Source organism: Salmo salar, chromosome 01, assembly GCF_965601325.2.
Source record: "Salmo salar chromosome 01, fSalSal1, whole genome shotgun sequence".
Lineage (NCBI taxonomy): Eukaryota > Metazoa > Chordata > Actinopteri > Salmoniformes > Salmonidae > Salmo > Salmo salar.
This window is the reverse complement of record NC_138291.1, coordinates 135683662-135937201: the sequence shown is the minus strand read 5'-3', so window position 1 is coordinate 135937201 and position 253540 is coordinate 135683662. Positions and strand designations below refer to the sequence as shown.

At 42.4% G+C, this 253540-nt stretch overlaps 5 protein-coding genes across 11 annotated transcripts; 3 read left to right on the top strand and 2 right to left on the bottom strand.

Moving 5' to 3' along the window:
• The first annotated feature begins 26659 nt into the window (after positions 1-26659).
• Positions 26660-104423, top strand: LOC106561486 (tyrosine-protein kinase JAK2). Of its 4 annotated transcripts, none has more exons than XM_014125501.3 (24): positions 26663-27059; positions 42080-42320; positions 62121-62244; positions 66657-66771; positions 76508-76653; positions 80003-80294; positions 80574-80693; positions 85745-85902; positions 85987-86098; positions 86330-86516; positions 87473-87594; positions 87812-87946; positions 90398-90485; positions 93431-93558; positions 94185-94323; positions 94871-95022; positions 95475-95625; positions 95893-96026; positions 99158-99347; positions 99586-99710; positions 100024-100196; positions 100515-100632; positions 100737-100850; positions 101661-104423. In XM_014125501.3, the coding sequence occupies exons 1-24, from the start codon at positions 26973-26975 to the stop codon at positions 101811-101813; spliced, it is 3504 nt and encodes a 1167-aa protein (XP_013980976.3). In that variant the 5' UTR covers positions 26663-26972; the 3' UTR covers positions 101814-104423. The 4 variants fall into 4 exon arrangements, with proteins under 4 accessions (XP_045544213.2, XP_013980976.3, XP_013980966.3 ...); XM_014125491.3 differs by having other exon boundaries at positions 86327-86516; XM_014125511.3 differs by lacking the exons at positions 26663-27059; positions 62121-62244 and having other exon boundaries at positions 42164-42320; positions 86327-86516.
• Positions 104424-105878: 1455 nt separating this feature from the next.
• On the bottom strand, positions 105879-111486 carry LOC106561479 (relaxin-3). The gene is made up of 2 exons (XM_014125479.3): positions 111252-111486; positions 105879-106820 (listed from the first exon to the last, which is right to left on the bottom strand). The coding sequence occupies exons 1-2, from the start codon at positions 111427-111429 to the stop codon at positions 106438-106440; spliced, it is 561 nt and encodes a 186-aa protein (XP_013980954.1). The 5' UTR covers positions 111430-111486; the 3' UTR covers positions 105879-106437.
• Positions 111487-111991: 505 nt separating this feature from the next.
• plgrkt (plasminogen receptor, C-terminal lysine transmembrane protein) lies at positions 111992-144348 on the bottom strand. 2 transcript variants are annotated; one of them, NM_001146440.1, is given in 5 exon segments: positions 111992-112946; positions 113716-113825; positions 127015-127145; positions 143706-143790; positions 144206-144293. In NM_001146440.1, coding segments are annotated over 4 exon segments (501 nt in total). In that variant the 5' UTR covers positions 143787-143790; positions 144206-144293; the 3' UTR covers positions 111992-112767.
• Positions 144349-149258: 4910 nt separating this feature from the next.
• On the top strand, positions 149259-156724 carry LOC106561458 (programmed cell death 1 ligand 1). Of its 3 annotated transcripts, none has more exons than XM_082978820.1 (7): positions 149259-149403; positions 151635-151694; positions 151816-152166; positions 152371-152649; positions 153423-153542; positions 154128-154228; positions 156267-156724. In XM_082978820.1, exons 2-6 carry the CDS (start codon positions 151640-151642, stop codon positions 154175-154177), a joined length of 855 nt encoding a protein of 284 aa, XP_082834946.1. In that variant the 5' UTR covers positions 149259-149403; positions 151635-151639; the 3' UTR covers positions 154178-154228; positions 156267-156724. The 3 variants fall into 3 exon arrangements, with proteins under 3 accessions (XP_082834946.1, XP_082834947.1, XP_082834945.1); XM_082978821.1 differs by having other exon boundaries at positions 149308-149429; XM_082978819.1 differs by having other exon boundaries at positions 149336-149403; positions 151639-151694.
• A 10464-nt stretch (positions 156725-167188) lies between these two features.
• LOC106561454 (guanine nucleotide exchange factor subunit RIC1) lies at positions 167189-243675 on the top strand. The gene is made up of 27 exons (XM_014125432.3): positions 167189-167803; positions 194513-194620; positions 215739-215818; positions 224092-224199; positions 226236-226378; positions 226832-226968; positions 227279-227370; positions 228045-228133; positions 228630-228774; positions 229050-229260; positions 229391-229621; positions 229794-229832; positions 230038-230238; positions 230478-230638; positions 230936-231074; positions 231548-231655; positions 233261-233389; positions 233600-233764; positions 234006-234296; positions 234469-234612; positions 234822-234980; positions 235654-235790; positions 236499-236794; positions 236960-237175; positions 237379-237556; positions 237886-238074; positions 238344-243675. Exons 1-27 carry the CDS (start codon positions 167663-167665, stop codon positions 238639-238641), a joined length of 4335 nt encoding a protein of 1444 aa, XP_013980907.3. The 5' UTR covers positions 167189-167662; the 3' UTR covers positions 238642-243675.
• The last annotated feature ends 9865 nt before the right edge of the window (positions 243676-253540 follow it).

Genomic DNA, 253540 nt, shown 5'->3' with positions numbered 1-253540 from the left:
GGCCAAAAACCTAGGAAGAAACCTAGAGAGGAACCAGGCTATGAGGGGTGGCCAGTCCTCTTCTGGCTGTGCAGGGTGGATATTATAACAGAACATGGTCAAGATGTTAAAATGTTCATAAATGACCAGCATGGTCAAATAATAATAATCATAGTAGTTGTCGAGGGTGCAACAAGCACGTCCGGTGAACAGGTCAGGGTTCCATAGCCGCAGGCAGAACAGTTGAAACTGGAGCAGCAGCACGGCCAGGTGGACTGGGGACAGCAAGGAGTCATCATACCAGGTAGTCCTGAGGCATGGTCCTAGGGCTCAGGTCCTCCGAGAGAAAGACAGAAAGAGAGAAAGAGAGAATTAGAGAGAGCATATTTAAATTCACACAGGACACCGGATAAGACAAGAGAAATACTCCAGATGTAACAGACTGACCCTAGCCCCCCGACACATAAACTACTGCAGCATAAATACTGGAGGCTGAGACAGGAGGGATCAGAAGACACTGTGGCCCCATCCGATGGAACCCCCGGACAGGGCCAAACAGGCAGGATATAAGAGTGTTGGAAAAGCATTCCCCAAAAGCATTCCCCATGAAGCTGGTTGAGAGAATGCCAAGAGTGTGCAAAGCTGTCATCAAGGCAACGGGTGGCTACTTTGAATAATCTATAAAATATATTTTGATGTACCACTTTTTTAGTTACTACACAATTCCATATGTGCTAGTTCATAGTTTTGATGTCTTCACTATTATTCTACAATATAGAAAATGGTAAAAAATAAAGAAACTTTTGACTGGTACTGTACATAAAGGTGTTCCTTAAGGGTCGATACTAGGACCTGTTCTTTTTACTATTTATAAACTTAGCAAAAAAAGAAATCCTCCTCTTACTGTCAACTGCATTTATTTTCAGCAAACTTAATATGTGTAAATATTTGTATGAACAAAACAAGATTCAACAACTGAGACATGAACTGAATAAGTTCCACAAACATGTGATAAATAAAATTGAATAATGTGTCCCTGAACAAAAGGGGGGGGGTCAAAATCTAAAGTAACAGTCAGTATCTGGTGTGGCCACCAGCTGCATTAAGTACTGCAGTGCATCTCCTCCTCATGGACTGCATCAGATTTGCCAGTTCTTGCTGTGAGATATTACCCTACTCTTCCACCAAGGCACCTGCAAGTTCCCGGACATTTCTGGGGGGAATGGCCCTAGCCCTCACCCTCCGATCCAACAGGTCCCAGAGGCGCTCAATGGGATTGAGATCCGGGCTCTTTGCTGGCCATGGCAGAAGACTGCGATTCCTGTCTTGCAGGAAATCACGCACAGAATGAGCAGTATGGCTGATGACATTGTCATGCTGGAGGGTCATGTCAGGATGAGCCTGCAGGAAGGGTACCACGTGAGGGAGGAGGATGTCTTCCCTGTAATGCACAGCGTTGAGATTGCCTGCAATGACGACAAGCACAGTCCGATGTTGCTGTGACACACCACCCCAGACCAGCGGACGGACCCTCCACCTCCAAATCGATCCCGCTCAAGAGTACAGGCCTCGGTGTAATGCTCATTCCTTCGACGATAAACGCGAATCCGACCATCACCCCTGGTGAGAGCCCTTTTTGCCAGTCCTGTCTGTCCAGCGACGGTGGGTTTGTGCCTATAGGTGACGTTGATGCCGGTGATGTCTGGTTAGGACCTGCCTTACAACAGGCCTACAAGCCCTCAGTCCAGCCTCTCTCAGCCTATTGCGGACAGTCTGAGCACTGATGGAGGGATTGTGCGTTCCTGGTGTAACTCGGGCAGTTGTTGTTGCCATCCTGTACCGGTCCTGCAGGTGTGATGTTCGGATGTACTGATCCTGTGCAGGTGTTGTTACACGTGGTCTGCCACTGCGAGGACGATCAGCTGTCCGCCCTGTCTCCCTGTAGCGCTGTCTTAGGCGCCTCACAGTACAGACATTGCAATTTATTGCCCTGGCCACATCTGCAGTCCTCATGCCTCCTTGCAGCATGCCTAAGGCACGTTCACGCAGATGAGCATGGACCCTGGGCATCTTTCTTTTGGTGTTTTTCAGAGTCCGTAGAAAGGCCTCTTTTTAGTGTCCTAAGTTTTCATATCTGTGACCTTAATTGCCTACCGTCTGTAAGCTGTTAGTGTCTTAACGACCGTTCCACAGGTTCATTAATTATGGTTCATTGAACAAGCATGGGAGACAGTGTTTAAACCCTTTACAATGAAGATCTGTGAAGTTATTTGGATTTTTACGAATTGTCTTTGAAAGACAGGGTCCTGAAAAAGGGATGTTTCTTTTTTTGCTGAGTTTATAAATGCTATTGGTCAATCTTTAAAAAAAAAGTATATTTCGTGATACTACTGTGTTCGCAATTGCCCCGACTGTTGACCTTGTTCTGACAAGACTACAGTCCAATTTAGCAGTTTACTGATTTAAAACTTGTGCTTAATATGAGCAAAACTAAATGCATGTTGTTTTGAAGTTCTCATAAGATTGTCTCAGATGAATTTACATCACTCATCGGATTATAATCGAACAAGTCCCTGCATACAAGTACCTTGGTATTTGGATTGACAGTGATTGATTGTTTTTACAGAAACAGATCTGGTCTCTCTCTAGTCAGCAGGACGCAGATTGTGCAGTCATCATTTCTACCTGTTTTTGAATATGGTGATACTATTCATCAAAGTGCAGCTGCCTCTACTCTTAAACACCTGGATGCTGTTTTTCATAGCGCCCTTTGTTTTATTACTCATCACTGTATTCTTTACAAAAGGTTGGCTGGACCTCTTTGAAGTCACGTAGATCACATCATTATGCTATTTTTGTTTACAAAGCCTTGCTCCACAAGCTTCCAACTTACATAACTTCACTGTTAAGATTTAAAATGATAAAGTTATCGAACGCGTTCACAGGGTTGGTTAACTCTGGAGAATCCCTTGGTGTCTACAGAGTTAGGTAAGTCAGCCTTTAGTTTTCTTGCTTCACATTAGAGGTCGACCGATTATGATTTTTCAACGCCGATACCAATTTATTAGAGGAGCAAAAAAAGCTGATACCGATTAATCGGCCGATTTTTATATATATGTGTGTGTGTATGTGTATATATATATATATGTGTATATATGTGTATGTGTGTGTGTGTGTAATAATGACAATTACAACAATACTGAATGAACAATGAACACATATTTTAACTTAATATAATACATCAATAAATCTATTTAGTCTCAAATAAATAATGAAGTGTTCATTTTGGTTTAAATAATGCAAAAACAGTGTTGGAGAAGAAAGTAAAAGTGCAATATGTGCCATGTAAAAAAGCTAACGTTTAAGTTCCTTGCTCAGAACATGAGAACATATGAAAGCTGGTGGTTCAATATTCCCAGTTAAGAAGTTTTAGGTTGTAGTTATTATAGAAATTATGACGCGTCAACTATTTCGCTATACCATTTGTATTTCATATTCCTTTGACTATTGGATGTTCTTATAGGCACTTTAGTCTTGCCAGCCTAATCGCAGGAGTTGATAGGCTTGAAGTCATAAACAGCGCTGTGCATCCAAGCATTGCTAAGAGCTGCTCGCAGACGCAGTCAAGTGCTGTTTGAATGAATGCTTACGAGCCTGCTGCTGCCTACTACCGCTCAGTCAGACTGCTCTATCAAACATCAAATCATAGACTTAATTATAATAAACACGCAGAAATACGAGCCTTTGGTCATTAATATGGTCAAATCCGGAAACGATCATTTCGAAAACAAAACATTTATTCTTTCAGTGAAATACAGAACCATTCTGAATTTTGTCAAACAGGTGGCAACCTTAAGTCTAAATATTGCTATTACGCTGCACAACCTTCAATGTTATGTCATAATTATGTAAAATTCTGGCAAATTAATTTACTGTCTTTGTTAGGAAGAAACACAGTTCGCAACGAGCCATGCGGTCCAAACTGTTGCATATACCCTTACTCTGCTTGCACTGAACGCTTTAAAAGTGACACAATTTCCCTAGTTAATATTGCCTGCTAAGATGCATTTATTTTAACTAAATATGCAGGTTTAAAAAAATATACTTCTGTGTATTGATTTTAAGAAAGGCATTGATGTTTATGGTTAGTTACATTTTGTGCAACGAATGTGCTTTTTTTCTGCGAATGCCCTTTTGTTAAGTCATCACCCGTTTGGCGAAGTTGAATTAGGCTGTGATTCGATGATAAATTAACATGCACCGCATTGATTATATGCAACGCAGGACAAGATAGTTAACCTAGTAATATCATCAACCATGTGTAGTTAACTAGTGATTATGTGAAGATTGATTGTTTTTTATAAGATAAGTTTAATGCTAGCTAGCAACTTACCTTGGCTCATTGCAGCCACAAGGTCCTTTTGACACTGCACTCGCGTAACAGGTGGTCAGCCTGCCATGCAGTTTCCTCATGGATTGCAATGTAATTGGCCATAATCGGCGTCTAAAAAGGCAGATTACCGATTGTTATGAAAACTTGATATCGGCCCTAATTGATCGGCCATGCCGATTTAATCGGTCGACCTCTACTTCACATGTTTGGAATGATCTCCAAAATACATTTTGAATAGATGCGTTAGTGTCCCTTGGGCAGTTCAGGAAGTGGTTATAGGATTTTTATAATGAAGAATGTGTTTGTTTTATTTGAATGTGTGTTGTGGATATTTATGTGTCTGTGCAATATTTGTTGTGCTGTATTTGTTTGATATTTTATTTTTGATGAATTTTATGAAATTATATATGCAGCAGGGCTCCCTTGTAAAATGGCAGCTTCATTAAATAGTACCCGCAAAACACCAGTCTCAACGTCAACAGTGAAGAGGCGACTCTGGGGTGCTGGCCTCCTAGGCAGAGTTCCTCTGTCCAGTGTATGTGTTCTTTTGCCCATCTTAATCTTGTTTTTATTGGCCAGTTTGAGATATATCTTTTTCTTTGCAACTTTGCGTAGAAGGCCAGCATCCCATAGTCGCCTCTTCACTGTTGACGTTGAGACTGGTGTTTTGCGGGTACTATTTAATGAAGCTGCCAGTTGAGGACTTGTGAGGCGTCTCTTTCTCGAACTAGACACTAATGTACTTGTCCTCTTGCTCAGTTGTGCACCGGGGCCTCCCACTCCTCTTTCTATTCTGGTTTGAGCCAGCTTGCGCTGTTCTGTGAAGGGAGTAGTACACAGCGATGTACGACATCTTCAGTTTCTTGGCAATTTCTTGCATGGAATAGCCTTCATTTCTCAGAACAAGAATAGACTGACGAGTTTCAGAAGAAAGTCTTTGTTTCTGGCCGTTTTGAGCCTGTAATCGAACCCACAAATGCTGATGCTCCAGATTCTCAATGAGTCTAAAGAAGGCCAGTTTTATTGCTTCTATAATCAGAACAACAGTTTTCAGCTGTGCTAACATAATTGCAAAAGGGTTTTCTAATGATCAATTAGCCTTTTAAAATGATAAACTTGGATTAGCGAACACAACGTGCCAATGGAACACAGGAGTGATGGTTGCTGATAATGGGCCTCTGTACACCTATGTTGATATTCCATTAAAAATCTGTCGTTTCCAGCTAACAATAGTCATTTACAACATTAACAATGTCTATACTTTATTTCTAATCAATTTTATATTATTTTAATGGACAATTTTTTTGTGCATTTTTTTCAAAAACAAGGACATTTCGAAGTGATCCCAAACTTTTGAACAGTAACACTAACAATGCGATTCGTTGTCCACAGAGCAGAATGGCGTGCTGTCAAGCTCCCTTTGGATTGGTGGAAACGTCTAGTTATTTTAATACGTTTTTGAATACTCAATGAGGGAGAAAGATGTTATGTTACTAGCCTCATGTCATGAATATGCATCTCAAGACAACTCCGATATATAAAGCGTTTTTTTTCTCAAAGTTGCCGGGATGTCACATGTCCTACTTAAATTAGTACACTCGTAAAAACCTAAGCATTACAAAAATTCTATTCAATCAAATAAACCTCATGTAGCAAATAAGGCATAAAAAATGTTGTTGACCAAAATCGACTCTCTCAGTGACCTCTACAAAACCTCCTCGCTTGGTGAGCGAAAGAAACAAAACATCGCAAACTGCTGGAGAATACATTTTTTTGGCCTAGTCTCTGGTAGTACTATCCATGGTACTATCTCTGCTGATCACGTATGCCAATCACGTTATCCGTATCTAAGGTAGTAGACAGCTGGTGACATCTCGAGAGAGATCTCTGTCTGACAAACTGCTTTCAGGTAAAGTATTTTTTTATTCGTAACTATTTAGTTATAGAAACATGATACCATCAATGCAAGCTGTAAAATGACTCCCAACTTAGAACACAGCAACCTTAGTAATGTAGCTAGCTTGCTAGTTAGCTAGGTAGTTACAACTTTTAGATATGTTGTTAGCTAGCAGCAGCAGATGTCATTGTGGGAAAAAGAGCATTTTAGCTATCAGTTTATTCCAAGTAATAATTGAAGACTACAAAAATCAATTGGACAGTGTAAATCCAATAGTCATCAAGGCAGGATTCACTGATTTTATTCAAACACCCACCCGTAGCGTGCTCCAGCAGGTATATTTCACTGGTCATCCCCAAAGCCAACACCTCCTTTGGCCGCCTTTCCTTCCAGTTCTCTGCTGCCAATGACTGGAACGAATTGCAAAAATCACTGAAGCTGGAGACTCATATCTCCCTCACTAACTTTAAGCATCAGCTGTCAGAGCAGCTCACAGATCACTGCACCTGTACACAGCCAATCTGTAAATAGCCCTCCAACTACCTCATCCCCATACTGTTATTTATCTTTTTGCTCTTTTGCACCCCAGTATCTCTACTTGCACATCATCATCTGCACATCCATCACTCCAGTGTTAATGCTAAATTGTAATTATTTCGCCACTATGGCCTATTTATTGCTTTACCTCCCTAACCTTACTACATTTGCACACACTGTACATAGATTTTTCTATTGTGTTTTTGACTGTACGTTTGACTGTAACTGTTGTTTTTGTCGCACTGCTTTGCTTTATTACATTTACATTACATTTAAGTCAATTAGCAGACGCTCTTATCCAGAGCGACTTACAAATTGGTGCATTCACCTTATGATATCCAGTGGAACAACCACTTTACAATAGTGCATCTAAATCTTTTAAGGGGGGGGGGGGGGGTTAGAAGGATTACTTTATCCTTTCCTAGGTATTCCTTAAAGAGGTGGGGTTTCAGGTGTCTCCGGAAGGTGGTGATTGACTCCGCTGTCCTGGCGTCGTGAGGGAGCTTGTTCCACCATTGGGGTGTCAGAGCAGCGAACAGTTTTGACTGGGCTGAGCGGGAACTGTGCTTCCTCAGTGGTAGGGGGGCCAGCAGGCCAGAGGTGGATGAACGCAGTGCCCTTGTTTGGGTGTAGGGCCTGATCAGAGCCTGAAGGTATGGAGGTTCACAGCTCCGTAGGCAATCACCATGGTCTTGTAGCGGATGCGAGCTTCAACTGGAAGCCAGTGGAGAGAGCGAAGGAGCGGGGTGACGTGAGAGAACTTGGGAAGGTTGAACACCAGACGGGCTGCGGCGTTCTGGATGAGTTGTAGGGGTTTAATGGCACAGGCAGGGAGCCCAGCCAACAGCGAGTTGCAGTAATCCAGACGGGAGATGACAAGTGCCTGGATTAGGACCTGCGCCGCTTCCTGTGTGAGGCAGGGTCGTACTCTGCGAATGTTGTAGAGCATGAACCTACAGGATCGGGTCACCGCCTTGATGTTAGTGGAGAACGACAGGGTGTTGTCCAGGATCACGCCAAGGTTCTTAGCACTCTGGGAGGAGGACACAAGGGAGTTGTCAACCGTGATGGCGAGATCATGGAACGGGCAGTCCTTCCCCGGGAGGAAGAGCAGCTCCGTCTTGCCGAGGTTCAGCTTGAGGTGGTGATCCGTCATCCACACTGATATGTCTGACAGACATGCAGAGATGCGATTCGCCGCCTGGTTATCAGAAGGGGGAAAGGAGAAGATTAATTGTGTGTCGTCTGCATAGCAATGATAGGAGAGACCATGTGAGGATATGACAGAGCCAAGTGACTTGGTGTATAGCGAGAATAGGAGAGGGCCTAGAACAGAGCCCTGGGGGACACCAGTGGTGAGAGCGCATGGTGCGGAGACAGATTCTCGCCACGCCACCTGGTAGGAGCGACCTGTCAGGTAGGACGCAATCCAAGCGTGGGCCGCGCCGGAGATGCCCAACTCGGAGAGGGTGGAGAGGAGGATCTGATGGTTCACAGTATCAAAGGCAGCAGATGGGTCTAGAAGGATGAGAGCAGAGGAGAGAGAGTTAGCTTTAGCAGTGCGGAGAGCCTCCTTGACACAGAGAAGAGCAGTCTCAGTTGAATGCCCAGTCTTGGAACCTGACTGATTAGGATCAAGAAGGTCATTCTGAGAGAGATAGCAGGAGAGCTAGCTTTATCTTGGCCAGGTCGCGGTTGTAAATGAGAACTTGTTCTCAACTGGTCTACCTGGTTAAATAAAAGTGTAATAAAGAATAAATAAATAAAATAAAATGCTGACAAATAAGAAATGCCACATTATCCCGGTCAATAGTAGGATGATTGCAGAGTAGCCTGCCTCAGACCGTCAGAATGTTCATTTTCTAGCTCACAAACTACATTCCTTTTTTGTGACGATTTATTTTATTCATTCTTGTCACTCACTTTTGTCTCACAGCTCTCCTGTGTTCTGTATTCACCAAGCATGGGCTGATTCACTCATCTATGAGGAGAACCATCCTACTGCTCTTTCAACCTGCCCTGCCATTACTATTTAGACCACATATTCATTTGCCTGTTGTCTTTTCTTTGTGGGTTTTGCATTTCAGAGTCAAAGAACACCAACTACAGATACAAGTGCTTGTTTGAGCATCTCAAAGATGAAATTCAATGTAGAATTTGTTTAACAGGTGACAGATTATTTTGCTTTTCTAACATAGTGGAAAGAATTATATTATCCCCGTCAGGAGCCAAGGCTTTTGCCATAGATGGTAAAGTTCTCATCTCTGGACCACACAAGCTTTAGATTGCATTATGCTGAGGCCCTTGTCTCTCTCTACATCAGTCAGCTACATTGGTGACCAGGGTGGGATCCTTTCGATACGCCTATGGGGCCTGGGCACACAAATGCTCCTAGAGAGGAGGGGAAATTCTGAAGCATGTGTTGTTGTAACGGCTGTCTTCAGGAATGGACCAAAATGCAGCGGAGTTAGTATTCATCTTTCAATTTAATTAGAAAGAACACTATAACAAACAAAACAAGGAAACTGACAGCCAACAGTCCTATCAGGTGCAAACACACTAAACAAGAAACAATTACCCACAAACCCCAGTGACAAACAACTCCTACATATGTGATTCCCAATCAGGAACAACGATTCCCAGCTGTTCCTGATCAGGAGTCACAAGACACACACCAGACTGCCACGTCCTGACCCCCAAACTACTACACCAGCTCCATCTGCTGGTCAGGACGTGACAGTACCCCCCCCCCCCTCAAGGTGCAGACCCCGGAATGCACCTAACCACAACAAAAAACCACCGACAAACAAAATCCCCAACAAAACCCTAAAACAGTAACCCTATACAATAAGGGAAGGAAGGGAGGGTGGCTGCCGTCAACGACGGCACTGTGCTACACCCTCCCTCCCCAACCCACCTATCCTGGAGGCGGCTCAGGCTCTGGCCGTTCCGGGCAGTCTGGGCAGTCTGGCAGCTCGGGACGGTCTGGGCAGTCTGGCAGCTCGGGACGGTCTGGGCAGTCTGGCAGCTCGGGACGGTCTGGGCAGTCTGGCAGCTCGGGACGGTCTGGGCAGTCTGGCAGCTCGGGACGGTCTGGGCAGTCTGGCAGCTCGGGACGGTCTGGGCAGTCTGGCAGCTCGGGACGGTCTGGGCAGTCTGGCAGCTCGGGACGGTCTGGGCAGTCTGGCAGCTCGGGACGGTCTGGGCAGTCTGGCAGCTCGGGACGGTCTGGGCAGTCTGGCAGCTCGGGACGGTCTGGGCAGTCTGGCCGCTCGGGACGGTCTGGGCAGTCTGGCAGCTCGGGACGGTCTGGGCAGTCTGGCCGCTCGGGACGGTCTGGGCAGTCTGGCCGCTCGGGACGGTCTGGGCAGTCTGGCCGCTCGGGACGGTCTGGGCAGTCTGGCCGCTCCGGACGGTCTGGGCAGTCTGGCCGCTCCGGACGGTCTGGGCAGTCTGGCCGCTCCGGCAGTTCTGGGCAGTCTGGCCGCTCCGGCAGTTCTGGGCAGTCTGGCCGCTCCGGCAGTTCTGGGCAGTCTGGCCGCTCGGGACGGTCTGGGCAGTCTGGCCGCTCCGGCAGTTCTGGGCAGTCTGGCCGCTCCGGCAGTTCTGGGCAGTCTGGCCGCTCCGGCAGTTCAGGGCAGTCTGGCCGCTCCGGCAGTTCAGGGCAGTCTGGCCGCTCCGGCAGTTCAGGGCAGTCTGGCCGCTCCGGCAGTTCAGGGCAGTCTGGCCGCTCCGGCAGTTCAGGGCAGTCTGGCCGCTCCGGCAGTTCAGGGCAGTCTGGCCGCTCCGGCAGTTCAGCGCAGTCTGGCCGCTCCGGCAGTTCAGCGCAGTCTGACCTCTCTGGCGACTGTTGACCGGCAGGCAGCTCTGACGACTGTTGACCGGCGGGCAGCTCTGACGACTGTTGACCGGCGGGCAGCTCTGACGACGACTGTTGACCGGCGGGCAGCTCTGACGACGACTGTTGACCGGCGGGCAGCTCTGACGACGACTGTTGACCGGCGGGCAGCTCTGACGACGACTGTTGACCGGCGGGCAGCTCTGACGACGACTGTTGACCGGCGGGCAGCTCTGACGACGACTGTTGACCGGCGGGCAGCTCTGACGACGACTGTTGACCGGCGGGCAGCTCTGACGACGACTGTTGACCGGCGGGCAGCTCTGACGACGACTGTTGACCGGCGAGCAGCTCTGATGACGACTGTTGACTGGCGAGGCTGGGTTGACACACTAGACTCCTGGTGCGTGGTGCTGGTACTGGGCGTACCAGATTGCGAACACGCACCTCCATGCTAGTGCGGGGAGCTGGCCTGGGGCTCCATTCTTGCCCCGCAAAACTCCCCTTGTGCCCCCCCCTAAAAATTTCTTGGGGGTGCCTCCCGGTCTCCCTTACCTCGCCAGCCTTCTTCCGCTGCTTGGTCCTTTGTAGGTGGGTAATTCTGTAACGGCTGTCTTCAGGAATGGACCAAAATGCAGCGGAGTTAGTATTCATCTTTCAATTTAATTAGAAAGAACACTATAACAAACAAAACAAGGAAACTGACAGCCAACAGTCCTATCAGGTGCAAACACACTAAACAAGAAACAATTACCCACAAACCCCAGTGACAAACAACTCCTACATATGTGACTCCCAATCAGGAACAACGATTCCCAGCTGTTCCTGATCAGGAGTCACAAGACACACACCAGACTGCCACGTCCTGACCCCCAAACTACTACACCAGCTCCATCTGCTGGTCAGGACGTGACAGTTGTTGACAGTTCTACAGTCTCCATCAGAGGCCCAGACTTTTGGCATAGATGGTAAAGCTCTCATTTCTGTACTGTAAGATTGTGCCCTCCACAGCACAAGGTTTTTAGAAATTTTAGCAAATGTATCAAATATAAAAAATGGAAATATAACATTTACATATGTATATTATGTAAATTGTATATGTAAATTACAGCCTCGAGTCTTCTTGGGTATGACGCTACAATATTGGCACACCTGTATTTGGGGAGTTTCTCCCATTCTTCTCTGCAGATCCTCTCAAGCTCTGTCAGGTTGGATGGGTAGCGTCGCTGCACAGGTCTCTCCAAAGATGTTCGATCAGGTTGAAGTCCGGGCTCTGGCTGGGCCACTCATGTACATTCATAGACATGTCCCAAAGCCACTCCTGCGTTATCTTGGCTGTGTGCTTAGGGTCGTTGTCCTTTTGGAAGGTGAACCTTCGCCCCAGTCTGAGGTCCTGAGCACTCTGGAGCAGGTTTTCATCAAGGATCTCTCTGTATTTTGCTCCGGTCATCTTTCCCTCGATCCTGACTAGTCTCCCAGTTCCTGCCGCTGAAAAATATTCCCACAGCATGATGCTGCCACCACCTCGCTACACCGTAGAGATGGTGCCAGGTTTCCTCCAGACGTGACGCTTGGCATTCAAGCCAAAGAGTTCAAACTTGGTTTCATCAGACCAGAGAATCTTGTTTCTCATGATCTGAGAGTCCTTTAGGTGCCTTTTGGCAAACTCCAAGCAGGCTGTCATGTGCCTTTTACTGAGGAGTGGCTTCTGTCTGGCCACTCTACCATAAAGGCCCTATTGGTGGAGTGCGGCAGAGATGGTCCTTCTGGAAGGTTCTCCCATCTCCACAGAGGAACTCTGGAGCTCTGTCAGAGTGACCATTGGGTTCTTGGTCACCTCCCTGACCAAGGCCCTTCTCCCCCGATTGCTCAGTTTGTCCAGGCGGCCAGCTCTAGAAAGAGACTTGGTGGTTCCAAACTTCTTCCATTTAAGAATGATTGAGGTCACTGTGTTCTTTGGGACCTTCAATTATGCAGACAGTTTTTGATACCCTTCCCCCTGCCTCGACACAATCCTGTCTCGGAGCTCTACAGACAGTTCCTTTGACCTCATAGCTTGGTTTATGATATGACATGCACTGTCAACTGTGGGACGTTATATAGACAGGTGTGTGCCTTTCCAAATCATGTCCAACCAATTGAATTTACCACATGTGTACTCCAATCATGTTGTAGAAATGTCTCAAGGATGATCAATGGAAACAAGTTGCACATGAGCTCAATTTCGAGTCTGATAGCAAAGAGTCTAAAATGCTTATGTAGATAAAGTATCATTTTTTTTTATTTTTAATACATTTGCAAAAATGTCAAATGTTTTTCACTTTGTCATTGTGGAGTATTATGTGTAGATTGAGGGAACAATGTATTTAATCCATTTTAAAATAAGGCTGTAACATGAAAGTCAAGGGATCTGAATACTTTCCGAATGCACTGTATAGTCGCATATTAAAACACACTGTTTTGCAATAAAGTTCTACAGTAGCCTTTACAGCACTCTGTAGGGTAGCATCATGGTGTAGCTGGAGGACCGCTAGTTTCCGTCCTGCTCTGGGTATATAAGACTTCAATATAGAAAACCTGGTTCTGTTACGTTCCCCAGTATTAAAAATGTCGCTCAAACAGAAGGGGGAACTAACAAAGAGTCACTGACCAACAACTAAAACTAAACAGGTGGGGTTTTAGGAGGGGTTCTGAAAGACTCATGGGGGTGTCCACTGAAAGTTGACTAGCAACAACAACCTTAAGCTAAAAGACACCCACCCTGAGTGCCCACAAAATGTTCCCAAGCAGAGGCAAAATAAATATATAAAAAATAAGACAGGAAGCAAACCAGAAAGTGGATCAAAACGGACACAGATTTTAGGGGGTAGATCAGCTTTAATATTGCAGAAAGATTGATTCTTCCATTAATGTAATTGTCTGCATCATTTCCAATACCCCATATATATTTTTGGGTATATATAGCAGCAGTCAAAGTTTGGACACACCTGCTCATTCAAGGGTTTTTCTTTTGTTTTTACTATTTTCTACATTGTAGAGTAATAGCGAAGACATCAAAACCATGAAATAACACATAGCCACCCTTTGCCTTGACGACAGCTTTGCACACTCTTGGTATTCTCTCAACCAGCTTCATGAGGTATTCACCTGGAATGCATTTCAAATAACAGGTGTGTCTTGTTAAAAGTTAATTTGTGGAATTAAAAACGCATAGGCCTACTTTAGGACATAGACACATGGCCTTATTTATTGGCAATAACGATCTTCAAATTGGACAGAGAAAACAAATGGCCACTTCTATAAAGCAAATGAGACCGGAGCACAAGTCTCTAACCTCCCTCCATAAGATAAAGCCAAGAGATGTGTTTATGAGCAGTCTAAATAGCAACGTGGATATTTCAGTTGTTTAAGAGTGACAAGAAGCAATGGAACTTAACAAATAACAAAAGCCAGTGCGACTTCCTTTTGCTGCAGTTCCGCAGCAGCATAGGTACCGTGGGAACCGAACGGATGCAATTCTGTGTGGTGTTCTTGCTCTTCTCACACGACTCTGGCGTGGAAACCACACCAGTATTGCTTCACTAACCGATCTGTCAGTGATACTCGAACCACCCTGTCTTTTCAAAGTTAAGCAGTTTCAGTTTGTCCACAGGTTCCCACGAACTCAACTGTACATTTGGTGCACTTACCCACTGTGATGACTCATTAGGTTGTGTTGTGTAAAAGGGGCCAATATCTGATACACAGGCCTGGTTTCTCACTACCAGACTCACTCAATAAACATGCACATAGCTTACAAACAATAAACAACTCATAACTTTATTTGCTATGTTAGTAAATATATGATGTTCTCAGTGGCGACCCGTCATTCGGGGCAGGTGGGGCAGAGCGTTATAGCTTTGATTGGACCGTAGCTTTGATTGGACTGATCATGTCAACATCATACTTTCAAAATGTTTGCTAGCAAGCTAGACAAGCAGTCATCATTCTGAATCATGTCGACGATCTACTGGCAAATCCTTTTCAATCGTTGTCATATGAAGAGAAATTATAGATATAACGTATCGGTGCTAATCGGCCATTGGACATAAACATTACACAAAAAGTTGGAAATCGCAAATTCAACAATGAGTGGTTTGGAAGGAATTAGTGGCTAACTGCAAGTGCTGCAAAGCAATCACTATTTTGCTTCCCCTGCCTGTTATTCGGTGCAGAGGGTGTGTGGTCCAAGTCTGATTTTAAGGGTCTCTTCTTCAAGCTTAGAAGGATAAACATTCACATGCAAAACCATGTGCCAGAAAAGGTTGAATACATTGGCCATGCTGTCAATCCAGCATGACTTCTGCGGCATTCAAAACAACTGGAATCTCGGGAAGTGGGAAATCTCAGACTTCCAGTGAGTTCAAGACAACTGGCAACTCTGTAAAAAAAATTGCTCAGACTGGGAAAATACGTTTTTGAACGGTCATCCAACTCGGAATTCCAAGTCGGGGACTCAGGCTTCTTTCTAGAGCTCTGACCTGAAGATCACTGACGTCATGATTCGACCAGTTGTGCTGTGACAAGGTAGGGGTGGTATACAGAAGATTGCCCTATTTGGTATAAGACCAAGTCCATATTATGGCAAGAACAAGTCAAATAAGCAAAGCGAAACGACAGTCCATCATTGCTGTAAAACATGAAGGTCAGTCAATCCGGAAAGTTTCTTTGAAAGTTTCTTTAAGTGCAGTCGAAAAACCATCAAGCGCTATGATGAAACTGCCTCTCATGAAGACCGCCAAAGGAAAGGAAGACCCAAAGTTACCTCTGCTGCAGAGGATAAGTTCATTAGAGATACCAGCCGCAGATTGCAGCCCAAGTAACAGACACATCTCAATATCAACTGTTCAGAGGAGTCTGTGTGAATCAGGCCTTCGTGGTCAAATTGTTGCAAAGAAACCACTACTAAAGGACACTAATAATAAGAAGAGACTTGCTTGGGCCAAGAAACACAAGCAATGGACATTAGACCGGTGGAAATATGTCCTTTGGTCTTATGAGTCCAAATTTGAGATTTTTTGTTCCAACCGCTGTCTTTATGAGACGCAGAGTAGGTGAACGGATGATCTCTGCATGTGTGGTTCCCACCATGAAGCACGGAGGAGGAGGTGACACTGTCTGTGATTTATTTAGAAGGCACACTTAACCAGCATGGCTACCACAGCATTCTGTAGTGATACACCATTCCATCTGGTTTGCACTTAACTAAACGTTAAATAATAATACATTTTTTAAACTAGGCAAGTCAGTTAAGAACATTGTTATTTACAGTGACGGTTTGGGATGAGTTGGGCCACGGAATGAAGGAAAAGCAACCAACGAGTGCTCAGCAATCAGTGGGGGAAAAAAGTATTTGATCCCCTGCTGATTTTGTACGTTTGCCCACTAATAAAAAAAGGATCAGTCTATAATTTTAATGGTAGGTTTATTTGAACAGTGAGAGACAGAATAACAAAAATATCCAGAAAAACGCACGTCAAAAATTTTAGAAATTGATTTGCATTTTAATGAGGGAAATAAGTATTTGACCCCCTCTCAATCAGAAAGATTTCTGGCTCCCAGGTGTCTTTTATACAGGTAATGAGCTGAGATTAGGAGCACACTCTTAAAGGGAGTGCTCCTAACCGCAGCTTGTTACCTGTAAAAAAGACACCTGTCCACAGAAGCAATCAATCAATCAGATTCCAAACTCTCCACCAAGACCAAAGAGCTCTCCAAGGATGTCAGGGACAAGATTGTAAACGTACACAAGGCTGGAATGGGCTATAAGACCATCGCCAAGCAGCTTGGTGAGAAGGTGACAACATTTGGTGCGATTATTTGCAAATGGAAGAAACACAAAAGAACTGTCAATATCCCTCGGCCTGGGGCTCCATGCAAGATCTCACCTCGTGGCGTTGCAATGATCATGACACTACACGGAGGATCTTGTCAATGATCTCAAGGCAGCTGGGACCATAGTCGCCAAGAAAACAATTGGTAACACACTACGCCGTGAAGGACTGAAATCCTGCAGCGCCCACAAGGTCCCCCTGCTCAAGAATACATATACATGCCCGTCTGAAGTTTGCCAATGAACATCTGAATGATTCAGAGGACAACTGGGTGAAAGTGTGAAAATGTTGTGGTCAGATGAGACCAAAATGGAGCTCTTTGGCATCAACTCAACTCGCCGTGTTTGGAGGAGGAGGAATGCTGCCTATGACCCCAAGAACACCATCTCCACCGTCAAACATGGAGGTGTAAACATTATGCTTTGGGGGTGTTTTTCTGCTAAGGAGACAGGACGACTTCACCGCATCAAAGGGACAATGGACTGGGCCATGTACCGTCAAATCTTGGGTGAGAACATCCTTCCCTCAGCCAGGGCATTGAAAATGGGTCGTGGATGGGTATTCCAGCATGACAATGACCCAAAACACACAGCCAAGGCAACAAAGGAGTGGCTCAAGAAGAAGCACATTAAGGTCATGGAGTGGCCTAGCCAGTCTCCAGACCTTAATCCCATAGAAAATCTGTGGAGGGAGCTGAAGGTTCGAGTTGCCAAACGTCAGCCTCAAAACCGTAATGACTTGGAGAAGATCTGCAAAGAGGAGTGGGACAAAATCCCTCCTGAGATGTGTGCAAACCTGGTGGCCAACTACAAGAAACGTCTGACCTCTGTGATTGCCAACAAGGGTTTTGCCACCAAGTACTAAGCCATGTTTTGCAGAGGGGTCAAATACTTATTTCCCTCATTAAAATGCAAATCATTAACATGCGTTTTTCTGGATTATTTTGTTGTTATTCTGTTTGTCACTGTTCAAATAAACCTACCATTAAAATTATAGACTGATCATTTCTTTGTAAGTGGGCAAACGTACAAAATCAGCAGGGGATCAAATACTTTTTTCCCCCACTGTATGTGGGAACTCCTTCAAGACTGTTGGAAAAGCATTCCAGGTGAAGCTGGTTGAGAGAATTCCAAGAGTGTGCAAATATGTCATCAAGGCAAAGGGTGGCTACTTCGAAGAATGTAAAATATATTTAGATTTGTTTCACACTTTTTTGGTTATGACATGATTCCATATGTGTTATTTCATAGTTTTGATGTCTTCACTATTATTCTACAATGTAGAAAATAGTAAAAATAAAGAAAAACCATTGAATGAGTGTGTCCAAACTTTTGACCGTGTAGTTTTTTCTTCATTTTCTTCAGTTTAGTCATGTGATTTCTCAATTTGCCATACATTTGCCAATCAGTTGTGCAGCCAGACTTATTTGCCATTCCTTTTGCCTCATCCCCCTCAACCATACAATGTTTCAATCCCTCATCAATCCACGGGGATTTAAACGTTTTTACAGTCATGTTCTTAATAGCTGCAATTTCATAAATGTGTGCAACGTCTGTTTTTTCCTCATTACATACCACAGACCAACAAATTATTATTTATATCAACAACTTAGGAATCACTACAAAAAGTATTGTATGACACTATATTAGGCCCAGCTTTTGGAACTTTGGTTTTCCTAGATATGGCTACTATATTGTGATCACTACATCCAATGGATCTGGATACTGCTTTCAAGGTGTTTTCTACAGTATTAGTAAAGATGTGATCAGTACATGTTGATTTCACTCCTGTGCTGTCTGTGACTACACTGGTAGGTTGTCTGATAACCTGAACCAGGTTGCAGGCACTAGTTACAGTTTGAAGCTTTTTCTTGAGTGGGCAGCCTGATGAAAGCAAGTCAATATTTAAATTACCCAGAAAATATAACTCTGTTGACTGTAAGCATTTGGTGGTCTATAGCAGCTTCCCACAAGAATGGGCTTTAGGTGAGGCAGATGAACCTGTAGCCATGTTACTTCAACAGTATTTAACATGAGATGCTGTAATCTTTACAGGAATGTGGTTCTGAATATAAACAGCAACACATCCACCACTGGCATTTCTGTCTTTTTATCAAATCAAATTTTATTGGTCACATACACATGGTAAGCAGATTTTATTGCAAGTGTAGCGAAATGCTTGTGCTTCTAGTTCCGACAGTGCAGCAATATCTAACAAGTAATCTAACAATTTCAGAACTACCTAATACACATAAATCTAAGTAAAGGGATGGAATAATAATATATACATATAAATATATGGATGAGCAATAACCGTGCGGCATAGGCAAGATGCAATAGATGGAATAAAATACAGTATATACAGTTGAAGTCGGAAGTTTACATACAACTTAGCCAAATACATTTAAACTCAGTTTTTCACCATTTTTTACATTTAATCCTAGTAAAAAATCCCTGTTTTAGGTCAGTTAGGATCCCCATTTCATTTTAAGAATGTGAAATGTCAGAATAATAGTAGAGGGAATGATTTATTTCAGCTGTTATTTCTTTCATCACATTCCCAGTGGGTCAGAAGTTTACATACTCTCAATTAGTAATTGGTAGCATTGCCTTTAAATTGTTTAACTTGGGTCAAACATGATGCTGCCACCCCCCGTGCTTCACGGTTGGGATGGTGTTCTTCGGCTTGCAAGCATACCCCATTTTCCTCCAAACATAATGATGGTCATTATGGAAAACTTATTGGGGACATTGGTGACATTATTGGTGACATCTTCCTGTGACATCGGTTGCTGTAGATGTCCTGGAGGGCAGGTAGTTTCCCCCGGCTATTTTTGTTTCATCAGACCAGAGGACATTTCTCCAAAAAGTACGATCTTTGTCCCCATGTGCAGTTGCAAACCGTAGTCTGGCTTTTTTATGGCGGTTTTGGAGCAGTGGCTTCTTCCTTGACGAGCGGCCTTTCAGGTTATGTTGATATAGGACTCGTTTTATTGTCGATATAGATACTTTTGTACCCGTTTCCTCCAGCATCTTCACAAGGTCCTTTGCTGTTTTTCTGGGATTGATTTGCACTTTTCGCAAAAAAGTACGTTCATCTCTAGGAGACAGAACGCGTCTCCTTCCTGAGCGGTGTGACGGCTGCGTGGTCCCATGGTGTTTATACTTGCGTACAATTGTTTGTACAGATGAACGTGGAACCTTCAGGCGTTTGGAAATTGCTGCCAAGGATGAACCAGACTTGTGGAGGTCTACAATTTTTTTTCTGAGGTCTTGGCTGATTTCTTTTGATTTTCCCATGATGTCAAGCAAAGAGGCACTGAGTTTGAAGGTAGGCCTTGAAATACATCCACAGGCACACCTCCACAGGCACACTTGGCCACACTCAGAGAAGCACCCTGACTTCTGGTTGCTCCATTCTCCTTCTCTGCTCGTCAGGTCTCTGTCCATCCTCCACCAGTTGGATGACCCTTCTCAAGGTCATGCCCTCCTGCTGAAGACGGCTCCAATCTTCCAGCGTAAGTCCTGGTAAGGCTGGCTGCCCTGGCCAAGGCTCCGGCATCTCGAATCTATCTGGGATGGCACTTTCTCTGCAGAGTAATCTATAAATGGCACCACACGGCTCTTCATCTTCCACGCCGTCTTCCTCTATTCCCGAGACACGGAGTGTGTTGATCTTTACGTGATCCCTTCGATGGGCTGCTTCCCAAACTTCAGGTGTTACCGCATCCCAATCAGGAGCCTCCTTTGTCCTGGACATCAGTCTTGCCACTCTCTCGTCGGACATGGAAAGGCGACCAATGTTTGTTTTCCCTGACCTGTATGTTGATGTTGAAGTCATAGATGAAGAGTGCAGACAACCACCTATGCCCTGCAGCATCTAGCTTAGCGGACCTCTTCTACCCGATGCTGCCCCTCATCCCTGATTCTCTAATGGGCACGCAATATCAAGTGCGCCTAGTGTGATCTCAATCAAATGATCCATAGCCTGTACAATAGGCTATAGGCCAAGGCTATGCGAAGAGCACGTTCGGAGAAGCAGATGGCAAAGTTATATTTCTAAGATAATGTACTTCCTTCCCGAGTTTTTGCACTGCTGGGATGGTGTATATAAAACTAGGCTACACTGCATTACACACTGCAATGGACAGGCTATCCCAATCATAATCCCTGGCCTGCCCTGCTCATGTTGATGTAAATCCTTCTGTGCTGCCTAAGGAGGCGAGTCAAATGCTTCTTCCGAATGTATTTATTTTTTTGTTAAAAGAAAATGCTATATCTGTTCCCACAGGCTATGTCCTGTCCATTTTTAGAGGGAGAGTGTGAAGATGAGGAGGACCCGGAGGTAAGCTTGCTATTGCTACAATAAAAACAATATGTTTCGTTGCCCATAATTAAGCTATTTATCAGAGTTATTAACCTCACAATAAACCATATTCAAGTGATTGACATAACTTACATTACTAGCAAGTGGCAGCTGCAGAGATGGACAGTAAGCTAATTTTAAAAGGCCTAATTCATATACTACACTATACTTCGCCTGGCATAGAACATTTGCTTTCCCCCCAGTCCACTGTTCAGAAGAGATGGCTAACTACACAACTAACACATTCACTTAAAACTGAAGCTGGAATGACAGCAAACTAGCTGCATTTCCTGATTTTCTATTGACATTTCTTTGTATATACTGTATCCATAAAAATTATACTTTCATGATTTCGACTGGATGACAAAAGCTGCCAGCCTATCTGTCCCGGCCCGACTCTCGACATGTTCATTACCATAGGACACATGGAGATTGAAATTCAATATTGAAACAATGTTACAAATATCAGCGTTTTTTGAAAACCAAATGCCAAACCAAATCTAAAAGAAATGGGAGATAATGTCTAGATACTTTTTACAGTGTAGATCTAGTATATAAATTGCTTGACTGAGCTGACGAGATAGTGGATTGAGCAGTCAGATGGAACAGAGTAAATAGCAGTGGCGACAGCTGAGGGGAGGACGGCTCATAATAATGACTGTAACGGAGCAAAATGGGATGGCATCAAACCATGTGTTTGATGTATTTGATACCATTCCATTTATTCCCCTCTAGCCATTACCACGAGCCTGTCTTCCCCAATTAAGGTGCCACCAATCTCCTGTGGTAAATGGGCATCTCAGCGTCATAGATTTAGCCGGAGGTAACTTGTAGAATACACAGGCTGGAATGCGGTTTTAACCAATCGGCATCAAGGATTAGACCCACCCATTGTATAAAACCTTCCATAGTCTGCATTTTAATATTATATGCCCACGGGGAGCAATTATGGTGCCTGTAAGTGTATTTAGACATAGCCTATTAAAACAAGTTTTTGTTTTGTTTAGAATTTGATTAGAATAATTTACTCTCTTTTTAGGCCTTATCAATAATGCATTTAATATTGCTTATTGGCTATGTTTGGCATGTCCATGCTCAGCCATAATGCAATTTACAGTAGGCCTAGCCCCTATATCAGTGTGAATGCTATGTATATATTTCGACATTGAAGCCATGCAATTACTTACAGTACCAGTCAAAAGTTTGGACACACCTACTCATTCCAGGGGTTTTCTTTATTTTTTACTATTTTCTACATTGTAGAATAATAGTGAAGACATCAAAACTATGAAATAACACATATGGAATCATGTAGTAAGCAAACAAGTGTTAAACAAATCAAAATATATTTTATATTTGAGATTCTTCAAAGTAGCCACCCTTTGCCTTGATGACAGCTTTGCACACTCTTGGCATTATCTCAACCAGCTTCATGATGTAGTCACCTGGAATGCATTTCAATTAAAAGGTGGAATTTATTTTCTTCTTAATATGCGTTTCAGCCAATCAGTTGTGTTGTGGCAAGGTAGGGTTGGTATACAGAAGCCCTATTAAGTAAAAGATCAAGTCCATATTATGGCAAGAATGGCTGAAATAAGCAAAGAGAAACAACAGTCCATCATTACTTTAAGACATGAAGGTCAGTCAATTCTGAACATTTCTAGAGCTTTGAACGTTTTTTCAAGCGCAGTCACAAAAACCATCAAGTGCTATGATGAAACTGGCTCTCAGGACCGCCACAGGAAAGGAAGACCCAGAGGTACCTCTGCTGCAGAGGATTAGTTCATTAGAGTTACCAGCCTCGGATTGCAGCCCAAATAAATGCTTCACAGAGTTCAAGTAACAGACACATCTCAACAAATCAAATTAAATCACATCAAATTTTATTGGTCTCATACACATGGTTAGCAGATGTTAATGTGAGTGTAGCGAAATGCTTTTACTTCTAGTTCCGACCATGCAGTAATATCTAACAAGTGATCTAACAATTTCACAACAACTACTTTATACACACAAGTGTAAAGGAATGAATAAGAATATGTACATATAAATATATGGATGAGCGATGGCCGAACGGCATAGGCAAGATGCAATATATGGTATAGAGTACATTATATACATATGAGATGAGTAATGTAGGGTATGTAAACATTATATAAAGTGTCATTGTTTAAAGTGACTAGTGATACATTTATTACATCCAATTTTTAATTATGAATGTGGCTAGAGATTTGAGTCAGTATGTTGGCAGCAGCCACTCAATGTTAGTGATGGCTGATTAACAGTCTGATGGCCTTGAGATAGAAGCTGTTTTTCAGTCTCTCGGTCCCAGCTTTGATGCACCTGTACTGACCTCGCCTTCTGGATGATAGCGGGGTGAACAGGCAGTGGCTCGGGTGGTTGTTATCCTTGATGATCTTTTTGGCCTTCCTGTGACATCGGGTGGTGTAGGTGTCTTGGAGGGCAGGTAGTTTGCCCCCGGTGATGCGTTGTGCAAACCTCGCTACCCTCTGGAGAGCCTTGCGGTTGTGGGCGGAGCAGTTTCCGTACCAGGCGGTGATACAACCTGACAGGATGCTCTCGATTGTGCATCTGTAAAAGTTTGTGAGTGTTTTTGGTGACAAGCCAAATTTCTTCAGCCTCCTAAGGTTGAAGAGGCGCTGTTGCGCCTTCTTCACCATGCTGTCTGTGTGGGTGGACCATTTCAGTTTGTCCGTGATGTGTACGCTGAGGAACTTAAAACTTTCTACCTTCTCCACTACTGTCCCATCGATGTGGATAGGGGGCTGCTCCCTCTGCTGTTTCCTGAACACCACGATCATCTCCTTTGTTTTGTTGATGTTGAGTGTGAGGTTGTTTTCCTGACACCACACTCCGAGGGCCCTCACCTCCTCCCTGTAGGCCGTCTCGTCATTGTTGGTAATTAAGCCTACCACTGTAGTGTCGTCTGCAAACTTGATGATTGAGTTGGAGGCGTGCATGGCCACGCAGTCATGGGTAAACTGGGAGTACAGGAGAGGGCTGAGAACGCACCCTTGTGGGGCCCCAGTGTTGAGGATCAGCGGGGTGGAGATGTTGTTTCCTACCCTCACAACCTGGAGGCGGCCCGACAGAAAGTCCAGAACCCAGTTGCACAGGGCGGGGTCGAGACCCAGGGTCTCGAGCTTAATGATGAGTTTGGAGGGTACTATGGTGTTAAACGCTGAGCTGTAGTCAATGAACAGCATTCTTACATAGGTATTCCTCTTGTCCAGATGGGTTAGGGCAGTGTGATTGCGATTGCGTTGTCTGTGGACCTATTGGGGCGGTAAGCAATTTGGAGTGGGTCTAGGGTGTCAGATAGGGTGGAGGTGATATGATCCTTGACTAGTCTCTCAAAGCACTTCATGATGATGGAAGTGAGTGCTAGTCGTTTAGCTCAGTTACCTTAGCTTTCTTGGGAACTGGAACAATGGTGGCCCTCTTGAAGCATGTGGGAACAGCAGACTGGATAGGGATTGATTGAATATGTCCGTAAACACACCAGCCAGCTGGTCTGCGCATGCTCTGAGGACGCGGCTAGGGATGCCGTCTGGGCCGGCAGCCTTGCAAGGGTTAACACATTTAAATGTTTTACATTTAGGAGAGTCCGCAGGTTTTGGTAGCGGGCCGTGTTGGTGGCACTGTATTGTCCTCAAAGCGAGTGAAGAAGTTGTTTAGTTTGTCTGGGAGCAAGACATCGGGGTCCGCGACGGGGCTGGTTTTCTTTTTGTAGTCCGTGATTGACTGTAGACCCTGCCACATTCCTCTCGTGTCTGAGCCGTTGAATTGCGACTCTACTTTGTCTCTATACTGACGCTTAGCTTGTTTGATTGCCTTGCGGAGGGAATAGCTACACTGTTTGTATTCGGTCATGGTTCCAGTCGCCTTGCCCTGATTAAAAGCAGTTCAGTTTTGCGCGAATGCTGCCATCAATCCACGGTTTCTGGTTGGGGAAGGTTTTAATAGTCGCTGTTGGTACAACATCACCGATGCACTTGCTAATAAACTCCCTTACCGAATCAGCATATACATCAACATCAACAGTTCAGAGGAGACTGCATGAATCAGGCCTTCGTGGTTGAATTGCTGCAAAGAAACCACTACTAAAGGACACCAATAATAAGAAAACTTGCTTTGGCCAACAAACACGAGCAATGGACATTAGACCTGTTGTGAGATTAGTCCAAATGTGAGGTTTTTGGTTCCAACCGCCGTGTCTTTGTGAGACGCAGAGTAGGTGAATGGATGATCAGACAAGATTCTCTGGTCTGATGAAACCAAGATTGAACTCTGGCCTGAATGCCAAGCGTCATGTCTGGAAAAAACCTGGCACCATCCCTACGGTGAAGCATAGCATGGTGGTGGCAGCATCATGCTGTGGGGATGTTTTTCAGCGGTAGGGACTGGGAGACTAGTCAGGATCGAGGGAAAGATGAACGGCGCAAAGTACAGAAACATCCTTGATGAAAACCTGCTCCAGAGCGCTCAGGACCTCAGACTGGGGTCACTTTCACCCTCCAATAGTACAACAACCCTATGCACACAACCAAGACAACGCAGGAGTGGCTTCGGGACAAGTCTCTGAATGTCCTTGAGTGGCCCAGACAGAGCCCGGACTTCTCTTGAGAGACCTGAAAATAGCTGTGCAGCGATGCTCCCCATCCAATCTGAAAGAGCCTAGGAGTACTGTATCTGCAATGAAGAATGGGAGAAACTCCCCAAATATAGGGGTGCCAAGCTTGTAGCGTACCCAAAAAGACTTGAGGCTCTAATTTCTGCCTAAGGTGCCTCAACAATGTACTGAGTAAAGGGTCTGAATAATTATGTAAATGTGATTTCGTTTTTTAAAATGTTTATACATTTGGTAAAATGTCAAAAAAACTATTTTTGCTTTGTCATTATGGGGTATTGTGTGTAGATTGATGAGAAAGAAAAACGATTTAATACATTTTAGAATTAGGCTGTAATGTAACAAAATGTGGAAAAAGTCAAGGTGTCTGAATACTTTCTGAATTATTATTTATAAAGTTACATATAACTAACTTATAACTAACTTTAGGTTATAGTTTCACATACCAAACCAAACCAGTGGCGATTTTAGCATGTAAATCTTAGTGGGGCAAACTCAACAATTGCACAATAATGGTGCCAAACGGTGCCCACAAACTGTTATGGCCTACATAAAGTTGTTCCGACAGATGAGCTTTGCTTTCAGCACCATGGAGTGAATCCTTACCACTGCTACACCTGGCTATCAGCGGAGCCTCGTCTGGCAGCGAAACAGTTCATTCAGCCCCATTTACTGACTTTTTAAAACCTTAGCTGATACGGCTGACTTACTTAAACAAATGTGGTGTCTACTCACTCCTTGTGGATTTCTGTAAGTCGATAAGATCCTCAATGTCCTTCAATAATAAAGAACACCAACATGAGTTTTGACTTTTGAACCATACACAAACATTATTACATTTATGTTCAGTAAATTCATAATGTTTGTTCTCATATCATTATCTAAGTATAAGCAAGTGCAAGCAAACGAGCTGCAACGAGGTAGGCCTATTCGTTCAGCACTTTCAAAGTGGATACAGACAGAAATTCAGATCGACTCTTTTAAAAAATTTCTCTGAAGGGGCATTTAAAAATGTGGAGCTAATGTTGTAAACCGCGATTGACCACACACTCCAGTACAGTAGGTGGCGGCATGCACCTTTAACGTTTGTTTGAGGACTGCCATTGCATAATAATAGAAGAAGTCCCCCCAACGACACACACACTCCAGTGGCTTGTAAAGGAATGGAATCTTTGGAAATTACACTTTGCTTGGTTTTGTCACGGTCCAGCCATGAGTAATATACTAAAATATATATGTCAACGTTCGCGTACTAATTTATCAGCTATAGAGTAAAAACCTCGTGCAAGATAAAAAGTTTGTTAGAAATATATTTAGATTGCTGTCAAATGTCAAACTAGCGTTCTACAAGGAGTTACCTCGCACCCAGAATGAATCGGAACAAGAACCTTTCACGAAGGAGACGAAATTAATGGGGAAGCACGCGGACTGCAACGTTAATGGTTTTGACTTCTGCAACAGTCATAACTGTCATTCGGAAAAGTTACTTCCCGGTAGCTACAACATTCAGAACGGACAACGTCCAGGTAAGTTACTTTATGCTGTCAAAATAGCCATCTTGCTGTTTTCCGTTAGACTAAAACCAGAGACTAACTTCAAAATAGTTCAAATTCAAGATGCAGATAACCAAAATATATGTGCACGCCTCTCTCCCTCGCGCTCTGTCTCTGCCTGCAAGTCTTCTGGGTGTAGAATATGCTGGCACAGATGTTATTTGTATTTTTATTAGTCAGTTAAGAACAAATTCTTATCTACAATGACGGCCTAGTGGGTCCCAGTGGGTTACCTGGGCCTAGCAACAGTGGGTTACCTGCCTTGTTCAGGAGCAGAACGTCAGCTCGGGGATTCGATCCAGAAACCTTGCGGTTACTGGCCCAACGCTCCTGCCGCCCCGTTTTACTAAAGACGTTAGTCTTTTTTTGCCTCATGAAATTACTGTAGGCTACCGGTAGCCTGTATCGATTACGTTTTTCAGATGGAATGGAATGTTGTCCCGGCTACGGAATGTTTGTTTGCCTGTTAGGGTAGGCTACACTACGGTTTTTAAATTGCTGACTCGAAACCTCCGGTGATATGAACGGACATTTTACTTGTCTGGAAAGGATTGCCGTTTCTGAAACTGGACTAAAATCCATCGCAAGGCTATCAAATAATGTCGAGCTGCTGCGGGCAGCCTGCTTGACTGCTGCCTGCTCGCAGACCACTCTCTCCTAAAACGTTACTTTAACGTTTGTTAAATACCGTGATTTCCCAATACATTTAATAGAAATAAAACACATCTAGCTACCATATCATAAAAAACAACACAGCAGCACATCAATCAGCGACGTTTATTGTTGTTAGGGGAAAAATATACTTTTTTTTAAAAGGCTGAGCATAATATCCTATCCCATAACTTTTTAGAGAGCCGATAGGTACAACGGTAAAGTTAGTGTCATATTGGATGTGGATTTTTCTCCATCCTCATTTGATTCAGAATATAACATTTTCATTGTCATGGCATGCTTGGTTCAATAGATAATGACGAGAAAAAAATATCAAATATAAAACTAACATTACCTTGGTGCCTGAATGGAACCATATACCTACCGGCTCTCTTAAAAAGTTGGGTAAACAATATTTAGTACAAATGTGTACCGTTACATCCCTACTATTCAGTAGCCTATATCCCATGTATAGCCCCCGTCTCCCCTAATCTGCATAGCATGTGCTCCTAATCCCCTCTATACTCACAGAACGGTCAAACAATAATACTGCGCGAACCGCACCGCAGGACGAATTCAATCGGGCCGAGACCATCCTTGTTTGAACTAACCAAGGTGCGTTGTTCAGTGCCCTCCCGAGTGTGGATTGTGTTCACACCATTCCAAATGAACCAAACTAAGGGGGTAAACGCACCAGAGTTTGGAAAAAACGCTCCAAAAAATAATTTGGTGTGAAAGCCCCGAAGGGTGTTTTCACATAGTCTTATTTAAAATTAAGTATGTGGTAAAAATAAGCAGAATAACTATTCTCTTTGTATTCACAATGCCCTTGACTCAAATCTTTAAAACATGTTTTTTTTTTTTGACAGGACAAGGGAACCATAAGTACTGAGGAAAATATACGTAACAATACTCAGACAGACAGATGAACAACACATTTGGACAAGACAGTTGTCAGCAATGCCATAGCCTAATACAAAAATAAGGACAAAACATTGTTAGCTTACATTCCATGGCATTTGGAACATTTATCTGCTTTAATTGATATTGTTCAATAGAACTCTAGACGACTTAGTCAAAAAAATATGCCAAAGGAGTTTCCCAACACTCCCCCTTGCTTATATTCTCCCACTTTCTTTGATGCTGTTGAATTTGTATTGCCCTTAAAAAAGGGAACCGGACCTCAGACTTTAAGCGAATCGAACTCGGACCACCTCACGAGGGTCTCAGTTCAGATCGCTTTGGGGGGCTCTTTTGAGGGGTCTGAGTTCCTTTGGAATGTTCACACTGCACAAAAATGTAAGCGAACTGCACTGAGTTCACAAAAATTGAATGTTGGGTAAGCTGCATCCTCACAGTAGCTTTACGCAAGGTTTTGTGACTTAGACATCCTCCTCATGAATTCCACTGACCATTGGTAGAACTGTTGTAGAACTCTAGTGTGAATATGCCTCATGCTAGCTGCATGATGTCCCTTTTGACATTGTCAGTGAGAGGTCAGGAGTGTTTTTAGGAGTTGCAGACCCAGTAGAGTAGATGGAGCAAGCCTTGTGACATTAAGGCAGAGTGGACAGTACAGGCCAGCCTGCAGGATACAGTCTGGCTGCAGTGATAGTGGTTCGCCCCAGCTTCTCCCAAAGCCCTGATAAGCCGGTAACACCATGGACAAACCAGGGGTATGTATGTAGTTGTGTGTGGTTGCGCCAGCGAGGGTGTGTGTGTGTAATCTAGAGAGTTAGAGGGGTGGCTGAGCAGGGTTTAGGGGATTGTTAGGGAGTGCCCCAGCCCTGCGTGTTTTTAGTGTTTCACCAAAACAGAGAGCGCTGAAAGAATACTGAGCTCTGCTTATTGATATCAGCATGGAACGAGTCTGGCTGTGTCCCAAATGGCACCCTATCAACAAGCTCTGTCTCATTGCAGAACGAAATGATTATCCACTTTTCTACAAACCAGAGTATGTGATTGGATTTGAGCTGTCGGCAATCTTGCTCATGGAGCAGTGCTTATGCACCACTCCAGAGCTCCACTTCCTTTCCAACCACTTTGCGCTCACGGGGGGGACTTCAGCTACAAATTTGCTCCATTCATTAAACTCACAATTTAACCAACATCTATTTTTTTGGACAACCGGGACTTACCGTTTGGTTTTGAAGTAATGAAACCAAACCATATGATTTGAATGAAAAGTATTTTAATAAACATGAGGCTACATGTCATATTAAACAGCATATATGGTGCATTCAGAAAGTATTCAGACTCCTTGACATTTAACACATTTTGTTTCGTTACAGCCTTATTCTAAAATGTATTCAAATATTTTTACCCCTCAATCTACACACAATACCCCATAATGACAAAGCAAAATGTAGCTAATTTATTAGAAATAAAAAACAAAAATAGTATTCAGACCCTTTGCTATGGCACTTGAAATTGAGCTCAGGTGCATCCTGTTTCCATTTATCATCCTTGAAATGTTTCTACAACTTGATTGGAGTCCGCCTGAGGTAAATTCAATTGATTGGACATGATTTGGGAAGGTGCACACCTGTCTATATAAGGTCCCACAGTGCATGTCATAGAAAAAACCAAGCCATGTGGTCGAAGGAATTGTCCGTAGCGCTCCAAGACAGGATTGTTTTCGAGGCACAGATCTGGGGAAGGGTACCAAAAAAAATTCTGCAGGGTTGAAGGTCCCAAGAACCCGGTGTCCTCCATCATTCTTAAATGTAAGAAATTTGGAACCACCAAGACTCTAACTAGAGCTGGCCGCTCGGCCAAACTGAGCAATCGGGGGAGAAGGGCTTTGGTCAGGGAGTTGATAAAGAACCCTATGGTCACTCTGACAGAGCTCCAGAGTTCCTCTGTGGAGATGGGAGAACCTTCCAGAAGGACAACCATCTCTGCAGCACTCCACCAATAGGGCCTTTATGGTAGAGTGGCCAGACGGGAGCCACTCTTAAGTAAAAACAGCATGCTTGGAGTTTGCCAAAAGGCACCTAAAGGACTCTCAGACCATGAGAAACAAGATTCTCTGGTCTGATGAAACCAAGATTGAACTCTTTGGCCTGAATGCCAAGTGTCACATCTGGAGGAAACCTGGCACCATCCCTACGGTGAAGCATGGTGGTGGTAGCATCATGCTGTGGGGATATTTTTCAGTGGCAGGGATGGGAGACTAGTTAGGATTGAGGGAATGATGAACGGAGCAAAGTACAGAGATCCTTGATGAAAACCTGCTCAGGACCTCAAACTGGGGCCAAGGTTTACCTTCCAACAGGATAATGACCCTAAGCACACAACCAAGACAACGCAGGAGTGGCTTTGGGACAAGTCTCTGAATGTCCTTGAGTGGCCCAGCCAGAGCCAGAGCTCCCCATCCAACCTGAAAGAGCTTGGGAGAATCTGCAGAGAAGAATGCATTTTAGATTTCTTCAAAGTAGCCACCTGTTTCCTTGATGACAGCTTTGTAAACTCTTGGCATTCTCTCAACCAGCTTCGCTTGAAATGCTTTTCCAACAGTCTTGAAGGAGTTTCCACATGCTGAGCACTTGTTGGCTGCTTTTCCTTCATTCTGCGGTCCAACTCATCCCAAACCATCTCAATTGGGTTGAGGTCGGGTGATTGTGGAGGCCAGGTCATCTGATGCAGCACTCCATCACTTTCCTTCTTACACACCCTGGAGGTGCTTTGGGTCATTGTCCTGTTGAAAAACAATTGATAATCTGTCATGGAAATTCAGTACTGAGAGAGACTTGGTCAGTTCTTCAAACAATCATCTTTATTTAATATCGATGAATTATTGCAATAATGAGACCGTCAGCCCAACAGTCTTGTTCTGACTGTTAGGCTGAGAGCCTAGCCTTTACAGACAGTGCACAGTTTTTATATTGCTCATACCAAGATTGCTTAGTCGTTTCTAACCTTCCCATAAGCCACCTTGGTTATCTACGTAGGATGGTGTTTTACTTAGTTCCCCAGATGCCAGGAATATGAGACAATGAAGCATTGTTCTACTCCTCTGTATCCCAGTTACAATCACCCCACATTCTGTCACTGGAATGCCATCTGTAGGTTTTATCACCAGGTCAATCAATTGTCAGCTCCAGCTATCTCTAGTAAAACCTGTCCACGACACCCAGACTAGCTGCAGGAAGCTAGAGTGGACACCATAAAACTCAGCATTAGCAGGACCGAAATATCTTACTCGTTGTTAAGTAAATAATTGTTACATATCCAACAAATAAGGTGAATTCATCATTTTTCCCTCAAGTCCCACTAAGCGCAAACCAGATGGGAGGGTGTATCACTGCAAGATGCTGTGGTAGCCATGCTGGTTAAGTGTGCCTTTTAATTCTAAATAAATCAGTGTCACCAGCAAAACACTACCACCTCCATGCTTCACGGTGGGAACCACACATGCGGAGTAAATCTGTTCACTTAATCTGTGTCTCACAAAGACACGGCGGTTGGAACCAAAAATCTCAAATTTGGACTCATCAGACCAAAGGTCAGATTTCCACCGACCTAATGTCCATTGCTCGTGTTTCTTGGCCCAAGCAAGTCTGTAATTTATTATTGATGTCCTTTAATAGTGGTTTCTTTGCATCAATTCGGCCATGAATGCCTGATTCACACAGTCTCCTCCGAACAGTTGATTTTACGATGTCTGTTACTTGAACTCTGAAGAATTTATTTGGGCTGCAATTTCTAAGGCTGGTAATTCTAATGAACTTATCCTCAGCAGCAGAGGTAACTCTGGGCCTTCTTTTCCTGTGGTGCTCCTCATGAGAGCCAGTTTCATCATAGTGCTTGATGATTTTTGCAATTGCACTTGAAGAAACTTTCAAAGTTCTTGAAATGTTCCATATTGATTGACCTTCATGTCTTACAGCAATGATGGACTGTTTCTCTTTGTTTATTTGAGCTGTTCTTGCCATAATATGGACTTGTTCTTTTACCAAATAGAGCTATCTTCTGTATGCCATGCCTACCTTGTCACAACACAACTGATTGATGGGTTCAAATGCATTAAGGAAAGAAATTCCACAAAGTAACTTTTAACAAGGCACACCTGTTAATTGAAATGCATTCCAGATGACAAACTCATGAAGCTGGTTGAGAGAATGCCAAGAGGGTGCAAAGCTGTCAAGGCAAAGAGTGGCTACTTTGAAGAATCTAAAATGTATTTTTTTTTACTTTTTTTTGTTTACTACATGATTCCTTATGTGTTATTTCATAGTTTTGATGTCTTCACTATTATTCTACAATGTAGAAAATAGTAAAAATAAAGAAAAAACCTTAGGACACACCTACTCTTAACTTTTGACTGGTACTGTATGTAAATGTGATATATTTTTTAAAATGTTTAATGTTTTTGCTTCATCATTATGGGGTATTGTGTGTAGATTGAGGGGAAAATAAACATTTGAATACATTTTAGAGTAAGGCTATAATGTCACAATTTTGAAAAAGTCAAGGGGTCTGAATACTTTCCGAATGCACTGTAAACATTCTAAATATTTCTGTAGCTAGACAGGAAGCCTAAGAAGGAACCAAAATGAATTATTTAGGCAATATTATTTCAAGGCTATAGCCTACAAAGAAATACATTGTGAAGCATTTGCAGGTGTGACGGACTAGGCTGATAAGGAGTCAGGTACATTAGGCGCTCAGCATTTATTATACAACATTTTGTTGTATTGAATCATTATGGTCTATAAATTGCACATATAGGCTGTGGCTAACTTTAAAGAATTACTTTTTTTATTTGGGTCAGTCTACAGTGCCTTTCAATTAATTTTTAGAGACACAAGTTTGGCCAGAATCTGCTCATGCTATTGTCCCTGGAGAGCAGGCCAGCAGTGGAGAATATCCTCTCTCTGCTTATTGTTTTTGTATTTATTTAACTGACTTGCCTAGTTAAATTAAGAACAAATTCTTATTTACATTGACGGCCTACCAAAAGGCCTCCTGCGGGGACGGCTGGGATTAAAAATCTAATCAAAATATTGGACTAAACACACAACACGACAAGAGACAACACTACATAGAGACCTAAGACGACAACATAGCAAGTCAGCAACACAACACAGCATGGTAGCAACACAACATAACAACATGGCACCACAACATTGTAGCAGCACAAAACAGGTACAAACATTATTGGGCACATTATTGGGCACAGACAACAGCACAAAGGGCAAGAAGGTAGGAACAATACATCACGCAAAGCAGCCACAACTGTCAGTAAGAGTGTCCATGATTGAGTCTTTGAATGAAGAGATTGAGAACTGTCCAGTTTGAGTGTTTCTTGCAGCTCGTACCAGTCGCTAGCTGCAGCGAACTGAAAATATGAACGACCCAAAGATGTGTGTGCTTTGGGGACCTTTAACAGCATGTGACTGGCAGAACGGGTGTTGTATGTGGAGGATGAGGGCTGCAGTAGATATCTCAGATAGGGGGAAGTGAGTCCTTAAGAGGGTTCTTTTGGTAAGCTTAAAGGTTTTTAGGCAAAATAACCCAATTTTAAAACTGAAAGCTCCTTGAAAGTTGGAATATGCCAGGTCTATTTGTCCAAAATCAATTATGGCCTATTGTATAGATAATTTAACAAAAATGAAGGAAACTTCTGTAAGATCAGATTTTTTTGTTTATTAATACTTTGCTACAATGACACTTAATTAGCTACCCACCTGTTGCTTTCTTTTAGCTTGTAGTAAGTATCCTACACATCATGCTTTTGGGATATGTGTCTTTTCAGATTCCAAAATGATTCTTTAGTTTTGGACACTACATCCAGGCACTCCCTCTATTGCTCTTGGTCCTCATCTTTGTAAGTCACCTTGATTTTGCAACCGTGTTATCAGTTTCTTTATTAAAATATTTGGCGAACTCCATGGCAGTAGCTAAAGCAAGGGGCTAAAGCAGTACACAAGTCGACCACAAATTCATGCTGGGCCGAGCATGCCCTGAGCTCGTGAAGTGAGCACTACTGGAGCGTTATTGGAGTGGGCGAGAAGGCCAAAGATCAGCCTTTGGGAATCTCGCTCCCCACTCCAGTCAAATTGGGCACGCTCCGCTCACATACTCTGCTCCAAACGTCAAATTTCAAAGTGTTTTTGATACCCTGGGTTGCTCCTGCTTCTCTGTATCGTTCCATTTCTCAAAATTTCGAAGTTTAGTTCAAGCCCTCATTCCAAATTGTTAAAGGTGCTAGACATGGGATGCTTTTTTTCTTTTTGTAATTTCATAAAATGTCCATAATATATCTGCATTAATAGTGGAATGATAGTGTTTCACAGGGAGATATGTTTTGAGTTTAGCCTAATGCATTCAAAACAAATCTTCCCCTCATCCCATTTCCCCTTAACATGGCAGATTCGCGCTTGAGCCTTTCACTTCCAGGTTTGGTCCACCAGCTTCAAACGGCTGTAAATAACATTTATTTTATTTAAAATATTTTGCAGAGATTTAGATGGTATACACTATTCATTGCTTATTTTCTCAAACTTAAATTGAGAGAACAGTGTCGAATTTTAGCAACCAGGAAATAAGAGCAATTTCCACAAGATATCACAGCCACAAAGTCAGAACAGCTTTGACTACGGATGCCACTCCGGCGGGAGAAATCAATAGGCGAGTCACAGCCAGTCACAACACTGGTGGGCAAGTAATACTGTGAAACACTATCATTCCACTATTAATGCAGATATATTATGGACATCATCCCTGTCCACAACATCCTAGCAAACCCAATAGTACTTGATGGTAATAACGCTCACTTTTGCACCTAGTGGCCGGTTTTGAAGGCATTTCCCGAGGTCCTCAGGACATCCAATTTTGAAGTCAATCTCCCTGACCCTAGTCCCCTTAGTGCTCTGGTCAAAAAGTAGTGCACTATAAAGGGAATGGGGTGTCATTTGGGATGCAGCTGTGACTAACTTCTCCCACCTGTAGGAGTTCAAACAGCTGTAGAAATGAATTTAGCCCATGACAATTGTTAATGTGTGAGACCGAGCAAGTTGACCACAGCTACTTTTGCTTCACTTGTCATTTTCAGCTCCGCCTGGGCTCCTGTCTACGTGATGGGAGCTGTGCGTGCTGAAAATTCTAGAGAAACGCAAGAATTCTAATAGAGGAAGTGTTGCACATCTAGCAATCTATGTAAATAGTCACAGTTAGGCCGAAGCTATACGTTACGTGTCGACCTACTTTTATGTTCACTTCCTTTTTCCTGCTATCGGTCTGCAGGGACTCCCCAAATGACACAGTGAAGAACTGAAGCACAATAGTAATCCATTGTGTGACGCAATGATGGCTTGAAACATGTTTTGTTTTAACTGCTGGTTAATATGGACCTTGTTTAGCCTACGTTTTTGGTTTGCACTACGTTTCATCATTATTACTGATGAAACGTGATGTACTAGCATAATAGCAGTACCCTAGTGCTTTTCAGCAGTCCGCTACAGTGTAGACTATTCTCACGTCACTAATTCTAGTGCTTCCCATAGGATTTTTGTTCAACAGCGGTGGCAAAGTTAGCTTGGGGTAGTGCGCGTGGCTAATGGCCCCATATTTTCGGCCAACATTTTTAGAGGCTTTCCTTTTGGCCGCAGAGATAATGTTGCTGTATTCCCAGTCATGTGAAATCCATAGATTACGGCGTAAGACTTCCTCAGGCGGAGATGTCAATAAGGAAAACATTATGAGAGAGATCTGAATATCTGACCAAGGCCAGGGAATGTTTTAGCTACTAAAAATGTAGCCTAATTATGGTGTACTTGTTTTTTTAACCTCTTGTTTTATATTCTTTATTGATTTCATACATAATGGTATCTGATCAGATTTGCTCATTATCATCATCTTGATGCTATGTACTGTAGAATGCAAACAATTATCTGCAGGTAGGTAGGTAGTTACTGCTTAGCTTTGCAGTCAGTGACATCTACAGCCACCTACCTCAGGTTCAACCCTGATTCGTAGGGAAGCTGTAGGGCTGGCACAGTAATTGTATAATCGTGTAACCACCTATTACTTATGAAGACCGTCATGAAAATAAAATGACAGCTGATGGTCATTTGACTGACATAAGTCACCCAAAAATCCATTACAGTCACAGCCCCAGGAAGCAGTTGTCGGCCCAAAGCTGAGGGTTGGAAATTTACTATGGGATTTCCATCTAGGATGAGTAACAGAATCAGTGGGACAGTCTAATCATGTCAAACGGTAGGCTTGTATCTTTATTCTGATACAGTTGGTGGATCAATAACTCTCCGCCTCATCTCCACACTCACGTGGATCGCTATTTTATCATTGTTTGACAATACATTTTATCATAAACTGTTATTATGGTTATAGTAAATTATGGTTCTCATAATTGTTGAGGTGATCAGTGTCTGAAATTATGTTTTTGTAACATTGTTTCATCATGTGAAATATCTCAATGGTCACTGCAACCGTAAAAAGATTTGCAACTTTTTACTCACCTGTTACCTCCTTTTTCACAACTGATACTGTATTGTCACAGGTCTACTCGTTATGTCATGGGAATAGAGCTGAGTATACAGTAGGTAGTACATTGTACTTATATACCGTAATAACACATTACCCTTTTCATATGTAAAACACCATTATAGTAATGTTTTGCTACCGACAATTGATAACCATAAGCGATGATAAGTCATACAGTGCATTTGGAAAGTATTCAGACCCCTTGACTTTTTCCAAATGTTTTACTTTACAGCCTTATTCTAAAATTGATTAAATTGTTTTTTTCCCCTCATCAATCTACACACAATACCCCATAATGACAAAACAGAAACAGGTTTTTAGATATTTTAGTAAAGGTAGAAAAAAATGAAATCACATTTACATAAGTATTCAGATCCTTTACTCAGTACTTTGTTGAAGCACCTTTGGCAGCTATTACAGCCTCGAGTCTTCTTGGGTATGACGCTGCAAGCTTGGCACACTTGTATTTTGGGGAGTTTCTCCCATTCTTTTCTGCAGATCCTCTCAAGCTCTGTCAGGTTGGATGGGGAGCATTGCTGCACAACTATTTTCAGGTCTCTCCAGAGTTGTTCAATCGTGTTCAAGTCCAGGCTTTGGCTGGGACAAGTCTCTGAATGTCCTTGAGTGGCCCAGCCAAAGCCACTCCTGTGTTGTCTTAGCTGTGTGCTTAGGGTCGTTGTCCTGTTGGAAGGTGAACCTTCGCCCCAGTCAGGTCCTGTTTTCATCAAGGATTTCTCTGTACTTTGCTCCGTTCATCTTTCCCTCGATCGTAACTAGTCTCCCAGTCCCTGCCGCTGAAAAAATCCCCACAGGATGATGCTGCCACCACCATGCTTCACCGTAGAGATGGTGCCAGGTTTCGTCCAGACGTGTCGCTTGGCATTCAGGCCAAAGAGTTCAAACTTGGTTTCATCAGTCCAGAGAATCTTGTTTCTCATGGTCTGAGAGTCTTTAGGTAACTTTTGGCAAACACCAAGCGGGCTGTCATGTGCCTTTTACTGATTGGCTACCATCTGGCCCCTCTACCATAAAGGCCAGATGGGTGGAGTGCTGCAGAGATGGTTGTCCTTCTGGAAGGTTCTCCCATCTCCACAGAGGTACTCTGGAACTCTGTCAGAGTGACCATTGGGTTCTTGGTCACTCCCTGGCTAAGGCCCTTCTCCTGAGTACTCAGTTTGGCTGGGCGGCCAGCTCTAGAAAGGGTCTTGCTGGTTCTAAATTTCTTCCATTTAAGAATGATGGAGGCCACTGTGTTCTTGGGGACCTTCATTGCTGCAGAAATGTTTTGGTACCCTTCCCCAGATCTTTGCCTCGACAGAATCCTGTCTTGGAGCTCTACGGACAATTCCTTTGACCTCATGGCTTGGTTTTTACTCTGACATGCACTGTCAACTGTGGGACCTTATATAGACAGGTGTGAGTGTCTTTCCAAATCATATCCAATCAATTGAATTGACAACAGGTGGACTTCAATCAAGTTGTAGAAACATCTCAAGGATGATCAATGGAAACAGGATGCACCTGAGCTCAATTTTGAGTCTCATAGCAAAGGGTCTAGATACTTCTGTAGATAAGGTATTTCTTTTTTATTTATAATAAATTACTTAACCTGTTTTCGCTTTGTCGTTATAGGGTGTTGTGTGTAGATTGAGGCAATTTAAAAAAATCCATTTTAGAATAAGGCTGTAATGTAACAATGTGTAAAAAGGGAAGGGGTCTGAATACTTTCCAAATGCATTGTATTCTATAGAATTCTCAAAAGCTCCAGGAAACCGAAATAGGGTAATGAATTTCATATGTGAAAACGCCCTTAATTAAATATGGTACATAAACCCACTGTACGTGGTTAACCCGTTTCCTTTCCCCCAAGGGAATCCATCTGTCAGCGTCTAGTCTCTTGTGGATACAACGGGATGCGCGAGGTAACGAGCAGCATTAGTTCCGGAGCTTTGTACAAATCACGATTTCGCAGGTGTTCGCATCTCTCGAATTTCGTGAGGGGACATTTGGCACGTTGACTTGCCCGTAACTTGCGAAAAGAGTTCTGGGTTAACTGAGATTAGATTGCGTCTCCACACAGTATGCACATACCACGTTTATTACAAATTAATCCATATCACAGTAAATCAAATACAGGAAAAGTTACTCAAATGATTTCCCATTACACAGGTTAACAAAGCAAGTTTCAAATGGCCATCATTTGTACAAGTAAGGGTTTACTGTCACTTAAAATAAACCGACTTGATTGTGCAATTCAAAGCATCCATTCATTTTAGTTGGGGGATTTTGGTTATACAGCAACAGTATGGTATTCATCTACTGGCCTAGGATTTATATCTAGTGTGCATCCCCTGTTCCCTATATAATGCTCTACTTTTGACCAGAGCCCTATCCAGAACCCTATACAATGAAAAGGGTGCTTGATTAGGATATACAGTCAGTCAAAGGTCTATATAATAACACTGACATCAACATACCATGGCACATTTTTCCGGGAATGTTGGTGTGATGACTTGTTCCTCATACAGGCTAGTATTTCACTTTCCTGGTCAGTGTGCCTTGTGACATAGTAATCTGATGCTTGCAGACAGTTTCAGAAGTGATATAATAGTACAGCTGAAGTAAGTACAACTCTCACCCTGGACATGAGTCTCAACTTTGACCTTTTTGATCTCTAGCCTCTGACCATTATTGATTCACATGTCAAAAGTATGCAGGCCTAGCACTTGTTTAGACAGTGATTTGCAGCCCTGAGCGTTGGGCTGGGTGGTATACTGTACCATATACCGGTATTGATGCGTGGACTGGTGTGGGTTTTTACGTTACCTTTTTATAACGGTATTTTAATTATCTTTCTCTCCAACCCATGCCGCTTTCCACAAAGACCTATCCCCGCCCCCTGTCACCGAAGGAGTGCATTTGTTGTTCCTTGACCACAACACACTTTCGTTCAGTCTGCATGGTCAATGCAACGATGCTGTTTTCACTTTGCTTCTTAATATAAAGTACCAGTCAAAAGTGTGCAAAGCTGTCATCAAGTCAAGGGTGGCTACTTTGAAGAATCTCAAATATAAAATAGATTTTCATTTGTTTAACTTTTTTTTGGTTACTACATGATTCCATGTGTTATTTCATAGTTTTGATGTCTTCACTATTATTCTACAATGTAGAAAATAGTCCCAAAAAATAAACTCTGGAATGAGGTGTGTCAACTTTTGACTGATACTGTCAATCCAATTGCGTTCTATAATTACACTTAGTTTGTTTTTCTTTCATCTGCAATCGGCTTGTTTGTCTTTTCTTAGGGAGTTGGGCCTAAATCGTGTTAGCCGCTAATGCTATTGGCTAGCTAGCTAGCTAGCTAATAAATGTACTGAGTCAGAGCAAACGTAACTAGCAATACAGCCTGATAATACCATTGATAGTGTAGACCTAAATCAGTATGTTGTTTGTGCATCAGTATCTTCTAAATCACAGAGGAATATGCTCGCTACATGAAGTGGCTAAGAGAATATTCAATGTGGCCAAAGATAGCAGGGCCCCCTAGGAAACACTTATATACACTTTGGTCACAATAACTCCTGGAATGTTCAGTTGTTGTCATGTCAAACAACACTATATTTGAAGTGCACACTATGATATTTTAACTATAGAATTAGAATAATTATCAACTCGCAATTGCAATATTTGGTAAAAAATAAGGCCTTGATTGTTTGCCCTTATCGTGCAGCCCTACTTAGAAGTGTGGAAATGACCTCAAATTATTGCAGGAAATGCAGAATTTGATACATTTATTTTTGGTTGTAGTTTAATTGTTTTATACTGTTCAATCAGAATGGAGAAAAACTCATTGAAATCACTTGGCATGTATGTGTTGCCACCCTAGGGTCACGCCTACTCATAAATTACATTTAGAACTTTTATTATTCAAAAACATAAAGTAGTGTCTTACTGTAATTTTAGTTGTTTTTTAAATAATGTGATATATTTTGGACATATCGCCCAGCCCTACCTGACAGGCATTCACACTTGGAAGTGTATGGTTAGCTTGGTTAGTTATTCTAATCTCAGAAAAGGCTATTTATTTTAAATATTTTATTTTACATTTATTTAACTAGGCAAGTCAGTTGAGAACAAATTCTTATTTTCAATGACGGCCTAGGAACAGTGGGTTAACTGCCTTGTTCAGGGGCAGAACAACAGATTTTTACCTTGTCAGCTCAGGAATTCGATCTTGCAACCTTTCGGGTTATTAGAATCACTCCAGTGTTAATCTGCTAAATTGTAATTACTTTGCTACAATGGCCTATTTATTGCCTTACCACCTCATGCCATTTGCACACACTGTATATAGACTTTCTTTTTTTTCTATTGTGTTATTGACTGTACGCTTGTTTATTCCATGTGTAACTCTGTTTCTGTCGCACTGCTTTGCTTTATCTTGGCCAGATCGCAGTTGTAAATGAGAACTTGTTCTCAACTAACTTACCTGGTTAAATAAAGGTGAACTAAACATTTTTTTAAACTAGTCCAACGCTCTAACCACTAGGCTACCTGCCGCCCCCCTGCTATAGCATAACTGTAAACTAAGCAGAGCAGTTAAAGTTTTGTGTTTCTATCTCACGACATGAGTCAACTGTGCTAACTGACTCCCCTCTGCCCCCTTTCATCTTCCCCTTTCTTACTTTCTTTTGCTCTTCCCCCTATTTCTCTCTGCTCTTGCTGTCTCCTCCCCTCTCCCCTCTTCTCTAACTCTCCTCATGCTCTTCTTTCTATCTCCTACACTCTGTCTCCTCTCCCTCTCTTCTTTCTCCTCCAATCTCGCCCTTTAGGTGGATGTATCCGCTGAGCCACACATGGACATGGAGTGTCCAGTATGTCCCTCGTCCAATCAGAATGGCTGTGTCCTAGACCCACTTCATGTCTCCGAGCCCAAACAGGTTGTAGCCCCTCCCTGTCTGAGGGTGCACCTGTACCACCTGGGCAGGGGCAGGGCCAATAGCCCAGACCTCACCTATCCTTCAGGGAACTATGTGGCTGAGGAGCTGTGCATCGATGCGGCCATGGCATGCGGTGAGTGAGACAATGCATAGAAAAAAGGGAATGTCTGCTCAATGTTTTTCTGTTCCCAAAGATGATTATTTGATAAAGCTTAAAGGGATACTTTGGGATTTTCCCAATGCTTTCCTTTTATCTACTTCCCCAGAGTCTGATGAACTCGTGGATACCATTTTTATGTCTCTGTGTCCAGTATGAAGGAAGTTGGGAGTTAGTTTTGCGAGCCGATGCGAACTAGAGATACCGATATCACAGACTGCCCCCAGCCTCCATCAGAACCTACATGGGCTCCAAACACGGGTCTAGTGTCTGACCCACGGGCAGTCGCCTGACCTACAGGACCTACAGTACATGATGTTTGCTCTTATTGCCCCTAAAACAAGCATTAAAGAGATACTTTGGGATTTTTGACAATTATGCTCTTTATCTACTTCCCCAGAGGCAGATGTACTCATCTCTGTGTCCAGTATGAAGGAAGTTGGAGGTAGTTTTGTGAGCCAATGCTAACTAGCGTTAGCGCAATGACTGGCAAGGCCATTAAGATTAAGGGCATCATTACGTGTTCCACAAAAAATGTGATATACCTGATCAAGTGTATTTGTGGTTTATGCTATGTAGGTAACGAAACAAGGATAACAGAATACCGGAGTAATATAAGGATATTTGAGAGAAATCCTGTGGCTGCGCATTTCATGGCGGCTCGTCACAACATTAGCTCTCCTGGGATACATTGATATAGAACATGTTATGACTCCTAGGAGGGGGAGATCTATTATTGACAAGGGAATTGTATTGAATTCACCGTTTGTGTACCATGTCTCCTAAAGGTCTGAACCAAGAGTTTGATATCAGACCATTTCTTGCACGAATATGTCACGTTCATTTGTCCTCCCTTCCAGGTCTCCTACTTGGTCATTTTGTACATGTATTAGATTCTGTAACTGGAATTATATCTACAGCCACCGTGCCTAGTGCGCGTAATGGTCATGTAGGCAGGTATTCCAACAATCTTATTTTTTTATGGTTGCCTAGGTTTTAACTTGAACCCATTTGTATGTATATAATTCTTTCTGACCATATGTATTTCTGTGATTAATTATGATTTATGCACAAAAGGGAATTGAATTGTTTCCAACCCCGCCATGTGTCATGTGCGTAATGGTCATGCGAGGTGAAATGTGTATATTTTGGGAAGTGAGCATTCAGTTTATTTGACCTGACGAAGATCCGTTTCGGATTGAATCGTAGTCAATAAAGGGATGAATTGGGAGCTTGGAGTGTGCGGCCCTTCTTTTTTATTAGCCCAGCACCTATGTTTTTAAGGATGTACGTATGACCACAAACTTTTCTATGGAAGACTTACAGTCATTATGCAACCGCTAGTTAGCAATTGCTCTAGCGCCAGTTAGCAACTTCCTTCAAACTGCATAGAGAGACATACAAATGGTATCCACGAGTTCATCTGACTGGCGAAGTAGATAACGGGCCTCATTGGCAAAATCCCAAAGTTTCCCTTAATGCTTGTTTTAGGGGCAATAAGAGCAAACGAGATGTACTGTAGGCCCTGTAGGGAAAGCCCATACCCCTAACAGTTGATGATTAACCTTTGAGCACAGACAGCAGCACAGACAGAACCAGACATTCTCACTGTGAGGAGGGAGTGTAATAAAATTGATATCTATCCACACAAAGCTCTCCTCTGCCATATTTTTCACGAGCACCGAGTCTGACTCCGGTTTACTTTTTCTAAGGGCTTTGTCTAACTATAACTACAGTCATTAACTGCAGTTTACCGAGTTCTCATTTGATGATACAGAGCCATTTTACATATAGCGGGCGGAACATTTATTCAATGTAGGAAGTAATTTTTTTGTGTATTGGCTTTTATTTAAACGAACCCCCAGGGTGAACCCAATTCGGACACAAGAACAAAGCGTTGTCTGAAACGTCTGTGTGAAATTTCCCCTGCTGCTGCAAGACAAAAAGATTGAAACATCACTAAAGGAAGACCGTCTGTCTTAACTTCGTGTGGGAACCCACTTCATTAAACCATAAGGATGATGATAATGTATTCGTTATGGTGGTTAAGGTCAGTTAAAGTATAATGACACTAACAGCACTGAGGTTGTGTGTTTGATTCTGATATGGGACTATTCCACACCTCCATTTTAGTATAAGAATCTGTCAAATCCAGTAGTCGACACGTAGGATTCTGACAATGGGCAAGCTAAGGGTTGATTTGGGATGGGATTAAATCATTAAAACCTTAATCTCCTCCTTGGTATAGACCTGTATTGTGACAGAGGTCATATCTGTGCCTGAAGAGAGGCTATGTAAACACAGATGAATTAATTAAGGAATTATTCCATTAGGCAATTTGATTAGGCGAATGCTGACGCAGCAGTGTTGTGCTTCTTTCCAGTCGTGGTGTGCAATGTGCTTGACTGGCGGTGACAAGTTGTATACATGAGAGTTGGGAAGTGTGGTCTGTTCTTAAAATATAGAGCAGTGTACTTAGACCTAGTGTATCTCTCCTCCTATCGCACTTTATTCTTGGCAGTCTTACAATTACTGTTATTTTAAGCAGTTGTTGTTAAGTGCCGCAGTTAGTGTATTTTTAAAGGGGGGCTGGACTTCCTGATTTGGCCTCCTTTTGAACTTTGCTCATTAATCGTTTAGAACCCGAAGTGGCATCTCTTTAAATTACTATAGCGGCAACGAACGGCCTTGTTTTTCTAACAATATTATGTGTCAATTTCACAAAAGAAATTTGCTAACAACCTGTTGTTGTATTTGCGTGGCTGTTGTCATCAACCAGAAACCGGAAACGCGGTATGCTGTTATTTGACTTTTTAAAGTACAAAAATCACTAAATTACAGAAAATTATTCTTCTGCAGGAAATCCCACAGGATTTTTGTGAATATTTTCCTGTGGAACAACCATCAGGATTCCCGCAGGAATGGGTTTGCTGGACCAATCCTGCAGGATTTTTATAATTCCTGCAGGAAGTACCTCAGAATTTAATTTAGACATTTCCTGCAGGAACGGTCTTGCAGGATCAGTTCTGCAGGGATCTTACTGTTCCAAACAGAAATCCTACTCATACTACCTGCAGTATGATAATTTTTCTTGTAGGACTAACCTACAGGAGCAATACTGCACAATTTTATTTATGCAGGATTCAAACTCATATGTATCCTGCGTGACTCCTACTTGTAATTCCTGCAGTAGGCCTATATACTTTTATATAGATAGGGGAAAAGACAACACTGCATCAAGACTCAGATTGATGAGGTCAACTTTATTAATTCAGCTAATTCAACATGTGTGTATGAGTGCTTGTCCACCAACCATCCAGTCATGTAACGCAGGAATTCCTAGGAGACAAATTAACTGCATCAGGAAAATGGGATATTGGTTTTGGGTCTTGATCAAATTTAAGTTTTCAAAAAGCATCAATTCCTGATTAATCATCCCTTATCTATACTGAACGAAAATATAAATGCAACCTGCAACAATTTTCAAATATTTTACTGAGTTACAGTTCATATAAGGAAACAAGTCAATTGAGAGAAATTCCTTAGACCCTAATCTATGGATTTCACATGACTGGGCAGGGGCACAGTCATTGGTGGGCCTGGGAGAGCATAGGCACACCCACTGGGGAGCCAGGCACAGCCAATCAGAATGAGTTTTTCCTCAAGTCTTTATTACAGACAGAAACACTCCTCAGTTTCATCAACTGCCTGGGTGGCTGGTCTTCGATCCCGCAGGTGAAGAACCTGAATGTTGAGGTCCTGGTCTGGCATGGTTACACGTGGTCTGCGGTTGTGAGGCCGGTTGGACGTACTGCCAAATTCTCTAAAGTGGTGTTGGAGGCAGCTTAAGGTAGAGAAATTAACATAAAATTATCTGGCAACAGCTCGATTGGGCATTCCTGCAGTCAGCAAGCCAATTGCACGCTCCTTCAACTTGAGACGGCTGTGGCATTGTTGTGTGACACAACTGCACATTTTAGAGTGGCCTTTTATTGCTAAAGGTATAGCTGATGGTAGAGATGGTATATAAAGTATAGCTGGCGGTATAGATGGTAAAGCTGGCAGTATAGCTGATGGTATAGATGGTGGTATAGATGGTATAGCTGATGGTATAGATTGTGTAGATTGTGGTGGGTCAGAAGTTTACATACACTCAATTAGTATTTGGTAAAATTGCCTTTTAAATTGTTTAACTTGGGTCAAACGTTTAGGGTAGCCTTCCACAAGCTTCCCACAATAAGTTGGGTGAATTTTGGCCCATTCTTCCTGACAGAGCTGGTGTAACTGAGTCAGGTTTGTAGGCCTCCTTGCTCACACATGCTTTTTCAGTTCTGCCCACAAATTTTCTATAAGATTGAGGTCAGGGCTTTTTAAAAAACAATCAATCTAAACATAATCACTAGTTAACTACACATGGTTGATGATATTACTAGTTTATCTAGCTTGTCCTGCGTTGCATATAATCGATGTGGTGCCTGTTAATTTATCATTGAATCATAGCCTACTTCGCCAAAAGGGTGATATAACAAGCGCATTCGCGAAAAAAAACACTGTCGTTTTACCAATGTCTACCTAACCATAAACATCAACGCCTTTCTTAAAATCAATACACAAGTATATGGGGCGGCAGGTAGCCTAGTGGTTAGACCATTGGACTAGCAATCGAAAGGTTGCAAGATCGAGTCCCTGAGCTGACAAGGTAAAAATCTGTCGTCCTGCCCCTGAACAAGGCAGTTAACCCACTGTTCCTAGGCCGTCATTGAAAATAAGAATTTGTTCTTAACTGACTTGCCTAGTTAAGTAAAGGTGAAATAAAAAAATATATTTTTAAACCTGCATATTTAGTTAATATTGCCTGCTAACATGAATTTCTTTTAACTAGGGAAATTGTCACTTCTCTTGCGTTCTGTGCAACAGAGTCAGGGTAAATGCAGCAGTTTGGGCCGCCTGGCTCGTTGCGAACTGTGTGAAGACTATTTGTTCCTAACAAAGACAGCCAACTTCGCCAAACGGGGGATGATTTAACAAAATCGCATTTGGGAAAAAATCACAATCGTTGCACGAATGTACCTAACCATAAACATCAATGCCTTTCTTAAAATCAATACACAGAAGTATATTTTTTTAAACCTGCATATTTAGTTAAAAGAAATCCAGGTTAGCAGGCAATATTAAACTAGGGAAATTGTGTCACTTCTCTTGCGTTCATTGCGCGCAGAGTCAGGGTATATGCAACAGTTTGGGCCGCCTGGCTCGTTGCGAACTAATTTTCCAGAATTTTACGTAATTATGACATTGAAGGTTGTGCAATGTAACAGGAATATTTAGACTTATGGATGCCACCCATTAGATAAAATATGGAACGGTTCCGTATTTCACTGAAATAATAAACGTTTTGTTTTCGAAATTATAGTTTCCGGATTTGACCATATTAATGACCTAAGGCTCGTATTTCTGTTAGTTATTATGTTATAATTAGGTCTATGATTTGATATTTGATAGAGCAGTCTGACTGAGCGGTGGTAGGCAGCAGCAGGCTCGTAAGCATTCATTCAAACAGCACTTTCGTGCGTTTGCCAGCAGCTCTTCGCTGTGCTTCAAGCATTGAGCTGTTTATGACTTCAAGCCTATTAACTCCCGAGATTAGGCTGGTGTAACCGGTGTGAAATGGCTAGCTAGTTAGCGGGGTGCACGCTAATAGCGTTTCAATCGGTGACATAACTCGCTCTGAGACCTTGAAGTAGTTGTTTCCCTTGCTCTGCAAGGGCCGCGGTTTTTGTGGAGCGATGGGTAGCGATGCTTCGAGGATGGCTGTTGTCGATGTGTTCCTGGTTCGAGCCCAGGTAGGGGCGAGGAGAGGGACGGAAGCTATACTGTTACACTGGCAATACTAAAGTGCCTATAAGAACGTCAAATGTATATGAAATACAAATGGCGTAGAGAGAGAGAGAGTCCTATAAAAACTACAACCTAAAACTCCTTGCCTGGGAATATTGAAGACTCATGTTAAAAGGAACCATTAGCTTTCAAATGTTCTCATGTTCTGAGCAAGGCACTTAAACATTAGCTTTCTTACATGGCACATATTGCACTTTTACTTTCTTCTCCAACACTTTGTTTTTGCATTATTTAAACCAAATTGAACATGTTTTATTATTTATTTGAGGCATTATATTAAGTTAAAATAGGTGTTCATTCAGTATTGTTGTAATTGTCATTATTACAAATAAAGAAAAAAAAATCTTCATCGGCTTTTTTGGCCCTCCAATAATCGGTATCGGTATCGACGGTGAAAAATCATAATCGGCCAACCTCTAATAATAATAGGCCTTTTTTACATTCACTGCTAAAATGGACTATTTGTATGTAATTTTTTTATCTGCGACTCCACAAATGGTTGTCCTCGAGTTTTTGATGATAATTTTGGTGGTCCACAGAACGGACAAGGTTGGGAACCGCTCGTGTACAGTGCGTTCAGAAAGTATTCCTACCCTTGATTTATTCCACGTTTTGTTCTTACAGCCTGAATTCAAAATGGATTAACTAGATTTCCTCACTCATCTACACACAATACCCCACAAGGACATAGTGAAAACAAGTTTGTAGAAATTTTAGAAAAATTATTAAATGAAATACCGATATCTCATTTACTTTCAGAAAGTATTCAGACCCCTTGACATTTTCCACGTTTTGTTAAGTTACAGCCTCATTCTAAAATTGATGAACAATTTATTTTTTCTTAGCAATCTACACACATTACCCCTTAATGACAAATAAAAAATAAAAAAATGAAATTTTTGCAAATGTATGAAAAGAAAATTATACCTTATTTACATAAGTATTCAGACCCTTTGCTATGAGACTCAAAATTGGGCTCAAGTGTTTTCATTGATCATCTTTCAGATGTTTCTACAACTTGATTGGAGTCCACCTGTGGTAAATTCAATTGATTGGAAAGGCACACACCTGTCTATATGAGGTCCCACATTTGACAGTGCATCTCAGAGCAAAAACGAAGCCATGAGGTCGAAGGAATTGTCTGTAGGGCTCCAAGACAGGATTGTGTTGAGGCACAGAACTGGGGAAGGGTACCAAAACATTTCTGCAGCATTGAAGGTCCCCAAGAACACAGTGGTCTTCATCATTCTTAAATGGAAGAAGTTTGTAACCACCAAGACTCTTCCTTGCGCTGGCCGCCCGGCCAAACTGAGCAATTGGGGGAGAAAGGCCTTGGTCAGGGAGGTGACCAAGAACCTGATGGTCATTCTGACTAGAGCTCTAGAGTTTTTCTCTGTGGAGATGGGTGAACCTTACAGAAGGACACCCATGTCTGCAGCACTCCACCAATCAGGCCTTTATGTTAGAGGGGCCAGACGGAAGCCTGAATGCCAAGCGTCACGTCTGGAGGAAACCTGACACCATCCCTACGGTGAAGCATGGTGGTGGCAGCATCATGCTGTGGGGATGTTTTCAGCGGCAGAGACTGGGAGACTATTTAGGATCGAGGCAAAGATGAACGGAGCAAAGTACAGATATCCTTGATGAAAACCTGCTCCAGAGTGTCCAGGACCTCAGACTGGGCGACGGTTCACCTTTCAACAGGGCAATGACCCTAAACACACAGCCAAGACAACGCAGGAGTGACTTCGGGACAAGTCTCTGAATGTCTTTGAGTGGCCCAGCCAGAGCCCGGACTTGAGCCTGATAGAAACATCTCTGGAGAGACCTGAAAATAGCTGTGCAGCAACGCTCTCCATCCAACCTGACAGAGCTTGAGAGAATCTGCATAGAAGAATGGGAGAAACTCCGTAAATGTAGGTGTGCCAAGCTTGTAGTGTCATATTCAAGAAGACTCGATGCTGTAATCACTGCCAAAGGTACTTACAAAAGTACTGAGTAAAGGGTCTGAATACTTAGGTAAATGTGATATTTCTGTTTTTTTATTTTATAAATTAGCATTTCTAAAAACCTGTTTTTGCTCTGTCATTATGGGGTATTGTGTGTAGATTGAGGAGAAAAACGATTACAATTTTAGAATAAGGTTGTAACAGCAAAATGTGGAAAAAGTCAAGGGGTCTGAATACTTTCCGAAGGCACTGTAAATATTTACACCGCTGAGTGAATACTTTATAGAAGCACCTTTTGGCAGCGATTAGAGCTGTGAGTCTTTCTGGGTAAGTCTTTTTATTAAGAGCTGTCCACACCTGGATTGTGTAGCATTTGCCCATTTTATTATTTTCAAAATGATTCAGGCTCTTTCAAATTGGTTGTTGATTATTGCTAGACAAATATTTTGAGGTCCTGCCATAGATTTTCAAGTAGATTTAAGTCAAAACTGTAACTTCGTCACTGTCTTCTTGGTAAGGAACTCCAGTGTACATTTTGCCTTGTGTTTTGGGTTATTGTCCTGCTGAAAGGTGAATACCCAGTGTCTGGTGGAAAGCAGACTGAACCAGGTTTTCCTCTAGGATTTTCCCTGTGCTTAGCTCCGTTCCGTTTTATTTTTTTAATCCTGAAAAACTCCCCAGTTCTTAACGATTACAAGCATACCCATAACATGATGCGGCCACCACTATGCTTGAAAATAATACAACAATCTCACTAAAATGACAAAAAGAAGCAACCCATTTTCTACCATAATTCCGCTTGGATCACTAAATTTGGTTAGTATTGTGAAATAACTAGAACGTTGTTCATCCGTCTTAAGTCAAACTCTAACTGTATCAATTGGCCTCATTGTGAAATCCCAGAGTGGTCTCCTTCCACTCCGGCAACTGAGTTAGGAAGGACACCTGTATCCGTGTAGTATCTGGGTGTAACTTCACCGTGCTCAAAGGGTTATTTATTTATATATATATATATCTCAAAGTGCCGTGATAATATCGTATCATGAGGTCCCTTGCAATTCCCAGCCCTATGACACGCAGGAGACTACTCACTGCCCCATATCTGTCTACACTGCAGTATGGAGTAGTTAAACAGAAGGAAAAGGAGGAGTGTGCCTTATTTTATTTTTATTTTACCCATCTACCAATAGTTGCCCTTCTTTGCGAGGCATTGGAAAACCTCCCTGGTCTTTGTGGTTGAACCTGTGTTTGAAATTCACTGCTGAAGGACCTTACAGATTGTGTATGTGCGATACAGAGAAGGTAGTCATTAAACAATCGTTAAACTCTATTGCACACAGTCCATGCAGCTTATTATGTGACTTAAGCACATTTTACTCCTGAAATAAAGCTTGACATAACAAAGGGCTTGAGTACTTATTGACTCAATACATTTCAGCTTTTCATTTAATTATTTTGTAAAAATGTCTAAATACATAATTCCACTTTGACATGTGATATTGTGTGTAGGCCAGTGACCAAAAATCTCAATTTAATCAATTTAAAATGTACGCTGAAAAAGTCAATTGGTGTGAATTCTTTCTGAAGGCACTGTAGATTAAACCTCAGTCCCGGGTGTACATACACTTTACACCGACCTCGGCAGGCTGTCGACTTGTTGCTTTTGTGTTTTTTTGTGTTTTCTATTGCTCTATCTCTCTCAAACACACTCAGAAGGTCTCACACTGATAAGCACCATGCAGCTCTCTTTCTCACTCTCTCTATTGCTCTTGCTCTGACTCTCGCTCTCTATCTCTCACTCCCCCTTTTCCTTCTGACGTTTAACTACTCCATACTGCAGTGTAGACAGATATGGGGCAGTGAGTAGTCTCCTGTGTGTGCAAGGGACCTCATGATACGATATTATCATGGCACTTTGATGCCGACGTGATGTGTATTGCGATTCGACACTGAATTGCAATAAAATGTCAATGTTCCAAACATATTCTCTGCTGCAGAGGGACAAGGGAGACATAACTAATTTTGATCAGTCATGGAAATAAGTGCTGAGAGCAAATTGACACTCTATTTAGAAATATGGAGAACAAGCTATGAAGGATCATACTGGAATTTTGCTGCAGGTACATCCAACTAGCGCAAAAATAATAATGCGGTTTCGATGATAATCTACACTACCGTTCAAAAGTTTGGGGTCACTTAGAAATGTCCTTGTATTTGAAAGAAAAGCAAACATTTTTGTCAATTTTTAAAATAACATCAAATTGATCAGAAATACAGTGTGGACATTGTTAATGTTGTAAATGACTATTGTAGCTGGAAACGGCAGATTTAAAAAAATAAAAAAATAAAATAAATGGAATATCAACATAGGCGTACAGAGGCCCATTATCAGCAACCATCACTCCTGTGTTCCAATGGGACGTTGTGTTAGCTAATCCAAGTTTATCATTTTAAAATGCTAATTGATCATTAGAAAACCCTTTTGCAATTATGTTAGCACAGCTAAAAACTGTTCTGATTAAAGAAGCAATGAAACTGGCCTTCTTTAGTCTAGTTGAGGAACTGGAACATCAGCATTTGTGGGTTCGATTACAGGCTCAAAATGGCCAGAAAGAAAGAACTTTCTTCTGAAACTAGTCAGTCTATTCTTGTTCTGAGAAATGAAGGCTATTCATGTGAGAAATTGCCAAGAAACTGAAGATCTCGTACAACGCTGTGTACTACTCCCTTCGCAGAACAGAGCCAACTGGCTCTAACCAGAATAGAAAGAGTGGGAACCCCCGGTGCACAACTGAGCAAGAGGACAAGTACATTAGTGTCTAGTTTGAGAAACATGCCTCACAGGTCCTCAACTGGCAGCTTCATTAAATAGTACCCGCAAAACACCCAGTCTCAACATCAACAGTGAAGAGGCGAATCCGGGATGCTGGCCTTCTAGGCAGAGTTGCAAAGAAAAAGCCATATATCAGACTGGCCAATAAGAAGAAAAGATTAAGATGGGCAAAAGAACACCGACATTGGACAGAGGAACTCTGCCTAGAAGGCCAGCATCCCAGAAAGTACCAGCACAGCACACCCATTGACTATACATTAGAATTAGCTTATTACCATTACCGAAATTAAGGTTCTCATTAATAAAATAGGCAATAATTATAGCTCAATATGCATGTCATCTTAGACAGCCATTGTGAGTCAATAAACAATTGAACACATCACTAAAGCCCATTCATGCCTCCATGTTGGTAAGGTAATGGTTTTCTAAGTTTTTCCCAATTTTAAACTTTTTAGTCATTTCGGTAATAAGGTTGGTGTAAAGGGGTTGTTTGAGAATAAGATCCTCATTCTGAAGGAATTAAATGAATATGTTAAAGGACTACTACTCCTAGATGATGCATCATAGGTGAATAAAACCGTAATTGTGAACTTCAACTAGTATACAATTTTTATGATTTATGGACAAACTACAGCAACATATTTAGTTTTATTCAAAAAAGTTCGATTTTTCAAAAGTAATTTTTTAAAATAAAATGTACCCAATTTTATCCAGATGTATTTCAGTAATGAGAATTTGGTTGATAAGTTACATAATTCAAATCAGACACTGTACCTTTACACTAGGCATTTTAGTCTTCCGAATGATAGTTGAGTGTTGCCGATGCATCATGGCTTTCTAAATCAGTCTTACTACCTCAATTTGTTACTACCATGGTTAAAACTGTTTTCATGACGATCACCCAACTAACCTCCACCACACAATATGCTCTGCTAGGTTTCTCTTCCTGTTATCACATGGCACTGTACTCTCACTTCCTGTTTCTTTCATCTACTTTCTCTTCTTCCTTATGTGTGTCACACACTTGTCTTATAGAGTTTGTTGTTGTTGTTGTTGTGGGTTGAGCTGCAGAGAAATAGTGTTGCTGAGGCCTGGCCCAGGACATCTGAACTTCATCCATTCTCTGGCTTGTTGTATTCTGTCTTTACTCTGTGACTCAAGCCTCTTCTTGCATTTTCCACTGGCCCCTTGCCCTTAGCTTTGTCCCCTGCACAAGGATGTCATTCATAGACACATTGAAACCCAAATAAATATATATATATATATATCATTCATAGACACATTGAAACCCAAATATATATATATATATATATATATATATATATATATATATATATATATATATATATATATATATATATATATATATATATATATATATATATATATATATATATATATATATATATATATATATATATATATATATATATATATATATATATATATATACATATATATATATATATATATATATACATATATATATATATACATATACATGTGCAAAACCATACAGGACATCTATTTACAAGTACAAGTTTCAAGCTGTTGTAACGCCATTTCAGGAGCCTAAAACCCACAAGTCAACAGTTTTTCCGCTGTCCATTTTACAAGGCTATTTCCATTCTGAGAAGAGTGACATTTCATACAGCCAGTAATCAAATCTCACACTCTGACCACAGTAGAACTGACTGAGGCTAAGGCCCACTAATATCACATTTGATTCAGAATCGCATAGACTGTGAGTGTATTGGCAACTGATGAACACCGCCTTTTTATTGATCATTTCCCTCTGACCTGACAATGGTATTCAAAAACGAACAGCGTTAGGCAGACTACAGTGGGGTTTTTTTAGATAACGATGACATAACCAAGATGGACTTTACCTTCATGCAGGTTGATAGTCCCGTTACGCCTGTGATCTATTCTGTTAGGTTCTTATTTTTCAGAGTAAATAACTCACAGACACCAGAGAAGCTTTAACCAAGTTTAATTCTTCCCAAAGGTTCTGTACAGCTGTAATCAGACAGCCCAACATTTATCACATCCAGATATTTATATCCCACTTAAGACACTCCTCCTCTCCAATCCTTACATGTTATGGCTCTACAGGAAGCGAATAAAGAGGGTAACAGGATACCAAACGTATTACTCTCTTAAGAGAATCTGTCCTCCCCTCCTGACCCAAACCCCTCCTTCATCTAATCCACAGATATCCATCTGTCTTCCTTATATCAACACATCGCTTTCCTCTCCTCCATCAAACACATTCCAAAGCCTTCTGGCATTCTACAGAGAACCCTTAACTTTCTCCTTTGATTCTTCGCTTATTCTCTATCATTTATTGAATATCTCAATGTTCAAAATGTCGAACCCAACAGGACACTCCTTCTCTCTCCAATCCTTACATTTTATGGTTCAACAGAAAGAAGGTAACCAGATACTAAACCCTGATTACTCCCTTAATAAGGGGAACTGACCTCACCCCCTCCTTCCCCTAGTCCACAGATGTCCATCTGTCTCCCCTATCTCAACTGTTGCTCTACTCCCTTCCACCCAACACATTCCAAAGCTATCTGTCTTCCCACAGAGAACCATTAACTTCTGACCTAAACCCAGTCTCTTTCACTCTTCCTATTCAAGGCTTCTTCTCTATCATTTATTTAATATCTCAATGTTCAAATTTGAGCCGATTCCAACAATACCCTCAAGAGTCACAAGAAGCTTGACCATCCCCCAGGAAGGCTGTCGTTTTTCTCTATAGGCTTTGACCGAGGAGATGTCTTTTTTTTATTTTTTTTTATTTTTTAACCACGTGACTACCCTGCCAACCTATGTGAGAGATTCCGTGGACATGAGAAGCACATTGAAGTCTATAGGGTCTATTGAGGGAAATGTCATTATGGCTACATTTGATGTTGAGTGCATTCGGAAAGTATTCAGGCCCCTTGACTTTTTCCACATTTTGTTACTTTACAGCCTTATTCTTAAATGGATTAAAACATTTCCCCCCCCCTCATCAATGGGCACACAATACCCCATAATGACAAAGAAAAAATAGTTTTTTAGACATTTTTGCTAATTTATAAAAAATTAAATACTATCACGTTTACATAAGTATTCATACCCGTTACTCAGTACTTTATTGAAGCACCTTTGGCAGCGATTACAGCCTCGAGTCTTCTTGGGTATGACGCTACAAGCTTGGTACACCTGTATTTGGGGAGTTTCTACCATTCTTCTCTGCAGATTGGCTCCAGCTCTGTCAGGTTGGATGGGGAGCATTGCTGCACAGCTATTTTCAGGTCTCCAGAGATGTTCGTTTGGGTTCAAGTTCCGGCTCTGGCTGGGCCACTCAAGGACGTTCAGAGACTTGTCCCAAAGCTACTCCTGTGTTGTCTTGGCTGTGTGCTTAGGGTCGTTGTCCTGTTGGAAGGTGAACCTTCGCCCCAGTCTGAGAACCTGCTCCAGAGCGGTCAGGACTTCATCATGGATCTCTCTGTACTTTGCTCCCTGCCTCTGAATAACATCCCCACAGCATGATGCTGCCACCACCATGCTTCACCGTAGGGATGGTGCCAGGTTTTCTCCAGACATGACGCTTGGCATTCAGGCCAGAGAATCTTGTTTCTCATGGTCTGGGACTCTTTGTTGGTATGTGGTGGAAGGTGTTATTGGTATAATGTTTTTGAGTATTTTTGGGGGACTCGTTGTAGAAACATCTCAAGGATGATTCATGGAAACAGGATGCACCTGAGCTCAATGTCTATGCTCAAAGGGTTTGAATACTTATGTAAATATGGTATTTCTGTTTTTATTGATAATACAGTTGCAAAAATGTCAACTGTTTTCATTTTGTCATTATGGGGTATTGTGTGTAGATTGAGGGGGGGGGGAAATGTAATCCATTTTAGAATAAGGCTGTAACGTAACATAATGTGGAAAAAGTAAAGGGGCCTGAATACTTTCCCGAATGCACTGTACTTGTATTCCCCACCATAGAAGGCTAGAATCTCTCACCTTCATTCTGAATCAGTGCTTCCCTGAGGCACACCGATGGGGAGCACCATGGCTCCCAATTATGCCAACCCTTTCATGGGGCTCCTATAACCGGACATCATGTTTTGCCAAAATATAACCTTTTTAAGCCGGGTAAAGTTATGACTTCGCTATGTGGATGATGATGATATGGTTATTTGTCATGGGTCTTTTATGACTTTTTAAATCACTGCAACGAATACTATGCATGTACAATTAAAGTCGGAAGTTCACATACCCTTATGTTGGAGTCATTAAAACTCGTTTTTCAACCACTCCACAAATTTCTTGTTAACTTCTATGGGCTACGTGGGACACAGCCAGTGAAATATCAGGGCGGCAAATAAAAAAAATAAAAAAATGTCATAATTCAACTTTCTCAAACATACAACTATTTTATACCATTTTAAAGATGCACTTTTCCTTGATGTAACCACATTGTCCGATTTCAAAAAGGCTTTACAGCGAAAGCAAAACATTACATTATTTTTGTCTATGTACTCTCCTAACATAATCACACAGCCATTTTCCAAGCAAGGACATGTCAATAAAACCCAAAACACAGCTAAATGAAGCACTAACCTTTGACGATCTTCATCAGATGACACTCCTAGGACATTGTTACACAATACATGTATGTTTTGTTCGATAACGTTCATATTTATATCCAAAAACAGCATTTTACATTGGCACGTGATGTTCCCACCAAAACCTCCGGTGAATGTGCACATCAATTTACAAAAATACTCATCAACGTTGACAAAATATATATAACAATTATTTAAAGAATTATAGATGGACTACTCCCGGATGCAACCGCTGTGTCAGATTTTAAAATAGCTTTACGGAGAAAGCACATTTTTCAATATTATGAGTACATAGCTCACCATCACAGAAAGCGATACAGACACCCGCCAAGTTCGGGGCAACATAAATTCAGAATTAGTATTAGAAATATTCTCTTACCTTTGCTGATCTTCATCAGAATGCACTCCCAGGACTGCTACTTCCACAATAAATTTTGTTTTTGTTCGAAATACTCCATATTTATGTGACCAAATACCTCCGTTTTGTTCGTGCGTTCAGAGCACTATCTAAAGGCATAACGTGCGAGCGCGGTACCAGAGACCAAAAGTCAAAATGTTCCATTAACGTACTTAGAAGCATGTCAAACGCTGTTTAAAATCAATCTTTATGGTATTTAATGTAAAATTGCGATAATATTCCAACCGGACAATAGCGTATTCATTCAAGGAGAAAAAGGAGGAGGGGCGGGATCGAGCATATCCAATCCCTTTGTTGCCAGGCAGTCCACTCAGTGACTGAGCTCCTATTATCTGCCCAGTGACAGGAGAATGCTCAAACCACTTTCTGAAGGCTTTTGACAGCCAATGGAAGCCTTAGGAAGTGCAACGTAACCCCACAGATACTGTAGTTTCGAAAGGGACTAGAAAGAAGAGCTATAATTCTCAGATCCTCCACTTCCTGGTTGACTTTTTCTCGGGTTTTTGCCTGCCATATGAGTTCTGTTATACTCACAGACACCATTCAAACTGTTTTAGAAACTTCAGAGTGTTTTCTATCCAAATCTACTAATAATATGCATATTCTAGTTTATGGGCCAGAGTAGGAACCTGTTTAAATTGGGTACGTTTTTCATCCGGGCGTGAAAATACTGCCCCCTAGCCCAGACAGGTTAACAAACTATAGTTTTGGAAAGTCGGTTAGGACATCTACTTCGTGCATGACACAAGTAATTTCTCAAACAATTGTTTACAGACAGATTATTTCACTTATAATTCACTGTATAACAATACCAGTGGTTCAGAAGTTGACTGTGCCTTTAAACAGCTTGGAAAATTCCAGAAAATGATGTCATGGCTTTAGAAGCTTCTGATAGCTAATTGACATCATTTGAGTAAATTTGAGGTGTACCTGTGGATGTTTTTCAAGCCTACCTTCAAACTCAGTGCCTCTTTGCTTGGGGAAAATCAATAGAAAACAGGCAAGACCTCAGAAAACAAATTGTAGACCTCCACAAGTCTGGTTCATCCTTGGGAGCAATTTGCAAATGTCTCAAGGTACCACGTTCATCTGTACAAACAATGGTACGCAAGTATAAACACCATGGGACCACGCAGCTGTCATACCGCTCAGGAAGGAGACGCGTTCTGTCTCCTAGAGATGAATGTACTTTGGTGCGAAAAGTGCAAATCAATCCCAGAAAAATAGCAATGGACCTTGTGAAGATGCTGGAGGAAACGGGTACAAAAGTATCTATATCCACAGTTAAACGAGTCCTATATCGACATAACCTGAAAGGCCGCTCAGCAAGGAAGCAGCCACTGCTCCAAAACCGCCATAAAAAAGCCAGACTACGGTTTGCAACTGCACATGGGGACAAAGATTGTACTTTTTGGAGAAATGTCCTCTGGTCTGATGAAACAAAAATAGAACTGTTTGGCCATAATGATCATTGTTATGTTTGCAGGAGAAAGGGGGAGGCTTGCAAGGCGAAGAACACCATCCCAACCGTGAAGCACGGGGGTGTCAGCATCATGTTCTGGGGGTGCTTTGCTGCAGGAGGGACTGGTGCACTTCACAAAATAGATGGCAACATGAGGAAGAAAATGTATGTGGATATATTGAAGCAACATCTCAAGACATCAGTCAGGAATTTAAAGCTTGGTCGCAAATGGGTCTTCCAAATGGACAATGACCCCAAACATACTTCCAAAGTTGTGGCAAAAAGGCTTAAGGACAACAAAGTCAAGGTATTGGAGTGGCCATCAAAGCCCTGACCTCAATCCCATAGAAAATTTGTCGGCAGAACTGAACAAGCGTGTGCGAGCAATGAGGCCTACAGACCTGACTCAGTTACACCATCTTTCAGGAGGAATGGGCCAAAATTCACCCAATTTATTGTGGGAAGCTTGTGGAAGGCTACCTGAAACATTTGACCCAAGTTAAACAATTTAAAGGCAATGCTACCAAATACTAATTGAGTGTATGTAAATTTCTGACCCACTGGGAATGTGATGAAAGAAATAAAAGCTGAAATAAATCATTTTCTCTACTATTATTCTGACATTTCACATTCTTAAAATAAAGTGGTGATCCTAACTGACCTGAAACAGGGAATTTTTACTAGGATTAAATGTCAGGAATTGTGAAAACTGAGTTTAAATGTATTTGTTTAAGGTGTATGTAAACTTCTGACTTCAACTGTATGTATACACACTCTCTCTCTCTCTACTGGTCAAAATTTTAGAACACCTACTCATTCAAGTTTTTATTTGTATTTTTACTATTTTCTACATTGTAGAATAATAGTTAAGACATCAAAACTACCTGCCCCAATGCATAGTGGCAACTGTAAAGTTTGGTGGAGGAGGAATAATGTTCTGGGTCTGTTTTTCATGGTTCGGGCTAGGGCCCTTATTTCCAGTGAAGAGAAATCTTAACATTACAGCATACAATAACATTTTAGACGATTCTGTGCTTCCATTTTTGTGGCAACAGCTTGTGGAAGCCCGTTTCCTGTTTCAGCATGAAAATGTCCCTGTGCACAAAGGTCCATACAGAATTTTTTTACATTGGTGTGGAAGAACTTGACTGGCCTGCACAGAGCCCTGACCTCAACCCAATTGAGCACCTTTGGGATGAATTGGAATGCCGACTGCTAGCCAGCCCTAATTGCCCAACATCAGTGCTCGACCAACTAATTATTTTGTGGCTGAATGGAAGCAAGTCCCCGCAGCAATGTTCCAACATCTAGTGGAAAGCCTTCCCAGAAGAGTGGAGGCTGTTATAACAGCAAAGGGGGGACCAACTCCATACGATGATTTACGTGGTGATTTACGTGGTGGAGTTTGAAGGCTCTTTTATACCTACTTTTTTCGGCCTTTCACCCCACTGAAGGATGTGCGTTTGATCACACTTGACTACTACTGTCACTTTCCACTGGAATGTCTCGTCTCAAGCTTAAAATCCTAAACCCTCACAACCCCAATGCTCTTACAGTGACCATTAGGCCACCGCAACCCTGTTCGTGTAGGAGTGCTGATCTAGAATCAGCTTTGCCTTTAAAGACCCACTACACTTCTACTCGAGGCTGCGTTGTAAATGATTTAAATCATGCCTGTCAGGCTGCGCAGGCGCCGAAGTTGCACACATACTTTTTTTGCTGTAAAACTTGCCTGTGAGGCAGCGTGCGTGCCAAAAGGATGTTCAATCTGCACACTGCCCCTTGTGGTGAAATTAAGAACTGCCATGAGATACTTTGCACATTTTTTTTTTATTTTATTTATTTAATCTTTTATTTAATTAGGCAAGTCAGTTAAGAACACATTCTTATTTACAATGACTGCCAAACCCTAACCAGGACAATGCTGGGCCAATTGTGCGCCACGTTATGGAACTCCCAATCAAGGCCGGTTGTGATACAGCCTTGAATCGAACCAGGGTCTGTAGTGATGCCTCTAGCACTGAGATGCCGGGCCTTAGACCGCTGCGCCACTCGGGAGCCCCAAATACAGGGCAAATACATGGTCATAGAAGATATTAATTATTATAATAAAGGAAAAGTTACTGTTTGACAAAATAGGCATACAAAGACAAATGTAGCAAAGTGTGGAAATGATAGCAATTGAGTTAAGGAAAAGCGTAAATTGGTAAAAATGCTGACATTTTTGATTGATTGAAGTTTGATTTGTTTTATACGGTTCAATCAAAAGAAAGCCCGATTGAAACCACACTCTAGGGTCATACACTACTCAAAGCATATTTATAACTTATTATTAAAAAACATAACATACCGTCATACCATCAAAAATGAGACGTATATTGTGATATAATATTTTGGCCATATCGCCCAGCCCAACGCTAGTCTATCGCAGGGCCTTCGCCTCAATCCATCTCCTTAATGCTGTGTGTGCCAAGCAGAGAGGCATCAGGTCCCACTTTTTTAGTGTTTTCGTGTGACTCGACCAGGGATCGATTCCTATGGATATGTTTAGGGTCAATGTTTTTATTCTGTTCTCTCCTGTGTCCCAGGCCTGTCACCAATGTACTGCAGCCTATTTGGCCTGATGAGGGAGAGCGACCGCATGTGGTTCCCACCCAATCACATCCTCAAACTGGACGAATCAGCCAATGAAATGCTCCTCTTCAGAGTGAGGTAGGAACTAGGAAGTGGCATGGGTTCAGGGGTCTAGCACTATTTATTTCTCTGTTGTCAAGGAAATATTTAGTTGGACTAGATTTATAAAAATATATATAAAAAAATTGGTGACATACAGTGGTAATTAGGTTTAATCAAAGTATCATTGTATTGTGGTATTATACACAATGTTCATTTATCTTCTATGACATCTTACTCTTTGGCTCAATCCCAATAACCCATCCCCTTTAGCCCTCCCCCTCCGTTTTGCGCTATCCCGCAAGTGGTATGACGTGGGAGTGGTGTCCCAATTCAACTTTGAGCGAGGTGTAGTGCCTTTTCAGTCCTCTAGTTGACCCTCCAAACAATGTGAGTCGAGTTGCTGACTTCCTACCGCAATAATGTCCATCTGCAGACTGAGGTTACTACATGGCGCCTACTATGCCTCGCTAAATGCCCTCGGCCACTGCCATTGTGGCTGCTAGCGCGGTTTCTGGCCCAGACTGCAGCACAATAATAAGTGGCGGTAATGTACCAAAAACCCACCGAAGGAGGCTGCTAGCTAGCTAGGGGACACCGGTACACAGTGTCCTTCGCCCCCGCCTGCCGAGCACTGATTTCCCACTGTTATTTTAACGTTAAGCCGAGGGAGGTGGTTAGCTTGTGTAGCCAACCCAACTCTCGCGTGGCACTACCCTCGCCATAACATTAAAATAACTGCGGTAAAGCAGTGCTCGTCAGGTGGGGGCGAAGGACACTGTACTGGTGTCCTAGCTAGCAGCCTCAATGGCATTGGGCAAGGCATGTAGTGACGCATAGTGGGCGATTACATGTAGTAACCGCAGTATGCAGATAAACCCTACTCTCCTACGGAGTGGTTCTCAAAACTCCCAATGCTTGAATGTTGCTTCAGGAAAGATGGCTGATTTAAAAATACTAGGATGGAAGCAAATGTAAGTAATTTTTATGAATCATGCAAAACATCTACTGTTAACCTCTCTGGGCTAGGTGGCACCAAATCGTCCCACCTACGTAACAGCCAGTTGAATCCTGTGGCGCGATTTTCAAATACCTTAGAAATGCTATTACTTCAATTTCTCAAACATATGACTATTTGACAGCTATTTAAAGACAAGACTCTCGTTAATCTAACCACACTGTCCGATTTCAAAAAGGCTTTACAACGAAAGCAAAACATTAGATTATGTCAGCAGAGTACCCAGCTAGAAATAATCAGACACCCATTTTTCAAGCTAGCATATAATGTCACATAAACCCAAACCACAGCTAAATGCAGCACTAACCTTTGATGATCTTCATCAGATGACAACCCTAGGACATTATGTTATACAATACATGCATGTTTTGTTCAATCAAGTTCATATTTATATCAAAAAACAGCTTTTTACATTAGCATGTGACGTTCAGAACTAGCATACCCCCCGCAAACTTCCGGGGAATTTACTAACAATTTACTAAATTACTCACGATAAACGTTCACAAAAAGCATAACAATTATTTTACGAATTATAGATACAGAACTCCTCTATGCACTCGATATGTCCGATTTTAAAATAGCTTTTTGGTGAAAGCACATTTTGCAATATTCTAAGTACATAGCCCAGCCATCACGGGCTAGCTATTTAGACACCCAGCAAGTTTAGCCTTCACCAAAATCAGATTTACTATAACAAAAATGTTATTACCTTTGCTGTTCTTCGTCAGAATGCACTCCCAGGACTTCTACTTCAATAACAAATGTTGGTTTGGTCCCAAATAATCCATCGTTATATCCAAACAGCTGCGTTTTGTTCGTGCGTTCTAGACACTATCCGAAATGGTAAATCAGGGTTACGAGCATGGCGCATTTCGTGACAAATAATTTCTAAATATTCCATTACCGTACTTCGAAGCATGTCAACCGCTGTTTAAAATCAATTTTTATGCAATTTATCTCGTAAAAAAGCGATAATATTCCGACCGGGAATCTGCGTTTCGGTAAACAGAGGAAGAAAAAGAAAGACGGGGGCGACCAGTGCACGCGCCTAAGCCCACTGTCCCCTGATCGGCCACTTGACAAAGGCGATAATGTGTTTCAGCCTGGGGCTGGAATGACGACATTCAGCTTTTTCCCGGGCTCTGAGAGCCTGTGGGAGCCGTGGGAAGTGTCACGTTACCGCAGAGATCCTTTGTTTTGGAAAGAGATGTCAAAGAAAGCCAATAAATGGTCAGACAGGCCACTTCCTGTAAAGGAATCTCTCAGGTTTTTGCCTGCCATATGAGTTCTGTTATACTCAGACACCATTCAAACAGTTTTAGAAACTTTAGGGTGTTTTCTATCCATATCTAATAAGTGTATGCATATTCTAGTTACTGGGTAGGAGTAGTAACCAGATTAAATCGGGTACGTTTTTTTTATCCGGCGGTGTAAATACTGCCCCCTAGCCCTAAGAGGTTAAGAGGAATATGTTCGGTAGCCCGTTACACTCGTACCCCTGTGCGGGTTGAAAATGGCAGATTTGGGCACTGATAAGCGCCTAAATTGGAACGCAGTGGCTGTACAGTAACATGCTATAAATGATGTCAGAGCTCAGACTGCGTTTTCACAGTGCTGTATGGGTTTTGACTGACAGCCGTTCTGAACTTGAGCACCGCACACTTCAAGAAGCTTCTGCGAACCCTCCTGCTAATTGGGCATTTTTTGTTTTCTGAGTGAAGTAAAGGCTTTAAAATTAGGAAGAGACTGTATTTTAAAAGATGAGACGATGAGGATTATAATAAATACCACTTTCATGTCATACAAGCAAGCCAAACACTCGTGAGTCCAAATATGCACTTCACATTAAAACATGTCCTAAACAGTTAACGTTTATGATCACTATGTTTGATGTACAGTTACAAGATGACATGGCGTCATATCCTGGGTTGTTCTGAACAGAATGAGCCTATGTCTATTGTGAAGAAAATTTGCCACGGAACTCGTACCGGAATGCACGCATGACTCCTTTCTATGTGCACCAAAATTACAATCTGGTTCTCTGAATTGCCCTGTGAAAGCCTAGCACTGTAAGATCGTATTTTATAACTTACCTAGTCATGTTGGAAATAGAACAAGATTTCAAATAATGCCCACCTGACCCAGATAGCGATTTATAATGGGCCGTTTTTGGATTGCGTAAACATCAACTGTAATTGTTTGATGGCGGGGATGCAGGGCTGTGTTCCAAACAAAACAACTACAAGTGTGCTTGCTCTAGTTCCTCAACGGCACAGCTAGGAGAGTTTAAAAAAGCACCTTATAGTTGAAGACTCTTCTTTGAGCCATAAAAGTGCATTGCGGATAAAAAGACATGTAGGTCTATGGATGAATAGCCGATCTGTGTATGGACCCTAAAACATTTGGTATAAATATTAGTTCAGTAACAGTGGTTTTAATTGTTCTACAATGATTCTACTGGTTAATCGTTAATCCTTAAAAATTGCAGAAAATGCCTGTGTGAAGGAAATGTGACTGTTGTAGCGGTATTTATTAGAGAGGGGTAAAAATAAAGATTTTGTTGGGGCGCCAGGCAGGTATTAACCATGCCGAAAGGAAAAGAGTAGAATAGAGAGAGTACCACTACCAGACCCACACACATCAGCAGAAGAAACTGCCTAGAGTGTAGCCTGTTTACCAGATAGCCAGTGGAGAGAAAAGAGAAGACACACCATATAAAACCCACATCACAGCACAGGGGTAACCCCACCAATAATACCTCATATTATAATAATAATAATAATAATAATAATGATGGCAGAGCAATTGAACGGCAACTTCATAGAAACAATTTACAAGAAAGAACCCAGTCATCACTAGAGGATTTGCAATAATCTGTATTACCTTCCAGTGGAGGAGTGCAGAGGGTATGAATGTAGGGGGTGTTCATAGACAAAACAAAGGCCTTAAAAATGGCCACAATCTTCTCGGCCACATGTCAACATGTTACATGTCAAACTGCTATTATGGAATGAAAGTCCTACTCCACATTGAACCACAGCCAGAGGATGTTTCCGGGCACTTTGTTGTTTTGCTGTTCTCATTTGTTGCTGATACGGTAAGTACGTATTTGTTGCATAAGAAATATAAGGAAAGCTATTACTGCCGCCTGTACAGGCTAGTCGTCCTTTGCGTGGTAGGCTATCCATTGGCTGCTTTTAATTTTTAACCACTAGTTGCTCTGTTTTCATGTGCCACTCCCCCACCGAGTGACACATGAAAACAAGGGGAGGGAAACTAGTGGTAGAGTGATAAATAACCCTAGGGAATGGGACATCACTTCATCACTCGCGCACATCTGATCGTAGCTTGTTGGGATGGAGCCCTTATTGAGCTCGTATCTTTCCCTTTTCTCTTACTACCCTGTTTCTTCTCTCTCGCTCTCTCTCTCTAGGTACTACTTCCCTGGCTGGTATAACAGTGTCTCCTGTGCCCACCGCTATGGGGTCAACAAAGGACTGGAGAGCCCAGTCTTAGACGACACCGTCATGTCCTACCTCTTTGCTCAGGTTAGTCTTCACTTTGGCATTATTTTTGCCTGGTTTGTTTTCAATCTGGTAGAGTGAAATTCAAGTGAGCAGGGTGCAAATTCATAAAGAGTCTCAGGGTAGGAGTGCTAATCTAGGATCAGCTTTAAATGAATCGGCTCTTCTACTCAGAGTTGCTTTGTAAATATGGGCTCTGACCAGACCATATAGGCTACATTTGGGGGAATGGTTTCTATAAGCAAAGCACCTTTGAGCGAGGCTGTAGAGCTTGTGTTGTGTAAATCATTGCTTAATGGTGGGTGGGTGGGTGGTAGGGTACTGAAGAAAGGGGAAGTGATATTGGGAGGCAGGGTGAGGCGCACAGTGGTGGAACCTGTGTTTTTTTTATGTGTTTCTGTGAGAATGTGTGTGCGCTTCCTCACGTTTTTACAATGTCTATGTGAGGATATGTGAACCAGGGGGCCCTTTGACTTTATCTCCGCTTATCCTTTTGACTTTACTATGAGAGAATATGCTGTCATTTAAGGGGCAATACGCATATAAATAATATAATATAAATAAATGATATACACTCATTGATTCTTGAAGAATATAACTTAGAGATGACTCATGAGCTTAGTTAAACTTTCGTACATCAGAATCCAAAATATAAGCTGGTTTTACCCAATGTTTGTAAAAATTGTAAATATAAATAAACACTAGCTTCAAAATATGCTTAAAACTATAATTCTGATTACCTTGGATAGTCAGTGCTTGCATCAATTACACTGTCTATGAATTTAAGAGTGGTTACATTTCTCCTGGCCCTTTTACCAGAACAGAGGTGGGATGTGCTTTGTTATTGTTTCAACTGCGGATTGCCCCTTAAGTCTGTAGTGTTAGGTTCTACATTTCTGGTACGAATTCCAGTTTTAGTTGATATTATCCACAGAGAATATAGAAAGTGAAACTGAACTGGCCATAGTTCTAATCTGAGTATGTGAACGGAGCTGGAGCAGAGCGGGCCCAATTTGACTGGAGCGCAGAGCGAGATTCCCAAAGGCTGGAGCATTAGCCTTCTCGCCCTATCCAATTTTGCTCAAATAGCGCTCCAGTAGCCCTCACTTCACAAGCTCAGGGCATGCCCAGCATCCATTTGTAGTCTACTTGTGTGCTGCTATAGCCCCTTGCTTTAGCTACTGTCAAGGAGTTCGCTAACAAATGTCATAAAGAAACTAGTAAAACACAGTTGGAAAATCAAGGTGACTTATAAAGATGAGGACCAAGAGGCAGTGAAGTGATGTAATGTCCACAACTAAAGAGTCATTCTGGACTCTGAAAAGAGACATATCCCGAGAGCATGATGGTGTACTTACTACCAATGTTCCCTCTAAGCTGCGTGCGTGTGCTTCCGTGGGCCTCCAGGACTGCTGCGCAGAAGAAAAGCCATGCCTCACAGAGACGCAAGAGATTGACCATCACTGAGTTCGCCTCATTAGTTTGCACTATATAGATTAGGGCCGACCCCAATTAGTCGACTGGTTGATTGTTTAGTCATTAGACTGTTGGTCGACAGGTCTTCCCTGTGGCTTAGTTGGTAGAGCATGGTGTTTGCAACGCCAGCATGGTGTGTGCAATGCCAGGGTTGTGGGTTCGATTCCCTCGGGGGGCCAGTACAAAAAATATATATATATATTTTTTAAATGCATGAAATGAAATGTATGCATTCACTACTGTAAGTTGCTCTGGATAAGAGCGTCTGCTAAATGACTAAAATGTAAATGTAAAAATGTCGACCTAGATTGTTTTAGTCAAGCAGTTGTGTGTGTGTGTGTGTGTGTGTGTGTGTGTGTGTGTGTGTGTGTGTGTGTGTGTGTGTGTGTGTGTGTGATATATATATATATGTGTGTGTGTGTGTGTATGTATATATATTATGTGTATGTATATATATTATGTGTGTGTATATGTGTGTATGTATGTGTATATAATTATGTATGTGTGTATGTATGTATATATATGTGTGTGTGTGTATATATATGTGTATATATATATATATATATATAAAAGCTGAAATAAATCACAAATGAAGTGGTGATCCTAACTGACCTAAGACAGGGAATTTTTACTAGGATTAAATGTCGGGAATTGTGAAAAACTGAGTTTAAATGTATTTGGCTAAGGTGTATATATATATATGTGTATATGTGTATATATGTGTATATGTGTATATGTGTATATGTGTATATATATATGTATATATATATATATATATATATATATATATATATATATATATATATATATATATATATATATATATATATATATATATATATATATATATATATATATATATATATATATATATACCTTAGCCAAATACATTTAAACTCAGTTTTTCACAATTCCCGACATTTAATCCTAGTAAAAATTCCCTGTCTTAGGTCAGTTAGGATCACCACTTCATTTGTGATTTATTTCAGCTTTTATTTCTTTCATCACATTCCCAGTGGGTCAGAAATTTACATAAACTCAATTAGTATTTGGTAAAATTGCCTTTAAATTGTTTAACTTGGGTCAAATGTTTCGGAAAGCCTTCCACAAGCTTCCCACAGTAAGTTGGAGGAATTTTGGCCCATTCCTCCTGACAGCTGGTGTAACTGATTCAGGTTTGTAGGCCTCCTTGCTCGCACACGCTTTTTCAATTCTGCCCACAAATTTTCTATAGGATTGAGGTCAGGGCTTTGTGATGGCCACTCCAATACCTTGACTTTGTTGTCCTTAAGCCATTTTGCCACAACTTTGGATGTATGCTTGGGGTCATTGTCCATTTGGAAGACCCATTTGCGACCAAGCTTTAACTTCCTGACTGATGTCTTGAGATGTTGCTTCAATATATCCACATAATTCTCCTACCTCATGATGCCATCCATTTTGTGAAGCGCACAAGTCCCTTCTGCAGCGGTTGGGATAGTGTTCTTCAGCTTGCAAGCCTCCCCCTTTTTTCTCCAAACATAACAATGGTCATTATGGCCAAACAGTTCTATTTTTGTTTCATCAGACCAGAGGACATTTCTCCAAAAAGTACGGTCTTTGTCCCCATGTGCAGTTGCAAACCGTAGTCTGGCTTTTTTTATGGCGGTTTTGGAGCAGTGGCTTCTTCCTTGCTGAGCGGCCTTTCAGGTTATGTCGATACAGGGCTCGTTTTACTGTGGATATAGATACTTTGTACCTGTTTCCTCCAGCATCTTCACAAGGTCCTTTGCTGTTGTTCTGGGATTGATTTGCACTTTTTGCACCAAAGTACATTCATCTCTAGGAGACAGAACGCGCCTCCTTCCTGAGCCGTATGGCGGCTGCGTGGTCCCATGGTGTTTATAATTGAGTACTATTGTTTGTACAGATGAACGTGGTACATTCAGGCGTTTGGAAATTGCTCCCAAGGATGAACCAGACTTGTGGAGGGCTACAATTTTTTTTCTGAGGTCTTGGCTGATTTCTTTTGATTTTCCCATGATGTCAAGCAAAGAGGCACTGAGTTTGAAGGTAGGCCTTGAAATACATCCACAGGTACACCTCCAATTGACTCAAATGATGTCAATTAGCTATCAGAAGCTTCTAAAGCCATGACATCACTTTCTGGAATATTCCAAGCTGTTAAAGGCACAGTCAACTTAGTGTATGTAAACTTCTGACCCACTGGAATTGTGATACAGTGAGTTATAAGTGAAATAATCTGTCTATAAACAATTGTTGGAAAAATTACTTGTCATGCACAAAGTAGATGTCCTAACCGACTTGCCAAAACTAAGTTTTAGAACAGCTACCCGTTCAAGGGTTTTTCTTAGTTTTTACTATTTTCTACTTTGTAGACATCAAAACTATGGAATCATGTAGTAACCCAAAAAGTTTTAAGCAAATAAAAATATATTTTATATTTGAGATTCTTCAAAGTAGCCACCCTTTGCCTTCATTACAGCTTTGCACACTCTTGGCATTCTCTCAACCAGCTTCACGAGATAGTCACCTGGAAGCATGTCAATTAACAAGTGTGCCTTGTTAAGTTAATTTGTGGAATTTCTTTCCTTAATGCATTTGAGCCAATCAATTGTGTTGTGACAAGGTAGGGGTGGTATACAGAAGATAGCCCTATTTGGTAAAAGACCAAGTCCATATTTTGGCAAGAACTGCTCAAATTAGCAAAGAGAAACGACAGTCCGTCATTACTAAAAGACATGGTCAGTCAATACTGAACATTTCAAGAACTTTGAAAGTTTCTTCAAGTGCAGTCGCAAAAACCATCAAACGCTATGATGAAACTGGCTCTCATGAGGACCGCCACAGGAAAGGAAGACCCAGAGTTAAGTTCATTAGAGTTACCAGCCTCAAAAATTGCAGCCCAAATAAAGGCTTCACAGAGTTCTAGTAACAGACACATCTCAACATCAACTGTTCAGAGGATACTGCATGAATCAGGCCTTCATGGTCGAATTGCTGCAAAGAAACCACTACTAAAGGACACCAATAATAAGAAGAGCCTTGCTTGGGCCAAGAAACACGAGCAATGGACATTAGACCTGTGGAAATTTGTCCTTTGGTTTGGAGTCCAAATTTGAGATTTTTGGCTCCAACCGCCGTGTCTTTGAGTCTCGGTGTGGGTGAACGGATGATTTCCGCATGTGTATTTCCCACCGCAAAACATGGAGGAGGAGGTGTTATGGTGTGGGGGTGCTTTGCTGGTGACACAGTGATTTATTTCGAATTCAAGGCACACTTAACCAGCATGGATACCACAGCATTCTGCAGCGATAGTACAACCCATCTGGTTTGCGCTTAGTGGGACTATCATTTGTTTTTCAACAGGACAATGACCCAAAACACACATCAAGGCAGTGTAAGAGCTATTTGACCAAGAAGGAGAGTGATGGAGTGCTGCTTCAGATGACCTGGCCTCCACAACCCCCTGACATCAACCAAATTGAGATGGTTTGGGATGAGTTGGACTGCAGCGTGAAGGAAAAGCAGTCAACAAGTGCTCGGCATATGTGGGAACTCCTTCAAGACTGTTGGAAAATCATTCCAGGTGAAGCTGGTTGAGAGAATGCCAAGAGTGTGCAAAGCTGTCATCAAGGCAAAGGTTGGCTATTTGAAAATATATACCTTTTTTTGATTTGTTTAACACTTTTTTTTGATTACTACATGATTCCATATGTGTTATTTCATAGTTTTGATGTCTTTACTATTATTCTACAATGTAGAAAATAGTAAAAAATAAAGTACCAGTCAAAAGGCTGGACACACCTTCTCATTCAAGGGTTGTTCTTTATTTTTACTATTTTCTACATTGTGGAATAATAGTGAAGACATCCAAACAATGAATGGAGTTTTGAGATAAAGGAAAACCCTTGAATGAGTAAGTGTGTCCAAACTTTTGACTGGTACTGTATATATTTGTGCCCATCTCAGTGAGCTAATCCATTGCAGAGGAATAGACTAAAAGCCAATTTATGCTTGATTCGAAAATGTGGTCGGAGTCTCCATATGGAGGGTGCGATGCAATTGCGGAGCCTCCAGAGGCATGCAGAGGCCAAATCGAGCTCTACCGCGTCTTCATGCCCCTCCCAAATGTTGTAACAATGCGGAGAACTCTGTATAGCTCTGCATTGACATGAGTGGTTGATGGTAGGTGGAGGTGGTACATCCTGTATAAACTCAAACTCACTTCCTTGACAACCGCTTTGCACTGCTCCGCGAAGCGCAAGAAGTATGAATATCACCGCAAATGCTGCATGGCCTATGCAGAAGTCGGATTGACCATGCGCCCAGATGCACAATGCTTTTTCGTTCCATAATGTTCTCTCTCCAGCACATTCATAATTTCATAACTTCATTGTGTGAATTGTTTGCGTTTGATTGTTAGTGTATATCAATTGTCCATTACATATATCACCAGTAGTACATTTACCGTTCATTCCAATCATGTGTAGGTAATCCTTTCTAACGCAGCTTTTCTGAAAGATGACACGTAGTAGAACTGCATAAGTGCTGCTCTCCACTTTCTGGAGGACCGAGTTCTGAAATCTGTGGAATTAGAATATGATAGTTAAGGAGGTGGAGAAAATTCTGCCGTTTGATTACAAATATGCAGACGAGTCGAAAAGAGAACACACAGAAGGCTGTATAAAACACCTGGCTCCGTATTACATCTTCAAACTAAGGGCAAACATGGCATCTGTGACAGAGAGGGAGAAGCGTCCATCCATGTATAAGGGTAAGATAGTCTAGCTAGCTACATTTTCATATATTACATGTTTCTAATTTTGTCAGTCGTTTTCATTTCAAGTTAGTGTACTGTTAGCTAGCTAGCTAACATTAGCAGGCTGGCTCGCTAGCTAACGTTACGTGTATGATTTGTTTTTTTAGCCCATAGATCTTGTTGTAATTTATTCACATGAATACACATTAGACATGGCAAAATGTGTAGAATTGCAATAGAATTTGCTTTAAAACTGTAAAAATCTCTTTGCCCCCATGACAAAATGTGTAGAATTGCAGGAAATAAGCTTTAGACATGAAAAATTCTCTCCATCAACAAGAAGGGTATGAACAGTTGTGTCATGAACAGAGCTTGTCTCAATAGAAATAGATGTGGTGCGCGGGGGGGGGGGTTCCCCAATGCTGGAAGCGGGGCCCGGGATGTTCCCCAATACTGGAAGCGGGGCCCGGGATGTTCCCCAATACTGGAAGCGGGGCCCGGGATGTTCCCCAATGCTGGAAGCGGGGCCCCGAGTGGAAAAAGTTTGGGAACACCTGATCTAAGCCTCAGACTTCAAATTACATAGTCATCCAGTAGAGGACGCTCAAATGAAAATAGTCATCTAGGCCACAAACCTAAAAAATGACTATCATCCACTTTGTCAAAACAGTGGGACTGCTGAATAAATCCAGGCTTTCGAAGTCCATTTCCAAAAATTCATATTCTGCCTACGACCCCCCACAAGATGTCAGAATGAGTGGAACGGTTATAGGAACTTTGCCTATCTCGTTTTTGTGTGCCAGCTCCTCTTCCACTGATTCAGACTCTTTAGTTTAACTGTAAATCGTGGTGAATCCTACCGACAACGCCTATTGTTAGGTTCTAAGTTTCTGGTACAAATTCCAGTCGGACTCCAAAGAAAGCTAGATTTATTAAACCACACTGGGTCATAGAGCTGCAAAAGACAAGTTACAGAATCTCAGCACATATATTTATCACCTCTGTTTTCCCGGACAAGCCCTCCCCCTCCTGAGTCTAGGATGTACAATGAATCTCTGGTCGTCTTATCAGTAGGGAGTATACATTCTTGCACCTTGCCGCAGTCCATTGTTAATTATCCTCTCATACACAGAGGGCTATTTGAGAATAAGCAATATATTCATGGATACCATGATGCAAATCATTGAGAGAACATGATGATATAAAACAGTGAAGCTATAAGACAGTGTTACAGGGCAGTAGTTCGCAATCTATTATCTCTACCATATGACTCTTATCTCACCCTTTATGGAAACATTCTGTCTCAGGGCATCTATCAAACCCATAACATGTTATTCACTATTGCTAGGATACTTATGATTATAAACATACTAAAACATGCTCAAGTCAATTAGTCACTTTCCGACAGTAGTTTAGGACAAGTTAGGCCCTGTGTTGCTGTAAGGAAAGGGGTGTTGACTCTTTAGTTCACATTCTGAGAACTGAGGTACTTGGTTTCCACGTAGCTTTGAAAGTTGGATGATGTTCCTCAAGATGTTCCGTCTGGTTAATGCATTAGTTATCTAGTCGAGGCCGATGTCTGTTGTCGTTTTAGTTGATGTTATCCACAGAGAATTTACATTTACATTTAAGTCATTTAGCAGACGCTCTTATCCAGAGCGACTTACAAAATGGTGCATTCACCTTATGATATCCAGTGGAACAACCACTTTACAATAGTGCATCTAAATATTTTAAGGGGGGGGTTAGAAGGATTACTTTATCCTATCCTAGGTATTCCTTAAAGAGGTGGGGTTTCAGGTGTCTCCGGAAGGTGGTGATTGACTCCGCTGTCCTGGCGTCGTGAGGGAGCTTGTTCCACCATTGGGGTGCCAGAGCAGCGAACAGTTTAGACTGGGCTGAGCGGGAACTGTGCTTCCTCAGTGGTAGGGGGGCCAGCAGGCCAGTGGTGGATGAACGCAGTGCCCTTGTTTGGGTGTAGGGCCTGATCAGAGCCTGAAGGTATGGAGGTGCCGTTCCCTTCACAGCTCCGTAGGCAATCACCATGGTCTTGTAGCGGATGCGAGCTTCAACTGGAAGCCAGTGGAGAGAGCGGAGGAGCGGGGTGACGTGAGAGAACTTGGGAAGGTTGAACACCAGACGGGCTGCGGCGTTCTGGATGAGTTGTAGGGGTTTAATGGCACAGGCAGGGAGCCCAGCCAACAGCGAGTTGCAGTAATCCAGACGGGAGATGACAAGTGCCTGGATTAGGACCTGCGCCGCTTCCTGTGTGAGGCAGGGTCGTACTCTGCGAATGTTGTAGAGCATGAACCTACAGGATCGGGTCACCGCCTTGATGTTAGTGGAGAACGACAGGGTGTTGTCCAGGATCACGCCAAGGTTCTTAGCACTCTGGGAGGAGGACACAAGAGAGTTGTCAACCGTGATGGCGAGATCATGGAACGGGCAGTCCTTCCCCGGGAGGAAGAGCAGGTCCGTCTTGCCGAGGTTCAGCTTGAGCTGGTGATCCGTCATCCACACTGATATGTCTGACAGACATGCAGAGATGCGATTCGCCGCCTGGTTATCAGAAGGGGGAAAGGAGAAGATTAATTGTGTGTCGTCTGCATAGCAATGATAGGAGAGACCATGTGAGGATATGACAGAGCCAAGTGACTTGGTGTATAGCGAGAATAGGAGAGGGCCTAGAACAGAGCCCTGGGGGACACCAGTGGTGAGAGCGCATGGTGCGGAGACAGATTCTCGCCACGCCACCTGGTAGGAGCGACCTGTCAGGTAGGACGCAATCCAAGCGTGTGCCGCGCCGGAGATGCCCAACTCGGAGAGGGTGGAGAGGAGGATCTGATGGTTCACAGTATCAAAGGCAGCAGATAGGTCTAGAAGTATGAGAGCAGAGGAGAGAGAGTTAGCTTTAGCAGTGCGGAGAGCCTCCGTGACACAGAGAAGAGCAGTCTCAGTTGAATGCCCAGTCTTGAAACCTGACTGATTAGGATCAAGAAGGTCATTCTGAGAGAGATAGCAGGAGAGCTGGCCAAGGACGGCACGTTCAAGAGTTTTGGAGAGAAAAGAAAGAAGGGATACTGGTCTGTAGTTGTTGACATCGGAGGGATCGAGTGTAGGTTTTTTCAGAAGGGGTGCAACTCTCGCTCTCTTGAAGACGGAAGGGACGTAGCCAGCGGTCAAGGATGAGTTGAACATTTAGAAAGTGAAACTGTACTGGCTATGGTTTTAATAACCGTGAGGGCCCTTGGGGACAGAGAGAGACATGATACTGATAGGGCTGTATAACTACAGATTTGAGGCTTTAACAACTGCTTTGTGCCTAATCAGATGGTCTGTCTGCTGTTTCTTCTCTCTCATATCATGTTAACGTTCTCTCTCCCTTTTTTTCTTTCTCTTCTCTCTTTCCCTTATTTCCCTTTTCTGTTTTCACCTTATGCCACCTGTACCCTGTATCTCCCTGCCTATTTACTTCCTCTGCCACTTCTTCCTTTCTTGCTTGTACCTCCCTCCCTCCCTCAGTGGCGCAGTGACTTTGTGGATGGCTGGGTCAGTATCCCAGTAAACCATGAGGCCCAGGAGGAGTGTCTTGGCATGGCTGTGTTGGATATGATGAGGATGGCTAAGGAGAGCAGCCAGGCTCCTGTGGACATCTTCAACGACACCAGGCGAGTACACTGGAGGAAGACGGAGCATAATGAACCTCAAAGCAAAGAAAAATGTATAGGAAACTGAACTGAAAACGTTTGGTCACAGAGGCGTTCACAACGGTCAAACCAGGTGGAATGCGTAGCATCCCCTGTGGTCACTAAAGAAATATGGATGTTAACCCTGTGTCCTGGCTAAAATGCTAACCTGAAATGTGTATTTCCTTCCTGGCCACCTAATCATCCCTAAATCCCTAGCTTCCAATTGGCTTATTCAGTTGCACCCCTCTCCCCTGCAACCCTTCCCCTGAGGTGTTGCTGTAAGAGAGGAATGTACTGGGTGAACACTTCACAGTTAGGGTTAAATATAACTTGCATGTTTTGGCACATGACATATGGTATAATGACGGCGCTCCCTCTTTCTAGAGGTCTTCGGATCTACCCAATTACCCCGAGATCCGACCAACATTTTGTCGTTAACTCCTTGGATCCCAGGTTGGATCTCGCCCGGTGGCCACATACCTCAGATCTGTGTTAAAATAGGTGAAATACCAACCGGATCTGAAATTATATCTTTGAGTTTTGTTCCTAAACAATATAAATGCTAATTTCAAACATTAGCATTTTATTCTCTTAACACTCGAACCGCCATAGGCCAACGGCCACTGACGTTTGATTTTGTACTGTATATTAAAAGAAACCCCCCCAAAAAAACGCAATGTCCTGTTCCTTGCCTGACTTTTCCTAAATGTTTGTATTTTACACTGCACATTTGTCAGAATTTTGAAATCACAAACAGAAAAGTATTTAGAGCCTTTTTACCAGTTTTTTTTTTCTTTTTTTCTCACACTTATTCTCAATTCATTCCGCCAAGACAATGTGCTGTAGGGCGTTGGTACCTAGCCAGGCGCTAATGTGTCTCTCTCTCTCACTGAATGAATGACAAATTAATGAATGGGCAATAATTGTGCAAGTTACTTCACAATCAAATTTAAATTAGGCCTAACTGAATGATGAGGATGAAGAGGTTGATTTAATTTAGAACAGTAATAGTGTAATGATGAGATTATTATACCTATTTATCAGTGCTGGCTTATGTTAATAATTTGACCACGTACCTTGCAGGTTGATACATTCTCACTTACGTTTTACTTTGTAAAAATAAGCTGTTATGGTACTGTTTTATTGTACAGGAAATGAAAACATGCAATATGTTGCAGTAGGCCTTTAGAATAATGCAAAACATATCCTTGACTCTATCCAAGTTGATGAGCAGGAAACAAACAATGCCAGTCAGCCTGCACAGCTAGCCCATCGAAACTACACCAAAACTAATTTCACACATAATAAGAGTTAGCCTATAGACAATATTAAATTGACAATAATCTGATGAGTCACAATATTAGGCCTGTCGGTAATCAAATGGTACATGAAGAGATGGGCGCATCTTGTAATTGACAGATGCAGGGAAAGGAGCATTGCTTTATCAAATCCTTCTTCAGTCACATGCAGGTAAAACATTTTGATTTCTACATAGTATCTGAAAGAGCCTATTCTGCAGTTTCTGTGACACTTTGTCAAATAACTCAAAATTCAAGAGGTGCAGCTATTTTTCCAATTTTCACTTTTTAAAAGAATAACCTTGCTGTCCATGCATTCAGCAAATGACCAAGCGGAATTATGTTTTTAGATTTTTTGATTTTATTTTTTCAAATGAATTACATATGAAAAGCTGAAATGGATTGAGTCAAGTATTCATCCCCTTTTTTATGGCAAGCCTAAATAAGTTCAGGAGTGAACATTTGCTTAAGTCACATAAGTTGCATGGACTAAATAGTGTTTAACATGATTTTTTTGTGACTACCTCATCTCTGTACTCCACACATACAATTATCTGTACGGTCCCTCAGTCAAGCAGTGAATTTTAAACAGAAGCTCCAACCACAAAGACCAGAGAGGTTTTCCAATGGCTCGCAAAGAAGGGTACCTATTGGTAGATGGGTAAAAATAAAAAAAACAGACATTGAATTTGGTGAAGTTATTAATTACACTTTGGATAGTGTATCAACACACCCAGTCAATATAAAGATAAAGGCGTCCTTCCTAACTCAGTTGCCGACGGAGGAAGGAAACCACTCAGGGATTTCACCATGAGGCCAGTGGTGACTTTAAAACAGTTATTGATAGAAAACTGACGATCGGTCAACAACATTGTAGTCACTCCACAATACTAACCTAAATGACAGAGTGAAAAGAAGGAAGCCTGTACAGAATAAAAATATTCCTAAAGTAAAACTGTGGCAATTTTTTTAACTATGTCCTAAATACAAAGCGTTATGTTTTGGGCAAATCCAACACAACATCACTGAGTACCACTCTTCATATTTTCAAGCATAGTGGTGGCTGCATCATATTATGGGCATGCTTGTCATCGGTAAGGGTTGGGACTTTTTGTTGTTGTTGATGAAAAATGAAATAAATGGAGTAGAGCTAAGCACAGGCAAAATCCTATAGGAGAACCTGGTTGTCTGCTTTCCAACAGAAATTGGCAGACAAATTAACCTTTCAGCAGGACAGGTACCTAAACACAAGGCCAAATATACACTGGAGTTGCTTACCAAGATGACCTCCTGAGTGGCAAGACTGTCAAGCAATGATCATCAACCGACTTGACAAAGCTTGAAGAATTAAAAAAATAATAGTGGGCAAATATTGTACAATCCAGGTATGCAAAGCTCTTAGAGACTTACCCAGAAAGACTCACAGCTGTAATCACTGCCAAATGTGCTTCTAACAAATTGACTCGGGGGTGTTAATATTTATGTAAATGTAGGAGTTCTGTATTTAATTTCCTATTAATGTGCAAATACTTCTAAAAACATGTTTTCACTTTGTCATTATGGGGTATTGTGTGTAGATGGGTAAGAGAACCAAAATATATTAAATCAATTTTGAATTCAGGCTTTAACACAACAAAATGTGGAATAAGTAAAGTATGAGTACTTTCTGAAGGCACTGGTCCTGCAAATCCATGAACATATTAACTCTTAGTGTGTGTGAGATTATCAGTATTGAAAACATGTCCATGACATCCTTTACAGAACATAATAAACCCATGTCATTAAATATTTCATGATACACAGTGTCTGTACTCACCCTGGCCTCCTTTTCTCACTTCATCACACCACACCTCCCTCCAATCCAACCCAGCCCATGTATTTAAAATATATATTAATTTCTGTTAGTTGCTAATATGTCCTTTCTTAAATCATGAAATTGTATCACATAATTCGGCTCTTGGCTGTAATTGATACTAGTATGTAATACATCCAATTGTAACTAAACCAATCCCATTCTGTCTCCCCCACAGCTATAAGTCATTCCTGCCCAAGGACATACGTGCCCGTATCCAGGAGTACCACTTTGTGACCCGGAAGAGGATCCGCCATCGCTTCAAGAAGTTCATCCAGCAGTTCTGCCAGTGTAATGCCACCGCTCGCGACCTCAAGCTCAAATACCTGGCAAATCTGGAGATGCTGCTGCCAGCTCTCTACTCCGAGTGCTTCCGGGTCACAGAGCCCTCGGCTGGAGAGGTCACCATCGTCGTCACGGGTAACAATGGAATTCAGTGGTCCCAGGGGAAGGATATAGAGATAGAAAAGGTAGGGAGAAGTAGCATTCTCTTCTCTTTCTCTTCTCGTTTCTTGTCCTCTTATTGTCCTTTCTCTTCTCTAGCCTCTTCTTGGAAACAGCATATGCCATGCTGAAACGACCACAAAATGGCTATGATTAGTTATGTGTTTCAATTGTCTCATGCAATAATTTCATAGTTTCATAGAGAGTAAGCAGAAGGGCGTTTGAATGTTGTGCATTCAGGATTGCTGCTACTGTATGTGACTTCTCTTTCTCGCTCGCTATCTCTCTCTCCCGATCTCTCTCAGGGTTTCCAGACGTACTGTGATTTCCCTGAGGTTATAGACATCAGCATTAAGCAGGCCAACAAGGGCGGTGCTATCGAGAGTCGTATCGTCACCATCAACAGACAGGACCATCAGACTCTGGTACGACCACCCTGCTCACCTAACTCAAAGAGGGACAAGAACACCTGCTTTATCTGAAATGATAATGACCCTATTCCCAATATACACTGAGTGTACAAAACATTAAGAACACATTCCTAATATTGAGTTGCAAACCCCCCCTTTGCCCTCAGAACATCTTCAATTCGTTGGGGCATGGACTCTACAAGGTGTCGAAAGCGTTCCACAGGGATGATGGCCCATGTTGACTCAAATGATTCCCACAGTTGTCAAGTTGGCAGGATGTCCTTTGGACCATTCTTGATGCACACGGGAAACTGTTGTATGTGGAAACACCCAGCAGTGTTGCAGTTCTTGACACAAACTGGTGTGCCTGGCACCTACTACCCTACCCCGTTCAAAGGCATTTTCATATTTTGTCTTTTCCATTCACCCTCTAAATGGCAATAATACACAATCCATGTCTCAATTAACTCGAGGCTTAAAAATCCTTCTCTAATCTGTCCCCTTCCTTTCATATACACTGATTTTGAAGTGGATTTAACAAGTGACATCAATAACAGATCATAGTTTTCACCTGAATTTACCTGGTCGGTCTATGTCATGGAAAGATTTGTACACTCAGGTTATAAACTCAGCAAAAAAAATGTCCCTTTTTCAGGACCCTGTCCTTAAAAGATAATTCGTAAAAATCCAAATAACTTCACAGATCTTCATTGTAAAGGGTTTAAACACTGTTTCACATGCTTGTTCAATTAACCATGAACAATTAATGAACATGCACCTGTGGAACGGTCGTTAAGACACTAACAGCTTACAGACGGTAGGCAATTAAGGTCACAGTTATGAAAACTTAGGACAATAAAGAGGCCTTTCTACTGACTCTGAAAAACACCAAAAGAAAGATGACCAGGGTCCCTGCTCATCTGCGTGAATGTGCCTTAGGCATGCTGCAAGGAGGCACAAGGACTGCAGATGTGGCCAGGGCAATAAATTGCAATGTCCGTACTGTGAGACGCCTTAGACAGCGCTACAGGGAGACAGGACGGACAGCTGATCGTCCTCGCAGTGGCAGACCACGTTTAACAACACCTGCACAGGATCGGTACATCCGAACATCACACCTGCCATCTCTGTTAGTCACATGTCTGTGGAACTGTTCAGGTTGAATCTTGTTATGCTCATACAAATATTTACACATGTTAAGTTTGCTGAAAATAAACGCAGTTGACAGTGAGAGGACGTTTCTTGCTGTTTAGTACCCTACAGCAACTTGTATACCTTGTATGTGTGGAAGAGTTTCTTATGCCACAGAATGTGGAAAAGACCATCCTTTCTCTCCTTAGGTTTTAAGTATTAATGTCACATGCCCAAGTACAGTGAACTGCCTTTCTTGCAAGCACTAAACCCAACAATGCAGTAATCAATAACAATGTAATACTAAAAAATAACAAGGTAGAACAAAAATACACAAGAAATGAAAATAAGAAGAGCACGAGTAAGTAAGCATACTACATACAGGGTCACTCCGTTCCAGTATCATATTTACAATGTGCAGGGATACTGGAGCGATAGAGGTAGATACTTTTGTATATATAGTGTATGTGGCCACCCATTCAAATTAGTAGATTTGACTATTTCAGCCACATCCGTTGCTGACAGGTGTATACAATCGTGCACACAGCCATGCAATCTCCATAGACAAACATTGGCTGTATAATGGCCTTACTGAAGAGCTCAGTGACTTTCAATGTGGCACCGTCATAGGATGCCACCTTTCCAACAAGGCAGTTTGTCAAATTTCTGCCCTACTAGAACTGTCTCAGTCAACTAAGTGCTGTTATTGTGAAGTGGAAATGTTTAGGAGCAACAGGCGCGAAGTGGTAGACCACACAAGCTCACAGAATTGGACTGCCAAGTGCTGAAGCGCGTAAAAATCATCTGTCCTCGGTTGCAACACTCACTACCGAGTTCCAAATTGCCTCTGGAAGCATGGTCAGCACAATAACTGTTCGTCGGGAGCTTCATGAAATGAGTTTCCATGGCTGAGCAGCTGCACACAAGCCTAAGATCACCATGCGCAAGGCCAAGCGTCTGCTGGAGTGGTGTAAAGCTCACCACCATTGAACTCTGGAGCAGTGGAAACGCGTTCTCTGGAGTGATGAATCACACTTCACCATCTGGCAGTCCGACGGACGAATCTGGGTTTGGTGGATGCCAGGAGAACGCTACCTGCCTGAATGCATAAAATTTGGTGGAGGACGAGTAATGGGCTAGAGCTGTTTTTCATGGTTCGGGCTAGGCCCCTTAGTTCCAGTGAAGATGCATCTTAACGCTACAGCATACAATGACATTCTACACGATTCTGTACTTCCAACATGGTGGCAACATTTTGAGGAACGCCCTTTCCTGTTTCAGAATGATAATGCCCCATGCACAAATAGCGAGATCCATACAGAAATTGCTTGTCGAGATTGGTGTGGAAGAACTTGACTGGCCTGCACAGAGCCCTGACCTCAAACACCTTTGGGATGAATTGGAGCACCGACTGCGAGCCAGGCCTAATCGCCCAACCTCCCTAATGCTCTTGTGGCTGAATGGAAGCAAGTCCCCGCAGCAATATTCCAACATCTAGTGGAAAGCCTTCCCAGAATAGTGGAGGCTGTTATAGCAGCTAAGGGGGGACCACCTCCATATTAATTCCCATGATTTTGGAATGTGATGTTCGACGAGCAGGGGTCCACATACTTTTGGTCATGTGTGGCTCAGTTGGTAGAGCATGGTGTTGGCAACGCCAGGGTTGTGGGTTCGATTCCCATGGGGGGCCAGTACGGGGGAAAAAATGTATGAAATGTATGCATTCACTACTGTAAGTCGCTCTGGATAAGAGCGTCTGCTAAATTACTCAAATGTAAATGTAGTGTATGTATGGGGTAAGGTGACTAGGCATCAGGATATATGATAAACAGAGTATCAGCAGCTTATATGAGGATTGTATGTGAGTGGTTGTGTGTTGAGTCAGTATAGATGTATATGCATATTATCCTCAGTCTAAGCCGTTTTTTTTTTGTTTGTTTTTTCACGGGACCTCCTGTGTGCGTTCATTTTGTTATTGGGTGTTATAATGAAGACCATAAGCAGCGTGTGAGTTTCAAGTTTGGGGAAGCTTACAATTTCTCCTAACATTTCAACCTACTGTATCTACGTGCCAGTTATGATTATTTTCATATGTGCATTTTCGTGGAACAATTTCATTTCAATAATATTATTGTTTCCCAAAATTATTGTCACGTGGTTAATCATAATCTGAATTAAAATGATATAAATCTAAAAGTTAAAATTCAACTAATGCAGGAGCATCAGTCTTTGCCGTATGGACACATTGATACGCGGCTAAAGAAATTAGGGCGTGAAACTCAGGGAGCCTACGATGCAGTGGTAGGCCTATAACTTCCATCGTCAACTAAGTAAAATACAATTAATGTAACCAAATGACGGGGATTAACGGGAAAATTTACTAGGCCTACTGGTGTCTTGGAAATTCAGTACTGAGAGAGACGTTGTCATTTCTTCAAACAATCATCTTTATTTAATATCGATTAATTATTGCGATAATGAAACCGTCAACTCAACAGTCTTAAATAAACAATCAAAGATAAAACAATTCACACAATGAAACAATGAATGTGCAAGAATTGTCGGGAGAGAGTGGAGCACATTCTGGAGAGCTGAGTGCATGCATTCTGGAGAGGGAAGGCCATACCTTTGCCACACTTTTATTATACTCAAGACACATTATCTAAACACATTTTAGATGCTTTTCACTGACAGCAACAAACACAATAATCAGCTAGGCCTATTGCCACACGCGCTGCCCAAATTGCGGGCTTCCCAAATAGGCATAGGCCTACGAGCTTGTGATTTTAAATAAAGAAGATTATGATCCTCTGTGGCTAAGTCAAGCTCTCTGATAAAGTATTTTGAATGATTTTATTTAGACAGGAATAATTATAGAATTTTGGCAAACGTCAATTTACTTTAGAGGAAGTCAGCATCTGAACACTATGCACCCATAAACTTTCCTTTCTAATTCGAAACTGGCTGAAACCAGAGATCTGTATATAATGATGAAATGCGCATGTCTCCACCCTAGCAATGTGAGTCGTTGTCCCAAAGGCGGGAATGCAGGCGACAATCTTAGGTCTGCATATTATAGTATGCCCATAGAAACGCATTGGGCTTATTCAGGAAAGATTTTTGCAAGAGGGAACCCTCTCGCTTCGCCTCTCTGCTGAAACTTGCGAGCGAAACAGCGCCCCTCTCTTACTATATGTAGCCCATGTATTTGATGCTGTCTGGACAGAAAAAGTATGACATACTCCTTTTGTCCAGACAGCATCAGATCCATGGTCGACACATACTGAGACAAAGGGGCACCGTTTCACTCGCTCAGATTTCCGTGTCTTTCTGTGGGCACTCGTCTCGGTCAAATATATGATCAATATTTCAATATTTTATTTGGATGGGCAAGGAGGTACAGCGAGGGGCCTGCCCATAATGCTGGCCCTGGACAATTCTCAATCTAATATTGTATTTACTCATATGTAAAATTAGTTTTGATTTAGAACGGCCAATTATCAAATGGGCAGGAACAGGGGGAAAATACATGTCATCTGTGTGCACTTGAATAGTGAATGGAGGCTGCTTTCCCACATTTTCTTTTTCATTTTGTTTTCTTCAGTCATGCTGGCTACTCCAGTTATTTCACTCCACACATCAACCACTGTTTGAGGAGCATAAAGCCTCACGTTGGGGGACAGTCGATATTTCGCCCAAACGCTGTATGCCACGGGCTCTCCAAACCTGTTCCTGCAGCTACCCAGTGTGGTGGTAATAGGGTTACCACAACAGCCCTAGTGTTGATCTGATTAATTACGTTGGTCTTGTCAGGCTGCTGGTTCATATCTGTCTCAAAGGAACAACAATGCCTTTTCCGTACAAAAGCATGTCAGAGTACTGACCCAACCCTCTCTTCCTCCTTTAACTGTCTCTCTCTCTCTTCTACTACACAGGAGCTGGAGTTCCATTCCCTTTCCGAGGCTCTGTCCTTTGTGTCTTTGGTGGATGGCTACTACCGGCTAATAGCAGACGCCCACCACTACCTGTGTAAAGAGACGGCGCCCCCTAAGCTGCTGGAGGCCATTCAGAGCTACTGTCACGGCCCAGTTTCGTAAGTCATGTGTATGTGCGCGCACACACACACACACACACGACCATGACTCAACCCATCTGTCCTCTCCATCTCTGTACTCAGGATGGAGTTTGCTATCAGTAAGCTGCGACGGTCTGGGAATCATAAGGGTCTGTACATCCTCCGCAGCAGCCCTAAGGACTACAACAAATACTTCCTGACCTTTGTAGTGGGGGTGAGTACAATGCATGATACTGGTGCTGTGTGACCTGATGGATTGAGTGTCCCCAGAGTCCCCTGACCCACTGCTCTAACTTTAAAACTAGAACTATCCATGTTTAGTCCAGAACAGACTTCTGGTAGTTTTCACCTCATGTGTACATTATATAACCTTACTGTCAAAAGTGTGTGTCTGTCTCTGTATGTATCTATCTTTAACCTGTTCCACCTCTCTTCTCTGAAGCAGAGTGACAGTCAGGTGGAGTATAAGCACGGCCAGATAGTGAAGACCGACCAGGGAGAGTACATCCTCTCTGGGGCTAAGAAGAGCTTCAGCTCTCTAAGGGAGCTGCTCCACTGCTACCAGAAGGAGGCGCTGCGCTCTGACGGACACATCTTCAAGTTCACCAAGTGCTGCCCGCCAAAAGCTAAAGGTGAGAGGTCAGGGGATAAGGGGCAACAAGGGGTCATAGCTGTGTTTTTGTGTTTATAACAATAACATAAACTGTCCTACTTGATTTCATTGGCCAATGTTAGCAATTTGGGTAACTGTTTGGGCTGGCTCCCCAGCTACACTTGACTCTCGATCTATATTCTCACAGTAGTTTAATAAACAAATAATGCACTATCCTTCAAAAGAAAACATGACACACGGATCGAGGGAAGGATGAATGCAGCAAAGTACAGAGAGATCCTTGATGAAAACCTGCTCCAGAGCACTCAGGACCTCAGACTGGGGCGAAGGTTCACCTTCCAACAGGACAACGACCCTAATACTGAATACTTTCCAAAGTGCGATTTATAGGAACAGATTCTAATAAGATTTCATGTTGCTAAAATGCTGTCGGGTCCACTTTGAATGCAACAATGGTTCACACACAGAAGTTATTTTCAAAGAGATGGCTAACAACACCAAGTGCTGCAATAAAAAACACAGTTCCACTCACCAGATGATGATAATTTGAAACTTCTTGTTGAAAGTTATTCTTGAAAGGAAGAAGCTAACAAATTAGCAACAACATCGTCTTTGATACCTGCTGCAACCGCTGCAAACTAGCCGACAACAAAAGCTATCTAGACTGTGGGAAAACTACTGCTCGCTATTGCGCAGTGACCTGTTTCCATACGTTTTTGTAAAAATGGTCCCACCCAGTAAGTCAAAATGTGATTGGTGACATTTGGTCTTGAATTGGACTTGCATTTTTCCGGTCTTGGCTCGGTCTCGGACCTCTTGTCCCCCTTCCGGTCTTGACTCGCATACAAAAACAAAATGTATGTACCTCACTAGCTGCGTTCTACCCTACATTCACAGGAGTTACGGGGGAGATGAAGACAATCTCTTTATATACCCCTAACTCTACATGTTCATCTCTGTCCCATCTTCCTGCAGACAAGTCTAACCTGTTGGTCTGCAGGGGTAACCAGGGCGCTGAGGTACCTCCCTCCCCCTCCCTCCACAGACACATTAGCCAGATGATGTTCCACAAGATACGCAAGGAGGACCTTGTCATCGTAAGATACCTCTCTCAATCACTCTTTTTCTACCTATCTGTATTCCTCCTCACTCATTACTAAAATGAATAGCTCTGGTCAATTAGGTTGAGAGCAGAGGCCACTGGGTTCTGTACACACACACATACAAAAAATACTTCTGAAGAGGTGATTGGGGGCAGTAACAGACCTGCCACTTAAGCACCAGGGAATTGATTGTGTTCCCTGTGTGTTACAGAAAGATAGTCTGGGTCAGGGAACGTTTACTAAGATCTTCTGTGGCGTGAGGAAGGAGGTTGGGGACTATGGAGAGATTCACCAGATGGATGTCATCGTCAAGATCCTGGACAAGGCCCATCGCAACTATTCCGAGGTTAGTTAAGAAAATGACTCTCACATCAGTAAGATATTAATCCTAACTTGGTCTTTGATTGAAATCAATGCATGAAAAAGTGAAAATTCGATTTAAATCCAAGTTAGGATTTGACCCTAAGAGAGCTGTGGTGTTAAGGAGCTAGTCTTGATTTGACTTGAATACAAGTCTGCATCCGTTCTTGAAAGCAGTGGTGTAAAGTACTTAAGTAAAAATACTTTAAAGTACTACTTACAGTTGAAGTCAGAAGTTTACATACACTTAGGTTGGAGTCATTAAAACTCCACAAATTTCTTGTTAACAAACTATAGTTTTGGCAAGTCGGTTAGGACATCTACTTTGTGCATGACACAACAAATTATTCCAACAATTGTTTACAGATAGATTATTTCACTTATAATTCACTGTATCACAATTCCAGTATGTCAAAGGTTTACATACACTAAGTTGACTGTGCCTTTAAACAGCTTGGAAAATTCCAGAAAATTATGTCATGGCTTTAGAAGCTTCTGATAGGCTAATTGACATAATTTGAGTCAGTTGGAGGTGTACCTATGGATGTATTTCATTGCTGTGGATGTATTTCATTGCTGTGGATGTATCTCTTTGCTTGACATCATGGGAAAATCAAAAGAAATCAGCCAAGACCTCAGCAAAAATTGGAGACCTCCACAAGTCTGGTTCATTCATGGGAGCAATTTCCAAACGCCTGAAGGTACCAAGTTCATCTGTACAAATAATGGTACGCAAGTATAAACACCATGGGACCACTCAGCCATCATACCACTCAGGAAGGAGACGCGTTCTTTCTCCTAGAGATGAACGTACTTTGGTGCGAAAAGTGCAAATCAATCCCAGAACAACAGCAAAGGACCTTGTGAAGATGCTGGAGGAAACAGGTACAAAAGTATTTATATCCACAGTTAAACGAGCCCTGTATCGACATAACCTGAAAGACCGCTCAGCAAGGAAGAAGCCACTGCTCCAAAACCGCCATAAAAAAGCTAGACTACGTTTTGCAACTGCACATGGGGACAAAGATTGTACTTTTTGGAGAAATGTCCTCTGGTCTGATGAAACAAAAATAGAACTGTTTGACCATAATGACCATTGTTATGTTTGGAGGAAAAGGGGGAGGCTTGCAAGCCGAAGAACACTATCCCAACCGTGAAGCAGCGGGAGTGGCAGCATCATGTTGTGGGGGTGCTTTGCTGCAGGAGGGACTAATGCACTTCACAAAATAGATGGCCTCATGAGGAACGAAAACTGTGGATATATTGAAGCAACATCTCAAGACGTCAAAGCTTGGTCGCAAATGGGTCTTCCAAATAGACAATAACACCAAGCATACTTCCAAAGTTGTGGCAAGATGTCTTAAGGACAACAAAGTCAAGGTATTGGACTGGCTATCACAAAGCTCTGACCTCAATCCCATAGAGAATGTGTGGGCAGAACTGAAAAACCGTATGCTAGCAAGGAGGCCTACAATCCTGACTCAGTTACACCAGCTCTGTCAGGAGGAATGGGCCAAAATTCCCCCAACTTATTGTGGAAAGCTTGTGGAAGGCTACCCGAAACGTTTGACCCAAGTTAAACAATTTAAAGGCAATGCTACCACATACTAATTGAGTGTATGTTAACTTCTGACCCACTAGAAATGTGATGAAAGAATAAAAGCTGAAATGAATCATTCTCTCTACTATTATTCTGACATTTCACATTCTTAAAATAAAGTGGTCCTAACTGACCTAAAACAGGGATTTTTTACTAGGATTAAATGTCAGGAATTGTGAAAAACTGAGTTTAAATGTATTTGGCTAAGGTGTATGTAAACTTCAACTGTAAGTAGTTTTTTTTGTTGGTGTCTGTACTTTACTGTTTATATTTTTGACTACTTTTACTTCACTACAATCTTAAAGAGAATAAAGGACTTTTTACTCAGTGCATTTGCCCTGACACGCAAAAGTACTCGTTACACTTGGACAGGAAAATTGTCCAATTCACACACTTGTCAAGAGAACATCCCTGGTCATCCCTACTGCCTCTGATCTGGTGGACTCACTAACACACACATGCTTCATTTTGCAAATTATGTCTGAGTGTGCCCCTGGCTAAAGAAAAAAAGAATATTGTGCAGACTGGTTTGCTAAATATAAGTCATTTGAAATGATTTTTACTTTTGGTACTTAAGTATATTTTAGCAATTCCATTTACTTTTGATACTTATGTATATTTAAAACCAAATACTTTTAGACTTTTACTCAAGTTGTATTTTACTGGGCGACTTTCACTTTTACTTGAGTCATTTTCTATTAAGGTATCTTTACTTTTACTCAAATATGAAAATTGGGTAGTTTTTCTACCACTGTTGAAAGGGACAAGAACAAATACCATTGGCAAAACAAAATGTTCATTTGCTATGTTTGCATTTTCAAATGTGTCTGTCACCAGTCGTTCTTTGAAGCCGCCAGTATGATGAGCCAGCTGTCCCATAAGCACATGCTCCTCAACTATGGCGTGTGTGTCTGCGGGGAGGAAAGTAAGTGACATCCCACAATTCAGTTATACTGTTCCTCCCGCCTTTTCCTCTGATAGCCTACCTCTCCCTCCCAAACATAGCCCCTGAACTCTCCCTACCTCCCTGCCCTCTCTACAACAATGTTGACCTTAGACGACACTGACTGCAGAGACGGACAGTCTGAGGATCAGTGAAGGTGTCTATTATGATGGGATAAGGGTGTTTTTCTAATGGAGTCCTGCTGAGGCAGGATTAAACATAACAGGGTCATGTTCATTACGTAACAGAACACAAATGTGTTTCTTATTGGACAAGTCCAGGTAGTCCCTCCCTTTTTGTCAGTTTTCTTCCATTTGGTGCCTAATGAACATGAGCCTGGCCACATGGCCTGTGTTCTCTGTGGATTAGCATCAGGGCCAGCATTGGTCACCACACTGTCTGTCTGGACTAAAAGGCTTACAGTACCTGTGACCTGTGACTACTGAACGGACTGATGCCCTGGGTTAATCCTATGATGTAATGACTGGAGCAGCCAGCTAGTGCATCAAGTGCTGGCTCAGCATATAAAGCAGGCCTTGCTCTATACAATGACTGTACAAAACATTAGGAACACTTACCTTAAGTTATTCTTTAGTATTACATTGTTATTGATTACTGCATTGTTGGGTTTAGTGCTTGCAAGAAAGGCAGTTCACTGTACTTGGGCATGTGACATTAATACTTAAAACCTAAGGATAGAAAGGATGGCCTTTTCCACATTCTATGGCATAAGAAACTCTTCCACATATACAAGGTGTACAATAAGTGTCTGTAGGGCACTATAAACTGAGTGTACAGTCGTGGCCAAAAGTTGAATGACACAAATATAAATTTTCATTCTGCTGCCTCAGTTTGTATGATGGGAATTTGCATATACTCCAGAATGTTATGAAGAGTGATCAGATGAATTGCAATTAATTGCCAAGTCCCTCTTAGCCATGCAATTGAACTGAATCCCCAAAAAACATTTCCACTGCATTTCAGCCCTGCCACAAAAGGACCAGCTGACATCATGTCAGTGATTCTCTCGTTAACACCGGTGTAAGTGTTGACGAGAACAAGGCTGGAGATCACTCTGTCATGCTGATTGAGTTCGAATAACAGACTGGAAGCTTCAAAAGGAGGGTGGTGCTTGGAATCATTGTTCTTCCTCTGTCAACCATGGTTACCTGGAAGGAAACGCGTGCTGTCATCATTGCTTTGCACAAAAAGGGCTTCACAGGCAAGGGTATTGCTGCCAGTAAGATTGCACCTAAATCAACCATTTATCTGATCATCAAGAACTTCAAGGAGAGTGGTTCAATTGTTGTGAAGAAGGCTTCAGGGCGCCCAAGAAAGTCCAGCAAGTGCCAGGACCGTCTCCTAAAGTTGATTCAGCTGTGGGATCGGGGCACCACCAGTACAGAGCTTGCTCAGGAATGGCAGCAGGCAGGTGTGAGTGCATATGCACGCACAGTGAGGCGAAGACTTTTGGAGGATGGCCTGGTGTCAAGAAGGGCAGCAAAGAAGCCACTTCTCTCCAGGAAAAATATCAGGGACAGACTGATATTCTGCAAAAGGTACAGGGATTGGACTGCTGAGGACTGGGGTAAAGTCATTTTCTCTGATGAATCCCTATTCCGATTGTTTGGGGCATCCGGAAAAACGCTTGTCCGGAGAGGACAAGGTGAGCGCTACCATCAGTCCTGTGTCATGCCAACAGTAAAGCAGCCATAGACCATTCATGTGTGGGGTTGCTTCTCAGCCAAGGGAGTGGGCTCACTCACAATTTTGCCTAAAAACACAGCCATGAATAAAGAATGGTACCAACACATCCTCCGAGAGCAACTTCTCCCAACCATCCAGGAACAGTTTGGTGACAAACAATGCCTTTTCCAGCATGATGGAGCACCTTGCCATAAGGCAAAAGTGATAACTAAGTGGGTCGGGGAGCAAAACAGGAAACTCCCCAGACCTTAATCCTATTGAGAACTTGTGGTCAATCCTCAAGAGGCGGGTGGACAAACAAAAACCCACAAATTCTGACAAACTCCAAGTATTGATTATGCAAGAATGGGCTGCCATCAGTCAGGATGTGGTCCAGAAGTTAATTGACAGCATGCCAGGGCAGTTTGCAGAGGTCTTGAAAAAGAAGGGTCAACACTGCAAATATTGACTCTGCATCAACTTCATGTAACTGCCAATTAAAGCCTTTGACACTTATGAAATGCTTGTAATTATACTTCAGTATTCCATAGTAACATCTGACAAAAATATCTAAAGACACTGAGGCAGCAAACTTTGTGAAAATTAATATTTGTGTCATTCTCAAAACTTTCGGCCACGACTGTACAAAACATTAAGAACACCTGCTCTTTCCATGACATCGACCGACCAGGTGAAATCTATATCCGTTATTGATGTCACTTGTTAACTCCACTTCAATCAGTATAGATGAAGGGGAGGAGACGGGTTAAAGAAGGCGTTTTAAGCCTTGAGACATTTGAGACGTGGATTGTGTATGTGTGCAATTCAGAGGGGGAATGGACAAGACAAAAGATTTAAGTGCCTTTGTATGGTAGTAGGTAACAGGCGCACCGGTTTGAGTCAAGAAGTTTAAAGCTGCTAGGTTTTTCACGATTAACAGTTTCCCATGTGTGTTAATGGTCCACCACCCAAAGGACATCCAGCCAACTTGACACAACTGTGGGAAGCATTGGAGTCAACATGGGCCAGCATCCCTGTGGGTAGATAGAGATGGAGATTGGATGCTTTTACCCAACAGTCCTTATTAACCATAGAAGCTTGGAAATGGCTTGCCCTCATCGTGGCAATATGGAGTTCTATGGCAGTTTGAAGTCCCCTTTTTGTACACTTTGGCACGTGTCACTGTATTGTGCTGTGGTAGTACAGCTGTGATTGTTGAATTATAATCCTTTGCTTTTCAGACATGATGGTGCAGGAGTATGTGAAGTTTGGGTCCCTGGATACATACCTGAAGAAGAATAAGAGCTCTGTGAACATCACCTGGAAGCTAGAGGTGGCCAAGCAGCTAGCCTGGGCTATGCATTACCTGGTAAGACCAATCAATCAGTTGTACAGTAACACATTTAAAAAGTTTCATTGCCACATACACCACATAGGTGCAAACAATGACCTAGTAAGACCCTAATCATCATCTGCTAGAAGGACCTCCAGGGTTCACACACAAAAAATGTATGCAATCACTGTAAATCGCTTCGGCTCAAAATGTCCGCTATGTGACCTGGGTGGTCTAGCAGTCTGTGCCGCTGCCTACAACACACATACCAGCGTTGACATGGGTTCGAATCTGAACCACAGTCCACTGTGAAGCTTGACGATTAGTTGACTATTTCAATCAGCTGTGTAGTGCTTGGGCAAAAATGTTACATGCACCCCTTGAGGACCGAGTTTAGGAAACCCTGGTCTACTGTATGCACACTCCTATCTTTCCCCCTTTCTCTCTCCTTTCTGTCCAATAAAACATATAAAATACAACTGTGTGTGTGTGTGTGTGTGTGTGTGTGTGTGTGTGTGTGTGTGTGTGTGTGTGTGTGTGTGTGTGTGTGTGTGTGTGTGTGTGTGTGTGTGTGTGTGTGTGTGTGTGTGTGAGCACCATAATGGTATTACTTTTATTTGCAATCTGCCACAAATCTGTCTGTCATATTCTTTGTGTAACAGGAGGATAAGAACCTGATCCATGGAAACGTGTGTGCCAAGAACGTCCTGTTGATCCGAGAGGAGGACAAGAAGACTGGGAACCCTCCCTTCATCAAACTGAGTGACCCTGGAATCAGCATCACTGTCCTGCCCAAAGATGGTGAGCACCAGCTCTTGTATCAGTTATTACAAAGATATCCTAAGAAATTATACTTTACTGAACTTTTGCATGTTCTTTACAGTGCATTTACAGGGCATTTAGAACCAAACAGGTCTTCCCCAGGCGGTGTTGATGCAATGTATTCACCGCGTATAAAATATCTCAAAGGAAACAAATACTGCATTGTTAGAGGACACTCCTCTCTTCGCCACCCCTCCTCTCTCCTCCACCAAGAGGAGATACTAGGAAATAAATCAAAAAGTGTTAACCATGCAGAAAGCATGTAAAGGTAGAAACTCCAGACATTTTTCAAAGCACTTTTCTTTAAGTAATGTCGGCTATTTTTGTGGCTATTGCACAGTGGCAATGCTAAAAACGAAATAAAAAAATATCCTTTAACATATACAGTTCTCTCTCCGATGCATTCTCAACCCACTCCTCGCTCCCTCTCAACCCTCACCTGAAGAACGGTAGGGTAAAGCTGACTACTTTATAGTCCATTGTCACAGGGAAACTCATCCTCCTCCTTCTTCTTTATAACCTCTAGTCTTGGTGGAGCGTATCCCCTGGGTGCCTCCAGAGTGTATAGAGGTGCCTAGACACCTGACTCTGGCCACGGATAAGTGGGCCTTCGGCACAACCCTGTGGGAGATCTGTAGTGGAGGAGACAAACCACTCAGCACACTGGACTGCTCCAAGGTAAAGACTGGGGGAGGTGTTGTTGTTGGGCAATTCATATTAATCACAGCAATAATAGTTAATTTAGTTGGAAAGCCATGTCCGAGACAGAATGGCCCATAGGGCAGGAGCCTATCTCCTGTTTCTGTAGCATTGTTTGTATAGCACACTGTAAATTATACCGAAATATCAAGGTGGTTCACAAGCAGGAAATCAAGTGAAAAGCTTTTGAGATGTGTAGGGTTTTGTTCCTCTGTTGTGTTATGTTTTGAGGGCCATAGTTTATGTGGTCTTCTGAAAATGTGTATAATGAATAAATCTATTATTGAAACCAACATGTTTTGGCATATATGTCTTCAAGGTATTTTCCTTGCTAGAAATACCTGTTCCATGAGGACAAGAAGGGACATAGCGGATACTATTTAATGCCAACATTGTATACTCGTTCTGATCTTTATTATCTCCCTCTGTAGAAACGCCTGTTCTATGAGGACCGCCACCAGCTACCTGCTCCGAAGTGGACAGAGTTGGCCAATCTCATCAACAGCTGTATGGACTATGAGCCCTCCAACAGACCTTCTTTCAGAGCTGTCATCAGAGACCTCAACAGCCTCTTCACTCCTGGTCAGTAGCCCTCTTGTCTTTCTACTGCTCTGCCGACAGACAAAGATGTAATTCTGGTCATTTTACTAAAACCTAATGATGTTCCAATGGCTCAGTGTGTTGAACCATGGTGCTGGCAACATTAGGATTGTGGGTTCGATTCTCGCGTGGACTACTTGTACTGAATATAGGCGATGGGTCATTTTGGATAGCATATTATTATTTTTGTTTAGTTGATTTACAGAAGGTCTTGGTATTGATTGTGTTCCGTCCTGTCTCCTGTCCCAGACTATGAGTTGCTGGTGGAGAGTGACATGGTGCCCAACAGGACCAGAGGGTTTGGGTTCCCAGGGACTTTTGAGAACCAGGAGCCTGCTTTGTTTGAAGAGAGACATCTCATCTTCCTCAAGCAGCTGGGGAAGGTTAGATGCGTGCAACCACACACACACACACACACACACACACACACACACACACTCTCTCTTCATTATGCTAGTTTATACACCGTCTGTGGTTGTAGTTTTTCCCTCCCGCTTTTGCGCCGTTACATTTCATTTTTACCTCGGTTTTCGCTAAATGAATTGATCAATCACTCACTAATCTCTTCTAGACAGACCACGTCAATATAAAGGATACTGTAGATCATGATACAACAGGATGCGTGAGATAACTAACATCATTATTTTGGGTTCTTTGGACAAATCACGATTTTGCAGGTGTTAGCAACTTTAGAATTTCGGAAGGGGAGGGGACATTTGGCCCATAGACTTGCCCGTAACTTGCAAAGAGAGAGGGTAGAGCTTCTTCCTTCTGGTTCCCGGTCCTTCTCTTAACCCATATGGACCCAGAACACCTGACCAATTACATCGATCATCTGACCAATTACACAAGACTTAACCCTTGTGTTGTCTGAGTCAAAAATGACCCGCCACCATGTTTAATAGCAGAGAAAACCCCCTAAATTATATTTTTTCAACTTGAAATTTGTTGACTTTTCCTAAACTGACCTCAACATTAGAAAAAGTGTAACATCGCCTTTGTTCATATTTCCATGAAAGCTGTACACCACCAGGGTACAAAGATTGTCTTAGGGTCATTTTTGACCCGGCAGTTATAAAATCATTTACACACACACACACACACACACACACACACACACACACACACATGAGAAATTGAGATTGTGTGCTACTGATTAAACAGACAAAACTAAAACTTTCTTGTGCATGTGCAGCATCTCCCCTCCACGACCCCACACATGACTCAAGTTCACAGACAAAATAAAAACTATTTCAGACAAAATAAACATTTCTTGAAAGCATTGTTTACTAATGGGGAATGCAGTCAGAGGCTATAAAGGTGCTGCAGGTGACAGTCCCCCCAGTTCTCTCTTTGCTGAAGCCATGAGTGCACGTTTCAGTGCCCAACAGGTCATAGATCAGATTTTTGCAGATCTAAGAGAGACATTTTTTGTCAAAGAACAACTAAATAACATGGTCCTTGTCACCATATGACAACCAGGGCAGGATGGCAGCACAAACTGTCATAAGGATGACTCCAGGGCCCACAAGACATGCACAGGACATCGCCTCAACAATCTACATGTTCTTCACACCAGCCATTGAAAAAATCTTCCTGGAGATGACAAATTTGGAGGGTTTCTGTAAATATCAAGACAACTGGAAAAGGATGAGTTTGACCTACATGCCTACATAGGGCTGCTAATCTTAGCGGTTGTGTATAGGTCCCGAGGCGAGGCTGCATGTAGGTACATTTTTATTTTTATTTCTCTAATGTAAGTGATTTTCACTGTTAATTTTATTATGTATTGCTGTAATATCATTGATTTATGTGATTGTTTTCTGTGACACTGATACAAATTACTGATAGTAATCTTATTTGTCAAAAGGTTGCTGTCCTTTCCGGCAGTATATGCCCAGCAAGCCAGCAAAGTATGGCATCAAGATATGGGTGGCCTGTGACGCACAATCCAGCTACGCTTGGAAGATGCAAGTCTACGCAGGGAAGCCGACCATTGGAGGCCCGGAGAAGAACCAGGGGATGCAGGTTGTGCTTGATGTGACAGATGGACTGAGGGGGCACAATGTCACGTGTGACGATTTCTTCACCTCTTATGAACTCAGCCAGCAGCTCCTGAAGAGGAAGATCACCATGGTTAGCACAGTTAGAAAGAACAAGCCTGAGCTCCCCCCTGCACTCCTCGCAACAAGGGGGAGAAAGGCCTTCTCATCAAAGTTTGCCTTCACCCCCACCACCACTCTAGTTTCTTACCTCCCAAAGAGGAACAAGAATGTGGTCCTCCTGAGCAAACTGCACAAAACGGCTGAGATCAGTGATCGTGAGGACCGGAAGCCAGCCATCATCCTGGACTACAACCACAACAAAGGAGGTGTGGACAACCTGGACAAGGTGATTGGAATTTACAGCTGCTGGAGGATGACTGCCCGCTGTCCCCTGGTCATCTTCCATAACATCATTGATGTGTCCTCATACAATGCCTTCGTGATATGGAACAAGATCAACTCTACCTGGATGCCTGATAAGCGGAAACAAGAGGAGGGTGTTCCTGGAGCAGCTGGGAAAGGCACTTCTAACCCCACACATTCAAAGAAGGGAGCGCCTCCCTCGCACAGCAGCGCTTGTGAAAGCTGTTCAGGGGGATGAATCTTGTCCTGATCCACCTGAGGCTGCAGCTGGGTCAGGCAAGAGGAGGAGTTGCCAATTCTGCCCCCCCAGAGAAGGACTAAAACAAATACTATGTGCTGCACATGTGAGAAATACATCTGAAAAGTCCATTCACACACACTTGCCTACCGTCCTACATGTGCTAATTAGAGTTGATTGATTTATGTTCTTCACGTTTTTGTTTTGTATCTATTATCTTATTTTCTTATTTATTGTTGTTGTTTATGCACCTTGTGGGTGGGGGCAATGGTTAAAAAAATGGGAGAAGACTAGTATTTTGTAGTTGAATTCCTCATTGTACAGTATATAAGAATATATCACTATGTTGCCCCAAAAAGACTGTTATTGTTTCCCTTCAATAAAATGCATTCAAAACTACTTTCTGCACATTTCTGCTACTTTCTTAGGCTATATAAGTTCTATCGCTTGCTAAAAAATGTATGTTTACCCCTATGCAGTATCTTCAGCAATAATAATAATAATCCTCTACTTAGGTAAAGAAAACAATTATGACAGGTGAGTTGTAATAAAAACAAGTGGTGTCCTCTGATTAAATGCAGTCTTTCTGCATTGTGAAGAGGGAAACCCCAGATATTCGCAAAGTTTGTGATGAATGACAGGTTGTTTCTTCATGCAAAATAGATTTGGGGTTTAAAATTAAATTAAGCTGCTTTATTTTAGGGGTCTAGTGAAGGGGGGTAATTTTTGACCTTTTGGACAAGTGGAGTATACAGAATGTTAAGACTACACAAGGGTTAAGTTCTGGGTTAACCGAGATGAATAACTCACACTGTCTCTCTCTCTCTCCCTCCCTCTCTCTCTGTCTGTCTCTCTCTTTCTCGCTCAGGGTAACTTTGGCAGTGTGGAGATGTGTAGGTACGATCCTCTGCTCGACAACACAGGGGAGGTGGTGGCAGTCAAGAAGCTGCAGCACAGCACAGCAGAACACCTCAGAGACTTTGAACGGGAGATCGAGATCCTCAAGTCCCTCCAGCATGATAACATCGTCAAGTACAAGGGAGTGTGCTACAGCGCTGGTGAGATCAGTATGTTTTTCTGCTGTTGAGCAAAGTGTGATGACCATAATCTTCTCTCGATCATTGTTCCTTGAATATGCAACTGTTGAAATGAATCATGCTACTATGTCCCAGCTTTATACAGTACATGACCATCATAACAGGAACTTTCAATCACTGGAAATTGGTGCAAGCTAAAGTGTTGTAGTGCTATACATCTGACTGCTGTGCTGTTTATTCAATTCTAACCATATCTTAGGTCGGAGGAACCTGCATCTGATCATGGAGTATCTCCCCCACGGCAGTCTGAGAGACTACCTCGTCAAGAACAAGGACCGCTTCGACTACAAGAAGCTCCTGCTCTACGCCTCACAGATCTGCAAGGTACAGGACTGTTACAGCGCAGTACATTGTAAGACTGTGCAAACACTTGAGAAAGATGATTGACCTTTTTTCAAGTCCTGCCCTCCCTATTTACTGTTGCGATGTCCAACAAACTTTTGCAGCGGAGAGCAATTTTCCATGAAAACCAATGGAGAAGAACCGACAAAAATGTTGTTAAACTCTGTTTTTACTACTTGATTAAGTTGAATGCAGACAGCCCCTTGCTCATCAGGAGATTGGTGTTTGTTTCTGTGGACTGTCATTTTAATGACTTCACAGGAACTCACTGAACTCTACCTGTGTGCTCCTGCAGGGCATGGACTACCTGGCGACCAAGCGCTACATCCACAGAGACCTGGCCACCCGTAACATCCTGGTAGAGAGTGAGCTGAGGGTGAAGATAGGAGACTTTGGGCTCACCAAGGTCCTGCCTCAGGACAAGGACTACTACACCGTCAGAGAGCCGGGGGAGAGCCCCATCTTCTGGTGAGAAATAATACCGCAACTTCTGTAACAGGCAGTGGGAGAATTGTGGTTACTACAGTAATCGAGTGTTACTGTTATTAATGAAGTTAGTCACAAATGAGCTCACTAATTGGCAAGCACCAAAATAGCAATCCTACAATTTGAAAAAAGATTTACTGTTTATTAATGTTGTATAAACTATTTTAACTAATGATTGACTGTATATTTTACTTAGATACCCTTTATAACCCCTCTTTTTTTTTTTTGCTTTTTAGATCATTGCTGTGTGTAAGTTTTTATTTACATTTTGTAGGCTCATTTTGCTTCGTTGTGTTGAAGGTATGCCCCTGAGTCGCTGACTGAGAGCAAGTTCTCAGTGGGCTCTGACGTGTGGAGCTTTGGCGTGGTCCTATACGAGCTGTTCACCCACAGTGACAAGAACTGCAGTCCTCCAGCCGTACGTCTCTGCACTCTCTTATTTTCCCTCTTCTACCTCACACGATCCTTCTTCATCTTTATCACTTTTCTAACTCAACTGTCTCCCCCCCCCCCCCCCCCCAGGTGTTCATGGACAAGATGGGCCGTGACAAGCAGGGCCAGATGATAGTGTACCACCTCATTGATCTCCTGAAGAGAGGATACAGACTCCCTGCTCCCCAGGGCTGTCCTGAGGAGGTGAGGCTGACCGTCTGTTTTTTGTCTGTCTGTTTCTGTATCTTGTGTATATCTGATAGCCATCCAAACTTGAGCCTCCCTCAAAATCGTAAGGCAGCCTAAACAGAGAGCTCAGTAAATGTTTTACATATTTTATGTTTTTAGGTGGGGTTTTTTAATTGAGTTGTTGATTGGATATATCTGGTTGTTTTCACCCACGGAGTTGCAGGACTGATGACAGGATGACTTGTCAGGTTTAGCTAGCTGGCTAATATTTGCATTTTAAAAGATGCATTTCAACACTGGCTGCTTCTTGATCAGTGGTGACCTGACTGCAGTATGGAAATGGCAGCGAGACCGTACTGATATGTGGTGGGCTTTTCTTGCTCTGTAGCAGCAGCAGAGGCATCACCCGTGTGGGTGACGTTAGTTGTGGTGGAATACGAAGTCCAGGCTACAGAGAGGCTGAGCTGTGGACGACATCAGGGCCAGCAAGCCAATTGCGTCATTGTATTTCTATGGCATCAACTGACTTCACCATCATCTAACTCAGTTTAGGAGCCAGAGATCGCTGATCTGCTGAGGGAGTCCTGCTCTGTGTCTATGACAATGCCATCCTGTCCTTTGTTTTGTTATGTTATACTGTATGTGTAACCCAATTCTGCCTAGTAGGCTAGGTCTACTGATGTAGCTTACACCTACTATGTTACGTTTTTGAACCATTTATTTAAGAGGACTTTTTTGTGTCATCCTCAATGATTTTAAATGCATTGTCCACTTGTGTGCTTGTATTGCGTTTTAAATTGTCAAATCGATCTATTTACCCCTCAGATCCACAACATGATGACAGAGTGCTGGAATGGTGACCCAGGTCTGCGGCCCACCTTCAAGAAGTTAGCCCAGAGTGTGGACACGTTCCGGGACACAGTAAAGAGGGCTGAGGAACCCTTCCTGGAGGGCTCTGCTGAAGGTGACCTGGCCTAGCCCACATGATCACCTTGTCCAGTAAGAAACGCACATTTTCATTTTCCATTGTAAAACGTTTTGCCACGGTGTGCCCTAATCAACACAACCCTGACGACGCCTTAACTCTCAAAGACTACGACAATGAAGTCACTTGAGCCAACAGTCTTCTGGAGCAGATAGGAGGAGCAAGCGGGGAGGATTACCAATGGCATTCTGGGAGAAATCACAAAAAGACAATATTGAAGTCTGTCTTTGTGTGCGAACCTACCCCTTTTTTCACTGATTTGGGGAAGGAAAATGACCATATGCTGTTACTTTGCTGTCATCTTTTCTCCATTCTGGGATGTTTTCACTGTGGCTATTATGACTTATTTTGGGCTCTGGCCTCAGACTCCAGCACAGGCAGAACACACTCCGCTGTCGTATATGTTGATGCTAATGGCAGCACAGAAACACGTCAAGGATAGCAATACAGAAGACGTGCATTTAGTAAAGACGTTAAGACTGTTCCATCTGCCTCCCTCCTCAACTCAAGTGGATTACGTCAAACCACTTTTCTCTTTGTCACAGTAATCCATATTGTGTTAATGTGCCATCATCTCACCTGCTGACCTCCATTGGAATATGAATGTGCACTTCTGCCGGATCAGTAGTACCTACAGTGAGGGGGGAAAAAGTATTTCATCCCCTGCTGATTTTGTACGTTTGCCCACTGACAAAGAAATGATCAGTCTATAATTTTAATGGTAGGTTTATTTGAACAGTGAGAGACAGAATAACAACAAAAAAATCCATAAAAACGCATGTCAAAAATGTTAAAATTGATTTGCATTTTAATGAGGGAAATAAGTATTTGACCCCCTCTCAATCAGAAAGATTTCTGGCTCCCAGGTGTCTTTTATACAGGTAATGAGCTGAGATTAGGAGCACACTCTTAAAGGGAGAAATCTCAGTTTGTGGACAGGTGTCTTTTATACAGGTAACAGAAGCAATCAATCAATCAGATTCCAAACTCTCCACCATGGCCAAGACCAAAGAGCTCTCCAAGGATGTCAGGGACAAGATTGTAGACCTACACAAGGCTGGAATGGGCTACAAGACCATCGCCAAGCAGCTTGGTGAGAAGGTGGCAACAGTTGGTGGGATTATTCGCAAATGGAAGAAACACAAAAGAACTGTCAATATCCCTCGGCCTGGGGCTCCATGCAAGATCTCACCTCATGGAGTTGCAATGATCATGAGAATGGTGAGGAATCAGCCCAGAACTACACGGAGGATCTTGTCAATGATCTCAAGGCAGCTGGGACCATAGTCACCAAGAAAACAATTGGTAACACACTACGCCGTGAAGGACTGAAATCCTGCAGCGCCCGCAAGGTCCCCCTGCTCGAAAGCACATATGCATGCCCGTCTGAAGTTTGTCAATGAACATCTGAATGACTCAGAGGACAACTGGTGAAAGTGTAGTGGTCAGATGAGACCAAAATGGAGCTCTTTGACATCAACTCAACTCGCCGTGTTTGGAGGAGGAGGAATGCTGCCTATGACCCCAATAACACCATCCCCACCGTCAAACATGGAGGTGGAAACATTATGCTTTGGGGGTGTTTTTCTGCTAAGGGGACAGGACAACTTCACCGCATTAAAGGGACGATGGACGGGGCCATGTATCGTCAAATCTTGGGTGAGAACATCCTTCCCTCAGCCAGGGCATTGAAAATGGGTCGTGGATGGGTATTCCAGCATGAAAATGACCCAAAACACACGGCCAAGGCAACAAAGGAGTGGCTCAAGAAGAAGCACATTAAGGTCCTGGAGTGGCCTAGCCAGTCTCCAGACCTTAATCCCATAGAAAATCTGTGGAGGGAGCTGAAGGTTCGAGTTGCCAAACATCAGCCTCGAAACCTTAATGACTTGGAGAAGATCTGCAAAGAGGAGTGGGACAAAATCCCTCCTGAGATGTGTGCAAACCTGGTGGCCAACTACAAGAAACGTCTGACCTCTGTGATTGCCAACATGTGTTTTGCCACCAAGTACTAAGTCATGTTTTGCAGAGGGGTCAAATACTTATTTCCCTCATTAAAATGCAAATCATTTCATAACATTTTTGACATGCATTTTTCTGGATTTTTTTGTTATTCTGTCTCTCACTGTTCAAATAAACCTACCATTAAAATGATAGACTGATAATTTCTTTGTCAGTGGGCAAACGTACAAAATCAGGAGGGGATCAAATACTTTTTTCCCTCACTGTATAAGAAAATGGACGAGACTGTTTTGTCTGTCTGTTTGTCTGTCCTTTTATTTTAGGTTGTTGTTATGGCAGCCGTGCTGACTGTCATAGACGATGCCACATCAATGTCAAAACTTCGAAGGTTAAAGTGTTTTGAGTGAAAATATTTGTTATTTTTCATAAAAAAAGCAATCTATGATCATGGCGAGGAAAGGGTTTTTATCATGTATTTATTTAATTGTTTTATACAAGCCAGTATTTACCTGTTTGCGAGTTGAACATAAGAGTTCTGGTGTTACATTTGAGTTATAATGCTTAGGCTAAATTGATTGTAAAATATCAGCTATTTTATATCAAAGCAGTCATACAGTATTAAAGGGTATGTTATTGCAAAACTGGTCAGAAATTGATTTTGTTGCTTTAGTGGCATGTTTTATTTATTTGTGAGAGACAAAAGTTTAACTGCCATTTTATTTGGTTGTAATCATCCTCTTGAGTGGAAAGTTGGTGATAGTGGCTCTCATCTCCATCCACACCGTCAGCCCTCAAAAAAGGTCACTTACACATGACAATTTGCACATACACACACGTGCACACCAGACCTGGGTTCAAATACATGTGTATCTGTTATTTCAATTACTTTTTTCTATGTATTTGAGAATTTTCAAAATACACAGAACAAAACGATTACTTATTCAAAACTTTCCTGGAACACTATTTGAACCCCTTTTCAAATATATTTGCACCAAACATATTTCAAATGCCCTCAAATACTTTGCTGCTCCATGTCCAACGAGCTTTTAGAAACTGCTTTTGTTTTTTTGAATGTAACATGGCATCTTGTCCCTCTATCACGAGACACCAATGTAAAGTATGGGCTTCATTATGCGATTAATAAGTCAAATGAGACCTGCATAGCTTCCATTTCAAATGAAACTTAAGTACATTCACAACTATTTTCAAGTGCACACCAAATAATTCAAATATTTAATTGAAAACACTGTCTTTCAAGTAATTGTAAATACATGCAAATCTTTCCAAATAGTATTTTTTAAATACATTCCAATATTCAACTACTTATTCTTTCAAATTAAGATGTTCTAAATACTTGTTTTGAAAAGTAATTGCACACATGCACGCACACGCACACCGCAGAGAAACTTGTATCTATTTAAGGCGCTGACTGGTGACTTAAACCATTGTCAAATACTCAGGTATGGTAGGCCGACAGTCAGGAATGGTCTCCCACGGAGAAAACTGTGGTGATTTGTTGTGATTGCTTTGAGGCTAAATGGGGTAGGATCCTCATAAACCAGCGAGTCCCAGCGAGCTGTGTGAAATCCCTCTCAAGGTACACCTTGGTAGTGGTGGTGATAGTAAGTGTAACTAATGTTCTGTGGAAGTATGGTAGTCATTGCAATAACCGTTATTGTGTCTGGTGGATCCTCTTGTCCTCATGGCTGACTTAACACAACTAGCTGCAGGTCAGGGCCACCAGCTAACTGTTACCGTTTCCATGGTAAACCAGGAGAGTATTGAAGAAAAAAAAAAAGCTAATAAGGGAAAATAAGAGCTTATTTTTCCTTATTACCTGACTGTTACCATGGCGTCAGCTACAGTAAACATTGAGTAATGGCTAAAAATAATGTGGTTTTACCCCAGGTAGAATGCAGACATGAAATGATTTATTTTTGATGAACCTAATAAATACCAATATGTTCTTTACCATGCATTATTATATAGATAGCACATTTTTTGCTTTTCCATTAAGTGGATGAGACATTTCGACATGGACAAAATGTGATTTCCAAAATAGACTTTATATTGATATTCAACGAGTTTTACATTCACTTAACATATGTTCACAGTATTTCAATGGGGTATTCTTGGTGGGTGTAAGGGGGGATGCATTTTTCAAGTCATTCAAACAATTGTATTTCTCAGGGAAGTGCATAGGTGCTCTTGCTTCAGTAATTCATTTAATGATGAAACAACATTTGAGCAATACATTTATTTGCAAACTATTTGCCTTACACATTATACAGAAAAGCGTACAAAGCCATTTAAACAGCTAGCACAGCATTTCCCAAACCTGGTCCTCTACACCCTAAGGGGCGCACAGTTTTTTGGGCCTAACACTACACAACTGATTTAAATGATCAAAGCTTGATGATTAGTTGAATTAGCTGTGTAGTGCTAGGGCAAAACCCAAACGTGCACTCCTTGGGGTCCCGAGGACCGAGTTTGGGAAATCCTGAGCCAGCCTGTGTTGAAATTTCTCCCATCAACAATCTAATTTAACACTGAAAACAGCTACCTATCACCCACACTCCAATAACACAGAGAGGAGGTGGTCAGATAAACCCAGGCTAGGGCAGCTCTACCATCCTGTTGCCCACTGCCCCAGTCTCAGCACAGACGCCGAATGTCATTCTTAGTGCAGCCCTGGTTGCAGCACATTGCAGCTACGCCCAAGGAAAAGTTCCTCTTTCGCCTGTTGCGGCGTTGCCAATTGATGCTTGGGCTCCTGGCCAGCTCTCCGGCTCCCCCCACTCCTCCCAACACCACTGCATGATTCTGGAGCTCTTCACTGGGGTCGAGGTTGGCCGCGGACCCCCTATGGTCCCCCACTCCACCCAGGAGTGAGAGGAGTTCAGCCAGGGAGGTGGGGGGTGAGGAGGAGAGCTGGAGAGAGTGGTCTGCTACTGCGGCCTGGTCCAGACCATGAGGCCAGTTGAGTCTGCTGTCCTCGCCCTCTCTGACATCACTGTGGGAGCTGGAATAGAGGAGATCTGGAAGAGGTCAGAGCATGGGGGGGGGGGGCAGTCAGTAGGGGTGAGTACACCTTGCATTCACATTTGGTTGTCATCATTCGATCAAGATGAGCCGATAACTATCTTATCATCAAGTATTGTTGCTTCAACACATGGTTTTAAAATGTCTCCTATCTGCCGACTGCATCTGCATTGTGACCAGATTCCCTGGTCCCTCCCTGTATGCAAACTAATCCAACTTGCCTTGGACCTTCCCTTATGACACAAGCTCTGTAAATCAACAGGGGAAAAAAAGCATATTTTTATACTCAATAGTTATACTCTCATCATTACGGCCTATTTTTGTTAACCAACAATTTAATACTGGGCTTAATACTGTCCCGATAACCTCGTCAGCTCATGTGCTTTGTTTTATTCCAAATGATTTGTAATTGCGGAAGTGGCCTCGCTCATGCTTACAGAAAGTTATGCGCCTTTACGAATCAGTTTGGACATCTTCTGCACTTTATTGCTAGCTATTAGTCTGGAAAATGCTTAAAAGATTCACAGAATATAATAGAACAGAATTCGATAAAGATTTTGCGTTAGCCGATACTAGACCTAAACAGTTCTACCAAAGGAACAGAAATGTAACATGCTGGGAGAAGGACTGTGGTTTCTTCCAGATAATTGATCATTGATAATCCCGAAACGGAGTCACTTTCACTCATCGAGGACTGATATAGGCCTACTACAAATGTGTTGGGGATGATGTGGCGGACTATGATGGAGTCGCAGTAGAAGAGCACAGTGCCTGACAAGTGTATGGCAAGGTACATTACATGACCAAAGGTATGTGGACACCTGCTCGTCAGACATCCCAAAATCATGGGCATTAATATGGAGTTGCCCCCCCCCCCCCCCCCCCCCCCTTTCCTGCGATATCAGCCTCCACTATTCTGGGAAGGCTTTCCACTCAATGTTGGAACATTGCTTCTATTCAGCCACAAGAACATTAGAGAGGTCAGGCACTGATGTTGGGGGCGATTAGGCCTGGCTCGCAGTCGGTGTTCCAATTCATCCCAAAAGTGTTCAATGGGGTTGAGGTCAGGGCTCTGTGTAGGCCAGTCAAGTTCTTCCACAACGGTCTCGACAAACCATTTCTGTATGGACCTCGCTTTGTGCATGGGGGCATTGTCATGCTGAAACAGGAAAGGGCCTTCCCCAAACTGTTGCCACACAGTTGGAAGCACAGAATCGTCTAGTCTGTCACCATTAAGATTTCCCTTCACTGGAACTAAGGGTCCTAGCCCGAACCATGAAAAACAGCCCCAGACCATTTTTCCTCCTCCACCAAACTTTACAGTTAGCACTATGCATTCGGGCAGGTATTGTTTTTCTGGCATCCACCAAACCCAGATTTGTCCATCGAACTGCCAGATGGTGAAGCGTGATTCATCAATCCAGAGAAGCATTTCCACTGCTCCAGAGTCGAATAGTGGCGACCTTCACACCACTCCAGCCGACGCTGGGCATTGCACATGGTGATCTTAGGCTAGTGTGTGGCTGCTCAGCCATGGCAAGCCATTTCATGATGCTCCCGACTAACAGTTATTGTACTGACCTTGCTTGCAAAGGCAGTTTGGAAATTGGTAGTGAGTATTGCATCTGAGGAAAGACCATTTTTACGCACTTCAGCACTCGGCGGTCCTGTTCTGTGAGTTTGTGTGGCCTACCACTTCACGGCTGAGCCGTTGTTGCTCCTAGACATTTCTGCTTTACGATAACAGTACCCATTTGACCGGGGCAGCTCTAACACCTGTCAGCAACAGGTGTGGCTGAAATAGCCAAATCCACTAATTTGAAGGGGTGTCCACATATTTTTGTATATATAGTGTATATTTTGTTGGCCTAATTTTCCACCTGTAGGCTACCTTTAGAGCCAGAGTGGATTTTAATACAATTTCCATAGACAAGCCACTGTATTATATACTGGACAAACAGAACATGTAGTGTTGGTCCCATGTTTCATGAGCTGAAATAAAAGATCACAGAAACTTTCCATACGCACAAAATGATTATTTCTCTCAAATTTTGCACACACATTTGTTTACATCCCTGTTAGTGAGCGTTTCTCCTTTGCCAAGATAATCCATCCACTTGACAGGTGTGGCATATCAAGAAGCTGATTAAACTGCATGATCATTACACAGGTGCACCTTGTGCTGGGTTCAATAAAAGGCCACTCAAAAATGTGCAGTTTTGCCACACAACACAATGCCACAGATGTCTCAAGTTTTGAGGGAGTGCAATTGGCATGCTGACTGCAGGAATGTCCACTAGAACTGTTGCCAGAGAATTGTATGTTCATTTCTCTACCATAAGCCGCCTCCAACATTGTTTTAGAGAATTTGGCAGTACATTCAACCGGCCTCACCACCACCAGACCATGTGTAACCATGCCAGCCCAGGACCTCCACATCTGGCTTCTTCACCTGTGGGATCATCTGAGACCACCCCCTCGGACAGCTGATGAAACTGAGGAGTATTTCTGTCTGTAATAAAGCCCTTTTGTGTGGGAAAAACTCATTTTGATTGGCTGGGCCTTGCCCCTTGGTGGGTGGGCCTATGATCTCCCTGCCCAGTCATGTGAAATACATCGATTAGGGCCTAAACTTTATTTCAATTGACTGATACACTTTATTTAAGGAAAACTCAATAAAATCGTTATTTGTTGCATGTTGCGTTTATATTTTCGTTCAGTATAAATACCACTTTTTTCATATCTGATAATAGCAACATGAATTAGGGCTCTGTTCAATCTGTAACGATGAAGCGTTACAAGATTCCGCTATAGCCTATAAATGTGAAGGTAATTTCAGAATGAGCCGATATAAGTAGCGTCTACTGCGAATGCAGTTTCAGCTGGAACATTCATTTTACATTTCAACCACGCTGCATTTCCGAGATGCGGTTTGAATACAGCCCTTTTGACTTTTCTAATTACAAAAATGTTTATAAAACGGTCAGCATTTCATTATCTCCATCATCCACAGCGCTGTCCAGAGTTAACGGTGGGGGTGGGATCATGGGATGGCCACAATACTGCATCCAGCTCCGAATAAAAATGGACTCTGGGTTATTCCGTTCCCACTCCTGCTATTACAGTCATTGACCTTTAAGATATTTTCAAATATTTGATGTTGCGCTGGCATTGGACATGTGAACCCTTTTTCATGTATTCGGGACGACATCTTCGTTAATATCTTTATTTCTATACGTGTTATCAAATTTCGATTGGACTATGGCATCCGACCACAGTACCAGAAGGCACTTGGTTTCTATTGAAGACCTTAATCTTAATTCTGGAGGATTTGTAGAGGTAACCTATCGTTGTCCATACTTACTGGCCAGTGTGATGTATTTTATGAGGGCGGGACAACAGTGAAATTGGCCAAATGTATAGGCTATGCTTTTGTCAGGATTTGTTTACACTTCAAGAATATCCTTAGCGTCTTGGCTACCTCCAGAGGTGGTCAGAAAGATCTCATCAAAATCAGTTCACAATTAATATTTTGATTGTCTATAGGCCTGCCTGTCGACAAATGTGGGCACAATGAGAATGTAAACAAGATACGTATTTTAGAACCAGGTATAAAAGAGGCTAGTGAGACACTCATTATAAAAAAAATATCTACACTTTAATGCATAGACTCATTTGAATACCGGTACACAAACTGTAAAAGTGAATACATACAATGACAGTGAAAATCCCCCAAAATATAACATGCTGGGTTCTTTTTTTTAATTCCAACTAGTTCCACCGTGTCAAGACACCCTAACAATTAATTTCAGTAAAAACCAGAGGTTCACTGTTACTGCACGGATAGCTATGACGCTCAGAAACCGTGCAGAGTACATTGCAGGTCCACCGTGCTAATAATTGAGAGCGCTCTGAACAACTTTTACATAGGAAATTACAAAATAATGTTGGGTCGCTTAGGTTGATTGCGTTTCAATTAGTATACTTCTTAGTAATCAGTCCAACAGGGTACCATATTTCTACAGAGGAAAAAGCAGCGCTCCCTATTTTCTAATTCTCTAACCAATAAACTGTCGGTGGTTCTGAAGTAGGCTACCACTATCAAGCTGAAACGTCTCTCCATCGTTCTCTGGGACAGAATTCACCAAATGTACCAAAATCTTGATTGAATAGATGCGCTTTTCTTTCAAAACCTAGACTGCAACTTTGGATTTTTAGACCATAGCTTGTTGTATCTTTTAAAATAGAAAATAAGACGAGTAGACCTACCAAAACGATATAATGCGGTGCCCAAGTCACATGAGATTTACACAATTAATAGGCTATAACAACGTCTTACTGCAGCTGCGGAGAAAAGTACAAGTTTGACCAGTTCAACATCATCGACAAGTGTTTGCATTAAGAACCTTAATGATGTAGCTACTTACCCAAGTCTTCATCTAAGGACCGTTTCCAACGGGATCCGCCGCACGTGAAGATAACCGCTCTTATAAACTCTCTGCCGCACAGTTTCATCCCATTGTCTCTCAATAGGCTTTGAGTGCTTGCACACATTAACAAAGTACCAACACACACAAGGATGACAAAAGAAAGCTTTGGTAGCATTTTCAGTTAAGTAGAGCTGGTTTCCTTGTGAGAGAGATTAACTAAAGTCACCCTATAGTGTGTGTTCTGAGCTTCTTGAGGTGCTATGCTGTTCTGTGAGTCCAAGTTCTCTTGTCAATGTAGACTTCAATAGGTACCTCTCACTATCCCGTGATGCTTCTTGTGGTCTGTTTGCTACTGGTCATTCTTTTATAGTCACTAACCCCACACCATTACCATCCTGGGTGTGAGTCATATTACTCTACACTCCATCCACCTCTGCCTGATAACAACCCCCAATTGCTCACATGCACACAGGCATGTAACAGTGTTAGAGGTGGGGGTGCTTACATTTTTTGGTGAGCTGCTGATGGCTATGTTTTGGTACTCTCATACAGGATTAGTAAAGTCCTAGTGCACTACTTGTGAGAAATATATATTCCCCCATTTTTTTGGTACAATTTGAAATTCTGATTCATCAGGGGGTGCTGCAGCACGCTCAGCACCCCTACTGCCCTAGCCACATGTGCATGCTCTCTCTCTCACACAAAGAATGTGTAGAAATGGATTCCAGACACACTTTAGATAATTCATGTTTTTTTTTATGTATTCTGGGTATAAATTCATTCATGTAGCAGAATTAGTGAAATGTCACTGTTCAGATTTGGTGTTTGGAAACAGCTCAGAGCTATACACTCAAGACTGCTTCCAATCAAATCTTCATCTGCAATAAATAATCTGTTTGTAAATGATGACCTGCACTGTGATAGCAGAAAATTAAGAATTTCTGTGGAAATTGATTGATTTTTTTTCTATTCCAGAAAGTAAACTTTGTCATGAGAAATATCCACATGGTCCTGTGTACAGACAATCATATTTTATTAGTAGTATCATTGGCAGTCGACTTTTCTTTTACAATGGCAATTCATTTTTTTATACAACGTTTACAAACTTTTGACAGTAGTCCAGGGCTGAGTAGTGACTGCTTACCATTAATCTTAGGCATTTGAACCGCAACTGGTGAGCAATTGAAGTCCATTTTAATGTGGCCACAAATTCTAAGGCTTAAATGGAACTAACCCATTTTCCATTAAATATATATCTGAACACCATTGGTGTAGATAATTCTAAAACAAGGCAGATTTTGATCACAGTCATTCAGCTCAATAATGGCTGGCCGTATAATTTCGCATTCATGTGCCATCGGAAACGCTAAAATATCTAACTAGGTACTTGCATTTACTGAGTTTCCGATCATTTCGATAGCATGTGAACACAGCTTAACTCTGTGGTGAAGACCTGATGAACATTGATCTTGGGGACCGAGGAGCATCACTCACTCACTTCCAGGGGTGGAGATCAGAGGGGTGTGACACTGGACAACACACCCACCATGACGGTGTCATTTCTCAAACAGGGAGCCGAGGGCGGTCTTGGCTCTTCTTGCCTTCTCAATGCTCTCGAAGTTGGGCACACCGTGTGGAAGGTCCAATCGGTCGTGTTCTGCGACCATGATGCTCTCCGCCTCCCCTGGGGACCCACACAGGCAGGAAGTGACATCAATCAAATAGCAAAGGAAACAAGCAAGCAAAGAATAATACTTTATTGTCCATTTTCTTTTCAGATCACAGAAATTAGTTTATTGCTTTCATCCAAGATACTGATATTAAACTGTGGTGGTCTGCTGTGGGTATTGTTGAAATCACATCTACCCTATACTGTAGTAACTGACTACAGCAAGAATTTGGTTTACCCACGTTTAATGTATCTTTCAATTTATCTGAGGGAGGATATTCCTTGGAAGGTTTCTGGTTGGCTGAAAGAAAATCAAACCCAAGTATTTTTGTGAAGCGGTGACGCTTTTGGAAGTGACTTTAAAAGCAGCCCATATGCCCCTGAGAGGTAGCCAATTATTGGAGATTGGTCAGGGTATCCAAATGGCTTTCTGCATACCTAATGAGCATGGAACCCAATAACCAATGTCCCAGGACTATCTGTGATGTCACAGAATGTTGAAGTTTGACAGAGAGAAGTCACACAAATCAAAGCAAGATGTGTCTTTTTCTTCTTGAGGTGGTTTTTGATCCTGAAATTAGGTGATTGACAACCCTGTCTCGTTCTAAACTTGGTGAAATCACTAACGGATGTGATTGTGAGCTAAAATACCCTTTTCACATTACCGAGCTGAGCTGTACTGCATTGACCTGGTTACGCATCCATGGTGAAAGGACAATGAAAATAAAATATCTGAGTTTGCAAAATATGTTTTGGGTCAGCTGTTTGTGCACATGGTAGAGAAGTACTTACCCCTCATTCGGTAGATTAGCGTTCCATACGCCATGTCCATCTGATAGACCAGGACAAAACTGAGAGGCACGACAGGGGCAAAGAGAACAGACTTCTTCTTCTTAATGGCACTGCAAGAGTGGGAGATAGTGGAACATTAGACAGTCACAGAGATGAACTAACAATTAAAAAGGGAACTGGACCACCTTTTTTGGCTTGCTCTTCAAGAAATGCAGGCAGGCCGTGACAGAAGCCAAACGCGAGGTTGGCTTAGGGGTGTGGTTTGATATGGGTGTGTCCTTTCCACCACCAAGACACCCATCTGTCAGAACCTTGCCCGCAGCTGTTTCCCCCCACTCAATCAAAACAAATAACTACAGGCAGATGTATGGCGAGATGCCGGAGGAAGCTTTGAGTAGGTCAGTAGCCTACAGAGTAATACGAGAAGAATGCAATTGCTGAATTTATCTAGATATCATAAACTGTTTTTTTGATAACTTTCAAATATAACAGGTTCATGTAGAATAAGCAACCATTTACATAATACCATAGAAGCAGGGTTATGCTAATATAACAATGTGCACCTTTCATTGTCGTTCCCAGCCAATACAGACACGGTGCCTATTGGCATTTTGTCTGGTGGTAACGGGGCTGCCTTGGCAAACATGTCAGTGGTCATACCTTCCTGGATGGAGTCCCATATACAACAGGAGTTCCATGATCCTGGTGTAGAATACACAGGGTTTCTCACTCCCCATTTTGACTGATACCATTCAATAATAAAAGAAGACAATACAAGTAAAAGTTGTGTCTAGTAAAATGTTTATGCCGAGTGCCAGGTCTCTCTCCATTCAGAGACATCAGTATCAAGTCAGTCTGGACTTCATCACATCATCTTGCAAATCTCCATGTGTTGGCTCCATACATGTTTCTGTGAACAAACACAGTCACTTCTATCACCAAAGTCGGTTAGGGAGCGGTCGAAATTTACACAATTGTTACCCGGAGGAAAATGGGGGAGGGTTTAGTAGAATTTTTTTTATTTAGTCCAGGGGAGGGTAATTTAATTTGTAATAGATTAAATGTCATATTGCTCAGTGTTTGAGAATTAGTTGCTTATTATATCTCGATGTGTGCCCGACGCTGCCCCTCATCCCTAATTCTCTACTGGGCACGCAATATCAAGTGCGCCTAGTGTGATCTCAATCAAATGATCCATAGCCTGTACAATAGGCCAAGGCTATGCGAAGAGCACGTTCGGAGAAGCACATGGCAAAGTTATATTTCTAAGATAATGTACTTCCTTCCCGAGTTTTTGCACTGCTGGGATGGTGTATATAAAACTAGGCTACACTGCAATGGACAGGCTATCCCAATCATAAGCCCTGGCCTGCCCTGCTCATGTTGATGTAAATCCTTCTGTGCTGCCTAACCAATGGCTGTGCTGTGTACGGTGGCACTTCAGCAGGCAAGTCAAACGTGTCTTCCGAAAATAATGATGTATTTGTCCCAGAAATGCAATATCTGTGCCTGCGGTCGAGGGCTACTGATGTCCTGTTCGGTTTGAGAGGGCGAAAATGAGGAGGACCGGAGGTAAGCTTGCTACTGCTATAATTGATTTGAATTTAAAAAAAATGTTCTTTGCCCATAATGAAGCAATTTATCAGTTACGGACCTCACAATAAGCAATAGTTGAGTAACTTACATTACTATGGAGAGGTAGCCGCGAAGCTGGACAGCGCATGTGTGCTGAAAGTTGGCTAATTCGAGGAAGATCTTAGTTTAAACAGTTAATTTGACTTTAGGCTAACAACAATAGGTCTTTGTGTTGGAGCCTATTTCTTTCTATTCATGAAATAAGAGGTAGGCCTACCTGTTTGACAGACAAAATTAGTCTACTATCCATAGATTTTGTCAGCACATTCCTTCAGCCACCATGCACTCCTTAAATATCAGTGTCAGTTATGGGCTTGGTGTTTAAGTTAAAACCAGGGCTCGAATTGTGAGGGTATTGTGGCTTTTGTTCAAGAAAATGGCTAAAAGCATTGGCCTAACCCTTGTTAGCTTAAGATTTAGAAGAAAAAAATTATGGACCTGATTATATAAAGTGATCTATAACACTTTAGTCCGCAATGCTTTATGCTAGAAGCAAGCTGCAAAACGCCAGACGTGACTCCGATGCATATGGGATATCTTTGGTTTGACATTGAGGCTGCACAGCAACCTTCTATAGCCGAGGAGACAAAAAATGTACTTTGCTTTGGAAGTAATGTGTGATTTTGTCACTAACAATTGATGTTCAACATTTCAACAGGCTATTAAACAACATACTAAACTCTAAATCAGTGAGGAGCAAGCCAGGTAGCCAAATTATTTAGGCTATATTATTATTATTTTGAGGCTATAGCCTGCCATTTAAGAAATAAATTGTGAAGCATTTGTGACACTACAGCACGTGTCAAACTCATTCCACGGAGTGGCGTGTCTGCGGGTTTTCGCTCTACTAGGTCACTAATTAGTAAGCAACTCCCCTCACCTGGTTGTCTAAGTCTTAATTAATTGAAAAAAACAAAAACCCGCAGACAAACAGCCCTCGTGGAATGAGTTTGACACTCCTGCACTCAGGCTGGAAGGAACGCTCAGCATTTCGACACCACATCAACAGCAGCACGTCAACAACATGCCTATACGTTTCACATTTGGACTGTATTAAAATACATTTTACAAAATGATTACTTAGAATTAAATAATAATGAAATGAAAAATGCCTTACTAGGCTATACAGTGCCTTTTTGAATTCTTTTGGAAATACAAGTTTGGACAGTCTTTGGTTTGAGGATCATGCGGTGACCTATGCATGCCTAGTTTGTTAATTTAGCCTAGCAGATGCTCTTATATTCCCATGCCCTTATCACAGTCAACACATCTATTTTGCAACAACAATATCATGGAATAAAATCGATTATTTAAAAAAGTATAGTTTCCCAAATGAAAAAAAGTTACAAGCGCATATAGGCCTACCGGATTATATGTGGCCGCTATGTTAAAAAGCAAATGGCTTTTTCGCGAATTCATTGATAATCAGATACTTCAGTTGTAACTGGTTCTGTTGCGCTACATTTTTACAGTTGATATACAACTTTAGCACTGTTCCAATCGTAAGACTATCCTCATTTTTAACAATAGCCTGTATAGAAATCTCCAGTGTTGTAGCATGCGCTCATTCATTATCATGCTCTGTTGTGGTATTAAAAGAAGAGTATGCTTGCTTCTAGTCACGTAAAATGACCTAGAATTGCATGAAATGCGTTTGTAAAATTAATTTTTTTCCTTTGGACTGCAAATAAGAGATTCATGCAGTGCTTTTATTATAATGGAGGTCTTTTCATCTCTGCCTTTGTCCGCGGTGGTCTGCGAATCCACAACCTTCTGGCTACTTGTAATGCTTACTAACCTGCATATCTAAGGCTCTGATCTGTTCTAGGAGTGAGGGTAAACAGTAGGCATGCTCTCGTTCATCCACGTTATGTTTTTACTATTATTTTGGGTACAGGGGAGGGTAACTTTTTTTTTTCTTCTTCTTCCAAGCATTTTGGGAGGGTAAGATTCTTCAAATAGCCACCCTTTGCCTTGAACTTTTTGCACACTCTTGGCATTCTCTCAACCAGCTTCACCAACAGTCTTGAAGGAGTTCCCACATCTGCTGAGCAATTGTTGGCTACTTTTCCTAAACTCTGCGGTCCGACTTATCCCAAACCATCTCAATTTGGTTGAGGTCGGGGGATTGTGTAGGCCAGGTCATCTGATGCAGGACTCCATCACTCTCCTTCTTGGTAAAACAGCCCTAACACAGTCTGGAGGTGTGTTGGGTCATTGTCCTGTTGAAAGACAAATGATAGACTCTCCAAGCGCAAACCACATGGGATGGCGTATCGCTGCAGAATGCTGTGGTAGCCATGCTGGTTAAATGGGCCTTGAATTCTAAATACAGTTAAAGTCGGAAGTTTCATACACCTTAGCTAAATACATTTAAACTCAGTTTTTCACAATTCCTGACATTTAATCCAAGTAAAAATTCCCTGTCTTAGGTCAGTTAGGATCACCACTTTATTTTAAGAATGTGAAATGTCAGAATAATAGAGAGAATTAGTTATTAAAGCTTTGATTTCTTTCATCACATTCCCAGAGGGTCAGAAGTTTACAAACACTCAATTAGTATTTGGTAGAATTGCCTTTAAATTGTTTAACTTTTAAGGTAGCCTTCCACAAGCTTCCCACAGTAAGTTGGGTGAATTTTGGCCCATTCCTCCTGACAGAGCTGGTGTAACTGAGTCAGGTTTGTAGACCTCCTTGCTTGCACATGTTTGTTCAGTTCTGCCCACTAATTTTCTATAGGATTGAGGTCAGGGCTTTGTGATGGCCACTCCAATACCTTGACTTTGTTGTCCTTAAGCCATTTTGCCACAACTTTTTAAGTATGCTTGTGGTCATTGTCAATTTGGAAGACCCATTTGCGACCAAGCTTTAACTTCCTGACTGATGTCTTGAGATGTTGCTTCAATATATCCACACAGTTTTCCTGCCTCATGATGCCATCTATTTTGTGAAGTGCACCAGTCCCTCCTGCAGCAAAGCACCCCCACAACATGATGCTGCCACCACCGTGCTTCACGGTTGGGATGGTGTTCTTCGCCTTGCAAGCATCCCCCCTTTTCCTCCAAACATAACGATGGCCAAACAGTTCTATTTTTGTTTCATCAGACCAGAGGACATTTCTCCAAAAAGTACGATCTTTGTCCCCATGTGCAGTTGCAAACCACGGTCTGGCTTTTTTTATGGCGGTTTTGGAGCAGTGGCTTCTTCCTTGCTGAGCGGCCTTTCAGGTTATGTCGATATAAGACTCATTTTACTGTGGATATACTTTTGTACCCGTTTCCTCCAGCATCTTCACAAGGTCCTTTGCTGTTGTTCTGGGATTGATTTGCACTTGTCACACCAAAGTACGTACATCTCTAGGAGAAAGTACGCGTCTCCTTCCTGAGCGGCATGATGGCCGAGTGGTCCCATTGTGTTTATACTTGCGTACTATTGTTTGTACAGATGAACGTGGTACCTTCAGGCGCGTGGAAATTGCTCCCAAAGATGAACCAGACTTGTGGAGGTCTACAATGTATTTGTTGTTGAGGTTTTGGCTTATTTCCTTTGATTTTCCCATGATGTCAAGCAAAGAGGCACTGAGTTTGAAGATAGGCCTTGAAATACATCCACAGGTACGCCTTCAACTGACTCAAATGATGTCAATTAGTCTATCAGAAGCTTCTAAAGCCATTACATCATTTTCTGGAATTTTCCAAGGTGTTTAATAGGGGGCAGTATTGACACAGCCGGATAAAAAACGTACCCGATTTAATCTGGTTACTACTCCTGCCCAGTAACTAGAATATGCATATAATTATTGGCTTTGGATAGAAAACACCCTAAAGTTTCTAAAACTGTTTGAATGGTGTCTGTGAGTATAACAGAACTCATATGGCAGGCCAAAACCTGAGAAGATTCCATGCAGGAAGAGGCCTGTCTGACATTGTGTTTCATCTTGGCTCTTTTTATTGAAGACTGAGGATCTTTGCAATAATGTGACACTTCCTACGGCTCCCATAGGCTCTCAGAGCCCGGGAAAAAGCTGAACGATATCGAGGCAGGCTCTGGCTGAAACACTTTATCGCTTTTGGCAAGTGGCCGATCAGAGTACTATGGGCTTAGGCGCGTGCCCGAGTCGACCGAATGCTTTATTTTCTTTCGTCTGTTTACCTAAACGCAGATTCCCGGTCGGAATATTATCACTTTTTTATGAGAAAAATGGCATAAATGACGGATCACCACCTCAAGCTGAACCTCGGCAAGACGGAGCTGCTCTTCCTCCCGGGGAAGGACTGCCCGTTCCATGATCTCGCCATCACGGTTGACAACTCCCTTGTGTCCTCCTCCCAGAGTGCTAAGAACCTTGGCGTGATCCTGGACAACACCCTGTCGTTCTCCACTAACATCAAGGCGGTGACCCAATCCTGTAGGTTCATGCTCTACAACATTCGCAGAGTACAACCCTGCCTCACACAGGAAGCGGCGCAGGTCCTAATCCAGGCACTTGTCATCTCCCGTCTGGATTACTGCAACTCGCTGTTGGCTGGGCTCCCTGCCTGTGCCATTAAACCCCTACAACTCATCCAGAACGCCGCAGCCCGTCTGGTGTTCAACCTTCCCAAGTTCTCTCACGTCACCCCGCTCCTCCGCTCTCTCCACTGGCTTCCAGTTGAAGCTCGCATCCGCTACAAGACCATGGTGATTGCCTACGGAGCTGTGAAGGGAACGGCACCTCCATACCTTCAGGCTCTGATCAGGCCCTACACCCAAACAAGGGCACTGCGTTCATCCACCTCTGGCCTGCTGGCCCCCCTACCTCTGAGGAAGCACAGTTCCCGCTCAGCCCAGTCAAAACTGTTCGCTGCTCTGGCACCCCAATGGTGGAACAAGCTCCCTCACGACACCAGGACAGCGGAGTCAATCACCACCTTCCGGAGACACCTGAAACCCCACCTCTTTAAGGAATACCTAGGATAGGATAAAGTAATCCTTCTAACCCCCCCCTTAAAAGATTTAGATGCACTATTGTAAAGTGGTTGTTCCACTGGATATCATAAGGTGAATGCACCAATTTGTAAGTCGCTCTGGATAAGAGCGTCTGCTAAATGACTTAAATGTAAATGTAATGTAATGTAATGCATAAAAATTGATTTTAAACAGCGGTTGACATGCTTCGAAGTACGGTAATGGAATATTTAGATTTTTTTTGTCACGAATTGAGTGCTAAACTTGCTGGGTGTCTAAATAGCTAGCCCTGTGATGCCGGGCTATCTACTGAGAATATTGCAAAATGTGCTTTCACCGAAAAGCTATTTTAAAATCGGACATAGAGTGCATAGAGGAGTTCTGTATCTATAATTCTTAAAATAATTGTTATGCTTTTTGTGAATGTTTATCGTGACTAATTTAGTAAATTCACCGGCAGTGTTCGGTGGGAATGCTAGTCACATGCTAATATAAAAAGCTGGTTTTTGATATAAATATGAACTTGATTGAACAAAACATGCATGTATTGTATAACATAATGTCCTAGGGTTGTCATCTGATGAAGATCAAAGGTTAGTGCTACATTTAGCTGTGGTTTGGGTTTATGTGACATTATATGCTAGCTTGAAAAATGGGTGTCTGATTATTTCTGGCTGGGTACTCTGCTGACATAATCTAATGTTTTGCTTTCGTTGTAAAGCCTTTTTGAAATCGGACAGTGTGGTTAGATTAACGAGAGTCTTATCTTTAAAATGGTGTAAAATAGTCATATGTTTGAAAAATTGAAGTTTTTGCATTTTTGAGGAATTTGAATAACGCGCCACGGGATTACACTGGCTGTTGAGTAGGTGGGACGCAAGCGTCCCACCTAGCCCATAGAGGTTAAAGGCACAGTCAACTTGGTGTATGTAAACTTCTGACCCACTAGAATTGTGATACAGTGTATTATAAGTGAAATAATCTGTCTAAACAATTGTTGGAAAAATGACTTGTCATGCATAAAGTAAATGTCCTAACCGACTTGCCAAAACTATAGTTTAACAAGAAATTTGTGGAGTGGTTGAAAAACTAGTTTTAATGACTCCAACCTAAGTGTATGTAAACTTCCGACTTCAACTGTAAATCGCAGACAGTGTCACCAGCAAAGCACCCCCACACTATAACACCACCTCCTCCAGGCTTCACGGTGGGAAATACACATGCGGAAATCATCCGTTCACCCACACCGCGTCTCACAAAAACACGGCGGTTGGAACCAAAAATCTCCAATTTGGACTCCAGACCAAAGGCCAAATTTCCACCGGTCTACTGTCCATTGCTCATGTTTCTTGGCCCAAGCAAGTCTCTTCTTCTTATTGGTGTCCTTTAGTAGTGGTTTGTTTGCAGCAATTCAACGATGAAGGCCTGATTCATGCGGTCTCCTCTGAACAGTTTGTGTCTGTTACTTGAACTCTTTGAAGCATTTATTTGGGCTGCAATTTCTAGGACTGGTAACTCTAATGAACTTATCCTCTGCAGCAGAGGTAACTCCTCATGAGAGCCAGTTTCATCATAACGCTTGTTGGTTTTTGCGACTGCACTTTTCAGGATTGACTGACCTTCATGTCATTAAGTAATGGACTGTCATTTCTCTTTGCTTATTTGAGCTGTTCTTGCCATAATATGGACTTGATCTTTTACCAAATAGAGCTATCATCTGTATACCACCCCTACCTTGTCACAACACAACCGATTGGCTCAAACGCATTAAGGACAGAAATTCCACAAATTGACTTTTAACCTCTTACATCTAGACGTTCCGCTAGCGGAACACCTGCTCCAATATCCAATGATAGGTGTGGCGCGAATTACAAATTCCTCAAAAATACAAAAACTTCAATTTTTCAAACATATTACTATTTCACAGCATTTTAAAGACAAGACTCTCCTTTATCTAACCACACTGTCCGATTTCAAAAAGGCTTTACAGCGAAAGCAAAACATTAGATTATGTCAGCAGAGTACCCAGCCAGAAATAATCAGACACCCATTTTTCAAGCTAGCATATAATGTCACAAAAAACAAAACCACAGCTAAATGCAGCACTAACCTTTGATGATCTTCATCAGATGACACACCTAGGACATTATGTTATACAATACATGCATGTTTTGTTCAATCAAGTTCATATTTATATCATATTTATATTTATATCATATTTATATCAGCTTTTTACATTAGCATGTGACGTTCAGAACTAGCATACCCCCCGCAAACCTCCGGTGAATTTACTAAATTACTCATGATAAACGTTCACAAAAAAACATAACAATTATTTTAAGAATTATAGATACAGAACTCCTTTCTGCAATCGAGGTGTCCGATTTTAAAATAGCTTTTCGGTGAAAGCACATTTTGCTATATTCTGAGGACATAGCCCGGCATCACGGCTAGCTATTTAGACACCCACCAAGTTTAGCCCTGACCAAACTCCGATTTACTATTACAAAAGTTTGATTACCTTTGGTGTTCTTCGTCAGAATGCACTCCCAGGACTGCTACTTCAATAACAAATGTTGGTTTGGTTCAAAATATTTAATTGTTATATCCAAATAGCGGTGTTTTGTTCGTGCGTTCAAGACACTATCCAAAGTGTAAATAAGGGTCACGAGCATGGCGCAATTCGTGACAAAAAATATATATTTTGATTAACACTTTTCTGGTTACTACATGATTCCATATGTTATTTCATAGTTTTGATGTATTCACTAGTAAAAAAGAAATGAAAAACCCTTGAATGAGTAGATGTTCTAAAACTTTTGACCGGTAGTGAAGCTAGCTATCTAGTTAGGGTATCTATCGTCAGCTATGCTAGTGATGACAGTGATAATGATCAAAATATACAGTTGAAGTCGGAAGTTTACATACACTTAGGTTGGAGTCATTAAAACTTGTTTATCAACCACTCCACAAATTTCTTGTTAACAAACAATAGTTTTGGGAAGTCGGTTAGGACATCTAATTTGTGCATGACAAGATTTTTCCAACAATTGTTTACAGACAGATTGTTTCACTTATAATTATCCTATTTACAATTTGTAGTAAATTTTGACTCCTATTGATGCCGTTTTCTAAGGGATTAGTTTTTTTTTAGGGGTAGTCGCTCTTTAAAACAATCAATATTATGGTTCAAATCAAATTGTATTGGTCACATACACGTGTTTAGCAGATGTTATTGCAAGTGTAGCGAAATGCTTGTGTTTCTAGCTCCAACAGTGCAGTAATATCTAACAATACACACAATCTAAAGTAAAGGAATGGAATTAAGAATATATAAATATTTGGATGAGCGATGTCAGTGCGGCATAGACAGATACGGTAGAATAGAATACAGTATATACATATGAGATGAGTAATGCAAAATATGTAAACATTAAAGTGGCCAGTGATTTCAAGTTTGTGTATATAGGGCAGCAGCCTCTGTGCTAGTGATGGCTATTTAACAGTCTGATGGCCTTGAGATAGAAGCTGTTTTCCAGTCTCTCGGTCCCAGCTTTGATGCACCTGTACTGACCTCGCCTTCTGGATGATAGTGAGGTGAACAGGCAGTGGCTCGGGTGGTTGTTGTCGTTGATGATCTTTTTGGCCTTCCTGTGAGATAGGGTGCTGTAGGTGTCCTGGAGGGCAGGTAGTTTGCCCCCGGTGATGCGTTGGGCAGACCACACCAACCTCTGGAGAGCCCTGTGGTTGCGGGCGGTGCAGTTGCCATGCCAGGCGGTGATACAGCCTGACATGATGCTCTTAACTGTGCATCTGTAAATGTTCGTGAGGGTTTTAAGTGCCAAGCCAAATTTCTTCAGCCTGGTTGAAGAGGTTGAGAGAATGCCAAGAGCCTGGTTGTACCTTCTTCACCACACTGTCTGTGTGGGTGGACCATTTCAGTTTGTCAGTGATGTGTACACCGAGGAACTTGAAGCTTTCCACCTTCTCCACTGTGGTCCCGTCAATGTGGATAGGGGGGTGCTCCTCTGCTGTTTCCTGAAGTCCACGATCAGCTCCTTTGCTTTGTTGATGTTGAGTGAGAGGCTATTTTCGTCTGAGAACCGTCTGTGGATCTATTGGGGCGGTAAGCAAATTGAAGTGGGTCTAGGGTGTCAAGTAAGGTTAGAGGTGATATGATCCTTGACTAGTCTCTCAAAGCACTTCATGATGAGAGAAGTGAGTGCTACGGGTCGATAGTCATTTAGTTCAGTTGCCTGCTTTCTTGGGTACAGGAACAATGGTGGCCATCTTGAAGCATGTGGGGACAGCAGACTAGGATAGGGAGAGATTGAATATGTCCGTAAACACTCCAGCCAGCTGGTCTGCACATGCTCTGAGGAAGCGGCTAGGGATGTCGTCTGGGCCGGCAGCCTTGCGAGGGTTAACACGCTTAAATGTCTCACTCACGTCGGACACGGAGAAAGAGAGCCCACAGTCCTTGGCAGCGGGCTGTGTCGGTGGCATTCTGTTATCCTCAAAGCGGGCGAAGGTGTTTAGCTTGTCTGGAAGCAAGACATCAGTGTCTGCGATGTGGCTGGTTTTCCCTTCGTAGTCCATGATTGTCTGTAGACCCTGCCACATGCGTCTCGTGTCTGAGCCGTTGAATTGCGACTCTATACTGACGGTTTGCCTGTTTGATTGCCTTACGGAGGGAATAACTACACTTTTTGTATTCGGCCATATTCCCAGTCACCTTGCCATGGTTAAATGCGGTGGTTCGCACTTTCAGTTTTGCTCGAATGCTGCCATCTAGCCACAGTTTCTGGTTCGGTTAAGTATTAATAGTCACAGTGGGTACAACAAATCAGTCACCGTATCAGTGTATTCGTCAATGTTATTCTAGGAGGCTACCCGGAACATTTCTCAGTCCGCGTGATCAAAACAATCATCAAGCATGGATTCCGATTGGTCAGACCAGTGTTGAACAGTCCTTAGCACAGGTACTTCCTGTTTGAGTTTATGCCTATATGAAGGGAGGAGCAAAATGGAGTCGTAATCAGATTTGCAGGGGGGAGGGCCTTGTAGGCATCCCAGAAGATGGAGTAGCAGTGGTCCAATGTTTTAGCAGCGCGAGTACTACAGTCAATGTGTTGATAGAACTTCGGTAGCAATTTGCTTTGTTAAAATCCCCAGCTACAATAAATGTGGCTTCAGAATTTGTGGTTTCCAGTTTGCATAATGTCCAGTGAAGTTCGAAGGCCGTCGTGGTATCGGCTTGAGGGGGAATATACACGGCTGTGACTATAACCAAACCTCTTGGGAGGTGATAAGGTCAGCATTTGATTGTGAGGTATTCTACAGTAGGTTGGGTGCACAAAAGGACTTGACTTCCTGTATGTTATCGCAATCACGAAACATACACCCCCTCCCTTCTTCTTTCCGGAGAGATATTTATTCCTGTCTGCACGATTAACTGAGAACCCAACTGGCTGTACTGACTCTGACAGTATATCCCGAGAGAGCCATGTTTCCGTGAAACAGAATATGTTACGATCCCTGATGTCTCTCTAAAAGGAAATCCTCGCCCTGAGCTCGTCAATTTTATTATCCAGAGAACATTAGTGAGTAATATACTCTGAAGCGGTGGATGATGTGTGCACCTCCTAAGTCGGGCTGGAAGTCCACTCCTAATACCTCTTCTCCGCCGGCGGTGTTTTGGGTCAGCCTCTGGAATCAGTTAAATTGCCCTGGGGATTACAAACAAAGGATCCGATTCGGTAAAGTCATATTCCTGATCGTAATGCTGGTGAGTTACCGCAACTCTGATATCCAAAAGTTCTTCCAGGCTGTATGTAATAACACCCAAAAAAATTTGGGCTAATAATGTAAGAAATAATACATAAAAAAACAAAATACTGCAAAGTTGCCTAGGGGCTAGAAGTACGGCTGCCCTATCTATCACCGCCATTTTCTCAAACCATTAGATGTTCATTTTTGCAACGATGGGGCACACAGTTTAGCTTACATTATCAACACTGGCCAAGGCTTAAAGCCTGCATACACACAAACACACTTCCTTGACAACAGCTCTGCTCTGTGAAGCATGAATGCACTGACTTCTGCAGTGGCCGCATTGCAATAAATGCTGTACAGCCACTGCAGACATCAGATTGACGATGCAAAGCCTTTTATGTTGATGATGGCCAAAGACAGGTCAACAAATACTTAGAACAATTGTTGATATGCTCAAACAAATGATATTGCTTTACACAACATTAGGGGGGCATTGTATATGACGCATGTGTTTTGACAAAGAACATATCGCCCCATCTACATCAACCTGCATGTGAATAACAGGTCATGAACAGCATACAACACAGTCACTCAGGTCTGCAAGCTGTGGCAGCAGCAGTGGGCCTTTGTACGTTTCTGAGAATCAAACCATCTTAACACTTCATTTGAACTGTACATAATAACAGCGTCATAATATGACATAACAAAAGTAATAAGTCAAGATATCATTTGTCATGTCATGCCAATAGTATGACACTGACGTACAGTACAGTTCAAATAAAGTGTTACCCCGTCTTTTTAGCTTTCATGTCAGCTTAATACAAATTTTTATGAATCGAAATGGCATCATCCGTGTCCTATCTATAACTATTGAAGAACAGACTTAATGTGAACAAACATGTTGTAGGCCTACTGGCCTAGTTAACACTACGGAGAACCCACCCGATGGTGAGGCCTAGTGCGGCCAGGCTGAAGAAGGTGCCGTAGTATTTCAGGAACTCCCTGGACCAGGCTATCTGCATGGCCATCTGTCTCTCTCTCATCTGATTCTGCATCAGGATCTGTCTCTCCATCTGGGGTCAAGCAGGAAGGTCAGAAACGCACTCCGTCAGAGCTAAGAAAACTGGTTGCAATGACATCATTATGGCATTACACTCAGTAAAAATACGTTTTGTTAAGCAGCAGAACTGAGCAGACCCACACCTTTCTTTATTCCTTTCATTCATGCACATTCTCCTCTCTTAATACAACAGTAATAAACATAACTCTGAGATCTGTGTTAAAGAGATGTATACATTAGCTATAGTCTATTCATTTACAGGGTCTGTACCTTGAGATCAAAGTTTTGCAGCAGCAGAAAGCCAAATTACAACCCAAAATATGTTTGGTTGCTAAGAATACATATTTTTGGTTGTAATTTGGTTTTCTGCTGCTGCAAAACCTAATAACGTAATACGGTGACTTAATACTTTCCGAATGCAATGTATGTATCTTGCCCATGATGTAGGCCTATTTACTGTATCAGAGTAATTGACCTCAGAATAAGCCAGATTCAAGTAACACATTGTGGTGCTGAAACTTGATGCAGCAGCCACGGCACAATCAATTGGAAATGGACAGTTCATGGATATGATAAAGGCTCTGAGACACATTCAGGGTGGATGAGAAAGCTTGCTATTTTGTCTTGTCACCTGTGTGAATATTAAAAAAGACAACACATTCTTAAAAAATGGCTGTTAGTATCACAGTTGGCCTTTAAACACATTCTCCTCACATCCTTTGAGGATGGTCAGACTCCTTTGATTCAGTTCTGAGACATACGCACTGATGACGGGATCACTCGACCCCTAGCTCCGTCACACTTTTATTCCAAGGTGAACCCTCTGTTGGGGCTTTTTGTCTATGCTCTTTCCTGTTTTCTTCAAAGACAGTCACAATCCTCTACGGCCGCCATTATCATTAGGAGAAGAGAATACAGAATTAATGGTGTTTTGTATGACAGTTCTTTATTTCCTAAAAGTCATGTGTCAAAAGATGAAATATGTAGATACTGCAGAATGTGAGGCTGGTGGTTGATTAGGTTGGAAAATACACATTTTTTAAAATGGCCTTAAGTATTCATACTTCTTGACTTACTCCACATTTGGATTAAATTGATTAAATCAATATTTGTTTTTTTCTCATCCATCTGCACACAATACCCCATGACAAAGTGAAGACATCTTTTTAGAAATGTTAGCAAATGTATTGAAAATTAAATACAGAAATATGTAATTTAGTTTTCACACCCCTGAGTCAATACATGTTAGAATAACCTTTGGCAGCAATTACAGGGATAAGTCTGTAAGAGCTTTGCACACCTGGATTGTAAAATAGTTGCACATTATTATTTTTAAAATCTTTCAAGCTCTCTGTCAAGTTGGTTGTTGACCATTGCTAGACAGACATTTTCAAGCAGATTTAAGACAAAACTGTAACTAGGTCACTCAGGAACATTCAATGTTATCCTGGTAAGCAACTCCATTGTATATTTGGCCTTGTGTTTTAGGTTATTGTCCTGCTGAAAGGTGAATTTGTCTCCCAGTATCTCTTGGAAAGCAGACTGAAGCAGGTTTTACTCTCGGATTTTGCCTGTGATTAGCTCCAATCCATTTCTTAAAATAAATAAAAAACTCCCGAGTCCATGCCGATGACAAGCATACCCATAACATGATGCAACCACCACCATGCTTGAAAATATGAAGAGTGGTACTCAGTGATGTCAGTGTTTTCCCCAAACACACCGCTTTATAGACAAGCACTAAGCGCATGATGGTGCCGGTGGGTAGGGCTGCCGTCTTATCGGCCCTCAACCAATCATGCAATTTAGTTTTTTCCCCCGTGTTGTTCGTAACTTGTTTTGTACATAATGTTGCTGCTACCGTCTTCTATGACCGAAAAGAGCTTCTAAACATCATAACTGGGATCTCTCACCTCAAACTAGACGAAGAGTTTGTCTTCAATGAGTCGGACGAGAGGGATATTCTGTTGATAGCCGACCAGGCCCCAATCCCCGTGATTCGCTGGAGAAGAAAAAGGCGATTCCGAGGCAAAAGATCAGGGTGCCTTGTGAGGACGAGGCGACGAGTGGCTAATCTGCCCTTGCCCTCCGTTCTGCTAGCTAATGTTCAATCGCTAGAAAATAAATGGGACGAACTGAAAGCACGTATATCCTACCAACGGGACATTCAAAACTGTAATATTTTATGCTTCACCGAGTCGTGGATGAACAACGACATTAAGAACATAGAGCTGGCGGGTTATACACTATCGGCAAGACACGAGGCGGGGACCTATGCATTTTATGTAAACAGTTGGTGCACGATATCTGAGGAAGTCTCAGTTTTGCTCGCCTGAGGTGGAGTATCTTATGATAAGCTGCAGACCTCACTATTTTTCTCCCCAATTTCATGGTATCCAATTGGTAGTAGTTACAGTCTTGTCTCATCGCTGCAACTCTCGTACGGACTCGGGAGAGGCAGAGGTCGAAACACAACCCAATCTAGCCGCACTGCTTCTTGACACAATGCACATCCAACCCGAAAGCCAGCCGCACCAATGTGTCGGAGGAAACACCGTACACCTGGCGACCTGGTCAGCGTGCACTGCGCCCGGCCCGCCACAGGAGTCGCTAGTGCGCGATGAGACAAGGATATCCCTGCTGGCCAAACCCTTCCTAACCGGACGACGCTGGGCCAATTGTGCGCCGCCCCAAGGGCCTCCCGGTCACGGCCGGCTGCGACAGAGCCTTGGCTCGAACCCAGAATCTCTGGTGGCACAGCTAGCACTGCGATGCAGTGCCTTAGACCACTGCGCCACCCGGGAGGCCAGACCTCACTATTTACCCAAAGAGTATCTGTTTTGTTCGTAGCTGTCTATATACCACCACAGAGTGAGGTTGGAACTAAAACTGCACTAAATGAGCTGTATTCCACCATAAGCAAACAGGAAAATGCTCATCCATAGGCAGCGTTCCTAGTGGCCGGTGACTTTAATAAAGGGAAACTTAAATCAGTTTCAACGAATTTCTATCAACATGTTAAATGTGCATCCAGAGGTTAAAAAAAAATCTAGACCACATCTACTCCACACACAGGGAAGGATTCAAAGCTCTCCCTCGCACTCCATTTGGCTAATCTGACCATAACTCTATCCTCCTGATTCCTGCTTACAAGCCAAAATTAAAGCAGTAAGAACCAGTGACTTGGTCTACAAAAAAAAGAGGTCAGATGAAGCAGATGCTGAACTACAGGACTGTTATGCTAGCACAGACTGGAATATGTTTCGTGATTGGCATTGAGGAGTACACCACATCAGTCACTGGCTTTCTCGATAAGTGCATCGAGGACGTCGTCCCCACAGTGACTGTACGTACATACCCCAAACAGAAGCCATGGATTACAGGCAACATTCGCACTGAGCTAAAGGGTAGAGCTGCCGCTTTCAAGGAACGGGACTCTAACCCAGAAGCTTATAAGAAATCCCGCTATGCCCTCCGACGAACCATCAAACAGGCAAAGCATCAATACAGGACTAAGATCGAATTGTACTACACCGGCTCTAACGCTCGTCAGATGTGGCAGGGCTTGCAAACTATTAGACTACAAAGGGAAGCACAGCCGAGAGCTGCCCAGTGACACAAGCCTAACAGACAAGCTAAATAACTTCTATGCTCGCTTCGAGGAAAGTAACACTGAAACATCCATGAGAGCATCAACTGTTCCGGATGACTGTGTGATCACGCTCTCCGCAGCTGATGTGAGTAAGACCTTTAAACAGGTCAACATTCACAAGGCCGCTGGGCCAGACGGGTTACCAGGACGTGTACTCCGAGGATGCCCTGACCAACTGGCAAGTGTCTTTTCTGACATTTTCAACCTCTCCCTGTCTGAGTCTGTAAAACCAACATGTTTCAAGCAGACCACCATAGTCCCTGTGCCCAAGAACACTAAGGTAACCTGCCTACATGAGTACCGACATGTAGCACTCACATCTGTAGCCATGAAATGCTTTGAAAGGCTGGTCATGGCTCACATCAACACCATTATCCCAGAAACCCTAGACTCACTCCAATTTGCATACTGCCCTAACAGATCCACAGAAGATGCAGTCTCTATTGCACTCCACACTGCCCTTTCCCACCTGGACAAAAGGAACACCTTTGAGAATGCTGTTCATTGACTACAGCTCAGCGTTCAACACCATAGTAACCTCAAAACTCATCACTAAGCTAAGGACCCTGGGACTAAACAACTCCCTCTGCAACTGGATCCTAGATTTCCTGATGGGCTGCCCCCAGGTGGTAAGGGTAGGTAACAACACATCTGCCACACTGATCCTCAACAGGGGGCCCCTCAGGGGTGCATGCTCAGTCATCTCCTGTAATCCCTCCAACACCACCATTAAGTTTGATGACACAACAGTGGTAGGCCTGATCACTTTCTATAGGGAAGTCAGAGACCTGACCATGTGGTGCAAGGACAACAACCTCTTCCTTAAAACCTGTTAGGGCTAGGGGGCAGTATTGACACGGCTGGATAAAAAACATACCCGATTTAATCTGGTTACCACTCCTACCCAGTAACTAGAATATGCATATACTTATTACATATGGATAGAAAACACCCTAAATTTTCTAAAACTGTTTGAATGGTGTCTGTGAGTATAACAGAACTCAAATGGCAGGTCAAAACCTGAGAGATTCCTTTACAGGAAGTGGCCTGTCTGACCATTTCTTGAACTTCTTTTCCATCTCTATCATTTACTAAGGATCTCTGCTCTAACGTGACACTTCCCACGTCGTCCATAGGCGCTCAGAGCCCGGGAAAAAACAGAATGTCGTCATTCCAGCCCCAGGCTGAAACACATTATCGCCTTTCTCAAGTGGCCGATCAAGGGACACTGGGCTTATGCGCGTGACCCGACCGCCCCCGCCTTTGGGATTTTTTTCCTCTGTTTGCCGAAAAGGAGATTCCCTGTCGGAATATTATCGCTTTTCTACGAGAAAAATGTCGTAAAAATTGATTTTAAACAGCGGTTGACATGTTTCGAAGTACGGTAATGGAATATTTCGAATTTTATTGTCACGAATTGCGCCATGCGCGCGACACTTCTTTACTATTTCGGATAGTGTCTGGAACGCACGAACAAAACGCCGCTTTTCGGATATAACGATGGATTATTTTGGACCAAACCAACATTTGTTATTGAAGTAGCAGTCCTGGGTGTGCATTCTGACGAAGACAACAAAAGGTAATCAAACTTTTATAATAGTAAATATGATTATGGTGAGTGCTAAACTTGCCGGGTGTCTAAATAGCGAGCCCGTGATGCCTGGGCTATGTACTTAGAATATTGCAAAATGTGCTTTCACCAAAAAGCTATTTTAAAATCGGACATATCGAGTGCATAGAGGAGGTCTGTATCTATAATTCTTAAAATAATTCTTATGCTTTTTGTGAACGTTTATCGTGAGTAATTTAGTAAAATGTTAGCGAATTCCCCGGAAGTTTGCGGGGGGTATGCTAGTTCTGAACGTCACATGCTAATGTAAAAAGCTGTTTTTTGATATAAATATGAACTTGATTGAACAAAACATGCATGTATTGTATAACATAATGTCCTAGGGTTGTCATCTGATGAAGATCATCAAAGGTGAGTGCTGCATTTAGCTGTCTTCTGGGTTTTGGTGACATTATATGCTGGCTTGAAAAATGGGTGTCTGATTATTTCTGGCTTGGTACTCTGCTGACATAATCTAATGTTTTGCTTTCGTTGTAAAGCCTTTTTGAAATCGGACAGTGTGGTTAGATTAACGAGAGCGTCCCACCTAGCCCATAGAGGTTAACCTGTTATGGCTAGGGGGCAGTATTTTCACGGCCGGATAAAAAACGTACCCGATTTAATCTGATTATTACTCCTGCCCAGAAACTAGAATATGCATATAATTATTAGCTTTGGATAGAAAACACTCCAAAGTTTCTAAAACTGTTTGAATGGTGTCTGTGAGTATAACAGAACTCATTTGGCAGGCCAAAACCTGAGAAGATTCCATGCAGGAAGTGCCCTGTCTGACAATTTCTTGGCCTTCTTGATTATCTCTATCCATTACAGGGGATCTCTGCTGTTACGTGACCCTTCCTACGGCTCCCATGGGCTCTCAGAAGGCGGAAAAAAGCTGAATCGTGGCTTTGCAGGCTCTGGCTGAAAAAAAGTAGCGCGTTTGGATAGTGGCTGGTCACAGTACTGTGAGACTCAGGCGCGTGCCCGAGTCGACCCCATGCTTTATTTTCTTTCGTCTGTTTACCTAAACGCAGATTCCCGGTCGGAATATTATCGCTTTTTTTACGAGAAAAATTGCATTAAAATTGATTTTAAACAGCGGTTGACATGCTTCGAAGTACGGTAATGGAATATTTAGAAATCTTTTGTCACGAAATGCGCCATGCTCGTGACCCTTATTTACACTTCGGATAGTGTCTTGAACGCACGAACAAAACGCCGCTATTTGGATATAACTATGGATTATTTTGAACCAAACCAACATTTTTATTGAAGTAGCAGTCCTGGGAGTGCATTCTGACGAAGAACACCAAAGGTAATCAAACTTTTGTAATAGTAAATCGGAGTTTGGTCAGGGCTAAACTTGGTGGGTGTCTAAATAGCTAGCCGTGATGGCTGGGCTATCTACTCAGAATATTGCAAAATGTGCTTTCACCGAAAAGCTATTTTAAAATCGGACACCTCGATTGCACAAAGGAGTTCTGTATCTATAATTCTTAAAATAATTGTTATGTTTTTTTGTGAACGTTTATCATGAGTAATTTAGTAAATTCACCGGAGGTTTGCGGGGGGTATGCTAGTTCTGAACGTCACATGCTAATGTAAAAAGCTGATATAAATATGATATAAATATAAATATGATATAAATATGAACTTGATTGAACAAAACATGCATGTATTGTATAACATAATGTCCTAGGTGTGTCATCTGATGAAGATCATCAAAGGTTAGTGCTGCATTTAGCTGTGGTTTTGTTTTTTGTGACATTATATGCTAGCTTGAAAAATGGGTGTCTGATTATTTCTGGCTGGGTACTCTGCTGACATAATCTAATGTTTTGCTTTCGCTGTAAAGCCTTTTTGAAATCGGACAGTGTGGTTAGATAAAGGAGAGTCTTGTCTTTAAAATGCTGTGAAATAGTAATATGTTTGAAAAATTGAAGTTTTTGTATTTTTGAGGAATTTGTAACTCGCGCCACGCCTATCATTGGATATTGGAGCAGGTGTTCCGCTAGCGGAACGTCTAGATGTAAGAGGTTAACCTGTTTTGGAGACTGGTTATTGTTTGGAATTTCGGATGACTGACGTGCCCAAAGTAAACTGCCTGTTACTCAGGCCCAGAGGCTAGGCTATGCATATACTTGGTAGCATTGGATAGAAAACACTCTGAAGTTTCTAAAACTGTTAAAATAATGTCTGTGAGTATAACAGAACTGATATGGCAGGCAAACACCCGAGGAAAATCCACCCGGAATTTTTTTTTTTTGAGGTCACAGGCCATTTCAGTGCTAGCCTATGGGAAATACAAATAGATAGGACCCAGATTGCAGCTCCTATGGCTTCCACTAGATGTCAACAGTCTTTAGAAAGGGTTTCAGGCTGTTTTTGAAAAATGAACAAGTAGTTGGAAAAACTACAAGGTGTCTCATTAGAAAAGTAGTCTTGTTGGCGTGTTAATGAGGTGCGCGCTCTTCGTTATTTATCTTCCCTATTGAACATACTTTTCTGCGTCTTAAATATTATCATTTATTTAGATATTAGAGTACCTAAGGATTAATTACAAACATCGTTTGACTTGTTAGGACGAACTTTACCGGTAACTTTTTGGATTCGTATGTATGCATGTTGAACGATTGGATTACTGAGATCATTGGCGCCAACTAAACTGACTTTTTTGGATATAAAGAAGGACTTTATCGAACAAAACGACCATTCGTTGTGTAGCTGGGACCCTTGGGATTGCAAACAGAGGAAGATCTTCAAAGGTAAGTGATTTATTTAATCACTATTTGTGATTTTGTGACGTCTGTGCTGGTTGAAAAAGTATTTTGATGTGGGGCGCTTTCCTCAGATAATCGCATGGTATGCTTTCACCGTAAAGCCTTTTATAAATCTGACAATGCGGTTGGATTAACGAGAAGTTAAGCTTTTAAATGATGTATGACACTTGTATTTTCATGAATGTTTAATATTACGATTTTTGTATTTTGAATCTCGCGCTCTGCAATTTCACCAGATGTCATCGTAGGTGTCCCGCTAGCGGTTCATGCACCCAAACAGGATTTATCAAACCTACCTGCATGTACATAATTATCTCAATTACCTCGACACCGGTGCCCCCGCACATTGTCACTGTACCCCCTTATAGCACCGCTATTGTTATTCACTGCTGCTCTTTAATTATTCGTTTTTCTTATCTCTTTTTTCTTAATTTTAAATTTTTTAGGTATTTTCTTAAAACTGCATCGTTGGTTAAGAGCTTGTAAGTAAGCATTTCACTAAGGTCTACACCTGTTGTATTCAGCGCATGTGACAAATCAAATTTGATTTGAGGACAAAGGTTAATTTGCCAAATTTTTTGCAGTTTTAATTAAGTGCCATATTGCAAACAGGATGCATTTTTGGAATATTTTGTATTCTGTACAGGCTTCCATCTTTTCACTCTGTCATTTAGGTTAGTATTGTGGAGTAACTATAATGTTGTTGATCCATCCTCTGTTTTTCTCCTTTCACAGCCATTAAACTCTGAAAATGTCAGTGAAGACACTTGCCAGTTTGTAGTGACTGGGTGTATTGATACACCATCCAAAGTGTAATTAATTTCACCACGCTCAAAGGGATATTCAATGTCTGTTTTTATAAATTTGTATCTACCAATGGATGCCCTTCTTTAAAAGGCATTGGAAAATCTCCCTGGTCTTTGTGGTTGAAATTCACTGCTCGACTATAGATAATTGTATATGTGGGTTACAGAGATCATAATCATTCAAAAACCATGTTAAACACTTATTGCACACAGAATGAGTCCATGCAAGTTATATGACTTGTGAAGTAAATGCTTACTCCTGAACTTATTTAGGCTTGCCATAGTAAAGGGGTTGAATGCAAGACATTTCATTTTTTATTAATTTGTAAAAATGTCTAAAAACATAATTACACTTTGACATTATGGGGTATTGTGTGTAGGCCAACGACACAAAATCTCAATTGAATACCTTTTAAATTCAGGCTGTAACACAACCAAATGTGGAAAAAGTCAAGGGGTGTGGATACTTTCTACAGGCACTGTATACAGGGATCCGAAACGATTGACACCCTTGATAAAGATGAGGCAAAAAGACCGTATTAAATAATTAAAATACTGAGCTGTATTATATACAAAAAAAATTGTGTGTGGGGGGGTCCGGTGTGTGTGAAATTATACTATTTTATAATAATGAATTTTTTCAAAGTTCAAAATTCTGAGTTGGGTTGTTCCATCTCATTTCAGCCAGCCATGACATCAACCATCTCAGATAGTGTCTGTAGTTAGAAACAGATAAGATTAGCATTCCTGAACCATTATTTTGTTGATATTTGATCTCTAATAAATTAAGCTAATTGATTACACTGAAATTGGCCATTTTAATTCATATGATCTTTAATAAATATAGTACTTAACATCCGATTTGGACCATCATTCTTCCTAACAATGAGTATCCAATAAAATGGTCGAAAGCCATCCACAGACCCACCCACACCCCACCCCAACAACCAGTATACAGTCTCAGTTCTCTGTTTGACAAGTAGTATTAATATGTGGTTTTGAATATTGCTCCTTCATCCTTGGAAATGTATTTCCTGTGAATCTGGTCATGTTTTCTTTATACCCCCCTTTTCTCCCCAATTTCATGATTACAATCGTCTCACAGCTGCAACTTCCCAATGGGCTTGGGAGAGGCAAAGGTCGAGTCATGCGTCCTCCGAAACCTGACCCGCCAAGGCGTGCTTCTTAAATCCCGCTTGCTTAACCCGGAAGCCAGCCACACCAATGTGTCGGAGGAAACACCCCTCAACTGACGACCGAAGTCAGCCTTCAGGCGCACCGGCATGCCACAAGGAGTCGCTAGAGCGCAATGAGCCAAGTAAAGCCCCCCCGGCCAAACCCTCCCCTAACCCCAGGCTGTGGTGACGCTGCAACACTGTGATGCAATGCCTTAAACCGCTGCGCCACTCGGGAGGCAATCCATAGCTTTTTTAAAAGGGAATAAACCACACACACACACACACACACACACACACACACACACACACACAGAGGGTCTGTTTCCTGGACGCAAATTAAACTGAATTGCTTTCATGGAGGACGGTAAGTGGGCCAGAATTGATGGAGCACTAGACATGGTAAAGAACATAATGAAAAAAGAACACTGACTGATTGTCTGAACATTTAGGCATGGTTAAAAAAACAAGCTCAACAGCGATCTCCATTGCAAATTATTTTTAGTGTAGGACTAGGCTTAATCTAGTCCAGACAATTGTTAGATTCCAAGATATCAAATGGAATTTCATAAAAACATAAAGCTTTACATTTCTGCAAACAACAGATGTTTCGTCCACTCTTTCTCATGTGTTGATCTGAATGACGAGAGGTAGAGTGAGACCGATTTGCCTCTATTTGAGACTAATTTCTCAATTGATTTTAGAGTCACACAACCCATTGTGAAGAGGGCACATGACCAATCAATCATGAAAGCCATTGTGTCTTCAGGAAGCTGGAAGTATCATGTCTGCCTGATTGCCCGAGTGTCATTAACGCCAACAACTGAGTGCTGTTAACTCGGAATTGCTGAATAGAGCACGGAGGAGCTGGAGGTGTTGTGACATGAGAAGAGGGGAGCTCATTGGTGGTTCTAGCCCAAATATATCACCTCCTCCGTCCAGTCAGGCCTCTCACTGGGCCGGGTCAGAGTAGAAAGTGAAGAGTAATCCAGTGAAGGTGTCCCAAGTGGCATCCTAATAATAAATAGTTGATTGGATTTATATAGCACTTTTCTACCAACTGAGGTACTCCTAGACCTTTACGTAGTAAGGTGGAAACTCACCTAATCCACCACCAATGTGCTGCCCAGTGACCATTTTTGTGCCAGAACGCTCATCACACATCAGCTATCTGGTGGAGAGGTGAGGAGTGATACGCCAATTAGAAATGAGGGGGATGATTAGGTGGCCATGATGGAATGGGGCCAGGTTTGGAATTTTTCTAGGACACCAGGGTTAACCATTAGGCAGGTAGGGAATTCTCATCTGCAGTAATTTAAATGGGCTTGACACTAGACTGTATGGCCACCAGACATCGATTTCAGCATGTTTTGTCACCAACAACGTTGCGTCATCGAACTGGAGATGGATAAGGAAGCAGAATCCCCCCCCCAAAAAGGAAACACCACAGAGGAAAGATGTACAGTTAAGATAAAGTATAGTGTATTTTAAAGGCTGATTTCAGGCAGTGTGTAATGTATTTTCATTAGGTCCACGTAGGGTAGTGGGCCCACTTAACTGTTTAGATACCTCAGAGCGCAAAAGGGGGTCACCAGAGCATTCGAGCAGATAGGAAAGATTTCTTCCTGTGTATACCACATTGATGTCTGAGTAAGGCATTAGGCCAATGTTTTGTAGGACTTTGATTGCATGGGGCTTTACCAAATCCCTGCAGCCAAAACATAGGCCTATGAAGAACCTTTACCTTTGTCAACTCAAGCCTTAACTCAGTCATGCTCAAATATAATCGGTTCTGAATAGTCAGATAGGGGTTAGGGATCGGGAGGCAGGTGAAGTCAGGAGGCATGGGAAAGTCGAGGGAGGAGGAGTATGGAGGTGACGAAGTGGTTATTAATCTGTGGAGAAAGTTCACTGACGTTTCCTAAAGGCCATGTTCTTGACCGAGCGGTAAACCAAACGCAAACAATAGAGACCTTCTCAAATAATCAAGACAAGTTTCTAAAGCAACTTTTATTTTTAGTGTGTTGAGTATAGTTAGAAGATATAACTTTTTGATTGTGATAAGGTTTTATCATCTCACATATTGTCATACACAGGGAAACAATTTGAGCTTTGTGAATGACTGTCTTAAAATACTAAATTTTGAGAGCAATAATCATCTAGATTCAATGCTGTTCAACCTTCCTCAGAACATCAGGCCACACACACCCCTATAATTTGAGGGCTATTTTTCCCATATTTTGATAATGATGAATAAAAAAAATGTCATAGCCTTCAATCATGCATGACACACCATAAAATCTGACCATTTAATAATCAAATCATAGACAATAACAAAACGTTTTTGAGATTCCACTACAATGAGCAGTGACGTAGGTTTGACATCTTAATGCAGGAGAGCGGGAGAAGACATATGTTAGATACACCAGCTATCCTTTTAAAATTGCCAGGTCGATTCCATTCATTACCAAGTGTCAGATAGTAATTTATGTCGACAAGGAGATGGATACAGTACAGTTGTTCTATTTCTAGGTGATTCTGTCCTCACATTACCTTTAAGAATGTAAGAAAATAAATCATCCATAGTTACAGTAATGTTGCCAGAGCATTAAGCACATAACACAATGGCGTGTTTTATAGTATGTATTTTTACAACGATGATGTCTGGCGTTAATAAGTTTGTCACCACCTATGGGCACTTGTCTGATAATGACATTTTTCTGCTACAAACAAAGATCACAGGTGCTGATTGCCTCACAGGCAAAAATACAAAATGTATTGTTCCACAAAATGGAGGGGAAAAAAAGCTTTTTAACTTGTTGCAAAAAGCCACCTCTAACAATTGCAATAAAATCGTTGTTTTACAACCTGCTTAAACTAGCCCCGAGAGGATGGAAGGATGGCCTCACTTCATCTTAGAGACTGCGTTGCTGTGATATTCTAGAATCTAGGGGAAACTACTGAGCACAAATAAAATGTGTGCTACTCAGTGGGCAAAACTCATTTAAATGACGTCTTTACAACCAGAAACCTGGCAAAACTGGTTGAGAAGATGCCATTACAACCGTTGTAATGACGTCATTTCAACCAGTTTTACCCAGTTTTACCCACTGGGTAGGCAGGCACACCTGAAACGTCTATACCTTTCCTCCTCCAAGATACAGAAATAATGGCCACAAATTGTATCGGTTTATATATGAATCTTTGCTTTTGCATTCGTGAAGACATAACAGACCAGGGGTGTAAGCACTTTGAGCCATTACTTTTCTAATGTCAATAAGGCAGTGGTTATCAAACTTCTCCTGGGGACCCGCACCTGTTCCATGCATTTGATCAATTCTAAAACTAGCACAGCTGATTCAACTTGTCAACTAATCATCAAGCCCTTGACTAACACCATGCCCAAACTGGACGCAAATTGATTTTGTCCCCCCACACCAAACGCGATCACGACACGCAGGTTGAAATATCAAAACAAACTCTGAATCAATTATATTAATTTGGGGACAGGTTGAAAAGCATTAAACATTTACGGCAATTTAGCTAGCTAGCTTGCCGTTGCTAGCTAATTTGTCCTATTTAGCTAGCTTGCGGTTGCTAGCCAATTTGTCCTGGGACCTAAACATTGAGTTGTTATTTTACCTGAAATGCACAAGGTCCTCTACTCTGACAATTAACCCACACATAAAATGGTCAACCAAGTCGTTTCTCATCTTTCCTCCTTCCGAGGCTTTTTCTTCTTTGGACTTTATATGGCGATTGGCATCCAACTTTCCTAATAAGGTGTATTACCACAACCGACTGACCTCAGTTCATCTTTCAATCACCCACGTGGGTATAACCAATGAGATGGCACGTGGGTATATGCTTCTAAAAGCCAATAAGGAGATGGGAAAGGCAGGACTTGCATCGCGTTCGGCCTCACAAATAGAAGCAACTTCTATTTTAGCGCTTGGCATTGCAGACGCTCGTTGGCACACACGAGCAGTGTGGGTGCAATGATTGAATAACATGTATGTGTAAATTTATTTTGCAGCACTCGCGACGAATCCGGTTTGGGTAGTGTGTAAGTGAATCAGATGAGCTAGTTCAGGGCTACAACAAAATTGTGAGTCTTCTGGGGGTCCAGAGGAGAGGTTTGAGAACCACTGCAATAGGGGGCAATCAGTGGTAAGTGGTTGAGTAGCCTATTATGTCAAATCAATTAAATAAACATTAAATTGATTATAAACTGCTATATCCCTATTTCACGTAAGTCTAATGTTGAGGCCATGGGAATGTAATCAGACATTTTATATAATTACCTTATTTTGAAAAGCCCACCCCATATTCTATGGCCCTGGTGCTGGAACCACACTTCTTATAGGCCCCTGCATATCAAATGTTTTTGAATTCATCGGCCTACATAACGGTAACTTCAATCATCTCCTTGGCTTCTAACTGGTGAGATGAGGTAGTCTAATTCAGGGGTTCTCAAACATCGGGGGAGAGGGGTAGGGGGAGACACCCAAGCCCCCAGTTTGGGAAACACTGGTCTAATTGACATGTTTAAAAATATACAGTATCACAAAAGTGAGTACACCTCACATTTTTGTAAATATTTGAGTATATCTTTTCATGTGACAACACTGAAGAAATTACACTTTGCTACAATGTAAAGTAGTGAGTGTACCGCTTGTATAACAGTGTACATTTGCTGTCCCCTCAAAATAACACAACACACAGCCATTAATGTCTAAACGGCTGGCAACAAGTGAGTACACCCCTAAGTGAAAATATCCAAATTGGGCCCAAAGTGTCAATATGTTGTGTGGCCACCATCATTTTCCAGCACTGCCTTAACCCTCTTGGGCATGTAGTTCACCAGAGCTTCACAGGTTGCCACTGGAGTCCTCTTCCACTCCTCCATGACAACATCACGGAGCTGGTGGATGTTAGAGACCTTGCACTCCTCCACCTTCCGTTTGAGGATGCCCCACAGATGCTCAATAGGGTTTAGGTCTGGAGACATGCTTGGCCAGTCCATCACCTTTACCCTCAGCTTCTTTAGCAAGGCAGTGGTCGTCTTGGAGGTGTGTTTGGGGTCGTTATCATGTTGGAATACTGCCCTGCGGCCCAGTCTCCGAAGGGAGGGGATCATGCTCTGCTTCAGTATGTCACAGTACATGTTGGCATTCATGGTTCCCTCAATGAACTGTAGCTCCCCAGTGCCGGCAGTACTCATGCAGCCCCAGACCATGACACTCCCACCACCATGCTTGACTGTAGGCAAGACACTTGTCTTTGTACATCTCACCTGGTTGCCGCCACACACACACACTTGACACCATCTGAACCAAATAAGTTTATCTTGGTCTCATCAGACCACAGGACATGGTTCCAGTAATCCATGTCCTTAGTCTGCTTGTCTTCAGCAAACTGTTTGCGGGCTTTCTTGTGCATCATCTTTAGAAGAGGGTTCCTTCTGGGACGACAGCCATGCAGACCAATTTGATGCAGTGTGCAGCGTATGGTCTGAGCACTGACAGGCTGACCCCCCACCCCTTCAACCTCTGCAGCAATGCTGGCAGCACTCATACGTCTATTTCCCAAAGACAACCTCTGGATATGACGCGTGCACTCAACTTCTTTGGTCAACCATGGTGAGGCCTGTTCTGAGTGGAACCTGTCCTGTTAAACCGCTGTATGGTCTTGGCCACCGTGCTGCAGGTCAGTTTCAGGGTCCTGGCAATCTTCTTATAGCCCAGGCCATCTTTATGTAGAGCAACAATTCTTTTTTTTCCAGATCCTCAGAGAGTTCTTTGCCAAGAGGTGCCATGCTGAACTTCCAGTGTCCAGTCAGTATGAGGGAGTGTGAGAGCGATGACACCAAATTTAACACACCTGCTCCCCATTCACACCTGAGACCTTGTAACACTAATGAGTCACATGACACTGGGGAGGGAAAATGGCTAATTGGGCCCAATTTGGACATTTTCACTTAGGGGGTGTACTCACTTTTGTCACCAGTGGTTTAGACATTAATGGCTGTGTGTTGTGTTATTTTGAGGGGACAGCAAATTTACACTGTTATACAAGCTGTACACTCACTACTTTACATTGTAGCAAAGTGTCATTTCTTCAGTGTTGTCACATGAAAATATATACTCATATTTACAAAAATGTGAGGGGTGTACTCCCGTTTGTGATATACTGTATATATATTTAACCTTTATTTACCTAGGCAAGTCAGTTAAGAACAAAATCTTATTTACAACACAAGTGTGGCATTATAGGCTATATTTTTTGGCTGTATATACTGCTATGTGCGGAACTGCCTCCTAGATGTAGAAAAATACATTGGGAGACTTAACATCTTAGATAATGTAAATATTCTCCGAATAATCGCCATAATTATTTTATAATGTTAACATTTTTATTGGTACGTATAACCGGCATGTCAGTAGAGATGATTCAGACTCCTCTGTATAATTTGTACAGGTTTATTATCCCACCCTGTCACATAGGGAAATTCATTGGAATCTTTGGTAGGCTATGTATAAGCATCTCACCTGGAGTCGTGCGTTGTGCAGCATGAACTCCTGCTGCTTCTTGAAGTTCTGGTCCATAGATTTAGACAGCATAAAACCCATGGTGCTGGTTTAGATAATAAAATGAAGCCACATGTTATGAGATAAAGCAAGGGTCAGGGCCCTGGTAAGTAAGATGTGCATACTAATGTAGGTAGCTGGGCCGCCAACAAAACAATGAGGATTTCTATGGTAGCAACTGCTGCTAGCTAAACAATATGTAGCTCAATGAATGACATTCTATGAGTGCAAAAATACGTTTGTTCAATTTATAGCTAGCTAAAACTGTTATTAAACGTGTGACACTCGACGCCTGCTAACAGTAAGTGGCTAGCTAGTGGTCCATTGAATCATTATTCGCTAGCTAAGTCAGCTAGCTACTAGTAGTAGTTGGCGCGTTAAGGCAAACATTTCCACATTTGAAATTATTGCACGCTGTATTGAAAAGCCACGTCGATTCGCCATGGCAGCGAAAAACATACCTTTTATTTTATGTCGCTATTCTATGAATGTATTTATTTATCTAGTTAGTTATGATTAATGTGTGCCGCTCCGCCAAAGTTTCCTCTTCCCAAGTTCTATGGGCATGTTCACGCAAGCATGCGCTGTCCACAACACACAGGCGTCTCACTCATTGGTCAGAGTTTTGACATTGAGGGATTTATTTTATGCTGTCCGGAATTGAACCAGGCAAAAGCCCGAACGCGGAGAGAGAGGAGAAGGCAACATGGTCCATCGCTTTTGCATAAAATATAATTGTTATTGATGAAGATCAGATAAAATTTTATGACAAATTTATGCAGAAATCCAGGTAATTCCAAAGGGTTGACATACTTTTTCTTGCCACTGTATCTGTTTTCGAGTGCACTTAAAATATTCATCATGCAATACGAATTGCTTTGATCGTATGAAGAGGTAACTCCATTTAGACAATGTATTGAAAGGTAGTTTGACTAGCCTAGCCAGCTATTGTAAATGTCAATTTTGTATTTCATTAGCTAGCTCTCTCTCTGTCAGTGAATTCACATTTTTAATCATGGTTTGTCTTATTTCAAGTCACTAGCTGCAGGCTTAAAGAAACATTGAATGATATACTTTGCATAGAAACACACAAAAAAAAACATGTAGATAGCGTGTGTGTGTCATGTAGGCTAGAATGGAGGTTTAAAAACGACAGCTGCATATGCGCCAATACATATGGCATAGTTTACTGTACACATTTTTAACCTGGCAAGTCAGTTCGGAACAAATTCTTATTTACAATGACAGCCTACTCCGGCCAAACCCTAACCCAGATGACGCTGGGCTAATTGTACTCAATCCCATGGGACTCCCAATCACGGCCGGTTGTGATACAGCCTGGAATCGAACCGGGGTCTGTATTGAAGCCTCTAGCACTGAGATGCAGCGCCTTAGACTGCTGCGCCACTCGGGAGCCCAGAACATAAAGTATACCTTGCAATACAAACTTCTCTAAAAACAGTTGTAGAATTGTACAATGTGCCTTGCAATAAAATAACCAGAGTTTGATTCCTAAACCAGATGAGTTCTCAAATAGCAGCTGCCCAATATGGGGCGGCAGGTAGCCTAGCGAGATCCTATTGGCGGGTTCTAGCCTTAATTTGCATATCTCCACTAGGGTTCGCCTACTCTGTGAAGTGCGCGTGTGCAATAATTCAATTCGCCCTTGCACTCCTAAACAACGCAATTTTTTGAAACTTTGGCAAAGGGTAAAGTCTACAAAACGCAGTCCACTCTGTTACAGATTATCTCCAAACAGTTTTCTGTTTCCAAAACCATAAAATGTTTCGTCGTTAGTAAAATTGCAGAATGTCGGCCAAAATCCATCTTTCTCCATATTCTCCCACTGCCGGCCACTGGGCTTCCTCTCATCACCATATATGGTAGTGAGTGGAAACGCCAACCAAATGCTTCACATTTATGCATCCGGTGAAATGTCTGGCTCATTGTTCTGTGCTTGTTATTCAAAATAACTGTTCGTCACTTGTTTGTGTCACTTGCTAGCTAGTTAACCAACTTCAGCTAACTGTCACGTCAAACATTGAACCTGGAATGACAGTACACTAGCTGCATTTTCGTTTGTTTTAACTTTTTTTCTGTTGGCATTTACTTGGATATGTCCATGATAATGGCGTTGATGCGAAAAAAGTTGTCACGTCTGGGCACTGTTCACCATATCTATGGTATTACAGAGATTGAAATTGAAACATTGTTTGAGGTCAGAAGAGGGAGACAGCGAGGTCTATATTAACCCCTGCTGTACCGAACAAAATGCTAGGCTAGAAGCAAGGAGAAATAATGTGCGAGTTGAGATAAATATAAGAGAAGATTCAGACAGCAACATGAACATGATATTCTTATGGAGGTGCAGTGTTAATTTTTAGATGGAACTGTTAGCAGGAATAGGTTTGTATGTTAAAGCAAGGCTTGGAACAATGCTCATCCAATCAGCATCCAGGATCCAAACAACCCGTTCTATAATGTAAATGTCACACATATACATTTGAGTAAGGAGTCAAATAGCAAAAGGTGTCTCAGGCAGTATTTTAAGTATCTAAATATTGTGTTACTAGCAATCAAGGTACAGTGCATTCGGAATGTATTCAGACCCCTTTACTTTTTCCACATTTTGTTACATTACAGCCTTATTCTTAAAATTTAAAATTGATACTCCACAATGACAAAGCAAAAACAGGTTAAGACAGTTTTGCAAATTTATTACAAATAAAAAACAAATCACATTTTCATAAGTATTCAGACCCTTTATTCAATACTTTGCTGAAGCACCTTTGGCAGCGATTACAGCCTCGAGTCTTCTTGGGTATTACGCTACAAGCTTGGTACACCTGTATTTGGGAGTTTCTACCATTCTTCAAAGCAGATCCTCTCAAGCTCTGTCAGGTTGGATGGGGAGCAACGCTGCATAGCTATTTTCAGGTCTCTCCAGAGATGTTCGATTGGGTTCAAGTTAGAGGTCGACCGATTATGATTTTTCAACACCTATGCCGATTATTGGAGGACCCAAAAGGCCGATACCGATTATTGAAGGACCAAAACAGCCGCTGCCTATTAATCGGCCGATATTAAAAAAAATAATTAAAAAGCAAGTCAGTTAAGAACAAATTCTTATTTACAATGACAGCCTAGGAACAGTGGGTTAACTGCCTTGTTCAGGGGCAGAACAACAGATTTCTTACCTTGGGGATTTGATCTAGCAACCTTTCGGGTTACTGGCCCCACACTCTAACCACTAGGCTACCTGCCGCCCTACAATATTGCCGTCGAGAAATGAGAGCTTTACCATTTATGCCAAAAGCCTGGGCCTCTGATGGAGACTGTAGAACTGTCATCAACGCATGCTTCAGTATTCCCCCTTCTCTCTATGTGTGCCCAGGTCCCATAGGCATATCGAAAGGATCCCACCCTGGTCACCAATGTAGCTGACTGATGTAGAGAGAGACAAGGGCCTTAGCATAATGCAATCTAAAGCTTGTGTGATCCAGAGATGAGAACTCTGGGCTCCTGACAGGGCGAAAAGAATTCTCCCCACTGCATGTTACAATAGTAAAATTATCTGTTTTGTTATCTGTTAAACTGATTCTACATAGAATTTAGTCTTTGAGATGCTCAAACAAGCATGTTTATCTGTAGTGGGTGTTTTTCAACTCTAAAATGCACTAGACTGTGTAAGACAAAATCCACAAAGAAAAGACAACAGGCAAATGCATATGTGGTCCTAATGCCTAAATAGTGATGGCAGGGCTAGTTCAAACTGCAGTAGGATGGTTCTCCTCGCTTGGCGAGTAGCACTTGGTTGATCTCTGGGAACAGGACACAGGAGAGATGAATAGATAGTGAGAGACAAAAATGTATCAAATAAATCATCAATGTAACTTGTGAGCTAGAAAATGAACATCCTGAGAGTCTGGGGCAGGCTGCACTGCATTCATCCTACTATTGATAGGGATAATGTGTAATTTCATATTTGGCAGTATGAATGAAATTAGTGGGTCACGCCTTGATGACTGTATTAGATTTACACTACGTGTCCAATACATGACTAATTTAGGAAAGGGACAATTTTAGCTAGCTGGCTAGCTAGCCATCGGAGGACAACAACACAACGAGATGCAACTATTAAACGTTTTTCTGTCAATGAGTTTTCTGTCTATCTTCTTACTGTACTGTCTTTGATAGTACCGGGGATAGTAAACAAGTTTTGATTGGTTTACAGGTTAACACTCAGCAGCGTTTGCCTGTCCAGCCACATACAGTACTTTGAAAAAGTGTGCAAGAATTGACAATGCCAACAAACAGAAATGTTTTCAAATAAACATACACAATATATAAATAACAGCTCCTCCCTTGACAGAGATCGATCATCTAAAAACTAAAGCAGATAGCTTGATACGGCCCACCTGAGTTAAAATAAGAATGGGGCCCTCCTCCTATAAAGGAAGGTTGATAGGGATAGTGTAAAAAATCTATATACAGCTTTGGTTGAGGAAATGGTGCCCACTAGTGAAGATTCTATTATATTGTATTCATGATGACATTTTTTTTTTTTTTCACCTTTATTTAACCAGGTAGGCTAGTTGAGAACGTGTTCTCATTTACAACTGCGACCTGGCCAAGATAAAGCACAGCAGTTCGACACATACAACAATACAGAGTTACACATGGAATAAACAAACATACAGTCAATAATACAGTAGAAAAATAAAGTCTATATACAGTGAGTGCAAATGAGGTAAGATAAGGGAGGTAAGGCAATAAATAGGCCATGGTGGCAAAGTAATTACAATATAGCAATTAGACACTGGAATGGTAGATGTGCAGAAGATGAATGTGCAAGTAGAGATACTAGGGTGCAAAGGAGCAAGATAAATAAATAAATAAATACAGTATGGGGATGAGGTAGTTGTATGGGCTGTTTACAGATGGGCTATGTGCAGTGATCTGTGAGCTGCTCTGACAGCTGGTGCTTCAAGCTAGTGAGGAAGATATGGGTATCCAGCTTCAGTGATTTTTGCAGTTCGTTCCAGTCATTGGCAGCAGAGAACTGTAAGGAAAGGCGGCCAAAGGAGGAATTGGCTTTGGGGGTGACCAGTGAGATATACCTGCTGGAGCGCGTGCTACTGGTGGGTGCTGCTATGGTGACCAGTGAGTTGAGACGTTACTGTTTTATATAAAGGAAAATGTATCTCCAGTCTCATACAATTAGGATTTATTTGTAAAGGGAGGATCGGTACGGTTATTGTAGTTTAGGTTAATTAATAACTTTGGCAATAAACAACTAAATTGTCTAGGCAGGGTGTTCCTTTGTAATAGGTCCTTTTGGCTCACTGCCTGTTCAGGTTATTCATAGTAGACTGCTGGGCTTGCCCCTTCACTGTAAATTCAGAATTCTTCCTTGTAAAGGAAATAAGGTATTTGATCAGAGTTACTACTAGGCTACTCGCCAACTTTGTGTCCAGCCAAAGTGAAGGCATTTCACATGCACAGTCATTATCAGGAAACTGCATGGTTTGGGGGGGAGGAGAATTACAGTACGGGAAGCAGATAGGAATATAAATACTGCGCTACAAAACAATATATGTTACAGCTGTGATATGATTATGAAAGAGCCTCTGAAGGAACAAGGAATACTTCTATTAAGGTAGAAGACTGCATGTACTGCATTTAGTGAGTGCTGAGCTTCATTTAGTTTATATGCCAATATATTTGGCTTAATTGCTTTTATTTTAAAACATTGTGATAGATTATGCAGTCTCATGAGATGCTTCTAAAGTTATCTTTAAGTGTATGCAAGTAGGGTAATAATGGTCTAGTATCTTTTTTTTTAATCCATTATATTTTTTGTTGACTTTTACTCAAAGGCGTTCCCAAATCCACTAATCTCAGGTTAAATACAGAAATGCTATTGTTATGTTTCAATATCCCCTCTGTTCTGCACAGATCTTTTTCATGTTTTTCGACATATATATTTTCCATGGTATATTATTGTGCTGTGATAGAGTCCTCAAATGGACTATATCTCTTATCTAGATTATTTATATTTTTTGGATCAATTGTTTTATTATATGTTCAAGCAAAAGGCAGAATAAATCATTGGACAAATAACAATTAGAATGTCAGCACACCCCAACAGATATTTGAACGTGGGTTTATTGTATTGATTTAAAAGTTGAATGTATGCAATTCACTAAGCTGTACTGAGCCTGATGTGTTGCATTTGTTTACATCCACTATTCTTGACTGTGTGTGTGTGTGTGTGTGTGTGTGTGTGTGTGTGTGTGTGTGTGTGTGTGTGTGTGTGTGTGTGTGTGTGTGTGTGTGCGTGCTGACTCATACCAGTATGGTCTAATCATGAGGTTGTCTGTAAAGTTCGAATGATGAATGTGCATGAAATGTTTGCAACATAACAAGAGATTAATAAATACAGTGCATTCAGAAACTGTTACGTTATAGCCTTATTCTAAAATCCATTAAATACATATTTTCCTCATCAATCTACACACAATACCCCATATTGACAAAGTGAAAACAGGTTTTTCGAAATGTTAAAAATAAAAACAGAAATACCTTATTTATATTCAGTATCCAGATCATTTACTATGAGACTCGGAATAGAGCTCAGGTGCTTCCTGTTTCCATGAATCATCCTTGAGATGTTTCTACAACTTGATTGGAGTCCACCTGTGGAAAATTAAATTGATTGGATATGATTTGGAAAGGCACACACCAGTCTATATAAGTTCCCAAAGTTGACAGCGCATGTAAGCAAAAACTCAAGCCATGAGGTTGAAGGAATTGTGCGTAGAGCTCCGAGACAGGATCGTGTCGAGGTATAGACCTGGGGAACGGTACCAAAAAAATGTCTGCAGCATTGAAGGTCCTGAAGAACAGTGGCCTCCATCATCCTTAAATGGAAGAAGTTTGGAACCATCAAGACTCTTCGTAGAGTTGGCTGTCCTGACGAACTGAGCAAATCGGGGGAGAAGGGCCTTGGTCAGGGAGGTGACTAAGAACCCGATGGTCACTCTGACAGAGCTCCAGAGTTCCTCTGTGGAGATGGGAGAACCTTCCAGATAGACAGCCATCTCTGCAGCACTCCACCAATCAGGCCTTTATGGTAGAGTGGCCAGACGGAAGGCACATGACAGCCCACTTGGAGTTTGCCAAAAGGCACCTAAAGGACTCTCAGACCATGAGAAACAAGATTCTCTGGTCTGATGAAACCAATGTGTCAGGTCTGGAAGGAACCTGGCACCATCCCTACAGTAAAGCATGGTGTTGGCAGCATCATGCTGTGGGGATGTTGGTCATTATGGGATATTGTGTATAGATTGATGGAAAAAACTATTTAATCAATTTTAGAATAAAGGTGTAACGTAACAAAATGTGGAAAAGTCAATGGGTCTGAATACTTTCCGAATGCACTGTAGGCCCATATTCTTTTTCCTTTGGGTCACCAGTTGCTGACTCGCTAGAGAACAAGCTCAGGCCAGCCTTATAAAGATGTAGGATCTTCATTTGATCACTCTTGTTGCTGAGAATTTTCCTGCTCAGCAGGAAATGCAAACTTGTAGTGTATTTCAGTTTTTAAAAGGCTTCTAAAGTTTAATTTCCACTTTGAAATGTCAGACTTTATTTGCCCTAACGAAAAATGTATCAACCCCTACAAAAATGTCCATTCATTACAATCCACATGATAATTCACATTTCCTGTTGCTGCAGGATTATTTTCCTGCTGTAACAAACTGGCTCCAATTAAGGTCCTACATCTGTACAGTAGTTTTAGTGTGTTCTATTTAAATGGACTGACTCATAATTCCACTTACAAAAGGATGTGGTTGCAACATTTCAAATGTTTTCTTTCTTCTCTAGTTAGAATGGAGCAGGCCTTTCTTTTGGTTTTACAAGTAGTCTTATGGCCCACTCTTGCAGGTATGTTATTGATATTTTTAAGTACTCAATGCAGTACAATACAATAGAGACTCAGGGACACATTTAAACGTTTTGTTTAGTTCATAGAACCCCCCACCTCTCGTTCTCTCTTTCCACACAGCCTTGTTCACAGTGGAGGTGGACAGTCCATTCCACGTGGCAGAGTTCCACGGTGTAGTCACCATGGGTTGCAGGTTCCAACCTGGGGGCCAGGGCCCAAACTTGTCAGTGATATGGCATCGCATCTGGCCTCCTCCAGTTGTGGAGGTGTACAGGCTGGAGAACAGACAGGAAGACCTCACTTCCCAGAATCCCCAGTACCGTGGCAGGGTACGATTGGTGACGGAAGAGATGACCAATGGGTGGGCCAAGCTAGAGGTGTCCATGCTGAGGATCAATGACTCTGGGACCTACCAATGCCTCGTGGAAATGTCGGGAGCTGATTACAAACAGACAACTTTGACTGTTAAAGGTCAGTCATGAATCTGTCAGTGTAACAGAACATTACTCTAGGCTAATTCTAATTTCCAGTCTCAGTATTGAGTAATAAACTTAAATAAACTTTAAAATAATTGTGGTAACACTTTTAGTTGCTCGTAAAACTGTAGTAATGCTGTAATTACACTTTATATTATCATGTTACATAGTAAAGTTTTTACATTCATCTATCTTTTAGCCTCCTATAAAACTATTGTTAAAAGCATGAAGAGACGTAGGGGAGATGAGGTAGAGCTGGTCTGTGAGTCTGAGGGTTATCCTCTGGCCACTATGACCTGGAAAGACAGGAGTCTCAGGAACATTAAGTCCAATGACACCACTGTTAGAACTCCAGACCAGCTTTTCCAAGTCACCAGCAAGATAACAGTGAAATCCTCTGACAAAAACAACTACACCTGTGCCTTGGTGGAGAAAGGGGAAGTTCCAAAGGGTCCATCAGCCAGGTTTGACATCCCAGGTAGGAAGTGAATTTGATAATGTTTGATAACACTTTATTTGAAGGGTACCTCAATAAAGACTTCATAACACATTCATAACTCATACATTCATATTATTCATAACACATTAATAAGCTGCTTATGCACTGCTTATAAATGTGTTATGAAGTCCTTATGTAGGTACCCTTCAAAATGTGTTATCCCCTGTTTTTTATTTTCACTTGCAATGTCTGGCCTCACACATCTTGCTTGACACCGATACCCTAGGAATGAGACTCTGTGACGTTGTACTGACTGCACAAGGTAACGGAAACTAGGAGGTTATGGTGAGGCCTACACAATTTTTTTGCATTGAGTGTAGATATGTTGTTGATTTTAAAAGGTGCTATAAACGGGTGCATTCCTCAATGATCATGGTGTCAAAGCGTAGTATTTACCCTTCCATTCAACAAAACACATTTGTAGGAGTTCTACGTCAACGTGGGAGGAAAAAGGCTTTTAATGGAGATGGATGCTCTTCATCTCCACTATCTATCCATGAAAACCAAATTTCATCCATTTCCGACACGTCTGAACTACTGGTGGTCACTGTCGGTTAAAATTTAGGGAAGTTCTGTTCGCACCGGCCTATCTGGTGTAATATCGGGTTATTTCCAAAATGCTTGTTTGTGTTTTGAACTTCTAACTGAGAACATTTGCAACTTCTTGTTATGTATTATTTGTTACGTCAGCTATATATATATTTGAAGATGCAAAATAACATTGTGAGCCTCTCAATCTTTTTTCTTCACAGATGAAATAGACCTACCAGCAATTCATAGTAAATGTAACACCCTTTCTATTGTGTTGGGCACATCACTGACAGTGGCCTTGGTCATTGCTGCTGCCATCTTTGGCTGTCGCAGATGGAGAGGTAACTATTCTGCTGTTCTTACTTGATTTGCACACATTTCTGTCTCAGGTTTACTACAAAGAGTTTCCACTTTGTTGGTGGCTGAGATAGAGACTAGATGATGTCCTGTAAACTCTAAAGGTGTAGAGATGCTGTTGAGACCAGAATAATCAATGAGATGGTGTTTTTCGACTCATGATCTTGTGACAATGCACGTTCTTACCCTATCCGAAGTGCTACGTGTGAAAACACACCCGCATACACGATTTCTGTTTTTGTGTCAGGGGGATTTTACATGTTGTAAAGTCATGTGGGTGGTTTCTCAATATAGGCCTAGTCATTCCTTATATTTAGAATAGTCCCCTATCAATCTTTTGGTTAAATCTTTACGGTATTACATAGTATTTTAAGACTGCGTGTTAAAATGAGTTAGAAAGAGGAAAGTCCCAAACTGCCTTTGACAGTAAATACTAGACAGTGACAAATGCAGTTACTACTTAGTAAGTAATAACCGTAGTAGGTACAGCAAAATATCTCTTGCAACATGGAGTGGAACGGAATATAAACTATTGTAAACTATAGCCTGCTTTATCTTTCTGCTCACAGGGAGGCCCAGGGATCCCAGCACCCCAAGCACTAACACCCTCCTGGATTAGCAGAGATCGGACCTGGACTCCTTTAGTGTCTAGCAGCTTCAACTGGCCCTGGTAATAAACTGTCAGAGGGTCACACAGATGACCTGTTCCAGGAGGTAATAGAGAAGGAGCTTGTCAGGACTGTGCTGAAGCTCCTCAGTTAGACTGAGACTGTAAACTGTGTGCAAAGGACTGAGAACACAAAAGACTCATGTACACACGTACACTCACATTGACTCTGTCAGATAAAGTTTAATCATGTTACATTTACTGATACCTCAAGAACATGTTTTACGTTTTTATATTAACAACACATTTCACAATTGTTTTGATAACAACAAACCACTGATAATGTGCTTATACCCAGTGGCGATTTTAGCATGTAAATCTTGGTGGGGCAAATGCCACAATTTTTTTTAATGCATGCCAGCAAAGACACAACAATACACAACACTAAACAATACATGAATTGCACTATAACAGTGACAAACGGTGCCTACATAAAGCTGTCCCAACAGCACCATGGAGTGAATCCTTACCACTGCTACACCTGGCTATCAGTGGAGCCTCGTCTGGCAGCGAAACAGTTCATTCAGCCCCATTTACTGACTTTTTAAAAACATACCTGATATGGCTGACTTGCAAATGTGACAAATGTGGTGTCTACTCACTCCTTGTGGATTTGTGTAAGTCGATAAGATCCTCATTGTCCTTTAATAGTAACGAACTCCAACATGAGTTTTGAATTTTGAACCATACACAAACATTATTACATTTATGTTCAATAAATTCATAATGTTTGTTCTTTATCATTAACACTTAATTCTAAAGTGCAAGCAAACAAGCTGCGACGAGGTAGGCCTATTAGTTCAGCACTTTAAAAATGGACACCAACAGAAATTCAGATAGATTCAGATAGTGAGAGAGATACAGTTAGCTTACCATTTTATTTGGCCTATGTGGTCTAAAAAGGAAGGAACATACAATCATAGACAATATACCGACACACAGACAGTGCAAACAAAACGACCCTTGCAATATATACTGGAAATACATGAACTTTTTGTTGAAAACAAATATTTGAATGGGAAGAGACTGTCACTGGCCAACATGTTTACAGACCGAATAACATTATATAGTATCCCCTCCTCGTGAAGAAAAGCACACGAGCTAATTTATGCAGCAGCATACAAGATGTTTTTGGACTCACCATTGTTGTGCTGTGGTCACTTGAACTGGAAGGTGGTTCCTTCTTGTGGGAAAATGTTGTCATCAAAGGTGCTTTCAAGACAACTGGGAACGCTGAAAAAAAACAAGGTTGAATCATGACGTCAGTGATCTTCAGGTCGGAACTAGTTCCCGGCTTGGAATTCTGAGTTGGATGACCGTTCAAAATGTATTTTCCCAATCTCAGCATGTTTTTTTTCTAAGTTTCCAGTTGTCTTGAACTCACTGAAGTTTGAGATTTCCCAGTTTCGAGCTTCTAGTTGTTTTGAATGCAGCAGAAGTCATGCTGGATTGACAGCATGGCCAATGTATTCAACCTTTTTTGGCCCATGGTGTTGCGAGTGAATGTTTATCCTTTTAAGCTTGGAAAAGACACAATTTCAGACAGATGTTTTAAACCCTTAAACCCAGACTTGGACCATACACCCTGTCCACTGAATAGTAGGCAGGGGAAGCAAAATAGTGATTGCTTTGCAACGCTTGCAGTTAGCCACTGATTCCTTCCCAACCACTCATTGTTGAATTTGCGATTTCCGACTTGTTGTATAATGTTTATGTCCAATGGCCGTTGAGCACCGATACCTATGGCAGCACCCAAGGGGGCTAGAACTGCCTAGCACTCCCTGTAGATTCTGTGGTGATGTAGTGTCCCCATGGGTGACAGAACACTGAGCCAATCACGGCGCAACTAGAGAACATTACCAATGACTACGCTCTGCATATTTCTCTGGCTGCCCCTCCACCACAGAAAGCACTGAGCTAGGCTGAAACACTTGCATTTTGGAGCTGTCTTACTCAAGAAACAGACCATGTTTGTAGGCTGCTTTATTAACTCTATGTGACATGAATTAATGCCAAAATAATATATATTTTTGCTTAACAGGTGGGGCTCAAAACAGGTGGGGCTCTGCCCCCTCCTGCCCTGAATGACGGGTCGCCACTGCTTATACCACATTTACTTGCTGTATATGCTGTACCTTTACTATGTATAATACAGAGATAATAACATGTTACATGTTTATACAGAGATGTCCCGTGTTGGGAGGTGTTATTGAAAAAACAGTTCACCTCCATGCTCACCATGAAACTCCAGAAAGCAAATGGGTGATTTCAGCCACAGTTTTAGTATTGCTCATATTAATGCAGTTATTTACAGTACCTTAAGGATTTTATGCTGTTTGATACTCATTATGAGTCTAACCATTTGCTGACCACAGTTTCATTTTCAGTCCAATGTACTTGTTCCTGTAAAACAAACTGTCTAAAGACAGCTGTGCCGAAGCAAGGAAATGCTCTTGATATTTCCCACAAAATAAAACATTCAGTCATCAAACAAACTCAGTCATCAACTCTGCTCTTCTTTCTAATTACCATAATATAACATTGTAAAACAACTGACACATGATGTGCCTTGATAACGGTTTGCTATTTGTGACAGTATGCTTTGTTACACAAGGAAACAGACAATGATTTCCCAGCATCTCCACCCTGTGAGGATCTTTTCCTTATTGATGTTGTCTTACCTCAGATATCAATGCCTTTCTTCTGTTGTCCCCAATTTACATATTGTTCTACCATGGTGTTAAATAACATAAGCCATTAGTTTGGAAGGGCATTTTTCTTCTGTGCATAATCATAAGGATCACAATTAAAATGATCTTTTTCCTCTGCATTTCAAACAAATGAGTGAATTACTGGCCAACATGCTCTGTTGTTGCATTGAACTAACAACCAAAGTATGATTATCCTACAGAAAAGTCTGGTGGTTTCCAGTGCCTCTGACCTCCATTGTGTAGAGCACCCATTAGTGGTCATTACTCATTATTACAATGCTCAGCTCAAAATGGGAGTCAAGCCTGGGCTTCTGAGGCTAGAATAAATCAAGGGTTATTTGTGTAATGTATGTGGTGTTTGTGAATAAATGCCTAGCATCATCACATAAGAGCTTGGTAGTCAGGAAGCCCATATGCCAGCAATGTAACAAATGGATACATGAGTCATCAGATCTAATCTAAAATACATGTATGATCTATTTTATGTTTTGTACACGTCTGTAGCGTCCGAACTGTTTGGGCTACAAACCCCACTATGGAAAGGGGAGACTCTCTCATGAACACAACGGTTTTCTCCATTTTGCTCTAAATCACAGGACTCGTCTGAAAGTAACCTGTTACCGTTTTTTTTTTAAATTATGGAAGTAGTTTTGTGCCAACAAAAAAAGGGGTTAAATATGTGTCCAAAAAAGTGAAAATATTTCCTGAGCTTTCATATATTTTCTTGATATAGGACAGACATTTCAAAACCTTATTCATTATGATACATTTTTTGACTGTCGGTTTTACCATTTATGTGTTATTCAATGCATTTCACTGCATTTCTATATATTTTTGGGGATACCTACAGGGGTCAAATAGCCAAATGAGCCTAAGTAGAGCACACTTTTTTTATGATGTCATTTCTCAATCAAAATTTGTACTGATGGATGCAGCCTATTGAACATCATTGTAGAATAAGCCTATGCATAAAATGCATCCTCCAATTGCAATGTTTTCCTATGCCCACACATACAGTTGAAGTTGGAAGTTTACATACACTTAGGTTGGAGTCATTAAAACTAGTTTTTCAACCACTCCACAAATTTCTTGTTAATAAACTACAGTTTTGGCAAGTCAGTTAGGACACCTGCTTTGTGCATGACACAAGTAATTTTTCCAACAATTTGTTTACAGACAGATTATTTCACTTATAATTCACCGTATCACAATTCCAGTGGGTCAGAAGTTTACATACACTAAGTTGACTGTGCCTTTAAACAGCTTGGAAAATTCCAGAAAATTATGTCATGGCTTTAGAAGCTTCTGATAGGCTAATTTGACATAATTTGAGTCAATTGGATGTATTTCAAGGCATACCTTCAAACTCAGTGCCTCTTTGCTTGACGTCATGGGAAAATCAAAAGAAATCAGCCAGGACCTCAGAAAATAAATTGTAGACCTCCACAAGTCTGGTTCATCCTTGGGAGCAATTTCTAAACGCCTGAAGGTACCACGTTCATCTGTACAAACAAATGTATTCAAGTATAAAAACCATGGGACCATGCAGCCATCATACCGCTCAGGAAGGAGACGCGTTCTGTTTCCTAGAGATGAACGTACTTTGGTGCAAAAAGTGAAAATCCATCTCAGAACAACAGCAAAGGACCTTGTGAAGATGCTGGAGGAAACAGGTACAACAGTATCTATATCGACAGTAAAACGAGTCCTATATCGACATAACCTGAAAGGCCGCTCAGCAAGGAAGAAGCCACTGCTCCAAAACCGCCACAAAAAAAGCCAGACTATGGTTTGCAACTACACATGGGGACAAAGACTGTTTGGAGAAATGTCCTCTGGTCTGATGAAACAAAAATGGAACAGTTTGGCCATAATGACCATCGTTATGTTTGGAGGAAAAAGGGGGATGCTTGCAAGCCGAAGAACACCATCCCAACCGTGAAGCATGGGGGTGACAGCATCATGTTGTGGGGGTGCTTTGCTGCAGGAGGGACTGGTGCACTTCACAAAATAGATGGCATCATGAGGAAGAAAATTATTTGGATATATTGAAGCAACATCTCAAGACATCAGTCAGGAAATCAAAGCTTGGTCGCAAATGGGTCTTCCAAATGGACAATTACCCCAAGCATACTTCCAAAGATGTGGCAAAATGGCTTAAGGACAACAAAGTCAAGGTATTGGAGTGGCCATCACAAAGCCCTGACCTCGATCCTATAGTATAGAACATTTGTGGGCAGAACTGAACAAGCGTGTGCGAGCAAGGAGGCCTACAAACCTGACTCAGTTACACCAGCTCTATCAGGAGGAATGGGCCAAAATTCACCCAATTTATTGTGGGAAGCTTGTGGAAGGCTACCCGAAACATTTGACCCAAGTTAAACAATTTTTAGGCAATGCTACCAAATACTAATTGAGTGTATGTAAACTTCTGACCCACTTTGAATGTGATGAAAGAAATAAAAGCTGAAATAAATCACTCTCAACTATTATTCTGACATTTCACATTCTTAAAATAAAGTGGTGATCCTAACTGACCTAAAACAGGGAATTCTTACTTGGATTAAATGTCAGGAATTGTGAAAAACTGAGTTTAAATGTAATTGGCCAAGGTGTATGTAAACTTCCGACTTCAACTGTATTGTCAGAAGAAAAATGTATATTTTTAATCCGGAGCTCACGGTCAATCGTGAATTATATTTCTTTACATTTTTTCTGGTGAAATGTCCAAACTGCATGCTAATCATTTGATCTCAGTCAGTTTCATGGGAATATGCATTTAGATATTTTACTTCAGTGGGCTAAATCAGGGTCACACAGAGTGTTTATGGGTAATCTTAAACATATGTACTTTGAAACAAAAGTATACATCTCACACACGGTTATGAGCTTAAAAAAAGTAGACACATTTACCATGTCAGATATAGAGTTAAAACGTATTGAATTTAGAGTTTGCATCCCAATATTACACTTTATATACTGTGTATTCTGAAAGTATTCAGACCCCTTCCCTTTTTCCACATTTTGTTATGTTATAGTCTTATTCTAAAATGGATGAAATAAAACAAATTCCTCATCAATTTACATACAATACCCAATAATGACAAAGGGGAAAACAGGTTTTTAGAATTTTTGGAAAATATATAAAAACATAAAAAACACATACCTTATTTACATAAGGTTTCTCAGACCCTTTACAATGAGACTTTAAATTGAGCTCAGGTGCATCCTGTTTCCATTGATCATCCTTGAGATGTTTCTACAACTTGATTGGAGTCCAGCTGTGGTAAATTCAATTGATTGGACATGATTTGGAAAGGCACACACCTGTCTATATAAAGGTCCCACAGTTGACAGTGCATGTCAGAGCAAAAACCAAGCCATGAGGTCGAATGAATTGTCTGTAGAGTGCCGAAACAGGATTGTGTCGAGGCACAAACCTGGCAAAGGGTACCAAAACATTTCTGCAGCATTGAAGGTCCCCAAGAACACAGTGTCCTCCATCATTCTTAAATGGAAGAAGTTTGGAACCACCAATATGGTGCTCACTCCGACAGAGCTCCAGAGTTCCTCCGTGGAGATGGGAGAACCTTCCAGAAGAACAACCAAGGTTCATCTTCCAACAAGACAACGACTCTAAGCACACAGCCAAGACAACACAGGAGTGGCTTCGGGACAAGTTTCTGAATGTCCTTGAGTGGCCAAACCAGAGCCTGGAATTGAACCTGATTGAACATCTCTGGAGAGACCTGAAAATAGCTGTGCAGCGATGCTCCCCATCCAACCTGGCAGAGCTTGAGAGGATCTGCAGAGAAGAATGAGAGAAACTCCCCAAATACAGGTGTGCCAAGCTTGTAGCGTCATACCCAAGAAGACTTGAGTCTTTAATCGCTGCCAAAGGTGCTTCAACAAAGTAGTGAGTAAAGGGTCTGACTACTTATGTAAATGTGATTTTGCACGTTTTTTTGTTGATACATTTGCAAAATTTCAAAAAACGTTTTTTTGCTTTGTCATTATTGGGTATTGTGTGTAGATTGAGAGAGAAAAAACGATTTAATACATCTTAGAATAAGGCTGTAACATAACAAAATATGGAAAAAGTCAAGGAGTCTGAATACTTTCCGAATGCACTCTACATCACAGAAGACTGAAATATAACAAAACCTTTTGATATAGAAACACTGGGCGTCCGGCATTTAATTATTGAATTTTTTTGTAATTATGAAATTCTGAAGAAAACAAATTATAACATTCCACCCATGAGGCCACTAGAGGGCGATTTGGTCATATGACTTCAGGAAAGGGCTACAGCTTATGGTGCTAACAAACTATTAGCCTTTCTTTTAGGACGGTTTTTGTTTCAATCAAAACATAGGCCTATATCCTGCCTAGTTGGGCACACTGTTCAGGTAATTTTCCAGAAATATTTTTACCAGCTCCATATGTTCTCAATTAGACATTTTTTGGGGAGCGCCGCTCCTCCGCCCTACGGCAAGACTACATCCCTAGTAAATATTTACCATGACTGGCAGAATACCCACTATTTGCCCTTCATCAACACAAAACCACGTCAGCCCATCCTCTTTATATTTACTGTACACCGTGTGCAGTCAAATATCAGAAACTGAGCTACGTTTTTTGTGCAGGTCTTTTGCAGCTTTTACTACATAAATTCTTCGATCCTAGCCAAATTCCCTCATCTGCTTGCATACGCCTCCCCTATATCAAGGTCCTTTGGTACTTTCTTTATCAACCTGGTCTCAGAGCATTTCGTATTATTCTGTACATAAATCGAGGCACTCCGTTTAATGTGATATACACTGCTCAAAAAAATAAAGGGAACACTTAAACAACACAATGTAACTCCAAGTCAATCACACTTCTGTGAAATCAAACTGTCCACTTAGGAAGCAACACTGATTGACAATAAATTCCACATGCTGTTGTGCAAATGGAATAGACAACAGGTGGAAATTATAGGCAATTAGCAAGACACCCCCAATAAAGGAGTGGTTCTGCAGGTGGGGACCACAGACCACTTCACAGTTCCTATGCTTCCTGGCTGACGTTTTGGTTACTTTTGACTGCTGACGGTGCTTTCACTCTAGTGGTAGCATGAGACGGAGTCTACAACCCACACAAGTGGCTCAGGTAGTGCAGCTTATCCAGGATGGCACATCAATGCGAGCTGTAGCAAGAAGGTTTGCTGTGTCTGTCAGTGTAGTGTCCAGAGCATGGAGGCGCTACCAGGAGACAGGCCAATACATCAGGAGACGTGGAGGAGGCCGTAGGAGGGCAACAACCCAGCAGCAGGACCGCTACCTCCGCCTTTGTGCAAGGAGGAGCAGGAGAAGCACTGCCAGAGCCCTGCAAAATTACCTCCAGCAGGCCACAAATGTGCATGTGTCTGCTCAAACGGTCAGAAACAGACTCCATGAGGGTGGTATGAGGGCCCGACGTCCACAGGTGGGGGTTGTGCTTACAGCCCAACACCGTGCAGGACGTTTGGCATTTGCCAGAGAACACCAAGATTGGCAAATTCGCCACTAGCACCCTGTGCTCTTCACAGATGAAAGCAGGTTCACACTGAGCACGTGACAGAGTCTGGAGACGCCGTGGAGAACATTCTGCTGCCTGCAACATCCTCCAGCATGACCGGTTTGGCGGTGGGTCAGTCATGGTGTGGGGTGGCATTTCTTTGGGGGGCCGCACAGCCCTCCATGTGCTCACCAGAGGTAGCCTGACTGCCATTAGGTACCGAGATGAGGTCCTCAGACCCCTTGTGAGACCATATGCTGGTGCGGTTGGCCCTGGGTTCCTCCTAATGCAAGACAATGCTAGACCTCATGTGGCTGGAGTGTGTCAGCAGTTCCTGCAAGAGGAAGGCATTGATGCTATGGACTGGCCCGCCCGTTCCCCAGACCTGAATCCAATTGAGCACATCTGGGACATCATGTCTCGCTCCATCCACCAACGCCACGTTGCACCACAGACTGTCCAGGAGTTGGTGGATGCTTTAGTCCATGTCTGGGAGGAGATCCCTCAGGAGACCATCCGCCACCTCATCAGGAGCATGCCCAGGCGTTGTAGGGAGGTCATACAGGCACGTGGAGGCCACACACACTACTGAGCCTCATTTTGACTTGTTTTAAGGACATTACATCAAAGTTGGATCAGCCTGTAGTGTGGTTTTCCACTTTAATTTTGAGTGTGACTCCAAATCCAGACCTCCATGGGTTGATAAATTGGATTTCCATTGATTATTTTTGTGTGATTTTTGTTGTCAGCACATTCAACTACGTAAAGAAAAAAGTATTTAATAAGATTATTTATTTCATTCAGATCTAGGATGTGTTGTTTAAGTGTTCCCTTTATTTTTTTGAGCAGTATATTATGTTTGGTGTGGTTACATATGACAGGTGGTGACTAAAAACAAAAGCAGGGTGTTTTTTTTGGTTTCGCCGTCCAAGCAAGGACTTTTTGCATGGAGGTCAATGAGAGTGTCGATTTTGGTCAACAACAAAAATGTATGGCTTATTTTCTACTTACTTGATCAAATAGACGTTTTGTGGTGCTTAAGTTTTTTCAGTGTACTGATATACAGTAAGTAGGACACGTGACATCCCGGTATCTTTCAGAAAATTTGCGTGCAAGTCCTGCCTCTCCCATCTTCTCATTGGTTTATAGAAGCAGGTATCCACGTGCCATCTCAATGGTTATACCCATGTGGGTGACTCAAAGACGAACGAGGTCGGTGGCATAATGCATCTAATTTATGAAAGTTGCCAATCGCAATATAAAGTCAAGATAAGAAAAAGCCTGGAAGGAGGAGAGATGACCTAGAAACGATTCGGTTGACCGTTTTATGTGTGGATTAATTGGCGGAGTAGAGGACCTTGTGCATTTCAGGTAAAATAACTCAATGTTTATATCCCAAGACAAATTAGCTAGCAAGTGCAAGCTAGCTAGCTAAATTGCCATAAATGTTTCATGCTTTTCGACCTGTCCCCAAAATAATGTAATTGGTTCAGAGTTTGTTTTGATATTTTAACCTGAGTGTCGTGGGGGGACAAAATAAAGTATGCACGCTCGCAGCCGGTTTGGCATCCGTGTTTGCAATCTCCACATATTACCATCAGAGAGCAGCAATGAGCCATTCAAATTTGAAGTTCACGAGAAAATGAAGTCAGATGTCAACATCTCGTTCCACGCAAACTTCACACCGGGCGGGGAAACCTATGTGAAGTAGCCACAATAAGGATTAGCCACAATAGTGGAATTTACGGTTGACTTCAAAATAAAAGTGATGCAAATGGCTACAAATGGTGCAATCGTGTCATTTGGACTAGATAATCCTAAACAAGTTTAGAACGTTGTTCCAAATATATATATATTAAACAAAAGACAATAGTTCATTTGAAAATGTTATTTGACAAAATATTTAAAATCGCACTGGGTGTATTAGACTTCAGAATTGCATTGGGGGCAAACTTATTCCACTATACAGCCTTACCTATGGATTGTTGATCAATGAAATGGGGTATCAGTGAACTCGGTGACACCCACAGAACACAACTGTGAAGAATTTACACCAATATTTACATTGTAGCTCAAAGTGCGGGACTCTGAAAGCACTGTGAAGTTTAGTTTTAGCTTATTAATTCGACCATTTAAAAAAAACAAGCACACAACTTGAAAAAGTCATACATGCACATGAGTAAATTCATCGAGGATTTCACACAAAGTCTGGGACTTATTTCCATTGTGGTCCTCTTGAGACAAGACGTCTAGGCAAGATCAAGCACGGTTGAACACAGTTTGACAGCGAGATGATAATAAAACATAAAAACAAAGAGAAAAATCGATTTCATCATTGCAGTTACATCATAGGGTACATGCATATGCAGTTACATCATAGGGTACATGCATATGCAGTTACATCATAGGGTACATGCATATGCAGTTACATCATAGGGTACATGCATATGCAGTTACATCATAGGGTACATGCATATGCAGTTACATCATAGGGTACATGCATATGCAGTTACATCAGGGTACATGCATATGCAGTTACATCATAGGGTACATGCATATGCAGTTACATCATAGGGTACATGCATATGCAGTTACATCATAGGGTACATGCATATGCAGTTACATCATAGGGTACATGCATATGCAGTTACATCATAGGGTACATGCATATGCAGTTACATCATAGGGTACATGCATATGCAGTTACATCATAGGGTACATGCATATGCAGTTACATCATAGGGTACATGCATATGGGCACAGCAGACATCCAACATTTTTTTTTTTTTTACTATATATTTTTTTTAAAGCTGCCCAGCGCGGACGTCGTTTTTATTTCATTCCACTCTGATGCTCCAGTATACAAGAAAGTACCATTCCCAGCATTACTCCTGAACCTGTATAAGCGCACATTAGCAACACCTGATCTGGGAGCTGTGATTGTGTGCATCCCTAATATGGGGAAATGAATCAGTTAGATATCTGGGCGCAGAACCATAAATACTCCTGTAAACCAATCTAATCTGAAACACCCTAGCCTCAACAGGCAGTCAGTTGAGTTCCTGAAAGCAGCTCCTGCCTATGTGAGTACGTAGACTTACCTTCAATACTACCCTGATCAGCTTATTCTGGGCTATCTGGAGCTTCCCCTTCAGAAGCTTAGATAAGCCCCCAAACGAGGAAGCTTCCATCAAGGATGCGTCCCTGGTAGCTAATGAGAGGTTTTTGTAGTGAGCCACATTAAGCTTCCCAGTCAACCTACTATGTGTATTGGGCATGCATATTGCACTGTACAGCCTAACCTTTGGATTGTGGATCAATCAAATTGGGTATCAGTCTACTGTGACACCCACAGAACAAGTGTGAAGAGTTTAAACAAATATTAGTGTCATAAGGCTGTACAGTGGTTTCAGAGTCCCGCGATAAGAGCTACAACACTAATATTTGTTTAAACTCTTGACAGTTGTGTTCTGTGTGTCACTGAGTAGACTGATAACCCATTTGCGTCATCCACAATCCATAGGTAAGGCTGTACAGTGCAATAGGCTAACTGGGGAGGTTATTTCCTACAGTCAAAGTTCCACAATAAGAGCTATGACACTAATATACTAAACAAAAATATAAACGCAACGTGTAAAGTGTTGGTTTCATGAGCTGAAATAAAAGATCCCAGAAATGTTCCACATGCACAAAAAGCTACTTGCTCTCAGATTTTGTGCACAAATTTGTTTACATCCCTGTTAGTGAGCATTTCTCATTTGCCAAGATAATCCATCCACCTGACAGGTGTGGCATATCAAGAAGCTGATTAAACAGCATGATCATTACACAAGTGCATCTTGTGCTGTGGACAGTAAAAGGCCACTCTAAGATGTCTCCAGTAGTGAGAGAGCATGCAATTGGTTTGCTGACTGCAGGAATGTCCCTGTTGCCAGAGAATTTCATGTTAATTTCTTATGGTAAGCATCGTTTTATAGAATTTGGCAGTACATCCAACCGGCCTCACAACCGCAGACCACGTGTAACCACACCAGCCCAGGACCTCCACATCTGGCTTCTTCACCTGCGGGATCGTCTGAGACCAGCCACCCAGACAGCTGATGAAACTGAGGAGTATTTATGTCTGTAATAAAGCCCTTTTGTGTGGAAAAACTCATTCTGATTGGCTGGGCCTGGCTCCCAAGTGGGTGGGCCTAAGCCCACCCATGGCTGCATCCCTGCCCAGTCATTTGAAATCCATAATCCTAATTCATTTATTTCAATTGACAGATTTCCTTTAAAGGATCTGTAACTCAGTAAAATCATTGAAATTGTTGCATGTTGCATTTATTTTTGTTCAGTATATATGTGTAAACACTTCACAGTTGTGTTCTGTGGGTGTCACTGAGTAGACTGATACCCCATTTCAGTAATCCATAGGTAATGCTGTACAATGAAATAAATATTCCCCCAATGCAATTCTGAAGTGTAATACATCCACGGTGCAATTTCAACAGATTTTTTAAATATTATTTTACATCAATTTAACTCATTATTGTCTTTTGAATTTATATATCAAATCTCCAACGTTGTTTAACATGATTTAGTCCAAATATGATATGATTCCGCTATTTTTAACCATTTGCATTCATTTCAGTCAGGGACTTTTATTTAGAAGGCGAGCCGTAAATTCCAATATTGTGGCTAATCCTTATTGTGGCTAGCTTCACGTAGGTGGGCAGAGATACATGGGATAGCGAATCGGATCGAGGATAGCTAGTTGAATCGATAAAGATGGCGACAGCGAGAGACGCCGAAGATAAAATTATTATCGCTAATAAAAATAAGACATGTTTTTTCAGATAGGTGCAGAAAGGATACCTTTATAACAAAAATAAATTCGCTCATACTGTTGCATTTTGTTTTTAACTTAAAGTCCCGTGTGCGCAAGCGATTTGTTTTCAGAGGAGCTCCACAGTTCTATTTCAAGTTAGCAGTGTTGGCTAGCTAGCCTGATTGGATCTCAATCGCTTATGGATTTCTAGGATCAGGACGAATGTCGTTTGACTGAAAATCGACTTTACGCGGGATTGAATTTGCTACAAATTGTTCATGAACCGATTGGACAACATAGTTTATTTTACGTTGGGAATATAGCCATTCCACTGGCCCGGTGACACGGAGTGTCGAGTCGGAGTGCCTGACCGTCATGTATTTTCTAACTGGCTGGCCCCGGAGGCTACTTTGTCCACTGAAAAGTGAAGAGGAACCGTTTCATATTCAGCCCAACTCACAGAGGTTTTACTTCGCTGTGTTGTCAGAGACTCAACTAAGCATCTGGTTTAGTCGGGTAAGCAACGACTTAATCGCCGACGAACTGGGTAACCGCTACCTAGCAGTTGTTAGCCAGTTAGCTAGAAGCAAGCAAGCTAAGTTTTGTCTGTGCACACTGGTTGCCTCGTCACCGACTTTATCATGGCATGGTATATTTAGCTAGCTAACTGTCATGGCTATCATTGCATACAGGGACTTGGAAGAATGCTAGTAGCTGGCGCAACAAGCATCAGCTGTTTGACAAAAGTACTAGCTAGCTAAGCTAACGTTGCACAAAGCATGTATTCAGTCCAGTATTATAATAAAGTATGTACCAAACTAACGTTACGTTGGCTAGTAGTAGCTAGCTAGATAGTTAAGTACATGGCAAATCACAACGTTGCGTTATCGCCACTAATATTTAATACATTTAATGTAGTTTAATGAGGATTATGTAAGAATGATATTTAATGAAATCCAAAGTATTTAGCTAGGCCGGCTTTTGTAAGAGCTGCAAATCAGAGCTATAATCTGGTGTACTCAATTCAGCATTAAAAGCAATGTTTATTTTACTCCCTTAACACCCTACCATAGCTCTGGTGCGAATTCCTTCACCGTCACTGGGTACCCCATGAAACTATCTTGAATCAAAGGAGATAATTGTTATGTATTTAGCTATAACAATGTGTAAATTACAGAGTTCCAGTGAATTTGAATACCTCCGTGTGCGTCATTCTTCCAATTTCTCTCATATCATCATGCTACTACAAATATCGCAATTTGCGATATAATCGTTTAACGTCGTTAATGACTAAATAATTCCAGACTCTGCGATATCTGTGCATATTTACGATATTATAGTCGCGTTCACATTAAATTATTTTAGTATGGGAAAGTAAGGCTTAGTTAATGATTTTAGACTTCATTTTCAACATTGATACCGCCTAACTGATAAAACTGCATAGTTTTGATTTGTAAAGCTCAAATATAATAATCATGTACATCACAATATATCTTCTTGCACTTCACAGTATACCATCAATGTCAACATCTGCAAATACAGTTATGTCAGCCCAGGTGTAAAATTAGCTCTGCCTCCATGACTAGGCTGCACAAGAGTGTAGAAGCAAGAGTGCTACATATATATCAGCAGTAAAATAGAATTAGATGGTTCTGCATTACATCATTTGTATATAGTGCAAATCTAGGCCGGTATTTATTTCCCTGTCTTTACAGGAAGTATCCTGTTGAGCTTCCCAGTTTCTTATTTTCTCCAGTGGCCTGAACATAAACTGGGAGAAACGGTAGAGAATGGACAGGATGTCCAGGAAAGGTCCACACAGGACAGGAATGTGGGTGCTGCTATAACCCTAACTTAGTGGCCGGTCCAGGCCCCCCTTGCCTTCTGTCTGCTCTGCTTGCCTTTTAGTGTTTTAAAGCTGCCAGGCATGTCCAGTCCAAGACTCAAGGCCTCTTTGAAGGTCAGCCAGCCAGACTGACTGAACTAGGCACCAAAGCACAGATCTATGGCTATCTGATCTATAAGTCATGTCAACCTCAACAGCTGGACATGAACTGATCCCATAACGCATAGTATGTTATAAATACATTTTATCTACAGTTTATAGCTCAGACGGTCCCTTTCCCCCAGAAGTTATCAGGTCTGAGCTTGGGACTTTCCTAGTCTCTGAGTTGGATTTCTGCCCCTGGCCCCATAAAGGGAACACCTCTTGCACACTTCAGTACTAGTTTCCTTCCTCCTCCATGGGAGCAGTTTCCCTCCATGGTAAACTCTCCTACTGCCTGCTCCTCCTCTGTCCTCTTGCCAGTTCCTTCCCTCTCCTATCTCTCTGTTTATCAGCCATCTCCTATGACCCCCCCATGACTCCTCTAAAGCCCATGGCTCTAATCCCATCTCTCATCAGCTTGGCCTGCCTGGCCCAAGCAGAAATCCATGTATGGGAGCAGCTTAGTCATGTAGTCTTGCTGTCACCCTGCCCTGCGCCTTGGATTTTGCACGGGCCAATATGTGCGGGAATTAACTAACTGTGAAACTCTAGGAAAATATGGAAGAGGTGGCGGTTGACAGGCAGGACCAGGTTTGGGAAACACTGTTCTAGACCTCTGGGACCTCTTCAATTACACTGACTTAGTAGAATGTGTTGTTATAAAGCATATTATACGGGAGGTTTTGTCTGAGTGGCCTTGGTGTTTGGTGTGCAATCACACAATCGTAATTTTGATTTTGAGAACAGCACTCGGTATCAGTTGACATGAAAAGACAGTTTAGCATAAGGACATTGGCTGAGTGAGGGTTGTTTATTGGTTCAGCAGAGGGAGGCTTGTTGGGGTTGATAGAGAACATCTCAATCATGCAATAATGCATCATTCCCTCAGTAAAGAGGGCAATGAGTGACCCTGGTATCCAATTGGTAGTTAGTCTTGTCTCATCGCTGCAACTCCCGTACGGACTCGGGAGAGGCGAAGGTTGAGAGTCGTGCGTCCTCCAAAACCCAACCAAGCTGCACTGCTTCTTGACACAATACCCACTTAACTCGGAAGCCAGCCACACAAATGTGTCGGAGGAAACACTACACCTGGCGACCATGTTAGCCTGCATGCGCCCGGCCCACCACAGGAGTCACTAGAGCGCGATGGGACAAGGACATCCCTGCCGGGCCAAACCCTCCCCTAACCCGGAAGACGCTAGGCCAATTTTGCGCCACCCCGTGGGTCTCCCGGGTCGTGGTCGGCAGCGACTGGACTCGAACCCAGACTCTCTAGTGGCACAGCTAGCACTGCAGTGCCTTAGACCGCTGCGCCACTCAGGAGGCCACGAAGGAGCAACTCTACCTTCCCACAGAGAAGAGGGGTCCACTAAGGTCTCAGTAGTCTGGCTCAGGCATTCCTTTCATATCAGGCAGAATACAGTTAGCCAATTTTTGAGGTGTTCTGGATGGCAGTCTACTAACCCCTTCCCCCTAAGCTTAAAGATGTCCTCCAGCAATTTTTGAACTACTACTGTTGAAAAGCGATATCTCAAGTATAAAAACAGTAATGTACTCCCACTAAAGAAAAAAAAAAAAAGGTTTCAAAGTTTTTTTTTTGTTTGTTTTATAAGACTGCAAACTTCAGGGAGTAGGGAATTGAAGGAGTTGGTTTCATGGTGATTTGTGATGTCATCAGCCCTCTCCTATTGCTTAAAGAAATTCTTCTGTACTTTTGTATACTTTTTAGCCAGTAGTTCTGAAAGTAGCACTTACGAGCCATACGTGGTCCCTGAAAATTGCATACTATGTTACATATATGCACCGCGTCATTGCTCTCTCTCTGAGGGGTTGGGTTAAATGCGGAAGACACATTTCGGTTGAACGCATTCAGTTGTGCATCCCCCCCCCCCCCCCCCCCCCCTCTGCTGTGTCCATTGAGCTGTTGCACCCACCCTGCAACCTCATTGGAGAACGCTGGGTAGGCCTTTTGCTAGCTGTCACTCAAATACGAGGGGCTGAAACCTTTTTGCTGGGACTCGACTTGCTTGAGGGCTGGCCCGCGTGGGGGGAAATGTAGGGATAATGGCCTGGCACAGCTTCTAGAAAGCAATCGCTTCAAACTATGGATTTCGTGGCTGATTTGAGGTAAAACAGCAATTCTGCTCATAGATTATGCATACATGAACTAGGCATTGACTAATCCAACCCAAAGCAGGAGGTTTAAAAATTTAAAAAAAAATAATAATACTTCCTTAGTCGCCAAAGTACCGGAGCATGTCTTTAAGGAACGCTAGAGGAGCAATAGAGAACAAAAGAGGAAAGCTGGAAAGGAGACTAGAGTAGGACTTCTAAGCCTAACAAATGTCAATTCCTATGCCTTTTCATCTGCCTGCTAGTTGAATATCCTCTTCCATCATATTATTCTCAGGACCTATCTGTGATTCCGATGGGATTAGGAATCCTTACTGCAGCAAGGTCATCTGAGACCTTTGTAATATGGTTACTGTATGAAAATGTCTGTTTGAAGTCGGGCCCTTGGGGTTATTCTAGCTAATTAGCATTAGTGCTAGGCTAGCTGGGGCTGTGCTTGACTGAATTAATTGGGTTGTGGGGGAGGTTTGGTTTAGAGTTACCCCTCCCCCACATGCGAAGAGTCCCACTGGGGCAGTTACAGTATAGGCTAACTACAGTCCCTGTCTACATCCCACCCCCACCCTATCTATGTGGAGTATATACACTGAGTGTGCAAAACATGTCAGACTGACCAGGTGAATCCAGGTGGAAGCTATGATCCCTTATTGATGTCACTTGTTAAATCCACTTCAATCAGTGTAGATGAAGGGAAGGAGACGGGTTAGATAATGATTTTTAAGCCTTGAGACAACTGAGATATGGATTGTGCATGTGTGCCATTCAGAGGGTGAATGGGCAAGAGAAAATATTTAAGTGCCTATGAACGAGGTGTGGTAGTAGGTGCCAGACGCACTGGTTTGAGTGTGTCGAACTGCAACGCTGCTGGGTTTTTCACGCTCAACAGTTTCCCATGTGTATCAAGAATGGTCCACCACCCAAAGGACATACAGCCAACTTGACACCACTGTGGAAGGCATTGGAATCAACATGGGCCAGCATCCCTGTGGAACATTTTTGACACCTTGTACCCCAATGAATTGAGGCTGTTCTGAGCACAAAAATGGGAGAAACTCAATATCAGGATGGTGTTCCTAATGTTTTGTTCACTGTGTATATCAGCCAGTAACCAAGTTTCCATCGCTTTTTATGCGAGTGAAGTACGTTGGATAAAATGTAATTGATGGCCTGATGGAAACAGAAAATGTGTCGGTTAACTTTCCACATGTCGACAAAACAAAAAAACGTTAGGCAAGGTGTGATCTTTTTGTGTCGGTAAAGTTAGGCGAGAAATGTCGGTGGAAACGCTTTTATGTGCAAATATTGATATAGTAACCATTATATCGACGTAAACTTGGAGTCACATGATGACATGTCGTAAGACCCTCCCTCTACAACTCGTTGGGAAAGCATGCCGTTTATTAGGGTACAGATGAAATAAGTTATGAACTTCCCAGGGTGGTGAAAGTGCAAGGTGATGAGCTCGATGCTCCTTTCCAATAAATATCGAGGGTCTTATTCTGGTGACACGATCATCAATGAATGGCTGCCGTTTGACAATCTCTTTTGTCCATGAATGTCATCGTGTATGCGGGCTACAACTGAACTGTATCTGTGAGCTGTTTGCTTGAGCGCACATGCCGATATCAGTGGGCACGCTCGCTATATAACGCACATTTTTGGGGGGTGATTAAACCATCAGTGGAGTTGAAAATGTGATTGAAACCCATTTAACTTCTATTTTTTTTATTTGGTACATGGGAATTTAACTGCAAAAGGTATTTTTATGTGCACTACATATTTATGCACAGACTTTTATCTGCAACAAGTCAATTTGATGGAAAAGCATATCTGGTGGGGGAAATGCACATATTGTTTTTATGCAGATTTTAGAATATTTGCATGGAAATCTGTCGCCAATTGGAGGGAAACCTTGCTATTGTTATAGTAATTGTGCGTGACAGGCTGTCCAACCTAGTTGACATTCACGTTAGCATTCCGTGTTGCTGAAGCTGCAACATAACTACAGCCATTTCTGACTGAAAAGTTCTGTTATCAAAATCCCCAATTTGTTTAGGAAAAAAGGTGTATGCATCGCATGCACATGATCAATGGGGCCTGACCTATATCATAATTACATCAATAAATTGGTTCTAACAAACTCTGAACACCGTAACGCGTGACAGCTAAATGGATGCAGAGGACGTGATAAATAAACTTGACAAAAATTTGACTAGTTGTGGAAAATACTGGACATTAAGATAAAGAAGGTAAGGCGAAAGCGCTGCATGCATATTATGTGTACCAAACAGGTGCTGTTTGGTTACAGTATATATTTTCTGACCGGTTGGAACAGTGTAAACAACACTAAATAAATTAGAAACATTTATTACAGCATCAACTAAATACAGACGCATTCATTTGTGAATGCAATTGCCTAAATGGAGGAGTTTATTATTTATGCTAATTATTCAAGGGTCAATTTATTTTATTTTAAATCTAAAATGCTTGATTGCGTTTCAAATCATGAATGACTCGTATGCTGTGTGATGACATGACCTAATTATTGATTGATGCAAAGCCTATATAAATATTAAAATACAGGGCTAAGTAAGTTACGGTATTGATTAAACAGGATGCACTCTTAGGCCTATGGTTAGATAGTGGTTAAACAAGGCTGCTATGCTAAGCCTACTAATGATAATGACATTATTACTATTATGATCCTCATAATAATAAGTAATAACAATAAGGAGATCAAGAAAAAGGAGGGTTATTTTTAGTTGTTGAAATCTGATAATTTGTTAGTGTAAACGGCACTAAATAAGTTATAATATCAGAGGCTGTTTTAACGAAAACAAGTGTAAAGCCTATTACAGCATAGAAAATATTAAAAACAGCCACATTTGTGAAATTGTTTATCCAACATGTGGTTGCATGAGGCTTGGTGTTCACGGAATCAGTAGGCTATTAAGCAAACACACTAACAGGCAACAGAAACAGGATCTGTCTTATTTGTGTAGATATACAGTACCAGTCAAAAGTTTGGACACACCTACTCATTCCTGGGTTTTTATTTATTTTTTACTTTTTTTACATTGTAGGATACTAGTGAAGACATCAAAACTATGAAATAACACATATGGAATCATGTGTAGTAAGCAAAAAGGTGTTAAATCAAAATATATTTTAGAATCTTCAAAGTAGCCACCCTTTGCCTTGATGACCGCTTTGCACACTCTTGGCATTCTCTCAACCAGCTTCATGAGGTAGTCACCTGGAATGCATTTCAATTAACAGATGTGCATTAAGTTCATTTGTGGAATTTCTTTCCTCAATACGTTTGAGCCAGTCCATTGTGTTGTGACAAGATAGGGCCGTCTTCTGTATACCACTCCTATTTGGTAAAAGACCTCATGAGGACCTCCACAGGCAAGGAAGACCCAGAGTTACCTCTGCCTCAGAGGATAAGTTAATTAGAGTAACCAGCCTCAGAAATTGCAGCAAATAAATGCTTCACATAGTTCAAGTAACAGACACATCTCAACATCAACTGTTCAGAGGAGACTGCATGAATCAGGCCTTCATGTTTGAATTGCTGCAAAGAAACCACACTAAGAAGACGAGACGTGCTTGGGCCAAGAAACACGAGCAATGGACATTAGACCAGTGGAAATCTGTCCTTTGGTCTGATGAGTCCAAATTTGAGATTTTTGGTTTCAACTGCTGTGTCTTTGTGACGCAGAGTAGGTGAACGGATTATCTCCGCATGTGGTTTCCACCATGAAGCATGGAGGTGTGATGATGTGGGGGTGCTTTGCTGGTGACAGTGTCTGATTTTATTTAGAATTCAAGGCACTTAACCAGCATGGCTACCGCAGCATACTGCAGCGATATTCCATCTGGTTTGCGCTTAGTGGGATTATCATTTGTTTTTCAACAGGACAATGACTCAATACATGCCTCCAGGCTGTGTAAGCGGTATTTGACCAAGGAGAGTGATGGAGTGCTGCATCAGATGACCTGACCTCCACAATCACCCAACCTCAACCCGTTTGGGATGATTTGGACCGCAGAGTGAAGGAAAAGCAGCTAACAAGTGCTCAACATATGTGGGAACTCCTTCAAGACTGTTGGAAAAGCATTCGTCATGGTTGAGAGAATGCCAAGAGTGTGCAAAGCGGTCATCAAGGCAAAGGGTGGCTACTTTGAAGATTCTAAAATATATTTTGATTTAACACCTTTTTGCTTACTACATGATTCCATATGTGTTATTTCATAGTTTTGATGTCTTCACTATTATTCACAAACTTTTGACTGGTGCTGTATATATGGATGATTGATAAAGCCAGGCACATTTAACAGTTAGGCTATTGATTATAGACCTATTTAAGTTGTGGTTTCCTCTCCTCACTTTTCTTAGACAATTACGGCAAGGGCTATTTTTCTCTTAACTATTATTACCGTTCTATCAACACACTTGTCAAAGCATCTCAGTGCTAGAGGCGTCACTACAGACTTTGGTTCGATTTCAGGCTGTATCACAACCAGCCGTGATTGGGAGTCCGATAGGGTGGCGCACAATTTGCCCAGTGTCGTTAGTTGGCCCAGGGTAGGCCGTCATTGTAAATAAGAATTTGTTCTTAACTGACTTGCCTGGTTAAATAAACTCGTCACTCCCGTTCTACAACTTTGGCGCAGTAGGCATCAAGTCACTTGCAGATAATGTTGCATAAATCATGTATCATTTTCACTGAACGCTATCAGTCAGCATACAGTAGGCCCTAGATGTTTCAATTGCTGGACTTAGAGGCATGCCCAAAAATAACACCATTTTTATAATATTACAGTTCATCAAAACACTCGTAATTCCCATTCAACAACTAAATCGCTTAGGCATGCGCTCTATAGGGATAACTTCAAATAACATGATATACAGTGCCTTCGGAAAGTATTCACACCCCTTGACCTTTTTCCCATTTTGTTATGTTACAGCCTTATTCTAAAATGGATTAAATAAAAACAATTCCTCAGCAATCTACACACAATACCCCATAATGACAAAGTGAAAACCGTTTTTTAGAAATGTTTGCAAGTGTATTAAAATAAACAGGAATACCTTATGTATTATTGACTACCTGGCCTGATGACTCCTTGCTGTCCCCAGTCCACCTGGCTGTGCTGCTGCTCCAGTTTCAACTGTTCACCGGACATGCTACCTGTCCCAGACCTGCTGTTTTCAACTCTAGAGACAGCAGGAGCGGTAGAGATACTCTGAATGATCGGCTATGAAAAGCCAACTGACATTTACTCCTGAGGTGCAGACCTGATGCACCCTCGACCACCAGTGTGATTATTATTATTTGACCCTGCTGGTCATCTATGAACATCTTGGCCATGTTCTGTTATAATCTCCACCCAGCCAGAAGAGGACTGGCCACCCCTCATAGCCTGGTTCCTATCTAGGTTTCTTCCTAGGTTCTGGCCTTTCTAGGGAGTTTTTCCTAGCCACGTGCTTCTACACCTGCATTGCTTGCTGTTTGGGGTTTTAGGCTGGGTTTCTGTACAGCACTTTGACATTAGCTGATGTAAGAAATGCCTTATAAATACATTTGATTTATGTAAATAAGTATTCAGACCCTTTTCTATGAGACTCGAAATTGAGCTCAGGTGCATCCGGTTTCCATTGATCATCCGTGAGATGTTTCTTCAACTTGATTGGAGTTCACTTGTGGTAAATTCAATTGATTGGACGTGATTTGGAAAGGCACACACCTGTCTATATAAGTTACCATAGTTGACAGCGCATGTCAGAGCAAAAACTAAGTCATGAGGTCGAAGGAATTGTCCGTAGATTTTTTTCGAGCCACAGATCTGGGGTAGTGTACCAAAATATTTCTGCAGCATTGAAGGACCCCAAGAACACAGTGGCTTCATCATTCTTAAATGGAAGATGTTTGGAACAACCAAGACTCTTCCTAGAGCTGGCCGCCTGGCCAAACAGAGCAATCGGGGGAGAAGGGCCTTGGTCAGGGAGGTGACCAAAAACTTGATGGTCACTCTGACAGAGTTCCTATGTGGAGTTGGGAGAACCTTCCAGAAGGACAACCATCTCTGCAGCATTCCACCAATCAGGCCTTTATGGTAGAGGGGCCAGATGGAAGCCACTCCTCAGTAAAAGAGTCATGAAAGCCCACTTGGAGTTTGCCAAAAGGCACATAAAGATTATGAGAAACATAAGATTCTCAAAATTGAACTCTTTAGCCTGAATGGTCATGTCTGGAGGAAACCTGGCACCATCCCTACGGTGAAGCATGGTGGTAGGAGGATCATGCTGTGGGGAGGTTTTTCAGCAGCAGGGACTGGGAGACTAGTCAACATCGAGGCAAAGATGAACGGCGCAAAGTACAGAGATCCTTGATGGAAACCTGCTCCAGAGCGCTCAGGACTGCAGACTAGGGCGAAGGTTCACCTAACAGGACAATGACCCTAAGCACACAGCCAAGACAACACAGGAGTGGCTTCGGGACAAGTCTCTGAATGTCCTTGAGTGGCCCAGCCAGAACCCGGACTGTAGAACCTTTTCAGGATCTCAGGACCCATGCCAAATCTTTTTAGTTTCCTGAGGGGGAATAGGCTTTGTCGTGCCCTCTTCACGACTGTCTTGGTGTGTTTGGACCATTCCAGTTTGTTGGTGATGTGGACACCAAGGAACTTGAAGCTCTCAACCTGCTCCACTCCAGCCCCGTCGATGAGAAGGGGGCGTGCTCGATCCTGCTTTTCCTGTAGTCCACAATCATCTCCTTAGTCTTGGTTACATTGAGGGAGAGGTTGTTATTCTGGCACCACCCGGCCAAGTCTCTGACCATCTCTCGATAGGCTGTCTCGTTGTATGTGATCAGGCCTACCACTGTGTCGTCTGCAAACTTAACGATTGTGTTGGAGTCGTGCCTGGCCATGCAGTCGTGGGTGAACGTGGAGTACAGGAGGGGACTGAGCACGCACACCCTCGGGGGCTCCAGGGCAGATGTGTTGTTACCTACCCTTACCACCTGGGGGAAGCATGTCAGGAAGTCCAGGATCCAGTTGCAGTGGGAGGTGTTTAATCCCAGGATCCTTAGCTTAGTGATGAGCCTTGAGGTTACTATGGTGTTGAACGTTGAGGTGTAGTCAATGAATAGCATTCTCACGTAGGTGTTCCTTTTGTCCAGGTGGGAAAGGGCAGTGTGGAGTGCAATAGAGATTGCATCATCTGTGGATCTGTTTGGGTGGTATGCAAATTGGAGTGGGTCTAGGGTTTCTGGGATAATGGTGTTGATGTGAGCCATTACCAGCCTTTTAAACCACTTCATGCCTAAAATGGCGCCGGAAGAAATGGCAGCAGTTTTACGGGCGCCCAACCAATTGTGCTATCTGTTATTTGTAACTTATTTTGTACATAATGTTTCTGCAACCGTATCTTACGGCAAAAAAGTGCTTCTGGATATCAGGACAGCGACCACTCACCTCGGATTAGACTAAGATTTTTTTCTTCAACAAGCAGGACGCACAGGACATTCTCCGAACACCCGAGAAGGACAACATCACAGTTATTTGCACGAGGAAGAAACGCAGGTACAGAGAACACAGAGCGGGATGCCTCGTGAGGATCCGCAGAAGGCGAGTGGGAAAGCTGCCGTTACCGTCATTACTCGCCGACGTGCAATCATTGGACAATAAATTAGACAAGGTACAATCACAAATATCCTACCAACGGGGCATCAAAAACTGTGAAATCTTGTGTTTCACAGAATCGTGACTCAATAATGACATGGATATTCAGCTAGCGGGATATACGCTGCACCAGCAAGATAGAACAGCAGTAAGACGAGGGGAGGCGGTCTGTGCATATTTGTAAACAGCTGGTGCACGAAATCTAAGGAAGTCTCTAGATTTTACTCTACTTCAGGCCAGCAAAATCTAGAGATCTTGTGATAAATTGCAGGCCACACTACAGGGCTAAGATTGAATCGTACTACACCGGCTCCGACGCTCGTTGGATGTGGCAGGGCTTGCAAACTATTAGACTACAAAGGGAAGCACAGCCGCGAGCTGCCCAGTGACACGAGCGTACCAGACGAGCTAAATCACTTCTATGCTCGCTTCGAGGCAAGCAACACTGAGGCATGCATGAGAGCATCAGCTGTTCCGGACGAGTGTGTGATCACGCTCTCTGTAGTTGACGTGAGTAAGACCTTTTAAACAGGTCAACATTCACAAGGCTGCAGGGCCAGACAGATTACCAGGACGTGTGCTCCGGGTATGTGCTGACCAACTGGCAGGTGTCTTCACTGACATTTTCAACATGTCCCTTACTGAGTCTGTAATATCAGCATGTTTCAAGCAGACCACCATAGTCCCTGTGCCCAAAAACACGAAGGCAACCTGCCTAAATGACTATAGACCCGTAGCACTCACGTCTGTAGCCATGAAGTGCTTTGAAAGGAATACACTGTATATAGTGTATATCACCAGTAGTAGCCTACATTTAACGTTAATTCCCATTAATATCTCATCTGCAATGTTTGTAAATTAATATTATTTATTATAGTGGTTTACCATTCTCATTGTCTGAGTGGACACATTGTTTGCAAAACTCACAACCTATGCTACATTCTTGAGACAAGTTCTTGTTTATTTCATTCCATTTACAAGTTTTGTCATTTCAGTCATTGTCTTTTGTTTGAAATGCTCCTGACAATGAGTAACGTTGACCTGATTACGCATAGAAGCAGAACTAGTCTATCTGGCCTGCATGCAAATTAGGCCTATAAATGTTCCCTTTTGGGGATGTCTGATTTTAGTATTTCTGATTGTCTTATCTCACCACCACTAATGAGCTGAGGAGTTTTTCTTCACCTCAAACAGCAAGGTAACTAAGTCTGCTTTTAGAATCAGTTGAGAATGATAATAGTTCCTCAAAGTATTCGAAAAATATTTCCAGCTCTCTGCCTTTCGATAACTACTCGGTAGTAAAGGGAAAAATGCTCTGATCCAGTGGAAATGTCATAACATTACTTCTTATCCCTTGTACAAATAGCCTAGGGTTGTGCCACTGGTGCGGGAATTTTGTTATGCAAGTTTGCAAGCACGAGTTTCTGGCTGACCCAGTTGATAGTTGATACGTTTCAAGTATCAACTATGCGATGTTCTTATTTGTTTGCTTTATGTAGGCTATTTTTATATAGATGGCAATAAGTTAATTATTTTAGATATAGACAATGATTTTGAGATACAAAGACTGTTATAAATGAAACTGTTACACGGAACCCAAACCGGCTGCGGGCGTGCTCCATCGTGCATAAATGTATTTTGTCCCCCCACACCAAACGCGATCACGACACGCAGGCTAAAATATCAAAATAAAGCCTGAACCAATTATATTAATTTGGGGACAGGTCGAAAAGCATTAAACATTTATGGCAATTTAGCTAGCTAGCTTGCACTTGCTAGCTAATTTGTCCTATTTAGCTAGCTTTCTGTTGCTAGCTAATTTGTCCTGGGATATAAACATTGAGTTATTTTACCAGAAATGCACAAGGTCCTCTACTCCGCCAATTAATCCACACATAAAACAGTCAACCGAATCCTTTCTAGTCATCTCTCCTCCTTCCAGGCTTTTTCTTCTCTTGACTTTATATTGCAATTGGCAACTTTCATAAATTCGGTGCTTTACCGCCACTGACCTCGTTCGTCTTCAGTCACCCGCGTGGGTATACCCACGTGCCATATCATCATTGGTTATCTGCTTCTATAAACCAATGAGGAGATGGGAGAGGCAGGACTTGCAGCGTGATCTGCGTCACAAATAGAACTGACTTCCATTTTAGCCCTTGGCAACGCAGACGCTCGTTGGCATGCAATAATTGAATAATATAGATTCCTAAATTTATTTTGCACGTAGCACACTTCGGTCTATAGTCAGCCTGTTACATGAAAATGTGCAAATGAAAATCATAACTGGCACACAGATTGGTAGAAATGGTAGCTCAGTTGGTAGAGCATGGTGTTTGCAACGCCAGGGTTGTGGGTTCGATTCCCACGGGGGACCAGTACGTAAATAAAAAATGTATAAAATGTATGTATTCACTACTGTAAGTCGCTCTGGATAAGAGCGTCTGCTAAATGACTAAAATGTAAATGTAATGTAAGATAAATTGGCACTCCAGATGCAAAAGGTTGCCGACCGCTGGTGTAGCCTATTACTGGCAACTTCAGGAGCATAACGGAAGAATCTGCGAAGGCCAGCAGCAGCTGGAGGAAGAGACTCTGGTTAGGCTTTCTTGATCTCTGGCTCCCTCTTGAGTCATTTGTGTGTCTTATTTAACCAAACAGCGTGTTTGAGCATCAGACAAATTCAGTACATGTAAAACACATAGGGTGTGTCATAAACGTCCTCTCACTGTCAAATGTTTATTTTCAGCAAACTTAACATGTGTAGATATTTGTATGAACATAAAATTCAACAACTGAGACATAAAGTGAACAAGTTCCACAGACATGACTAACAGAAATGGAATAATGTGTCCCTGAACAAAGGGGGGGTCAAAATCAAAAGTAACAGTCAGTATCTGGTGTGGCCACCAGCTTCTTTAAGTACTGCAGTGCATCTCCTCATAGACTGCACCAGATTTGCCAGTTCTTGTTGTGAGATGTTACCCCACTCTTCCACCAAGGCACCTGCAAGTTCCCGGACATTTCTGGGGGGGAATGGCCCTAGCCCTCACCCTCCGATCCAACAGGTCCCAGATGTGCTCAATGGGATTGAGATCAGGGCTCTTCGCTGGCCATTGTAGAACACTGACATTCCTGTCTTGCAGGAAATCGTGCACAGAACGAGCAGCATCGCTGGTGGCATTGTCATGCTGGAGGGTCATGTCAGGACGAGCCAGCAGGAAGGGTACCACATGAGGGAGGAGGATGTCTTCCCTCTAACGCACAGCGTTGATTGCCTGCAATGACGACAAGCTCAGTCCGATGATCCTGTGACACACCGCCCCAGACCATGATGGACCCTCCACCTCCAAATCGATCCCGCTCCAGAGTACAGGCCTCGGTGTAACGCTCATTCCTTCAACGATAAACGCGAATACGACCATCACCCCTGGTGAGACAAAACCGCGACTCGTCAGTGAAGAGCACTTTTTGCCAGTCCTGTCTGGTCCAGCGACGGTTTGTTTGTGCCTGTTGTTGCCGGTGATGTCTGATGAGGACCTGCCTTACTACAGGCCTACGAGCCCTCAGTCCAGCCTCTCTCAGCCTATTGCGGACAGTCTGAGCACTGATGAAGGGATTGTGCATTCCTGGTGTAACTCGGGCAGTTGTTGTTGCCATCCTGTACCTGTCCCGCAGGTGTGATGTTCAGATGTACTGATCCTGTGCAGGTGTTGTTACGTGGTCTGCCACTGCGAGGACGATCAGCTGTCCGTCCTGTCTCCCTGTAGCGCTGTCTAAGGCGTCTCACAGTACGGACATTGCAATTTATTGCCCTGGCCACATCTGCAGTCCTCATGCTTCCTTGCATCCTTGCAGATGAGCAGGGACCCTGGGCATCTTTCCTTTGGTGTTTTTCAGAGTCAGTAGAAAGGCCTCTAGTGTCCTAAGTTTTCAGAACTATGACCTTAATTGCCTACCGTCTGTAAGCTGTTAGTGTCTTAACGACCATTCCACAGGTGCATGTTCATTGTTTATGGTTCATTGAACAAGCATGGGAAACGGTGTTTAAACCCTTTACAGTGAAAATCTGAAGTTTGATTTTTACTAATTATCTTTGAAAGTCACGGTCCTGAAAAAGGGATGTTTATTTTTTTGCTGTGTGTGTGTCTGTTTTTGTTTTAAAAACTTTTTAAAAAATCTATTGATCGAAAGAAAAGACTACTCTTGGTCAACCAAGATTTATTTTTGTCTGGGACAGCCCTAGTAAGGATACTCTTTATTTTTGTCTCTTTTCTGTATCTTTTTCCCTCCTTTCTGCTCTGAAGCATGTAGAATTGAACATCTGGTCCCTTTTATGGAAACACTGGTGTTGGCAGAGGCAGCTGATTGTGTGAGAATGGGATTATATGGTGCAGTGTGGTGCTGATGAATAGTCTCCTGTTGGGCCGAAGAGTACTTGTGACACACAGAGGGTGAGAGGGTATTCTTCACATTACCGTCTCTGGTAAACACACACTCTATCAAATAAAATAAAAGTTGATTTGTCACATGACCAGGATACAGAACTTGTAAGCTTTTTTTTTCTTTTTTTTTTTCTTTACATGTAGCTAGGTAAATAATGAACCACCATCCCAACTCATAACGTTACTATCCTGCATGGATCTACAGGTAGCTAGCGAACCAAGTAGGTTCAATGTTAGCTAGCTAGCTAACATTAGACTATAACTAGCAATGCAAGTGGCTCTGAGATACGAATAATATTACTGCACAGATCATGCATGTAACAATAGCTAGCGAACCAGGCTCGCTCGCTAACAGTATGCTTTAACTTGCAATGGAAACGACTTTCTGACAAAATTAGAAAGGTAAAGTAACTGAAAATGTAGCTAGGTAGACTCCACCTGGATACATGGATGTACGCTTCTCCCTCTGTCATGGATGCCATGGTTGACCTTAGTTTGAAGATGTAATCCGGAGACAGGTGTTTTATATAACAGCCTTCTGTGTTCTCTTTTCGACACCCTCTGCATTTGCAATCAAACACCTGAATTTTCTCCATCTCCTTAGCCATCATGCTTCCACCGGGCATTACACTGATTTCAAAACTCAGCCATCGAGAAAGTGGAGCGCCTTAGCAACACTTGTGCAGTTTTCATGATATCTTTAAAAAAAGCTGCTGCATTAAAAAGGATTACCGACACATACTGACCAGCTCGTGTTCTAGACCGAAGCGTGCTACGTGGCAGACCAATCTGAACTATTATCTCGACATGTCCAGCCCATCCATTATCTCAGCCAATCATTGTTAGCAGGAAAGTTCCTGCCTTTTTCCCTGGCTAAACCAACTAGGCTCGTAATTTAACAATTTTATTCGTATATACAGATGGAATACACATTTGTTATTAAGGAACATGAAAGTTCACATGTTCTAATAATAGGCATTTCTGAAAAAAAAACGCATTTTGATAAAAAACAATTACGTTCAAATTCGGGATGCATGATATATCGGTGAACATATCGGAATCGGCTGATGATGGCTATAAATGCCAACATCGGTATCGGCCGATGTCTATTTTAACGCAGATGTGCAAAACCGATGTCAAAGCTGACGTGCATACCTATACAACGTATTCCGTAATGACGCCACGTAAATTGTTGCGCTACACGTGCAACACAGCATTCATAACATTGCCCACAATGTCTGCTGTGTGGATCGAGCAGTCGTTTGAAAGAGTAACAAAATTTCAGCGAGACAACTCCAAGGCGAAATTAAATCCAAGGTAATGGAATTCATTGCCCTTTAAAATCAACCAGTCTCTGTCATGGGTGATGTTGGCTTTCGCTGACTGTTCGAACACCGGTACACACTACCCAAGTGCGCTATTTTTCAGATTGCCTTACCGGAGTTACACAGTAATAGCATCACTGCTATTAGCTTCAAGACCTACATACTATGGAATGCCATTTGGGTCTTTGCGTGTTAAAAATATACACTAGCACTGTCAAAGCTGTACAAAAAAGTCTGCAAACACCGGCCACCAACGAAGTGTTTATAATACTGCGTTGGTAATAAAGCATAATTTGTTCGACCGCAACTTCTGGCGTATCTAGCTTTAGCTTGGTCCCTAGCTAGCACCAATACAACCAGCCTGAAAACAATGACCAGTAAACTGCAGTCATTTTCATTATTCTTAGCAATGATTTAGGAATCCTTGTAAGTATTAGCTAGGTTGCCACTTGTTCGCCTTTTGAAATAGTTCATGAAAATAAATAGCTAGCCAGCTACTTAACCCTGTTGCCCAAAGCTAACATTATAAGCAGCCAGCTAGCTTCATCTGGCTAGTGAGGCTCGACCGGACTCGGTTATGTGTTGTGAAGCTAGCCACAATAAGGATTAGACACAATAGTGGAGTTTGCGTTTTGCTTTCAAAATAAAAGTATGTAATTGACAGTGATGCAAATGAATACAAATAGTATAATTATGCCATACTTTTATTTTGAAGGCTAACCGCAAAGGCCACTATTGTGGCTAATCCTTATTGTGGCTAGCTTCACATAGATGGGTCCGACCACCATTAATCAAATAAAAATTGTCATATAAATTAGGGTTATTTTAGATGACACCTAGCTATATAGTTAGCTAGCTAACTATAGCTACAGAAACAGATTGATGTTTTTCTATGTTTTGGGGGAAAAACATTGTTTGCATCCATGAGCTAGCTAGCTTTTTTTTATGACCAGCACTGTTGGTGCGTGGGACAACTTTACCAGCATCGATGAATCGTTGTGACATGAAATACAAGTGATGGTATAATCAATGTGTAATAACTATGTAAAAAATGTATGAACGCGTTAAATTATGTGACGTGCAGTCATATTCAGGTCCTGATTGGTCAACAAGCTTATTTGACACGTCAAATAGTGTTATCTACTGGTCATTGTTTTCTTTTTTGACACACAAAGACCAAAACGGCGTTCCAAAGAAATTCTGGTTGAGAATGAAACGTCTGAACAACAGCAAGTACGTGAAAGAAATAGGTTTTGATTTTATTTCTGGTAATTGGGACATGTGTAAATGCCAACAAAATAACTTTTTGGTCAGTGCGGTGTGTGTGTTTGTGACCTTTATTTTACTAGGCAAGTCATTAAAGAACAAATTCTTATTTAAAATGATGGCCAAACCCGGATGACGCTGGGCCAATTGTGTGCCGCCCTATGGGACTCCCAATCACGGCCGGATGTGATACAGGCTGGATTCGAACCAGGGTCCGTAGTGACGCCTCTTGCACTAAGATGCCGTGCCTGAGACCGCTGCGTATTTAACTGTACTAGAATGCTTTGCCTTAGACCGCTGCGTATTTAACTGTACTAGAATGCTTTAAAGGCCGCTAAAATTTCAAATATCTGTATCGTTTTTTGGGGGCGAGGAAAATATCGGATATCGGTATCGGCCAGAAAATGTCATATTGGTGCATCACTAGTTCAAATGCCTCTCCTGTGAAGTTGTGACGCGCGACATGTGCCTAGTTTGTTGAAACGAGTGACATAGTACGCACTTTTTTGTGGATAACTTTTGGCTCTTAAGTGCTACTTTCAGAACTACTGGCTAAAAAGTATACAAAAGTACAGAAGAATCTCTGTTTATTATTTTCATTGAATGACCGGTCAAATGATGTAACTTTTTAATTAATGGGGGCTGATGGAAGAAAAGGGGTTTGGGAAAGAGCCTGTCTATTCATACCAGGGGGAGAGTTATACTGCTCCTGGGGTGTCTGTTTTGGACCTAGATTTGCGAGGTTCAATTCTAGAGAATTTAGTTTGTAAAGGGTTTGTTTAGATTGCTGTTAGTGGGCTGGAATACGCTACCCGTTCAAGTGTGCCTCACCAAACAGACTATACGTGACCTCGCAAAGGCTTCCAGAGGTTTTTTTTTTTTTTACAATTGAAGGTAATCGGTTCAAAGGGGATCACATACCTCACAGTGAGATCAATCTTTTTTCCTTGGTATTTTGTTGCCACTCCAATATTTCGTTACATTTTAAAACTGAAGTAATTTTTTGTTGGATTAAAAAAACCACTGAGTGTTGCGCTCTTGCCTCCTTGTTACTGACAGATCAGATTACTGTTGGACTGAGTTGCGTGTCCAATAGCATGCAGTCTCAACTGATAAAATAGTAACTTTCTGAGCACTTTTACCATGGGCAAATACAGTGCCTACAAAGTATTCAGACACCTCGACTTTTTCAACATTTTGTTATGTTAAAACCTTATTCTAAATTGGATTAAATTGTTTTTATCCCTCATCAATCTACACACAATACCCCATAATAACAAAGAAAAAACAAATGTTTGCTAATAAATAAAAAACATAACATTTACATAAGTATTCAGACCCTTTACTCAGTATTTTGTTGAAGCACCTTTGGCAGCGATTACAGCATTGAGTCTTCTTGGGTATGATGCTACATGCTTTGCACACCTGTATTTGGGAGTTCTTCTCTGTAGATCCTCTCAAGCTCAATCAGGTTAGATGGGGAGTGTTGCTGCACAGCTATTGTCAGATCTCTCCAGAGATGTTCGATCGGGTTCAAGTCCAGGCTCTGGCTGGGCCACTCAAGGCTGTGTGCTTGTCCTGTCGGAAGGTGAACCTTAACCTGCTCCAGAGCGCTCAGGACCTCAGACTGGGGTTTTCTTCAATGCTCTCTCTGTACTTTGATACGTTCAACTTCCCCCATCAATCCTGACTAGTCTCCCAGTCCCTGCCACTGAAAAACATCCCCACAGCATGATGCTGCCACCCAGGCTTCACCGTAGGGATGGTTCCAGGTTTCCTCCAGATGTGACGCTTGGCATTCAGGCCAAAGAATTTAATCTTAGTTTCATCAGACCAGAGAATCTTGTCCTTTAGGTGCATTTTGGCGAATTCCAAGTGGGCTGTCGTGCCTTTTTACCGATGAGTGGCTTCCGTCTGGTCACTCTACCATAAAGGCCTGATTGGTGAAATGCTGCAGAGATGGTTGTCCTTCTGGAAGTTTCTCCCATCTCCACAGAGGAACTCTGGAGCTCTGTCAGAGTGACCATCTGGTTTTTGGTCACCTCCCTGACCAAGGCCCTTCTCCCCTGATTGCTTAGTTTGGCCGGGTGGCCAGCTCTAGGAAGAGTCTTGGTTGTTCAAAACATCTTCCATTTAACAATGGAGGCCACCGTGTTCTTGGACCTTCAATACTGCAGAAATGTTTTGGTACCCATCCCCAGATCTGTGCCTCGAAACAATCCTGTCTCGGGCTCTATGGACAATTCCTTTGACCTCATGGCTTGGTTTGTGCACTGTCAATTATGGGACCTTATATAGACAGGTGTGTGCCTTTCCAAATCATGTCCAATCAATTGAATTTACCACATGTGGACTCCAATGAAGTTGTAGAAACATGAAATTCAAGTTCCATAGCAAAGCGGCTGAATACTTACGTAAATAAGGTATTTCTGTTTTGTTCGTTTTTTATAAAAAATAAAAAATACATTTTCGCTTTGTCATTATGAGGTATTGTGTGTAGATTGCTGAGGAATTAGTTTTATTGTATCCGTTTTAGAATAAGGTTGTAACAAGGTGAAAGTCAAGGGTTCTGAATACTTTCCGAAGGCACTGTATCTATTGACGGTTTTGTCAAAAAGTGATTGAATTCAAATGGATTTATCAAATTCTGTTGCCAAATCGTTAACGGTTGAAATTTGGTCAGTCTGCCCTGGCCGGACCAAATCTGACCCAATCATAGACATTGAAATTTCAGAGGTTTTGAGAGCACGGTACAGTAAACAATGTACTGAACATATCTACTGTACGGTGCTGTAATGTGATGTCCAAACTTGTGAAACATAGACATCGTTGAGTGTTTCAGATTTGGTCTGGTCTTGTTTAGGGTGGAGCTCATTACGATAATAGCCAGTGTGTAGAATAATACCCAAATATGCAAAAGGATATTGCATATTTATACCTCAGTGTACCTATTCATGATACATCACCATGAATGATATTCATTGCCATAATTATGCATTTCTGTATAGTACAGTTCAGGGACCCATGATGCAATTCCATTACCAAATGTAAATCCACTTCACCTACTGTAGTTAAATAACCCAAATAAAAATGTTCTAACTCAAGGTGTCATGTCAAACCAGGCATCTGTTGAATCTTAATTCAGAGCAGATATTTAAAGAACGACTGCCCAAAAAAGCAATTAATACCTTTGCCTATGTGGCAACAATATGAGTCACAAACATTTACAATTGAAGTCGGAAGTTTACATACACTTAGGTTGGCGTCATTAAAACTCATTTTTCAACCACTCCATAAATTTCTTGTTAACAAACTATAGTTTTGGCAAGTCGGTTAGGACATCTACTTTGTGCATGACACAAGTAATTTTTCCAACAATTGTTAAGAGGGATTATTTCACTTATAATTCACTGTATCACAATTCCAGTGGGTCAGAAGTTTACAAACACTAAGTTGACTGTGCCTTTAAACAGCTTGGAAAATTCCAGAAAATGATGTCATGGCTGAAGAAGCTTTTGATAGGCTAATTGACATCATTTGAGTCAATTGGAGGTGTACCTGTGGATGTATTTCAAGGCCTACCTTCAAACTCAGTGCCTCTTTGCTTGACATCATGGGAAAATCAAAGGAAATCAGCCAAGACCTGAGTTTATCCTTGGGAGCAATTTACAAATGCCTGAAGGTACCACGTTCATCTGTACAAACAATAGTACGCAAGTATAAACACCATGGGACCACGCAGTCGTCATACCGCTCAGGAAGGAGACGCGTTCTTTCTCCTAGAGATGAACGCACTTTGGTGCGAAAAGTGCAAATCAATCCCAGAACAACAGCAAAGGACCTTCTGAATATGCTGGAGGAAACAGGTACAAAAGTATTTATATCCACAGTAAAACGAGTCCTATATCGACATAACCTGAAAGGATGCTCAGCAAGGAAGAAGCCACTGCTCCAAAACCGCCATAAAAAAGCCAGACTACGGTTTGCAACTGCACATGGGGACAAAGATCGTACTTTTTGGCGAAATGTCCTCTGGTCTGATGAAACAAAAATATAACTGTTTGGCCATAATGACCATCGTTATGTCTGGAGGAAAAAGGCCGGAGGCTTGCAAGCCGAAGAACACCATCCCAACCGTGCAGCACGGGAGTGGCAGCATCATGTTGTGGGGGTGCTTTCCATTCATGCTTTGAGACCAGAATTGGGTAGGCTTAGTCTGACTTGTCCAGATATGACCTATCCTTCCTGCCATTGGTAATAGAACATTGACTGTATGTGATCACAGAAACATGTATGTAGCCAGCACATGGAGACTTGCAAGATGTTCAGACTATCTGTAAATGGAGAGACCTGGCACTCGGCATTAATGTTACTGGATGCAACTTTTACTTGTAATGTATTTTTTTTATTATTGAATTGCATGGTATCAGTCAATATGGGGAGGGAGAAACCCTGTGTAGCACCAGGATTAGGGAACTGCTGTTGTGTACGGGACACCATACAGGAAGGTATGACCTTTGCCAAGGTAGCCCCATTACCACCAGACAAAATGAAGATATGCGCAGTATCTGTATCAGCTTGGAATGGAAGGTGGACATTGTTATATTAGCATAAAATTCTATGGATTCTATGGTATTATGTAAAGGGTTGTTTATTCTACATGGACCTGTGACTACATTTGAAAGTTATCAAAACACTTAGTTTAAAATATCTACATATATTCAGCAATTGCATTCTTCTTATGCTACTCTGTAGGCTACTTACCTACTCAAAGCGTCCTCTGGCATCTCACCATACATCTGCCTGTAGTTCTTGAACTCAACCTGCAGGAGATTTGCTTGTTGTGATTGAGTGGTGGGAAACAGCTTCGGGCAAGGTTCTGACAGATGGGTGTATCTCGGTAGCGAGGACACGCCCAAGAAACACCCACATCAAACTACAACCCCAAGCCAACTCACTTTTGGCTTCTGTCATGGCCTGCCAGCATTTCTTGAGGAGCAAGCCAAAAAAGGAGTCCAAATCAGCCGGTGCAGTTCCTCTTTAATGGCGCGTTATGCGGAAACCGCTCCCCCATTTCCTGGTTGTTAAAATTCGAATAGTTTACCTTATTTCAGTTTGTGACAAAACAAGCAAGGTGTAGTTTAGAGAATTATTGCATCATCTAAACATCCGTGAAATATATTTTCAATAACCAAAAATATTGTATTTTCAGCTGTTTTTGTAGCTGGTGTACAAAACCGAAAGTAAAATATGCAAAAGCAAAACTTAAAATCGGGACGCACAGAAATATCCTACATAGAAAAGGTCTACTGCTTCTTAGACTTGCTTTCATTGAGAATGACAGATCTAGAACTCACATTTCTATGGGTATTTTGGTCGGGTCGCCCAAAAAGTTACATATTGTAAAATGTGTTCGCATATAAAAATGAGTTTTTACTGTAATTCTGTAACCAAACTGCACAGTTCATCCAGTAAATGTGTTTTGTGAAATTCTGTGTAAATTGTTATAAGTAGTCCTTGTTAAAATCGGAGTCTATACATAATTCCATTACTGTGGAATTGCCCTTCCCCATAGTCGAATGAGCTGTCTCTACATTCAGGTTGGAAGTTTTTGCAAATCATTGCTAACTAACATTAGCTCAATGACAGACTTCCAGTCATTGCGCTAGCAGTAGTTCTTAATTGCACTAACGCCAGTTAGCAACTTCCTTCAAACTGCACACATGATATATAGATAGATATATAGATATATATATATCTATCTCCACGAGTTAATCTGGCTCTGGGGAAGTAGATAAAGGGCTTCATTGGCAAATCCCAAAGTATCCCTTTAAAGACAAACTTTACTAAGCATCTTGAGCTAGTGTCAGAACTAGTTAAGTTCTGCCCTGAGAGGCATGGTATGCATCCCCACATTCAGCCAGGGTAAAATGCTGTTTCATAAAGAAAGTACAAATATTTCCCATTTATTTATTTATTTATTTATTTATTATTTATTTTTTCACGCCGCCGCCTCGCTATTAAATCTAGTTAAGGAGCAAATCGAAGGCTGTGCAGCCTGAATGGAAAATGTTTTATGTGAACAGCAGTAGAGCTGACTCCATTTAGTCGACTGGTCGATTGTTTGGTCAATAGGCTGTTGGTCGACCGAGTTTTTATTAGTCTAGCAGTCGCATTCCTTTTTTTTCATGGCGCACAAGACACCTGTCTGATTCGCCCGTCTGTGGTCTAATCCATTGTGGAGACCACGAGGATGGCACAGTCCATCACTCTAAGACGTGTGGTGCTGAAATTGCATATGGTTATATTATGTAAAAATAATGGTGCAACACAAATATATTTTATAACGAATGTGCTTTCTCCCGCGATGGATACGGTCGCCGTCCACAGCTCTGAAACAAAATCTTCAGTGCGTCTCCCTATGTTGCTATGTCCATAATAGCATAGTGGGATTGAGAACAATGCGGCGGAGGCAGCGGCAGCAGCAGCTGAGACGAGGACACAGCCATTGTCTTAGCCTAATTGTCCACGAAAATTGAGGAGAGGAAACCCCAACTTAATTAGGTCTATAATCAATAGCCTAACTGTTAAATGTGCCTGGCTTTCTAAATCATCCATATACATCTACAGAAATAAGACAGATCTTGATTCTGTTGCCTGTTTGAGTGTTTGTTTAATAGCCTACTTATTCCGTGAGCACCAAACCTCATGCAATGGCCAAATGTCAGATATAGCAATTTCACAGATTCAGTTGTTTTTAATCTTTGCTATGCTGTAATAAAGGCTTTTTTTTTTTTTTTTTAACAGACTGGTATTACTTTGAATTTATTTAGTGTTCCAAACAGGCAGAACATTTTTATTGTAATCTAACAGCACCTGTTTGTCACACATAATATGCACGCAGCTCTTGCTCCTATACCCTCCATTTTCTTGATGTCCTTATTGTTATTACAATTATTATTATGATCATAATAATAATGTAATTATCATTAGTACCCTTGTATAACCACCATTGCGCTGTAGGCCTAAGAGCGCATCCTGTTTAGTCTTAATATTGTAACTTACTTAGGCCTATATTTCAATATACAGGCTACTGTATCAATTATTCGTTCATGCCATCACACAGCGTAAGAGGCATTCATGTTTTGAAATCAAGCATTTTAGGTTTAAAATTAAATAACAAGAACTTTTAATTAGCCTAAACAATAAATAGACCACAATTCACGAATGCATGCAACTTTTTTTAGTCTGCTGTAATAAAGGCTTTATACATCTTATTTTGTTAAAACAGATTCTCTGGAACACTTATTTAGTGTGTACACTGTTCTAAATGGTCAGAAAAAGTAATCTAACAATCTAACAGCAACACATACTACTCATGTAACGCTTGCTCCTATACCCTCCTTATCTCCAGTAGCTTCCACAACTAAGTCAGTCTTCCACAGATCGGAGTTCCCCTTTCCCTTCTGAGCAACCGATAAACATTAGCCTGTTTTTAGTTTTTTTCACGCCCTCCACATCCGTTTTGCTGTCACGTGTTACTGTGTTCGTAGTTTGTTATAATCAATTTATTGACGTGATTATGATAGACTATTGGTCACATTCATGCGACGCTTACATGTTTCGGGTAAGGAGAACAAGGGTTGAGGGGAATAGGGAATGTTTTTCCTAAGCAAATTTAGGGATTTCGGGAGGAGAACTTTTCAGTCAAACAAGTAAGAAACACTTTCTGTGCTGTGGTGCCTTTATCATGCAGTAGGGACGAGAGCAAGAACGTGCGTCAGTCACACAGGCACTCGCTGTCCTTTTTCTATTTTTAACACAGTGTGACCATTGGGTCATTTGAGTCATTTTGTGTCTTAATTATTTAATCAAACTGTGTGCTTAAAGCATCAGCCAAGCTCAGTGCATATATAGAGGATTTTATTCGAACATAAAGAGTGTGTCTGTCTATATATGGAAAAATGTGTTTTAAACAGTTCGACCTGTCGATAAAACGGGGACGACTCTCGGTCGACCAAGATTTTTTTGCTGTTGTTGGGGACTGCCCTAGACAGCAGTGTATTACTGGCTGGCCACGTCAAGCCCAAACTATAGTGGAGACCCATAAAGCCCACTAGTGGCTGCCCAGGATAATGTTACTTGTGATATACGCCACATAGTGTGATATTTCAGGGGTTGTACTATTTTGTGCAAGTTTCCGGCAACCATGATGCCTGCATTCTTCAGAGCCTGCTTCATGGGACACTGACTACTTTATTACTGTGAAACACTTCAGCTGTAGATTTTATACTGGGCAAATTCTAAAGTATCCTAGGATAATCTCACAAACAGTCTCTCTGTCTCTCACGCTCTGTTTTTTCTCTGTCTCTTTCAGCCCAGTGTTCTGATAGTGAGCTACGTCGAGTCAGTGAAGGCAGCAGCCCAGTTTGGCTTCTATCAGCAGGCCGAATGGAAGCCGGACGATTCCATGATAGCAGTGGCGGTGAGTAATGCAACTTCTCTCATCTTAGTAATAGTCTCCTCCCCTCTCTCTTGCTCACACGTCCCTTTTGCCGGCCTCCATCATTTGTGTTGTGTGTGTGTGTGTGTGGGGTTTGGCCCCCAACGAAGGGTTCATTGGGTTCAGTTGGGTCATTAGTGTGTGTTCACATCCCTTCAACCCAAACGCCCGCTCACTTCCCCTGCAGTGAAATTCCAGGGGGAATTTCAGCTCCACCGCGCCAAGTCCACTTAGAACCTTTTCACACTGCTGAGATGATCTGTGCTTTACGTGTTCGCCACAGTTGCTGTAACCGTGCTGGAAACGATCATGTGAAAAAGAAAATATCTGAGCCAGTACAGCAGGATAGTGTAGAAAGGGTAAAACTGAGAGAGTGAGGCTCAGACCTTCAGTCAGTCCTGCTTGTGAGCCCATCTCCCTAGCCTTGAGACTGCCTGTCTGAACAGAGCTGCCTATAGGCCTACTATAGCGTCAGTGGCGATAACAATCATTGCCTATTGCTCAGAGAGGGTTGCAAGTCACAACAGTGTTGTTATTGCCTAGCCAGGCTCTGACCTTCTGCCTGCAGGCGCAACTAACAGCTTGTGTGCCATATTAGCTAGTAGCTATAGTAGGTGGGGATTAAAGGATCCAGAAACTGCAGCTATTCTGAGAGGCTGTGGAGACGCACACACAGAGTGTGTAGGATAGGATTCCAGCTGTTTTCATGTAAACCTTCTCTCTGACTCTGTCCCCTATGTGTTTCATATCATTATGATGACTGAAGCTCTGGATTTATTTGGCAGTTCTAACAGAGCAGAATAGTGAACCAAGTGGCTGGCCCGGTGCAAATGGGAGCCCAGTTCAGGTCATTCTGTTCTTCCTATTGGCTCTGGCCTGTCAAGCTGACCTTCCTACTGGGGCATGTATTTGTATATGCCCGGTTCAGACGAGGGCAGTGGCAGACACACAGGAAGGTACTGCAGTCAAGGGTCACAAGGCCTATTAGGCCATTACTCATAAAGGTCTTTTTAATGTGGTTAAGTCTAATCTTGTCTCCCTCAACGCTGCCAGGATGAGAGCAAACTTTTTGTTTTGGTTCTTTTTTTGTCCCTGAGGCATGTTTGCATATTTGTTTGATTTTAGGATGGATTACTGTGAATATTTACAATTATCGGCCAAACATGGTTTTGAAATTGTATTAAGATTTTAAAGCGAAAATAAGTAACAAATTGCCTGTAAGGATCACTCTCCAAAATCCCCCCCCCCCCCCTTAGATAATTAGATAACCACGACTAATGTTATGTTTATATATATATATTTTGTTCTTTGCATATTACATTTTCGGACCTCATTAAAGTCTTTCAAAGCTAAGTTTGTAATCATAAGGCTTGAACAAGAATTCGGTTCTTATTAATTTAGTCAGCTGAACTTCTTACCAATTTACTTTTAGTTCTACTGCTGAAAACTCACATCTTGGTTATTGAGGGAAACCGGTCATAGCGCAGAACACTCATGGTGCAGATCTAGGTGTGCTGCTCACCGGGGTGGTTTATTCTGTCCCTTTGTTTCCATTGTTGCTCAGCTTCTAGTTCCATCACAGCTACGTTATTTACTTTGTAGTAGGTAAGCCTAGACACTGTCGCTGAATGAATGACCTTAACAGAACGGAATGTCCTTGTTTCCTATGAAACATTTTAAAAGATATGTTACGTAAGGATAAAAATACTTAATACATCTGTTCTAATACCAATGTGAGAACCTTTTTATGTTGTCCTCACTCAGTCTAGGACATACTCCAGAGACCCGGACTGTGACTGCTGTTGTTTTTGTATGCCAGTGACACCGGCTGACCCTGGTCGATCTGTTGATCGGCACAGCGGCTTTAAGAAAGGAACTGGAGCTCTGAGTTTCCGTTCAGGCTGTCGCAAGGCAACGGGCGTCTGGAGTTTCACAAGTGGCGCGTACATTTCAGGTCGGCATGGGGGACCTGCGTTGGTACATGTCACTCACACAGTCACAACAAAACTGCCAGGGAGGGGGGGTTTGGAGGAATGTTCTTGGCCTTGCCCCTGCTCAGTCTGCCTTTGCATCCCAAATGGCACTCTACTCCCTATCTAGTGCACTACTTTTGACCTAAGCCCGGGCTCTGGTCAAAAGGAGTGCACTATGTAGGGAATAGAGTGCCATTTAGGGCTTTTAGGACACAGCCTGTCTGCTTGCTATCTTGTTTACTTACCCCTTGCTCTGAGACGACGACTACCACATGGTCAGTTATTGAGATGTTTTTATTTGTGATGGAATATTAGTTACACAGCATCCTAATTGCAGCTAATCCTCTAAATCCCCAGTGTGACCGCAAATGTGTGTGTTACTGGCTGGAGCTTAGTTACACCAAGACGGTCTGGCCAGAACTAACTTCCACTCTAACATAATTGCCTCAGACAGATGGTTTCAATTCAGGCAGAAATGAAAGATGGAAGTAGCTGATGTGGTTGAATTCCTTCTGACGTTTGATTTCTGACTGCAGTGACTTTTGGCCTTGCATTGAGTAAGTGAAAGAAGTCGCGAGTAGACTCAAGTCCCCACCTAAACTCTGGTGCTGAGCTACAGGGCTGCATTCTTGGAGACAGGAGTGTGTATGAAAGCACACAGGCAGTATACTCAAGTCCCCACTTGACCCTCTGGTCATGGGCTGGGGGCTTAAAGACAGGAGTGTGTGTGAAGCTATGAAGCTTTTAGGTAACTGACCCAGTCCCCCTCTGTTGCTATTTTTAACCTCTGCATCTGCTCCTTCTGTTGTGTTTGGCTCGTTGGGCCTGATGGTTTTCGCACATTCATAGCGTTCATCGATGAGGGATTTGGCTCTTGTGGAAGTTGAAACGGACAGTCCTGGCCAGGAGGACATGTTAGAGGCTCTCTCGTAAAAGCCTCCACCTTCCTGGTAGTGAAAATATTTATACGCTCCGACTGAACATTCCGTTTCAGTTTGGATGAGAGAAAGTTTCCTTGGGTTGGCTTGGCGTTGGTTTCACCTGACTCTCCTGTCTGTATATTGTGAGTCCATGACCCTGAATCACACTCTGTTGCAGATGCATTCACAATATCTTGTCTTCAAGGTTGGACATTGTTTTGGGACAAACAGACCATCGCTGAACCTTTGTTTGAGTCAAGTGAGTAAGGCGTGATGACCGAAGCTTTGAGACCAGTGAGGCATGAATACTCCAAGCCAAAGGTTATAAAAATACACAGATCCCTGTACATCATAAAATAGATTTTAATGCAGTCTTTATCTACCTAAAATTTCACTCAGAACTTTCAGTGAAAAAGTTCGGACTCCTCCTCCAGAGAATAAACGTCTGCTGAACTGAAGTAAAGTCTTCATGCTCAAGTAATCTCTTTAGTCGCTGTCGATTACTTGCTTTAATACAGTGGATATATTTGATGATCCTTGATTTTCCTCGGCGCGTTTCTGCTTTCTTGACAGCTGATTTATTTTCCTCATGGTCGTGACCTTGCAAATCTTATTCCCCCTCCCCCAACCCTGAGGTAAAGTTCAGGATGAAAACATCCAAAGAGGTGTGTTTTTCAAGCTGAAAAAATCCTCTTGCAGAAAGAATACAGGCCAATTGTTTTTAAATCAGCTCTCTTGCTGTTTCCTCTCTCTCACTGTCTTATCTAGAGTAACTAGGCCAATATGAGCCAACTCGAAGCTCTGTTACATAATGAATTCTCAATTTGTTTTTCGACTGTCTCTTGTATTAATTAATTCAGCACACAAAAGAAGCTGACTCAAACAGATACCGCCAATGCAGTCACTATATCCTAATTGTGTGCAAACTTCTACTTTTTCCTTCAAGCTGTTTTGAGAGTGAAGACCGAGCTGGCTGGCTGAGCTTTAAAGTACATTTTTTGAAATGTATTTTTTATCTGTAACATGAGAGATAAAAACAGCTGACTTGAGATGTTTTGTCTGAAAACCCTGTGCCATTTACATTCCAGGCGCACAGAGCATGAGATGGCTGGTCATAACCCCTTATCTCCCACACTCTCTCTCTCCCACCCTTCTTCTCTACTCTCCCACTCTCTCCCCCAGGCTTTCCCACCCTCGCCCAGATACACCTTCCCTAGTCAGTCTCAGAGGTAAAAATGTGCTTAAAAAGTCACGTAAGTTGTATGGACTCACTCTGTGTAGTAATAGTCTGAATGTTTTTTTTCTACAACTACCTCGTCTCTGTACCCCACACATTCAATTATTTGTAAGGTCCCTCAGTCGAGCAGTGAATTTTAAACACCGATTCATCCACAAGGAGGTTTTCCAATGCCTCGCAAAGAGGGGCACTTATTGGTAGATAAGAAAAAAATAAGTGGACATTTTGATATCTACTTGAGCATGGTGAAGTCATTAATTACACTTTGGGTGGTGTAGCAATACGCCCAGTCACTACAAAGATACAGGTGTCCTTCCTAACTCAGTTCCCGTAGAGGAAGGAAACCACTCAGGGATTTCACCATGAGGCCATGGGTGACTTTAAAACAGTTAAGGAGTTCCATGGCTGTGACGGGAGAAAAATTGAGGATGGATCAATAACATGGTAGATACGCCACACGACTAACCTAATTGAGTGACAGTGAAAAGAAGGAAGTCTCTACAGGAAAAAAAGGTAATACTGCAAAATGTTGCAAGGAAATTAACTTTTTGTTCAAAGCGTTATGCTTGGGGCAAATCCAAAACAACACATCACTGAGTACTACTCTTCATAGCATAGTGGTGGCTGCATCATGTTATGGATATGCTTGTCATCAGCAAGGACTAAAAATAAAAAAAATTGAATAAAGCACAAGGCCAAATCTACACTGGAGTTGCTTACCAAGACATTGAATGTTCCTAAATTGACTAGTTAGTTTTGACTTAAATCAGCTTGAACATTTATGGCCAGACTTGAGATTTTTTTTTAAAGAATAATATATATGGTATATTGTATAATCCAGGTGTGCAAAGCTCTTAGACTTATCCAGAAACACTCACTGCTGCAATTGCCGCCAAAGGTGCTTTTAGATAGTATTGACTCAGGGGTGTCAATACTTTATGTAAATTGTTTTTTCTGTATTTCATTTTCAATAAATGTACTAACATTTCTAAAAACATGTTTTCATTGTCATTATGGGGTATTGTGTGTAGATGGATGTGTGAGAACCCAAATCTATTTCATCCATTTTGAATTCAGGCTGAATAAGTCAAGGGGTATGAATAGTTTCTGAAAGCACTGTAAACCCCTGCTTTTCTGGCCATATCGACAAATTCTCCGGACTAGGAACCTTGGTCTTACCTGGGTCTTTTTAGGGAAATGGAAAAGGGAAATAGAAAGTCAGTTGCACAACTGAATGTATTCAAATGAAATGTGTCTTCCGCATTTAACCCAGCCTTGGTCAACGTCCACGTCGTCGGCGCCCGGGGAGCAGTTGTCGTGATGGTTAACTGCCTTGCTCAAGGGCAGAACGGCAACATTTTTCACCTTGCACACTCAGGGATTTAAACAAGCAACCTTCCGGTTATTGTCCCAATGCTCTAACCGCTTGGCTACCTACCTAATCATCACCGCTTGTCTGGCTATTCGTCTAACTATAACGCCCGGTTAAAGTACAGCCATGGTCTGTCTTTTTACCCTGAGGAGTGTTTTTCTCAGAGAAGGGCTGGAAGTAAAACTCCAACTGAACTCCCTGCCCCCCTTGGTTATGGAGTGTTGAGACTCAGGGACGCATAGCCCTGCTGGAAACCCCAAATTGGAGGAGAGCAGACCAAAGCTCCCAGGAGGAACAGCTGTATTCCATATGTGTTTGTACCATGATTCCGGCTGGGTAAACGTAATCGCACCAGACCCAGGCAAAGTTTATCTTTAGGAGAGGGAGAAAGGAAAAAGAAAGCTGTGTGGAGAGAGGGGGAGGAGTTGTTGTCGCCATTTCATCATTTTCTGTGTTTTCTTTTTCCTTTTTCTGTGTTCAGTGTGCTTCTGTTAATCTGTTAATCTTAACTGTCTGACCACAATTTGGCTCATAAAACAGGATTTTGAAGTAGACCGGTAGAGATGCTTAAAGTTGCAGCACCAATGTTATTTCATTCACGAAATAGTAGTCGCACACTATATGCTGGGTAGACCATTACTTTATTAGGTTTAGGCCCTAACGACTGAAATGTTGAGATTATACATATATAGTGTGCTTCCTCCTTTTTATACAGTTTAGTACTCTCCGTTAGTCAACACTTTAACAAACATCTTTCGGTGTGCGTCAGCTCATGGGGGTGTGGTGTGGTGTATGTCCAATATACCACGGCTAAGGGCTGTTCTTATTAGAGGTTGACCGATTTATGATTTTTCAACGCCGATACCGATTTATTGGAGGACCGAAAAAAGCCGACACCGAATAATCGGCTGTTTTTATATATATATATATATATATAGATATGTAGATATAGATAGATAGATAGATGATGGATAATTGCAACAATACTGAATGAACACTTTTATTTTAACTTAATATAATACATAAATAAATCAATTTAGAGAAGTGACAATTTCCCTAGTTAAAAGAAATTCATGTTAGCAGGCAATATTAACTAAATATGCAGGTATAAAAAATAAAAACTTGTGTATTGATTTTAAGAAAGGCATTGATGTTTATGGTTAGGTACACATTGGTGCAACGACTGTGCTTTTTTTGCAAATGCGCTTGTTAAATCATCACCGTTTGGCGAAGTAGGCTGTGATTCGATGATAAATGAACAAGCACCGCATTGATTATATGCAACGCAGGACAAGCTAGATAAACTAGTAATATCATCAACCATGTGTAGTTAACTAGTGATTATGTTAAGATTGATAGTTTTTTTTATAAGATAAGTTTAATGCTAGCTAGCAACTTACGCGAGTGCAGCAAGGAGCCAAGGTAACAGGTGGTCAGCCTGCCACGCAGTCTACTCGTGGAGTGCAATGTAATCGGCCATAAATGCAGATTACCGATTGTTATGAGAACTTGAAATCGGCCCAAATTAATCGGCCTTGCCGATTAATCAGTCGACCTCTAGTTCTTACGCACGACGCAAAGCGGAGTGCCTGGATACAGCCCTTAGCCGTGGTATACTGGCCATATTCCACGACCCCCAAGGTGCCTTATTGCTATTGTAAACTGTGTACCAATGTAATTAGAGCAGTAAAAATACATGTTTTGTCATACCCATGGTATACGGTCTGATATACCACGGCTGTCAGCCAAATTAGCATGCAGGACTCGAACCACACAGTTTCTAATCAACATTAGAGAATAGACTACAGAGATGAGAATTGACAACATTCTGATTCTAGAGTTCTGCTGTGATCTGTATAAATATGTCACTGTTAAGTGACGTACTAATTAGCCTGCTGTCACTATCTTTGAGGAGGGGGGGAAATGCAATAATAGGATGTTTTTTTTATTTTTTATATTTTATTTTTGCATTTTCCAATTAAGAACATTCAAAACAAAAGTGAAAATATGTTAGACAACAAAGGACAAAGTGACGGTAACAGATGAGCGTAATAAAAAATAAAAATTATATATACGGGCATACATAATACATAAAAAACATACATGATACATAAATCATAATAAAATAAATATTAATAATAATAATGAGACATTGATTCATATGGTCACCTGCTGTAAGCTACATATTATACATTACGTGTGAAACATTATATAAGAATTATATAGAGATTCAATCAATGTGGTGTGGGGGGAGATTCTCCATATAGTCAATAAAAGGTTGCCAAATTCTGTAAAATGTCTTTAACTTATTCCTCAAGCAGTAAGTGATTTTCTCCAGTGGGATACAACTATTAACTTCCGATAGCCACATTGCCACTGGTAGGGGGAATCCGATTTCCATTTCAAGGCAATACATTTCTTGGCAATCGCTAGCAATATTTCTGTTAGCTTTATAGTATGACTTTGCCTAAGATTGGTGTTTAGTATAGTTACCCAGTAGGCAGACCTCGGGGTCTAAAGGGAATGCAACCCCGTGGATTGAGGATATGGTATCGCATACCCCCTGCCAGAAACCATGTAGTTTTGAACACTGCCAAGTGGAATGGAGGAATGTTCCTTCATCTGAGCCACATCTAAAACATAGGGAGGAGATATCAGGGTTGAACTTGTGCAGTCTAGATGGGGTGATATAGAGCTGATGGAGGAAATTAAACTGGATCAATCTGTATCTGGAGTTCAATGTGGATGTAACACCATCCCTGCATAGGTCACTCCATAGGCCCTCATCAAGATCAATACCCAGATCTTTTTCCCATCTAAGTCGGGGTTTATCTAGCTCAGGCAGTGTTAGTACTGACATTAGAGCATCGTAAACACGGGAAATGGTCTTGAGTAGTGGTTGGTCTGCATGGCAGAATTGTTCAATAGGTGACATCTTAGGTAGGTTCCATTGTCCCTTAAGAGTCACCCTAATAAAGTCTCGTAGTTGTAGGTAGCTAAATAAGTCCCTGTTAGACAAGTGGTATTTCTGTTTCAGCTGTTCAAAAGACATAAGAACTCCCTCCTCATAACAGTGTTCCAGAAGAGTGATCCCCCTTATCAGACCATGGTCTAAAGTTACTATTCTGGAAAAACATAGGGATCAATCTATTGTTCCATAAAGGGGTTTTAGGGGAGAGAAATCCCCCTCGTCCGAACAGCTCATGCAGTTTACACCATGCCAGGACAGAATGTATGATTAAAGGGTTGTCTGTGATGGTTTTTATAGATTTTCTGTCCCATTTGTAAAACAATTCTGCCCCCGTGTCATCATTCATCTCAAGCTTTTCAATGTTCAACCATGAGGGGGAGGGACCATTGTCAAACCTCTGAGCCAGAAACCTAGACTGAGCAGCCCAGTAGTACATTCTAAAATTGGGGAGGTTTAAGCCCCCTTGACCGTAATCCAGGGTCAGTTTGTCCAGGCTAACCCTCGGGGTTTTGCCATGCCAGATAAACCGTCTGGTCAGCTTGTCAAGAGAGGAAAAGAATGCTGCGGGCACAGGGATAGGGAGAGATTGAAACAAATATAGAAATCTGGGCAGGATATTCATTTTAATCACATTGATTCTACCCAGTAGGGTGAGAGGTAAGTCCATCCACCTACACAGGTCACCCTCCACCTTCTGCAACAAGCCGGCCAGATTGAGTTTATAGAGGTTGTTCAGGTTACCATCCACCATTATGCCCAAATATGTGAAGCCCAGAGGCGACCATCGAAAAGGAAACTTGTGCTTGATGGTATGATGGTCAAAGACAGACAGCGGTAAGATTTCGCTTTTATCGAAGTTAACCTTATATCCAGAGAAAGAGCTATAACACTGTAGTAGGATCTGCAAGTGAGAGAGGGAGTGTTCTGGGTTTGTTAGAAATAAGATAAGGTCGTCCGCAAAGAGTGATAGTTTATGGGTATGGGGGCCCACCTCAAAGCCATGTATGTCAGGGCACGATCTAATAGCCTCAGCCAACGGTTCGATGGCGAGGGCAAAGAGGTGGGGGCTAATTGGGCAACCTTGTCTGTTCCCCCTATAGAGAGGGAAAGAGGAGGAAGTAATCCCATTGGTAGCAATCCTAGCTTTAGGAGATTTGTAGAGAGATTTTATCAAATTTACAAAAACGGTACCTAAACCAAACTTTTCCAAGACGCGAAAGAGGTATGGCCATTCAACCCTATCAAAGGCCTTTTCAGCGTCGAGGGAGACTGCGACACTAGGTATTTTGTTTTTGTTAGCAAGGTGAATTATATCAAAGAACATTCTGAGATTATTGGAGGACAGTCTATTAATTATGAAGCCAGTCTGATCTGGGTTGACCAACAGGGGAAGACATGACTCCAGTCTCTTAGATAGCATCTTGGTGACCAGTTTACAATCTGTGTTAAGGAGAGAGATTGGTCTATAGGAGGCGCACTTTAGCGGGTTTTCCCCTTTCTTGTGGATTACAGTAATCACTGCTTGAGAGAAAGACTCTGGAAAGCAGTTGTCTTCCCCGGCTTTTTTAAGTACCTCCATGAGGTAGGGGACCAACAGCTCCCTAAATTCTTTATAGCACTCTGGAGGGAAGCCATCCTCCCCAGGAGATTTATTAGAAGGTAAGGATTTAATGGCTTCCACCAATTCAGGAACAGAGAAGTTTTCACTCAGGCGCTCTCTGTCTTCCTCTGACAGGCATGGGAGGTTGAGAGAGGAGAGAAAGGAGTCGATCTCCGACAGATCATCGCTTGATTGGGAAGTGTAGAGGTCTTCATAGTATTTCTTAAAGGTATTATTAATTTCGGTAGGGTTGAAAGATATCTCATTAGTAAGGGTTTCTATAGCATTAATTGTCCTCTTACTTTCCTCTGCTTTCAGTTGCCATGCCAGTACTTTGTGAGCTTTCTCTCCAAGCTCGTAATAACGCTGTTTTGATTTAGTGATGGCCCTCTCAGCTTGATATGTGTTCAGAATATTATATTTCAGTTTTTTATTTACCAAAAGCCTATATAGATCTTTAGTCGGGCCTCTTTGGTAGGTTTTCTCCAGCTCAGAGATTTCAGATTCAAGGACATTCAGTTCCGCACCGTATTTTCTCTTCAACCCTTTAGTATAGGAAATGATCTGTCCCCTCAGATAGGCTTTCAATGTGTCCCAAAGAATGAAACTGTCAGGAGCGGAGGGTTTGTTTGTCAAAGTAAAAATATTGATCTGCTCTTTGATAAATGCACAAAATTCTGGTTGCTTTAGGAGTGTAGGATTTAGTCTCCATCTATATGCTCCGTTTACCTTGTTAGGAATGGAGATTGATAATACCAGAGGAGAATGGTCGCTAAGCAATCTGGGGAGATATCTAACACTCTATGAAACAGTTGGGTCGATAGTAAAAAGTTATCTATGCGTGTGTGTGTCTTGTGTGGGTGTGAATAAAAAGAGTAGTCCCTATCCTGTGGGTGCAACTGTCTCCAGATGTCTAGTAAATTAAGATCTTTCATGAATGACATGGTGAGCTTGGCGGCTTTGGTAAGAAGGGAGGGTTTATCCGAGGACCTATCAAGGACTGTATCTAAACAAAAATTTAGATCTCCTCCAACCAGTAGCCATCCTGGTGGTGCTTGAGCGACCTGAAGGAAGACATTCTGTATAAACATATGGTCATCGAAGTTAGGAGCATAAATATTCAGCAGGGTCCAAGACTCTGAAAACATATGCCCCTGCACCAAAACAAACCTGCCCGAGGGATCAGAGATGGTGTTGTTGACGCAGAAGGGGATATGTCTACTTATCAAAATTGCAGTTCCTCTTGCTTTGGAGTTAAAAGAGGACGCAAAAACTTGTCCTACCCATTCCCTCTTCAATTTCTTGTGTTTGCTGGCTGTAAGATGTGTTTCTTGTAGAAACACAATATCGGCCTTTAATTTCTTAAGGTATGTATAGACTCTTTTCCTTTTAATCGGGCTGTTAAGGCCTTTTACGTTGAATGTGACATATTTTAGTGGATTAAGCATAGGTTGGGTTTGAAATATGTAACCGAATGGAAATCTCTCATATGTAAATAGTCAGGAAATGTTTCAACTTTGGTTTGAACACAGAAGTGACCTATGTGCCTCTTTAGGAAGGAAACAACAATAAACATGGAAAAAAAGGGGGGAAAAAACCCACCCACCCCGATTGTCAGACTAAAACAACAATCCCAACAATCAAACATGAATACACTTGTAGAGATACGTTGCTGCTCGCTTTCCACCTTACTCTTACTAGCTAAACCTTGGCGTAAACTAAAACCTGCGAGCTCTCTAAATTGAAAACAAACGTTGTGAATAGGCATTTATGGCTGAATAATTACTGCCCACGGTAAGGGCTGCTTGAGTCTCTTTTCGGGAGAGGAGAAACATAAATGGGGGGGAAGCGGTGGGCCTAAACCCACTTATTGCTTCGTCCAGTGGATATTGACTAAACCAAAATATAGTCTCCTGTAAATGTAATAGAACTCACCCCGGGGAAAAACGGTTAGTTGAAAATGTACAAATCAATTATAGCGACCGGATAGCGGGGTAGACGGATCCGATATCAGCAGATCAGTCCAGATAAGAGAAAACAAACAGATTGGATCTTATCCCCCAGAGAGACCGTTTTTCAGTCGCTTTTCGGTTCTTTGAGAAAAGTGAATACTTCTCCCGGTGTGTTGAAGATATGGCATCGGCCTTTGTACTGAACTTTCATCCGCGCAGGGTGGATGAGGTAGCCGGTGATGTTCTTCTCCTTCAGTGCTTTGGCGGCAGGTCTGAACTGCTTGCGACGTCTGGCGAGATCGGCACTCATATCCGGGAAAAGGCTGACCCTCTTGCCATCGAAGGTGATGTCCCCTTTGGCTCTTGCGAGTTGCAGTATCTTCTCTCTGTCTTGGAAACGGAGGAACCTGACCAGAACGGCACGTGGGGGCTCCTCTGGCCGGGGTTTCGGCGCTGATGTTCTGTGGGCGCGTTCGATTTCCAGCGGCTTGGTGAAGTTGATTATGCCTAGGACATCCGGGATCCATTGAGTGAAGAAGCGGACCGGGTCACGGCCCTCGCTGTCCTCTTTCAATCCCACCACACGGATATTACTGCGTCTGCTCTGGTTCTCCATCTGGTCTACTTTGTTTTTGAGGTAGGCATTATCCTTCTGCAGTTCTATCAGAACCTGGTCATGTCGAGCGACGGTGTCCTCAACTGTGCTAATGCGCATCTCGGCCTCAGTCGTTCTCAGAAGGAGATCATTCATGGAGGATTTCAGGTCGTCGATGGAAGAATGGAGTTCAGCCGATTTCTTGTCAATTTTCATAGAAAGACCTTTGTTACCATCCTGAATTTCCCGGAGGAGAGTAGCCAGCATGTCTTGCGAGGCTGCCGAGAGCAATAGTCTGGAACCGTCGTCTGAGATATGAGGGCTAATGCTAAACTTGCTAGCTGTGGCGTTATCGTTGTCATGGGATTCAACGACGTTTTGGTCGTCCTTCTTGCCTCTCGGTCGGCGGTCCATGGCTCTTTGGGAAGGTAAGTATTTGACAATTTATCAGCCGATGTTAGAATATTGTTTCAACGTTGTTATTTAAGTAATAATAGGATACATTTCAAGAGCTCGGTTTGTCAACGTCTGTTCAGCTCCGCAGCATCACGTGTCTCCAATAGGAGGATGTTTGATATGCTCATTCTATATGCCATTTAGCAGAATGTTTATCCAAAGCAACTTAGTCATGCGTGCATTCACTCAAGTCCTGGGAATGGAACCCACTATCCTGGTGTTGCGAACACCATGCTCTACCAACTGAGCTACAGAGGACTCTGCTGTCTTCATGTCTCTCCAACAGTCAAGAGGTTCAGTTGGTTCCAATGCGCCGGCGTAGTTAATAAGTAGCTGAGGCTGTGCTAGTCCCGCATGTCCACTGTCAATGCCTATACATTTTAGTAGATCTGATCGTGTTATTTAATAAGGTTCAAAGAAAAGAAAGGCTGGTAGCTGCAGGTCTCTGTGAGATAGAAGCCCTGGAGACGAGTAGGTGGCCTTCCTCACAGCACACACAAACACACACCGAGCTCGCTGCCATCCAGGACTTCTATACCAAGCGGTTTCAGAAGAGTTCATTGTTAGTGTACACCTGGTGTTTACGAAACGTGCCAAATAAAATGTGACTTTGATTTGACGCACGCACCACATAATCACACAAACACGCATTGTTATCTACCCAGTGGGAGGAAGAACAACACCCCCTCTTTATGCTTTATTGAGGATCCTGTACCCACTTAGCAATTGCGGACTGCACCTTTTAGCCCATTGCATCGTGCCCTCGGCTGAGTCACAACACCAAGAAGGGTAGATGTTGCATGGCCTTTCAGTTCTGTTTTCTTAACAATGTAGCCTGTCAGCTTGATAAAATAACAAAACAGAAAGCAAGCCGTTTGCCAGATCCAGATATATTCTTTGTGGTAGGCTAGTTAAAGCTGCAATATAACTTCTTGGACTACCGACCAAATTCCCATAGAAATGTGTTTATAGATCTGTCATTCTCATTTGAAAGCAGGTCTAAGAAGTGGTAGTTATGTTATATGTGCACTATTTCTATGCTTCCCATTCTTAAGTTATGTTTTTGCATCTTTTGGTTTTGTACAATAGTTGAAAATACAATTTTGTTTTTGAAAATATACTGTATTTCACAGCGGTTTAGATGGTACAGTGATTCTCTACACTTGTTTTGTCACAAACTGAAATTACGCAAACTATTTGAATTTTAGCAACCAGGAAATGGTGGAGGCAGAGCAATTTCTCCATATTGCACCTTTAACAGTTGCTGCCAAAATACCATCGTTGTCTTGGTAGAATTATTATTATCTATGTTTAACATGCATTTCCAAGGTAGCTGTTTAGAGGCTAGCTACTATTGTAAAATATGTTAATTGTTTGAAGGGGGACCTTTGATGCTCAAGATTAGGATCATCACAGGTGCTGCTATCCATTTTTTTTGTATCTGTGTATTTGAAACATCAGCAGTATTCCTGTTTATAACAAGCTCAAGCTCTTTGATAGACGAGTTTATTGAGAGAGCTCATTTTGGCTCCCAATAAGCAGTAAGACTGACAGTTAAATAAATGAATGAACACATTGAACGTTCTTACAAGGTGCCAACAATCAGTTGTGTGTTTTAATGAAATGTGTAAATGCAACAAAGTGAAATATATATATATATATATATATATATTTTACATATATCAATTTATTTTCCACAGTAATTTTTTTTTTTTATTATTATTATTTTTTTTTTTTATAACTTTTTTTGGTTTGTTGCCTAGTTAGATTGCGTCGGTGCAGTCGGTTTAGTTTCACACAGTCCACCATGTCTCAGCTCAGCTGCAGTGTTGGCTGGTTAGCTCAGATGGTGCTGAAATATCTGCACTGCGTTTTCAATCTGAGGAAATGGTTATCATCATAACTAGGCCATCTGATGAGACTGAGGAGCCTGCTGTGAGCATTCACGCTATATTTATATACTCCCCCTTTTGAATGTGATGAAGTGCTTTTCTTAAGTAATAACTAACTGGAAGTGTTGGGCCTGCTTTTCTGTGTGCAGAATATTTATCTGACGAGGAGTCGCAGTTAAAGGTTTGAGTGTGCATGTGCAAGTTGGAGTCTATCCACTTACTCCAATGTAGGTAATGAAATGTAAATTGTTTTCTATGGCAACGACTCTCTTTTCAACAGAGTTTTTAATAGATGTTTTCTCTTCCATCTCCTCTCCTGTAGGACTAATAAACTCAGCAAAAAAAGAAACGTCCTCTCACTGTCAACTGCGTTTATTTTCAGCAAACTGTGTAGATATTTTTATGAACATAACACGATTCAACAACGGAGACAAAGTGAACAAGTTCCACAGACATGTGACTAACATAAATTGAATGTGTCCCTGAACAAAGGGGGGGTCAAAATCAAAAGTAAGTCAGTATCTGGTGTGGCCACCAGCTGCATTAAGTACTGCAGTGCATCTCCTCATGGACTGCACCAGATTTGCCAGTTCTTGCTGTGAGATGTTACCCCACTCTTCCACCAAGGCACCTGCAAGTTCCCATTTCTGGGGGGAATGGCCCTAGCCCTCACCCTCCGATCCAACAGACGTGCTCAATGGGATTGAGATCCGGGCTCTTCGCTGGCCATGGCAGAACACTGACATTCCTGTCTTGCAGGAAATCAAGCACAGAACAAGCAGTATGGCTGGTGGCATTGTCATGTCAGGATGAGCCTGCAGGAAGGGTACCACATGAGGGAGGAGGATGTCTTCCCTGTAGTGCACAGCGTTGAGATTGCCTGCAATGACAACAAGCTCAGTCCGATGATGCTGTGACACACCGCCCCAGACCATGACGGACTCTCCACCTCCAAATCGATCCCGCTCCAGAGTACAGGCCTCGGTGTAGCGCTCATTCCTTCGACGATAAACGCGAATCCGACCATCACCCCTGGTGAGACAAAACCACGACTCGTCAGTGAAGAGCGATTTTTGCCAGTCCGGTCTGGTCCAGCGACGGTGGGTTTGTGCCCATAGGCGACGTTGTTGCCGGTGATGTCTGGTGAGGACCTGCCTTACAACAGGCCTACAAGCCCTCACTCCAGCCTCTCTGTCTATTGCGGACAGCCTGAGCACTGATGAAGGGATTGTACTTTCCTGGTGTAACTCGGGCAGTTGTTGTTGCCATCCTGTACCTGTCCCGCAGGTGTGATGTTCGGATGTACCGATCCTGTGCAGGTGTTGTTACACTGGGTCTGCCACTGCGAGGACTATCAGCTGTCCGTCCTGTCTACCTGTAGTGCTGTCTTAGGCGTCTCACTGTAAGGACATTGCAATTTATTGCCCTGGCCACATCTGCAGTCCTCATGCCTCCTTGCAGCATGCCTAAGGCACGTTCACGCAGATGAGCAGGGACCCATCTTTCTTTTGGTGTTTTTCAGAGTCAGTAGAAAGGCCTCTTTTTAGTGTCCTAAGATTTCATAACTGTGACCTTAATTGCCTACCGTCTGTAAGCTGTTAGTGTCTTAACAGGTGCATGTTCATTAATTGTTCACGGTTCATTGAACAAGCTTGTGTGTTTAAACCCTTTACGATGAAGATCTGTGAAGTTATTTGGATTTTTACGAATTATCTTTTAAGGACAGGGTCCTGAAAAAGGGCCGTTTTCTTCTTTTTTGCTGAGTTTACATATTCAATCCGAGATATAAAAATGAACCGTTCAGAACTCCATGTTCTAGAAGTGTCAACATATAAAAAAAAAAACGTCTGATAGGATAGCCTACATGTAGCTAGAGTAAGTCTGAATGTCGGGCCCTTTTTGCCTGCTTTCCTGTCACCCAGGCAACCACATCCATCCCTGCGGTTTAGCTCATCATGAATGTTTCTTGAAGGTGGTCCCTTAACTGTATAGATTTAATTTAACCACCGCTCTATATCCAACACAGTCCTTTTCCCTGCCCTGCTATGTTCTCATAAATAAATGGTCCTCTTCAATGGTCATGTGGAGTCCGACAGATCAACTTGGCAAGGAGATGTTTGGCTTGGCGCTTCACACACTCACTCTCATCGTTTTCATCATTTTCATATGCAAAATCATTCCTACGTAATATCCATGAAGTAATGTCCCAGCCAAGTTTTTAGCGTCTGTATTTAGACTGCGTGTCATCATGCAGCAGGAGCCTACAGGCTCTGTAGGGTTGGGGTCAATTCCATTTCAATTCCAGTCAGAAAGCAAACCCAATTCCACATGTTCCTAATTGAAAAGTATGGAATTTCAGTGTATGGAATTGACCACCAACCCTGCTATAGAGTGACAGAGTAGAAGCGACTGCCACTAACATAATACCGTTTTAACACTAAAGAGCAGAGCCAAACCAAGCCGAGAGGCACGGCTTGGAACGTCCAACAAATATTAATGCCAGCGTAGTATGGTTCAGGTTTGCGCAATAGTGTTAAGAGTGAGTCTATCACTAGCAGGCTTGATTCTGCTCCCATCCAGACCTCGCTGCCAGCCAGCTGTCACTCACTGAGGCAGCATGTATTCTTCCCTCATCAGCACAGAGTCGCAGGGTGAACTCTGAGAAAGTTCAGACACACTGCTCTTCCGAAAATATGTCCCGTCTTACTTTGCATGTCCAAAAGTATGTGGACACCTGCTCGTCAAACATATCATTCCAAAATCATGGGCATTCATATGTAGTTGGTCTCCCTTTTGCTGCTATAACAGCCCTCCACTCTCTGGGAAGGCTTTCCACATGTTGGAACATTTGCTGCGGGGACTTGCTTCCATTCAGCCACGAGCATTAGTGAGGTCGTGTACCGATGTTGGGTGATTAGGCCTGGCTCGCAGTCAATGTTACAATTAATCTCAAAGGTGTTCGATGGGGTTGAGGTCAGGGCTCTGTGAAGGCCAGTCAAGTTCTTCCACACCGATCTCGACAAACCATTTCTGTATGGTCCACTCTTTGTGCACGGGAGCATTGTCATACTGGAAAGGTCCATCCCCAAACTGTTGCCACAAAGTTGGGAGCACAGAGTCGTCTAGAATGTCATTGTATGATGTAGCATTAAGATTTCCCTTCACTGGAACTAAAGGGCCTGAACCATGAAAAACTCCCCAGAGCATTATTCCTCTTCCACCAAACTTGACAGTTGGCATTATGCATTAGGGCAGGTAGCGTTCTCCTGGCATCTGTCAAACCCAGATTCGTCCGTCGGACTGCCAGATGTTGAAGCTTGATTCATCACTCCAGAGAATGCGTTTCCACTGCTCCGGAGTCCAATGGCGGCGAGCTTTACAGCATACCAGCCAACGCTTAGCATTGCACATGGTGATCTTAGGCTTGTGTGTGGCTGCTCGGCCATGGAAACATCAGCACAACAGTTCTTGTGCTGATGTTGCTTCCAGAGGCAATTTAGAACTCGCTAGTAAGTGTTGCAACAATTTTTACGTTCTTCATCACTTGGCGGTCCTGTTCTGTGAGCTTGTGTGGCCTACCACTTCGCGGCTGAGCCTTTGTTGCTCCTATACTTTTCCACTTCATAATATGAGCATTTACAGTTGACCGGGGCCTCTCTAGCAGGGCAAAAATTTGACTAACTTGAAAGGTGAGAAGGTTGAAAGGTGGCTTCCTAGGACGGTGCCACATTGAATTCACTGAGCTCTTCAGTAAGGCTATTCTACTGACAATGCGTGTCTATGGAGATTTCATGGCTGTGGTCAATTTATATACACCTGTCAGCAACGGGTGTGGCTGAAATAGCCAAATCCACTCATTTTAAGGGATGTGCACATACTTTTGGCCATGTAGTGTGTAGCTATCTCTTTCTCTCTCTTCTATACTTTCTCTCGCGCTCTCCTTTCTCCAGCCCAGACTCTATTTTCAGTCTCTTATTGCTCTGCTCTCTGAGTAATGCTTGGCTTTGTTTCTGCCGCACACCAGATCAAAGCTGCATGGACTCTGGCTGTGTTTGTTGTCCTTGACAGTTCTTTTCTTCTCAACAGTTATTTTTCAGAAGAATTTCTCTAGCTTTTCTTTCATAACAGCTTTGCCTCTGGCATTGCTAGTGTCACTAAATCACTTACTCCCACCAGGCTTTTACTGAAATGTCATGTTTAGTTATGGAACTAGCTTAGCTTCCTGAGTTTTACTTCCTCCCCCACATCTCCATGGAGACCTCTGTGTAATTGTATGGTTCTGTTGCTCTTTGGGTTATTCTTTATTGGATGCTGCTTCGTCTGGTCCCAGATCTGTGTTGTCCTGCCGACAGTCGTAACAATGATGACTATAGGAGTTGGCAAAATGGCACGAACAGATCTGAGACCAAGCTAGATACTCCCTAGTCTAAGTTAAGCTGTTTTTGGCCATGGAAAAAAAAAATACAGAATTCCTCCGAGTTGTTTTTGTCAAATGTATACACGGAAAAGCTTCAGCAAGACTAACATTAGACCGATTTGGTATCTGTATGCTGCTGTGGTAAGCTGTACATGAAATATGGCCCTTCATTTAGATCATAAATAGTATTTATTTTTTATTTAGTCATAAACAGCTGTTCCTTTTCAGTTCTAGAGGTTGACACATTGACTGACCGACAGTCTGTGATATGAGGGTTGGATTGAAGCGTTGTTTGTTTTTTAAAGAGTAGGCCCAGACCATGTGTCTGCTACTCCAGCCTTAATGACTATAACAGAGCCCAGTTTGGCTACAGATCTCTTTCTTTCTCTCTCTCTTCCTCTCTCTGGTTTTATAGTACTCTAGCCTACTTATTGCTCCAGCTGGTGTTGCCTGTGGGGAATGAGTCAAATTTCTCACCTCGTTATATTTCGTTAGTGCGTGGCACTCCTTTTGGTTGCCACACTGTGTGGAAATGTCGGGGTACTCCACGTATCCTTTGACTGTTTGGGGTTACTTGAGGTTAGGCTACAACGTTAGTTCAGTGAGTGCTGTGCACTGCGAAACCACGCAAATGATATGCCGTTCACTGACTGACTATCACGTGTCGCTGAAGTCTCAGGCTTCAGGCTCAAGTTTACTGTGAGCGTCTTTGAACTTGTGATATGCAAATAAAGTTGATGTTCAACAGGAAAGTCAGGAACTGGCCAACTGTTAACATGAAGTTAAAAGTGTGTGCATTTAGGCTAGTATAGGCATATCTCTATTTACTGTGCCCCTTGATGCCCCGACGCTTGTAGAAAAACTCCCCTTTATTCTAGGTAAAACTTTCTCTAGCCTGAAGTATTCTCCTGTCTCGACTGCCCTTGCAAGGCCAGACGGGCTGAAAAGGAGCGTTCTCTCTCCTAACTGATAATAATGACACGTCTGAACAGTAGTGGCTGGGGATGGAGAGATATGCTCTCTGTATACAGCAGGCTGGATGTAATAACACACCAAACCACAGTCGCTCTCTGATGGATCAGAGTTGATCTCAAGCATGACCAAGGCCACACCTTACTCATGAATAATGTGTATCTCTCTCTCTCTCTCTCTCTCTCTCTCTCTCTCTCTCTTTCTCTCCTCTCTTCTCTTCTCTCCTCTCCTCTTCTCTCCTCTCCTCTCCTCTCCTCTCCTCTCCTCTCCTCTCCTCTCCTCTCCTCTCCTCTTCTCTCCTCTTCTCTCCTCTTCTCTCCTCTTCTCTCCTCTTCTCTCCTCTCCTCTCCTCTCCTCTCCTCTCCTCTTCTCTCCTCTTCTCTCCTCTTCTCTCCTCTTCTCTCCTCTTCTCTCCTCTTCTCTCCTCTTCTCTCCTCTTCTCTCCTCTTCTCTCCTCTTCTCTCCTCTTCTCTCCTCTTCTCTCCTCTTCTCTCCTCTCCTCTCCTCTCCTCTCCTCTCCTCTCCTCTCCTCTCCTCTCCTCTCCTCTCCTCTCCTCTCCTCTCCTCTCCTCTCCTCTCCTCTCCTCTCCTCTCCTCTCCTCTCCTCTCCTCTCCTCTCCTCTCCTCTCCTCTCCTCTCCTCTCCTCTCCTCTCCTCTCCTCTCCTCTCCTCTCCTCTCCTCTCCTCTTCTCTTCTCTTCTCTTCTCTTCTCTCCTCTTCTCTTCTCTTCTCTCTCTCTGCAGGCTGCCAATGGCTACATCCTCATGTTTGACGTGGTGGGAGGAGGAGAGGACAAGTATCTTTATGAGCCAGTCTATCCCAAGTGAGTACTCAACTCTTTCCTTCCTGTTCTCTCCACCCACTTCCATCTCTTCCCCCCCCAGAGTCAAATGTTGAAGTTCAAAGTACAACAACAAAGGTCAACTGCAGCAGGCAAAGGACCTGCTGGGGAAGGAAGGGGTTAAATGTGGATGTTCAAAGCTAGCAACAAAGACCACCAATGCTCAGTCACTCATAGCTTAGGACAAACCCCACTGTGTGTCTACACATGGCATGTTATCACAATTCATTTACCAGTAGGTCTGAGCAATAGGCTGTAGTTTAGGACTGGACTAGAGTTCAAAGTTAGCCACAAAGGTCAGTGTTGTGCTCTAGCAGGCAATGCTCAGTCACTCAGTGTTAAACACAAACCCAACTGTGTGTGCTGTCTACACAATGTAATAATGAGTATACCAGTCAGTGGGCCTGAAGAAAAGGCTGTAGTTCAGGACATCATTGCATATCGAAGGCCTTGGTAAATGTCAGGACTAATTAGATTAACAATTAATGCTGTGGATGACTGTACAGTGTGTTCTTCACCAGTCATATGCTCCCACTGTTATAACACAGGGCACAGGGATGTGTGCATGGGTGTGTCATCACCACAGCCAGGTCTCTCAGTGAGGGACCACTCTGAGCTCCACAGGGAGCCCAGTCGTTTAAATTGATGGCCTATTTTATACAGAGATATTGGCACCGTAGGCAATGAAACCAATCATAGCCCTCCTTTTACTTGTATTATTGCACATCCTGCAAATCACCAGCAGAGGGAGTCCATTTTGAATCCATTTTCACATTCACTCTGTTGGTAATGCTTACAAATTGGATCATAACTCAAAACGTAGCAGAGATCCCACTCTGGAACTTTGATGTGTGTGTGTGTGTGTGTGTGTGTGTGTGTGTGTGTGTGTGTGTGTGTGCAGTTTATATACATGCATAAGGGCGGCAGGTAGCCCAGTGTTTGAGGTTGGGCCATCTGTCGATGTACCCTTGAGCAAGGCACTTAACCCTAATTGCTCCTGTAAGTTGCTTTGGATAAAAGAGTCTAAATGACTAAAATGTCAATGTACACACACACAGTATATACAGTGCATTCGGAAAGTATTCAGACCGCTTGTTTTTTCCCTCATTTTGTTACATTACAGCCTTATTCTAAAATGTATGAAATGATTTTTTTCCCCCTCATCAATCTACACACAATACCACATAATAGACAAACTAAAAACAGGTTTTTAGAAAAAACAGAAATACCTTATTTACATAAGTATTCAGACCCTTTGCTATGAGACTCAAAATTGAGGTCAGGTGCATCCTGTTTCCATTGATCATCCTTGAGATGTTTCTACAACTTGATTGGAGTCCCCCTGTGGAAAATTCAATTGATTGGACATGATTTGGAAAGGCACACACCTCTATTTAAGGTCCCACAGTTGACAGGGCATGCAGAGAAAAAGCCAAACCATGTGGTTGAAAGAATTGTCTTGAGACATGATTGTGTCGAGGCACAGAGCTGGGGAAGAGTACCAAAACATTTCTGCAGCATTGAAGGTCCCCAAGAACACATTAGCTTCCATTAGCAAGATGGCACCTGACGGAGATGGTCGCCTTGCTTCGAGTCCTTAGAAACTATGCAGTATTTTTTTTGTGAATTTTTTTTTTTTTTTTAAATGTCTTTCTTACATTGTTACCCCAGAAAAAGTGTTATTACATACAGTCGGGAAGAACTATTGGAAATAAGAGCGACGTCAACTTACCAACATTACGACCAGGAATACGACTTTCCCGAAGCGGATACTTTGTTCGGACCACCACCCAGGACAGTGGATCTAATCCCAGAAGCCGACCCAAAACAACGTTGCCGCAGAAGAGGCAGACTGAGTGGCCTCCTGGTCAGGCTCCGTAGGCGTGCCCACCGCTTCCCAGTATACTACTCGCCAAGGTCCAGTCTCTTAACAACAAGGTAGACAAAATTAGAGCAAGGGTTGCCTTCCAGAGAGACATCAGAGATTGTAACATTTTCTGTTTCACAGAAACATGGCTCTCTTGGGATATGTTGTTGGAGTCGGCCCAGCCACCGGGCTTCTTCATACGTCGTGCAAACAGAGATAAACACCTCTGGGAAGAATGGCGGGGGTATACGTTTTATGATTAACGACTCATGGTGTAATCATAACATACAGGAACTCGAAGTTATTCTGCTCACCCGACCTAGAATTCCTTACAATCAAATGCCGGCCATATTATCTCACACGTGAATTCTCGTCAATTATCGTCACAGCTGTGTATAAACCCCCTCAAGCAGACACCACGACGGCCCTCATGGAACTGCACTGGACTCTATGTAAACTGGAAACCATATGAGGCTGCATTTATTGTAGCTGGGGATTTTAACAAAGCAAATTTGAGAACAAGGATACCTAAATTCTATTAACATATTGATTGCGATCACTGCTACTCTAACTTCAGCAATCCTTACAAGGCCCTCCCTTGCCCTCCCTTCAGCAAATCCGACCACGACTCCATCTTGCTCCTACCATCTTATAGGCAGAAACTCAAACAGGATGTACCTGTGACTAGAACATTCAACGCTGGTCTGACCAATCGGAATCCATGCTTCAAGATTGTTTTGATCACGCAGACTGGGAAATGTTCCGGGCAGCCTGAGAACAACATCGATCTATAGGCTGACTTGGTGAGTGAGTTTGAGGAAGTGCTTTGGAGATGTTGTACCCACTGTGACTATTAAAACCTACCCTAACCAGAAACCGTGGATGGATGGCAGCATTTGCGCAAAACTGAAAGCGCAAACCACCGCATTAAGGACTGGGGATATGGCCGAATATAAACAGTGTAGTTATTCCCTCCACAAGGCAAACAAACAAGCGAAATACAGGGACAAAGTGGAGTCGCAATTCAACGGCTCAAACACTAGACTTAAGTGGCAGGGTCTACTGGAAATCACGGGCTACAAAAAGAAGACCGGCCACGTCATGGACACCGACATCTTGCTTCCAGACAAAATAAACACCTTTGTCCTGCTTTGAGGATAATACAGTGCCACCATCGCGGCCCACTAACAAGGACTGTTGTTCACTGACTACAACTTAACATTCAACACCATAGTTCCATCCAAGCTCATCATTAAGCTGGAGGCCCTGGGTCCCAACCCCACCCTGTGTGATTTGGGTCCTGTACTTTGACTGGCCGCCCCCAGGTGGTGAAGGTAGGAAACATCTCCGCTGACCCTCAACACTGGGGCCCCACAAGGGTGCGTGCTCAGCCCCCTCCTGTACTCCCTGTTCACCCATGACTGCGTGGCCATGCACACCTCCAACTCAGTCATCAACTTTGCAGATGACCCAACAGTAGTGGGCTTCAATACCAACAACGAGGCAGCCTACACGGAGGAGGTGAGGGCTCTCTGAGTGTAGTGTCAGGAAAACAACCTCTCACTCAATGTCAACAAAACAAAGGAGATCGTGGACTTCAGGAAACAGCAGAGGGAGCACCCCCCCTATCTACATCGAAGGGACAGTAGTGAAGGTGTAAAGTTTCAAGTACCTCGGCGTACACATCAGACAAACTGAAATGGGCCACCCACACAGACAGTGTGGTGAATAAGGCGCAACAGCGCCTCTTCAACCTCAGGAGGCCGAAGAAATTTGACTTCTCACCTAAAACCTTCACAAACATTTACAGATGCACAGTTGAGAGCATCTTGCCGGGCTGTATCACTGCCTGGTTCTGCACCGCCCTCAACTGCAAGGCTGTCCAGCGGTCTGCCCAACGCATCACCGGGGGCAAACTACCTGCCCTTCAAGACACTGTTGTCATTGACTATCATTAAATGTGAAGACTGTATATTATCAAATCAATTCTCTGTGTAATTTTAATTGCGCGATCAAACTAATCCTGTAACTTTAACTAGGAAGTCAGGGCACCATGGGAACATGTTTATAGAGTTTTTTTAATTTCACGAATATAACTCATCTTATCAAAACAGCCGTGTATTAATGAATTTTACCTCATCAGTCTCATTACTGGATGTCGCAAACCCTTGGATATCTTAACGAACCCTAGCATAGAATCATGAATCAGCGATATACAAATTGTCTATTTATTTATTAACTAACTTAATTAATCACAGAATTACGTACACACAAATTGGTCATACATTGGTTACTACATGATACAAAGAAAAAGTTCCTAGTGGACGAAACCGATATGACGGCTTGGTAGACAAAGGAAAGGGGGTGGGGTCCACTCGAGCGGGAAACTCATAGAGGATAACTACACTCATTGCTAATACTTTGAACATGAACAACTGCTCATTCGAAAAGAAATTCCAATTGACATATTTACGCGTCTGCCTTTTGTTGTCCCTCTCTGCGATTGCCGGTCCTTCTGCTGGATAGTCAGTCGACAGAGAACCTCTGGTTTGTCCACCAGAGATCAAAGTTGTAGGTTGTTAGAATGGTTACTTCAGAGTACCATTCGGAAATGTTCTTAGATTGGATGCGTTTATCAGACTAAAGTATTTAAACAGCTGCAGTCTGAATAATTGTTCTTTAGTTTGTAGATTTATTCGCCATTTCAACGTGGGAATGCTCTCCACGTTCTCTGGTCTTGTCCTTTGATAGAGTTGTAGTTCTTAACCATTTCAACATGTAGCGTCAGCTCCATGTTTTCTAGTCTTAACCATTCGAGACGTCTGGCTTACCGTGAGTCTCTTTGGCACAGTTGCCAACAGTTTCAACATGTAGCTACCGCTTCATGTTTTCTGATCTAATGTAAATTTAGTTGGAAGTGATTTTATACTCTGGTGAAGAAGGGGCGGTTCTATGATGCCTAATGTGATGTCAGGGCTCACGGGGGTGTAGCCACTGACTAGTTAAAACGTTATATGTAAACAAGTATCTTGTTGAGAAGGCCAACATCACATCTTCTCACAAATAGTTTCATATTCAATCATATATTTTACACAACCATCAGATGCAAATCCCATAATTGAGAAGTGTATACAGACGAAGAAACAGTAATGTGTGTCTCCTGTCCTTCATGAGGTCACCAAATGAAACAAACTCGACATGACTGTTTCTTGATTTCCCACCGACCGGTTCCACATTCTCAAAAATATAAATATTGTTTAATTCTCAAATAATTTTGGGAATGTAGGCGTTTGTGGGATCAGCCTCTTTGTTCCACTGTGAAATCCTCTCTCCTCTTACTGCATGTCCAAAGGGGGAGAGGGTCTCCTCCAAGAATTTACGACCTGTCGTTAAGTAATAAGACTGTGCAGGGGGGGGGGGGGGCTGCTAATGATCCTCACCCAAAAAGGGCACGTTGTGACAGCACCCGATGTCACAGGGAGGCCAAAAAGATCATCAAGGACATCAACCACCCGAGTCACTGCCTGTTCACCCCACTACCATCCAGAAGGCGAGGTCAGTACAGGTTAATCAAAGCTGGGACCGCGAGACTGAAAAACAGCTTCTATCTCAAGGCCATCAGACTGCTAAACACCAATCAATAACTCAGAGAGGCTGCTGCCTACAGAGACTCATCACTGGCCACTTTAATACATGGATCACTAGTCACTTTAAACAATGCCACTTTAATAATGTTAACATATCTTACATTACTCATCTCATATGTATATAATGTACCTTATACCATCTATTGCACCTTGCCTACGCCGCTCGGCCATCGCTCATCCATATATTTATATGTACATATTCTCATTCCATCCCTTTAGATTTGTGTGTAGCAGGTAGTAGTTGGGGAATTGTTACATATTACTGCACTGTCGGAACTAGAAGCGCAAGCATTTCGCTACACTCACATTAACATCTGCTAACCATGTGTATGTGACCAATAAAATTGGATTTGGATTTGATTTGACCCTTAAATGGAACAAGTTTGGAACAACCAAGACTCTTTGTGGAGCTGGCCGCCCGGCCAAACTGAGCAATCGGGGGAGAAGGGCCTTGGTCAGGGAGATAACCAAGAACCCGATGGTCACTCTGACAGAGCTCCACAGTTCCTCTGTGGAGATGGGAGAACCTTCCAAAAGGACAACCATCTCTGCAGCACTCAACCAATCAGGCCTTTATGGTAGAATAGCCAGACGGAAGCCACTCCTCAGTAAAAGGCACATGACAGCCAGCTTGGAGTTTGCTGAAGGACTCTCAGACCATTAAACAAAAATTGTCTGGTCTGATGAAACAAAGATTGAAATCTTTGGCCTGGATGCCAAGCATCACATCTGGAGGAAACCTTGCACCAGCCCTACAGTGAAGCATGGTGGTGGCAGCATCATGCTGTGGGGATGTTTTTCAGCGGCAGGGACTGGGAGACTAGTCAGTATCGAGGAAAAGATGAACGGAGCAAAGTACAGAGATCCTTGATGAAAACCTGCTCCAGAGCGAAGGTTCACCTTCCAACAGGAAAACGACCCTAAGCACACAGCCGAGACAAATCAGGAGTGGCTTTGGGACAAGTCTCTGAATGTCCTTGAGTGACCCAGGCATAGCCCAGACAGTAACCCAATCGAACATCTCTGGAGAGGCCTGAAAATAGCTGTGCAGAAATGCTCCCTATCCAACCTGACAGAGCTTGGGAGGATCTGCAGAGAAGAATGGGAGAAACTCCCCAAATACAGGTGTGCCAAGCTTGTAGCGTAATACCCAAGACTCAAGGCTGTAATCGCTGCCAAAGGTGCTTCAGCTAAGTCATGAGTAAAAGGTCTGAATACTTACGTAAATGTGATATTTCCATTTTCTTTTTTACTAGCAAAAATTTCAATAATTGTTTTTGCTTCGTCATTATGGGGTATTATGTGTAGATTGATGAGGGAAAAATAATTTAATCAATTTTAGAAATAGGCTGTAACATAACAAAATGTGTAAAAAGTCAAGGGGTCTAAATACTTCCCGAATGCGCTGTATATAAACACTTACCCAAATCAAAAATAGTTTAAAAATGTTCATGTTTTATATTTTCAACTATTCATTTTTTTTAAATATATGAAATCAGTACTACTCTTATTACAGTGCAAGTGGTAAAGCTTCATATAACACCAATTTTTGCTTTGTAGTGCCTACAGATGAAACATTATGGAGTCTTAACCCTCCTGTTGTGTTCGTTTAATGTTCATTCTGTGTTCCCGGTCCAAAATGACCGCCCCTTATAGCTGGTTATAAATACATAATAATCCATATATTATCACCTAATATATGGACCTGAGCTCATACAACTCATTGTTGAGTAAATAAAGCATAATGTATGGATTATTTGGACTAACAAATACTCAGATGAAACATATTGTGCTATTTATCACAGACTACTTTGTGTCAAAGTTTAACAAGGACTCTCTCCTCCTCACCAGTGTCATGATCAAAAATATGGAGAAAAAATAAATAATCAAGATCCTCACATACAGTATATCATTTGGTCATTGTGCTGCCACAGAATGAGTTGTGCGCAAGGCCTTAAAAAAATCTTCATGTCCCAGAGCTGCTAGAAAAGCTCTATATATTATTGAAACAATGTTGTGATTGTTTGTGAGAATGCCAACAGGTGTGGTTCCCATGGAGGAAAGATTCTATTGGGGAAAAGTTTCCGTGGGGGTTGCCATGTAAGCCAAGAAGGGGAGTGAGGGGTGTGTGCTCAAACACACATGCATGTGGGGGTCTGGGAGAGGAAGTGTGTCCATCTGATGAATGGGCATGTGCTTGAATTCAATTTTCTACACTAATTGTAGTCTCACCCATTCATTTCTAATGACAGGTTATTTTTGACCGGGAACACCACAGGTGTACAAAAGTTAAATAAAACACCCAAAATGTAATAAATCATTAAAATGTATGTTGTGTGTTCAGATGCCCTGTGTGGACAAAGTCATGGAACCTTGTGACAATCCGATTAAATGAACTACGTTTTTCAGAGAGAGAACTTGTAAATAGGTCCAATTCGACCGGAACACAGCAGGAGTGTTAAAGGAGGACTGGGATACAATTTTGTTAAAATCACCAAAATCATGGTATTTTGTAGTTTTTTAGTTCTGGTGTCTTATGGAATCACTCTAGTCTGGAAGGATACACTAGACCTGTTCTCTGACTGCTGTTGTTAAACATCATTATTACCTAGATCCTAGAACGACGTTGACTAACCCAGGCTTTTTTGCCTTTTGATTTAGACTTGATAAGGTACTGTGAATTTGATCTTTGTGTGTGTGTGTGTGTGTGTGTGTGTGTGTGTGTGTGTGTGTGTGTTTAGAGGGAGTCCACGTGTCAAGGTCACCCCAGGTTATAAAGAAGAGCAGTGTGCTCCTGCTCTCAGCCTGGAGATGAAGAGACCCATAGATCTGGAGGCTCCCATCACCAGGTACTACAGTGTGTCTCTCACACACACACACACACACACACACACCACACACACACACACACACACACACACACACACACACGGTATACAAACCCCAACACACACGCTACACACACACACGGTATACAAACCCCAACACACACGCTATACACACACACACGGTATACAAACCCCGTATACAAACCCCAACACCACACACACACACACACACACACACACACACACACACACACACACACGGTATACAAACCCCAACACACACACACACACGGTATACAAACCCCAACACACATGCTATACACACACACACACGGTATACAAACCCCAACACACACGCTATACACACACACACACGGTATACAAACCCCAACACACACGCTATACACACACACACGGTATACAAACCCCAACACACACGCTATATACACACACACACGGTATACAAACCCCAACACACACGCTACACACACACACGGTATACAAACCCCAACACACACGCTACACACACACACGGTATACAAACCCCAACACACACGCTATACACACACACACACACACACACACACACACACACACACACACACGGTATACAAACCCCCGTATACAAACCCCAACACATGCACACAGTATACAAACCTAAACACGGAAACATGCATACATACATACATACATACATTACAAACATACATACATTACAAACATACATACATTACAAACATACATACATTACAAACATACATACATTACATACATACATACATACATACATACATACATACATACAAACATACATACATACATACATACATACATACATTACAAACATACATACATTACAAACATACATACATACATATATTACAAACATACATACATACATACATTACAAACATACATACATACATACATTACAAACATACATACATACATACATACATACATACATACATACATACTGGAACTCCTACTGGACACTGAAGTGTGTTTTAAGTATGCAAGTAAACAAAAATGTTGTTTTACATTCTGGACTGGTGCATGGTACGTACTTCAGCCACTGTGTAAATTTTGTGCTGAAGAGATTTCCTCTTCTTCCCAAACCAATTTGTCAATTTGACTGCGGCAAATTATTTAACTGCGTATGGCTTCGCACATTCTTCCTCTAGTCCCTGTGGACTTCAGTAGGACATTAAAGATCTATCATCCTTGCGTTTCCTTTGTGTGGGGGTGTGTCTCTGTCTGTGTGTGGGGGTGTGTCTCTGTCTGTGTGTGGGTGTGTATCTCTGTCTGTGTGTCTCTGTCTGTGTGTGGGGGTGTCTCTCTCTCTCTCTGTGTGTGTGTGCCCATCCTCCCAGTAGCCTGGCTTTAGAGCCGCATGCCTGGGGTGAACTGAGCAGAGCAGCTAAGCTCCAGTATTGTCCTTTTTGCTTGAGAAGGCCCATTCTCCAGAGAGTCCTGGTGGCTGTTGGCTCTAGAATGCCCCATTCTGCTCTGGAGAGATGAAGCCAAACCACAGTCAGATTACTGAGGCTAGGCTATCGGGTAGTCCTCAGTACTCACATACCATCTGAGTACACTGGGACCACACATTCCAGCCTGGTCCCTCTGCATCTCTCCAGGAGAATGACACTTATCTTTCTCTTCATCTGTCATCTTCTATTATCTGTCACTCTTCCTTTTATCCAACGTCTTCAATTTTCTGTCGCATACTCACTTGCTCTCTTCATGTTCTACTCATTTCTGTTGCGCGAGCCCTCTCCCTCTGAATTTGACAGTCGCTTTGTTACATACTCGCTCTCTCACCTCTTCTTTCTCTCACTATGTCTTTCTAGCTGCGCTTCAGGCATAACAATGAGCGGGAGCGTTTATTTGAAGGACTGCGTTAAGGGGTCTGAGTGACTGTAGGAGAGGTGCTGGGTGCTTCTGATCTGCTGCCGTAAATCATTGTTTCGAGGCCTTCCTCTCAGATCCTCTATGGGCTGCTTTAACATCCCCACCTCTCTCTCTCTCTCTCTCTCTCTCCCCCCTCCCTCCCCCAGTATTAAGTCTCTTCAGGAGGACTTGTTGGTGTCTACAGCTGATGGTTACCTCCACATCCTCCACTGGGACGGAGTCAGCAACGGCCGGAAGGCTATCAGTCTCTGCACCGTCCCCTTCTCCCTGGACCTTCAGTCAGCACGCGGTCAGTCACACTCACTGTATACCATCGTCTCCTCGCCACCCTCTTCCTACCTCGCCTACCAGTACCCACCCCACCCGATCCCTCTCAACTAACCTGAACCTCTACCCATGTGTACATTTTGCAGTTGTGCTCAATCTACACCGTCCTCTCCCCACTACATCTATACATGTTTACATAAAAACGCAGCCATAGAGATTGTATCTTAACTGGCAGCCCAATTCAGATCTTTTTTCCACTCATTGGTCTTTTCACCCATGCCGTCAAATCGTTGCATATCAGATCTTTTTCGGCGCTGATCTGATTGACCAATTGGCAACAAAAAAATAAAAGATCTGATTTGGGCTGCCTGTGTAAACGCAGCCTAAGTGTCGTCCCTACGTAGGCCTGAAGTCATGTATGTGCGTAGTGTTTCTGGATCGATGTGTTTCTTCATGCGTTTTATTGCTTGTGCAGGTGGTCCGTCCCTGGATCTGGAGGGGCTGTACGTCAGAGACATGGAGTACTGTGTGACTCTGGATGGCTTTGCTGTGGTGCTTGACGACGGGAGGCTGGGATTCATCAGTCCTGTAGCCAGCAGGTTTACTGCGGAAGTAAGAGAAAGAAGTCTGTGTGTGTGTGATTTGCTGTGGTGCTTGACGATTGGCAGGCTAGAATTCATAAGAACGGTGGGAGAAGTGTTGTGTCGGGGCGTGTGCGTTTTTTTGCTGCGGGTCGCACGCAACGCAGCCGTGTTCTGTAGGTCATGTTAAGCGTGACTGTCAAGGGTTGATGAAAAATGGGGGTGTGGGGGAAACAGGAAGTAAACGGTGGATGCGAGTGTTTGCCTGCGGGTGAGCGTCCGCGTGTGTGTGTCGGGAGTGAAGTACAGTGATCTATCGGACTGTCTCTTGTCTCCTCCAGCAGCTGCAGGGCGTCTGGGCAGCAGATGTAACAGACGGCACGTGTGTGGCGGTCAACAATAAGTACAGGCTGATGGCGTTCGGTTGTGCCAGGTACGTGTGTCCTGCCAACATCAGTACAGGCCTGTGTAGCCACTTCCTCTATGCTGTTTAACTGGAATGCTAATGACAAAATCAGGAGATCCATGGTCCCACTGTTCAGCCAGTCAGTTAAGCAGGAGGTGTGTGTGTGTGTGTGTGTGTGTGTGTGAACGCACACAAGCTGGCAGATTGCACAAACCGTGAGAACCGCTTGTCAAACACACACCAATCACAAAGACAGACAGCAGATTATTTTGCTCACACACTGGCCTGCAGTGATGAGTTCAGCAGAGAGACCCGGAGTTCAGCAGAGAGATAATGAGTCAATCACTGGCTGTGGGATCTGCAACCTTTCTGTTCATTAAATACCTGCTCATTATTTCAGCGTTTTGTTTTTCATTTAGGAAACGTCGGCTAATTAATTGCTGGTACTCGGTATTAAACAAGATTGACATGAACTTGACTGCACAAGCGGCTGTTATGTGATATGCCTACTTCTGATGGGTCAGCATTATTAAGACATGTGTTGAATCCACTGACTGTGTTTGTGAATTTCAATTTGCTTTATTGGCGTTGGTACATATTGCCAAAGCACAATGTTACCTTAGAATGAAGAGAATGAATGAGTAATTATTAACATTTGTCTGTCTTTAATTTGTCTGTCTCTCTCTCTCTCTCTGTTCCAGTGGCTCAGTATTGGTGTACATGATTGACACCACTACAGGATCCATGCAGCTCTCCCACAAGCTGGAGCTCACCCCAAAACACTTCCCCGGTATGTCTGTCTCTGACTGACCACCAGCTCATTTAGTGTTGACAGATGAGAGAAAGTACACTTTTTATACAAACTAGTACACCCCGTCGGGTTTTAACACCGAATGATATCACATGATGTCTCTTTATGTGCTGGTTTTCGTTTTTGACTCGAAAGTGCAAGTGATTCTATGTAGTAGTTCCCCTCAACACATCAGCCATGCAGAACCATTGGTTTGTTTATGGTCCACTCCTTCCCCCTAGTGGTAGTTACATCACAGGGATGTTTATTTTACACGGTACTGTATTATCTCTGTTGTCAAACAAGTGCACTGTTCAACCAAATAAACCATACTACTGTAAAAGCAGAGTTGTGGTCACTTTCAATTCAGGAAGTAAACCATATTCCTATTCTAGTTTTCCTCATTTGAAATGAATTGACTGAATGGAATTGACTCGACTGTATCACTGAAAGGATTTCTGTCTGACCGGTGTCCGTATCGAATCTCCCTCCTCAGACGTGTGGAACAAGACGGGCGCGGTGACGCTGATCCGCTGGTCCCCCGACTACAGCGTTGCCATGGTGACCTGGGAGTGCGGCGGCCTGTCTTTGTGGAGCGTGTTCGGAGCGCACCTCATCTGTACGCTCGGGGAGGACTTTGCGTGAGTGACGAGACAACGATCTTCTTTATTCTTCCTCTGTTGGTCTTCGTTTTCCTCCTTCCCCTCAAGGTCTCCGCAGCCGTAGTACAGTTCACGTCGCTGTCGTCTTGTCAGCTACGCTCTATGATGCAGGCTGCCCTCTCATACAGTATAGATTTGAGCAGGCTTCATCCCGAATGGGACAACAACAAAAAAACGGTGCAAAACAGTATCTTTTTCTCCTTGCAATTGTGTTTCTTATAAACCCTTCTGTATGACTACGGTCTCAACCCCAGGTATCGGTCAGACGGCACTAAGAAGGATCCTATAAAGATCAGCTCTATGTGCTGGGGAGCGGAAGGCTACCACCTGTGGGTCATCACCAGTAAAGAGGAAGCGGAGCTTGTAGAGAACATGGAGGAGGCTCCACCTCCGACCCAGACCAAGCAGGCGGGAATACTGCAGTTCCACTTCATCAAAAGCGCCCTCACCGTTAATCCCTGCACGGTGAGTTTATAGACAATGCACACATTCCTGACACCAACCAATTTTGCCTGCTGGGCACTTTCATGTAGAATACTGATATGTTGCAAACATATTGATTATTCGTTGATTCCCTGTTGTCTGTCCCTCCCAGAGTAACCAGGAGCAGGTTTTACTACATGGGGAAGACCGTCTGTACCTGACGTGTGGTGACCCCACCCAGGTCCCATCCAGCAGCTCAGATGGCCCTCACACCCCTCACCCCCATAACCTCGCCCATGGCCTGGAGGGCAGCCCCCTTCACCACCGCTCCGCCCCCTCACCCAACTCCATCTCTCAGGGACTCAGCACTTTACTGGGACACAAGCACTGGCACGTGGTCCAGGTACAAGCTCATAAACGTCTTCATTCATTTCCAATTCAAAAAGCGTTATTGTCCGTTAGCTGGCTATCTAATTCAAATGTTGCGTCGATATGTTGATGTGAAGCTTAACAAGTTAGAAATGATGTTTAGTATCCTGTCAGTCAAACTATCCTGTGTTTTTCCTCTGTCGTAGATTCACAGCACATACCTAGAGAGCAATTGGCCTATACGGGTGAGTCTGTGTGGGAAATACTTCTACGTCTGTCCTTAGGGATAAGTATTCAGTGTGTGTGTGTGTGGCTACATAAAACCATGTTAACCTGAGTTGTCAAATGAATGCAGTTTTTCCAGATACCCAATGTCGTCATGTGCACTTAGCCTGCTATATCTATAGCTTCTAATGCATGAGAGGTGTGTGTGTGTGTGTGTGTCTCCAGTTTGCAGCCATAGACACAGCAGGCCAGTGCATAGCGGTGGCAGGGAGACGTGGATTTGCACATTACGCCATGTCCTCCAGGAAATGGAAGCTGTTTGGGAACATCACTCAGGAGCAGAACATGACCGTGACCGGGGGGCTGGCCTGGTGGAATGACTTTGTCGTTGTTGCGTGTTACAATTTCATCGACCAGCAAGAAGAGGTAAGACGGCATAACACAGATGGCTAACGTTCAGGAACAATACTACTTTAAAAAACACATTTTACACCACCTTATTCTGAACATGTATGGGTCAAATTTGCATGGACAAATTGATTGAGAACGTGCGATTGTTTGCTCACGAGCTGACGAGCTCAGTTTAACTGGCCGATTTGATGGATTGACAAAGTGAACAGCTGTACTTTCTTTCCTCCTCCGTCGTTTCTCCCCTCCCGGTGTAGCTGCGTCTGTACCTCCGGTCGTCCAACCTGGACAATGCCTTCGCCTCCGTCGCCAAGCTGCACTCGGACACTCTGCTGCTCAATGTGTTCAGAGACCTGATCGTCCTGTTCAGAGCAGACTGCTCCATCTGCCTCTACAGCATCGAGAGGAGACACGACGGGTAGGGAGAGACCAACACGCTTAGGACAGGCACAGGCATGCACACCCACTCATACAACAAGAAAATAAACTCTCACATAACATTTATTAGCAGGCAGGATGAGACCGGTAGGGAAGATCACCTGACAGAGGTCTCGGATGATAATCAATAGTGTTGTGAAAAGAAATTCACATGAGAACTTTAGAAAAATCCAATAATACTTATCACCTGCCATTGGTTGGGGCTTTAACTGGGGGGGGGCTTTACAAAGGTCCTATCCAATCAATGCTATTAGTAGCATGTTGTCTTTCTCTGAAGGCCCAACCCGTCAGCCTGTGTTGAGCTGCTTCAGGAGGTGTCCATGTCCCGCTACATCCCCCATCCTGCCCTGGTGGTGTCCGTCACCCTCACCTCGGTACGCACAGAGACCGGCATCGCGCTCAAAGCCCCACAGCAGGTACTGCTTCAATACACACGTGAAATCCCATCAAAAGCCCGTCTCTTCAGACATCAGCGTGGCTCTTCCTACCACTGCCCTCCCTGCTCCTAGCGCTTTTCTTTCACCAGTGTTGATTTAGCAGAGGGGTCTCCGACCCCTGTTCCCGGAGAGCTACTGTCCTGTAGGTTTTCACTCCAACCCTAATCTATCACACCTGGATCTAATAATCAGCTGGTTGATAAGCTGAGTCAGGTTAGTTAGACCTGGGGTTGGAGCGAAGAAACCTACAGGAGGGTAGCTCTCCAGGAACAGGGGTTGGAAGAGCCCTGATTTAGCAGCTATTTTGAACAGAGTTTTAATTTGCGCTGGTTGTGATATGTCTTTTAAACCTACTTTAGTGAATGCACTGATTTGTGAATCACTCTGGATAAATGTCTGGTAAGTTGTTAAAATGTGAATAGTACTAATTTGTGTCTCTGTCGCTGTACTAGGCCTGTATGGCAGAGAGCATCATGCTGAACCTGGCTGGCCAACTCATCATGCTACAGAGAGACCGTTCTGGACCACAGGTACGAGAGAAGGAAGACCAGAAGAAACTGGTGAGTCACTCACACACACACACACACACACACACACACACACACACACACACACACAGTATCAGTCAAAAGTTTGGACACCTACTCATTCAAGGGTTTTTCTTTATTTTGACTATTTTCTGCATTGTAGAATAATAGTGAGTGCTATTAAACTATTAAATAACACATATGGAATCATGTAGTAACCAAAAAAGTGTTAAACAAATCAAAATATATTTGAGATTCTTCAAAGTAGCCACCCTTTGCCTTGATGACCGTTTTGCACACTCTTGGCATTCTCTCAACCAGCTTCATGAGGTAGTCACATGGAATGCATTTCAATTAACAGGTGTGCCTTGTTAATGGTTAATTTGTGGAATTTCTTTCCTTAATGCGTTTGAGCCAATCAGTTGTTGTGACAAGGTAGGGGTGGTATACAGAAGATAGCCCTATTTGGTAAAAGATCAAGTCCATATTATGGCAAGAACAGCTTAAATAAGCAAATAGAAACTACAGTCTGTTACTTTAAGACATGAAGGTCAGTCAATCAGGAACATTTCAAGAACTTTGAAAGTTTCTTCAAGTGCAGTCGCAAAAACCATGAAGCGCTATGATGAAACTGGCTCTCATGAGGACTGCCACAGGAAAGGAAAACCCAGTTACCCAGTTACCAGCCTAAATAAATGCTTCAGAGTTCAAGTAACAGACACATCTCAACATCAACTGTTCAGAGGAGACTGCATGAATCAGGCCTTCATGGTCGAATTGCTGTAAATAAACCACTACTCAAGGACACCAATAATAAGAAGAGACTTGCTTGGGCCAAGAAACAAGAGCAATGTACATTAGACCGGTGGGAATTTGTCCTTTGGTCTGATGAGTCCAAATATGAGATTTTTGGTTCCAACTGCCATATCTTTGTGAGACGCAGAGTAGGTGAACGGATGATCCCCGCATGTGTGGTTCCCACCGTGAAGCATGGAGGAGGTGGTGTGATAGTGTCACCAGCAAAGCACCATCTGTGAATTATTTAGAATTCAAGGAACACTTAACCAGCATGGCTACCACAGCATTCTGCAGCGATACGCCATCCCATCTGGTTTGCGCATAGTGGGACTATCATTTGATTTCAACAGGACAATGATCCAGCACACCTTCAGGCTGTGTAAGGGCTATTTGACCAAGAAGGAGAGTGATGGAGTGCTACATCAATTGACCTGGCCTCCACAATCACCTGACCTCAACCCAATTGAGATGGTTTGGGATGAGTTGGACTGAAAAAGTGAAGGAAAAGCAGCCAACATGTGCTCAGCATATGTGGGAACTCCTTCAAGACTGTTGGAAAAGCATTCCTCATGAAGCTGGTTGAGAGAATGCCAAGTGTGTGCAAAGCTGTTAAGGCAAACAGTGACTACTTTGAAGAATCTGAAATATAAAATATACTTTGATTTGTTTAACACATTTTTGGTTCCTACATGATTCCATATGTGTTATTTCATAGTTTTGTCTTTACTATTATTCTACAATGTAGAAAATCCCTTGAATGTGTCTAAACATTTGACTGCCGGCCGCAGTATGCACTGTGGTGCGTGTATGCTAACCCGGTGTGTCGCTCTCTGTTTCTAGCTGCCGTTCTGTCCTCCCGTGGTTCTGGCTCAGTGTGTAGAGAACGTGTGGACGACGTGTCGCAGTAACAAGAAGAAGCGCCACCTGCTGGAGGCTCTGTGGCTGTCCTGTGGCGAGGCCGGAATGAAGGTGTGGCTGCCACTTCTTTTTATTGAAATGAAACACTTGTTGTTGTTATTCAAATCTGCACATCCTTCAACAACAAAAAAACACATGTATGGTTACATTGAAAGGAATTTGAAGGGTTATGTATGTCGGTGTGTTTCATGATCTACTTGTTAGTTCCGAGCATATTATTCAATGCTGCAACGCGATTGTTTTAATTGTACCTTTCAAAAGGTGTGGCTGCCCCTGTTCCCGCGGGACCACCGTAAGCCCCACTCGTTCCTGTCCCGGCGCATCATGCTCCCCTTCCACATCAACATCTACCCCCTGGCCGTGCTGTTTGAAGACGCACTGGTGCTGGGGGCATCTAATGAGACCGTGCTCTACGACGGCCTGCAGGTACTGTAGTAGGAGTATTATAGTTATTACAGTAATAGTATTATCTGGTGCTGAGGGTTGGCAACGAGAACCTGATCTCCGACGGCCTGCAAGTAAGGGAGGGGGGGCTGATATCGAATCCTAGACACCATCTCTTGACGTTGTGCCAAGGCTCTTAACGCCTACAAACTGCTCTTGCGCTCTACAACTTTACAAATCACTGTCTCTGTGCGAATAAAGTAATCATCGTGTTCTTCTGCAGGGTCCCAGAGAGGGCCGGGAGCCTCTTGAGGTGATGTTCCCTTACTGCACGGTGGAGAGGACCTCCCAGATCTACCTCCACCACATCCTGCGCCAGCTACTAGTGCGTAACCTGGGAGAGCAGGCCCTGCTCCTGGCCCAGTCTTGCGCAGCGCTCCCCTACTTCCCCCACGTCATGGAGCTCATGGTCCACGTGGTGCTGGAGGAGGAGGCCACCTCCCGGGAGCCCATCCCCGACCCGCTGCTGCCCACCGTGGCCAAGTTCATCACCGAGTTCCCCCTGTTCCTCCAGGTAAGAGAGCGATGTTGATGGAGGAGTAGTTAATGAACGAAACCTAGGCTGTGTGTGAAATGGCATCCTAGCCGGGATTTTTAATGCATGTGTTGTCGTTCTCGGCTGAGGCAACGCTTATGTTTTTTCAACTGAATTAATTCATTTATTCATTCATGTTTTCTTCCTCCAGACCATCGTGCACTGCGCCAGGAAGACGGAGTACGCCCTGTGGAACTACCTGTTTGCTGCCGTGGGAAACCCCAAGGATCTGTTTGAGGAATGTCTGATGGCTCAGGACCTGGACACAGCAGCATCCTATCTCATCATACTGCAGGTATCTACATATACTCCCCTATCTCATGGTACTGTAAGATTTCTATCCCGTAAGCCAGAGGCACATTATTTAGTAATGTGACTGGTATCAGGTATGGAGCTAGGGTGAGGGTTGGGGCTCCGGTTAGGATTGGAGCTACTGTATTGTGAGGGTTGGATCCAGGGTATGTGGTAAATGTTTTGTAATGATAATGTAACTGTGTTGTCTAGAACATGGAGGTTCCAGCGGTGAGCAGGCAGCACGCTACACTGCTCTTCAACACGGCTCTGGAGCAGGGCAAGTGGGACCTCTGTCGTCACATGATCCGATTCCTCAAGGCCATTGGCTCTGGGGAGATGGAGACCCCGCCTCCAACACCAACCACTCAGGTATCAGAGAGAACTAATTCAAACTCGCTACTTCTGCTCTGTCTTCTGTCTCTTTCTCGCGCTCTCTTACCTCTCCTTTTCTAGCTTTCTGTGAGTCAGAGGGCTTCTTTGGAATTATGGTCGAGCTAAATCTCTAAGCGGCTAGACTAATCTATGGGGATGTCTAAGAATACTGTATAACGACTGCTATTAAGGCTACTGCCTCACATCCACCTCTCTCTATTTAAACAATAAGGCCCGACGGGGGTGTGATATATGGCCAGTATACCACGGCTAAGGGCTGTTCTTAGGCACTACGCAATGCGGCTAAGGCCTGGATACAGCGCTTAGCCGTGGTTTATGGGCCATATACCACAAACCCCCGAGGTGCCTTGTTGCTATTATGAACTGGTTACCAATGTAATTAGACCAGTACATTTATAAAAAAATAAAAAATGTTGGTATGGTATATGATCTGGTATACCATGGCCTTCAGCATTCAGGGCTCGAACCACCCGGTTTATAATTGGATATAAACTGGCTATACTGTATATTTGTCTTTTGCGTATTCGCCTGCTGTTTCAGTGGCTTACTGGGTGAGTTTTCCCTCCTGATTATGAGCACATTGTTTGAAAAGTAGATTGGAATTTGAAGGCTTTCCATATAATGACCGGTTGATGTGTCCTCTCAACAGGAACCCAGTTCCACGGGAGGCTTCGAGTTCTTCAGGAACCGCAGCATCAGTCTGTCCCAGTCAGCTGACAGCATCCCCGCTGGGAAGTTTAACCTACAGAAGACCTTCAGCATGCCCTCTGGGCCCTCCACTAAAGGGTACGGATACTGTTATTGTAATAAAATATTCAATTCAACAGATTTTAGTCAAAGAGACTTAGAGTGCGTACATTTTTAGCATATCTGTGTATGTGTGATCCTCGCAGGAGTTAAACACACGACCTTGGCGTTGCTAGCCCTTCTCTTCTATCCACTGAGCCAGACAGGCCAACTACTGCTGGGCTCCAGTTCTCAAGTTCAAATGAACAATGATGATGATAACATGTAGTAATTATATAAAGGATTAGTGGGCTATGATCTATTTTGCGTAATTAATTGGATGGAGTTGAGCCCAGCCCTCGTGGTATTCGTGCTACTGGCCTTTCCCATCATACCTGTAATAATCAAATGTATTTATATAGCCCTTCGTACATCAGCTGATATCTCAAAGTGCTGTACAGAAACCCAGCCTAAAACCCCAAACAGCAAGCAATGCATGTGAAAGAAGCACGGTGGCTAGGAAAAACTCCCTAGGAAAAACTCCCTAGAAAGGCCAAAAACCTAGGAAGAAACCTAGAGAGGAACCAGGCTATGAGGGGTGGCCAGTCCTCTTCTGGCTGTGCCGGGTGGATATTATAACAGAACATGGTCAAGATCTTAAAATGTTCATAAATGACCAGCATGGTCAAATAATAATAATCATAGTAGTTGTCGAGGGTGCAACAAGCACGTCCGCTCTTCCATCTCTTCCATGTGTCCTCTTTCTAGGTCTGAGCGCTGGAGTAAGGATAGTGACTGTGCTGAGAACATGTACATAGACATGATGTTATGGCGTCACGCCCGACACCTCCTGGAGCAGGTCCGCCTCAAAGACCTAGGCTGTTTCTCCGCCCAGCTGGGCTTCGAGCTGATTGGCTGGCTGTGCCGGGAGCGCACTCGGGTAGCGCGGGTCGATGACTTTGTCATGGCGCTGAAGTGTCTCCACAAGGACTTCCTGTGGCCGTTTCCTGTCATCCCAGCATGCTCGATTAGTTCGCCCTTCAAGAACGGACACCGCAAGACGGGTGAGGGTCTGGGGGGGGGGGTGTGATGACTGTATCTGCCCTCAGCTGTGGTTGTCGGTCTCCCCAGTCAACTTCCCCTAACCCATTTCTTTGTAAGTGTTCAGTGTGCCAACCTTGATGAGTTACTATGACGAAGTTCCTGTATGTGTGTTTCTCCCTCCCCAGTGCTGAGCCAGCGGCTGCTAAAGTCCCAGTCAGCAGACAGCCTGTTGAACAGCGACATGGACACAGCGCCCCCGCAGGCCTCAGCACGCAACAGCAACCACACCTGGCTGGACGGTCTAGGGGCACTGGGGCCGGAGCCTAAAGAGATGAACACAACCTCTTCCCACGGGGGGCCACAGACACAGGAGGCCTTCCTCTCTCCACTCACTAACAAAAGTTAGTGGCCCTCCTCTTCAGCATTCACTTGTCATCTCTCTCCCCTCTCTCTCTCCCCCTCTCTCTCCACATCTGCTTCTCGCTTTCTCTCTACCAGGCTCTCTCATTTTCTGTCTTCTTATCCCTTTACCTCTTCTTCTAAATTCTCTCCGGTCATCTCTCCCTCCCCTCCCTTATTCTCACTCCATTCCTCTCCCCCCCAGCGGAGGAGTGCAGTATCGGTTCGGCCACAGACCTGACAGAGACCAGCAGCATGGTGGATGGAGACTGGACCATGGTGGATGAGAACTTCTCCACTCTGAGTCTGACCCAGTCTGAGCTGGAACACATCTCCATGGAGCTGGCTAACAAGGGGCCTCACAAGTCCCAGGTCCAGCTACGGTAAGACGGTTATCCTCTCCAGTCCTCTCTATTAGGTGCTACAAAATACTCCTTCACCCCACCTACCATCCCAACCTAGCTAGATTTATGGCTGTGGTGACCTATTCTGCTTGTTGGTTTCATATGTAGGTTTGTGTATATCTTGTGTGATTTTGTTACCCTTTGTTTGTGTGTCCTTGGGTAGGTTTCTCAGACACAGATGAAGCCTATTCTGGACTAAAATGTTCTAAATGGAGAATCTCCAATGAACGTGATTCTTAATGTAGGACTAGGTGTAATCTGTCTAATCTGCCCCTTCTGTACCATTCCTGATCTCTTTCTGTCCTCAGCTACCTGCTGCATGTGTTCATGGAGGCGGGCTGTCTGGAGTGGTGTGTTGTGATTGGTCTGATCCTGAGAGAGGCCACGGTCATCAAGCAGGTGGTCAACTTCCTGGACAGCCCAGAGGTTCCTCCTGAGACCGTCCAAAGTATCCGCTCCGGCCTGCTGGGAGTCGATGCGTGGGCCTCCACAGACTGGTTAGTCTATCGCTCTTTCTTTACTTTCAATCTCTGTCGATCTCGCTCTTTTGCTCGCTCTCTCTCTCTTTTGCTCTCTCTCTCTCTCTCTCTCTCTCTCTCGCGCTCTCTCTCTCTCTCCTCTCTCTCTCTCTCTCTCCCCCCACTAAGCTAGGAGAACTGTTGCTGCACATGTGTGCCCATGTCTATGACAAAAATTCAATGAATGCTTGAAATGGCTATGAATATTATTATGACTACTGACTCCCTCGCTCTCCTCCTCCCTGTAGCCTGGGCTATAAACCCTTCCTGAACCTGATCCGGCCCCAGCTGCAGAAGCTAATAGAGACTGCTGTGGAGCAGGTCCAGCCTGAAGCCTTCCAACCAGGGGCTTCCAACCCCAACTCCAAGCTGACTGAGCCCCAGCCCGGATGCCCCAGGGCAGAGGACAGTAGAGGGCCTGCTCCCTTGGGCCTGGCCCTGCCCTTGGAGCCCTCTGGAGGGTTAGTGACAGAGGACGGAGGAGCTCCAGAGGAGCAGGAGGAGCAGGCAGCAGACGAGGGGGCATATGACTGCACCCTATCCTGACGTGCCCTGTCCTGACCTGGGTCGTGTTCATTAGTCACCAAATGGAAGAAAATGGGCTGAAACAGGGAGGGACTACATAAACCGTTTTTGCTACGGTGTGTGCCCTAATGACTACAGCCCTGTCCTAACCTCTGACCTTGCTGGGCAGGTGAAGGGGTGTGGTGCGGGTGTGTGATGGGACACAGGATGAGAAAGAGGAGGAGGAGGAGGAGGAGGAAGGGATCCTCAAAGACTGAATACTCTGCATTGTGGGTCTAGAACCAGTTTGTTGGCTGATGTGGACCCAGATATGTTACATCGACCGTGTGTGTGTGTGTGTGTGTGTGTGTGTGTGTTACCATACTTTGGGTGTAAAACACAAGGAAGCTCTCTGTTTGTTTCTCTCCTGTCTGCATACTCATCCATCCCAGTGCTGGAACAGGTTCTGAGTGAGCGGAGTGGAGTGGGCTGCTCCTGTGGTTTGAGTGTCAGTATTATTCACTTGATTATGGACTTGAGTCACTGCAAACAACGCTTGCCAGGACACAGCCAATTCATAGCACCCAAACAAAAACAGAGGCTTACCTAAGATAGCCATACTGTACGACAGGTGGTTCAAACCTCTACATTCATTCTACTTCCCATGTATTCTTTTTAAAGAATTTGATCACAGACCAAGTTTTTGCAGATTATGAGTTTGGGCTAGTCAGGCTTTATTCTGGAATTAAGTGTTCGAGCACAAAGCAGGCAGTTTGTTGCAATTTAGCTTTTTACCAAAATGTGCTTTTCAGATCAGAGAATTGCTCGCTGTCTGTGTTGTGGTCTCGGCTAGGCTTTAGTGTCTGTCTAGATATAAATGTATGCTGCTCGGCTGGCTTTTCTGTGAGATGTGAGCGAATTCCCAGTCAGATCACCGTGACGACTTGTTAGTGAGAGCACAATGAACAAAAAGCATCCGGAATATTCTCCGACAGACCTGTCACACATGAACCTTTATTGGCAGCCATTCCGCAGAACTGAACAGTTAAACCTTTCTATTCTTTTCACAGTTTGTACAAACGTCTAGTGTACTTTGTTGTGGAGTAAGTTCAAGTATAACTTTGGTACTTTTGGCAAGAAACCGCCCCTGAAACCAACGAACTGTGCTGGACATTTTACCAGATGCATGTTGTGCAAGGGGAGGGGTCTCATATTTTCATACCTCATAGTGTACAGTGGATTTTAAGATATTTTATGATACCTTTGTCAATAATGTGATGGTATTCTTCTACATCTATAGCATTCATTTTGGAAATGATGTCCCCTTATTACAATGCTAGACTGTGGCGTGAGAATTCTCTTAGTCGAGAGCAAAGACGTGTGTGTGTGTGTGTGTGTGTGTGTGGATGACCTGGATTGGTCATGTATGTTGTTGACGAGGGCCTAATAAGCCCTCAACCGGGGGGTGGCAGGTAGCCTCGAGGTTAGAGCGTTGGGCCAGTAAGCGAAAGGTTGCTGGTTTGAATACCGGAAACCGACAAGGTGATAAAAATCTGTTGCTGTGCCCTTGAGCAAGGCACTTAACCCTAATTACTCCTGTTGCGCTGTACGATGGTGACCCTGGCTGTGACCCCCGAGGGGAGTTCGGATATGCCAACAACAACAAAAACATTTCCATAACAAACGTGTGCAACAGAACAAATATAAGCGCCCCTCAAATGAATTAAACCAAACCATGACTGACTCCTGAAGGGAGAATCTAACCATATCTGAGGACAAAGCAAATTATTATGATGATCCTGACCTGCATCTTCACACACACACTTGGCTCGAGAATTTAAACATTACTGCTCAATTAATTGGCTTCGGTCCTGTGGGGGATCGAATGGGAAGCAAACCATAGGAGAAACACAACTGTATTCATTCACTTTATATTGATATGCCAGAGTTCACTTTTATTCGCCCCTTTTGTAAAGACAAGAAAACAATTGTGTTAACTTAACGTCATATATCATTATCGTTTTTAAGGTAGGATTGTGTTCATCTCCCATCAGTGATCTTTGTCTTGCCTTGGGAAGTGCTGTGGAGTTGAAGACGTCCTGGACTCTTTAATGTATTCAGAATGAATATTCCCATAGTTTCTATAAGGACGTCGGTCTATAATGTCTTGGTCGTTATCACCGTGGTAACGTACCAAAGCCTTGATCACAAGCGGTGATACTGATAACAATGACTTTAAGAGAGCCTCCAACACAGAAGCGGCTGTGTGTGTACGATGTAACTGCAAAGACCAAGTGTTATTGCATCTGTTAATGATTTATATTGTTGACTTAAGTACAGTATCCTCACATGGAATCAAGCTTTTATGATGCCGAGTGTTATTCTTATTTATTGGTTGTGTTGTTATTACTATTATAAATAGTCATTTTTATTATTCAAATGGTTTTTATTTTGGCTATATCAAAGCAGCTAATCAAGAACTATTTAATTGCGTTTGCCTCAACATACTGTAGTCATCTGAGTCTTTAGACCCGGGCCCATATCCCACCGCCTGACACGAAAAGAGCTCTCCACCTAAAGCTGGGCGTCAGTTCATTATGCGTCTGAGTAGGAGTGCTAGGTTCAGGTTTGCTTTTCAGATCATAATGTATAAGATTACATGGACAAGGCGGATCCGAGTTGAATCTGGTGTGTTTGTCCAGGGCTACAGCAAAAATGCTGTTTGGGGGTACTTGAGGAGTTGAGGAACATGTATCAAATCAAATTTGATTTGTCACATGCGCCGAATACAACAGGTGTAGACCTTACAGTGAAATGCTTACTTACAAGCCCTTAACCAACAATGCAGTTTTAAGTAACAAATAATTAAAGAGCAGCAGTAAAATAACAATAGCGAGGCTATATACAGGGGGTACCGGTACGGCGTCAATGTGTGGGGGGCACCAATAGTCTGGGCAGCCATTTCATTAGATGTTCAGGAGTCTTATGGCTTGGTGATAGAAGCTGTTTAGAAGCCTCTTGGATCTAGACTTGGCGCTCCAGGTACCTCTTTCCGTGCAGTAGGAGAGAAAACAGTCTATGACTAGGGTGGCTGGAGTCTTTGACAATTTTTAGGGCTTTCCTCTGACACCGCCTGGTATAGAGGTCCTGGATGGCAATAAGCTTGGCCCCAGTGATATACTGGGCTGTACACATTACCCTCTGTAGTGCCTTGCGGTCAGAGGCCAAGCAGTTGCCATACCAGGCAGTTATGCAACCCGTCAGGATGCTCTCAATGGTGCAGCTGTAGAACCTTTTGAGCATCTGAGGACCCATGCCAAATCTTTTCAGTTTCCTGAGGGGGAATAGGTTTTGTCATGCCCTCTTCACGACTGTCTTGGTGTGCTTGTTAATTTGTTGGTGACGTGGACGCTCTCAAGATGCTCCACTACATCCCCGTCGATGAGAATGGGGGGGTGCACTCGGTCCTCCTTTTCCTGTTGTTCACATTCATCTCCTTTGTCTTGATCATGTTGAGGGAGAAGTTGTTGTCCTTGCACCACACGGTCAGGTCTCTGACCACCTCCCTATAGGCTGTCTCGTCGTTGTCTGATCTAGGATCAGATCCCCCTTGTCCATGTAATCTTATACATTATGATCTGAGAAGCTAAATGGATCCTAGCACTCCTACTCTGAGACGCTTTATGAATAGGGGCCCAGGGATACTCGAGGACTGGAATTTGGAAAACACTGCTCTAGACAACTGTTAGTGCTCTGAACAAAGCGGTTCTGTTTAACTTACTGTGCATGTAGGCTATGTTCCTCTATTATATTAGGTCCCTACAACTACAGAAAGTACAGCAATGGTGTCCACTTACTTACAGTAAGTACATCAGTATTAAATTGTGCAATTCTGAAATGTTACTTTATTTCAGCTTTATCGTGTTTTTGATTATTTTTTTATTTGAATCCTTTTATTTTCATTCTCTGCTCCTCCTTTTTTCTGTCACTCATACAGACCAAAATATTTGTATTTTAATCATTATTTTGCTGTAGCTTACTGTGTTTGTAGTGTACATGGTTGATTGCAGTTTTTTGTTTAGTCTCTTTTCTGATTCTCATTTATTGTTCTGCTGCATTACGAAAATCCCTTTGTACAGTCACGACGACTGTACACAGCATTGACGTGCTTAGCTATATTCCATCTCTGCTTTCAGTACGGTATAGTATATGCAGTCAGTGGCTTACTTTCCTGCCTGCTCTCAAACTGTGAAGTTTACCTAACGTCCAGTACTTGGCTAACCAAAGACAAATGTTCAGAGGCTTTCGGTCGGTGTGTGCAGGTTGTTGAGAAGATGAGTGCTTGTGTAGGAGGTGCAAAGATGTACAACGAATCCCCCCCCACACCCTCCCTCCGTAATGAGAAAGATGACCAACCATTGACACTCAAACCAATTTTTCTGTTAGTTCTCAAGACTGTTTTTCTATATCATATAGATATGGCTATTATGATTATACACTTCATGTTTCTGTCTGATCTGAGGATGAGAAGCCTATTGTTTTGTGTGTCTGTCTTTGCTGCTGGGAAAAGCACAGTCCTACATGACAGTGGTACTGTGTTCAAACAAAGCCAGTGTCAAGGACGTTATAAGAACATCTGTGGTTCATACACACACTATATAGGTGATCAAAGACATACTGAGTGGAAGAGGACTCTTCATATTGTACTTTAAAGTATTGCCTATCTATGCCACATTACATGGGTCATGCAGACAGTTGGACATCTTCAATGCAGTGTACAGTATATAGTGTTTCTTGTACAATTAGCCTTTTCTACTAATTTTTTTGTTTTCTATTTTATTTTTTTCCTGTACATAAAGAACAATAAATTATTTTTAAAAACAAAAAAATGACTTTTTTTTCCCAATTGCAATTGATATTTTCAAGACGACGACTATCAAAAATAACGGTTAAATCATGTATTAAGCACTTTATTGCTCTACACGGCGGTATCTTCATTTGAACACGTGTTCATTTCAAGCTTATTTTTTGCATTAAAAAAAAACTGCGGTTCTGTTTCACTTACTGTGCTTGACACATTCCCATAAATGATATCAACCATGTTAATCCTGTTGTCATGCTATAATAACTGATTTAAAGGTATGGTTAGGGGGTAACTCCAGTTGATAAATATCCAAAAATGTAATAAAAGGATTTCTTTAAAAAGAATAATTAAAATGTTATACAAAACTGCACTTTATTCAGTGGCTCTGAAATACACTGCAACTAAGTCAAATGTAAATAAAAAAAAGGGATAAGTGAGTTTTAAATTTGAACAAAACATGGCAAGATAAAACTTTTACTTCAACATAGGTCCCCAGAAAACTCATTCAGCAAAGACGATCAATGTAAATTTCAGTTACCATTTTTCTAACTCAAGTTAAATGATATCAGCAATATGAATTACTCAATTTTTCATTCAAAAAAATTAAAGGACATTTAAGTGAAATTTGAGGCCCATATCAATGGATTCGATTAACATTTTCACCAAATATTGACCCAGATTAAATTAGCGCGTTGGAATTAACACTGTTTAATAGGGTATGACTATTTGTAGGCCTTTGCAAGCTCCTTTTGAATAATGATTAGTTTGTTTGAACTTGACATGTGCTTTGGTGAACATGGAAACGAGTGCACTATCAAGACACTAGTGATTGTGTTGTGTTAGCAATGCACCATATAAAGGAAATGTCCAATTGAGATCGGATTGAATCCCCGCCTTAGTGCTGGATTCAATCCCCATCGAGGAAGATCTGTTCTAACTCACGTTTGCGGTGACTGCATTCACGGTAAGGGCTGCAAATGTCGGCTCAATGAGACATTTTCTTTAAATGGCGTTTATTTTTTTAAAAACCTTTCTCTTGTCAAATCATATTTTACATTAACATTTTAGTCATTTAGCAGACGCTCTTATCCAGAGCGACTTACAGTGCATTCATCTTAAAATAGCTAGGTGGGACAACCACATCACAGGCATAGTAAATACACATTTCCTCAGAGTAGCTATCAGCAAAGTCTGAGCTGGGGAGGGGGGGTCAAGTGCAAGTGTTGGTGCAGGATTATTATTGGGGGGGTTCGGGGTGAGGAGGGGGATTATTTAAGATACTTTTTGAAGAGGTAGGGTTTCAGGTGCTTTCGGAAGATGGGCAGGGACTCTGCTGTCCTAGCTTCGAGGGAAGCTGGTTCCACCATTGGGGTGCCAGGACAGAGAAGAGCTTGGACTGGGCTGAGTGGGAGCCAAGAGACCAGAGGTGGCAGAGCATAGGGTTTGAGCATAGCCTGAAGGTAGTGAGGGGCAGTTCCTCTTGCTGCTCCGTAGACAAGCACCATAATCTTGTAGTGGATGCGAGCGTTGACTGGAAGGCCTTGGATTGTGCAGAGGAGCAGGGTGACTTAAAAAAAAAATTTAAACCATTATTTAACTAGGCAAGTCGGTTAAGAACAAATTATTATTTACAATGATGGCCCGAGAGAACTTGCAAACACAGATACATCCTAACAAAACTGAGTCACAGGTTTCTTGAAAGTTTACCATAGTCTGAACTGCCCACACTATCTCTGCTACTCTCAACCTGATCTGGGCCTGTGTAACGTTCAATTTAACTTCCCTATATTGTGCACAGTTAGCTGTCCTCCCTCTCCTATGAGCTATCCCCTGTAACAATATACCTAGTCTCTGGGAATGGTACCCCTCTATCACCACAACCTTAATTTATGAGCCCCCACAGATCTCCACCGCAGTCACATTCCATCACACTTAACAGCCCGACGTAAACATTCTGTCTCAACCACAGGCCTCGTGTACCTCGCCTCCTGCTACAGATACATTTGCACATATATCATTCCATGTAACCCATAACACACTAGTCACTACTCCTAATGCACTTCTACAGTTATAAACATACTAAAACATTCTCAAATCAATCAGTCCCTCTGGAACAATGATCACTTATGTTCCACAAAACCTAAAAATATATTGACTTGAAAAGGAAAGAGAAAAAAAGTACATGTTTAATAACTTCACACCACCCTTGATGCGACTAAAACTGGGGAAAGAACCGTCCATCCGTTACATTCTATACCCATGTAATGCTGGTCTCCATGCCCTCTCCTTCATTTTCATCCTTGGGTGTTATCGCAAAACACAGACTATGAGCCTTGTATGCAATTAATTGTACCGTATCATCCAGCAATCTTTATGTATCGATGCGATTTAACATACAAATTCTGATGACATAGTAAAACAAAAGAGAACAATAAAAAAACCTTCATGGTTGACCCAAGCGATCATCCAGTGAGTTCTCTAACAACCTCCCTGTCGGAGGATACTTTAAGATTAGGTTTCTAGAGCCTCCCTAGGCCTAATAAATTTGAGTAGTGCCCCCACCTCTCACCATTTGAAAGCAACTCTCTCTCGCTGTATCCGAATCATAACTAAAACATGTTATAAATTATCCAACCCAAATTCAGAATGACAGTCCTTAGTGCTTACTTTGAGTCTATGACTCAAATTCACGCCTCTCAACCTAGCACACATCATCCTGGTTAGAATGTGCATTTATAAACATAACTTTTTATTGCCGGTAATAACTCTTCTCATTTACAGCCCTCCTTTGTCCCCGTTTTCCTGTCGCAAGTGGCCTGGTAATGAAAGATCGGTATCTCAATGCATACTTAGTCTAAATTGCTTGCAGTGTGTAGACCACCCCCACCCTTTCTCCCGGTACATCATTCTAGCGTGTCTTCTTCAGATAGCGTTACTGTTAATCTTCCCAACGGCATATGTAACTCTTGCCTGTCACATTTAATGGCCCTTGATAATGTCCAGATTTCCAAATAAATACATCCGTTTCTCCCACGTACACGAGTCTCTCACCTGAGCTGCTATTACCATCCTGTCTGGTCTATTTCTCCCACCAGCACCCCAGGAACATGAGAGAAATGTGTATGTTATCTCTCTCCACATGCACGGTCTCAGGACTCTGGTGCACTCCTGCCGCCGGTACCCAGGTTAACCTCAGATAGAGGTGTTAAAAGTCAGTTTTGAGGTTTACACAAACTGTTTGTGGCCAAATTATTCCTACATGCATTAAGACACCATCTGACGTCACCTTCCATGATAACATCAAGAGAGGACAGATCAGAACAACAGTTTAGTTCAAGTCATTTCTGTTTCAGGATATCCAGACAAGCATTGACTATGTGACAAATGATTACATTCCCAATTTCTTAATAACATTATCTCTACGACAAATGTCAAAGAGCATAACATACTGTTACTGTTGAAAGCATTTTCAAAATGTGTTCATACTTCCTTATTTTACTGGCAACCTCTTGGAAGAGTTACCAGATCAGGAAGTTAGCACCCTAACCCATCGGGGAATCTCACACTCCAATCCAGCAGTCCCAATCTGGTGAAATTTGTATGGAAACAAAAAATGAAATCAGCAATTCACATCACAATCCATTTGGTGTAACTGTCATCCCCTATTAACCTCTCTGGGCTAGGTGGCACCAAATCGTCCCACCTACGTAACAGCCAGTTGAATCCTGTGGCGCGATTTTCAAATACCTTAGAAATGCTATTACTTCAATTTCTCAAACATATGACTATTTTACAGCTATTTAAAGACAAGACTCTCGTTAATCTAACCACACTGTCCGATTTCAAAAAGGCTTTACAACGAAAGCAAAACATTAGATTATGTCAGCAGAGTACCCAGCCAGAAATAATCAGACACCCATTTTTCAAGCTAGCATATAATGTCACAAAAAACAAAACCACAGCTAAATGCAGCACTAACCTTTGATGATCTTCATCAGATGACAACCCTAGGACATTATGTTATACAATACATGCATGTTTTGTTCAATCAAGTTCATATTTATATCAAAAAACAGCTTTTTACATTAGCATGTGACGTTCAGAACTAGCATACCCCCCGCAAACTTCCGGGGAATTTACTAACAATTTACTAAATTACTCACAATAAACGTTCACAAAAAGCATAACAATTATTTTAAGAATTATAGATACAGAACTCCTCTATGCACTCTATGTCCGATTTTAAAATAGCTTTTTGGTGAAAGCACATTTTGCAATATTCTAAGTACATAGCCCAGCCATCACGGGCTAGCTATTTAGACACCCACCAAGTTTAGCCCTGACCAAAGTCAGATTTACTATTACAAAAGTTTGATTACCTTTGATGTTCTTCGTCAGAATGCACTCCCAGGACTCTACTTCAATAACAAATGTTGGTTTGGTCCCAAATAATCCATCGTTATATCCAAATAGCGGCATTTTGTTCGCGCGTTCCAGACACTATCCGAAATGGTAAATCAGGGTTACGAGCATGGCGCATTTCGTGACAAAAAAATTGTAAATATTCCATTACCGTACTTCGAAGCATGTCAACCGCTGTTTAAAATCAATTTTTATGCAATTTATCTCGTAAAAAAGCGATAATATTCCGACCGGGAATCTGCAATTAGGTAAACAGAGGGAAAAAAAGAAAGACGGGGGCGACCAGTGCACGCGCCTAAGCCCACTGTCCCTTGATCGGCCACTTGACGAAGGCGATAATGTGTTTCAGCCTGGGGCTGGAATGACGACATTCAGCTTTTTCCCGGGCTCTGAGAGCCTATGGGAGCCGTGGGAAGTGTCATGTTACCGCAGAGATCCTTTGTTTTGGAAAGAGATGTCAAAGAAAGCCAATAAATGGTCAGACAGGCCACTTCCTGTAAAGGAATCTCTCAGGTTTTTGCCTGCCATATGAGTTCTGTTATACTCACAGACACCATTCAAACAGTTTTAGAAACTTTAGGGTGTTTTCTATCCATATCTAATAAGTATATGCATATTCTAGTTACTGGGTAGGAGTAGTAACCAGATTAAATCGGGTACGTTTTTTATCCGGCAGTGTAAATACTGCCCCCTAGCCCTAAGAGGTTAACATAGAAATAAAAATATATCTGCAGACTGAACAAAGTACATTTGTATATTTGCCCAAAGACCAGGACCCCAGGGAATTGGTCATTTTCCCTTCGAACACATGATTCAAATCGTGATTCAAAAACATGTTAAATAAAAAAATCAACAAATTCGAATAACCAATCAACTTAGAATTACAACTCTTGATAACTTCATAAGGAAATAATACCATCTCATTAAGCAATGGTATAATAGAATAAAAACTAGTGTTTCTCATTCATTTTATAATCCCACCTGTTTTGATCATTTCTAGTGAGATTGATCAGGCCTCACCAGAAAGTCAGGATACAGGGCATTCGACACCATTAAATATTTCCTCTTCCTTTTCTTTCCCTGTCCTTCAGAAAGATTTGAAACCTTTCCATCCTTCTGCATACCCAATTTAAAACTGAATTGAAAAGACCCCATCCAAAATAAATCACACAGTATTAACACCACTACTATTCATAACTGGTAAGTTGTGTGTGAGTGCTGGTGTGTGTGTGGTAAACCGTAGGTCCAAAAACACACATGAACAGGCTTTACTTATCTGGGAACTCCATTGATGGCCTAATCCAGATACTTTTATCCTTAAAACTGCCAAATATCACTAACTGCTCTCCCCAATACCCCAGTCTCCAGGGACATTCCAATGAGAGATAATGAAACCCCCTCTACTGGAAAAGAAAGTGTACATTTCATTAGCATTCACTATGCTACATTTTAACCTCTCTAGGCTATGCGGGACGAATTCGTCCCACCTACGTAACAGCCACGGCTATCCTGTGGCGCGATTTTCAAAACCTTAAAAATCCTATTACTTCAATTTCTCAAACATATGACTATTTTACAGCCATTTAAAGATAAGACTCTCGTTAATCTAACCACACTGTCCGATTTCAAAAAGGCTTTACAACGAAAGCAAAACATTAGATTATGTCAGCAGAGTACCAAGCCAGAAATAATCAGACACCCATTTTTCAAGCCAGCATATAATGTCACCAAAACCCAGAAGACAGCTAAATGCAGCACTCACCTTTGATGATCTTCATCAGATGACAACCCTAGGACATTATGTTATACAATACATGCATGTTTTGTTCAATCAAGTTCATATTTATATCAAAAACCAGCTTTTTACATTAGCATGTGACGTTCAGAACTAGCATACCCCCGCAAACTTCCGGGGAATTCGCTAACATTTTACTAAATTACTCACGATAAACGTTCACAAAAAGCATAACAATTATTTTAAGAATTATAGATACAGACCTCCTCTATGCACTCGATATGTCCGATTTTAAAATAGCTTTTTGGTGAAAGCACATTTTGCAATATTCTAAGTACATAGCCCAGGCATCACGGGCTCGCTATTTAGACACCCGGCAAGTTTAGCACTCACCATAATCATATTTACTATTATAAAAATGTCATTACCTTTTGTTGTCTTCGTCAGAATACACACCCAGGACAGCTACTTCAATAACAAATGTTGGTTTGGTCCAAAATAATCCATCGTTATATCCGAATAGCGGCGTTTTGTTCGTGCGTTCCAGACACTATCCGAAATAGTAAAGAAGTGTCACGCGCTTGGCGCAATTCGTGACAATAAAATTCTAAGTATTCCATTACAGTACTTCGAAGCATGTCAACCGCTGTTTAAAATCAATTTTTACGACATTTTTCTCGTAGAAAAGCGCTAATATTCCGACAGGGAATCTCCTTTTCGGCAAACAGAGGAAAAAATCCCAAAGGCGGGGGCGGTCGGGGTCACGCGCATAAGCTAGTGTCTCTTGATGGGCCACTTGAGAAAGGCGATAATGTGTTTCAGCCTGGGGCTGGAATGACGACATTCTGTTTTTTCCCGGGCTCTGAGCGCCTATGGACGACGTGGGAAGTGTCACGTTAGAGCAGAGATCCTTAGTAAATGATAGAGATGGAAAAGAAGTTCAACAAATGGTCAGACAGGCCACTTCCTGTAAAGGAATCTCTCAGGTTTTGACCTGCCATTTGAGTTCTGTTATACTCACAGACACCATTCAAACAGTTTTAGAAAATTTAGGGTGTTTTCTATCCATATGTAATAAGTATATGCATATTCTAGTTACTGAGTAGGAGTGGTAACCAGATTAAATCGGGTATGTTTTTTATCCAGCCGTGTCAATGCTGCCCCCTAGCCCTAACAGGTTAATCAGCAATGCATAAGTATTAGTTATAAACCAAACATGATAATGGTAAATACACTGTCCTTACTCCAATCATTAAACATTTGTTTCAATCCACCCCAACGTTTATGTATCTTTTATTTAGCATGTACTACCCTTAGACACAGCGACTTTATCTTGCCACCGAGTCCAACGATTCACTGTTCTCCTTTCCCTCTCTGATTCTCCATAACCACAACAATGTTGATGAACTAAAAAAAAATACAATTCATTTTAGGTTTAGTAACCCCTTTGCTAATTCCTCGTTACCCCCGCCACCCTTTCGTCCATTCTAGAAATCTATTTCAGAATAAGACGACATAAAATGTAAATCTATTTCAGAATAAAACCACATAAAATGTCATGAGATCAAGTTGGGTAAGACTATCTCCCTACGCTTTGAGTTTTTTCACGTTTCTTTGTCTTACCTTGGCCATTGAAACCACTGTTAGTGACTTTCACTGTGGCCGTATTAACCCCTTGCACGTCTGCGAAGTGAGTGGAGTTATATTCCACTCTCAAAACATCTTGCTCTATTTCATCCACAACCCCCGCAATTGTCGTTTTGATCACAGTTTTCAAAGCTGCCATCAAAGCCGAAGTACAAATTCTATCAATGTACTCACGTACCCAATCTTTTTGCAGCTGAATAGATCTACTAATTTCCCATATTCGAGCCGAATTAGTAGACTGCTCGTGCACTTCTTTCCATCGTTTTATTAAAATCCTCTTGCTGCACTTTACCTGGAGAATCGGGGCCGTCTGTTGCCATATCAATAGTTATTATACCCCAACCCCTCCCATCGGTGTCCAGGGTGTTTTAGATTTCTTCACTCCCGTCTATAAAACATACCTTCTATTAACCTCTTACATCTAGACGTTCCGCTAGCGGAACACCTGCTCCAATATCCAATGATAGGCGTGGCGCGAATTACAAATTCCTCAAAAATACAAAAACTTCAATTTTTCAAACATATGACTATTTTACAGCATTTTAAAGACAAGACTCTCCTTTATCTAACCACACTGTCCGATTTCAAAAAGGCTTTACAGCGAAAGCAAAACATTAGATTATGTCAGCAGAGTACCCAGCCAGAAATAATCAGACACCCATTTTTCAAGCTAGCATATAATGTCACAAAAAACAAAACCACAGCTAAATGCAGCACTAACCTTTGATGATCTTCATCAGATGACACACCTAGGACATTATGTTATACAATACATGCATGTTTTGTTCAATCAAGTTCATATTTATATCAAAAACCAGCTTTTTACATTAGCATGTGACGTTCAGAACTAGCATACCCCCCGCAAACCTCCGGTGAATTTACTAAATTACTCACGATAAACGTTCACAAAAAACACAACAATTATTTTAAGAATTACAGATACAGAACTCCTTTGTGCAATCAAGGTGTCCGATTTTAAAATAGCTTTTCGGTGAAAGCACATTTTGCAATATTCTGAGTACATAGCCCAGCCATCACGGCTAGCTATTTAGACACCCACCAAGTTTAACCCTGACCAAACTCCGATTTACTATTACAAAAGTTTGATTACCTTTGGTGTTCTTCGTCAGAATGCACTCCCAGGACTGCTACTTCAATAACAAATGTTGGTTTGGTTCAAAATAATCCATAGTTATATCCAAATAGCGGCATTTTGTTTGTGCGTTCAAGACACTATCCGAAGTGTAAATAAGGGTCACGCGCACAACGCATTTTGTGACAAAAGATTTCTAAATATTCCATTACCGTACTTCGAAGCATGTCAACCGCTGTTTCAAATAAATTTTTATGCCATTTTTCTCGTAAAAAAGCGATAATATTCCGACCGGGAAAGCGTGTTTACGTACAAAAGAGGGAGAAAATAAAAGCATGGGATCCCCTCGTGCACGAGCCTGAGTCTCATAGTACTGTGACTGGCCACTATCCAAACGCGCTAATGTTTTTCAGCCAGGGGCTGCCTCGATATCATTCAGCTTTTTGCTGCCTTCTGAGAGCCCATGGGAGCCGTAGGAAGTGTCACGTAACAGCAGAGATCCCCTGTATTGGATAGAGATAATCAAGAAGGCCAAGAAATGGTCAGACAAGGTACTTCCTGTACAGAATCTTCTCAGGTTTTGGCCTGCCAAATGAGTTCTGTTATACTCACAGACACCATTCAAACAGTTTTAGAAACTTTGGAGTGTTTTCTATCCAAAGCTAATAATTATATGCATATTCTAGTTTCTGGGCAGGAGTAATAATCAGATTAAATTGGGTACGTTTTTTTATCCGGCCGTGAAAATACTGCCCCCTAGCCATAACAGGTTAACTATTTTCCAAGGTAGCGCTACCCACTTCCCCGGAGAATAGTTACGGTATTTGTACCTAATTAATTGGTCACGGCACTTAATACCTTGTATTAGAACCAATACTATAGCATCTGCAAATGTATTGACAATGTCTTATTCCAGTATTGCACCTCAAATATCACTGTTGTTGATAACACACATTGCCAAAATTATTCACACTTGTCTTCCTATTTCCACATAATCTGTCATGGTTACATTAATAGGGTCCTAGACTACAGATTAACAATATATATATTCATTATAGAGGTTTAATATTGTTCCACAGTTTTTTTCTTATAAAGAAACGGTCTGAGAAATGTGTGACTGAGACAGAACTCTGCAGGGAAGTGTAAGAGATATGTGACTAGTCAGACATTCCACTATAAA

Excerpts from the sequence above, each read along its gene's own strand:
- LOC106561486 (XM_014125491.3), top strand. The coding sequence starts at position 26,973 with ATGGTTTTGACTTCTGCAACAGTCATAACTGTCATTCGGAAAAGTTAC. Across the intron at positions 80,295-80,573 it reads AGGATATAGAGATAGAAAAG|GGTTTCCAGACGTACTGTGA; the intron begins GTAGGGAGAAGT and ends GATCTCTCTCAG. Across the intron at positions 99,711-100,023 it reads ACGCCTCACAGATCTGCAAG|GGCATGGACTACCTGGCGAC; the intron begins GTACAGGACTGT and ends GTGCTCCTGCAG.
- LOC106561479 (XM_014125479.3), bottom strand. The coding sequence starts at position 111,429 with ATGCTACCAAAGCTTTCTTTTGTCATCCTTGTGTGTGTTGGTACTTTG. Across the intron at positions 106,821-111,251 it reads GTCCTTAGATGAAGACTTGG|ATCTCCTCTATTCCAGCTCC; the intron begins GTAAGTAGCTAC and ends GACCTCTTCCAG.
- plgrkt (XM_014124583.3), bottom strand. The coding sequence starts at position 143,786 with ATGGGTTTTATGCTGTCTAAATCTATGGACCAGAACTTCAAGAAGCAG. Across the intron at positions 113,826-127,014 it reads GCACTAGGCCTCACCATCGG|TGCCATTAAGAAGAAGAAGT; the intron begins GTGGGTTCTCCG and ends CCACTCTTGCAG. Across the intron at positions 112,939-113,715 it reads GCTAATCTACCGAATGAGGG|GGGAGGCGGAGAGCATCATG; the intron begins GTAAGTACTTCT and ends GTGGGTCCCCAG.
- LOC106561458 (XM_082978819.1), top strand. The coding sequence starts at position 149,357 with ATGATTATGAAAGAGCCTCTGAAGGAACAAGGAATACTTCTATTAAG. Across the intron at positions 152,167-152,370 it reads GACAACTTTGACTGTTAAAG|CCTCCTATAAAACTATTGTT; the intron begins GTCAGTCATGAA and ends TCTATCTTTTAG. Across the intron at positions 152,650-153,422 it reads AGCCAGGTTTGACATCCCAG|ATGAAATAGACCTACCAGCA; the intron begins GTAGGAAGTGAA and ends TTTTCTTCACAG.
- LOC106561454 (XM_014125432.3), top strand. The coding sequence starts at position 167,663 with ATGTATTTTCTAACTGGCTGGCCCCGGAGGCTACTTTGTCCACTGAAA. Across the intron at positions 226,379-226,831 it reads GGACCTTCAGTCAGCACGCG|GTGGTCCGTCCCTGGATCTG; the intron begins GTCAGTCACACT and ends TTGCTTGTGCAG. Across the intron at positions 227,371-228,044 it reads ATGGCGTTCGGTTGTGCCAG|TGGCTCAGTATTGGTGTACA; the intron begins GTACGTGTGTCC and ends TCTCTGTTCCAG.